Source organism: Rhineura floridana, chromosome 6 (genome assembly GCF_030035675.1).
Source record: "Rhineura floridana isolate rRhiFlo1 chromosome 6, rRhiFlo1.hap2, whole genome shotgun sequence".
Taxonomy (NCBI): domain Eukaryota; kingdom Metazoa; phylum Chordata; class Lepidosauria; order Squamata; family Rhineuridae; genus Rhineura; species Rhineura floridana.
Window position 1 is genome coordinate 79,322,964 of NC_084485.1, and position 238,423 is coordinate 79,561,386.

Here is a 238,423-nt window from a genome sequence, read left to right on the forward strand (position 1 = left end):
TTCCCGCACAGTGGGGGTGTCGGCATCGTCTACTTTTCATAGCAGCATCATTTTAGTCACACACACACACACACACACACAAACCTTTCTCTGACTACCTAATTTAAAAAAAGAAAAAGGGTTTTCTAGGAATAGGAGGGGGTCCAGTCAGTGTCATGTCAATTTCACACTGAGACACTATCCCAGCTTCAGCCTTTAAGCCTGAACAGTCATGGGGATTGCACCCCTCTCTCCATTCTGAGTTCCATACACCAAACTTGTAAATTGGGGGCAGGGCCACAAGGAAATAGTGATACTAAATGTGAATGGAAAACAGTGGATTGGAAGAGTGTGTGAATGTTGAAAATCTATTGCGATGGGAAAAGCTTCATCTTTAATATGAAGCTTCGCTCCTGTGTGAATTGGCCCTCACTGGATGAACTTGGACCAGTCTCTCTCTTTCTTCAGGGCTGTTCTGATGATAAAGGGCACCGGAGGGGGGAGGAAAGAGAGCCACTATGAACTTCTTGAGGAGTGGCATGATAAAAAGGAATACATACATGTCTGCACGGCACACATCTGTGTACGATCAACAGTACGATCAACAGCTTGGCTCCTGATCACACGTAAAGAGCTTATGCACATGCTATTTGTACATGCATAGACTGCATATAGAATTTTGGTGAACATGCATAAGGGTGAAGGCAGAGCAAGGAGGGGAGACGTGTTCTTGCTCCCTCTCTGTGTACTTTTTTCTAAATGGCTGTAGAGTCCAACTATGCACCTGGAGTAACAAACTATAGCCATGAGAAAACAGAGTTTTCTTCACTGCATATTGACTTTTGATAAGAACCCAAATAAAAAGGGCAGAGCAACTGTTTGGATGTACAGTCAACACACACACAAAAACAGAAAGGCATAGAAAATGAACATCCTCCCATCACACCTGCAACAAGGTGACAGCAGCTGGACTTTCAACAAGCATTAAAAATAATTTATATCAGGCACCATCAATTATCTTTCAGCAAGCAAATGACCATAACTTGTTACTTAAGAACTATCTGCAAGTTCTAGTCTGCTGTGAATTAAGAAGGCTTCTGCAGTGATTTCCATAACATGCTGCACAAATCCATTCAAAGAAATGAAATTTCCTAGATCTTATCCTATTGTTTCTTATTTTAGCTGTATAATGAAAAGCATCAAACAATCTACATAGAGAACACATATTTCACATTTTTTATACACTAATGTTTATTAACAGTGTAGATTCTCTTATATGTAGCACATGGTTTAAAAACCTAGTACAGAATCCATCAAGCTCAATGGAAGTTTTGCACTGACTACAAAGATGTCATGTTATTTAACTACCACTTCTTATGCTGTAATTCAAATACTGGTTTAAGAGAACAAATAATTTCAAAAGTCAAAATACCAATTTCAAATTCTTTAGCAGGCACTGAACTTTGGCAAAGAAACTCAAGGCTACACATTTTAATTCTGAATATCTAACCTTAGAACTTGCTTTAGCAGATTCCAAAAGGAACATTGCTAACCTGAGCCCATGTGCCATTTCATTCTCTTGTTCCTGGGGGGGGGGGGTTCCAGGTGTTTTGCACAAGGAATGCACAATTGTGTTGCCCATTTATTGCAGGGATCCAAATGAAGTTTTTTCAGCTAATACATTTCCTAGGAAATCACATTTTCCCTGCTTTCAGATTGCAGTATTGCGTTGTTGGGAAAATGGAACCTACCCATCCACAAACTGTGAAAGCACAACTATATCAAGACAAGTGCTGGATGTGTGAAAATCCATGTCACGCCTTGTTTGCACGTCTTACAAGTGCTCTGTCAGAGTCTTTTGGGGAGATATGACAAAGTGCTTTTAGGTTTGAAGTTGGTGTTGATTTGACCACCTCATTCTATCTGGATAATTTTAGCACTTCCAAAAGCTGTTATGCTTTAGATTTCTAGCATATCACCATAATCTTCCAAGAAGAGAACACTGGATTGAAGACCTTTTAGATTTGCCTACTTAATAACAAATTTGGTATCACAGGAGAATGTTGACTCATTTGGGAACCATTTAATTTTCTCTAACTAGGTGCTGGTTGTTGGCAAATTTTTGACAACAGCCCTCCCTTTCTCTTTCGGTGAATTTGTCATATTCAGTTAAGGGATGACTGGGGAGTGGGGGAGGGCTCTGTTTGCTTGGGAAATGCTAAACCTTTTATTTGTTACTAACGATACTGCAGTAATCTGTGTCAATCTGCTGTCAAAACATAACAAAATGTTCATATAAAAATGTCTGGACTAAAGTGTTGTGCATTACTATTATGAGCACCTGTCAGATTGATACCTGTGACCTCACAGTTATAGGCAATAGAAGTTCCTCCACCAACCCAGATCATTTGTTATGTTTAAATGCTGCACAATGTTAGTTCCATGTTTTCCTCGTCTGTTTCCCTCCCATTGGAGAGACTTCCCCTCCCACTCCCATGAGCACAAGGGTGCTCTTCTCTCCCAATGTGTGTAAAATTTGGCTATCCCTTCCTACAGCAAGGCTACTCTAATCTTGCCAGGGTAGGAAGAAATTGCTACTGCCACTAGGTGGGGCGACAACTAAGAGATTACCTGTGAACAAACAAAACATCATCTGGAAAGGTCCACCGATAGAAGGAAATCGCTGGAACAAAAGAAATGCACTTTGCCTCGCCGTTATTACGCACTGAAGTACCCACTTTGGCTTCTACCAAGCATCCTGGATGTGAAATAAACATGTCTATTGCACTCCCTGCTGCTCTGGTTTATAATTCAGCCCTCCTGGTAACAGATTACAAACTACCTGTAAAAGACTGGAATACTGTTTACTCTTACAATCTGTTGCCCCTTTGAATACTTAACAAACCTAGAAAAACAATTCCCCATGCTTTTCCACTGCTCCCCATGCACCAGCCTCTACTTGTTTCAAGAGAGCTTGCACTAGAGGAGAGCTCAGCTGACTGTAACCATGTGTGTTTATTTACAATACTGGGGAATTGCCCATGGAGCTCACTATCATTACTCCAACTGGTAAGACTCTGTATGACCCTCAAAGTGGCTCCTGAGACCTGTGCTGTGATTTAACCAGATGCTCTTCATCCTTCCAGCTTGGTGATAAGCCCATGTTTGTTAAGCTATCTGTCCGTATCTTTTATTATAATATTATAAGGAACTTTAATGAAATACAGGCTGGAATCCTATGCACATTTACTGGAGTAAGCCCACTTGAATTCAGTAAGACTAACTTCTGAGTAAACATGAATAGAATGGCATTAATAATATAAGAGAAGATATGCATTTCTAAGAAACAGCGGTTCCTAGCTAGGTTTTGCCAATAAATATATATGCCTAAAAACATTTCCATTTCCTTATTTAAATAAATACTTTAAAACAAGGCACAAATTTTAAACTTACAGTTCAAAAGTCTTTTGAGGACTTATATAAATCAGCATCACTTCTTGTACAAAGGCTAAAATAAGTAGGAAAGCTTTTTGTAACAAAGGTAACACTTTATAAATAACACTTAACAGAAAAACTCATTAAAAAACACACAGAGAATGATTCATTTCGCCATACAGTCCAAAATAAAGTTGTACAAAACAGATGAATATTTTACAATCAACACATTTGGAACGTTTATTAGCAGCTCAATTTATGTTTTGTTCCTAGTTGCTGAAGTTTGCATGAGAGATTTTATAATGGCAGAAATAACATCCAAGTAATTTTGCCCCTTTCCCCCAGCTTTGATCTTTCTTTTTAATATTGCATTTGGTTTTATCTTACAACATGAAAGATGTTCATTTCTACACAATGGACTTGTCAGAAAACACAGAAAGACAGAACTTGTTGTACAACCACAAGATAAAATACTAAGACACAAGAGGGCAGACCATCCTTCAGTTCAGTGCATGATGCTATAGTATAATTAGTTACTTCTTCCTGGTGTCTGTGATTCTTTTTTATATGTATTTAAGCGGTTGATGGCGTTCTGTAGCATTTACTGAGACATCTTCTGTTATCTGTTGAGCAGAATAAATGAAAGCATTTACTGTATATTCAAGCACTGAATGATGACACAATTTTAAACCAGAATGGAATCCCTCTTGAAGTTATTGCATTCTGGAACATTTGTATCTCTGTGCCCTAAAATTAAAAGTGAAATGTGAGATATATTCAGCTTTCTACATGACAATGTTGGACATTCATATAGACAAATTAAAATGTGTGCTCATATTGCAATAAGGTTGAAAACTCAAAACAAAAATCTGCCATCAGTTCCTTTATCTCGGGCTCACACACCTGCTGCTAAAAAAACATTTCAAGATGCAAGTGAAATCCATGCCATTGCTGGAAATATATGAATGGTTTACCACATCGTTCTATCCATGGAAAATAGAACATCCTATGCCAGTATGGACCCTTCTTGGGGTTGCCAATACTGGAATGGGAATATTCCATGTCACAGCAGTAAAGTTGTATCTTTCTAGCAATAGCACAGGACTACCACCATCACTTAAGAACCTTCAGCAGCACCCATGCCATGGCATATGCCAATGTGACTGTGGCTCAGTTCACATGCAGCATATTTCTTAATTTGGGGCACATTCTAAGCACATAAAGAACCAGGTAGGACAAGTGCACATCTTTGCCCCAATTTAGTTCCTGGGTGCTGTACATGCACATAACTTCCACTGCCATGTCAAGCCCTCCTGCCCTCACTCTAGGCATCAACAAATAGGAACCTCACGTGCATATAGTTCTTTTTCAAAGACTATAGGGTATCCCACATAACTACAACTTGACAGTCTCAGCTGTCACATTGTGATCCAGTGGGCATTGCTTCACTTCCACAACAAGCTGGAACGCAGAAAACCAATACGGCCACAATGACAATGTTATACCACACTGGTAGCTGGGCATACTGCAGGCTGATCTCCCCTTTCCCTTTCACTACTGTGGCTTCCAACAAATGAAATACACTATCGTGACAACCCCCAATTGTCATTCAGTGACGGCTAGAAATACCATGTAGCCAATCAGATGTTGTATGACATCGCCAAGCCAATTCAGAGTGACAGCAGAAAGCACTGCCCAGGGAAACACTTTTTGCCTCCGATTGCAGCCCTTTCATCAATTGTCAAAGACAATTTTTGGGGCAAGAGCGTTCATACAAAGTGACTTCCTTTTGCAGCTCAGCTCAAGTGCACTCTTTGTATTTAATTTCCTTTTATATCTCATAACCTCGGTAATAATCTTCTTGCTATTCCTACATATATTTTCTTTCTGATCCTAGAATTGCAGTCTTATATTTTTTCAATCCTCCCTCTCCACCCTGCAAAAAAATAAAAAAATAAAAAATAACCAACTGACGGCACAATCTGCCACACAAAATCTGCCAGCTGAGGGGCTTTAGGATTTCATGGAAGCCCTGCTATGCCAGTAGAACTTGATATACACTGCCAGCTTGAAAGATATGCTGGCAGAACACATGGCTGGTTGAGCTGTCCCTTGGTGAAGATATGTAACAGGCATGGGGTGCAGTTGTAGGCAGGACATGGGTAGCACAAGGGAAAAGCTCACTCCTATACCCCTTCAATCTACAGCCATACCCCCATTGACAGCACAGCTTTACACCAGCCCCAGGGATGGCACAAAGAATTTCCTTCCAACTGACTTCTCTGGCCCCATATTGTACACACATAAGAGGTCCCAAGGGAAACCTCAGGTGATGCAAAACTATCCTTTAGGGTGTTGGCATGAAGCCTAGTAGTTTTCCATCAAGTCTGAAAGTTTTGAAAGTTAAGAGGAGTTATGTCTTTGCCCAGTCTGGGAATGGACAGTGAAGGCCGTTGTTATGGTAACCATCAAGATATAGACTGGGAAAGTTCTAACAGTCTGTGAGTTGTGTCCTTATGCATCATGCCTCTGACCTGAGAGGCTGTCTTACTTTTGCTTTTGAAGAGAAATGTGCTGTAGAGCTAGGGGGGGGGGAAACTGCTAGAAAAGCCTTAATGTCTTAATAAAGACTCTTAACATGCTCTATTGCTCTGAAGAAGTTTCTTGCTCAACTTAACTCCATCGTAATGTATGCTGTTTCACGCAACAACGCACACACGCCAACAGGGGTTATGGGCCCAGATCCACAGCGCATTACACGGGAGTAAGTTGCTGGTCTGAACGGCATACGGAGTTCCAGAGAGGGCAGCTTGATTGTACGAGACGGAGGTGAGCAACATGGCTGTAAACCTGTCTGGGGGAGGCTTGCCGATGGAACGACTTAATGAAAAGAATTATGGCAGCTGGAAGCCGAGAATGCGGGCTTTGCTAGTAAAAGAAGATTTATGGGAAGCTATTGAAGGTACACCCCCTGCACCCCTTTCAGCGGCTTGGACTAGGAACGATGAGCGAGCTCAAGCTTTTATACTTCTGGCTCTATCAGACTCTCAACTGCTACATGTGAGGGATGTTACAAACGCCAAACAGATGTGGGACCGGTTGGAAGGCATTCATGTGCAACAGACTGCGGGATCTAGATTGTGTTTGGCATGGAAGCTTTATCAAATGCGCTTCACGGGTGAGTGTGACATGTGTGAGCATCTCACGGAATTCAGACGCCTGTTTGCTGAGCTGACAGACCGAGGCGTCGAACACTCTGAACTTCAGAAGACCTATCTGATCCTGGCTTCACTCGATGGGACTTGGAATAATATGGTCATGGCTTTCGAAGCCATGCCTGACGGAGGTTTGAACGTTGCGTTTATTGAGGAAAAGCTGACCCAAGAATGGCAGCGGAGACAGGAGGCGAAAAGAGCCGAGTCGATGGAAGCTGTCAGGAGGCAAGAGGTGAAAAATGCCGTGCCGAAGGATAATAAACAGGAGCAGCAACAGAGGCTGAAGGCTTGTTTTATTTGCGGAGATCGACGGCATCTACAGCGGGAATGTCCAGTCAAGCGCAACTCCAGGGACGGAGGCTTGAAGCAAGGCAATGTGAACTTTGTTTGTAAACAGAAGTCTCAAGATTTACGACCTATTAACTGGCTGCTTGACAGCGGAGCAAGCCATATATTAATCAAAGACAGAAGTTTGTTTTACGTTTCAGAAGAAGTGAAAGACTTTGTTTTACTTGCTGATGGATCGCGTAAGAACGTGGAAGCCCGTGGTCTGGTGAAGTTTGACAAGCTTGGAATAATGTCAGATTGTTTGTTTGTTCCGGAATTGGCTCATAACATATTGTCAGTGAGCAAACTGGTGAGTTGTAATTATTCAATTTTGTTTCACAAAGACCAATGTTATATAATGAGGGGAGATAAAGTGTGCATGCAGGGAAGCCTTAATGATTCACAGTATGTAATAAAGAGCAGTCAAGCAGGGTGTGCTGTGTTAAATGCTGAGGCACAGGTACATCAGGGCTGCGTCCATGAATGGCATCAAAGGCTGGGGCATGCAAACCTTGACACGATAAAGAAAACCCCTTTGCACAGTGAAAACATGCGTTTAAAGGATTGTGGACAGTTAATGGATTGTGATGCATGTAATAAAGCTAAAATGACTATTGCACCAATAAACCGGGAGGCTGAGAGAACCACAACAGCTCCCTACCAGCTAGTTCATGTTGATTTAGCAGGGCCAATAAATGCTTCACGAGGAGGTGCGAAATTCTTCATGGTACTGGTAGATGATTTTTCAAGATTTTGTCATGTTTTTCTGTTAAAGGATAAAAGTGAAGCTGAGCAGAAGCTGAAACTGTTCATTAAGAGAATCGAAACTCAACACGGTGTCACGGTAGGGGCTATACGCTCGGACCAAGGTGGGGAATTCACGAATAAGGCATTGAGTGACTTTCTGGAGAGTAAGGGAATAAACCAGAATTTCACTGCTCCATTTAGCCCGTTTTCCAATGGAACTGCTGAGAGAAAAAATAGGGTGCTTGGGGAAGCAATGAGAGCCATGCTGATGGATTGCAGTTTAGGGAATTCTTTCTGGGCAGAAGCAATTCTTTATGCGAATTATATTCACAACAGGGTGTTACACAGTGCAATTGGAATGTCTCCTTATGAGAAACTTACTGGCAGAAAGCCTAAAATAGAACACATTCAAAAATTTGGGGCAAGGTGCTGGATCCACATTCCACAGGGAAAAAGGAGGGGCAAGCTTGTGCCCAGAGCACAGCAAGGTTTTGTTTTGGGATTTCAGAATGCATATTTCAGAGTTTGGTGTCCAGAAACACAGCAGTTACTTCTGAGCAGAAGCATTAAAGTCTCAGAAAAGCCTTGGGATCAAAGGGAAACAGTTATTCTTACAGGAACAGATGACACACAAACACGAACACAATCACAGACATTTAAGCCAGATGTTGACATTAAAGTGGAAGGTACACAAATTCCTCTCAGAGATGCTTTGAATGAGCTCATTTGTGGGAAACGCAGTAGAAATAAGAAACGCAAGGCTGAGGAAATGGAATTGGCTGATCAGGCTGTACCAAGTACAAGCAGCTCAGATGGAGGAGCTGAGAGGGCAGAAGTTCCAGCTTTAAGACGCTCTACAAGAGCAAATTTAGGCAAACCGCCTGAAAGATTTACCGTGGGATTAATAACAAGTCCTGGAATGAATAAAGTTGTAGATATGGATCCTGAGACACTTTATTTGACATGTGTTCAACCAAAGTTTGAGTGAATAAAGTTTTGAACTGTACTGAGATGTAATTTTGAACTGTACTGAGATGTAATTTTGAACTGTACTGAACTGCAAATGTATGATGCAATGTACTGAAATGTATTGCAAGAGGTATTGTAGAAATGTATTACTGTATGACTATGTATTGTGGAGATGTATTGTGGAGATTTCTTTGTAATTGACAGACATGATGAGAAAAAGGGGGGCTTGTTGGCATGAGGCCTAGTAGTTTTCCATCAAGTCTGCAAGTTTTGAAAGTTAAGAGGAGTTATGTCTTTGCCCAGTCTGGGAACGGACAGTGAAGGCCGTTGTTATGGTAACCATCAAGATATAGACTGGGAAAGTTCTAACAGAGTCTGTGAGTTGTGTCCTTATGCATCATGCCTCTGACCTGAGAGGCTGTCTTACTTTTGCTTTTGAAGAGAAATGTGCTGTAGAGCTAGAGGGGGGGGGAAACTGCTGGAAAAGCCTTAATGTCTTAATAAAGACTCTTAACATGCTCTATTGCTCTGAAGAAGTTTCTTGCTCAACTTAACTCCATCATAATGTATGCTGTTTCACGCAACAACGCACACACGCCAACATAGGGACCCTAAGGGACTTTGCAGAGAAAGGGGTGTACGTTGTGCACAACAGAATGCACGGGCAAACTTGATCACATTGCTAACACTTCTCTGTTTAGAACCCTAACATGAACCTCATCTTGGGACCCCAGACACAACCACCCAACTCCACTTCACTGTGAGAAAGCCCTCACATAGGCGAGCTAGGGAAGGGGGGGACACACATCCTGTAAGGGGCAACTGCTGCAGGTGTCTCCCATGCCTCCTCCCACCCCCTTTGCTGTATGTCTGAACTGTATTGCTCTAATGCTCTCCCCATTCCTAACAGTGAAGAGCAGAGCAGGAGCACCCATCCTCACATGTAGTTAAACACTCTGTTGGCAAAGGCCAGGAACTCCACTTTTGCCACTTCTGGCCAAACACTCAGGAGCACCTTTGCTTTGCAAGATCACAGGAGCAGAACAAGCTGTCACTGCACACAGAATGCTTCACAACAACTCCCAAGGGGACGTAGCATTACTGCAGTCACCCCTTCAACCCCCAAGGGCAGGCTGAGGCATAAGCACTGGGGGATCACTTAGGTGACACCACCCCAGCTTCTTCTCACTCCCTCAGAAACACCTACTGTACATCCAGGTTCAGGGACCATGTGCTCCAGCTGCTGACAATTGTTTATATTTCTCTGGGTGCGTCTCCCCTCACTCTCCACAGGTACAAGTCTCATCATTTATTTAAAATTGTTCTAGTCCGCTCGTCATTGCTTAACAGCAATCCCAGAGTGGGTGACAAACAAATACAGTAAAAATGCATAATAAAGCTATCAAACAATAAAAACCATTAAGCCAAAAAACACTAACAACAACAACTTGCCACCACTGTAACAAACATCCAAAGGCCTGGGGAAAATAAGCAGGAGCCAGAAACTCATGAGAGTTGGTGCCAGCCATGTTTGGAGGAGGGTTTTCCATAACTGGTGCACCTGTACGAAGAATACTCTCTCACACGCCACTGTACATCGAATGTCAGGCTGATGCGAGACCATCAGAAGGCAATACCCAGTAGATGAAGTTATTCATAGCCAATGAAACAAAATATGGCTTTTCCAAATGTACCTAAGCAAGATTATGGTATCATTTATACCAATACTTGAGACCAACATCCATGTAAATGTCTTTGTTTTGAATCAATGAATGGAATTCAGCCCTCATCACTTTCTTGCATACCTTTGTGCCAGCTCCACAATCCCTAGACAAGACTTCCCCAAACTGGTGCTCTCTGTTTGTTTTGGACTACAACTCCCATGATCCCTGACCACTGGCCATGCTCACTGACACTGATGGGAGTTGTAATCCAAAACATCTAGAAGACAATTGGTTGAGGAATGCTGCCCTAGATCATGTGTGAAATTTCCTCCATTCTCTCACCTGCCCCGTGGCCCACAGCAACCAGTGACATTGGTGACTCAGTGGTGAGATGAAAGCACTCAACACATGATCAGGATGTCACCTCTCTCTCTGGAAATTATGGTGTTTTCTACAATTCCACACCATGCCTCCCTTAAAGAAAGAGAGCTTACACTCTTGCTAGGGCCTCCACAGTGCTTAGAGTTGGGCCTGCCCCATGCTAAACTGTCTCAGTTTCAAAAGGCAGACTAGGGATAATCAGGATCAGTATGAGTGGCACAATCCAAAAGGACACTAGGTGCCTAAAATTACTGTGACTGACTGTTTTTGCAGTACCTTTCTCCAAATGTTTAGCGCTATATCATGAAACCAGCTGTAGGGGAAGTTTTACCTGGAAGAGCCCCAAGTCGATGCTTAAAGACAGTTTATTTGATGATGCTCTCTCTTACCTTCAGGCCAGGGGGAAGGAGGATTGAACGGAGAGAAAGGGAACAGAGTTGCATGAGAAAACAGCATGCTTTATAGTTCCCATGGGAGGGGCCCTGAGGAATCAAAGTGCTGATGGAAAAGGATTATTGCTATATGGATACTTCAGCATTCTTATTCAGTTAGGGATGGTAAAGTGCATGCGCGCACACACCATGTGTCAGGGACCAGGCATCAGATTCCTCTTCAGATGATGGTGGCGAGGACTCCAAACCTGAAGAGGAAAGACAAGCAGGGCCAGCCCCAGCAATGCTGCTATCAGATAAACCTGTTGGTATAGTGCCCCCCTCCAAGCTCAAGTGTGTAGCACTGCTACCCTCTGACTCAGAAGACTCAACAACAGAAGACCCAGGAGGACCTGAAGCTCCCCCACTACATTGCAGTAGAAGATGACTGGAGAAGGCTGGGCCACTTTAAGTCAAATAGGAGCTGGTAGCACAGGTGGTGTTACCAATTGGCCTGCGCTTGCTGCTGCTACGACTACATATGGGCTCAGTTTCAGCTTGCTCCTTGCTGAAGCAATCTCAGAGTTTTGTACTTGCCAGAGTATTACCTGTGCCTGACATCCTACCTGGACGTCATTCCACCTTGTCTTGTATCCAGCCTGAACCTCGTCTTCGCTTATACCCTGGTTGGGTTTAGCCATGACTTGCTGCGCTGTGGAGCTCAACATCATCTATTATACTGCACCTATGTCTAGCCACTCTTGTGAGAGACAAAAGTGAATGTGTTGTGATAGAACATTGTTGCCCTTGGAGTTCATGCTATTTTCTTTTGCCTCATGATAGTCTCAGGTAAGATGGGTTTTCAGAGCTTCTGGAATACTACAAGAACCTGCCAAACCTGTTAAGGGTTTATTATGAGATGACTGAACCTGTCAATTTTTGTTTCTCATTTTTCCAGTCTGAAATTCAGTTTTCCACATTTCCATATCCGCTTGTGATTTTTTAAAAAAAAAAAGTTTAACTTTGCCTAATATACACGTTAGCAAAGCACTTCTCTAGTATAATGCATTTTTGTGTGTTATTTTCATTTCTGTATACATTTTTATGTACACTTTACAGATAGGGGAGAAATTTGATTCAGTTCTCATTTAAAGCCAAATTTATTAAATTCACACTTTTCAAAACAATATGAAAAACAAAACACAGGCATCCTTCAAAATTCGCACTGATCTGAATATTGCAATGCAGTTCTCCAATAAATGTTTACAAAAATGCATATATTAGGAGAAATTGCTTGCACAGTAATACAATAGTCAAAACTGCATACAAAAATATGTTTATTGAAGAAATTTGTACGAAAGTGCTGAAGAATTTTCATGAGGGTTACTTTTTTTTAAAAAATGGCAAATTCCTGGAGAAACCAGGAGTACTGAATTTAAGAGAGAACTGACATTGCCAGATTCTTCCATCCCTACAGTATATGCATTCTTCTACATATTAGTTGGCTGGAGAACTGCATTGCAAAATTTGGAAAAGTGCACGTTGCAAAGGATAGCTATGTTTTGGTTCACATAATTTTTTGGCAAGTGTGAATTAGGGAGATTTGCCTTTAAATGCAAATTGAATTTACTTTCTCCCCTACCCCTAGATGGGTGTACACACAAGAAGGGGTGATCTCTCTTTCAAATCATCTTCAACAATTGGGAGGAGGGAACCCCTATTATCTGTGTCTAGCCCTCATTGTAAGATAAATACTTGGTCCTCCCTGTGGCTACCATCCATCCCACTCTAGGGAGGCCTATCTCATGCTGTAAGAACTACCAAGTAAAACAATTAGCATAGGCTGCAGTCCAATACATATCCACTCAGAAGTAAGCTCTATTGGGTTCAACGGGACTTACTCCTAAGTAAGTATGGATTGGATTGCAGCCTTGGCCACTTAGGTTGGTGCTAGAAGACCCTCCTTTCATTTACTGACAAATGGAACTAATGGCCCAACAGAAATGATACTGCCAAATTCAAGGAATTCAGGAGTCCTCAGGAACTTTCATATATAGTTCATTATAATTTTCTCAATTACTTTTTTCTTTCCGCCCACCACCACCAAAAACCCGTAATCAATACCTTGTTCCTGTGCAATATAATTGTGTTTGCTTTAACTCAGGAAATAAGAGTGGGGTAGACTATGTGCCTGCAGGAATGCAGCGGTACTTTAGCAGAAACACGAGCGATAGATGTCAGATAAAGTATCATTCCAATAAGAGGTGCCAAGCTGCTGCCTCCCTTTACTGACTGTATTTTAGCATGTACTTAAATTAGGAGTCCTATGTTGCCATTTATTGTTGCTGCTCCTGTTCTTGTTTATTACCCATTCTTCACCCAGAGGTCCCAGGGCAGGTTACAACAACCTTAAATGGGGCCTTAAAAACAACCAGAATCACAACATAGGCTGGGTCCTAAAAACATACACATCTCAGGTGTCAAAGGCCAAGGTAAAGAGGTGCATCTTCAGCATTCACCTAAAAATGCACAGTGGGGTTGTCAGACACACCTTGGTGGGGAGGGAATTTCACAACTTAGGGGCTTCCACAAAGAATGCCCTCTTCCAGACCACCACCACTCCAAGCTTCTGAGCGCAGTGGAACTACCAAAAGCCCCACCCCCACCCAATTTCAACACCCTCAAGAGGGTGTGCAGGAAAGGAGGTGGCCTTTCAGTTATTTGGGACTAAATCATTTAGGGCTTGAAACATTAACATGAGCACATTAAATTGGGCCCAGAACTGGCAACTAATACAACTGTTTTAAACATGGGTTATATGAGTTCTAAAAGCAACTCCAGCCAGTATTCTAGCCACTGCATTTAGGATCAGTTGATGTTTCTGAGTCATAATAATAATAATAATAAAATTTTATTTGTGAGTCGCCTATCTGGCCGAATTAATGGCCACTCTAGGCGACGTACAACTTCACAGTAAAAATACAATAAAAGCCAATGAGGACCACAACAATAATAATATTACCATATTAAAAACGAACCCACCCCAGAGGTCCCGTAGGCCTGCCTGAACAGCCAGCTCTTTAAGGCCCGGCGGAAACCTATCAAGGAAGGGGCATGGCGGAGGTCAAAAGGAAGGGAGTTCCAGAGGGTGGGGGCCACAACCGAAAATGCCTTCTCTCTGGTCTGCACCAGCCTCGCTATCTTAACTGGTGGGACCGAGAGAAGGTCTTGTGTGGCTGATCTCGTTAGGCGGCATAATTGGTGATGCTGGAGGCGCTCCTTCAGATAAACTGGGCCAAAACCGTATAGGGCTTTAAAGGTCAACACCAACACCTTGAATTGGGCCTGGTAAACAACTGGTAGCCAGTGTAGATCTATTAACACTTCAAGGGCAGCCCCATGTAGAGTGCATTGCAATAATCTAATCTGGAAGTCACCGGAGCATGCACTATAGTGGCCAAGTCATCTCTGTCCAAAAGGGACCGAAGCTGGCAAACCAGTCAGAGCTGGAAAAAGAAACTCCTAGCCACTGAGGTTACCTGAGTCTCCAGTAACAATGTTGGATCCAGGAGTACCCTCAAGCTGCAGACCTGCTCTTCTAGGGGAGTGCAACCCCATCCAGAACCCCACCTCCTGGACATGAGAACTCTGGGCACATAACACTTCTGTCTTTTTAGGATTGAGCATTATTAGGATTGAACCTCAGTTTCTTGGCCCACATCCAGCCCATTACCACCTCCAAGCACCAATCCAGCACCTCAACTGCCTCTCCCGATTCAGATGGAACAAAGAGATAAGAATTGGGCATCATCTCCATATTGATGACATCTCACTCCAGATTTCCTGATGAGAGCTCCCAGAGGTTTCATATAAATGTTAAATAGCATAGGGGCCAAGATGGAACCTATGGGACACCATAAGACGACTCCCATGGTGCCAAACAATATCCTCCCATGGAAGCAGCCAAGGGAGTATGAGTGGAACGCCTGAAGCACTGTGCCTCCAACCCCCACCTCCCTGAGACGCTCCCAATAGATGTCATCAACTAGGGTGACTAAGGTAGTGTCAGGCCAGGCCTCAAGCCAGCCTGGAGTGGATCCAGGTAATCAGTTTCCTCCAAGCATGCTTAAAGCTAAACCTTCAGCACCTTCTCAAGCACCTTGCTTGTAAGGGGATATTTGCTACTGGGTGAGAGTTGTTTAACACTTTTATCCCCCTCCTCTGGTGCAGCATTAATCATTCCCTAGATCCACCCAGTCAACCCTCTACAGCTAGCTCTAAGAAGCTAAGATAGGCAAGGGTCAAAGGGGCAGGTGGTCAGCCATACTTCTTCAAGCAGCTTGTCCACATCCTCCAGCCACAATAATTGAAACTGATCCAGTACAGATGGAACAGACAGTGCTCTGGATGCCTCCATTGGACTTGCTCTAACAGTGGTATCCAACTCTGTACAAATCTGAGCAATTTTGCCTCTAAAGTGCCTTACAAAGTTGTTACAGCAGGCCTCCGAGGGTGTCAGAGCAATACTCTCTTGGCCAGATGACAAAAGCCATTCGCCACTCAGAAAAGCCCTGCCAGACTGCTACTTGCAGATGCACTGTTGGTAGAGCTTTCTTCACCGCCACCAGCACTGCCATGTGGTAGGCACAACGATGCAACCTTACCCACATTCAGTCAGATTCGGACTGTGATGTATACCACCGACGCTCCAACCGCCGACCCTATTTCATCGCACACAGGTCACTGAAATACCAAGGTGACCTATGTGCTCCATAGCAATGACGAGGGCACTCAGGACTGATTGTGTTGATGGCTCTATGCATCAGCAGCATCAGCCATGTAAGCCTGAAAATCCCCCAGAGCATTCAGAAATCCATCAGTTTCCATACATCTCTGAAGGCAGTCCATATCAAAGGTTCCCCACCCTTGCAGAGGGGAGTAGCTACATCCAATCCAAACCTTACCAGAGAATGGCCTGTCCATGACAAAGGACTCACAGCGAGTCCCCCAATCAACTGAGTATTACCAAGCCACTCTGTGGCAAATGCGTCCAGCCACATGTGTTGGGCCTCTGATGTATTGAAACAGCCCCATGGTTGTCATGGAGACCATGATGTCCCAAGCTGGCCCATTTGAAGGAGCCTTGGCATGGACACTGAAGTCTCTCAACACCACCATGAAAGGGTTCTCCAACACCACATCTGAAATTACCTCCACCAGCTCGGTTACAGAGGTTGTAATGCAGTAGGGTGGGAGGTTGTAGTGCAGTAGGGTGGATGGTACTCTAACAACATCCCTGTTAAGTCTCTCTAGCCCAGCACCACAAACAATCCCTCAAACCCAGACACAGTGCAGATTGGTCTCCTGGTGAGAGAGATGTAATTTTTGTGGATGATTGCAACTCTCCCTCCCCCTGACCTGGAATGGTGCTGTACTGAGTATCCAGGCAGGCACAGCTGGGTTAGCATGGGGCCACTAAGCTCATCCACCCATGTCTCAGCTGTACATGCCAAGTTTGCCCCCACATCCACGATCAAATTGTGGATGACAGATGTTTCAGTTTGGGCAGACCTGGCATTTAACAATACCGCCACCAGGCCAGGCAGTTGGCTGACCAGCACCCCCAAATTCAGACACACAGGCAAAGCAGAGGCGACAAGGACTTTGTTGTAACTAGTCCTCCTCCTCTCCCTGTATACCTTTGCCCATCACCACATCCCTACCATCACAGGGATGGCAGTTGTGTAGATGAGGACACAACTGTTGCGTAGATGAGGACATTTCGGCAGATGCCGTTTTCCCATTTCCTGCAGTACTTCAGAGAACCATCGAGTTGGAGGGAGTCTTACAGGCCATCTAATCCAACTCCCTGCTCCATGAAGCAATTCCACAGCTAGGGCTACCTCAACAGATGGCTATCCAGCCTCTGCTTGAAGACCTCCAGTAAGGGATAACCCACCATCACTCTATTTAATTGGTGTCATTGAGAAGTTTCCCAGTGTTCAACTAAAAGCTACATTCCTGTAACTTAAGCCCATTAAATCTAGTCCTGCCTTCTGATCTGGTCTTTGTCATCTTCTGTGTGATGAGACAACCCTCCAGGTATATGAGGAGCTATCATGTCCCCACCTCGTTCTTCTCTTCTCCAGGCTAAATATTTCTTTTAATCTTTCCTCATAGGACTTGTTTTGTATATTGCTAGCTACTTCATGCCCTCCTCTGATACCAATTCCTATTTGTCTACATCCTTCTTAAAGTCAGGCATCTAGAACTGGACATAGTACACCAGATGAGGTTAGACTAAAGCAGAACACAATGGAACCATTACTTCCTGTGACTTGGAAATGATTGTTCTATTAATGAGGCCTAAAACTACATTAGCCTTTTTGCAGCTGCATCATACTGCTGACTCATGTTCAGCTTGTGATTGACAACAATGCTGAGATCCTTTTCACATTTACTACTGCCAAGTCAGGTATCTCTTGAACTATACCTGTGCATTTTATTATTTGCCTAAATGCAGAAACTTGCAATTGCCTTGGATGGTTGAATTTCATTGTGTTAGTTTTGGCCCAGGTTCTGTTCTGGCTAGGTTATTTTCAATATTATTCCTGTCGTCCAAGGTCTTAGCTATCTCTTTTTGTGTCAGGCAAGAGCTTGTCCCCTTGGTCCTTCCTCCAACTCCTGAAAGTGGAAGTTTTCAAAAGGGTATGGTAGGAGTTTGTTGGTATTTTCAGGTTTAGCAGAATTTGCCTCCCAGCAGACATCAGGGCTGCTGAAGTCTACTATTACTACTAATTCTTGCTTCTCTGAAGTATCTGCCATTTGTTTTCAGGAAAGCATAAACCACATCCCCTCCTTGGTTTTGGTGATCTATAATAAATGCCAACCACAGCATTGCTGTTATTTCATTTTCCATTTTCATGCAGATGCTCTCCACTGTGTTTCCTTTTTTGAATTTCTGTGCAGGTGCACACTTTTTTTTTTTTTTACATATCATGCTACTCCTCTTTTTCTTGCATCTGTTATTTTTGAACAAGTTGTACAATAACAGCCGGTTTGGCGGGACAGAGCCAGAGCCACCCTCTTACCACTGGCATCACTACAGCTGATCTCAACAGGTCGGGCAGCCACAAGGTTGAGGCTGCATAGACACACCAGCAGGAGCTCTGGATTGGTTCTACCAGGCCACCTGTACAGCTCACCGCCACCCTGTCCTGCCCCACCACCAATGTCAGGAAGACAGTTCTACAGTTCTGCCCCCACACACCAGCCTCTACTGAAGTCATATCCTTGTTCAAAAAACTGTACTGCATCAGCTGAAATCCCTCTTCATCCTAATCCTGTTCCCAATCCTATTGAGCAGGAGTAGGGAACTCTATGTGCGCTCCCAATTCTTTCTTTTCTTCCTGTGGTCCTTGCTGTCAGTGCCACACGGCACATGGGTTTGTTATTCATGCTTTTTTAAAAGCATGCTTAACCTGATCATGTTTATTTTGGAGAAAAAGCAGCCACTGACCCTAATCCAGGACATGTTTCTGATCTGAATCAGGAGCAGTTTCCAGACTGGGGCCCTGCAGTTGCATTTTCCAAAAGTGTGAATGTTATATGTAGTCTGGTCCTCAGTGTATTTGTAGCCAATGAAACAGATAGATAGGGTCTCACTGGATATAAGGCAGCCTCCTATATTTTCTGGTATACCACATACATGTAAGAACTATGTACTATTTTCTTTCCTAGAACACTAGCTACTTTCATCCATCAATGCAGGCTATTTTTACAAGAAATCTTTTAATTTTTTTAGAAGTGACAGACTGAAGGTTCTGAAAATGGGGTGAAGGGGTGCACATGTGAATATGAGATAGACAAGGCAAAAAGGTGTGATGTGTCCTCCAAACCCAGTCAGATAGTCTAAACTTTTAACACATGATGAGGGCACAAATGATAGGCTTCGGATACACAGAGGAGAGGATGACAGAAAGTGGCATTGATCAGACTGAAAAAGACGGAGTTGTATCCAAATAAATTGTTGCATGAATGGAATGACTTCTGCTTATGCAACAAAGCTCCTCCCTCTCCACCCCCACCCCCACCGTCCCTTCCTCCATCCCCAAATCTGCTCTGCAGGGTTGGGGGTAACCCCTAGATCAGATGGGGGGTGCAGAGGGCATACAGAGAAGGGAAGTTCCACTGTGCAAGTGAAAGGCATTCCACTCGCACAATTACTTGGTACACTTAAGAGATTTTGAAAATATTAAGCAGTTTATAAATGCTTCTAAATAAATAATTGGGTATAGCCCAGAGAAATTCTTTAGAAATGTGGGGTGGAGAAACTCTCAAAGGGAAAATAAATAGTTAAATCTAAGGATACAATCTGAGTAGAAGCAATGTAAAGGGGGAGGGAAGGACACAGCAGGGCTGGGGGAGAATGAAATACGTGGCTCCCCAAATTCCCCACTGCTACCAGTGTCCCTGGAATTATTAAAGTCTACAGGAGCCAAGGATCTGTCAAAGTGAAATATAGCCAGCCTTAAACTCTCAAGGCTCTTCAATTTTCATTTTATTTTATTTTTAGAAGGCTAAAACACACAGGTTGCAAACTGCAAAATCAGGGTGGCAGCATGTTCCACTGCAGAAGTCTTTCCTTGAAATTTCTATGTGTTCCTCCCCAAAAGCTATTATCATACTATTGGCTGGGAGATTATAATTGTGAGCTGAGTAGCATGTAAAAATTGTGTCATTACATATTCATAAGCATATGTTAGAGGGGTTAATTGTAAAGCCAGATGTTTCCATTTTTATTTAGAGATGACAGCAGAGGGCTAATATAGATGAATTACCCATCTGTCCACAATTCCAAAACAGTCAACCATGTATTTCTGTTAGAGCTGAAAACTCATTTCAGGCTCCCCAGTTCTCTGAAACAAATATTTGCCATTAACACTGAAATCAACAAGTTTTATTAATTCATGTAGCGTGGATCCAAACTTGTGCTTTTAGCCAACTAATGGAACAGTACTCTTTTTAACTCTTGATGTTTGTGATTCCTAAAAAGCACATACTGGTTTCTGGAAAAGCAAAACTAGAAGGACCACAAGCCCAGCTGGTTTTGCAATTCCTGCTAATTACATCTGATGGAAAGAAAGAGGACCTATTCTACAACCACCCATAAAATGTGAAACTCACTGATTTCAGCAAAGTCTCTTAACTTCGTTCCTCAGCCAAGATTATGAAATCTGATGAGGCTGGCAGAAAACAAATCAGACAGGGGATTCTGCTCAAACTAATGGCAGGCATACAGTACAGAGCATCCTGTAACAAAGGAGCCTGTAGTAAAACTTCAAAGAGATAGTGTATCCACCCCAACCTTTTGCCTGTTTTCTTGGAAGTCCCACTAATTTCAACGAGACATTACTCAAGTTAGCATGCATGATGTAGCTTGTCTGTGTACTACTAAAACTGATCTGGTTGCCCAAGAAACTATGACCATTGGTACAATGATCAACCTAAGACAAATTGGGTTTTTTAATAATAAGAAAAGGAATAATAAATCAAAATGCTAAATTCTGCACTTCAGCAGATCACCAGCATGATAATCAAAAGCTGAACAGAAAGCAGGAAGTACTTTCTGATGTTGCAATGTCAACACATCAGTCTACCAAAGAAAGCTCAGCATAATGAGTATTATGTCTTCAAAAATACAAAGTAACGGTGAGATCAGCTGTGTGAGATCACCTGGGGGGGATCAAGGCAATAATTTGTACCTGATCATCTACTACAGCAATGGGAATCTGTGGCCTTACAGATATTATGGGATTCCAACTCTCATCAGCCCCACCCAGCATGGCCAATAGTCAGGGATAATGGGAGTTGTACAGCAACATCCAGAGGGTTACAGGTTCCCATTCCTTATCTACTGCATTTACTAATGACATCTTCATATTTTATTTTACAGAGATTAATCTTCACATCAGTAAGCATGTATCTATGATGAGCACTGGCCTCACAATGAAACACCACCACAAGTTCTAGATTCCTAAGGCATATATGACACAAGGTGATAAAAATACTTCTAGCAAAACACTTCAGAGTACATCCTTTTCCCATCCCACCCTGAACCAGGGTGACACGACTCCAAATCCCCACTCAGTTATGAAGCTCTTTATGTGAACTTGGGCTAGTCACCACCATGAGCTCCTTGGAAGCATGGCAGATTCAAAATGTAAGAAATTTTTATATAGATATATAGAGAGAGATAGACATACACAAAGGCAGCCTCCAAATTGCATTCCACAGAAAGGATTTTAACGCTTAACAGAACTTTTTTTATTTGCAGAATAAAGGTGAATTAAAGCACTCTGTCACCCTAGGGTAGGAATTAAGAAGGCATTGTTTTCTGTTCCATCCCATATTTGTCACATGCAATACTGTTTCCATTCTTCTGAAGCTCATCTTCTGCCCAAAACTACATTATTCATCTTGGCAAAATTATGGAACTTACATAATTAATTAAGTAATAATAATAATAATAATAATAATAAATTTAATTTATGTGTCGCCTATCTGGCCGATGGCCACTCTAGGCGACGTACAAGTAGGCAATTAAAATACAATACAATAATACAATATAAACAATGCAGCAGCAGAAACAATACTAATACAGGGTACGAGGCATTCTAATCATAGTGATTAACCCTCCCCGGAGATCCCGAAGGCCTGTTGAAAGAGCCAGGTCTTTAAGGCTTTACGGAATACTTTTAGGGAAGAGGCGTGCCAGAGATCTTGTGGGAGGGAGTTCCAAAAGGTGGGGGCCGCCACTGAGAATGCCCTCTCTCTAGTTCCCGCCAATCTAGCTGTTTTTGTCAGCAGGATTGAGAGAAGGCCCTGTGTGGCTGATCGTGTCGAGCGGCATAATTGGTGGCGTTGAAGGCGCTCCTTTAGATAAACTGGACCGAAACTGTATAGGGATTTAAAGGTTAATACCAACACCTTGAATTGGGCCCGGAAAACAACTGGAAGCCAGTGTAGATCGAACAACACTGGTGTGATGTGATCCCGGCGGCAGCTATTCGTAAGTAATCGAGCCGCCGCATTTTGTATAAGTTGTAATTTCCAGACCGTTTTCAAGGGTAACCCCACGTAGAGCGCATTACAGTAATCCAATCGAGAGGTGACCAGGGCATGTACTACCAGTGGGAGCTGATGAGCAGGAAGGTAGGGTTGCAGCCTTCGTATGAGGTGTAGTTGATACCAGGCTGCCCGGCTCACTGCCGAAATCTGAGCCTCCATGGACAGCCTGGAATCAAGTACAACCCCAAGGCTGCGGACCTGGTCCTTCAGGGGTAAACTCACCCCATTGAACTTCAGGTCAACATCTCCCAACCTTCTCTTGTCCTCCACGAGTAGTACCTCGGTCTTGTCGGGGTTCAACTTCAGCTTGTTCCTTCCCATCCATCCACTCACGGATTCCAGGCACTTGGACAAGGTCTCCACAGCCAACTCTGGTGAAGATTTAAACGAGAGATAGAGCTGAGTGTCATCCGCATATTGGTGACACTGCAGCCCAAATCTCCTAATGATTGTCCCCAGCGGCTTCATGTAAATGTTAAATAGCATGGGAGAGAGGATAGAGCCCTGTGGCACACCACAATTGAGAGGCCAAGGGTCTGAAACCTCCTCCCCCAATGCTACCTGTTGATACCTATCGGAGAGAAAGGAACGGAACCACGGCAATACAGTACCTCCAATTCTCAATCCCTCCAGGCAATGTAGAAGGATACTGTGGTCGACAGTATCAAAAGCCGCTGAGAGATCGAGGAGGACAAGAAAGGTGAATTCTCCCCTATCTAATGCCCTCCTCATATCATCTACCAGAGCGACCAAGGCTGTTTCCGTACCGTGACCAGTCCTGAAACCCGATTGGTATGGATCCAAGTAATCCGTTTCATCCAAGTGTGCTGACAACTGTTTGGTCACCACTCGCTCAATGATCTTGCCCAAGAATGGAAGGTTCGAAACTGGGCAAAAGTTATTAAAAACTTGGGGATCCAAGGAGGGCTTCTTTAAGATGGGCTTTACAATTGCCTCCTTGAAGACTGATGGCATCACACCCTCTTGCAAGGATGTGTTTACCACCGCTTTAATCCCCAAGCTCAGTTTCTCTTTGCAGCTTACATAATTACATTATTCCACCCCATTCATTTCAATGCAAAGGAAACACAACCAAATTGGGGGGTGGGGATACAATCAGTTACATATCATTTGTGGACTGAAAGCAGTAACAGCAAATGCCAATTGTATTCAGTGGACTGATTTCCATTCTAGATATGGGACAAATAAGCAAACTTTGCCAATTCCCGCTCCTCTTTTCATCAGAACTTTCTGACATTCCTACTTTAGGCCCCTCCAGAAGTCCTTTTTATTCTGCATTCATTACTATTTGTGCTCATGATGGTATGGGGCGGTTATACACCATCCTCTTTCAATACTGTTTGTGCCTGCAAAAGATTTGGGGTGTTCATTCTGCTTCGTTTCCAATCAGTGCATGTCCCAAAACTTCCTGCTGAAATCCTGTAACTTTTTATGCCGTAACTGTTCTAGGGTGGGTGGTGGTCCCACTTTTGTTGCATTATAGTGCAGGAGTGCCCCTCCAGATCACAATAATGAAAGAACACTGGGGAAGTATCACAGAACAACTAATGAAGTGGAATATCTGAGCAGTCCTGTATAAATCCAAAATAATGCACTATTATTGTGTCTGGCTGCTTCCAGGTAACCTGTTTAATGAACAGTCAGCCTGATTTGTTGACTGAGAGATTAGATGACATTGGCTATTTACTGAGCATTTGTCCTGATTTGTTTGTGGGGAATTTAGATGACCCTGCATTATGCCACACTTTCCAGTGCATTTCTTTAGCACAAAAACCAATTTTTTCAGGGAGCGGGTTTGTTTTGCAAGAACTCAAAATCAGCTTTAATTGTGCAGTCTGAATTTGCTGGGATTTGACTGAATCCCACCTGAAAACAGTGGCAGTCTGGAAATGGTCCTCCCCAGCTACATGTTAGTGACATGATGCCAAATACACCCACCAAAACACACAAAAAACAAAGGCTGGAGCAGTGTAACAAATCCACTTTAAAAAAGAAATTTAACTTTTTTGCAGTTAGGAAAGCGAAAAGGAAGTGCACTGAAAAGTGAGATGAATGACCAATGGAAAGACATAGGAACACCCTGTAAGCAAATCAGGATGAATGTTCGTTGTCATATACCCACCCTACCAACAAGACAGAATAAATGCTCAATAAAGACCAGATATAGGCCCCACTTGCACTGTACATTTAAAGCAGTATCACACTACTTTAAACGGTCATGGTTTTCCCGTCGTGAGCCCTGCTGGGCAGGGGTGGACAGGCAGGGGCAAGACAGAGGATGAGGACGTGGACTGGAATGAATCACTTGGGGAGGGGTCAAGCAGCAGACTGAACTTAGAGGGTACCCCGACCCCTGTCTTTGACGCTACAGCCCCCACAACTCCAGGCCCCCCTGCGGGAGCTCAACCTGACCCATCAGATGCTTCCCACCCAGGCGCACCTCCACTTCCCATGCTTGAACTGACAGTTAGCAGCCCCCTTCTGTCAGAGGGGGAAGATGAGAGACTGGCCGAGGCTCCACCTTTGCCTCACACTTGAAGATGCTTGGGGCGGGAAGTTCAACAGACCCAGCTAAGGAGGAGCCTTTGTTTGGGTGCGCATTCCCAACCTACTTAAGCAGACGGGGGTGGTGGTGAACCATCGCTGAGTCAACGTCTTGGAGTCGCAAAGTCATGCTTAAGTAGTGCTAAACAGATGCTAAGTTTCTTGAAACCAGTAGCTAGTTTCATGAGGTGATCTGCACTGCAGCTGTCTTTTACTTTAATAAAAAGAGAAAACACCACTGTTGAGTCTGAGTCTCTTAACTTCAGACAGGACACCCCCAAAAAATATTCTGGGAACTGTAGTCTGTTAAAGGTGCTGGGAGTTTTTAGGAGAGCCCTATTCTCCCCCACAGAACTACAATTCCCAGAGTGGTTTACTAATCAATCCCTCTTCCCAGGGAATTTTGGGAATTGTAGCTCTCTGAGCAGTCTAACAACTCCCAGAACCTTTAACAAGCTACTGTTTCCAGAATTCTTCAGGGGAAACCATGACTGTTTAAAGTGGTATGATAGTGCTTTGAATGTATAGTGTAGATGGGGCCATATAATCTAACCTCTCCACATAAGCTTTGTGAAAGCAAATCAGGTTAAATGCTGAATAAATAGGTTATCTGGAGAGGCCCAGAGAGAGAGAGAGAGAGAGAGAGAGAGAAATATTGACTGTATTCTAATTTTCAGATAGTTTAGGCATGGGTATTGCTAGATAGTTAAGACTCAAAGCATGTACATGTACAGTATGTGTATATATACATACATATACTGGGAGGAAGGACGGGATAAAAATTTAATAAACAAAATTTGGATGTGCTAATATATATGCATAGTGCAAATATAAGTCTTTAAGCAAATTCTCACTGGCATTGTGCTTTGTTGCATGCCCAACTGCCCTGTAAGCAAAGCATGTTTTTTAACAAAAAAAGGGAAGGAGGAAGGGTCCGGAGATCTGGGGCCCAGCACAAATGTCCCAGAGCCTGTGCTGCCTGTGCCCCCTCCTACCAATACCCGTGTTTAGGAAAGTAATACTGGCACATTAAAAATAAGAAACCTGCCAGATTCCATTTTCTGCAACCTTCCTTTTATTTTAGTTTATAGATTTTGCTGTCTCATCACAAGATTTCAGAACAGACAGGGAGGCAGGAGTGAGTGAAGAACACAGTTATATTGACTGGCAAGCTAAACACAAAAGCTTTTTTCATCCTGTTACAAGACAAATTACATTTACTTGAGCATGTCTCAGTTTATAAAAAAAAGTCAAAATGATGAAGATCAGAGGGGGATTTTCATGCATGAATGTTTGGTAGTGTGTTACTGCAGGGCTTGCTGTGAACCAAAAATCCAAGAACTGTGTGTAAATATCTATCACAGAGGGATTGGTAAAATTAGTTGGCTCTTGAAAAGGAGCATTTTGTTCATGGAAGCCTAACCAAATACCTACACCAGAATTAAGGGACAGGGTCTTCTTAAAGGGCCACAAGCCATTGCATAATATCCCCTTTTGCTATCAGTATAAAGCTTTGTGCAGCCCAAGCCTATGCACATTTACTCAGAAGTAAGACCTGCTGAAGTCAGTGGAGCTAACTCCTAAATACACATGCAAAGGATTACAGAGAAAAGCAACAGTATAAACCAGCTCAGGTTTTACACCGGAAAGGAGAATATTTTAACTTGTTCCTTAGACAACGTTAGGGTGCATATCCATCTTCTAATACTGCCACATCATTGCACCATGGAAGAAAGGGTGGAGCACCAGATGGGAATCTTTTAAGGGCTGGCAGCACAGCTATTTGGAAGAGGGACTAATTCACATTAAGTTCTCACCCAGACCCGACATCTACGAGTATTTTTACCACCATGTATAGCCTGCCAAGCAGGAGCCATGCTTGTGGTACTGGTTCTAACCCATTTTCTGCCCTTTTGGTTTAGTGACCAGGGATGTGGGAAGCTGCCATCAGAAGTATACTTCCTGCTAACCAATAGAATGGTGAGCAAGATGACTCAAGGGAAGAACTGCACTGACATGGTCCTCATATGATCTTAATGAAAACAATCAAGTAGTGATTTTGATAAACTCGTCATACAAACGTTGCAGCTCTACCATTACTTATTAAACATCTACATAGGAAAAAAATACCCAAGGTCATCTGAACAAGACAAAGAATCTATTTCCAAAGAGTGCCTAATGCTGATCCCTGAAGGAGTCATTAACAGAAACCTTAGAGCTAGATAACAGAAACACAAAAGTTATGCCACACTTTATTATCTCTTTTCATATGCAATGACCCAGCCATGTCTGAGTGCTATGAAGTCTTTATTGTAAATATATGTAGACTTTTACGGCTAAGTCTGAATACATGTATTGAGAGCAGGGGAACTACTAATTTGGTAGCCTTAACAGTGTAAGTAATCATATTCAGGGTCATTTATGACAAACATTAATTATGACAAACATCTCTTAGAAGTTGCATTTAATGGGTTGTATTCAACATAGTGCTAAGTCACTGGTTATGTTAGCACAAGGATTTCTCCTTGTGCAATGAAACGTTCTTCCCTCTCCTCCTCCCCCCACCCCTTAAATCTGTTCTGGAGTTTCTCCAAATCCTCTGGAGCAAATCTGGGGACAGCACAGGGCACTTGCAGGGGGAGCAAGTCCTGATGTGCTAGTGATAATCCTTGTGCTAGCACAATTGAATACCACCATAAGTATACATATCTGGAGTTCATGCTAGTCCATTTGATTTGAATCAGTATCGATTGGCTCTGACGTACAGGGAATTTAAAAGCAGTAGATAACCCACCTGTGACCTGGGTCTATGCCCATCCTGCCTAGTAGAACCTGACTGGAGTTATTAATACATCTTTCAGGAAGGGTAGGATGGCAAACAGCCTATAGTAGTTTAGCTCCTACTCAATAAACCAAACCTAAATGCAAATTTCTCCCAGCCAGTTCCTACCTCATTTTTAACTTTCCCCTTTTGGGAAATGTTGTCAAGAAAACAGTTTCCAGGAAAACTGAAGTTGCAAACTATCAGATTTCTGGACCTGTTGGACTCCAATTCCCATTAGCCCCAGCCAGCACAGCCAATGATCAGGGATGGTGGAAAGTGTAGTCTAACAAATATGCAGAGGGGCAAAGATTCCCCACCCTCATTTAGTGGGACTATTCTTGACTGGTTTACTTGTTCTTCCTAGGGAGGTCTGAGAGGGCAATGATGGGCATTTCCTTATCCCTTTCCTGTGTGGCCACAAGGCTGATCTTGCCCCTTCCTGTTCAACACATATGTTAAGTCACTAGGCACCACTGTATGAAGGCCTGGGTTGCCTCAAGATGACCTGCTTATTAAGTATTCATCCTGATTTATCTACACAAAGTTTGCAGGGGGGGTCAATGGCATTGCATCAAACAAATGTTATCCCATACTTTCCAGTCCACCTTCCCATTAGTTTCCTTACTGCAAAAAAGTCCAATGGGAGGGGGAGCAGGTTAACATAAGAACGTAAGAACCTAAAAAGAGCCTGCTGGATCAGGCCAATAGCCTGTCTAGTCCAGCATCCTGCAACTGACAACCAGATGCATATCGGAAGCTCAAAAGCAGAACCTGAACCCAACAGTACTCTCCCCCACTTGTGATTACCGGCGACTAACATTCAGAGCCATAATGCCTCCAGCAGTGGAGGTAGAACATAGCCATTGTAGCTAGTAGGTTTGTTCAACAGGAGCACCAAATCAATTTAATTGTGGAACCTGAATTTGCCAGTATGTAGTATAACCCCACACAAAACTAGCAACAGTCTGAACATGCTCTTTGTATTTACTTGCTGCCATAGGTGGCAAGGAGTGCTTTCCACCAATTTCATCTGGTGAGAAGGTTGTGAACCTTGCTATGAGATGTTGACATAGCTCCTAGCAATTATTAGCTATCCTACTGTACCTTAAACAAAGACTCTGTAATTGGATCCATGTTGTGCTGCCCCTTAGGACTATGAAAAAATCAGCTAGTGCAGAATAAAACAGGAGAAAGTGCAATATTGAAAGGCATATTGTGTCAGTGTCTCACCACTACACTTGTTTCCTACTGTTTTGCAGGTGCCATTCAAATTGCAAATGTCAAAAAACAAGTCTAAATAGCCTGGACCAAACATACTCAGAGGCCACCTTCCTTTCCTATTTTCCACTAGTTTCCAAGATCAATTGCCTCTTAGTTACTCCAAATATGCACTAAATGAAACACACACACAAAATCCATGAAACCCCATCCATCTAGATACTTTTATTCATGGGCGTCTTTCAAAAGTACTCTCAGAACTTTTTACCTGAGCCAATGGAAAGTTCAGGGTTTAATGGTATTAACTGTCATAACCTGATATTTTACATTTGTTTTTTAATCTACTGTTACTAACTTCATGCCTTCAGGATGTGAATAAATAAATAAAATAAATATTTTAAACAGTGGCTGTCATTCCAGATACTCCGATACCACATGACACAGGAATAAGAGAAATACACCTATGAAACATTAATTTGGCATTTCTTCCCACCAATCTACACCATGTACAGAAATTAAAACTGCATGAATTCACATACTGCAGAGATGCAAAAAATGTCCAGGACTTATGTTGAAAAAGGCCTAGTTTTCACTGAGGTGGTGAAGCTCTAGACTGTACCATTCCAGGCTTCAGGTGGGAGCTCACATAATAGAATGCTCCTGCATACAACACAGATTTCTACACACCAAAAACCTAGGGTGTCAGGGAGAAAGGCTAGGTAAGAGTTCCTTTCCTTCACATTTAGCTTAGACTGTGGAGGAGACATTTTATGATGCTACATTCAATCATGCGAGTCACCACTGGCAGTACAAAGTACTTTGGGGACACTCCTATTGTTCTGGTACACCAGATGGCCACAACATCAGGACTAACATAGGAATAATGCAATCATAACTCTAAGCTCATCAGAAGAGCCAACAGTACCTAGAGAACAAAATGCAAATGCAGTAGTACTGACATATCCACACTAATTTGAGAAGCACCATCATCACCTACCAATCATGATGCCACTCACTGTTCATGTACCTACCTGTAAAGAACTCTTACCCAGGGGGGAGGGGTTAACTCCCAAGCCCCAGGGCAATTGATCCCAGTTAGGCATAACCCATGCCTCCTTTATCAGAGCTCAGTTAAACCAACACCAGCCCTATAAGGTAGGTAGACTGCCACCACCCCAACATGGTCACCCATTCTGGGCCAAGGGGAAATAGACCTACCAAGGATTCTAAAAGACAAGACCCAAAGTTGCACTCCTTGTCTCAAAGCCTTAAGGCAAAATACCCAATTATACAGTAGTTTGTGGCTAAAGGACCAAGGTACTGGATTCAGAAACAAATTGCCCCTGCAATAAATACACACTGGTAAATAAGAGATAGCTTTACTAAAATAAAATAAGTGCAAAAATATAGCAGCAAAATAATTCCTTAAACCAAAAGCCCCAGCGGTTAGGTAAAATAGAGTTCAAGTCACAAAAAATAACCAATCTGTCTAGCCTATTCTATACTCACGCATGATAAGAAAACCGGCAGAATGACTTCATGGTTCATCATCTCCCAAGAGATGTATAGCAACAGGAAACTAGAACCCCAGCATCTGGTAACACCAGGAACACTGGGGAACAAAGACCCAGCATCTTAGCTCTACTTTTATTGGGGGAAAGCCTGGGAACAGCCAGGAATTAATTAGCCAGTCAGAGGGCTTTCTAATGATGAACTCTTCCAGAGCTTTCATACCTAACTGTCGCATGCTTCTCTAACCTTCCAAGGCCTGTGGCCTTGAGGTACCAGTTGCAAGTTGATAAGCAGGTGTTCTTACTCACTGTCTAATTAATTGGGTTCAAGCCTTCCAGAGGCCCTAATTCAGGCAAGATGTTCCCCCCACAATTCCTTGTCACTGAACCATTTTAGTTAGCAAACCAGGCGTTCTTGACAGCACTCACATTACCCATGTATGGAAAGCACGAATAGAGAACTGCCGCGTAACCTTCCCCAACTTGGTGCCTTCCAAATGTTGCTGGACTCCAACTCCCATTAGCCCCAGTCAGCATAGCTAGAGGTCAGGAATGATGGAAGTTATAGTTCTACAACTTCTGGAGGCACAAAGACGGAAAACCCTAAGTGCTGTTATCATCTTCAGAGCCTTCATTTGGGCGTCTTCGGAAGTTAGGCATGAGGCTTTGTAATCTGAGGGATAGCATATTTCTAAAATAAAGTAAATGTATAAATGAGCAAGTGGTGATGGCCAAATGACCTCATTATGTCACTTAACCCAGTATAAATACAGCTTTTGTACATGACTCACAATCAGGCATAAAAAAGAAACCACAGTGACTTCCCCAACATAAGGTGTCATGGTACGCTGGATAGGAGGCCTGCAAGAAGCAGCCAGATGGGATCTCAGGAGAAAGGTTTTAGGATCACCAGTAGGAATCATTGTCTCCATTCAAAACAAATTGTGTTTGCATTGCTGTCTCTGTGAGGACAGCCAGCATTTTTCAGAGGAAACAAGTAGGGGGCCATATGCACAAGAAAAAACAAATGCTACAACAGCAAGCCTACAGCATTAAGTGTTGTGCAAGCTGCCAGGTGGGTCATTGGGAAGGAGAAAACAGAGGGAAACATGAAATGGGGCACCATGTGGAACCACGGCTCAGTGGAAAAGCACAGACATGGCATGCCAAAGCCCTCAGGTTCAATCTTGGCTACAGACTACCAAGACAAATGGCTGGGAGGAACCAAACATACACCTGAAACAGAGCAATGAGATGTGCAATCAGAGTGACTTGCACAGGCCAATCATTTCTCTCTTTAATCTATTGGTACCCCTTTTTGCCAAACCTGCTTCATCCCACCCAGAAACATTCATCTGCTGTAGGTGAGCGTCCCAGAACACCTTGTTATCAACTCGGCCCACACCAACCCCTGCATTCCCAGTCTCCACTTCATGCAGCCTGACTGATGGGTGATGTAGCAGCAGGGGCAGTCCCACACTGCCAGTGGGAGGCCTTCTTAATGGGACATCCCATACACCCTTGCTAGTACTCCAGTTTCAAAGTTATGGGAAAGATGCCGACCCTCAGTCCTACTGCGTCACTGTAGGAAGGAACTCACTATTCCTCTTCCTAGTGTGTGGGGCCCCTCATGGAGGCAGCTGAGAAGAGTAAGAATGGAAGGATAATAGTTTCCTACTGCCAGCCGTCTTATGAAAACAGACACATAGCCTCACAATGTCACAGCATTTATTGAACAGTATCAGTGGCAGGATATGTTCTGATAGCAACATAGAGGAATGGGGACTGTTGCATTTGTCTTCTTGCAGGCTTTCTGTGCCCTTGAAAGCTGCAAGAGAGAAAGAAGAGTAATAGGTGTAGGTTTACTTATCACTGAATCTTCATGATGGCTATAGCTGTTTCTATTACCATCATGCACTATGGAAAGGTACAGGAGCCCTAGGAGCACAAAGACAGCAGCCCAGCAAAGGTGCAGTTGGCTTCCCACTGGTCAATAATGCTGCTTCTGTGAATGCTGAATAGCTGCCTGATTGCCTATGGGGAGACAAGAGCAGTGTGGGGCTGGTGACAGATAATGGGGAGCAGCAACAGATGGACCCAGTGATTAGTCGCCGTTAGGATGAGATGAGTGAGCAGAAGTGAGAAAGGGCATTATCACTAAGTGCTCTTTCATTCTGCATGCCTCACCCCAGCTCTCCACTCTCCCACTAGCAGGCCTTCTTAAATCTATGTTTGAATTTCCTCTGTAGGGGAAGACAATGTAGTCATTGCAATAATACCCACGTGTCTACTCTAAGGAGCAGAAAGCTCATCTGAAGTTTCAGTTTCTTCTGCACCATATGCTCTGCCTCTGATGCAGCAAAAAAACCAAACCCAAAACCTTTAATGTTTTGCCAGCAACAGAAATGCGTGCATAGTGTTCACTAGGAAAGGTGGCTGTATACCCCATTACCTTAATTGGCACGCTATGGAAGCTTATCAAAATTTGGAGCCAACAGGAGTCCCCTTTCCACACAGTTCATATGTATCCTGTGTCCCCTGTGCAAAAAGGTTGTTAAATTAGTACTTCCCAGTACTCCAAAGGTTAAGACACATGGCCAGAGGTTTCCACTGAGCCATGGTTCCACATGGTGCCCCATTTCATGTTTCCCTATGATGGTTGAGCTTTACATGACTATCACTTGGGGGAGGGAGTGTGGGCATAATATGGTGAAACATACTTTCTCCCTCCCTGGTGAGCCCCCTCCTCTTGCTTACCTCTGTAGGGGACTTTGTCTTTGCAGCTCCAATTGCCGGTATGGAGTTGAAGTTTGCATCTGGAATCCAGAGGCAGAGTAGTTCTGTAAGCATTCTAAGAAGGCAAGTGTTGTTCGTCAGCCCTTCATTTCTCCTTTTTTTAGCCTTGACTTCTGCGTTTTTGTCATTTGTACACAGTGCTCATTTTGTGCATTAGCAAAGTATTTTATTTCATTCATAAAATCATCTATATGCTTTTTGACCCCAATAAAGAGTCTTGAAGTGGCTTATCATAAAACTATGAAAATAGGGTTAAGTGTCCCCACCTCTTTGCCCCTGGTTCTCCAGACAGAGTAACGGAGCCCCATGTTACCGTTCTGATATATGAGATCTGTGTTTATTGGCTAGGGCAAAGGGCCAAACAACCACATGACGTGGGAAAACCATGACAGGATCTGATTTTTATTCTTACTGAATGTAATCATGGGGGGCTGCCAATTTCTTTGGAGCAGCATAAGGAAGGATGGGATGTTTTAACTATTTAATAATAATAATAATAATAATAATAATAATAATAATAATAATAATAATAATAATAATAATAATAATAATAATAATAATAATAATAATAATAAATAAATTTAATTTCTTCGTCGCCTATCTGGCCAATGGCCACTCTAGGCGACTTACAAAATTGTTAAAATACAATTAATAAAATACAGTAATACAATATAAAAAACAACACATCTGCAGCAACAATATTAAAACTGGGCAGGAGGCATTTCAGTTATAACAATTAACCCTCCCCGGATACCCCGAAGGCCTGCTGAAAGAGCCAGGTCTTTAAGGCTTTCCGAAACACATTTAGGGAAGAGGCGTGCCGGAGATCTTGTGGGAGGGAGTTCCAAAGAGTGGGGGCCACCACTGAGAATGCCCTCTCTCTTGTACCCGCCAATCTGGCTGTTTTTGTTGGCGGGATTGAGAGAAGGCCCTGTGTGGCCGATCTTGTCGGGCGGCATAATTGGTGGCGTTGAAGGCGCTCCGTGAGATAAACTGGGCCGGAACCGTGTAGGGATTTAAAGGTCAATACCAACACCTTGAATTGGGCTCGGAAAACAACTGGTAGCCAGTGTAGGTCGAACAACACTGGTGTGATGTGATCTCGGCGGCGACTATTCGTAAGTAGTCGAGCCGCCGCATTTTGTATCAGTTGTAATTTCCAGACCGTTTTCAAGGGTAACCCCACGTAGAGCGCATTACAGTAGTCCAAACGAGAGGTGACCAGGGCGTGTACCACTAGTGGGAGCTGGTGAACAGGAAGGTAGGGTTGCAGCCTTCGTATGAGGTATAGTTGGTACCAGGCTGCCCGGCTCACTGCCGAAATCTGAGCCTCCATGGACAGCCTGGAATCAAGCACAACCCCAAGGCTGCGGACCTGGTCCTTTAGGGGTAGACTCACCCCGTTGAACTTCAGGTCGATGTCGCCCAACCTTCTCTTGTCCCCAACAAGTAGTACCTCGGTCTTATCAGGGTTCAACTTCAGCTTGTTCCTTCCCATCCATCCACTCACGGATTCCAGGCACTTGGACAAGGTCTCCACAGCCAACTCTGGTGAAGATTTAAACGAGAGATAGAGCTGAGTGTCATCCGCATATTGATGACACTGCAGCCCAAATCTCCTGATGATTGCCCCCAGCGGCTTCATATAGATGTTAAATAGCATGGGAGAGAGGATAGAGCCCTGTGGCACACCACAATTGAGAGGCCAAGGGTCTGATACCTCCTCCCCCAACGCTACCTGTTGGTACCTATCGGAGAGAAAGGAATGGAACCACTGTAATACAGTGCCTCCAATTCCCAATCCCTCCAGGCGAAGCAGAAGGATACTGTGGTCGACAGTATCAAAAGCCGCTGAGAGATCAAGGAGGACAAGAAAGGTGGATTCTCCCCTACCTAATGCCCTCCTCAAATCATCAACCAGAGCGACCAAGGCTGTTTCAGTTCCGTGACCAGTCCTGAAACCCGATTGGTATGGATCTAAATAATCCGTTTCATCCAAGTGTGCTGACAACTGGTTGGCCACCAATCGCTCAATGACCTTGCCCAGAAATGGCAGATTCGAAATTGGGCGGAAGTTATCGAATACTTGGGGATCCAAGGAGGGCTTCTTTAAGATGGGCTTTACAATTGCCTCCTTGAAGGCTGATGGCATCACACCCTCTCTCAAGGATGCATTTACCACCGCTTTGATCCCCTCGCCCAATTTCTCTCTGCAGCTCACAAGGAGCCACGAAGGGCAAGGATCAGTAAGACAAGTGGTTGGCTTCACAGATGAAAGCACCTTGTCCACTTCCTCAGAGGGGAGAAGCCGAAACCGATCCCAGTCCACCGGCATGCAACTGGCCAACTCTGGTTCATCCACTGTGTCCACGGCGCACGGGATCGAGCTCCGTAAGTGTTCGATTTTATCGGCGAAGTGTTTTGCTAATAAGTCACAGGAGGCCTTTGACTGTTCCAAGGGTTCCTGAGCAACTGGACCGACCAGGCTTCGGACCACCTGGAACAGCCTCCTGGGACAGCACTCCGCAGACGCAATAGAGGCAGCAAAGAAAGCCTTATTTCCTACCTTTATTGCCACTTGGTAGGCAGCTACTGCTGCTCTAACCTGTGTCCGGACATCTTCGGAGCGGGATTTCCGCCACCGGCGCTCTAGTTGTCTCACCTCCTGTCTCAGACTACGCAACCGTGGTGTATACCACGGTGCTAGCTGAGTTCTATTCAGGGGGAGAGGACGTTTCGGAGCCACCCGGTCTAATGCCCTGGTGATCCCCACGTTCCACTCCTTCACCAGGGTTTCGACTGGGCGACCTTCAGCAGGTTCCAATTCCCCAAGCGCAGTCAGGAATCCATCCGGATCCATCAGGCGTCTGGGGCGGACCATTTTAATAGGTCCTTCACCCCTGCGGAGGGGGCATGGCAACAAGAAGTCCATATTTACCAGGTAGTGGTCTGACCATGACACAGGAGTGGCAAGAATCACTCCCAACTTCAGACCACTTCTCTCCTCTCCCAGGACAAATACTAGGTCGAGAGCATGACCGGCTACATGGGTGGGCCCAGTATTACTTAGGTACAGTTCCCAGGAAGCCATGGTTTCCAGGAAATCCCGAGGGGCTCCTATGAGAGCAGCCTCGGCATGCACGTTAAAGTCACCCAGAACCAACAGCTCTGGGGAAATGTCCGTACAGCCGAGACCACCTCCAGCACCTCGGCCAGGGAATCTGCCGTGCAGCGGGGTGGGCGGTACACCAGCAAGATCCCTAAACTGCCCTTCAGGCCCAACCTCCAGTACATACAATCAACAAATTTTCCTCATCAAAATTGTTCCCCAAGCCCTCTTCCAAGGAAAGAGTTATTTAGGCAATTGAGGTTCTGGTTATAAAAATGAGATACAAGTAAAGCTTTCAATACCTGCTTGCCCTTGCTGCGGCTTAGAAGAAGAAACTGGCAACTCCTTGAACTACAATCCAATGAAAAAACAACAAACCCTACACACACTGAGAGATCAAATCACGGATTCCCTTTGCAATGCATAGTACAGCCCACAACTGTATGTCACAACTGGTGTTCTGTAATTGGCTTCTTGCACAAGTCAGAATTCTGGGTCACATCCACGCCTTATATTTAAAGCACTATTATACTACTTTAACAGTCATGGCTTTCCCCAAAGAATCCTGGGACCTGTAGTTTGTAAAGGGTGCCGAGAGTTGTTAAAAAAAAAGGTAAAGGTGTCCCCGCACTTGTAGTGCGAGTCGTTTCTGACTCTTAGGGTGACGTCTTGCGACGTTTACTAGGCAGACCGTATATATGGGGTGGGATTGCCAGTTCCTTCCCCTGCCTTTCTTTACCCCCCAGCATATGCCGGGTACTCATTTTACCGACCACGGATGGATGGAAGGCTGAGTGGACCTCAACCCCTTTTACTGGAGATTCGACTTCCTCCTTCCATTGGAATCGAACTCCGGCCGTGAGCAAAGCTTTCAGCTGCGTTACTGCCACTTACCACTCTGCGCCACGTAGGATCTTTGAGAGTTGTTAGGGGGACCCCTATTCCCCTTAGAGAGCTACAACTCTGAGTTCCCTGGGAGAGATTGATTGTTAAACCAATCTGGGAATTGTAGCTCTGTGAGGGGAATAGGGGTCCCCCAACAACTCTCAGTACCCTTAACAAAAAACATTTCCCAGGATTCTTTGGAGAAAGCCATGACTATTTAAAGTGGTATAATAGCGCTTTAAATGTAAGGTGGGATGTGGCCCTATTCCCTGGTGTGGCTGTAGAGCAGGAGTGGGGAGACCTGTTGCCTTTCAGATTTCGTTGGACTCAGGCTCTCATCAGCCAGCATGGATAATGGGAGTTGTAGTCAAACAACATTTGCAGACTCACAGGTACCCCACTCCTGCTTTAGGGGATGAGCAGGGAGATGACGAAGGCCATTTTCTGGCTGCCCCACAGTCTAACAGGAGCGCTTAAATTTAAATCTTTTGCAGGGAATATGCTCCACCACCATCAGGTCAGGACTGACCCAAGTGACTATAAAACAGTTGTGTAGAAGAGCAGATTTCATTAGGTGTAGCTTATCATGCACACAGCTCTGAAAGGTGCAGAAGTCCTGCTCTTGTCTGCATCTGGCCTTCCTCCCCGTCTTTATTAAAAGGTTTAGTAGACTGGCTTTCTCTTCATGCTCACTCATTGTTTAGCATCCAAATGGATGTTACTGTTTCAAGGCACAGCCTTATCCTTGGCTGGCAGTGGCAGAGCCCAGTGGAGCACAGCCAGGGTGGAAGCTGGGGGAGGACAGGGAAAAATGCTCCTTCACTAGGAGAGCTCCCAGGCCAGTGCAAGGGAGAGGCTCATATTGGACCCATTGCCACCATGTGACAGCACAAGGGTCCGCTTCAAATCCAGTGGATCCTGTGCAGCCCAGGCCTGCCTGCTCCCTACTCCTGAAACACCCTGTTTGGCTACTGCCGGTGTGAATGCCACTGGAGATAGTGTCTACCTACCTGCTATTTGGATGAGCACATTGGGCCGCTCCTTGCCAACAGGGCTTGCCTGCTGATAGTAGAGCTCCCCCAGCAGTGGAGGCTGGCAGAGCTGCACAGGGCCAACTGGAGGGACACATCTGCTCCATTCAGATCCCCTGCAGCATGGTGGATCAGGGGGTTTGGATTGCTCTTCCCACTGTTCAAAATCATTAATAGTTTATATTTTACTACAGTGTAAGTTGCTGTGTTACTCCGGATTAAAACATTGCTGAGTACGCAGTATTTTAACAGTAAATTTAACTTTAAACAAACATGAAAACAGTAGAGCAACTGGCTTGAAAATATTGGCCTTCGTAATAATGATACACCATTTGCCAACTTTTTGATACACATCACAAATAATGGCTTGGAAACTCTCATCCCCTATAATTATGATCAGTTGTTTTTTTAAAAAAAACATGCACACACACATGCTCAACATCACCTACCCTGCTTTTTTTGAAAGCATCTCCTTCCCTGTGCTTACATTACATATGGCTTCTATGTAATAGATCTTTCCTTTGGAATGTATGGATTCATAATGTTCCAAGTGCAAGTAAAGAAAAGTTCAGCAATATCATTTTCAGAGTCTTCATTCTAACATTTTAGGTGAAGCAAAAACCCTTAATGTAAAATCAGAATAATGTACATCACCCATTTCTAGAGCAGAAAGTTCCTATTCATCTTAATGGCCTAGATCCAAAGAACCATGGGTGGTATCCAATGCACTTGTTCCATCTTTTATGCTTGGACAATGGAACTTCCCCCCTCTCTTCCCCCATGGGTACCCTATGCCCTCCCCAAATTGTTGCAGAGGGTTGGGGAAAAGCCCAGAACAGATTTTTGGGGTGCACGGGGAGAGGAGAGGGGGGAGTTCCATTGTACAAGCATAAATCCTTGTGCTAATGTTACTTGTTACTTAGCTCTACACTGTATATAAGCCAATGCTATTAGTTCTGCCAATCTTACCTCCCCATGCTGCATGGCCTCTTTTGGAACCAAGGGGAATTTCAAAAGTAGTTTGGGGGCATGTGGGAGCTGCAACAAAATGTTGCAATGTGAAATGTTCCTGTTCACTGTTACAGTCGTCCATGTCCTCCTCAATAATTTTCCACACACACACACACTGTCAGTCAGCATTTCATGGACAGGTTTAGTCCTTATTGGAGTTTAGTCCCTTTTGGAGATTCTCAGCCCCCTTTAAAGTTTTTCTCAAAAAAAGTGTATTTTTGTAAACTTTGGGGTTCCCCTAAGTATGCTAATATCTCCCTGTTTTTCATGGATGGTGCCATTTTGGCTGCAAAAAACAATGCCACTCATGCCTGAACATTTTAAAGAAAAGGAATGATATGGGGTGGAGGAAGAGACTGTTGCTCAAAGGGAAAATCCCAAAGTCCCATTAGGCATGCCTAAGCCCTGGGATGCACCTAAAGTGACTCTCTGGATCCTGGCCAAAATGTTTTTGCTTTGTGACAATATTCCATGTACATCAAAATTAGGATTTAACATTTTAACGGGTAAGTAAAAGAAGAAAATTCCTATAGTTCTTTCCCCCTCTCCCTTTATCCTCCCTCTCCAACAAACCTGCAAGATAAAATTTGCAGACAGACAGAGCTACTATGACATTTCACTGGCACAGCTCTACACCCCACAGACACTAATTAGCCCAGTTCTCAGCTAATGGAAATTACAAGGCTCAGTTGCAGCTCCACACAGTGCCACAAATAACTGTGATATTGGCCAAGACATTTATCTCAGTATAGTGGCCTTATTGGTTGAAATGAAAATAGATGTGAATGTTGAATGGGATCAAGAGAGATCACCACACATATATCATCATTTTATACAAATATCATACTGCTAATAGAGCTTTGAATCACATCATGACAAGATACATATAGGCTTGCCCACCAATACAAATTTCTCCATTCAATTCAACAGCTACGTTTTGTTGAAAACAAAATGCTTGAATCTCTGATATCTGCCATGCATTTTGCTTCAGTGAAGTTTCAGGAGTCCTGAAAGTCCCTCACTGAATCAAGACTTCACTCCTGGCATGATTCACTAACTTGAAGCTCTATAGATTGATTTTAAGAGGTGGCATCAAGCTGCATAATGTATTACAGAAAGCCATTTTATCACAGCACTAGTGGCTAATATTGCAAAGCATAAATATCCTGTTATTTACTGTGAAACTAGATACTCTGGAAGCCACTTCTATTTAAATCAGTAGAACTTCTTTGGAACAGGTAGTTTTACTGTAATTCTAAAAGTGAAGGAAAATACAATTTCAGAAACAAGGTAATTAAGTATTTTAAAATGAAACAGAAAATGAAATGAGACTGTATATTAAAACTAAGGTGTTTAAAATCTATGATTATTCAAAGATGCTATATTTACAGATCTTAAGCCAGAGTAACTCTTCTTGCAGCAGTGAATAGCTCACCTGTGTCTGTCTGATATTCCACAGCCCCAGATGTGTAGATGAGAGAAGGTGGCCATATATTCCCCAGAAGATTTTAAATCTTTCTCAGCCCAACACTTTATGGTTCATCTGCATTTCTTTCCCCAGATTTGCATCCTTGTATAATAAATGTTTTTGGTCTTCAGTATCATACGTGCTTTGAAAGTGGAGCTGCCTTTTGTTTCAGGAGGGGTATTTTGCATAAAACTAGGTCATGCGCCATGATTTAATGTATCATTTGGTATAATAGAAGCAGAGACGATGTCATTCTTTCACATCTTCTAGGCAATTGTGTAGGTAGCATATATAGCCTTAATTTCCATTTTCAGCTATCAGATACCAAATTGCAAGGGAGACTTGGGAGCTTGTCTTTATATGGAACAGGTGTTCTGGCCCTACTGTAATGTGCAGAACAATAAGAACAATTCCATACCATCTCTTTTCTTCTGTAGGCAGAACGCTAAAGGATTTTGCACATCTAAAAATGGTGCATATAGAATAATGCCTAGTTTCCACACCTAAATCTCTCAAGGATTAACGGTGTGGGTATGTGTGTGTGATCAGAGCAGAGCAGCAGCTTTTCTGCGGAACCACAGAAGTTCGAACCATCTGGAATGGTTACTACGGAAACAGCAAAGGCCTGGGAGAGGGAGGGAATGGATGCCATGACAACCTTTGGGAGTTTCCCAGGAAACCAAAGTTGCCATGGAAACTGCATCACTCAGGTCCAAATTAGTAACTTCCGCTGTAAGGCGTTTTTGCCACTTTAATCTTCTTGTGATAGATGCAATTGCTTATCTTGACAATCGGTGGAAATATCCCCTTTGTTTCTAAGGTTTTGATGGGTTTCAATTGAGGCTGCAGTCACTGCAAAAAGCCCATCAGTGACTTACAAAAAGTCTAAATATTCATGATATGCAGAAAGCCAAAACACTCAGTGTATGATCCAGTTAGACAACTGTTCAGCTTTGTGATGTAGGAAGAAGTATTTTCCACTATACTGTGCAGGTAGAATTTCAGATTCAGGGAAGTAATTCTATAGGTTTGTGGACCAAAGAAATCTGGACTTCCAATGACGACTCCCCCCCCCCCAGTATCAAAATGATTACACATATGTCTAGGGCAGATTCAGACTGCACACAGGCTTTAACCTGGCTTTTAAAAAACAAAGCTTGTGCCCTCTTATGACACACATTAGATGATGTAGACATCATTTTGCAATGTGATGGCACAGATGCTTTGCGAAATTGAAATGACTATATTTTTCTCTGTCTGCAATATACTTGTGTTTGTTTTTCGTTCACTTCATAACTTTCAATCCAACAAGTGCATATATGTAAGGAAAAGAAAATCAGCAACTGAGTTGCTATTTGCCAAATCAGACAAGAAACAAATTTCCCAACAAAACCACAAAGCCCTGCAACGAACAGCGCAGAACGAAACCTTTTTCAAGGAGCATGTACTTCTTTGCATTCTCTTATCTATCTGCTTTCTTAACATCTGCTTGGTGAGGGTTTTTTTTAAACCTTCTAAAAATCCCCATCTTCACAAGGAAGGATCAGAAAAGTACACGTATTAAACAAGAGCACAAAGACTGATGATGGTGCATGTTCCTCACAATACGGATGATGGAGACCTTCTGTAATATTTGTATAGATCCTTAAAAGGTATATTTTAAACATCTGTAAAGATTTTTTTAATATTCACACAGTTGGGATTGTTTGTGGCTGTGCAGTTGCCTGTTTTAAAGGCAGCCTGTTTGAATGCACTGTTACTGATGCCTCCCTCTTCTATCACCATGTATTCTGACTTGCTGAGAGTGGAATTGCTACGAGCCTTCCTCAGCTCCTCAGTGGAGGAGAGATGCTGGCAGCTTCCTACATGCATATACTGGGCTTGTTCTTCACCTTCTGTTTCTCGGTGATAAAAGTAGTTGAAGTTGGAGACTATCACGGGCACAGGCAAGGCAATGGTCAGCACCCCAGCTATAGCACAAAGAGACCCTACTATTTTGCCTCCAATAGTGACCGGGTGCATGTCCCCATAACCCACTGTAGTCATGGTCACTACAGCCCACCAAAAGGCATCGGGAATACTGCTGAAACTCGAGGTGGGATCATCAGCCTCTGCAAAGTAGACAGCACTAGAAAACAGGATAACTCCAATGAAGAGGAAAAAAATGAGCAAGCCCAGCTCCCTCATGCTGGCCTTGAGGGTTTGCCCCAAGATCTGCAGCCCCTTGGAATGCCGAGAGAGCTTGAAGATACGGAACACTCGGACTAGCCGGATGACCCTGAGAATGGCCAGAGACATCGCTTGTTGACCATTCCCCTGCCTCTCTGCCAGCTCCGTACCCAGGGTGATGAAATAAGGAATAATGGCCACAATGTCAATTATGTTCATAATGTTCTTGGAGAAGGTTGGCTTGCTGGGACAAGCAAAGAAACGGACAAGCAGCTCAAAGGAGAACCAGATGATACACAGAGTCTCCACTACAAAAAAAGGATCAGTGAAAGATGACACCATGGAGGTTGCTGGAGAAGAGGAATTTGTGAAGATATCTGCCACAAAAGGACCACCACCAGTCCGAAATGTCCCTGTGGTGCTATCATAGTCACGGTCATCTCTGAACTCAGGCAAGGTTTCTAGGCAGAAAATAACAATGGAGATGAGGATAACTAAGACAGAGACAATAGCGATGCCCCGAGCTGGTCCAGAACTCTCTGGGTACTCAAAGAGGAGCCACACCTGGCGCTGGAACTCCTTCTCGGGCAGAGGTCTCTGCTCCTCACGGATGAAACCTTCATCTTCTCGAAATTTTTCCATAGCCTCCTCTCCCAACTGATAGAAGCGGATCTCTTCTGAGAAGATGTCAATGGGGACATTGACAGGGCGCCGGATGCGGCCTCCAGACTGGTAGTAGTAGAGGATGGCATCAAAACTGGGCCGGTTGCGGTCAAAGAAATACTCATTGCGCAGGGGGTCAAAGTAGCGCATCCTCTTGCGGGGGTCTCCCAGCAGCGTCTCAGGGAACTGGGCAAGCGTCTTTAGTTGGGTCTCGAAGCGCAGACCTGAGATGTTGATCACCACCCGCTCGCAACACTCGTGCTCTGCATCCCCACCATTGCCCACTTGGTGATGGCTGGGGGGAGGCAGGGTGTGGGCCATCGGGTGGTGGTCATAACGTTCCCCGCCCAGCAGGGCATGGGGATGCTGGGTCTCCTCGAGCAAAGGGTCCTCTCCAGCTACCACTGTCATGCCACCCTCTAGCTCCCCGTCGTTGTTGTCGTCGTCGTCGTCTTCCTCCTCCTCTTCTTCCTCTTCCTCCTGCCCTTCCTCCGGGCTGGACAGCACGTCTTCGGGGAAGAACTGCTCACTGTAGCCCAAGTTGTGGTGGCTGCTCCCCACGATGCCGCCGCCGCCGCCGCTACTGCCGCCCCTCGGGTGCCTGCAAGAGGACAGGGCGGCCGGCGAGCGCAGCAAGCTCAGGTGCTCGTCCATAAATGTGACGGGAGAGCGGAGGGGAGGCTGTCTCCCCGGCCGACCAACCCAGACCCCAGGCAGAGAGCCAGAGTGACCCGCCTGGCTACAGCCGCCGCCGTCGCTCTGAGGTGCCCGCCCGCCTCGGCTCAAAAAATCCGCCCCCAGCCCGGACGCCGCCTCCCGCCTTCCCCAGTCACTCGCTCCGCGCCGTCGCCGCCCTCGCCGTCGCCCTTCCCCAAGGGCTGGAAGAAAGAGGGCGAGGGGAGCCGACTCTTCTGGAAAGAGGGAAGGCTCTCCCCGCTGCCTCCATCTGTGAGAGCCCAGAACAGCGGCAACAACAACACAACAACAGCAATAGTGAGAGAAAGGGAACGCCGCGTCGGCGGCTGGACGGTCCAAGCGAGCAACACGTTCCGCAGAAGGGAAGTTTGCAAGAGCTCCTCACGTCCACGGTGACTGCAATCCTTTGCATTGCACACTTAACCTTGGAGTAAGTCCCGCGGAACGCAACAAGGCTTGGCTTTCAAATGAAAAGGCAAAGGGCCGATTCCCGCGCACAGATCTCAGTGGTACTCCCCCCCCCCAAAAAAAACCCATAACAACTAGGGATGGAAAGATCTGTCTGTTTCGGTTCTCTCAGTTCCAATGTTAAAGTCAGTTCTCTACATTTCTACAGCGACCTGGAATTATTATTTTTTAAATCCTCATGAAAATTCTCCACCATTTTAGTGTGAATTTCTCCAAATAAACACATTTTTGTACGCAGTTTTGACGAAGGTACACATTTTTGCTTGCCAGTTCTCACCATTTCATGCCTTTTTGCATGTTATTTTCACTCATGCATTCATTTTTATGCACACTTTCTCCTAACATACGCATTTTTGTAAAGGTTGTTTAGTTGGCGGACTGCATCCCAAAATTCTAATAAATGCAAATTTTGAAGGATGGTTGTGTTTTGGTTCTTACATTGTTTCGGAAATTGTGAATTTGATAAATTCTGCTTGAAATGCGAACTGAATCGAAATCGTCACCCATCCCTAACAACAATCCTCGGCTCTGAAAGAACGTCAAGGTTCAATTCTGGAACCTGGGAAATAATGAGAGAGTCGACTGTGTTCTTTGATGAGAGGAGCAACTTGAAGTGTTCTGGAAAGAGGATGGCTTGTTGACCCGAGCTGGTTTGCTGCCCGAGGGCTGCTGCAGAGGGCAAACCAACAATAGGTACAAATAAGGATCCCACTGGCAACTTTGCTAGGTTAGTGAGATGCAACTCTTGGTGCAAGTGCATCTTCTGCAACGTTGCAAGGGATGTAAGGGACTCACTTGCAGGGCTGCACAGATCTGCACTCTCTGCACCCCTTGACACAAGGAGTCTGGCGCTCCTTGTACTGCGAGCTCTCAGCTGAACTGGCACATACTGAATTGCTTCCTCCAGACACACACACACCCAAAAATGCCTCCTCGAGCAAAGTCTTGGGTTGTTTGTATATTGGGACTGGTTCTGACTGGAAGTCATTATCTCTGACACATTTATTCATTTACATAAGAAGAGACTTGCTAGATCAGGCCAGTGGCCCATCTAGTCCAGCATCCTGTTCTCAAAGTGGCCAACCAGATGCCTATTGGAAGTCCACAAGCAGGACGTGAGTGCAGCAGCACTCTCCTCACATGGGTTGTGATAGAACATAGCCATCATAGCTATTGATAGCTTTATCCTCCATGAATTTGCCTAATCTTTTTAAGTCATCCAAATTAGTGGCCATCACTGCCTCTTCTGGGAGCAAATTCCATAGTATGATTATGCACTGCCTGAAGAAATATTTTCTTTTGCCTGTCCTGAATCTTCCTTCAGATTCATTGGATGTCCACGCGTTCTCGTATTATCAGAAAGGGAGAAAAACTTATCTTTCTCCTCATCGTGCATAATCTTAGACACTTCTATCATGTCTCCCCGTACTCATTTTTTCTAAATTAAAAAGCCCCAAACGTATATTATTATTATTATTAATAGCATTTATTAGTTGCTTTTCCCAAAAATAGGACTCAAAGCGACATACAAAAAGGAAAACAAAAACACATTGCATATGAAATAGCTTACAGCAAGTCAAACAATGGCAAAAACAATTTCAAGCGAAATAATACAACAATAATAGAGAAAAAACAAATGGCAAATATAACAGCAACATAAAAACCATACCAACACTATAACACTATAAATATAACACAGTTATCCATGCTCTGGTAACCTCTAGATTGGACTACTGTAATGCACTCTACGTAGGGTTACCTCTGAAGACGGTTCGGAAACTTCAGCTGGTGCAGAATGCTGCGGCCAGAGTTCTTACTGGGACAAAAAAAATTGATCATATAACACCTGTCCTGGCCCAGCTGCACTGGCTACCAATATGTTTCAGGGCCAAATTCAAAGTGTTGGTTCTTACCTATAAAGCCCTTAACGGCATCGGACCGCAATACCTGGCGGAACACCTCTCCCGCTATGTACCTACCCGGTCGCTGCGCTCGACGTCGAAGGCCCTTCTCCGTGTCCCAACGCATAGGGAGGCACGGAGAACGATAACTAGAGCTAGGGCCTTCTCAGTGGTGGCCCCCGAACTATGGAACGCCCTCCCTGATGAGATACGCCTGGCGCCTTCTTTGTTATCTTTTCGGCACCAGGTAAAGACCTACCTCTTCGCCCAGGCATTTAAAAAAATTTAAAAAAATTTTAAAATCTGAATTTAAAATTGGAAATTTTTAATTATGTTTTATTGTGTATTGTATTTACATCCACTTGTATTTTAACCTGTTTTATTATGCTGTACACCGCCCTGGGAGCTTATTGCTATAGGGCGGTCTAAAAATGTAATAAAATAAATAAATAAATAAATAAATAAATTGTAACAATCCTATTACACAGCTAGTCAATATGGTATAGGGATCATAGGGCTGATCCTCCAGCCCCTTTGTCATTTTGTTTGGCCTTTTCTGAACCTTTGCCAGATCTACAATATCGTTTTTGGGGTGAGGCAACCAGAACAGTACACAATACTCCAAATGCAGCCGCACCATAGATTTGTATAACGGCATGATATTGGTAGTTTTGTTTTCCATTTCTTTTCTAATTGTCCCTAGCATGGAATTTTCCTTTTTCACAGCTTTCACACTTTAGTCAATACCATCATTGAGCCTTCCACTATGGTCCCACAATCTCGTTCCTGGACAGTTACCACCAGTTCAGGCCATATCAGCATATATGTGAAATTAATTTTTTTTGCCCCAATGTGCATCATTTTACACTTGCTTATGTTGAATTGCATTTGCCATTTTACTGCCCATTCAGAGATCCATTTGGAGCTGTTCACAATCCCCTTTTTTTTAACCACCCTAAACAATTTGGTATTGTCAGCAAACTTGGTGATCTCACTGCTCATCTCTAATTGTAGATCATTTATGACTGCTCTGATTTGTTTAGTTGTATTGTGTTCTTTATATATATATATATATATAAGAGATTTGGAAATAAAAAACATAAAAAATCTAGATCATTTATGAACAAATTGAAAAGCACAGGTCCCAACACCCATCCTTAGGGGACTCCAGCTCCGACATCCCTCCATTGGAAGAACTGTCCATTTATTGCTACCTTCTGCTTCCTGTTCCTAAGTTCCTTAACCAATCACTGAAACATAAGGGGACCTCTCCTCTTATCCCATGACTGCTAAACTTGCTGAGGAGTCTTTGTTAAGGTTCCACATCTTCAAAGACTCATACCAACCATTGGGTTTGGGGACTGAGCCCTTGGCCTGCCTCAGATTAAACCTTGAATAATACTATCATAGAGTTGGAAGGGACATCAAAAGTCATCTACTCAACCCCTCCCCACCCCATTAATGCAGGAAATGTGTTACTACAGCACACCTGTTAGGTGGTCATCCAGTATCTACTTAAAAATCTCTAACGAAGAAAAGTCATTACGTGGGTAAATTTATGCTTTGCCTTTCCTGTACTTCTGAGGAACCACAACCAGCCTTCTACACATTTAGGATAGAGATAAAAAGTCCTGGACCCCTCCTGTTTTTGAATTGAATCTCTATGATCAGTGACAACATTGTTAGGAAATGAAGAATTACATCAGTGGAAGAGACAATCTGAGAATACACGGAGCATGTGTGGCATCCATTACTACCATATGAATATTTATTTATTTATTATTTTATTTATATCCCGTCCTTCCTCCCAGCAGAATATGTGAAGGAGAATATACCAGATTTTACTGTGAGTAGTTTAGGGAGATACTCCACCTTGGCCTTCCTTTTCAGACTAAGAGGTAGAGCTCATGAGGCCCTAAAGTGAGGGTTTGGAGATCTTAATGCACAGGTCCAGAGGATCTAATCTCCATATGAGGCAACTAGCTCTGTACTGACCCTGTGTAGGCTGAATGAAATTTTAGTGCTATTGCATATGGCAAATTGGAAAAATTGTATGCACACCTCCAACCATTTGGTGTGGTGTGGCTGCAAAACTGTGTATCAGTGAAAAAAACCCACAGTAGTTGTTAGTAAAATAACAGTACAACAAAGTTTGGAAAAATGCAGGTTATGCAAAAACATGTAGCAATGGGAAGGGGCACTCCTGTCGTGACATTTACCTCTCTAGAGCATGGATGATGGCAGTTGTAGTCCAACAACAACTGGAATGCCACAGGTTCTCCAGTCTTGCTGCAGAGCAGCACAGAGTGTTTTAAGTACAGTTTTATTGATCCTCTCTGCATTGGGATGTAAATGTTGGGATTTCATTGTTTGACACTCTATGTTAATGGCTAGTACATAACTTAGAACTAAGGTTTTAACCATTTGTTACTGAATATTAAGCTGTACAGTCAAGTTATCAGTTCTACTTGATGCATGGATTCCATATGTGTGCATGAATTCAGCTGTGTACACAATCTTTTGGCTAAAAACATCTGTTCAAAGCTGGCCATAGCTCAGCTGCTGTTGGAGATGCCTTCCTGACACAATATTTGTTTATTTATTTGTTTGTTTATTACATTTATATACCACCCCATAGCCGATGCTCTCTGGGCAGTTTACAGCAATTAAAAACATTAAAAACAAATATACACATTTTTAAAACACAAAAAACAATTTAAAAACACAATTTAAATTTTTTTAAAAACAATTTAAAAGCACATGCTAAAATACCTGGGAGAAGAGGAAAGTCTTGACCTGGCACCGATAAGATAACAGTGTTGGCGCCAGGTGCACCTCGTCAGAGAGATTATTCCATAATTTGGGGGCCACCACTGAGAAGGCCCTCTCCCTTGTTGCCACCCTCCGAGCTTCCCTCAGAGTAGGCACCCAGAGGAGGGCCTTAGATGTTGAGCATAGTGTACGGGTTGGTTCATGTCAGGAGTGGCATTCCATCAGGTATTGTGGTCCCAAGCTGTGTAAGGCTTTATAGGTTAAAACCAGCACCTTGAATCGAGCTCGGAAACATACAGGCAGCCAATGTAAGCGGGCCAGAATCAGTTTTATATGTTTGGACCGTCTGGTCCCTGTTACCAATCTGGCCGCTGCATTTTGCACAAGCTGCAGTTTCCGAACCGTCTTCAAAGGCAGCCCCACATAGAGTGCATTGCAGTAATCTAACTTGGAGGTTACCAGAGCATGGACAACTGAAGCCAGGTTATCCCTGTCCAGATAGGGGCGCAGCTGGGCCACCAACCGAAGTTGGTAGAAGGCACTCCATGCCACCGAGGCTACCTGAGCCTCAAGTGACAGAGATGGTTCTAGGAGAACAAAGTTGTTTTTGACTTATTGCTGCTTTGCAGTCCCTGCACTTTTCTGGGGAAAGCATTCTGTGTTTCTTAATTTTTTATTTAGAATCGTAGCCACTTTACATTTTTGGTCTTAAATGACCATTTTGCAGAGAGAATCTGTCCTGGTTACATCAACATGCCATTTTGTATTCAGATCTTTCTTCAATTTATGCAATTATAGAAAAGCCTAAGTCACATTTTGAATCAATATATTATAACTCACTAGTGTTGCAGTGCTATGTAGCCTTGGTGCTATTGCTTGTATGGATTTAGGAATAACTTTCATTTCTTTGAGAGATTTAGCCTTAAATTGTCCCTAGATTCAAGTCAGCAGGGTCTCTTTTGACTTTATCTAGAAGAAATGTCTTCTGTTTTTTTCTTATGTTATACCACATAAAGTAATTGATTAATTCAGAAGAAGCGGAATTTTTAAAGCAGTCTTGTTGAGTGCTGGATCCTTTTTTGTTCTGTGGAGTTATCCCTGTCCAGATAGGGGCATAGCTGGGCCACCAACTGAAGTTGGTAGAAGGCCCTCTGTGCCACTGAGGCTACCTGAGCCTCAAGTGACAGAGATGGTTCTAGGAGAACCCCCAAACTACAAAATTGCTCCTTCAGGGGGAGTGCTGCAACCCCATCCAGGACAGGTTGGACACCACCACAATAGGCATGTATGTCATGACACATTTAGTCAATTTCAGTTGTGCTAGTGTTCTCCCTAATTTGGGGCATAGGAACTAGCCCTTAGGTGTGAGTGACATCAATGTTGTTCAGTACCTAATATTATGTAACTGATGTTTCCCAAAAATCAGTCACTCAACACCACTGGATCCCCAACTTTGCTGTTGGTCTTGGTGGACCACTTAATTATTTTTCTGCCTCTTGTAGCAATTGTAATGTGCTACAGTAGATGCTGTGAGATTTTTCATTGTGTTTTTCTTGCTTCTTATACTGTATTTTGTTTCTTATATTTTTTCTTATACAAGAAAATATTAGAAATGAAAGAAGCAACAAAAATGCAATGAAAAATCATTATGAATATTTAATATGGGCATGCCATTGACCATCTGAATGACTCTCGTGGACCTGCGGTTTGGGAACTATTGCTCTATACCACACACCTTTTTTTTCTCAGTGTACTTCTCATATTTTTGTTTGTGCACAAAGATGCCAGGAGTGACTGCAGGAAGCTCAGGAAAAAAATGGGTGGGCGATGCATAGAGGGGCAAACTGCATTTCTGCAAGTGCAAGTTTTGTCCCATATATTAGACTTATGAAAAATATATTGTAGGGCAAGTGAAGAATATACATGTATATTCATATAGCTAATAATTTTTTTTCTGATTAATTACAGGGAAAATCAGGGAGACTCAAAATTATGTGGATATAGAAACATGAGGCTTAACACAGACACATAGCTACAAGTAGCAAAATAAGCAAGAGTGGAGCTTAGCACATAGAGAATGCTTGGGCAAGATGTTTAAATAGTTGATGAACTTAAGGGTTTGCGGACAAATGTCCATCAGTGAGGAACCTAACATAGGATACTGTGTTAGGGAACCAAAGTTTCTCAGCAAGGCAAAGAGCTGTGTGAGATCTAGGAAACCAATCTGTAGAAACTCCAATTCTAACGGAGGTAGAAAAAAGGAGATAAAAGGCTATGGTTGGGTAGATATAAAGAGGAAAAACTAGCAGAAGGAACTAAATACATGAAAGAGGGGACAGACTTAGGACAGAGGAACTAGCTAAAGCATTACTAAGCACAGGTGATAAAATTGTATCAAGGTGGGATGAGTAAGCCAGCAACAGGGACCTGGTCCTGGATGCAAGAGAATGTATGTATATTGTTTAGACTTCTGTGTTCATATTCTTTCTGTTTCTTATTTTTTAGCCTGTTGTAGCTTAATGATACTTTAAAATCATTTGAAATTATCATTGCATAGTTTAGATAGTTTAGAAGACTCCAATGAACTCCAAGTCAGAAGACTCCCCGCACTTGAACGTTTGATTTTATTAATAAAATTGATTGATTGACTGTTTTAACTGTTTTAAATATCATGTTTTAAACTAGTTATCATAGAATCATAGAACAGTAGAGTTATACAGCAGAGTTATACTATAAGGCCAACCCCCTGCTCAATGCAGGAATCCAGCTTAAAGCATACTCAACAGGTGGCTGTCCAGCTGCCTCTTGAATGCCTCCAGTGTCAGACAGCCCAGCACCTCCCTGGATAATTGATTCCATTGTCATACTGCTGTAATGGTTAGGATGTTTTTCCTGATGTTCAGTTGAAATCTGGCTTCCTATAACTTGAGCCCATTATTCCACATCCTGCACTCTATGATGATCCAGAAGACATTCTGGTCCTCTTCTGTATGACAACCTTTCAAGTATTTGAACAGTGCTATCATATCTCCCCTCAGTCTTCTCTTCTCCAGGCTAAACATGTCCAATTCTTTCAGTCTTGCCTCAAAGGGCTTTGTTTCCAGTCCCCTGATCATCCTTGTTGACCTCCTTTGAACCTGTTCCAGTTTGTCTGCATCCTTCTTAAAGTGTGGTGTCCAGAATTGGACACAGTACTCAAGATGAGGCGTAACCAGTGCCGAATAGAAGGGAACTAGTACTTCATGTGATTTGGAAACTATACTTCTGTTAATGCAGCCTAATATAGCATTTGCCTTTTATGCAGCCACATCGCACTGTTGGCTCATATGCAGTTTGTGATCAAGAACAATTCCAAGATCCTTCTCGGATATAATATTACTGAGGCAAGTGTTCCAGCCTATCAAGATCACTTTGAATTTTGTTTCTGTCCTCCAGGGTATTAGCTACCCCTCCCAGTTTGGTATCATCTGCAAAACTGATAAGCATTCCCTGCACCTCCTCATCAAAGTCATTAATAAAAATGTTGAAGAACACTGGGCCCAGGGCCCAGCCTCTGCTACCCTGCTCGTTACTTTCCCCCATTTTGAGAAGGAACCATTGATAAGCACTCTTTGAGTGCGATTCTGTAGCCAGCTGTGGATCCACCTGATAGTTGTTCCATCCAGCCCTCATTTAGCTAGTTTGCTAATCAGAATATCATGGAGCACTTCATCAAAAGCTTTGCTGAAATCAATATATATTATGTCCACAGCATCCCCACAGTGTACCAGGGAGGTTACCAAATCAAAAAATGAGATAAGATTAGTCTAGCAGGATTTGTTCTTGATAAATCCATGTTACCTTCTAGAAATCACTTCATTGTTTTCAAAGTGCTTACAGATTGACCATTTTATAATCTGCTCCAGAATTTTCCAAGGGATTGATGTCAGGCTGACTGGTCTATAGTTTCCAGGTTCCTCCTTTTTGCCCTTTTTGAAGATTGGGACAACATTAGCCCTCATCCAGTCATCTGACACTTCGCTCATCCTCCGTGATTTCGCAAAGACAATAGAAAGCAGTTCTGAGTGTTCTTCAACTAGTTCCTTCAATACTCTAGATTAGAATGCAGTTCATCGGGCCATGCAAATTTGAACTCATACAAAGTGATTAGGTATTCCTTGACCATTTGTCTCTCATTCTGAAGCTGCAGTCCTATCCCTTCAACTTCATGTTTCCCAGGAGAGCCAGAATGGGAGCTGAGCACTTCTGCCTTTTCTTTGTCATCTGTTATCATTTTGCCATCCTCATTGAGGAGCTATACTACCATTTTTTTCTCTGTCTTTTACTTTGGATGTACCTGAAGAAAGCTTTTTTATTGCTTTTAACATCCCTCGCTAACCTCAGCTTATTAGCTTTAGTCTTCCTGACGCCAGCCCTGCAATTCCGTGCTACCTAACTGTACTCTTTGTTTGTGGCCTGGCCTTCCTTCCCTTTCTGTATGTGTCCTTTTTTGTTTTCAGGTCATCTCTAAGCTTTCTGTGAAGCTACATTGGCTTCTTCTGCTGTCTTCCTTTTTTCTTTGATGGAATTGTTTGCAGTTATGCCTTTAGAATTTCATTTGTTTGTTTGTTTGTTTGTTTGTTTGTTTGTTTGTATATTTTAATGTTTCAATTGAATTGTATTTTGGTATTTTAACTATGTATTATATTTTATAATTGATTTTATGCTGGAAACCACTTAGAAGCCATTTTGACATATCAGCAGTATATAAATAAATAAATGTTTCCACCTTTAAGCAAGTTAGTAGGATCCATTTTGGAGAATGTTGGGGATCACATTATAATGTCTCTCACAAGTTACTTGTCTGGGGTTTCTCGTTCCCCCTGCCCAGGTGCCATATCTGAAGAAAGTTCCAGGTGGATATGCCCTCAGCCCAAGGTTGATATTAGTAGTAGTAGTAGTTAAATTTATTGCCCATCTTTCACCCAAAGTCCTAGGACAGGTTACAACAGTTTTAAAAATACATAATTAAAAACAATGAAACATTACCTAAAATCACATCACAGGGTGTGTCCTAAAAATATACACCTTAGGTGTCAAAGGCCAGGATAAAGAGGTGCATCTTCAGCATTCACCAAAAACTGTACAGTGAAGTAGCCAGACGTACCTGATGAAATAATGTTCTTGGGAAGACAGCCTGACCATCTTGACATCAGTGGAAGGCCTTTCCAAATTAAGTCAGACCTGAAGGTAGCAACACCATTCTTCATGCTGCCCACTGGAAAACAAACAATGCACGTGTGCAGATGTTTCTAGCTAATGCAAAGACCCAGCTGCATGTGTAGTACATAGTCATTAAATCAGAGTTTTAATCTGTTCCTCAATTTGTGTTTCCTAGTTTATTATACTGAATATGAGTGTTGCATTATTGCGTTTCTTCAAACTTTTATTTGTTTTCGATTGCAAACTGTATGGGGCAGAAGTCATTTTCTGGATCTAGTCTAATCAACCCCTTTGAGCTACAATCCCATAAACACTTATTTGGAAGTAAGTCCAACTGAGCAAAGTACACATGTATAGGATCAGACTGATGATGTTAAATGGGCTGCTTTACTGCACCAGCAGCAGCATATGTTGTTCAGTAAAGCAGAATGTTCAAAATGTAATTCTCAATGTATGTTATTGGAAACAAATTGTAAAACAAATAATTCCCTTTAGTAGACTGGATAAAAGATTGAAAAAGTATAGTTTTAAAAACTATTTATATTACTGAGCACACGGGAAAGTTATTTTTCATAGTACTTTGGGAGATCATCCTAAGGCTAATAACAGTAACCATAATACTTTACCACTGAACAATGAGATTTGATGACTGAACCAGATCAGTTTCCCCCCTCTCAAATTGCGCATTGTTATATAGCTAGACGACTCCATTGACATTGATGGAAGCAGCCTAGCTAAATCCCATTCATCTCTTTAGATATATAGAAAGTTACAACTCAAGAGTACAATGAAATCCATTTTAATATTCTAGAATTATGATTACAGTGTGGGATTATGCTGGGCATACAGTGTTAATTCATATTTCTGCATAATGAAGATCATATTATAGGACTACTACAACAGCAACAAAGGATATGCAGTAAGTCTGCAGAGCTCCTGTTACATGTCATTATTTTATCATAAGATACAAGATCATGTTTGCTAGGCAATGGAAATCACTAATTCGCAGCTTTGCAGTAGTTGAAAGGTTCATACAAATGTAGAACACCTTAGATAATTAAGGCTGAAATACATTATGTTGAACTTGAAACAATGTCCAGACAAATCTTTTAAAACCTTATCATGGTGTTTCTTGGATACAGCCACAACATCAGTGCACATTAAAAAAAGAACACTGTTCAGTAGTTTCTGTGAGGTCCAAACAAAAATGTGACAGAATTCTTTTGTAAAGAACAAGTAAGTTGGGTTATGAATTCAATGGATAAACTGTGTCATTTATTCTCTCTCTCTCTCTCTCTCTCTCTCTTGCTGTGTGTGTCTGTTTGTGAAATCTACACAATTCTGTGGAAAACTACAACCACATAATATGTCTAATTTTAAACAGGCAACAGAGCATCTCTCACCAGGCAACTTAATTGTCATGTGAATAAAGAGAACTGCTTCACTTGCTTGTTTTAAACACTTTTGGAAATACATTTTTGCATGCACAGTCAAGGACAGGATGCTATGAGTATGGTACTCATATGTAAGAATGGCATAAGAATGAAGGAAGGTGGAAGGAATTTCACTTCTTCTCCTGTCTAGTGTGCAAAGATTCCAGAGATGAGTTACCAGGAAATCATAAGATCTAAAGAAGCAGCTGTAGAAACATAAGGATAGAAAGATCTCTCAATTTTGGTTCTCTCAGTTTCTCATTTTTCCAATCTTAAATTCGGTTCTCCACTTTTCGGCAACAATTTGCTATTTTTTTAAAAAAATCCCCATGAAAACTCTTCAGCATTTTAGTGGGAAATTCTCCTAATAAATACGTTTGTAGTTTTGACTAATGTACTAATTGTTGCAAGTAATTTCTCCTAATATAATACATTTTGTATGTTATATTCACTAATATATTCATTTTTAGGCACACTTTTCACTAATGTATGCATTTTTGTAAACATTGGTTGGAGGACTGAATCACAAAATTTGGATGTGCAAATTTCAAAGGATGGCTATATTTCAGTTGTCATTTTCTTTCAGAAAATGTAAAATTGATAGATTTGGCTTTAAACGCAAATAGAATTGAATTTCTCCATCACTAATTGCACATCAAACTTCTGCTGCTACAACTGCTTTGCAAGAACAGTTATATGTTTCATTTTCTTGTCAAACACCAGTGCACTATAGTCACTAGATAGCCATGCCTCATAGCAAATGATTCAGTGTGCCTTCAGCATCTTTCATGTTACTATCTGGGACATTCAGATGGTACATGACAATAGATGATGCCTTTAAAATATAATTATTCTCTTCTCAACAAAAGACAAGGAAAAACAGGGCTTTGTCTCTTAGAACAATTTTATCTCTTATTCAAATATCTTGGTAACCTTTAATTTATTAATTCAATGAGCACCATAATAGAGATATGTATCATTCAATCTTAGTTTACAGAAGCATGATCAGAAAGCTTTGGGGAGCAAATGATTAAAAAGAATGTACTGAGTGAGGGTTTTTAAAGACACTTTAAGAAGTAACAAGAAAACAGAATCTCACCCAAGAAATAGTGTAATTCTGTCCTCGGGTTATACTACTTGAACAAGATAGAACACTATTGCTACTAAATCTCCTAAAGATGGGAGAGAAATTGGATTCAGTTTGCCTTTAAGGTGCACTTTCTCAAACAATATGTGAATCAAAACACAACCATCCTTTGAAATTTGCACTTCTCCAAATTTTGCAATGAAGTTCTCCAACCAAAATGTGTACAAAAATGCATATACTGGGGGAAAATATGCATAAATGTCTATATTAGTGAAGACAGCATACAAAAGGTATTATATTAGAAGGAACTGCTTGCAAAAATATGTGTATCAGACAAAATTACATACAAAGGTGTGTACATTAGGAAAAATACACACTAAAATGCTGGTGACAGCATTTGACAGATTCACCCATCATTAGTAGTGGCACAGATATGTCATCATCACTAGACAGGAGAGTGGTGGGGACAAATGGAAGAGGAGCTAATCTTGTTGACATCTTACTCTCCCTCCAGGCTAGATCCTGCCTCCCTTTTGGCATAAAGGTACACTGCCTGGTGTGTGTGTGCAATCCTCTGGAGTGGATTTGGGGGTGCACAGGGACAGGAGAGGGACAGAAAGTCTTTGCATTAAAGGGACGACTGTTGGATACAACCCAATATGCAGAGCTTGGAAAAGTTACTTTTTTGAACTACAACTCCCATCAGCCCCAGCCAGCACTGGCTGGGACTGATGGGAGTTGTAGTTCAAAAAAGTAACTTTTCCAAGCTCTGCCAATATGTTTAGAGCAATGAGGATGCTTTGGAAATGTCCTCACAGTAGTAAAAAAATGTACATTTCATTTTTCTGAATTAAACTCTGGCAAACACAGTTATGCAAGTTTCAAAGACAGCTGTTCATGGTGCTGATTGGTGGGCTTCCTTGAAATATCACCAAGAAATGTCCCTCCCCTAGCCATCCCTGTAGCAGTTTTGCACTTTTTAAAAAAGTTTGTTTTTAATTAACCAGGTGACAAATGAACAGATCAGTGTAGGAATGTGCACAGGCAGTTCTTTTAAAAGACCAGCGGCCTGCTAACATGTGAATGTGGAAGGGCAAGACTGAGCTAGTGTTTTACTTGCTGGTATGAATGTTGTTTCAGTTGCAAAGTGAGGAAGAAGCCACATTCATCCTGTAGTTATGGGGCCCATTGTAATATAAAAGCAGAACTCACAGCTGCTTTCACTCAGCTACATTGTCCAGCTACTCAGGCATATTTTACTGCAGTTTATTGATACATTTGGCATATTTATGGTTTTCGTTCCTCTGGCACATTCATGATTCTAGACAGATGATTATTGGGTTATCAAAGCCTAGATAGTCCTGAGCAGTAGCGGGTGGCATGGTAGGACTGCACTGTTCCCCTGATGTCCCTCCAACTGAGTTTCTGCTGCATTACAGGACAGAGAGGGGGAGAGATGAGGCACCAGCAAGGTCAGCACGGTGCAAATGCACCAGTGGAGCCAATCCGGCATTCTGACAGAGCATTTGCACTATGCCAACCGCAACTCTGCATGAAAAGCTGGTTTTTGTATTGCTGCGGTGCTATGCTTTTTATGCATTGTTGACTATCCTCCGTCTTTTTCTTCTGTAACGCAGAACTATTTTTGTTAGTAAAAGAAATATGCTAACTAAATCACATGTCTGAGACTCATCCCTAAAACTGTAAATTCGTTATGCTAATATGGGGTGGGGGAAGGATATACATCCTCTTAATGTAGCATCTGTGACAGGGGAAACTAGGATACTGCTTTAACGGATAAGCCCAAAACTTGCTACAAAGAAGACATGTTTATACTTTGATCCTGAAGAGAGAATTATTTGCCATATCTCCTCAGAGCCGCCCATGGCAATACGCTTTATAGATGAAGATATTTTAGATTTTTGGAATATCCAGGAAAACAGATGATAGAAATAAAGATGTACTGGCCTACTCATAAAGAAACTAGGCTCACAAAACCAGAAATATTTTTAAAGCATAGACGAAAACAATAAACAATAAAAACTGGTTTTGAAATATTTGTCTCTGCAAAGAAAAATGTAAAATCGAATTATACAAAAGTAAAGAAAAGGAAGCCAAAATTCAAATTGCCCAAATGACTCAAACAACAATTCTAAAGAACGAAAACAACTATCAAAATGAAGTCAATGTCTATACATTAAAGAGCAGTAAATTCTCCACAGGACAAAGAAGGTTAATGTGCTAGTTATAACATCATTAATGAATCAATTGATCTTCTTCTTGTTATTGTTATATTTATTGCCTGCCCTTCACCAGCAGGTCCCACAGCAGGTTATAGAAATTAAAATGCAGTATCAAAAACAATTTAAACAGTTAATTATTCTGCCCTAGCTTTTTATAACATTCAGGGCTAAAAGCATTAGTCAAGTAATTCTGTGGATCACATTATTATTTGCAGATTTGAAATATGAATTTTAATTGGATTTTAATCAGTGCTGCCTCATAAAAGTGTTCCATGATGCTGATGTTGTAAACAATATGGGTATTTTGTTTCAGGCTACACTGTTAAGAAGATTTTCCAATTATAATGGATTTGCCTGTATTATTTAGTGAGAATCTTTCATGATTCTGGCAGCTTCCTAAAATTATTGCTTGTAATGAGACATCAGTTAACAAACCTATAAAAGCAACACTAACAGAGAAGGCAACCCCATGGTTCTGCTAAACTGGAAGGGTAATAGGACAAATGATTGAGCCTGGTCTCACCACCTGGTATGCTCAGGGAGATGCCACATGGCCTATGACTGAAGATTATGTGTGCTGGGTTCCATCACCAAGGATGACCCGTCTGCCACAGCTGCAGCTGCCATCTTAGTTCTCCCCAAATACAATACCCTAGAAATCCTGTTGTTCCACATAGCACGTGAGTTAAAAAAAAAACCCCAAAACATGGTGCACACACACCAACAATGACCACGTTTTTAATGCAGACATCCATTTCATTCACTCATTTCATACACACACACTGTGTGTCCCCCTGTGTCATAGGGTCTCCACCACCATCACCACTGTAGGATTGCTCAGTTAAACACATTAGACTACTTGTATTTATATTTGTGTGCATTATGAGGCGTCCCCCCAGGGTTAGTACCTACTGTTAGACAAAGTGGAGCAGCTATCTCAAGCAGCTGATCTGGGTTGTTGTGAAAAGGAAGCAGATTGTTAGTTGTTTGATTTATTACTGTTGTATTTTTACTGCCGGTGAGGGGGAGAAGTGCTTGCAGGATTTTCTTCCTGAGGTCTCTCTCTCACTCACTCACTTTTTCTGGTTGCATGCCTGAGTCTCTGGTTGCATGCCTGAGAGATAGGAAGGCTGTCCTGAACATATACAATGGTTTGGGTCACAGACATGTGAATATTACGGGATGGGGCACTAGGGGATATAGAAAGGGAGAACTGCTCAGAATCAGGCAGAGTCTACCCAATACACATTTTCCCCTCTCCCATCAACCTTTCCTGCCCACCTCAGAGTCCCATCCCCAAGCCAGCTGAATCTAGATAGTATTAAGGTGTGGGAAAGGAACTGTTGGTGTATCTGAGGTGTTCAGCTGGCATATCTGCAATGGCATGCTATTCAAATAAATTATTTTTGTTTCAACTGTCCTCGTGATTCTCTTCACCATGTACTCAAATAATAATTCAACCCATATTTATGGTGACACAATGGTGTCACCTGCTTCTGAAATCTGCAACATGTGAAATACAGAACGTACTGTATTCTGTATGTGATCTTCCCTGATACTGGCCCTCAGTACAGAAAATTAGTTTTGTCCCAGCACAGGTAGAGCCATCAGTCAGTTGGGCCAAACAGTGATCCAAAAGTTAACACTTTGCACCCTATACTATTCTTTTTTTCCATAGTCTTTTCAGCATCCACAAAGGTATGATCATTGACGTTACTATTGAGAAGTGCTGGTAACATTCTCTCCTAAATTGCAGGTTTATTATTATTATTATTAATTATTGTTGTTGTTGTTGTTTATATCCTGCCCTTCCTCCCAGCAGGAGTCCAACATTAGCATTACCAGTAATTACCACTTTCAAATAAACATTCTGACTGATGAGAATATAATATGGAAGACTATAAATATTTATTTTGCTTAGCAGGAAAGAGTTGCACCTAGATTGTCAACCAAAAAGGTGGCCTTAATTGTAGAACTCAGTTTCCAAGAATCATGCATGCATTAACCATTAAGGAAAGAACAGGCAGAAAAACAGAGCAGAACTTCAGCAATGAATTTGGAACAGTCATGTACATTTTTATTTAACAATTTCCTCTGGGAACTCAAGCCAGAGTCGGCAGTCATGCAGAATTCACATTCTTCTGCCTTCACCAGTTCTTGCTGCCTTATTATGAGCATCTTGCATTAGACTTGCTGTGCTGCTTTCCACAATCATTTATTCAGTGTTAACATTTTGAGGCCAAATCTGTCCCTAACTGAAATCCCCTCATTTCCTTGCTATTATGCTGGCATGAACAACATTGCTTATTTATCACAAAGGGATGGGAGTCTTTTTTCATAAGGTGAGATGAGGTGAAAGGAGTGTTCCTAAGTCTTTATCAAAGATAGACATCTCTCATTTTTTTCAATTTCTTCTTGCGGAAACCCTATTAATGATATATCACCAAACACCAGATTGATTTTCCATGGTGGTGTGTGTAGAAAATAATAACGCTATCCATTTTGGTTTTATAAAAACCTCTTATTCTCACTTCGCCTAATGAAGACTGCCTAGTTTCAAATTTGTGCACACATAATCTCAACATAAAATTGGCTGTTATGCTATGAGGACTGGGTGCTTGACCCTCTCTTTGTGCAGACGTGAGGCAACCCTGTTCCAGTATTGTGTAGTGAGGAGAGTGTGAGATACAGGTTCTGGCAACTTAGAGGATGATTTTGTTATGTGCTCCCCCAATCTCCAAGCGGTGAGATCTCAGGGGTCCCTGCGTTCATCCAGGGTTTGGTTTCCTTCGGGAAGAAGGTCAGTGGAGACTGCGGTGTCTTTATGAGATATGGTTTATTTATTTACACACATTCCAACCTGAGCTTAGGATGGAGGGGGTTCAAGGCATCAGCAGTCCAATATCCAGCTTTTCCATCTGTATTACAGGAGGCACCCCAAATGTCATGGTGCAGAGAGCCAGTCTCTCTGCCTGCCTCCAGCCTCCAAGCATTCTTAAAACACAACTAAAACTACAAAACTCTCCTGGGCTCCAGGAGGGGGTGGTGGCAGCTCTCCTGAAGAGTTTCAATGACAAAAGGGTCTTCCTGGCCTATTCACCTTTGCTAGGCAACTGATAGACCCATTATCCTACCTGGCCAATCTATTTGGTTAACAAAAGACTCATTTGACCAGCAGAAAATTCCTCATTCCAAGGCACAGGATTCCAAATCAGAGGCTGGAAAGGGGACCCACAGGAATCATCCATCCCAACCCCCATGCTCATAACAATTTCAAGTAGGGAAATGACACTGAGGAAAAGATTTAAAAATCCTCTCTGATTCTACAGACTCAATCTAAATTGCTAAAGTTTGCCGTTTATGTCAACTTGCTCAGGGTGGCTAAAATAGAAAGGGATTGTGAGGTGCTCCAAAAGGACCTAATGGGCAATAAAATGCCAAATTTAGTTCATTGTAAGCAAATGTAAAGTGATACACATAGGGAGGGGGGAGACTTTCAATGGTGCACTAATGGGGACTAAACTGACAGTGACTGACCAGAAACAAGAGATTGTAGCAGATAAATCAATTAAGATATAAGCCCAAAGTGTGACAGCTCTGAAAAAAGATTTCCATGTTTGGGATCATTAGGAAAGGGACTGAAAATAAAACTGCCAATATCATAATACCGCTATTCAAACCTATGGGGCAACCGTACTTGGAATACTGTGCACAATTCTGGTCACCTCACCTTAAAAGGAATATTGTAGATCTGGAAATGGTTCAAAAAAGGGCAACCAAAATTATGAAGGGGCTCGAGCAACTTCCCTATGAGGGAAGGCTACAATGTTTGGAGTTTTTTTAGCTTAGACAAAAGACAAGTAAGGAGGAACATGATAGAGGTGTATAAGTTTATGTATGGTGGTTGGAATCACAAGTGGGGACAGTGCTGTTGCACTCACGTCCCTGCACTCAGGCATCTGGTTGGCCACTGTGAGATACTGGACTAGATGGGCCATTGACCTGATCCAGCAGGGCTCTTCTTAGTTGTTATGATAAAGAAGATGGAGAGGTACAGCCTCAGGTCCCAGCAAGAGAGTGCCCCATACTGGTTGCTATGCCTTGGGAACAGAGCCTTGCTGTGAAAGAAGACTTGAACTGTGAGGTAATGCGGAGAGAGAGGAGAGAACAGAGTTGAGGCTGGAAGTGAAGAGGCTGAGTCGTGGACAAAAAGCTTCTAGTTCTTCAACCATTCTATAATATTCATGGATTGGGTCTTCGGTAAAGTTGGGATCCCTTTCTCATTTATTTATTTTTTAAAATTTAATAATAGGCCAGCTTGAGGTCCTCTTGAAAAGACAGGGGCCTGGGGCCTGCCCAGTTCCTACAAGTACTGACCAGAACTGAGCAGAAAGTGAACACCCTCCTTCTCCGTCTGTCATTTACTCAGTTCCAGGTAGAGTTCTTCTGAAGGGAAAGGGAGCTGGATGAAAGAAGACAGAAAAAGAAATCCATGAAGAGGGAGCAGTCCTTCATTGCTGCTTATCTTTTTGCAATGGTAACTATGGATCACTTCTAAGAATCCAAAGTTTATGGGCCACCCAATGGTTTAAGATTGTAGACTGTGGCTTAAAATCATTGCTTTCTGTCCTACTCCCACTGGATTTCTTTAGCCTTTTCCCTGACTCAACCCTTAAATTTGTCTTCTTTAGTTAACTGAACACATATCAGTCAATTGCATAGATGGGTAGTCAAAACCATTAATCTTCAGCTATCATACCTGTCAAATCTTCAGTTGCTTTTTCATCAGCAGTTTCCATTCCTTTTATTTGTTGCTTCTTTCGATCCCCCATGATGTTTTCTGCTTCAGGGTTGGAAGAGATGCAGACTTTTTGCTTATCTATCAATCAAGAGGCATCATGAATAAACGAGTATAGAACTCAGTGAAAATCTATCTATTAGTACCATAAAGAAAAGTTCAGTAATTCAAAGGTTTAAATTTAGGATAACGTATCCTTGGAGTATGTGTGTCCTACATATTTCTAAAACATCAGGAGTGTCATGTGACAAGCTGTAAACTTGCTCTTGTTCTGTTTTCGGTATGCCTTACAGCAACTGAAATGTCAAAGGAGTCACTTACAGATACCTGCTGTTCAAAGCAAAGAGGGCTATATCCCAAGACGGTATCTATTTGTGGCACTTCACTGAAATGAGCTGAATGATACTGATTCACCCCAGCTCAAGAAACCATTCAGAAGTTGCTCTGTCATGTTAAGGGATAGAAAAAGAGTTCCTTCCATAGCCACACAGAAACACTGTGCCAGAGATTGCTACATCCTTGGGCAGAAACATCCCCATTTTCATCCATTGTACCAATCCATGCTCTCTAGTTTTAAGAGACAGCGTAGACACATATGGGCACCAAACCATAGCTCTCTGTATGAAGTCATCATACCACTGTTCATAAAGTTTTGACCCTCAGGAGTTGGATGGGAAAGGGTTAATGGGCCAGATCTGGCTGGGCACATCTTTTTGTTAGGTAAACCCCAGGCAATATGTTTCCATGGAAACTAGATGTGTAGCTAATTATTTCTTGATATAGGAAAAAAATGAGGAGAGAAGATAACAAATCTTCTTTTTCATGCTTGACCCAGACCTGAGCTAAGATGTCTCCGTTGGTCTACAGGTGAGGACATATAAGCAAGCCGGCTTTCAGAGAGCGAGCGAACAGAGCGAGCGAACAGGGAGAGCAAACAGGAGTTTGACAAAGGAGTTTGACAGAGGAGGTCAAGGGGGAGGTCCCTAAAAACAGACACACACAAAAACCAAATTACTAATTCTCCTTGTACAGCGGACCAGGACTCTCAAGTTTACCCTGTAGTAGGACAGGACAAAGCACAGGCCACTCCAAAACAAGTAGTTAGAAAGAAACAAAAGACAGAAGAGAGTATGAGCAGGAAGGATACTCCAGTGGTTGTGACCTGCAAGGTGTGTGCCATGTTTGTTTTCTTGCCTGAGAACAACATGGAGTACACGTGCAACAAGTGCAAGCTCATGGCACTGTTGGAAGAAAAAGTGAAAGGCCTGGAACGGCGAGTAGCCACACTGAGAACTATAAGAGAAGATGAAGAGTTCTTAGAATGCTGGAACAACAGCAGCAAAGAGAAGTGGAGCTGGAAGAGCAACAGCATGTGGTAGCAGAAGATGAGACTGCTTTGGAGAGGAACAACGAAGTGGAGGAAACTCCGTGGGAAAAGGTGACAGCAGCAGAAGAGCTAGAAGACACCCTTCACCAGTGGAGCTATGGAACCGCTTTCAACCACTCAAGGATGAGACTGGAAGACAGCCTGTGGTGGAAGAATTGCAGGAGACCCCGTGCGACAACGAGCAAGAGGCTGAAGCTCAGTCAAGCAGGGCCAATGAAACATTGCCCCACAACAAGAAGAGAAGAGTACTAGTAGTGGGAGACTCCCTACTGCGTGGGATCGAAACCCAAGTATGCAGAGAAGATCCGTGGACTCGCCAGGTATGCTGTCTACCAGAAGGACAGATTAGAGATGTGACAGGAGGGTTGCCATCACTCATCAAGCCCACTGACAGGTATCCCTTTCTCCTCATCCATGTAGGAACAAATGATACTGCCAAACAGAACTATGAAGAAATCACATCAGACTTTGAAGCTCTGGGAAGGAAACTCAAGGACTTTGGGGCCCAGATAGTTTTTTCATCCATCCTTCCAGTACTTAGAAGAGGAGTAGAAAGGGAAAGAAAAATACTCCATGTGAATGAATGGCTACGAAGGTGGTGCTGACGTGAGAGATTTGGATTCTGGGACCACGGGCTATGCTTCCTGGAAGATGGACTGCTGGCAAGTGATGGGTTGCATCTGACAAGGACTGGGAAGAATGTGTTTGGCCATAGCATGGAGAAGTTCATCAGGAGGGCTTTAAACTGAATCCTAAGGGAGAGGGAAACGTAAACTTGGTGGTAACGACTGATGAAGGCTTGTGCACAGTAATGGGAACAGAGAGATCGGCTGTAATAGGGACCAGTGACAGTCCTCAGAAAAATGTAGTAAGGAAGCCAAGCCATAAATCACATGGTCTTCAAGGCCTGCATACTAATGCGCAGAGCATGGGAAACAAGCAGGACGAACTTGAACTCTTAATACAGGAGGGCAATTACGATTTGATAGGTATAACTGAAACTTGGTGGGATGACTCCCATGACTGGAATACAGCAATTGAAGGATATAACTTGTTCAAAAAGAACAGAAGGAATAAAAAGGGAGGTGGAGTCGCGCTATATGTTAAAAATATATATCCCTGCACAGAAATACAGGAAGATGAGCTTAGTAGTTCCACCGAGAGTATCTGGATTAAAATTAATGGGGCAAGTAATAAAAGGAATGTGGTGCTTGGAGTCTATTACCCAATCAAGGAGAAGACAAGAATGTAACTTTTGAAAAGCAAATTGCCAATGTTTCAAGGAGGCATGATGTAGTAATAATGGGGGATTTCAATTATCCCAATATCTGTTGGGAAACAAATTCTGCCAAACACAGCCCCTCCAAGAAATTTCTGACCTGTGTTGGAGATAACTTTCTCCTATAGAAAGTGGAGGAAGCAACCAGAGGATCAGCTATCTTGCACTTGATTCTAACCAATAGAGATGATTTGGTGGATGAAGTGGCAGTTATGGGAACTCTGGGGGAAAGTGACCACACCATACTTGAATTCTTGATTTTAACAGAAGCAAAAGCTGAGAGTAGCCATATGTGCATCCTGGACTTCAGGAAAGCTGATTTTAATAAACTCAGAACAATTGTAAGTACAGTTCCATCGCAAGCCACCCTAATGAGAAAAGGAGTCCAAGATGGGTGGGGGTTTCTAAAAAATGAAATTCTAAAAGTGCAATGGCAAGCAATTCCAAGAAGGAAAAAAGGGGGGAAACAACAGAAGAAGCCAATGTGGCTTCACAAAAAGCTTAGAGATGACCTGAAAACAAAAAAGACACATACAGGAAGTGGAAAGAAGGCCAGGCCACAAAGGAAGAATACAGGCAGGTATCACGGAATTGCATGGATGGCGTCAGGAAGCCTAAGCTGAGAATGAGCTGAGGTTAGCGAGGGATGCTAAAAGCAACAAAAAAGCTTTCTTCAGGTACGTCCATTGTAAAAGACAGAGAAAAGAAATGGTGGCACAGCTACTCAATGAGGAAGGCAAAATGATAACAGATGACAAAGAAAAGGCAGAAATGCTCAATTCCTACTTTGGCTCAGTCTTCTCCCAAAAAAGGGTCTATGACCCTCCTGGGAAACATGAAGTAGAAGGGGCAGGATTGGAGCTTGAGATTGACAGACAAACGGTCAAGGAATACCTAATCACTTTGAACGAGTTCAAATCGGCAGGGCCCGATAAACTGCATCCTAGAGTATTGAAGGAACTGGCTCAAGAACTCTCAGAACTGCTGTCTATTATCTTTGCGAAATCATGGAGGACTGGTGAAGTGCCAGATGAGTGGAGGAGAGCTAATGTTGTCCCTATCTTCAAAAAAGGAGGAACCAGGGAACTACAGACCAGTCAGCCTAACATCAATCCCTGGAAAAACTCTGGAGCAGATTATAAAGCAGTCAATCTGTAAACACCTTGAAAACAATGCAGTGATGACTAGGAGCCAACATGGATTTATGAAGAACAAATCCTGCCAAACTAATCTTATCTCATTTTTTGACCAGGTAACCTCCCTTGTAGACTGTGGGAAGGCTGTGGACATAATATACCTTGACTTCAGCAAAGCTTTTGACAAAGTGCCCCATGATATTCTGATTAGCAAACTAGCTAAATGTGGGCTGGATGGGACAACTATCAGGTGGATCCACAGTTGGCTCCAGAATCATACTCAAAGAATGCTTATCGATGGTTCCTTCTCAAACTGGGCAGAAGTAATGAATGGGGTACCACAGGGCTCGGTCCTGCGCCCAGTGCTCTTCAACATTTTTATTAACGACTTGGATGAGGAGGTACAGAGCATGCTTATCAAATGTGCAGATGATACAAGATTGGGGGCATAGCTAATACTGTGGACGATAGAAACAAAATTCAAAGGGACCTTGATAAGCTGGAGCATTGGGCTGAAAACAACGGAATGAAATTCAACAGGGATAAATGCAAAGTTCTACACTTAGGAAAAAGAAACCAAATGCACAGTTATAAGATGGGGGATAATTGGCTCAGCAATACAACATGTGAGAAGGATCTTGGAATTGTCGTTGATCACAAGCTGAATATGAGCCAACAGTGTGATGTGGCTGCAAAAAAGGCAAATGCTATATTAGGCTGCATTAACAGAAGTATAGTTTCCAAATCGCATGAAGTATTAGTTCCCCTCTATTCAGCACTGGTTAGGCCTCATCTTGAATACTGCGTCCAGTTCTGGTCTCCGCACTTCAAGAAGGATGCAGACAAACTGGAACAGGTTCAGAGGAGGGCAACAAGGATGATCAGGGGACTGGAAACAAAGCTCTATGAGGAGAGACTGAAAGAACTAGGCATGTTTAGCCTGGAGAAGAGAAGACTGAGGGGAGATATGATAGCACTCTTCAAGTATATGAAAGGTTGTCACACAGAAGAGGGCCAGGATCTCTTCTTGATCATCCCAGAGTGCAGGACACGGAATAATGGGCTCAAGTTGCAGAAAGCCAGATTTCGACTGGACATCAGGAAAAACGTCCTAACTGTTAGAGCTATACGACAATGGAATCAATTACCTAGAGAGGTAGTGGGATCTCCTACATTGGAGGCATTCAAGAGGCAGCTGGACAGCCATCTGTCGGGAATACTTTGATTTGGATTCCTGCATTGAGCAGGGGGTTGGACTTGATGGCCTTATACGTTGACGTGTGTGCATTGTTGCGTGAAACAGCATACATTACGTTGGAGTTAGGTTGAGCAAGAAACTTCTTCAGAGCATTAGATCATGTTAAGAGTCTTTATTAAGACATTATGGCCAAAGGCTTAAGAGTAAATACAAGTAGAGTTTCTTCAGTCACCCCCCTTCTGGTACATCTCTCTCCAAAGGTAATAATAATAATAATAATAATAATAATAATAATAAATTTAATTTCTTCGTCGCCTATCTGGCCAATGGCCACTCTAGGCGACTTACAAAATTATTAAAATACAATTAATAAAATACAGTAATACAATAAAAACAATAGATCTGCAACAACAATATTAAAACTGGGTAGGAGGCATTACAATTATATCGATTAACCCTCCCCGACAACCTCTCAGTTCAGAGGCAATACACAGAAGACACAGCTTAACACAGATAGCTGCTAGAACTTTTCCCAGTCTATCGCGATGGTTACCATAGCAACGGCCTTGGCAGTCCGTTCCCAGACTGGGCAAAGACATAACTCCCCCTAGTTACAGTTTTTCAGACTTGATGGAAAACAAACTCAGTGACAGTGCGGTTCAATGGTCAACAATCCCCCCCTTTTCCCATCATGTCTGTAACTCATTACAACAATAACAACAATACATTTCTCCAATACATCTTGCAATACAGCTTACATTTCAGTACAGTTCAAAACATCTCTGTACATTTAGCTAACACTTTATTCAATCAAATTTTGGCTCATTCCAAGCCTTGTCACCAGTTTGCCAAATTTCTCCTCACACAAAGGCTTGGTCATTATGTCAGCCACCATGTTGTTAGTGTCACAAAATGTCAGGTTAACGAACCCCTGCTGCACACAATCCCTTACGTGAAAGTATCTGACACTAATATGTTTTGTTCTTTTGGTATGAGCTTCTGATGTGGCTATCTTGATGCAGGTCTGATTGTCTTCATATACAGTAATCGGAAATTGCATATCAATGTCTATCTCCTGCATGAGCATTGCGAACCATTGTAGCTCATTACAGGCCTGTGATAGAGCCACATACTCTGCTTCTGCACTTGAGGTTGCCACCACATTTTGTTTCTTGCTGCTCCAGTCAATGCATGACCCGTGCCACATCACAACTATGCCAGAGGTTGACTTACGACTGCTCAGCTCCCCTGCATGATCTGCATCCACAAAACATTCAAGACCTCCTGTCTTTGCTCCTGACAAAACTAGACTCTTTGTCTTCGTGCCTTTCAGATTTATGTCAAGATCTGGTTTAAATGTTTGCGCTTGTGTTTCTGGACACCAAACTCTGAAATATGCATTCTCTTGTGCTCTAGGTGCACATTTGCCACGTCTCTTACCCTGTGGATTGTAAACTCGGCTCTGATGCACTCTTTCAGGCATCAGCCTGACTGCATTACATGAATACTGTGGCTGTGTGCTTTTAACAGCTGTCTTCTTACAGCTCTGACAGTCATTCTCTTTCCGCCCCATTAAACTCAAGGCATCAGCACACTTCACACCCACGGTCATTCTAAACTGCCCTTGTGTCATAAAACCCTGACAGACAACTTTGCCTCTTCTCTGCACAAAACATTTTCCTCTATCAAATGTTACACAATACCCAGAATTCACCAGTTTTTGAACTGATAAAATATTATGAGCCAATTCTGGAACAAACAAACATTCTGACATTATCCCAAGTTTATTAAATCTCACCAGTCCTCGGGCTTCCACCCTTTTCTGTGATCCATCCGCAAGTTGCACAAAATCCTGCACTTCTTCTGAAGCATAAAACAAACTTCTGTCTTTAATTAATATATGGCTCGCCCTGCTGTCGACAATCCAGTTAACAGGTCCTAAATCTTGAGAGTTCTGTTTACAAACAAAGTTCACACTTCCCTGCTTCAAGCCTCCGTCCCTGGAGTTGCGCTTGACTGGACAGTCTTTTCGGAGATGCCCACGAGCCCCACAGGCATAACAAGACTTCAGCCTTTGATGCTTGTAATCCTGTTTGCTTTTGGCTGCCTCCTCCGGTTCGGCACTTTTCTCCTCCTTGCTTCTGACAGCTTCCATCAGCTCGGCTCTCTGCGCCTTCTGCCTCCGCTGCCATTCCTGGGACAAATCCTGCAACGCGTCCCACATCTGTTTAGCCGACGGCTCATCTCTCACACACATCAGTTGAGAATCCGATAGAGCCAAGATTATAAACGCCTGCGCCCTCTGGTCTCTGCGCTTCCAGGCTGTGGTCAATACCGCCGGGGGTGTTCCATCTATAATGTCCCATAAATCCTCTGTTATCAGCAAAGCCCGCATCCTCGGCTTCCAGCTGCCATAATTCTTTTCATTAAGTCGTTCCATCGGCAAGCCTCCCCCAGACAGGTTTACAGCCATGTTGCTCACCTCTGTCTGGTACAATCAATCAAGCTGCCCTCTGGAACTCCGTCTGCCGTTCAGACCAGCAACTTACTCCCGTGTAATGCGCTGTGGATCTGGGCCCATAACCCTGTTGACGTGTGTGCGTTGTTGCGTGAAACAGCATACATTACGTTGGAGTTAGGTTGAGCAAGAAACTTCTTCAGAGCATTAGATCATGTTAAGAGTCTTTATTAAGACATTATGGCCAAAGGCTTAAGAGTAAATACATGTAGAGTTTCTTCACTCACCCCCCTTCTGGTACATCTCTCTCCAAAGGTAAACACAGAAGACAACCTCTCAGTTCAGAGGCAATACACAGAAGACACAGCTTAACACAGATAGCTGCTAGAACTTTTCCCAGTCTATCGCGATGGTTACCATAGCAACGGCCTTGGCAGTCCGTTCCCAGACTAGGCAAAGACATAACTCACCCTAGTTACAGTTTTTCAGACTTGATGGAAAACAAACTCAGTGACAGTGCGGTTCAATGGTCAACATTCCAACTCTACTATTCTATGTCTTCTCTTTCAATGAAAACTCCAATGACATAACAACTGAAGACCTCGTGGAGCCTCCCGACTATAGCGCTATCGACACACGAGTACAAACCTCAAGGTCCACAAGAACCAGCCTGCTTGGGAGTTAGCGAACCTTGAAGCCTAGCCTAACCAGTTGTAGGTGTCTAGCAAGGTCTGGATGACCAGGCTACATAAGCTCCCAGCTGAAGACTGTTAGTTGCTGGAACAGCACAGGTTCTTAGCTTTGTGCAATCACAGTTCTTGGTCCTGCTTCTGATTCTTTCTGACCCCCTGCTAAAACCTTCCTTTGGAATCCTGCCTGCTTTTGCACAGCTCTGCTGTATGTGAGTTTGGCTTTGCCTCATGACTATTGGGACCACATCCACTCATAGACTGCCTGCCTTACCACACCTGAACTCAGCTTCTCCATAAGATTTTGTGTTTCTGGATTGCCCTGACACCTGACTGTTACCAGACCATGGCAGGACACTCCTTCCCAGCCATTTTCTTTTGCTTCTGTTTGTGTGAATATGTGAAGTACAGCAACACTCTGCAACACTAAAAAAAACTCCAAAAACAATTGTGGTATAATGGCACTGACTATTCGGCAGAATAGTTTCCAATGGACATGAGGAATATCTCAGTTTGCACAAGATAAAACAGTGGGAGGTGAAATATATTCTAGCAAAATTCTAGATGTGCTCCATGTTTTTAATTGACCATGCCCACCTTTCCTTAAGAGGAGTGGTTTAAGCATAGCAGGCTGAAAACAAGCATCTTGGGCAGGCCAAGTTTGTTTTCTCCAATAGCAAGATTCATTGCTTAAGTAGCAACTTATTATAATCAGTCTAATGTTACATCAAACTACAGTTTCAGATTCAAAAGTTAATGCACCCCAAATAGAAATAAAACTTAACTTCCAGTGTGAAACATAAAAGGCTATCTTCACCATGATATCACAATGACCAATAAAACAGCTTTGAAATTAAGAAAAATAAATTTGACACAGATTTCTAGGGTGAATAATGAGAGAAATATAATTTTCTAGGTTAGATTCTCTGTAGAAACAGTAGTATCACAGGAAAGAAGCAAAGTAAGAACACCACCAACAAATGTATAAAAATGTAATTCTCCATCTTTGGAGATGGCAGGTGATGCCACCACTCATTAATCCGCTGCTCAGAGGCACATGTTACCCAATTCTTCCAAGCTACACAGGAAGTGGATTGGACTGTGGAAGAAAGACCAACCCAAATTATTTGCGTTTTGACAAATTTGTAGGGCTTTCCAATATCTCAGAGAGGAGGTCAGGTCTCCTGCTCCCCTGGAGCATTCACTATAACTGCCCAATTTCTCTGCTTTTTAAAGTTTGATAGAAATATCTGTTGACTATTGGTCAGATCTCCTGCTCCCCTGGTGCATTCACTATTAGCTGCCCAATTTCCCTACTTTTTAAAGTTTGATAAAAAATATCTAGGTACATTCTTAAACCGCAAGGGTTTTTTTGGCCTATTAGTGAATATAGATCTACATATTACTGTAGCAAGTATTCAAAGAGAATGGTTTTTGGATAAAAATTATGGTGTCTGTATGTTTGGTTTGTGTTTGTTGTGCACTGAGCAGCTGTGTCATTGTTTGTTATTAACCACCTAATAAGAAAGATCTTGGAGCAGATTAATTATTTTATAATAATAAAAACATTTAAAATACATATATATCTCAGCATAAAAACTCCAGCAATAGAGAATAAAAGCAGTATAATGGTTTGAATTACCTTATTCTTTGGAAGTGTCCGAAATCTTTGGTGGGATGATGTACTTCCTTAAGATAAATCATCAATGTAACAGCAATTTTTACAGAAGTAAATTTACATGGTTTGAAACTCATTCCAGTCTGGTTAAACAATTTCATTTATAAAGGTCCCATGGAGATATTGGCAAATGCTTTAGCTAACATGAAGACCAAGCAGTAATTTTGAGGTCTCCAGTGTGCTCCATATGGTTTGTCCTGTAATACACAGAGCTTTGATTTCCAAATGTGTGTGCTTCTTTTGTACAAAGTACATGAGCATAAAAAAAAAGTACATTGACCATAAAAACATACAACAGCAGCCTAGTCTGCTCTGGTTTCTTTAAAAGCAGCTTGATCTGTAGAAATCAACAGAAAAGGCTTTTCATGGTTACTGCAGATAAGCATTATCAAGTTGACTGCTATAGCTACAGATCAAGCTCCCCTTAAAGGCTCAATATGTAGTCTTCCTATTACCTCCACATGGAAAATGAGGACTTGGCGCAGATTGGCTACTTTTAAATGGGGCAAGATCTGGGAAATAGCACAAAGAGGTAAATCTTCTCTCTCTTTTTCTGTGAGGCTGTGTCAGCATTTCATAGTGCGAAGGGTGCTGGATTTGACATTTTTAAATTTTATTTTATTATCGTATTTACTGTTTACTGTTACACACTGACACACATAACACATCAACCCCTCAAGGCTGAGGAGTAGCTTAAACTTTTGTACATACAGGTGCCTGTCAAAATGAAGTGGAATGGAAACCAGTACCTAAGGATCCTACCGCCTTCCTGGCGGATTTCTCTTTGATACAAGCAAATTACAGAGATCTGTGGGCATCCAGAGATGTGTGGCTACTTCCCAGCTGCCTATGTTAGGGTTTTCCATATGATAATGGAATTCCTTTTCAATTTATGGCATCCATAATTCTTGATGAAATTGATTGGCCATGGGCTGAAAAAGTGCAACAACTTATTAAACAGATAAATATTTGTTGTGTCCAGATTGACAGTAGAACACAGCCTGGTGGATAGATAATATCATGTCTAGGATCATTACATTTGCCTGCTATCTCATTTAATTCTTCCACTATCTATTACAGACTCTCTTTAAGAAAATGTTAATTTGATGATGAACTAGCAGAGTTAAAATTCCGGTGCAATAGGTAATGCTGACATTTACAGACCAGCTCAGTTCTGGCTCTTGTCTAGAATGTGGTCGCCAGCTTTTTCTGGCAGGGCTTCCTGTATGACAGAAATTCAGTAGGTGAAGCTTTTCCTAGCATGTAGATGCAGTAACAAAGATTGTGCTTGTAACTTTTAAATACACAAACTAGAACAGTGGGGAGGAGACCCTGGCTGGAAATCCAGAGTCTGTGAGTTCAAATCCCAGCTCGTATCTCCTGAGAATATAAAAAAAATGTAAATGTACTGCCTTCAAGTCAATTCCGACTTATGGTGACCTTATGAATAGGGTTTTCATGAGGCTGAGAAGCAGTGACTGGCCCAAAGTCACCCAGTGAGCTTCATGGCTATGTGGGGATTCGAACCCTGGTCTCCCAGGTTGTCTGCTTTTCAATTCATGTGTCTGCTTTTACAGCTTTCTAGTGCTCACCATGACAGCTGGTATAGCACAGTGGGGAGGAAAGCCTGGCTGGGAGTCCAGAGTCTGCGAGTTCAAATCCCCGCTCATGTCTCCTGGGTGTCAAGGGCCAGCTAAAGATAACCCCCACAGTGAGTGGCTCAGGGGTTACGTGCCCTGCCACCTGTGCAGCCGTGGGCAAGCTGAATAGTCCTAAGGAGCCCGGTTGCCCCCCAGCTGGGAGTTGCGGACAAGGAAGGGGCTGGCTTGTGCAGCTGTGGCAAGCTGAGTGGGCCCTAGCCAGCTGGGGAGGACTAGCCTCAGAGGGAGGCAATGGTAACCCCCCACTGAATACCACTTACCATGAAAACCCTATTCATAGGGTAGCCATAAGTCACGATTTCCATTTCAGATGCAGTAACAGAAAGATTGTGCTTGTAACTTTTAAATGCACAAACTGGCTCTTTGTAGATGTTCAGTGTGTAGTCTAAGCAAGGGGGTGGGAGATGGGAGGCATAACCTGCACAGACCTTGTGGATTTTATCCAGTGCTGCTGTTCCACATGCGCAACTCACTTTGATTTGTGCAACAGAACTTTCATGTCCTCTTGTCTGCAGCCTCTCATGCACCCCCAAACTCTGCTGTAGAGGGTTGGGGAATCCTCCAGGGCAGATTTCAGGGGTGGGGGTCATGCAGTGTTAGGTATAACCCTATGTATGTACAAACTGTACATATATAAGCTCGTCCACACCATGATCTGAAAAATTTGCCCTGCTGAGTTCACTTCTCTACTGAAGCCCTAGTTATTAGAAAAGTGAATGGCATGCTGGGCTGGAGGGAGACAAGCCATGGGCAGGTGAGAGTGGTCATGTTTCCTGCTTTACTTTTGAAAGGCTTACCACATGGATAAGAACCATGAGAAGGCCTTGATGTTCCCCATCAACATTAGTACCTGAACAGTAGACTTGAGCATTTCCTCATTTTCGGTGATGCATAGATGGTCATTTTGCTGTTTAAAATCATACCCTTCACCACCCTTATTTCTATATTTCTGGGGGAAATTTCATTATTAAATACACCAAACTGCAACCATTACAGCTAGATTGATTCAGACTGTCAGGTACTAATTGATTGTGGCCTGTGAATCAGGTGCATTTTTCTCCATCACTGCAGCTGCATACCATGCAGAGTTCAACTGACCAACACCTGTTTGTTTTGCAGCAAATAAAGGTGTAGAAGGTACAGGAAAAAGAATGGGCAACCCTACTTGGACCTTGTTGGGTTTGAATGCATTTGAGGACCACAGTACAAGTTAACACAGGAAATCCTCAACTGTATCTTCTAAAGCTTTGAATCAATGTAAAACAGCTTAAAAGCTACTGGACTAGATGGACCAATGGTCTGACTTGGCATGAGAGCTTCTTATGATAGGAACAAGAGGGACTTAACACTTTCCAGCCACGTTTCCTCCATCTAAACTGCTCCCCTCCTCTTTAGGCTACAATTTGCCCTGTGAGGACTCAATATTAAAAATGTAAATGTACTGCCTTCAAGTCGATTCCGACTTATGGCGACCCTGTGAATAGGGTTTTCATGAGACTGAGAGGCAGTGACTGGCCCAAGGTCACCCAGTGAGCTTCATGGCTATGTGGGGATTTGAACCCTGTAGTCCAACACCTTAAACACTACACCACACTAGCTCTCAATATAGGTTAATATAAATTTTCCCCAGGAGGAAAATGGCATGGGGGAAGTTGTTCATCTCCCTCCTCCAGTACCACTACTCTCATCCAGCTCAGTCCACCATCAACCCACAGCCCACCGTCTACAACTGCTTTTTAGTGAAAATCAAAATACTGAGATCTAATCATGGATCTACTACATAACATCTGTAGTCTGACCCTAAGCAGGCACTGTGGGATGGACAGCAGCTGATCAGGAATCCTGACTTAAAGGTCAGTGAAGTAAAAAAAAAAATCAGGCCTCTAGTACAGTTTGCACTGACAGAACCTGAAGCTTAGAGCCATGAGATTCTAAAAACAACAACTCTGCTTTCAAGCCCTCCCCTCCCTTTCTTTCCGAGCCTTCCTTAACCTTCCACACCCTTGGTTAAAGCAGAAATCTATTCTTGCATCACTTCAGGCCTTGTGAAAAATAGCATTACTGTCATGGGCATATAAATGGCTTTCCTTGCTGTTAGATTTCATGCTATAAAGTATTAGTTTTCACAACTGGCATCATTTTAGCAAAGAAAATGAGGCTATGAATTTGCAATCATTGCATCATCCAGCAGCTACTAGACATTTTAAAGTCCAATGCTTGCCTTTCCCACTGAAATTAATGAGACTTCAACCAAGTGTCCCTACACACCACTTGGGGGACAGAGAGATGCTTCTACTACACTGACGCAGCAGTTGCAAAATCCTACACTTGTCCAGGCCAGGAGGAGTGCCATCATATCCTATACTCCAACATGGCAGTTGATGGGAGTGGGAATGTCTGGGTGATTTTTTCAGTGTTTTCCTCTCCCCCTTCCATCAGCATAACATTTTGTCATTGATAGGGGCATGGGCATGGGCATGGTCTGAAGGGCTATAGAATTTAGTGTTAAGTCTATTCTGCTGCTGAGCTGCCCATTTCCCACCGATGACCCTGTACCAGTGGAATGGATATACTGGTGCAATGTTCTCCTGGTATACCGAAGCAGCTGCAATGGCATATTTGTTGCAGTATATCTCACAATTTATTGGCATAGCAGGGCTTCTGTTATATGCTGGCTCCCCTTAAATATAGCTAGATCTTGCACAATGTATTTTACAGTCTGTCTGTATATACTGTTGGACTCCATATTGTTAACCTCCAACTCCCATCAGTCCTAGCCAACATGGCCATTGCTCAGGGATGATAGAACTTATAGTTCAACTTCATCTGAAGGGCCGAGTGCTCTCCATCACCAAATTATATAAAACCAATGAATAGTTATGCCTTTTCATGGGAAATAGTTACCCATAGAACTGCGAGTAAATTATAACTTTCCTTTTGGGGCTACCACTGATTATTTCACTCAGGCCATTGAATTGCCACTTTCTGATAAGGCTGCCAGCTGACTAGGAACAAAACAGCTTTGCTTGCTCTTGTGCTTTTAACAGTCACTTGATCTGCAGAAATCAGCAGGCAAAACTTTTCTCAGGAGAGAAAGAATCAATAATACCTGCTGCTACTCTCTGTACATCAAGTTGATGTTAAAGCACAGGTGTGGAACCTATGGCCCTCCAGACGCTGTTGGACTCCAACTCCCATCAGCCCCAGCCATCATGGTCAATGGCCAGGGTTGATTGAAGTGGTACAGTAGTCCAACAACATTTGGAGGGCCAAAGGTTCCCCATCCCTCTGTTAAAGGCACAGAAGCAGCAGAGGTCAAACAAGTTGGCAAATTTACAAGCTGAGTCTTGGAAATCATAGGATCTGTGATTCCACTTATAAAAATGTCATCAGATAATGAACCGTCAGCATCCCCAATGTTGGTAGATGGTTGGGTCATCATGATATTACCAAATATGAGAATTTTGTTTAATATTTGGGCAGAAGTTCTGGGCAGAACAAAACAGTGGTGCCAAACACCACTGCTGCTTGATTTTCCACAAGCAATACACTCAGCTAACCTGCCTCTCTTCTTATCCTTGCTGACAAGATTAATATTGGACATTTTGTCTGAAATGGAGCCTCAGTTCAGGCCCATTTATCCTCTTTCTCATTAGCAAGACATTCTGTGAACTCTTTATCAAGAGCTGGCAGATGGGGGATGTATTTATCATTGCTGCCCAGGAACTCACTCAGCTTTGGGGAAGCAGCAGAGCCTGTCAGACATAGCCGTAACTACAGGTGTGCTCAATTTCTGTTCCTGGAAAAGTAAAACACGCACACACAAGAGCAAAAACAATAGTGCCACTTGAGCCAGCAAGCACCCACAGTCAATCATCTGTTCAGTCAGCTGAACAAATGGTCAGTGTGGGAGGGAGCAATTGGCACTGAACTAGATATGGGTGGCATTAGAGGGTGGGACGGGGGGCCTGAGCCCCAGCTCTTTTGTGCTGGGCCCCAGATCTCCTGTCCCTTTCCCTCTGTTTTTAAATTTTTTATACAACTTTGCTTACAAGGCAGCTGGGCACACAGCTGCTAGTGAGATCCTGGCCATACATCATCTAAATTTGCCCAGAGGTGTTGTGGCATCCCCCTCCCTGCATTCTTTAAAGGGCAATACCCTGATTTTCCAGGCCTTTACCTCAACAAGCAATACCTTCTAACCACCGCTAGTTTCACTGCCACCACGACCTTTACCTTAGGTCCAAATACCTTAGGAATGTGAGGCTGTGTATGTGAACTTTACTGTTATATTGTGTTATGTCCCCTCTGTAGCGTAACTGAACATCAGGCATGGGATGATGGGGAAAAAAAGTTGTTTATTAATAAGTAGATAAAAATAATAACATAAGAGGTTTTTAACCCTACACTATTCTGTGCTATCTGTCTATAAACCCAGTCCCTCACTATCTCTAACACTAAGCCCTAGACTATATATTCCCCTCAAATCCAACCACTCATAAACACAACCATTTCTGTCTCAAATCAAATCAGAACCCAATCTCTTCATAAGCTCAGCCCCCATCTAAATGTCACACTGCCAAGCACTCAAATATGAACAGCCATCCCACATTCTCTCAGCCAACCACATGCAGCACTCACCAACATTCCATCTCACTCACTCCCCTCTCCCAACACTCGCTACTTAACACAAACAGCAATAACAAACATATACACAGGTATAATGTCTATACATATAAATCAGCATATGCAAATATTATGAAAATGTGTGTCAGCCTGTGCCCCAAGTCCTTTAAGTCCCTAGCAATGCCCCTAGAGCCAGAGTCCCACCCTGGAATGAAGAGGAGCCCAGCATTGCACATGCAGCAGAATGAGATGGCAGGATAGACTGTGCCACATGCCTGGGATTTTTGCATTTTTCAGAGCCCTTCTCTGGAGGAAATCCCATGCTCCTACCATCTCAGTTTTCAAGAAGCAACTATATCCCCCCCCCGTATTTATTTATTTATTTGGAACCACACATGCCAATGGCAGCTGATGCCCTATAGTATTAGAAAACAAATGCCTAGTAAAGTTGTATATATGTATACTTCTGTAATTTTGTTTTAACACTCAATAACTTGTGGTGATGCCAAAACTGATAACTGATGAGGCAAGCAAAGAAACTGGCATAAAATGTGTTCTTTTGAAACCACTTACTGATTTTCCCACCTGCACCCTGAATTTTCCACCCCTAGACATGCATCTCTGTGTGTCCATCTTATTTATGCAGCTGAATATGCTGCTGGCTTTTTTCTGACTCACCAAAACAGGGAGGAAAAAAATGTGTATGCTGTTGGGGTAGGGAGAATATGAAATTCCTGTTTTATCATTATCTATCTCTACATGGGAAGGGAATTGACAGGAATGAAACATGTTGTGGGATTGGCGCATATGGGCCAACTATTCCTACAGAAGGAGGCTCTGTTGATTAGCTTCTGCTGCAAGGAGGGAGGGAGGAGGGAGGGAAGAAGGAAGGAATGAACACAGTGTCTGTGTGCATCTGTTTCATGCACACACACAAGGAACCACTGTAAGTGAAGAGTGATGGCTCTAACCTACTGCAGAATGGATGGGGAGCAAATGGGCAGTCATATCTGTCTTCGGGTAGCATGTTTACCCAGGATCATTATCATCCAATCACCCTGATGAATGAGCAGAAATTTGATCCTGGATGTACCAAACCCCAGCCCAACTTAGCATTCACTGCACCTCACTGGGTCAAAGATTTTATTGTTCTTTGGCACTTTCTTTCAAGCTAGATGTTATGGGCATTCTGACCCACTTTTCCTCTTCACTGCTAGCAAAAGACAATGCAATCCTATGCTCAAGCAGCAGCAGAGTCAGCCACACATTGGTAGTAACAGAAACAAAAAACATAGCAACAGACAGATTCCCTCATCATCCCTACAAACTGCTATCACAGACCAAGGCAACTATGTCAGTTGCCATTGCCAATGATACCCTTACATTAGACAAGGATAGAAAGCACTAGTTAATGCACAGCAATGTCTAAGGACTACCATGATATCACCCTACACAACAGAACAAGCATAAGACACAATCACATCTCCCTTTGCAAAAGCTGCCATGTATTTGTCAGCGGCAGACAGATGTGATTGCTGCCCTGGGCTCCTTTGGAAGGAAGGGCAGGGTATAAATTTAATAAATAAAATAAAATAAAAATAAGAAAATAAATGAGATATATGGGTAGGAGACTTGCATGAGCCCATAGGTTTCCCATGAGAAGGATTTGATTCCTGTTGTTGAAGCAATGTCTCCAGGCAGACAAATTTCTATTAATACTGCATAAATACAACACTTATGTATTGCTGTCTCTGCAACATGAATCTGCATTTTGCAAAGGAGAACGACAGGAGTCTTCACTCCTGACTTAGTGGTTGCCCTGCATACTGAGACAGCAGGATTTCCTTCACCCTTTAGATTACCAACAAACCATACTACTTACGTTTCCAGGACAGTAGTTCTTTCAACAATTTAAAGCCCCCATTATTTTCCTGACATGGTTGGAATAATCTACCACAGTGGAACTGAGTACCCAAACATTAGGTTTGGATTGTTACAGGCACAAGATGTCAGTTTGGTGTTACTTGTGTGTACCTACTTTGGCTTAAAACATAGTCAGTTACCTGCTTGGTAGACTTCCTCTTTGCCGCTTCAGGACTATTTTGAAATAGAACCTAGTGGGAAGGTCCATTGTAGCTTACTAGCACCAAAAGATAGCCCTTTCCAGACTATAGTCAGTCTGAATAGGGTTTTATTCAACCCACACTAAGGAACAGAGTTTACATTTGCCATGGATATAACACCAAAAATTGCCTCTGAGTTGACTGCTCCCCATATTTTTTTGAATTTACCACCTACAATCATTGGGACTGTCACATTATGAGTCTACCTCCCCATAGCTGAAGCTCTCTGGGCAGTTTACAACAATTACAAACATTAAAAACCAATATACAAATTTAAAAACACATTTTTTTAAAAGCACTTTTAAAACACATGCTAAACTTTGCAATTAGTAAAGTTTCCTACAGGAAATCATTTTCTTTTGTTTCTATTTCTGTGAATATTATTTATTTATTTATTGCACTTGTATACTGCCCCATAGCCGAAGCTCTCTGGGCGGTTTACAGCAATCAAAAACATTAAAACAAATACATAATTTAAAAACATATTTTAAAAACAATTTAAAACACAAATTTAAAATTCAAAACAATATAAAAACAATTTAAAAACACATACTAAAATGCCTGGGAGAAGAGGAAAGTCTTGACCTGGCGCCAAAAAGATAACAGTGTTGGCGTCAGGTACACCTCATCAGGGAGATCATTCCATAATTTGGGGGCCACCACTGAGAAGGCCCTCTTCCTTCTTGCCACCCTCCGAGCTTCCCTTGGAGTAGGCACCCGGAGGAGGGCCTTTGATCTTGAACGTAGTGTACGAGTGGGTTCGTATCAGGAGAGGTGTTCCATCAGGTATTGTGGTCCCAAGCCATGTAAGGCTTTATAGGTCAAAACCAGCACCTTGAAACGAGCTCGGAAACATACAGGCAGCCAATGCAAGCAGGCCAGAATCGGTTTTATATGTTCAGACTGTCTGGTCCCTGTTACCAATCTGGCCGCTGCATTTTGCACAAGCTGCAGTTTCCGAACCGTCTTCAAAGGCAGCCCCACGTAGAGTGCCTTGCAGTAATCTAATTTGGAGGTTACCACAGCATGGACAACTGAAGCCAGGTTATCCCTGTCCAGATAGGGATGTAGTTGGGCCACCAACCGAAGTTGGTAGAAGGCACTCCGTGCCACCGAGGCTACCTGAGCCTCAAGTGACAGAGATGGTTCTAGGAGAACCCCCAAGCTACAAACCTGCTCCTTCAGGGGGAGTGCAACCCCATCCAGGACAGGTTGGACATCCACCATCTGGTCAGAAGAACCACCCACTAACAGCATCTCAGTCTTGTCTGGATTGCGCCTCACTTTATTAGCCCTCATCCAGTCCATTGTCGCAGCCAGGCACTGGTTCAGCACATTGACAGCCTCACCTGAAGACGATGAAAAGGAGAAATAGAGCTGCGTGTCATCAGCATACTGATGGCAACGCACTCCAAAGCTCCAGATGACCGCACCCAACGGTTTCATGTAGATGTTGAACAGCATGGGGGACAGAACTGACCCCTGTGGAACCCAATACTGGAGAGTCCAGGGTGCCGAGTAATGTTCCCCAAGCACCACCTTCTGGAGGCAACCTGCCAAGTAGGAGTGGAACCATCGCAATGCAGTACCTCCCACTCCCAACTCAGCTAGTCTCCCCAGAAGGATACCATGGTCGATGATATCGAAAGCCGCTGAGAGATCAAGGAGAATCAACAGAGTCACACTCCCCCGTCTCTCTCCCGACAAAGGTCATCATACAGGGCGACCAAGGCTGTTTCTGTGCCAAAACCAGGCCTGAAACCCGACTGAAATGGATCCAGATAATCGGTTTCATCCAAGAGTGTCTGGAGCTGGCCTGCCACCACTCGTTCCAGGACCTTGCCCAGGAATGGAACATTTGCAAAGTGTTGCTGTGAAGTGGCACTGACAATTCTGCAGAATAGTCTCCAGTGGACATCAGGAGTGTCTCAGTCTGTGCAAGATAAAACAGTGGGAGGTGATATATATTCTAGCAAAATTCTAGGTGTGCTCTTACGTTTTTGATTGACTGTGCCCACCTTGCCTTAAATGAAGTGGTTTAAACATAGCAGGCTGAAAACATGCATCCTGTTTTTTCCAACGGCTAGAGTCATTGCTGAAGTAACAACATATTGTAATCTGTCTGATTTTACATTTATTTATTTATTATCTTATTTACATCCCGCCCTTCCTCTCAGCAGGATTCCAGGGTGGCATCAAATTGCAGTTTCAGACTCAACAGTTAATGCGCCCAGAATTGAAATAGAGCATAGCCTCCAGTTTGAAACACAAAAGGCTATCTTCACCATCATATGACATTGACCAATAAAAAGGCTTTGAAATTAATAAAAATAAATTTGACACAGATTTCTAGGATGAATAATGAGGGAAATAAAATTTTCTAGATTAGATTCTCTGTAGAAACATTAGTAACACAGAAAAGAAGCAAAGTGGGAAGAGCACCAACAAACATACACAAATATAATTCTCCATCTTTGATATGGCAGGTGCTGCCACCACTCACCATATGCTCAGAGGCATGTTACCAAATTCTTCCAAGCTACACAGGAAGTGGATTGGACTGTGAAAGACCAACTCAAATTGTGTTTGCATTTTTACAAATTTGTAGGGCTTTCCAGTATTTCAGAAAGGAGGTCAGGTCTCCTGCTCCCCTGGTGCATTCACTATAGCTGCCCAATTTCCCTGCTTTTAAAAGTTTGATAAAAATATCTGTGGGCTATAGGTATGTTCTTAAACAGCAAGGTTTTTTGCCTGTTAGTGAATATATTATTAATTTTACTGACTGCTCCCATAGGTCCCTTTTTGGAAGGCACGTTTGAAAACTACAGTTTTTGCCACACCTATTTTTACATGCAGCCCCTGGAACATTGGCCATGGGTGAATGTGGTGACCCTTGTACCTGAAAAAAAATTAGACACCCCCCCCCATCTAAGACAAATTTTTCAGGCATATATTTGTGAAGTAAAAGAAGCAGGTAATTTGCAATACAATCCTGTTCTCCAGTTAGAATGGCACAGAATCAAAAATGAGCAGAGATGCTGTGATGGGAATGAATGTGCCTACTGCTTCTCTGATGTGTAGCCTTCAAAGACATAGGGACCTCTGAGATCCCATTTCTCTGTGATGTCATCAGAATCTACTCCACCATTGATACTGCTCAATAAAAATGTGGGTTGTATGCAAAGCTAGAGGGGTTTAACAATCAATCCCCAGGGAACTCTGGGAATTGTAGCTCTATGAGGGAAATAGGGGACTCCCAACAACTCTCAGCACTCTTAACAAACTACACTTCCCAGGATTCTTTGGGGGAGGCCATGACTTTTTAAAGTGGCATGATACTGCTTTAAATGCATAGTGCAGATAGCATCCAAGATTTAACTGCCGGTTGGCTTTTGTACATGGAATGATGGACAGGGGTCCATCTTCCATACCTCAGGCAACAAAATATCTTGGGCTGCATGTTGAGTCTATGGTGTTCCGTAGATGCTCTCTCTCCAGCACTGGGCTATATGGCTGGGACCTCTGGCCTCTATGTATGGGCCAGGTTGGGAGAGAGAGCAGGAGGCTTAGGTCCCTGGGAAAGTCCATAGGACCTTCTCTTGTGCTGTTGCTTTCTGGAGTGGGAGGTCTGTGTCCTAGTCCAGCTGCCTGTCTCTGTTCTCCATCCAAAAGTATTGCTCCCAGCATAACATCCAAAAGGTCAAAAGGACAGGAGATCTCCAAGGTGCACTGAGGAGAACTTCTGGATTAAACAGTGAGCCCCATTGAAATCTCTGGGACATACTTTTGAGCAATCTGGTTAGAATATATATGAGTGTAAAATAGTATTCTTAAAACTCTGGTTCATATGTAGGTGTCTACCTTTAATGTGACTTTTCTTGGCTTTCTTTGTAACTACTCAGTGGGGCTGGTTTGGTTAACTCAACTGAGTGGAGCATTGTGTGCATCACTAATGCTGAGTAGCATCCAGGCAGGTAGCACTTCAGTTCATTTGATGTATTCAGTTTACATGATGAAAAAATCTGCATCTTGGGGTTTGGCTTTTTCTCCCCTTTTGTTGTTTTGCATGGAATTGATTTGCTCAGCTAAACCCACATGTGTGGCAGTATATAATGTGCAAGATTTTGAACTTCCTTGATCTGAGATTATGTTTGTAGAATAAAGCAGTTTGGGAAACTTCTTCCTTTCAGACAAGAGTTCTTTGCGTTTTGGGAAAAGTGTTTTAAAAGTAGGCTAAAAGGATGGGGTTTGGCTAATTATTTTTACATTTCAATTCTGTGGACACTCATTATCTTATTCTGAGTTCAGGACAATTCGTAAGTCATTATTGGCTACCAGCTGAACTTATTGTTGGTAGGAATTGAGTACAGTTGTGTCCTGCTACAGGGACTTCCCTGCTGTGAGTCATTAGTCTCAGAGATCTACATAGGTAAGATTCACAAATGGACTTACAGACTGAGCATGCTTTCTAAAATGAACTGCTTTGTACATTTGCGCAAAATCTCTAGGAGGGTCTGGTTAGTAATCCCCACTCCAGCCTGTTTTAGCTGAACAAATCTGAATACACAGGGATGAATCCAAAGAGCATACCAAATGATAATGAAAATTAGGAGCAGGGGAACTAGAACAGGAAAGGATATTTGCTAAATAATAGAAGTGGAGGAGGAGAAACCTGGAGTTGGATTAACAAGGCTCTGGTAAGCAGGACCCTCACAAACATTGGAAAATCAGTGGCAATGTTCAGGCTTTGCTGGGTTTTTTTTTTTTTTTTTTTGCATAACAACATATTTCTTCTGTGCACGACCCACAGAATCAGTTAGGTTGGCATTTGCTTAATCAGAATGTGTTAATAAGATGTATTTGACTTTAAGCCAATTTACCCAGGCCATGGGAGTGCTCTAATTATTTGAACACTATCAGAGAAATCTTGCCCCCTTCTCAGTGTACACACTGAGAGGTTCTTGTAAGAGGTGGAAACCCCATCACACCAGTTGAACAACTGTAAAAGACAGAAACTAGAGTTGTGGTGGGGAGTAATATAGCCCTGGGTCTCTAGCCTGCACAGCCGCTGACCCTGTAGCCTGGTAGTACTCAATCCTAAAACTGTTATTTAGCTGTAGGAGTGCAATGGCAAGGCACACACTGCACAAGCTTAAACATCCTACAACTGTCCCTCCTCTAGGGATTGTGATGGTACACTGTTATGTGGGCATTCACTAGTATCACACTTCATACATAAAAAAAGAATGTCCTGACAGTGAAAGCTGGTTTTTGGGCTGAGCCCTAGAAAGTTGTGGCTAAAATTGAGAGGAAGGTGTTTACACTTGTATATAAAGACATAAAAACTTGCCCCAATTCTCCAAGAAGTGTTCTGTGCATAGAATATTTTGGAAAATGCTTTTCTCCATATGAGCCCCCTCACCTACTAAGATAATTAGGAAAGACCCTGCCGTGTATAGCATGCTCAACAGTGTTCAGGACTGTCATTGAAGGGAGCAGGGCCTAAGCAGTGGGTCTGAGGCTCTTGCATAGTCTCCTCCCAACATTCATAAAAAATGAGGGAGACATGCATTTGTTCAACCTTTAGGAGCTAGGAGGGGTTGGAATTTGAATCTGCTGTTTTTGAACTGTCAGTCAAACCTGACTGGCTTGGTTTTCCAACTTCTACTTGTAAAGGTCAGACCATAGTGTAGCTACTGTAGATTGGTTTCTTCTCAACTGGGTGATAGCCAGAAACACAAACAAAACCATCACTGCAGTGTTGCTGCTTCTTTTGTGGCACTGTAGGACAATGTCTTGGGAGAGCAGGGGGAGAAGGAAGGGAGATGGATGACAGATAGAAGCTTGATGTGGGGTGTTCTGTCTGTCTTCCCACAAGAAGGTTAGAGCCTTTGACTGTTTCACTACAGTTGCTATGATCTTGGCCAGTCTAGCCGTAACCCACCATGCCTACTGGAAATTCAAGCTCGGCTCACTCCTTCCAAACCGCTTCCAACAGTGGTGGACTATGACAGGAGATGAAGGAGTTTTCAACTCTTCCATTATCTTCCAGATGTAGGAAAAAAACTATAACAAACTCAAGAAAACTATAGTAGTAGAAGTCCTTGCAGGGCCCAGAGACTGAACAAGGGAACAAGTGGTTACTATATCAGTAGATGGTTAGTATATCAGCAACCTGTAGGAACACTTGAAGCAGGTCTGTTTGTTGGACATTAATTTACTACTGGGAGTCATGCACTTTCTACATCTGAGACAGGCGAGGATGGTGGAAACACAACATCTTCAATAACAGGCTGCTCCTCTGGCCCAACAGGGGGTGGTGAAATAGCCCCACCTGGCTCCATCTCTAGATTGGAAGGAGGTGGAAACATGGCCCCTTTATTGTCAGGATCCTCCAAACTGGGAGGAGGCAGCAGGGGAGAGACATCTTCTTGGGAGTCCAGAATAGCTTTATCGTCAGCAAGGACTGTTGCTTCATTTAGCTGCTTGGTCTCACCATCATTTGTAGAAGAATCACGTTTTTGCCAATGACGGCGGAAGCAATAGCAGCAGCTGCGCAGAGACAACACAGAATCCCTTACTATCACAAGGCGCATGGATCTTAGTCAACCCACCTCCCACACTGTTCTGGTTGTCCAGAACCCCAAGAGCAAAATATAGGCAAGGGTGCATATTAGTGGAAGTTGGGTGCCTAGGAAGTAGTAACATCATCTTGCCCATAAAATCGGTTCCTGGGCTCTGTGGGTACCTATGGCATATGCTCCCTTTAAAATGGAATTACTGAGGATGGAGATACACCAACCAGCATATCTTGAGCAATGGCCAGGATCAGGGCTGGTCACTGAAAAAAGTGCCAATCAAAATGTAGAAAGGCATGTGGGGAAACTAGGCAGGGGGTTGTATTCAAGGAAGGACACAGGTGGAATGAAAGCAAAAGCTATCTTGTGCGAACTAGTCCCAGAAGCCAGGAATGCAAAGAATTGGTGGTACAGATATAAGATCCAGTAGTGGAGCCTCTCCCTGAACTCACATATCTAGGCATAGTCTGTGACACCTGGTTGCAGCACCATTGTCACTTCTAGCAATCTCTTTGAACTTCTCACTCGATTAATGACCATCCATACCACTGTCTTAGCAAATTTTACAGGAGTGAGCTTAGATAGAAAAGAAGAAAATCCAGAACTCACAGGACAATAATACAGAGGCAAGTAAGTGGCGGGAGGGCAAAGGCTACCATCAGAACGGAAAACCGACGTCTTGGAGGGACTGTATGGAAAGAGACACAGATCACTCAGGAGCTCTGGCTGTTCAGAGCATCCAAAGCCAAGCCACCCTTCAGCAGAAGCACATGCCTCTATTAATTTCAGGAACTCTCAGGTTAAATGGGAGGTAGGCTCAAGGGAAAAGAGCAGCCAAAGGGAAATATCCAGCCAGGATAAACAATATATATATGGCTGCAATCTAGGGGTGCTGGTTCTTGGGTACCTCTGATTAATCCACCATACTTTTTAACCATTTCAGGGACCCTTGAAATGCTAACTCTCATCCATTCCTCCAGTTTGCACCACTAATGAGACAAGATAATGGGAGGCTCAGGCCAAACTAGTCATGATGTTAATATAAGGACATAAGAAAATCCCTGCTGGATCGGGCCAAAGATCCATCTCATCCAGCATTCTGTTCTTACAGAGGCCTGTGGGAAGCCTGCAAGCAGGACATGAGTGCAACGGTACTCTCCCCATGTGTGATTCCAAGCAACTGGTATTTAGAGGCATACTGCCTCCAACGGTGGACGTGGAACATAGCCATCTGAAGTTAAATGTGTCTTTGCATTTAATATGGTGAGGGTGGGTGGGTTTTTGGATAATTAACATGATCACAAGAGGTGATCATGCAAATGCCAGCTTCAGGGGAGGGATTTTTCTCAGGACTGCAGCAAGGAATGAAAGGGTTAATTCCCCCCCTCCTATTTCAATCATGATACTTATCAGCCCCATCCCCACAGCTGATGTTAAATGTATTTTTTAAAACCTGCACTTAAAATGAAAAGGCACATTTAATGTTGTATCTAGCTTGACCCTCAGAATATGACATGCCAGAGAGTCCAAGGGGGTCTCTAAGGAAGTAGACCCAATGCCTTACATCATGTCCCCAACCTGATACAGTACATACCTTTCGTATTTATGCATTCTGCAGCTGTTCTGGCACCAGGATGCAAGGTCGGCCAGTGGTGGTGGCACTGAATGCATATGGTTGCCCCATAGTTCAGGCTGTATGTCCCAGCCGGGCAGAGAGCACAGTTGCCAACTGCAGTCACGCTATACGTTCCAGGAGGGCACAAGGCTGTCAAGCAAAGTGGCAGATAAAGGCATGGAGGGGAAGGGAGGGAGGGAAAGCAGCAGAGCCTGTAATATGGACAGGGCACAGGTTTCATTCTTCGATCAACCTAAGTTGGAGGGGAGGGGGAGAAGGGATTTCTAAGTCGGGTGTATACAGTTTGGGCCCAACCCAAGGTGCATCCTTCTTTCCACTGGGCTCCAGAAGGAGTTGCAAGGCCATCCCTCCTTGAGTTGGGGGAGTCATGCTTAGCACAAGGTGCTAAACAGGTGGACTAAATTGCTATGACTGGATGGAATCCACAAATAGGATTCCAAGAGATACCTAACACAGCTACAGAAAAGCTCTAGGGGGCAAGCCTTCACCAACCCAGTGGCCTCCAGATATTTTGCACTACAACTTCCATCTATCTCAGCCAGCACTGAACTGTAGTCCAAAATATCTGGAGGCCACCTGGTTGGCAAAGGCTAGGGTAACAGCTTAGAACAAATGCAGCAAGAGGCTTCCCAGGAACATGAGCAGACACTGCAGCCTATGAGACCAAAGGCAGCATCTGAGGAGGGATGAGGCAACAGCTCATGGATCACCTGCTCCACTCACTACAGCAGTCGGGACAGTGTGCCTGTAGCTCCTCTGTCTGTCCATAACCTTTATGGCATTTTCCACTCTCCAGAAAGTTGAAAAAGGTGTTGACAAAGGAAGTGCGGGAGGTAACTGGTTCTCCCAAGGGGAAGTGTTTGTTGTTCTCCATGAAAGTGGTTATTGCTTCCTTGGCCTGTAGGGAGATAGATGGGGTGGTCAGGAAAGAGAAAAAGAATGAAGACCAGGAGGTCTAGGGGCCAAAATGGATATGTGACATGCGTGAACAGAGTTCACATATCTGTTTTTGTGGTTGTTCTCGCTGAAAAAGGAAAAACAGGAACACTGGGAAAACAAAGGAGAAGAATCTGATGGCAATGTCATGCAGATGCTCCATAAAAGTGAGTGAACAAAATGTGGCAATTCCATTGTAAATGCCTAGAGCTGAAGCACCCATCATTTCCTCAATACAAGAGCTTCGTAACCATGGAGTTCTTGCTTTCCCTGCCCCAAAGTAAATAGCCCACCTTCTTATGTCAGTTGCTGCCAAGTGCTAGCCTGTGGATGCAAGATGCATCCACATTGGCAGATGTTGGGTAGATGTGAGCAGTGAGTGGTGTAGAAAGGAACGTTATGCAAGCCCTACTCCAGAAAAAGGAGCCATTCCATCAGAAGTGATAGACACACATTAGCCTTGTTCTAGTGTGCTTGAATCAGAAGATAAAATACATGGATGCTCTTTGTAAAAAGCAGTTCCACAACAGGCATCTGGTGCAAACATATGTAGCTACAAAACTCTGGTAAGCTATTTCCTGGTAGGGTAGAGATGAGGTTTGGTGACATACCTGTTGGAGATTGGTCTGGACAGTTGAGTGATAACATTTTAATCCCAATGCATCATCCTTGGGGCAGCAGGACTTATCCCAGCCCTTTCCAAAGGGAGATACTAGAAAATAATGACAAATATGTTAGAATCCCCTTGCCAACAGGCTCACAATTCTGTCAGTGCACAAAGAGTCCAAGCTCTCATTCCTGAATACTGATGTAGCAAAATAGGTCCATAATATGCTGCTTATCATTCACTGGATGTATGAAATTATGTTAATTCAACTTAGTACAGCTCTCTGAATCATGATATATTTTCCATGTCACCCTTGTTGCTTAAGAAATTTCCCTTATAGTAAAAATGTTCAGTCCTCTTTGTTTCAACATCTTTCAGGACAACTTGAATACACTCACCCACCACTGTATGATAGAAATTTCCCTCCCGCCAACCCAAGGGAATATACCTTTATCCAAAATCAGTCTGTTCTCAACAAAGCCACATATTCAGGCTATGCTTACTTTTCATGTTTTCAGTAGGCAACCCTAGCTGGTAAATCCTGTCTCGCTGCATGAACCTCTCCTGCTCTAAACTTCACTTCCTCCAAAAACTGTGATTCAACCCAACTATCCTGACTTCCTCTGCCATCCTCTATAAACACTCTGTATTTCTTGGCTCTGACCTTCTAGCTCTACCTGGAAGCTGAACTCATCCAAGGGTTTCTCCATGGTGGGGAAGCAGCTGGCGCCCCCAAATAAAAGATCACAATGGAGATGGGACACCACATTACTCAGATGCTCTTGCAGGGTCTTCAGGAACCCATGCGTCAATGCCTCATCACAGGATTTGCTCTGAAAAACCAGTAGGACCTGCAACTCTGCACGTATGTGGTAGCCTGAGAAAAGAGACAAAGTTATGGGGATCTAGTATACAGCTTCTCCTCCTAAAATGGAGGCTGGGAAGAGTGCAGAAGCCACGTTCTCCACATCACGTCCACTGTGAAGAAAGAAGTCTGGAGAAGGGAAAGAAATTACAAAAAGCTAGATTCCAAGAAAGACAATAGATTCTCAGAGCAATGAGATAATTAGATATGCTTGACCACAGAGTCTGACAACAGGTCAAAGTCTCACATTTCTCCCAAGATATGTTTCCTCCACAGCTTCCTCATTGTGCTAGCCAAGTGACATATGGATCAAAACTGGTGTCATTTTCTTGCCAATCACCCTTATAGTAAAAATGTTCAGTCCTCTTTGTTTCAACATCTTTCAGGACAACTTGAATACACTCACCCACCACTGTATGATAGAAAGTCTTGGTATGGTGCTGGCCTTCCTTTGAGTAGGAGACGGTGCAGGCATAGTGCCCACTGTCCTCAGCACGAAATTCATGTAGAGTCAGGGAAGCATTACCATGGAGGGGATGAGTTTCTGAAACCAAACGGCAGAATCAGACAGTAAGGAAGACCATGTTCCACTTCCAGCCAGTCAATCTAAGCACCAGCACTGAGGTCAACAGAACCCTCTGGCCCTTTAACATTTTTACAGCTCCATGCAAAAGGCTCTAGACTTATTGGTCTCTGTCCCAGCCTCTGCCCAGTATATCGATTCATCCAGAAAGTCTAATTTCTCTTGCTACCCATGGGCTGTGAATATCTACACAAAACCCCTTTCTTGGACACAACTTTCTATAACTTACTTTCTTATTATAGGAACTACGCACTGGGCAGCTTACACGTGCAGATACAGCTAGTCAATATTTTGTGATATGTTGCTACTATTTCACAACCAAGTTTTGTGTCTGAGAAAGTAAGTTGTCTCACAGCTTGCTTTAGTCACTACTTTTTAGTAACAGGGATCTTAAAGAGATGAAGATCTGAGATCTGTGTCACGTTTGTCAATTTCACTTCCAGCAACTCTGATATTTTTCCCAATATCCATTTTAAGATACATATTGTGCAGAATAATCTGTTGAACTCTCTAGAGTTGAATTCAGGCAGGCAGTATCTTATCAACTTGGTTTCATGTCTGGGAAGTTTCATGTCTGGGAAGTTAAACAGATGTATCAATGTATTTGCAAGTTACTTTTTCATGCATCTTCAAACTGCACCCCAATCAATGACTGAATTGGGAGGGGGGGTAGGGGCTCCTTAATAAAACCCACAAGTTCCACCCCAACTCACCACAATTTTTGCCCAATAATGGCCTCTCTGTAGCAGTAATTAAGGGAAGGCTGACACAAACTAATGGGGCTGAGGCCCCTCCACCTCCACCCCATAATTCAAGCACTGACTCCCCAACACACAGGAAAAGGAACCTGGCTTCCTGGCCTGAATGTGTGTCTCCAGAATGTTATGTAAATGTATCTGATCAGTAGTGGATCTTGGAGTAGAAGACATGGGCTCTTGCCCAAGATGCAGATACACAGAGAGCATATGTAGGATAAAACTAATTCTCAACATAAAATTTTTGGAAAACAATTTCTTGGCTGCTAAAGTTCAGACTTGTCTGGAGTGCAAAAACACTCTGTGGCTGTACCATTCTAGAGAGACATCGGCAGCACTGGCACAGCCACAGATGCCTTTCCCAAGAAATCCTTCCTCTTATTTCCTTCACACATCTGTTCTCGACATCTAGAGCCCCAAGCAACCAAGGCCCACCTTCATTTTCCAGGCTCCAGTTGTAGGTGGGATTCATACCAATCACAAAATCCATCTTTGCGGGCTTGCAAGGTAGAGTGATTTCATTGGCACCGACATGGATAAAGATGGGATCTGAAAGAATAAGCAATTTGAATGGTTAGAGTGTCAAACTAGGACCAGAGAGACCCAAGTTCAAATCATCTCAGCCATGAAGCCAGTCACTACCTCTCAGCCAAATCTACCTCATAGAGTTGCTGAGGATAAAATGGGGGGGGGCAGGGAGAAGTATGCACTCTGTCTTGAGCTCCTTGGAAGAAAGATGGGATAGACATGTAGTAAATAATAAATAAATCAGAAAGAATTAATTGGACATTTGTCTAAGGTGGCAGAGCTTCTTAGTTGGGCTTTGCTTTAATAGGCATATTTACAGAACATCTATCACTTGGCTAGCTCTGATGGTCAGAGCATGATAATGAGGCCCTGGATTTAAGACCCATGCTAGCTATGCAGGTCAGATGGCAGCTTATCCTGTCTTCTGAAAGGAGGGGTCATAGGCCAGTGGCAGAGAACATGCTTTGTATACCAAAGGTCCCAGATTTTCCCTGGCATCTTCAGTAAAAAGGATTAGGTGGCAGGTAGTGCTGAAAGGCATCTGAGACCCTGGAGAACCACTGCTAGTCAAAATAGACAGTACTAAATTACAAAGGCAAATAATCTGACATGGTATAAGGCAGCTTCCGACATTCCTCACAGGAGCTTATTGCTCTTTGCTGCTATACGGAGAAAAACCAGACTGCCACAATAATCCTTTATAATGAAAGCGGAAAAGACTCTTTTCTCGATTTAGGAGCAGTCACAATTCAATTCTAAATTAAGGGCCTGCTCTAGTCCATCTCAAGTGAGTTGGATTCTTTTTAGACCACCTTTCTTTCTTGGGATGCCCAAAAAATCCAAAAGAAAGCAAAGAGCCTTGTAAACTTTAGATGGGTGTACAATCATCATGACAGTGACCTAGACATGGAGACTTTCTGCCCCAAATTAAATATATGACAGTCAGATTCCTCTAAACCTTCTGGAGTTAATCCATGAAAGGAAAAACATTCCAAGACATACATTCTGCCACTGACGCAGGATGAAACAAGTGGATCAAACTCTAATCCCAGCATGAGATGATGTCTCTGTTTATTGCTAGGGATCTAGAAGCAATGTCAGCTGAATGGAACTAATCTTTCATGATGTTCTTACCCATCTCTGCAGCAGGTACTGTCTCTCCAACATGTGCCAGTCCTGCAGAAGTTCCATTATCAGACTCATATAAATCAAGGTAAAGTCCAGAGCCTGAAAAGGAGACAAGACCTTAGCAAGATACCACCCTTAGAAAGTATCTTTACAATCCAGGCTGCTGGATCTCAGTGTTCATGAAACCATATTACCTAATTTTGTGATATTGTACTACAAAGGAGGTGTGGATGGCGACACAAGAATGGGCCTTCTCAGTGGTAGCTCCTCCTTTGTGGAATACTCTCCCTGGGAAGGCATACACTATCTGTATTTAGGCTCACGTAAAATCATTTTCATTCATCCAGGCCTTTGGACCTTAGATTTCTTCTTAACTTTTGGTGGGTAGGGTTGAATTGAGTTGGATTTGCTCTTTTATACATATTATTGAGAGCATTTTAGGTTGTCTTCACAGTTGTTTTTAATGTTTGTTTTTGTAAGAGGCTTTGAATTCACTTCTCTGAAAAAGCAATTAAAAATATAAAATAATATTTTATGAGGTCTGAGAGCTCCCATATGTTTTGACCAGAAGTGGGCAGAAGGTACATAGGGATCTACTGGTAAATTTCTGAATGATATGTAGAGACTACCAGTATTTCCACAACAGCAATCAAAATTGCTATATATATTTCTGGCATGGCTGGTTTTGTGGTGATCACTTATCTCTCAGCCTCAGCGTACCACATCTGAAAAAGTTATGCAATCTTAGGATTGCAATCTTAACATCTTACCTGTGAGTAAGCGCCATTAAATTCAGTTGGACTTACTTCTGCTATTTTAGTTAGGATTGCAGTTAATTGGTTGTCTTTCATCAGGTCTTCCTGCAGCTCAGCTGCAGTTTTTAGAGGCCAGTTTTAGAGTTCTGTGTTAAAATCCCTAATCTGTAGTAACTCAGATGCAGATTTATTAATTATATTTTTACAATAAATTTATACTTGTATATGTAGACTATTCCAGTATATGGTTCATGGGGTGCAACAGGTAATTCGCTCTGTCTGTTGAACCACCATTTGCCATGTGGTGCTATCCCGTTACCTCCACTACCAGTGGTGGTTCTGTACTGTTTGTCCAGCCCAGGATCTTGCTCCTGACACTAGTTGGCGGACCTCAGAATTCTAGTAATTTGCACACTTGGTTCCAGAAGTCTGAAGCTGAACTTCACTCCTGCTGTCTAGCCCAATACAAAGGTCTATCACATGGGTAGCCACTTTACTCCAGAGTAGTCTGTGTTTCTTTTGAGTTCTATCTGTTTATGGGCAGAGTCAAATCTTTTTTAAAACAAAAAAATCTGCATAACAAGCAGAAACCAACAGGTGAAGTAAAATCTTCATCTTCTGATTTTTGCCTGTTAGGACACCAAGCCCTTGCTTTCCATAAACGATTGCTGCTCTGATGTGCTCCATATCCTCGTGGACTCAGCTGCAGTGCAGTCCCACACAGCGCCCCTCTCCATACCGGCCCCATCACACAGCAGCAGAACTAGGACCCCTAAAACGACTCCGAGTCCGACCGACCAGCAAGACATGTAGCCAGACTTCAGGACAATATATCCCAGTCTAGAGCCTTGGAGGGCGTCCCTTCCCTGTCTCCACGGGAACTGTGGGATGTGGGGATTCCCTGCTGGGACAGAGCCAGCCATCTATGCAGAATTCCCGCAAGAGCCACCTGGTTGCTACACAACCCCCCAGCTCCTTCGTGACGTCGAGATGTTATAGAGCCCATCTTCCCCGGCATTCCAACAGAAGACGCTGCTTCTGTTGTTTACGCCTCTACTTCTTCCTGGCCCTCGGCGGTCTTCGTCGTGTTTTAGCTACGTCATTGGTGTGCGACAACAACTTGGAAGCAACCTCTTGCTGGAAACCCGGTGGGTGTGCGTGTAAGGTGAAGAAGGCAGGGAGGGCAAAGAATGGGTTGATAGAAATTGAGGATACAGAATAAACCGCTCGCTACGGTGGGTCTGGCGTTCCTGGGTGTCTTTCTGTTTCTCTTCCTCTACTGTTACTCCCTGCTTGTTCTTTCCACCTCTCAGTACCATGAAGCCACCTTCGAGGCTGCGTTCAGCCCCTGCTCGCTATGATCTGGGCCCCACAACCCAGGTTTGGACAGACCGAGAAAAGCGACGCCTTCTCCAAGCCTTGAGAGCTCAAGGCCAGGGTCCGCTGCGGCCGGAACTGTTGAAGAAATACCTGCCTTCAAGGGATGAAGCAGAGGTGGGTTGGGGAATAGCCTTGTGATGGAGAGCAGAATTCGAATCTGGACGGGCACTTTTAAGGAGTTACCAGGTGTCCATTTTTTAATCATTCAAATAGCTTACATGTGGAAGCCTCGCGACCATGGACAAGCCCAGATATTTCGACAGAGTCAAAAGTGGATCAAAGTAAACAAAAAACGGAGTGAATGCAGCCTTGAAAAATGCATTTACACAAGTGACAAGCGTAGCAAAAATTTTAGTAGCCTGCCCACTCACCATTAAATACATGAATTAAAAAGGAAATTAAAAACTGCTGCCTATGATCCATGTGCTACTGTAGCAGAACTCTTACCAAAAAAAGATAAAGAACCAGACATCATAGTGTAAAGGGAGAGGGATTTTGTTAAGTTTTTCAGAAAGACGTGGTTTGTAATAACCCTAAGAATTATTGTGCAATGTGCCCCTATGTTCTACTGTTTCTTGTCAGTTTCACTAAAATTTAATCTCTCTAGTCAGTGTTTCAGTGACTTTCAATCTGAATCTGTGTTCTTGGTTCATTTCTTATATTTTATGTGTCCAGTTGTGTCCACTGGGTGTCCAAAAGCTGGGACTGTGTCCATTTGGACATACAACTTTTACTTTAAAAATGCCATGCAGTCTATTGGCAGAATAATGGCCAACATATAGAGTTAGTAGGGAACCCATCTCTGCTTAGGTGGCCTTTATGAATGAATCCTAACAGAGTTCTTGGGAGGATGAATTGGGAGAGTCCAATGAACTTCTTGAGGACTGGAAGGTTAAAAAGCACATCTATTACCAGAGGGTGCATACAAAATTAGTTTAGAACTTAGACATGTATACTGGGAAATTTAGTTCAAAGGGAGTAATTGTAAATGCTCATTCCTCCCATGGAGATATTGGCCTATAAGCTCATGTTGATCAAGATTCTGCCTGTTATATATGTTGACTTCAACTGTCAAGTGTGAGTAATTTTTGAACCTGGAAACTTGAGCCCAAATCACTTTGGAGTATAATGATAATTATTCTTGATGAGCAACAGATATAGATGTGACAAAGCTTATAAATATTGTTGTGGCTGCAGTGTTCCTCTCTTACTTCTGCCTTGAAGAAATCTCCAATTTTGGTGTCTTCAGGAAGCAGAATTTTGCCTCTCTCAAAGCATTCCATGTATGACCTCTATGACGTGCTGCTATTGCAGATCTTGGCATTTGTGCACCACTTGAAAGAGCGTGTGGCAAGGGAGGCAGTCAAGGAACAGTATCAGTATCGTCAACGTAAACAGAAAGATGCCCCAATTCCAGCACCTATTGAGGTATGAAAGCATTAAAATTATAGGTAATGTGATATGGTAAAACGTAAGCTGAAAGGTATTCACCCATCTGACACTTCCATTTTCTAGGTATGGACAGAGCTTGCTGAAAAACTAACAGGTCGTCTTGAGGATGCTGTGACAGCTGCTTTTTCCCAGGTAACCCTTTCTATGATCTTAGATGGGTACCACTGTCAGTGCAGTAGCTTGGGACTCAATATGTCTCAATCTGACAAAGTACATCTGAGATAGGCAACTCTGTCTTGGCCACTTGATTCTTGTATAACTTTTCAGGCAGAGATGTAATGCTGGGAATGTATTTAGTTTCCTTTGTCTTGACTGTGTGACTTTTTCTCTACTCGCTAGGTTTGGACAATTGCATCTGCTGAGCCACTCAGCTTGCACCATTCTGTGCCCCCAAAACCTGTGGTGAAGAACTCTCAATCTTCATCCCCAACTCTTCATAGTGAGGGTACAAAATCCAACGAAGAATCTCAGGAAACAGCTGTATCATCCAATATAGAGGAACTAGCCCCTGCAGAAAATGGTGGATTCTATGTGGACTTCGAAAAGATCTACAAGTACCTCTCTGTGATCTCACGTGGCTCTAAGGCTCCAGAACTTCCCCCAGGTGGTAAGTCAGGGTCTGAGTTTTGTCAGAATGAATGGAAATAATGGGTTCCTCCTATGCAAGATCTCATAATTCTAGGGGAGCTGTGCCTTCACAACTGTATTCTATTACACTAATGTAGTGATGGAAACTAGAAGTACACCTTTTCCCTAGACAAACCTGAGTTTTTAAATCACGTATGCAATTGAATAGATTTTAATTTGCCCCTGCACTTCTGGTTAATGGATACAGGTAGATACTATTTGTGCTTAAAATCCAGAATTGTGATCTCTTTTCCTCTAGCAGAGGAAGTGTTTCTGTACTAGAGTGTAACTGAAAGCAACCAAGTCACATATTGTGTCATGCCTAATGTCTTGCTAGTGCCAGGTAAATACATTTTCCTTAGGCAGGCCTTTTTGTCATTTAGTTTTAGTTGCTGTCATTCCTACCTCCTTTTTTTACTGTTGTTTGTTCTTTAGTGTTTTATTTTAGTCAGCTGCTGTGGAGTTCTTATTCAACTGAAGGGCAGAATACAGAGTCTTATAAATGCTCCCTAGCAATGGAGCATTCCCTAGGATGGAAACATTTGCTTTGCCCCAAACTGTAACCCTACTGCTACTACTTCAAACATATTTAATGCTGCTAAAAAAAAAAAAAAGTAACGGCCTTGCTTATGCCAAGGATGGCTGATTGGCACAACACATTTTAGATTTATTCCTATGAGATGGGTATGCAAACCAGGAAGTTGACTGCATTTAGGAGGGAGCTTGGGAGTAATTGGGCAACCTTTTGAGGTTTCAGTTGTCTTATTTTTGTGAACAATGGCTAGAATTTTGTGAACGAAGGAAAACATGTCAGAAGGAAAGTATGTCTTCTCTTTCCTCCCTCATGAAAATGGGAGTGGCATGTGAGCTTATGGGCAGGGGAGGGTCTTTCTATATGAGAGGTGAGGAAGCAACAGCTTATTGTCTTGTTTTTAAAATGAAACTTCTCCTATTGAAAGTTATCCGGAACCTCTAAAATATGATTTTAAAAAATCTAACACAGCTTAGCAGTTGGTGTGAGGGGAATTGAAACCACTTCTTTCTTTACCACACCTGTTTTGGGAAGTGGTAAGAGTGTGGGGTAATGTTGCAAAATCTGCAGCTGGAGAGTAGGAGGCAAAAAAATCCTAGGAGGGGTAGCTACTGCCCTCTTGTGTTTTGCTTCTGCAGAGTCAGCTGTGCTCCTAGATTTGCTACTGTCACTGCCTGAAGAGCTGGGCTTCCTGGATTTTAAGAAGCTGAAGAGTCATATGCACAAATGTTATATGGAGTTGAGTGCTCACTACACAGGTGAAAAAAACAAAATGAAAGAGGCCAGCCAGGCTGCCAATAGTAGTGAGGAGCCCCATGTGCACCCTGCTACTAGCTGCCTTCCTCAGCAGCAAGAGCATACTACTTCAGCAAATTCTGAAACTGATACAGCATCACCTTTTGCCTCTGCCATGGACTGGAAGACTCTGGGTATCTGCCCTTTGAACTCATTCTTGTTTCCTTTAGATGTTCTGGTACGAAAAGAAGAAAGCTTTGATTGAGGAAATTGGATTCTGTGCTGTCAGGTGTCTATAATGAACTGTGTCCTCTCAGAACATTTGTAAGCTGTTTACCATAGCCACAGTCCTCTCATTGCAGCTCCTATAGCAGCATGACCTACTTTTTACATCTCAAAAGTCATGATACTTATTTTGGACTTCTATTAGGACTATGTACACTGCTATTTTGTCATAACTGTATTTCTCCTGTATGATGATTACTAGATCTTATTTGACCAGTTCAGAAGTGTTACAGTCTACATCCTGTTGTAGCTAGAGATCATTCCCGAGTTATTCAGTACAGCTGAACTTTTATTGTGTACTATGAAAATATTAATTTCATGTAACTTGTCCAGTGCCTTCTCACTGTAATGTGCTTGCTGAAGATTCTCTTGAGCAGGCTCTTTATCAGCTTTCATGATTTCTATAGCTTGACTGCAGAAGAGGTGGGAAAAGATCTTCCTCTGTGGCAAAAATTAATAGTGTTAAGTGCTTAGGAATTTTACTGTTAAGCATTGCATTATAAAGCAATATTTCTTCTTAGACAACTTTGCTCTGGAAGCTAAAATGGCCTGGAGCCCTATTTCTAAAAGTATCTTGCAAAAATATGCAAAGCTGCCAATATACTCTGGGAAACCTTATCAAATATCCTATACCACCTATACAGTGCTGTGCTGTTAAGGTTGTAGGGGCTGAAGAATGCAGTCACTGTCAGAATATTATTACCATGCTAAGATAAAGTTGCTACATGATGGCTGGCATGTACGAATCCTACAACAATCTGTATTGGAATGTAAACCCGTCATGGAGTATTACTGGTGTTTACTGAGATCAGTATGGATGCACTTGGACTCAGAACAGCTCACAGCAGTACTTGCCATAAAATGGGGGGGACTAGAATGCATACTTTTAAACTACTATTAACATTGCTTATCTTGCAGCTTATTTCAAACTTAAGATTCCAAGAAATATAATGAATTCAGCTGACCAACATGATCTTGTTAACCAGGAAAGCCGATTCTAGCTTCTGTGATTGCAACATGTATGCATATGGCTTAACAAGACACATTACTAGCTTAGATTATCTTGCTTTTCACTCATTTTATTCTACTATTAAGAACCTAAGTGACAGGTAAATCTAGAAGATTAGTGTGCCATCTTTGCAAACACTTGGAATGTTCTTACAAACATTGTGAACTGACTCAGGTGTGCTGCAATGAGACAGCAAGCAGTGCTTCTTAATTCACTTTTTTAAGGCAAGTACGTACTTTAAAAATTACACAGGTCTTTACTAATGACTAGTAGTAACCAATTTGTGTCAAGTGTATTCTTTATCCAGTAGTGCCAAGCTCTTTCCACATGTTATAATACTGTCAATGCAGATGTTGTTTGAATCAAACTTAGTAACAAAAAGATATTCTACCATAGAAATCACAAAACTCTTAATGTCATCCCAGTTACAGATTTTGGTTTGAAATGTGACCTTTATGTCCATCTCTTGGATTATATGACAAGTGGGTTGTCTAATTGTTGAAAAAAAATGTTTCTGGTATTTTGTTTTATTGGTAGAGAACAGAATAATCCTGGAGCCAGCATGCTGTGTTATAGAACAGAAAACGCATATACTGATTCTCTGTGGAGGAAGTTGTTTTCCCAGCTGGTGGGGTAGATTTAATAAAAGGACAAGGAGCAGTAAGACGATGTCCAGGACTCCCAATGCACAGAGTTCATGTAGCTTCTCCATTTTCTTTATTAGCTTGAATACAGGAGTGCAGTGAAGCCTAAAGAATAAAAATAACCAGTTAAACACAGCAATTCACATATGATTCTATAGAGAAGAAACATTTCTGCCATTTAGAAGGGACATGAATTCACTCTGAGCCTCTGCTACTTTTTTCTTTAGTAAAGCTTGTAATACACCATAATCTTCATCAGAAGGAAAGAGACATTTTGCAAACAGTAAGGACTGCGGACTGATAATTGCTAAAGACAATGCAACTACTTCAGGGTTACAAGAGCAGAGTGTTTGTATTACAGATAAATAACTTAGTGGCAGATTATCATTTTACCTGGGTTAGAAACTGCTTTCTCCTTAAGTGCCTGTAGAACTGCAACACACATGGATTGGCTCTCACCACCTTGGGATCAAAATCCAGAATACGAAGACCAGCAAGGCCACGAGCTCGAGAAAGTGCTACGTAAGCCTGGCCGAATTCAAAAACACGAGCCAGGGAGATCTCAACACAGTCCAGAGACATACCCTAATAAAAGAGTAAAGAGTGAAAAATTGGAAGCAGATACCTATCAAAATAACTAGGAAGTATTGGCACCCTCACTGCAGTAAAATACCTACATAGTTCAAGTATTTGAAGATAATGTAGCTCAGGGTATACTTTATCCCTAGTATGACATTATTACCCATTGTGGGGACATGGCAAGAATTGCCACTGCTGAATAGGTTTTCTGCAGTTCCTTTGTGGGGTGACATTTCTAGGACAGCCACACCTTGCAAGTAGAACAGCTTGAGCGTAATTGATCCATAGAATTACTCTGCCTAGATTCCGCTGCACTGCTGGCTTATAAATCATAGGAAAGAGCAAGACAAATAAGTTGGATTCCTGCAGGACCCCACTGATAACATCCTAGAACCATAGTAAGTTTGGTAGGCACTTCAGTACAGATATATATAGGCTCTCATGTTGCTTGAAAACATCCCACTATAGTTGGTAAGAAATAGGGAAAGGATCTACTGCTTTTTGCCATTTCCATTGTGTTCTGTTGAACTGACAGGGAGTTCCTTTCCATATTTGTTATTTGGGAGGAAAACAAACTGGGAACAGCACAAGATAGCGATAAACAATGTTTTTACATTATTCTAATAAAAGGAAATCGCCTGCCTGCTCATCCAATTGCTTCCTCCTCCTTTGATTGAAAGCACTTTCACTTACACACAGGGAGGGGTGTGTTCTGTGTTCTCAGTATCACTCTCCCCAGCAATGCAAAATACACACACACACACAAAGAATCTCCAAACCCTCCCTGCCAACAACAGCTTTGGGATGGAGACAGGAATTTTACCCAAGTAAGTGTGCATAGTTACAGCTGGAATTTAGTCCCATTTAACTCAGTTGGGCTCACCTTTGAGTAGGCATGTGTAGGATTGCACTGTTAAATGCACTAGCCCTGGCTGCCAGTCTCATTTCTCGCCCTCGCACCCTTCACCTCTTGATTGAGAGCCCTTTTACACATGCTCATGGAGGGAGAAGGGGGGGCAGAAACGTCTGAGGCATCAGCCTTTACAAGAGCAATATGATTGAATGTGAAAACATTAGGATTCGGTCTCAGTCTCTCCCCACTTCCCCTCCATATTCCCCTCCCCCCCCCTGAGGAAAGCAAAATTCAGGTTAGTCAGTTTCTGAGGGTGTTAGCAAACAGCAACGCAAAGACAACCTGAAAAAATAGGCTTCTCAGTTTCACTTCACCTTATATTCCACACTGGCTTTTAAAAAAATAAAAATTCAATGTTGGAAACAGCCGCAAATGCTCGTGGCATTCAGGATTGCTCTGCCAGTGATAGCGAGCATGTGAACTATTGGGAATCCAGTGTCAGCTTTGAATTTAGAGGAATCCTTGTCCATCCCTATTAAGAGAACACTTAATTGCCATTGGTTCCTTCAGGAGGTAGCAATCAATGTCACTAACCTGACTCTTGTGGATGGAAATGGCCCAGGCAAGCTTCAGGGGGAGCTGTTGCCGACTCACATAAGTTCCAGCTGGCCCCTTCAAAACCCATCGTTCCAACCCAACAACGTTAGTGGCACCACACAGAAACCTCACTTTCGGTAGCCCTGTAAAAAAAAGCAAGTCAAGGCCCAAAGTATTCCTATGCCTAGGAGTTGGGGACAGGCAATCCCCCAAGTATCACATGTCTTGGGAGTTATTACAAAGCAGCACAGAACTCTTCCCACATAGAAAAGCTTTGAACTGAAACTCCAGTGGAGCTTATTTACAAGAGCTGACAATAAAACCTGGAAGACAAGGAAAGCAATTACCGCTCTGAAACAATAATAAACCATCACTGACACAGACCAGAGGTATCTAGAAAGTGTCATTATGGTCCACAGTTCACAGCCAAAGAACCACCTAGTAATGGGTGTTAAGTATGCCTGTCAGAAACCAACCTTTTCCTTCTGTTTCAAATCCAATCACAACTCCACGAGCCCCATTCACAAGACCCCGGGACACATCGAGATTCTTGGTAAGCATCACCTAGTGAAAGAATGTAGATATTGCAAAGGAGAAGCCCTGTAGCTTTCACCTGTCAGCATACACAGTAAAATCAAGAACTGCCTCTGAAAATAAAAAAGAATTATTCCCCCACCCAAAGATAGGAGAAACCTCTTGGTTGAGGAGCTCAGTTGTTTAGAATTTTATCCTGCCTTTTAAAAAGGCAGCACACAAGGTACATAGGTGAAACAATATGTAAAATACATTTAAGGCAAACAATAGTCTATTATGGTAAATAATCCACCTCAGTTAAATCTTGAACATTATAAGAGCAGTTAAACAGCACCACAGATTTCAGCACCTTCTATTTAATAGCTGGATGCAGCTATTAAATGTGAAGGATTCTCTGTGGCGTTTGGCATGGTCTGACTCCCAAATTTAATGTCCAGACATTCTTGAAAGCTATTTATTTATCCTTTAAATTTATATTCCTCCCAAAGGGAGCCCAGGGAGGCAAACAAATGATAAAGCACTGAAGACCTCTTGAAAACAAAATATTTTAAAGATATTGTAAAAAAACAATGTCAATACAGATGTAAGACTTGAAAGAGCAACGTCTTCAGCAAGCGCCAAAAAGACAACAGAGATAAAGACAAAGCAGTGAAGCCTCACACGCTCCCATGGTTCAGAGGAAGCAGATGCGAGCAACTAGGGTCCCATAAGTAGTATCTTTCCATTCGACTGATATTTTAGGTTCTGTCAGGAGGTGGTCACCCCAACCCACATATGGCATTGTAGGCAACATTTGCAGCCCAGGAGACTATAGCTAGCCAGCTGTATGTTTATCAGAGGGAAAACTGTGGGTTGTATTCAATGTAGCACTAAGATGAGCATTCCATCAGTGCAAGGATTTCTCCTTCTGCAACAGAACATTCTCCCTCTCTCCCCACCCCCACCCTAAATCCGTTCTGGGTTTTCCCCCAACCTCCAGAGCAGATTGGAGGATGGTGCTGTGAGGATGAGAGGAGAAGCAGGGAAAATTCCATTATGCTGGTGGTAATCGTGGCACTAGTATGAGACTTTAATTGAATATCACCCAGTATTAACAGAATGAAAGGAGTAACTGAATTGCTCAGCAGGCACAGTCCTGAACCTATACATAAGTTGCTTGAAGATGTGCCCAAGCCTGCAGCTCTAACATTCCAAGTTACAGCTAGCAATTACCTGTATGCGCAGCCATGATTCTCTCAAACACACTATATAATAGATGTTTGCTATAAAAACAAATCCTTTTACAATTACTCTGCTTGCCTGCTCCTGTAACATACAGGTGGAGAATACAGAACTATGGTGCTAGTATTTTAGCGTTGTATTTAGCTACTAGGGGCTTTGCCCCTGCTCGCTTTGCTCACCAACCCTGCTTACTGTCACCAAAGCCCCCCCTTTCCACTCCACAGGTGCCACAGGACACTATTTTGTCCCTAATGCTATTCTGTATCTATATGAAGCTGTTGGGAATGGTCATTAGGAGTTTTGGAGCAAGGTGGCATCAGTATACATGATACCCAACTCTATTTTCCCATTACATCTGAGACAGGTGAGACTGTGCCAGGTGTCTGAATGCAGTGGTGGACTGGATGAAGGTCAGTAAACTGAGCTTGAACCCTGGAAAAATAGAGGTCTTGTAGGCCGGTGGTTTCTGTGTCCAGGAGATAGGCCAATTGCTCCTTCAGAGTGAGGGCAAGTATGCCTTGGTCCATTTCTGTCTTTAGAGGCCCAAGTGACATCTGTGGCCAGGAGTGCTTTCTACAAGTACGCCAGGTGCAACCATTCCTGGTCTGTGACAACCATAGATCACAGTGATCCATGCATTGGTAACCTCAATATTTGATTACTGTAATGCACTTTATGTGGGGCTGCCATGTATCTGGCCCAGAAGCTGTAACTAGTGCAGCGGCCAGACCACTCACAGGAACAGATTACTGGCAACACGCTACTCCATTGCTGAGAGAGCTGCACTGGTTGCCAATTTGCTACCAGGCCAGGTTCAAGGTACTTGTGTTAATTCACACAGTCCTAAACAATTTGGGCCCGGATTACCTTAAGGACCATCTGATCCCTTATGCTCCACCTCAATCACCAAGATCCTCTTGACAGGGCATTTCTGGTGGTTCCCCACACCCCTGAGGTTTGGTTGGCCTTTACTAAGGACTGAGCCTTTAGTGTGGCAGGCCTTGCCCTGTGGAACTTCCTATCAGTACAGGTTTCTACCTTGTTTTAGATGTCTTCTGATAACTGTATTGTTTAAACAAGCCTTTGCAATACAAAATTTTCTTTTTTAATGAACCAGTATTTACTGATGCTTTACTGGGTTTTTTTAATGACGCTTTTTATTTCATCTTATATGCTGCCTTGATATACTTTTATGAAAGTGCAGATTATAATTAGATAGACAGATAGACAGACAGACAGACAGACAGACAGACAGAAGCTGGTGGGATTAAACCCCACTCCAAGGAAAGCAAAATCCCACTACCAACTCAATAACTGCCTCTAGCTTAGGCAATGCTCGCGGTCACTTGCTCACTTGGGCACCTTGCTTGAGTTCAATGTTGCTGCTTACAGGACACTGTGAATCAAGAGTGTTCACCGATAGAGGGTCACTATCCACTGCCTTGTAGGTCTTTTCTTCTCCTAGAAAAGACAGGCAAGATGTAAGAACTTGCAGTCCCTTTACTCCATAACGTCTTTTGAAAGAGTTGCTTCCCAAATTGATCTCCCAATAACTGAGCTGTCTTTAGGGGACTCTGTTTACGTCTTCCACAGCCCCAGGTGTTGTGAGTTCCAAGTATTAGACATAACAGGCTCTGCACACTATTCTGAAAGCCTAAACCCACAATCTCCCAGAATTCCAAATGATAGGTATCTTCCTCATTTCTGCCACATCTGTGATTTCTGGATAGCAGCAACAGAACTAATTCTTCGCCCTTTGCTGAATTTAAGTAAATGTGCTCTTCTATGCCCCCACTTTTTGAGAAGAATACCAGGACTGGGAAACTTAACTATTGGTGGAGGTGGGATGTATTGCTAACTTTTATACTGGTCTCCAGTTATTTTATTCAGAAAGAAAAGTGGCATGGCAAGTTCCCAGTGTTAGTTCCCAGCTCATGCTATAATTGGATGTCTCTTAGTCTCTTGAAAGGAAAGGCTACTTGTTTCAGTGGGAGTCACTGCAACATTCTTACCAGGTAACTCCTGCAGCCTTCTGGCATTTGTGAGCTCCACATCATCCTTGTGGGTGCATAACTGGGTAGCCAAGATTCCATCTCTCTCCACATTATGGGTAGCTGTTAGAGTCAGCTGTCGGGTAACCTCCTCTGTGCATCTGGCAGGCATTGATGGGTACATTTAAAACCAAGAGAGCAAAAAAACTGAGTATTTGATGAGAAACACAAAAGATCAAGAAGAACCTATCTAGTCTGCACCCCTTGACATAATTACCCTCCTACTGACTGCATCCAGCTTACTGTTCTCTTCCTTGCAAACACTGTGGTCATAGCCACAATCAAAACATGCAGACCAACTCTGACTGTGCATCACTATGCGGGTGAGGATGCTTGAAGGTGCAGGATAACTACAGCGAACACAGTGCATCTAATTTCCCCTGCCTGCTGAAGCCCATTACTGCAAAAGCAACACCTGCCAGCATTTCACACCAATCAACCATCTGTGGTTCCTCCATTCAAAGAGTACTTGACCCAAATTTCAAGCAGTTCAATAAGTTTAAAGGAAGTACAGGAGCAGGTCAGCCAGTATTCAAACTTGGCAGAAGCAACTTATGTCAGCATTCAAATGTTCAGTTAGGTAGAGGGGGAATAAGTAGAGATCTCTGTACACTTAGGTGTTTCACTCCAAGGGATTAGAGATCTCCCAGTCAGAGATTCTAGAGGAAGACAGTATCTCACCTGCCCAGGCGGACAGCATGCAGAAGAGAAATGAATGCATTGTCAGTCTGTCTCCGCACCTCTGTCAGCTCCATGTTCAGGTGGATACACTTCTGCCAGCTCTTTGCCTGCAATAAAGCATTCTTTGATCAAATTATAAGTCAGCCAATGATAAGTGTATGCAGTGACTAACAGCAACAGCAGTATACCTGGAAGCAGAACATGGGTTGCTCATTGGCTTTGCTGACAGGAGGCAGTTGCAAGAAGTCTCCACATATGATGAGTTGGATTCCTCCAAATGGATCCTCACATTTCCTAACAACTCTACCAAAAGAGAATGGAGACACTTTCAGGGAGTCATTGCCATTCTGGTCCAAGAGAACCAAATGAAAATACCCTAGAACAGGGATGGGGAGCCTGTGGCTCTCCAGATGTTGTTATGTTACAACTCCCATCATTCCTGGCTGCTGGCTGGGGCTGATGGGCATTGGAATTCAACCATATCTGGAGGATTCCCCATCCCTGCTGTCTGGAGAACAGAGAGGTCAAGTGCTGACTGATGACTCTAGGAGGGCAATGGCCATGGTGGTATCAAGACTAAACGTGAGACTGAAAAGTTTACATGGGCAGAGCTTTGGATGTGGGACTGTTCACTGCAGAATTGTAAAGAGCAATGGAGGCTGGTCCATTAGGGTGAGTGGGGCACTGCCCACCAATGTTAGTTTGCCCTGAGCCAACCTCTACCTGCCCTACCTTCCTACTTGCAACTAGCCCAAGGGCTGGCACAGACTCTCAGCTTCCTCATCCTCAGTCCCTGCAGAACACAACAGAAAGGAAGATGGAGACAAAACTAGACTTGGTTGGGTGTGCCCGCCATCAACTCTTGCTCTGCGTACTGTAGGCCTCTCTGCCTTCCACCCTACCAGTCCCAATGGGCACCACTCACCACTGATCAAGAGCCTACTTAGGCAGAACTATGTCCCATTCACCCAGGATTAATGCAAGTGCAAGAATATCCCCAAGAAGGAAGGAAGAGGCCACACCAGGGTGTAGTCACATGGGGTCTCAGACACCCTACTTTTTTGGGAACAAGGTCCCAGCATGGTCCCTATGTCTCTAGCATCCTTTGACCTATCACCAGAATGAAAAGAGGTGAGTCAGCCACTGAGAAGACTCTTCTCAATAGCTAACACTCTCTCCTTTCATGCTGATTGGCTCCTAGGGATGTCTGTTGTTGTGGGAGAAGGTGTGAGCAAGGAGGAATGTGGAAATGATGGAGAGCAAGCAAGCGAGTGAGGGGGAGTGGCATGACTATCATGAATAGCCCTTGCACTTCTGAATTTGCCACTGCATTACTGGGGTACACACCTAGCCACTGCCTCCAGTTTATCAAAGAATTCACCCTCCACCATAGAGATCTCATCTATGATCAGATGGCGGCAGTTCAGCCACTGCTGCCGAATCCCAGGCCTCTGAGCCAGCTCAATGCACTGATGTAGGGGGGCCTTTCCCGAACCAATACCTGTAAAAGGAGAAAGGGAGAAGAGCATGTTATTAGTACCCCACCACTAGGTTCTTTTTACCCTCCCTTCTTCCCAGGGCTCTGTTACCTGCAAAAGCATGGAGTGTAGTGCCACCAATATGACATGCTGCAACCCCTGTGCTAGCTGTGGCATATGTGCTGTTTGGAGGCAGCGAGGCCACAATCCTTTTGAGCAGGTAGGATTTTCCAGTCCCTACAGAGAGAGTAGCTGCCTTTAAAAGCACACAGTCTGGATTTCAGCTTAACCATTATTTCAGCACCACTCATACTTCCCTTCAAATCAAAACCATTTCAATGACAAGCAGCAGGGGCAAAGCATGCTGTGCTTCAGAACCGTCATTTAGGTTGTAAGCCAGTTCAGTGGGACTTACCTCTAAGGAATCTCCGTCCACACTATCCACCCAAAAAGATAAATATCAGAACCACCAAATAAGTTCCTGTATAAGCTAGACGGCATGTTTAGCTTAAATCCCAAGACTGTTCAGCCTTAGAAGGAATCTGGGATTCCCATTGTGGCAGATGGTGCCACTAGACTCTAACCTGCAGAGACATACTCAGACCCTCCTTGACTCTCTTCTCTCACCAGCACTGCCTGTGAAGAAGACATTCTTCCCACTCAGCACTGCGTTCAGCACCATTGACTGTTCCTGGGAGAGTGTTGCTCGAGAGCTCATCGACCAAGTCTTCTTCACCTGCTGACTTTCAGCCACCTGAAGAGAACATAGGAAGCTGCCTTATCCCGAGTCAGAGCAATGGTTCACTAGCTCAGTACTGTCTACACTGATTGGCAGGGATTGAGCCTAGGACTTTCTGCATGAAAAGCAGACGCTTAGCATATTCCCAAAGGAAAAAGTCAAACCTCTCTGAATCCAAAGTGCTTATGAAAGCATTTCCTCCTAACTCTCAAGTATGGCAGCCAGAGAGGAAAAATTGCCTCTCAGTCCAGAGGAATCGTTCTTTGAACATCACTTTGTCCAAAGCCACCTACATTCAAATAGAACAGTCATACGATCTTTGCCCATACAAAGCTTTGGAGATCCTGCTCATGTGCTCGATGGTAAGGTCAATTAGGTTGGCTCGTGTGAGAGAAAGGCACTTCTCAGTGGTGGCCCCACAGTGATGGAATTCCTTTGTGACTGAATTATGCTTCATTCCTTCAATGCAGTTTTTTTTAAAAGAGGGCCCTGAAACCTCTCTCTTCACTGCTGCCTTCTCTCAACACTGTTAATGACTTGGGCAATTCAGAGAAGCGCTCTCATACCAAATATACACTAAGGCTGTGCACCTGATTTGGCTGAGGCCCGACCCAAATCGAGCCCATTCAGACATTTTTGGGCCTCGAGTAAGTTAGGTTCTGACAGCCACGGATCACTACAGGTCAGATTCAATGACCCAGAGCAACCCAGGACTGTCAGGGAGTGGAGTATTAAGCAGAAAGAAGAAGCAGCCACGGCTCTCCTTCCTGCCTGATGAGCAGAGGCAGCAAAGGGCTTTCCTTTGCAAAACAGCATCACAAAGAATAAACTGAGCCCCAACCCCGAATGTATTTGGGACTGGCTCCAAGCCAGGGCAGGGTGACCTGATGCTCCCCCCCTCTGGATTGAAACTATGGGGTGGATCTGCACACAGCCCCATTAGACACTTATCTGATGTGCCAAATGTATTGTGCATCATTCTCTTTATGCATGTCGCTTTGTGAGAACTTGGCCCTAAAAAGTGGTCTCTACATAAGTTTTAGAAGGAAGCAGCTGCCTAAATGAAATAGGAAAACAGGACTGCCAGTTTATATGGTTTTTTTTTAACCAGCCCTGGGCTCCTACTGGGAAGAAGGGGGGATAGAAATCTAATTAACAAACATACATACATAAGCAGGTGATAATGCCTATACAGCAAGCTGCTGCTAATTTCCATAACTGAATACATGAAGACACCTTATACTAATGCAGGAAAACAACTTACACAGAGTCAAACCATTGGTCCAACTAGCCTGGTACTGTCTATTTTGACTGCAACTCTCAGTGGATTCAGATAGAGATCTTTTCAGCCTAGCAACTCCAGAACATTTTAACTGAAGAACTGAACTCAGGACTTCTACTTGCAAAGCATGGGCTCTACCACCGAGTTAAAAAAGTTCACCTGCTGATTTCTTCAGATCAAACTTCTACAAAAGAGCAGAAGCAGGACTTTTTGGTTGTTTTCTGGGAAGCTGACAACCCTTGCTCTAAATCAGTCATCACAACAATACTGGTGTTCATACGATTCTCTCAGTCTGCCTTCCCCAACCCTGTGACCTCCAAGTGTTTTGGACTCCAACTCCTATGAGTCCCATTCACCATTGCAAATGGTCAGAGACGATGGGTGTTATAGTTCAAAACACCCAAAGGGTACCAGGTTGGAGAAGCCTCCTCTAAGCCAGTCTATATTATTTTATCAGTACAAGAAACAATGCTGCTGGTGAAATATATTGGAAGTTTAAATAGCCTGGCTAAACTAGTCCCACTTCGGATTCATGTCTCATAAGCCAGTGCAATATGACCGCAATCATAAACTCCACCACTTGCAATAAATAATGGCAGTATTGCTCACCCCACAGACAAATAAATGGGGAAACACTCCTGGGTAGGGCTTAATTTAAACCAGCATCAAAAAGTAAAGATTTAGAAGATGCTAAATGAATTTTAGAAGTATTTAATGAGCATATACAGAGTGAATTCCCATCTATAATCTTTGCATAACCACAACCGCAACATCTGGGATTATGAAGTGGGTGGGGCCACTTCTCCTTTAGAAACTAGCCACTACCCTTATGCCAGGGATGGGGAACCTGTGGCACTCTGGGTACTGTTGGACTCCCAACAGTCCCAGCAGCATTGGCCAAAGGTCGGATATGATGGGGGTTGGAGTCCAACAACTTCTGGAGGACCAGAGAGCCGTGCATTATGGGCAAACAGAACGTCCAGTTAAATGACACATTCACGCTAACAGAACTCACCTGTTTCCCATCCATCGATTCGCTTCGGACACGCTTCCGAGACGCACAACGTAGGGTTTGGCCTTTCAGCGGAGTGGTTGCAACATCAGCCAGAGCTTGCCGGGCTCTCGCCTGTTGCAAGTCGCGAGCCTGCACAGGGCTTACCGTGTCGAAAGTGCGTGGTAGGGTAGAGAGAAGCCTCGTTCGCTGAGCCACAGGCCTGATCCCCACCCGGGCGGCTTCGAACTTAATGCGCAGAGTCCGGACGAACCGACGCAACTGATCTGGAGGACAGTTCGAGAGCAGCAGCTGCACATGATTGGGACTTGGACCCAGCCGGACCGAGCTCTTTCCATCCTTCACGAAGCGTGTGAACAGTCGCACTTCACCCCGTGGCAGTGGGAAGTTCTGGGGGCGCCCTGGACCGCAGGTACTGGTCACTTGCAACACCAGTTCATGGAACTCGTCCCGGCCCAGCGTAACCCAGGCATCGCGTAGAAGTACTCGGTTTGACGCTGCTGCACCCAGATGTTCGATTGCCACCGTACAGCGAATCCGACCGTCCGATTCGGAACCTGGTTGCATTCTGTTTGAATGAAGACGAGGAGCCAACGCAGAGATACTGTAGACAGAGACCAGCTAAAATTTCTCTAGCGTGTGCCGAGGAAGTCAGAGTCGGCTCCTTACTGTCTTACCCTGATTTCTGCAGCCATTTATTTCTGCCTTGTACCTAACCTCCTTTGCTTCAGCCCTGATCCAGCTTCTATCGCACGCGGATTCAAACCTATAACTCTCGTCTCAGCAGCCAATCGGCGCTTTGGGAGCTTTAACTCCCCAGCCAATGAAAAGAGGAAAGGCGGAGGCAGAATCCCGGCACGACTTTCGGCAGCAAAGTTCTATTCAGTTGCTAGGAAACCAAAAGGGCAGGGGGAACACCATCCATATACATGCACACAAGGGGCGTTTGGACCATATTCTAATCTCCGGACAGCAGCACATGGCAGGAGCTGGGCGGGTCCCAAACGAACCGCTGGACCAAGTAAGTCTGAACAAGATCTTCTGTGAGACGGTCCGGAAGGAACTACGATGCCAGCGCCTGCAGACGGAATACGCGCTGAACCCACTCCTGAATGGTACGAGGGTGTAGCGCAGGGAAGAAGGGTGCAAGTGGGTGTGGGGAGATAGGGAGCCATCCCCCCCTCCCTTGGGCATACGAAGTTAGATCTTCCAGATTGGGGCGAAGGGTGGCCTGTGACACTTAACCTTACTTTGTTGTAGCATTGACTTCCTAGGATCAGACTGCAAAACTCTTTGGATGGGTGAATAGCCCATGCTCTCAGCTCCAAATTGAACTCAGAAAGGGTTAGTAGAAGAGAACCATTTGTTTTCAACAACTTAGCATTTTCTGTGTCCCTGTATTTGCAATCTGAAGGCTCAGTCAATAACAGTTATGAAAAATATTTCAAAAAACACATCCAAAAAAAGGCTGCAGTTTTTGCCACCAGGACCCACCAGGCCTATCCCTCTGGCAACTGACATGAAACGGAACACACAGCATATAGAAACTCTATCCCAGCTAACTTTTGCCTCAGGCGCTGGTCTTTTTCTCTAAAATGAGGACTGGCTTTTTTTTTAAAAAAAGTTTCCAGTGTCTGTCTGACCCTCAAATTATGAATGGCATTATCCCAAATACACCCTTGTGGCTGTTTGAAAACCTACATTTGGGGGGAAGGGGGCAGAGGTGTTCCTGATTGAATTTCAGCCAGAGGGCGTTGTGGGGAAAGAAAATGATAGCTTTCTAGCTTCATTAATATGGGCTTCCCCTTTGTCCTTAGTTAAGGTCCTGTACTGATTTCTTTGCATTATCTTGCTTTTGCCTTCAGTTCACACCATAACTGGGAAGCCTATGTCTTGGCATGATAACTTAGAGGAGCCTGCAGATGGTAAGCCCATGCCTTTAAATGTTTTAACATTTAGTTACTGAATAGTCAAGACTGTTTAAGAAATATCTTCCAGCATGAACCAGAGGGCAAAATATAGCATCACAGGGGAAGCCTAAACATCAGACTTTCATCTCTTTGGAAGACCTTTTTGCAAGCATCATTCTATTGTCATGCCGCCCTGAGCTCCTACCAGGAGAAAAGGTGGGATATAAATCTAATAAATAATATATCTACAGAGCAAGAGTATGGCAACATGGGCATCAGCATGCAGTTGCTACACTATTCAGAGAAGAACAGTGTCTGGAAATCTAGAAATAGAGTCAGGGTACAAGGCTTACTGGAATAATATGGCAAGCAAGTAAGTAGTTTAAGGCCTGATCAAAAGTAAGGGAAACAAAACAAAGCCATTACATAATTAAATACATAGGTAAAGATATAAGAGAGTGTTCCCAGTAATAATTTATCAGGGTACCGGCTATGCCAGCTCTTCCCAACCTGGTACCCTTCAGATATTTGAACTGTAACTCCTATAAGTCCTTGCCAGAATAGTTTTGCTGTCTGAGGCTGATGAGGTATAGAACAAAACATCTGGAGGGCACCAGGCCGATCCCGCCATGAGAGAAAAATGAATTGCATTTTTACTGGTTTTACCATCAGGTTTCTAGAGGTTTAGCACACACAGAAAGGAATATATATATATATATATGTTTCTTGTGAAACTGATACATGAAACAGGCAAGATGCAAATGCCAACAAGATAAGTTGCCCTAACTCTTTTGCATCAGGAACTAATAGCATGTCCAAATCATCTGAAGATGATGGGGGGGGGAGCTTATTAGCGTATGATGAAATTTGGGGTATTGTTTTTATGTCATATTTTGTTTCAAGCTACCTTAGGAAAATTGATCCTTAAAGGCAGCATATAGATATGTAATATATATTGAAAAAAATGTGTCTGAACGTCAGGTGCAAGCCAACAAAAGTTATTATGCAAACTTAAGTAACAATGTTGTTTAAGCATTTAACAGTGCACTGTAACATTGCTTCCTCAAATTTCAGTGTGATTCAAGTACTTTGCACCCAGTCTAGACTAAGTAATCCCCATTGCCAATGCTTTAATCAACAGCTACATTCCTGAAACTTATTCATCATGCTGCCCTTGAACCAAACAAGAAATATACAGAACCACAAACAGAAAGCCAGGAAATTGGCTGGTTCTCCACACCTTTGGTGAGTTTAAGCAGCTTAGGGAGATAGTGAACATGGGCACACATAATGGGGAGGGTAGTGAAACAAGCTTTAATATGGTATCTTAAGAATCCAGCCTTTATACAGAAAGATCAAATAATGATGAGCTGTTAAAACTATGGGAAAAGTTTGTAGATAGCATCTAGTGAGTTTTCACCAAACTGGGATGGGAAAGAGTTTTGGTAAACAAGCAATTCCTTGTTCTTCCCTTATGCCAGATGTTCTTATACTATGAAAATATTCTCCATCACAGATCAGTACCAACCGGAATGATAGCAGGCTGTACTTTCCAAGTCGGAGCACTGAAATCACCAAATATATGGCTGCTATGTGGCGCCTGAAGGAGACGTCAAAAGACAAGCGATAAAGGAACACAGCATCACAGGAGTTTAATGGAAGAACTGTAGATACCAATTTGGGCTTTCAGAACTGCATAATCTCCACCTCTTAATTGGTACAAAGTGTAGGGTAGAAGTTTGACACAAGGCATAAGGTAGAGGCAATAGGGAAGGAAAGCCTTGTGGCATTTGAAAATTTAGCACCTGCAATAAACCTGACCTGAAACTGCCTGCCCGTGTTTCTGCTGCCTGCCCATATTTGTTTTATACAGGTCAGTTTTTAATGGTGGGCAGATAGGACTATCTGTTTCTCAACTAGAAGAAGTGGTAAGAACAGCAGCAGTGGTTCATGCGATGACCACCAGCTTCTACTGCTGAATGGGAGACAGGGACCCAATGCCCTAAACAAAGGAAGTCAATGAGGGGCACTGCTTTAGTACTCTTCGGACTCCATCGGTGAGCGGGTAGGAACACAAAGTTAGTGTTGTATATGAATTACCCCCAAAATTAAATGAACCGGTGAGATAGATTGGATCTCTCCCAAAATGGTATAGATAAAGTGCTCAAACTCTGTCAAAACCTTTTAACTAACTTTCTTGCATAAGGAGGGTCAAGAAAAACCAAATTAACAGAAAGTAGAGGCAACAAGTAACACCTGGTTGCTGTTTATATATAAATGCTTGATACACTCAGTGTCAGGCAGTACCAACTGCCGATTGTAAATGGCAAGCCAAATGGCTAGGCAGTCTTGTATCAGTTCATGGCTTTAGGCAAATGTTCTGAAGTAGTTGGATCTCACAAAGAAGAAAAAGCCACCCATTTTACTCCTTATCGAGAACGGTTCTTTATTTTCTGCCTCATCTTTTTGCCAGGCCTCTTCTGAAATGAATACAAACAAACACAAAGTTAGATACAATTTTACTACCTTAAATATACCCTCCATGGGAAAACTGGGGGAGCTGTGTGCCACAGTGGGCTCGTTTGCATGTCACAGTTTCTTATTTATCTGGTTCTTCTCCAGTAGGAGGAAGGAGGTTTCTTGTCATTTGTTTTTTCCAGGACCAGATAGGATGAAGCAAGTGAGCAGCATGCACAACCACACTGCTCATTCATGATAAACCATGTTTTATTTCTTACTGTGGCTTACTATGAGGTGCAAGCCAGCTCATTAAATGCTTCCCTAGCAGCCCAGTTGTAGCAAGATATTCCCAGATGGTTGTTGCTCATTAATATTTGTTGTATTTATATCCCATCTGTCTTCCATCATGGAACACAATGGGGCATAGATGAAGCTCCCGGTTGGTCTCCCATCCAGGCACAAATCAGACCTAGACCTGTTTAGCTTCTGCAAGGTGGCTGCATCATCTGCCTGCAGAGTACACAGACACATAATTTATGCACTTAATGGATTTATATACTGCCGTATAGGAAAACTTTAAAGGTGGCTAACAAAAAACACACATCCTCAATGCAATAAACAGCAGCCAGAGACAGATACTAGAACACAACCCTACTAAAAACCTAAAATTCCAGAACACAAGAACCACAGCCTCATTAAAATCCCTCAAAATTATGGGAAGGCAGTGATAACTTTTTATGATCAACAACTTCTGTTTATTAAAATTAAGTGTGTAAATATAACAGTTTTCTTATTACCAAATTTAGGGGGAATACAGTCATGCTACTTTGGACTACAACAACAGTCTATGCTTTCATTCCAGTTCACAGCAGATACTCACATTGGCACTTTTTCCCTCTTTCCTAGCACCTTTGTAGTGGGCCACACTAGCACGGAAGTTGGACACGTCATTGTGACTTTCTCGGGTGTTCCATTTTGACCCTTTCTTCTTGCCACCAAAGCCAAACCTCTGATCCTTGTAGCGTCGTTTGGCATTTGGTCTGAAAGAAAAACAATTCATCAGTCCTGGCTGGGTACTTGTCCACCTCTCCCCATCTGCAAAAGATTCCAGCTTCATTTAAGTAGCACCCACAGAGCAACACACTTTCCACTATTCCATACACCTAACAGTAAAGGTTACTCAATGCAGCATCACCAGCCACACAGAAACACCAGAAGCCGATTTGTTTCTTGTGTGCGCCCAAATGGCAAAAAAGTTCCAAGGCTGTAGGTCTCAAGACTAGGCAAGCCTTCTCTCTTGCTGTAATGATCAAGCTCCCTGAGTGTGCCTTTCCCAGATGTTCATAAGGTCTGAAAGAAGCTAACTCGGGATTCTGATTTTAAACAGGAAGCTCCTCTGTGCCATCTGGTTACCAAGAATTTTGAACATCCCCATCCTTGTGCTTTCAAGTTTATATAAGAACCAAAAACAATTTTTAAAAAATACAAAATAAAATTTAATCTCAGGGCTCAAACTGGAAAACCGTACGTAAATAAACCAGAGAACTGTGCAACAGAAAAGGGACAATGCCTCTTAATGAATTAACTTTTGATCTTGGAAGAACGTGCAAGCTGTTGAAGTATACTAAGAACTAACTCCAACACGTAACTAGACAAAACAAAATTCCTACGAAGGCCTTTTCATGGCAAAGCAAAAGAAATACAAGCCTTGCTAAAAATCCCTCCACTTCTCAAGTCTTACCCTTTCTTTGTATGCTGGCCTCCAGCTCCCTCCTTTTTCTTTCCCTGAGGAGCAGGCGCTTTTTCACCTTCCAAGAATTCCAGCTTGTCTGAGAGACCTGCATGAAAGACAGAACAGATGAACTGCATACCACACCAGAGGAGAAGCTCCAGGATAAGCAATGCATAAAGGCTTACCTTATCCCTCTGGGATGAATACTTTGTTAACAATATTGTGCAGCATTTAAAATCTCATGTACTAGATTAGAATTCCTATTTTACAGATGAAGGAAGGTACATTGTGTGATTTACGGGGTGGAAGCAGCCACATCATATTGTGCCAAATACACATTTATTTGAACACAAAGAAGGACACAGAAATTGCTGCTTTGGGAAAAAAGGAGAGGGGATGCAACCTACCCTTCCTGGCGTTATCCTAACAGAGCTTCTTTGGGAGGATCATGGTAGAAATTGAATAAAATGATACACAGTAACATTAATATGTAGCATACTTATTCAGAGAAGTTAATCACATCATGATCTTACGATAAAGAAGCCAGCCAAACGCTTTCAGAATGGAAAGAGACACATACAAATCAATGTCCATTTCAAGAGATCAACGGTGCAAAACAGGAAGGAAAGTTAGTAGAAAAACTTGATGGACAATGAAACAACCATAAACACAGGCAAAATGTGAATAAGATACCATTTCAAAGTCTGCATCCTATTGGGGCCTCCCTTATCAGCAAATAACTGTGTGGGTGTAGATCCCACTGCCCAGCTATAGACGATGAACCAAGAAAGAGAGACACTTGTTACCCAGTTAGGTCTATGGCTGCTCCGAGCTTGGAACCCAGGAACAAGATCAATACACTTTCTAATGGGACAATCCTTTACAATATACACAATCTTCTTATCCCAATTCTGCTATGCAGCAGTGGTCGGAAACACAAACAAGCTTTCTCACAAATCCAAGCTCTTGTATCACCTATTACATATGCCTTCTTCTGGAATTCTGTTTATTTTTTATATATATATATGAACATAATTGTGATTAACCAGAGGTTTTTATTATATTAACAAAACGTTTCAGCTTCCGCCTTCATCAGCTGCCAACATACAAATGCTGTTACCAAGGTGGCAGTTATAGAGCTTTGAGGATGGAATGCTCAGAGGGGCTTCCTTTGCAGAAGCTAAGTAGTGGTGTACACATATATACATACACACAAGCAATACAGGGAGAGCAGAGCTGTAAATCACACAGGGATTCTCTACAAGACCCCTGCTATGAAAGTGTACCCTCCAATTTGTGGAGGGCAGAGCTTAGCACACTCATCCCCTCTCTTTTGTTGCTTTTGCATGCAAGTAGAATGCCAGAAGAGGGTTGTACTTCCCAACTCCTCTGGTAAGGCTTGGGGGAGGGGGGGAGAAAGAGGCGGGGGGGAAGTGCCTTACCTTTCTGGTATTTCTTGATAGCATTCAGCATTGTGGATTTCTCTTTCTGCCTCTTCTGCAGCACCTCAGTTTGGACCTACAGACAAGAAACAAGGAGTGGGCTTTTCTTTCCGAAATGCTCCCCTTTTTGCGCACACATGTACTCAAGGCACACTAGCAGTCTTGTTCATGGACTCCCAATAGCTGGATACTTCTGCCAAAGGATTCCAATACTGAGACTGCCAGTCAAAACAATGGGTGTGTCCTTCCCCCTTCCCCCATTTCAAGGGGGCTAATATGTTTTCATCACCATTTTTCTCCTCACCTTTTTGCCGTATTTTCTCAGAGCACGGAGCTGTTTGGCTCTTTCGGACTTTTCCATTGCTTCTTGCTTGCTCTTCAACTTTTGCCGAATCTAATTGAGAAATAGAGAGCATGCGGTCAATATGTTTATTTTTTAAAATTCACATACTGCTTGATTGTTATAGAACCTCTAAGTGGTTTACAAGAAATGTAGTTTTATGCAGATAAAGGCAGGTTCCTTGAATTTGTGACTATGAAACGCTGCTCAAATGACCAGCTTTTTATGATTCAGAAATAAAAACTAGAGCTGCTGAGAGTGCACTGCATTTCAAAATAAGAAGTTTCTCAGTAGTCCTAAAGAGCTGAAGTCTTTAAAACTGTTACAGCAGGGTCACACAAGGCAGGACAAAAAGTCATGCTTAAAGTGAGCTCCCAGTTATTTTTCTGCAGGCAGGGCTTGCTGACAGCACCAATAGTGAGCCCCACTGGACTGAGCTGCACTAAGGACTTCCTCAATGGGAACTCACTAGTGCAATCAAGGGGGTCTGCTGTCAGCCAGTGAGCACCACTTTGTCCATTTGCAGGTGCAGTTTGCATCCAAACCATGTGTACTGTAGGGGAAATTTAGACTCATACATTTATTTCAGTTGTATGACACTGGAGCTTACCATTGGCCCCATTAAAAAAAAAACACACAGTAAGGAGCTAGCTTGAGAGTAGGCTGAAGCTAGAGATAAGAAAAAGGAATGAGGAACTGTGTATGTGAGTGGAGGCCTACATGTTTTGCATGAAACATACAAACATGGAAATGGACAGAAAACATCTAGGAACTTGCTGGAACATTTGAGTCATGAACAGTACCTGTGGAGGACATCTGGGTATATACTTGCAAGGCCAACAACAGTCACAACGAAGGGGAACAGTGGAGAGACAACCAACTGTGTGAGATGGATAGGATGATGTGCTTGGGGTGTGCAACCCTCTTGAACTTGGATCTCTTGTGGACTATTTGCTTGGATATGGGATCCAGGCTGGCAGGTCATTACCATTCTCTTGGAATGTAAGAAATGTCCCCTTTCCCTTCTTCCTTATATGCTTGCGACTTATTTTCCTATGCTATTATGAAGCTCGATCTCTGTGTGCATGTGTGTGGCACGAAGCTCTCTCTGTGTGTGTGTGTTATCAGTAAAGCTTCTGTTAAGTCTTTTTAACCAGGGTTTTATGCCCATTAGCTGTCCACCAGATGAACAACAGTTTCTTGGACTAGAGAATACACTAAGGAGGAATTGGTAGGAAATGCCCAATTCGTGTTCTTGTATTTAATTAAAATAATAAAAAATTAAATTCCTACACTGCAAATGGTCACGATTCCTCTGTGGAGGAAAAATGACAGTTTGCAGGCACAATTTGGAGTTCAAAGGGGCTCACTATAACTGCCAATTAGTGGTTACAGAGAGCTCCTTTGAACTGTGATGAGTGGATGACCCTGGCCATCTGTCATATTTTTCCTGCAGGGGGTGAGGGAATTATTTGATCTATTTGCTGGCCAGATCTAATTCCTTAACTCTGACATACAGACCTGTCAAAAGAGTCTAAATACATAATGCAAAAGTTCCAATGGATGAAAGGAAGACAGAATACTTAAGCAGTCCAGAGGTGGAACATATGTAAGCAACAGATACCACAAAAACTATTACAACCTCTGTGAGGAAGGTGAAAGAAACTCAGTGCATGGAAGACAAGAGCATCCAAACTAACAAAATACAAAATAGTAAAGTTAACTTCCAATAGCCAGAAGACACATTCCTCACCTATTTTATGGGGGGGGAAAACAAAATCCAGTGTTATGTCATTTTGCATACTAATTCCTGCTTCCATAATCCAATTATGATCCACCTCTGCAATAATAAAGTGGGGATTCTGATCATATTAGAGATTTATAAGGTTGTATTTTAAATTGTTGTAACTCCTCCGGTACCTCAGGGTGAAGGGTGGGTAATCAATTAAAATCATAATCGTCTACATTTTTTAATTCAGAAAAAGGGTATTATAGAGATATAATATTGTAGAGATACAGCATTTCCAGAACTTTTGAAGCAAGGGGGAAATGTTTTTTGGAGGGGAAACTTTTTTTTCTTACCTCTTACAGATCAAAAATCACTTTGTTACTATAGGAACATAAAATGTATTGTGTATAACTTGGTTTGCTATTAAATTATCATGTTTGGTATATTAAAGGTATAGTTTATTCCAATTATATCTACTAACTGAATTTACTTTTTAAAATTGTTATAAATGGAGCTACAAGCTGCTGAATTGTAAGGCACCTAGCATCTCTTGTTCTGCAAAATTAATGAGCAGGCAAAAAACAATAAAAACAGGAGAAAGTATCCACATTATAGTAAAAAAGAAAATATGCATTCTGAAAATTATGTCTCCTCCAGTCCTCCACAGTGTCAAGCAGACCTAAAAACTCATTTATGGAAAAGGAGGGAGGGTACCAAGACTCAATGAAATTTAAGCAGTCTCATTTTCTAAACTGTCACTGTCAGCTCCTGCGTCTTCATATTTATCATGGACTTTGAGAAATTGAAGATTTGCCCAGACTGAAACAAGCTTCTATACCCTCTTTACATGTCATCGCCCAAAGTCTTTATTTTTTTTTTGAAAAACAGCAACAAAGAAAGCTGGGGGGGATTAATTTCCCCTCCAGGCCTTCACATCTCCAATCCTGTGTATACAAGCCTTACATTGAGGAGAGCCAGTATTGTGACATGGTCACTCACATATCAGAAAGTGATGCAAAAGGATGGTTTCAATACAATGGAAGCTTAGGGATTCATCACTCAGGGCACAAGCAAATGGGGAGCATCTGAGGACTGTGAAGACACGGATCAACTAACAAGACTGCTCTCATTTCATACAACAGATTCTTGTTTACCTAAACTGATCTTACGTCACAGTAAAAGATGATTAATTGCCTCAATTATTGCTTGTGGTGAACTGCTAGTAGTGTCCAAAATCCCTTTTGTACCACAGTGCATTTATGTTATACCTAATACCAATCCTCATTACAATTATTTTTCAAGAGCTTGGAAAGTGCCAATAAGCAAGTTCTTTTATGGCCAGTTTTAACAACAATTAATGATCTGAAGTACTATAAACACTGAGAAGAACTTTGCAGCAGCTCCTATTTTTCTCCACATCCTCCTCCTATCTTCCTCTGAGGCATTAGGATCTGGTACCATCAAAATACCAATGTGCCACAAATTTGGATTTGACCAGCAGCTATTAATATATCCCTAATAGCAGCCAGATGAAACAAGAATTAGAGGGATTGTACATGTTACCTTCTGCATCTGCTGATCAGATTTTGCCATCTCTGCAAAATAGTCATCAGGCCGCCTAGTAGGGATTTTGAGCTGATGTAGCCGAGGTAAAGCTTCTAGAACAGATGCTTGGGCCTGATGATAACTGGGAAAACAGAAAGACAATGCATTAAAATGTATCGTTGGCAACTATATATTCCATGCTTTGGCAGTGCAGGTGAGTAGGCTGCAGTTCATAGTATTGGCCTCTGTGAATTTGTTGCTATCGTTTTCATTTTTCCTTGTCCAAGTCAGCCCCATCTCTCTACCTTGCAAAAAGCTCATTTGTGCACACAGGTACCAATACAAATGTATTGCATTCAGTATTTCCAACACTGCATGTGTAACCCTTGATTCCACTGCAAGACGTCTCTTTGCTGGAAAACCACAAGCCTATGGGTTTCACAGGATGCTCTCCCCATAACCACTGGGCAAGGGAGTTGGCCGATTTGTGAATGAAATGACAGTGCTCCTTTCCCAGTTTGACCTTTGCTCTCCCTGGAAAAAGAATGGCTGTATGGAGGCTGCTGCTGAATCTTGTGAGGGCTGCCATGGTTATAGAACCCTGTCTGATGAAATTCCTAGAGAGTGTGGCTAAAGGTGTCAGTTGCTGCCTTCTGTAACTACTGATCCATAGGTGACCTCTGACAGGAGACCTGCTGCAGGCTCTTCCTGCCAGCCTGTTTATGGATAGGACAAGGCAACATTATTACAGCACTACAGCAGTCACCAATGCATATTGACAATGTGATGTGCAACAGGTGGTGGGATTATTAGGGATACTGTGGAAGTGACCGTTCATTATGTTAGCAACAATGCACAACAAAACCTGACTTCACTGCTCTGAGTACATAGGATTGCAACTACATTATTATGCCAACATTTATTTTATTTCAGCAAAGAGGCTGCATGTACCCATGGGCTTAGGGCAAGCACCTGCAAACTTTTATGTAAAAGAGAAGGTCTCTCTTCCTAAAGAAATCACAATCTGGGTAAATAAGGAAAAGGGCTGTATCCAACTAAGACTTACTCAGAGTTAGACCTAAATGAAATTAATGGACCTCAGGTAGTTATGTTCATTAATTCCAATGGTCCTAACTTGGTGTAGGACTAGCATTGAATACAACCCAAAGGCTGCCACATATTTTGCTTTATTTATATAGTATGTATTTTCAGAGCTACTGCATTAAGCCATTAGGTTGCCAGTTATATAGTGGGCAATAAAAATGTTGAACTACTAACTCAGAAATATTTAATATGCACAAAATATTTTGTTCTGTTGTGCATATGGATAAACAAAGTATAATACATTAGGCTCACAAAAAGAACTTCTACTTCCTATATGCAAATTTACAAGCTCATCTCTCTCTTGAAATCATCCTCAGGATCTGCAGCATCTTTGTCAAGTGTTTGACTAGGAGTTGCGTTTGTTGCCAGATGAGAGGTAACATCAAGCCTTTCAATCCAGGCCAGGTGCCTCTGGAATTCAGACAAGCATTGCTTCAATCCATCCTAGAAAAGAACATACTAATTATGCATTAAGTGCAACACACAATTTTCTATATGGCAACTAACATGTCAACCAAAGCAACACTAGGAATATGGAAGATTCCTCCCCAAACACTCCCCAAAGCCTTGAACTAAATCCTGTACTGATACCCCCCCAACAGATGCCCTCCAGACATCATACATAATATCTGCTGCTTCCTACCTAAATAGATGCGAGTTTGAGCCTCAAGCTCCTCTCATGTTTTAGCCTTAACAGAACAGCAAAAATAGGAATCAAAACAGCATTTCCCCACCAAATTTAAAGGGGACTGAATAGCTTACTATATTCTAATATCTTACAGAACATGGTATCACTCTATATTGATACAGTGTAGTCAAATAAGCATCAACATTCTTTACTTGCCCCACCTCCAACATTTCTCAATGAGAGAAATATCAGTTACCATACTGATGGATGACACCCAATCTAAAAGGTGAGACCCACCTAGCATTGAGATATATAAGCCCAAGCCATTCCAAAAATGGAGGACTCAAGCTACCAGGTGTTGAGCTTCAAGTATCAGTTCAGTATATAAACTGAACTGCGTGGCTGATCTGTAAAAATTTTATTCTGACTAACTGGTATGCTCCTCCAAAAGAAGCTCAAACTGCCCACACAAACTAACCTCACAAGATCATGATCACACAGCACTCACCACATTGTTGAAAGTTTTTGGTCGTCCTTCTAACACAACATTTAGGCCTGGCTTTAATGAACCTTTAGAAAACGCCTCCTGGAGCTATGGTGAAGGAAAGTGATAAAATCAACAGCACCGCAGAAAACTGATATATACAAATATCAAACATATTAACTCACCCACCCACAACCTTTGTAATAGAAACCCTGAAAAAGGAATATGTAAGAAACGGAGCACACACAATCAAAACAGATGCAGTCTAAACTGAGATGCTCAAATTGCAGTTGAGTGGGCAAAGCAGCTCTCTACCTGAGCATGTTTGGTTTTATTTACTAAGCTGACACTGCACTGTGATGTGTTACTGTGAACTGGCATTGTAGCTAGGAGTGTAAGCTAGTAAGCCCCTGGTTGAAATCTCACTCCAGATAGACCCACTAGGAAAGTTGTTATTCTTTTAGCCTCCGTTCCTCACTTACAATACAAACAATAATACTTACGGGGCTGTTTCAAATATCACCGAAATAGGCATGTGAAGTATACTGAAGGCCTGAAACACCCCATATAAATATGAAATATCATTAGGCACTATTACTATACAAATACAGAGCACAGCACCTACTACAGAGCACAGCACCTACTACAGAGCACAGCACCTACTACACGGCAACCACAAGCAACTTAAGAAAACTGAATCCTGCAAATAGCCATTACAACATCCTTGCCCAGAAGAACTTTAGCAGTAGGCTTCCAGAGAAAAAAATGAACTGAACACTACCAGCCATTACAAACACTAATAAGGAACTTAACCATAACGTACTATACTACTAGAACCTTGGCTCATGTTCCAGCAGGGAAAATTCGACCTGCCCACAGTTCTGGGCAAGATAAGCACAGCACCAAACTTACCTCTCGGTCAGTAACAACAACAGACACTTCAGAATCTGAAGTCCACGAGTCTTCCTCCATCTCTACTTGGGGCATCGCACACCGTGTTTTGGGATACCTGGACGCCACCGACCTACACGAGGAACAAAAAAAACAAGACAAAATAGAAAGCGTGCTCCACCTTCAAGAGCGTGGCAAGAAATGGGGCTATGAGTTATTGATTGTCCCATCCCGGGCATGGCTCAGTAGTGTTTTCCCATCGTTACTTCTAAATTCCGAGATTTTTTCTCATCTTTGGAACTTCTACCGGTCGTCCAAAAATATTCCTAACTTTGCATTAAATCGATCCCGGGACTTCTTTCTTCCCTCGAAACCGCCTCGTTTTGTATAACCTGCGCATGACTTACTTGGAAGCAATCCCCCCTGTATTCAATAACACTTACTCCCAGATAAATATACATACAACTTCAGAGTTGGTGTCACCACGACCTTTCTTCTCGAAAACGAATGGAGCCAACCGCAATCTCATAAACCACGTGGAACAGTACAGCACTACTTCCGGTTTCCGGGTTTTCCGATTCCGGTGAGACATGTTTGTCCTCTCTTTTTATTCCATACCATCCGGACGCCGTCTCCATAGCAACCAGCTCCGCCGCCCTTTTTGCTCTGATCTTTCTGTCTTAAAGGACAATTTCTCGAGAAAGGCAGATCTCGGGAGCCTCGAAGGGAATAGTTAGGGAAGAACAAGACCAGGGACCAGCAAATAGAAAGATACCTTCTGCAAAACGACTTGGCAGGGCCGGGGCTTTAGAGCTCCATTCCAGGGAGCCTGCTGAGGAAGGAGCACATACCGGGATTGGGAGCAGGGGGACATTGGGTGCAGGAAACTCTCTGACATTTGTCTCTCGTTTTCCAGCCCAGTTTGCTGATTCTCAGGCGACATGTCGGTAATTGTGGCACAAGCGCTCCACATCTTTGGGTTCCAGTCTCGGGTAGCAAATAATATTTGTTTCTTTGATGAACAGATAATAGTATACCCGGCGGGGAATAGCTGTGTGAAATATCACATAGAGCAGAAATGGCAGAAGTTCATCCCAGGTAAATCAGCTTCCTCCTCCCTCTCCCATGTCCCCTCATTCCCAAGGCTGCAGTTTAGGAAAGGAAGGGGGAAAGTCGGTGCAGACACCCCTCACTCCATATCAAACTTATTCATTCATTCATTCATTGGCGATCACTCGTGGCCGAGTAAGATTGTCTTCCGAGATAAGGTCTTTAACAGTAAGTGACTGTGGAGGCCAATTCTGGATCCACACAGCCTGCCACCGTGAGGACATAGGTACATAGGCAAGGTCTCTTCTGCACGCTCATGATTGGCTACTGTCTCTTCAGATTTTGTACATGATATATGTACAAAATGCTACTAATAAAGTAGTCACTTGGATTTGATTTTTAAAATAGTTGAGGTGTTACCGATTCAGGCTCACAGCCCACATAACATATTGGAAAGTATGGTTGGAGCTGGTAGGAAACGGGAGGTTAACACCGCTTAATGTTTTCTAAATATAAATTATACTGTTTGTTTTCAGATGCTTTCACAATGATACTGTTTGTAGAGATTTTGGTAGCAAAGTGGTTCTTTGTCTCTTACTATCTTCTGTCTAGAAGTAGGCAAAATATAAACAATTTAAACTTCCAATTTCACTTCTTGCTTATGCTCTTCACATTAGGCATATGTTTTAGAGAGGCTTACATTCAGGTGTTTTTTAACAATTCAGCCGACTATCCTTGGCAACATTTTATGTAAACCACTTAATTTTTTTTATTATATTAAGCAGTATAAAAATGTTCTAAATAAATACAATCGGATGTTGAGGCATAATGGTAAACTATGGTTTAGCATTGTGTGAATGAACCTGAGTGAGCCTTGGTCTTTCATGCTACCCTCTCCTCCTGGATGACTGGAAGGAAGAAATTGGAAAGTTTAGCTTCTGTTATCAGTTAACTGCCATTTACCATTATATTCAAACCCTAAACTGTGGTTAATCTTAACTATGGCTTATTGTTTGAAGTTTAGCTTGCTTTACTAAATCATAGTTTGTCCAGATTTGGACATAATGCTAAACTATGGTTAGTTAAAAATGGAAACAAAAGGTTCCTATTTTCTTTAGCATGCTAAAGAAGGAGGAGAAAAGAATGGAGTGCATAAGCCTCAGACTTATCCAGGGTCATTCATGTCTGAACAAGAGCAGTGATATACATCACTGTGGCTAAAACATGATCCACTGCCTAGCAAGTAGATAAAGAATTCATACCTCTCGTCCTATCAATCATTAATGGCTGAGCATGCTCTTTGCCAGTGATGCACTTCACATGTTAAGCTGAACCATGGCTTAGCATGAAAGCACAAGTGTGCAGATCCCTGGAGAGGAGATAATGGCTACTTTGCTCCATTTCTGGTTCTGCTACTGCTGTGCTGCTCTGAGCCAAGCCATGGTTTGGCTTAGTATACTGTCTAAACCCGTGTTCATGGTTTGTCTCACCACAGACAAACCACAACCTGTAACCAAGATTTTTTCTTGTACAACTCATGGTTTGTCTGGCTTAGCTCACAGCAACACAGCAGCAGGGCTAGAGAAGGAGGAAAGTAGCTACAATATGCTCTCCAGGAACTTTGACACTCTCATGTTCATGTTATGCTATCGTTTGGGATTTCAGTTTTCTGAATGATCATCTCTAAGTTTTTTAATTTGTTTTAAATGGTGATTTCCTGAAGTCTTTGAAAATGAGGTGACAACCTTGGGATTGGAATTCCTCTTACATTTTGGATTCAGCTCCTGAAAAAGTGTTGTATTAAACTCACATAAGCTTTTTTTCTGTGCTTTATAGGCTCAGAAAAGAGCCAAGGGATGCTAGCACTGGCAATTAGTCCAAATCGACGCTATCTGGCCATTTCAGAGATACTGCAGGATAAACCTACTATCACAATTTATGAACTGTCATCTGTCCCATGCAAGAAGCGGAAAGTCCTGAACACCTTTGATTTCTCTGTCCAGGAATTTATCAGTCTAGGTTTTTCCCCTGACTCCAAATATCTAGTGGCACAGACAGGACCTCCTGAATCAAACCTTGCCTACTGGATGTGGGAAAAGCAAAGAACAATGGCAATTGTCAAGGTTGATGTTCAGAACAATCCGCTCTATCAGGTAAGGTGGAAGGAATACTGCTCTCTGGTGGCAGGATCCTTTCCTTGAGTGCATTTGTATAATAGGTACATAATGTAGTTATTACTGCCTCGAGTGAAAAGGTTGTATCCTCACTGATGGAGACCTCACTGAACTGAGAGAAGTTGCCACACGGAGATGCTCTTAGTATGAAATCCTGGGTCTGCTATTCACATTGTATAATGTCCTTATATACACATGAGACACAAAATTTGCATGATTGCATGAATGGGTATAAAGGTATTACAGATCAGCAGTTGTGAGAATTTCACCATTGTCCTTTTACTGTGCTAGTGTCTGTGAACTGTAATGCACATATTGTAGCCCTCTGACCTTAAAGTCCTTGCTTATTTATTCCATTTGTATCCCACCTGACCTCCAAGGAGCTTAAGGTGGTATACATGGTTCTCCCTCTCCATTTCCATTTCCTCACAACAACCCTGTGAGGTAGGTTAGGCTGAGATACTGTGACTGGCCCAAGGTCATCCAGCAAGCTTCATGACTGGGAGGGGAGATATGAACCGTGGTCTCCCAAGTCCTAGTCCAACACTAGTCTAACCACTATACCACACTGTCTCACAAACTGTGTGTCCTAAACTTGGCCCATAACTAGAGCGAGGCGTCATATTTAAGCTGCTAAGGTAAAACTGTGCAGTTACAAAGAAAAACAGAACAAATTTCCCACTCGAGCCCTACAATTTCAATATACAATGCTGCGCAATATATCTTTGTTTTATACTTGAAATGGTTATTATTAGTTTATCCTTGTATGTATGTATGTATGTATGATAAAATTCCTTGTGGGACACTGCAACATTCATCCAAGTGTAACACTATGTTTGCATAATTTACACAACTAATGTGTGTCCTATTTATTATTATTTTGTGCATATAATCAACTCAGCTTTCTTACACACTTGCCATTTCCTCTGGAATTTGTATCAATTGTTTACTCAATTATTGTGGATAATCCATATACTGCCAAATCATTGCAATCTAGTATTTCTCCTATTATTCTCTTTGTTTTAAATACCTGGTGTGATGTCCAGCTAATCATACTCAGAGTAGACCCACTAAAATCAATGGGTCTCCTCTAACGAACATTTGCTCTCACTCCAGTTTGTGAAGATTATTCTCACTTTTATGGAATTAAAGCGCTTGTCTTCCACCTTAGCTATGGATTCACTTCCACTTCTGCCATTCCATGTCCCTTCTCTCATTGTGTTTATAACCACTTTAGGGTTTTTTACCCCTCATTTTTAACAATTAAAAATATTTTGTAAAATAAAGGCACCCTTTTCTTTCTCTCTGAGCCTATTCATATCTTGCAAGAGATAGGGAGGCTGGACAAAGACTGACATGTTCCTTCCACATTACATTTACAGACCCCCTCTCTCTTCCAGCAAGGAAGTAAAGGGGGGAATAAAAGTGGTTGTAATTGTAACGAGGGAAGGGATATGACAAACTTTGTTCAGCCTCATTTTTTAAAAAAATAGTGGGTGAAACAGGTGCATTAATAAAAAAAATTAAACAACAAATTAACTGGCAAGTGGTCTCTTCCCTCATTACCGTTTCCCATATGGATCCAGAGCTCAGATTCCAACTGATTAAGGAACAGCAGTGCTAAAGGCATCTAGTATAGAAAGTTCAGCCTAAGACAACAGAGATGTCCATAGTTCCACTTTAGTGCTAGAACATTGTTGTAATTCCCCCACCTACAATTTAGTCATAGCGTGATTGCTTTCTTTGCACAAATAATAACATGATGTCTTGAACACAAACACCTTCAAAAGGGTGATGAAATACAAACATAACAAGCCAACTTGAGCAGATGAGTCAGCTGTTATATCCCTATGTATTAGGAATATATTGGCTTGTTTACAACAAATGAGACAACAATTTGATGAAGGGACTCTTCCATGTCATTTACAGCTTACCCCATAGTTAAGCATACATATAGTATTCATATGGCAATCCTGACTACCGAAGACAGCAAACATGCATTTTGTAAGTACCAAAGTTTCTGAACAGTTCTGATTGGCAAGGTGGCTAGAGATCTAGTGTAAGAATGTTCCACTAAATGAAGGGATAGTAAGCCAGTTATTAAAGGATACAAAAGAAATGTGAAGGGACCAGGCATTTCCTGTTTATCATAGGTTGCTCAATTACTGCTTATTTAAGAACATAAGAACATAAGAAGAGCCTGCTGGATCAGGCCAGTGGCCCATCTAGTCCAGCATCCTGTTCTCACAGTGACCAACCAGGTGCCTGGGGGAAGCCTGCAAGCAGGACCCGAGTGCAAGAACACTCTCCCCTCCTGAGGCTTCCGGCAACTGGTTTTCAGAAGCATGCTGCCTCTGACTAGGGTGGCACAGCCCAGCCATCACGGCTAGTAGCCATTGATAGCCCTGTCCTCCATGAATGTGTCTAATCTTCTTTTAAAGCTGTCCAAGCTGGTGGCCATTACTGCATCTTGTGGGAGCAAATTCCATAGTTTAACTATGCACTGAGTAAAGAAGTACTTCCTTTTGTCTGTCCTGAATCTTCCAACATTCAGCTTCTTTGAATGTCCACGAGTTCTAGTATTATGAGAGAGGGAGAAGAACTTTTCTCTATCCACTTTCTCAATGCCATGCATAATTTTATACACTTCTATCATGTCTCCTCTGACCCGCCTTTTCTCTAAACTAAAAAGCCCCAAATGCTGCAACCTTTCCTCGTAAGGGAGTCGCTCCATCCCCTTGATCATTCTGGTTGCCCTCTTCTGAACCTTTTCCAACTCTATAATATCCTTTTTGAGATGAGGCGACCAGAACTGTACACAGTATTCCAAATGCGGCCGCACCATAGATTTATACAATGGCATTATGATATCGGCTGTTTTATTTTCAATACCTTTCCTAATTATCGCTAGCATGGAATTTGCCTTTTTCACAGCTGCTGCACACTGGGTCGACATTTTCATTGTGCTGTCCACTACAACCCCGAGGTCTCTCTCCTGGTCGGTCACCGCCAGTTCAGACCCCATGAGCGTATATGTGAAATTAAGATTTTTTGCTCCAATATGCATAATTTTACACTTGTTTATATTGAATTGCATTTGCCATTTTTCTGCCCATTCACTCAGTTTGGAGAGGTCTTTTTGGAGCTCTTTGCAATCCCTTTTTGTTTTTACAACCCTGAACAATTTAGTGTCATCAGCAAACTTGGCCACTTCACTGCTCACTCCTAATTCTAGGTCATTAATGCAAGTTGAAAAGTACAGGTCCCAATACCGATCCTTGAGGGACTCCACTTTCTACAGCCCTCCATTGGGAGAATTGTCCGTTTATTCCTACTCTCTGCTTTCTGCTTCTTAACCAATTTCTTATCCACAAGAGAACCTCTCCTCTTATTCCATGACTGCTAAGCTTCCTCAGAAGCCTTTGGTGAGGTAGCTTGTCAAACGCTTTTTGAAAGTCTAAGTACACTATGTCCACTGGATCACCTCTATCTATATGCTTGTTGACACTCTCAAAGAATTCTAATAGGTTACTGAGACAGGACTTTCCCTTGCAGAAGCCATGCTGGCTCTGCTTCAGCAAGGCTTGTTCTTCTATGTGCTTAGTTAATCTAGCTTTAATAATACTTTCTACCAGTTTTCCAGGGACAGAAGTTAAGCTAACTGGCCTGTAATTTCCGGGATCCCCTCTGGATCCCTTTTTGAAGATTGGCGTTACATTTGCCACTTTCCAGTCCTCAGGCACGGAGGAGGACCCAAGGGACAAGTTACATATTTTAGTTAGCAGATCAGCAATTTCACCTTTGAGTTCTTTGAGAACTCTCGGGTGGATGCCATCCGGGCCCGGTGATTTGTCAGTTTTTATATTATCCATTAAGCTTAGAACTTCCTCTCTCGTTACCACTATTTGTCTCAGTTCCTCAGAATCCCTTCCTGCAAATGTTAGTTCAGGTTCAGGGATCTGCCCTATATCTTCCACTGTGAAGACAGATGCAAAGAATTCATTTAGCTTCTCTGCAATCTCCTTATCGTTCTTTAGTACACCTTTGACTCCCTTATCATCCAAGGGTCCAATTGTCTCCCTAGATGGTCTCCTGCTTTGAATGTATTTATAGAATTTTTTGTTGTTGGTTTTTATGTTCTTAGCAATGTGCTCCTCAAATTCTTTTTTAGCATCCCTTATTGTCTTCTTGCATTTCTTTTGCCAGAGTTTGTGTTCTTTTTTATTTTCTTCATTTGGACAAGACTTCCATTTTCTGAAGGAAGACTTTTTGCCTCTAAGAGCTTCCTTGACTTTGCTCGTTAACCATGCTGGCATCTTCTTGGCCCTGGCGGTACCTTTTCTGATCTGCGGTATGCACTCCAGTTGAGCTTCTAATATAGTGTTTTTAAACAACTTCCAAGCATTTTCGAGTGATGTGACCCTCTGGACTTTGTTTTTCAGCTTTCTCTTTACCAATCCCCTCATTTTTGTGAAGTTTCCTCTTTTGAAGTCAAATGTGACTGTGTTGGATTTTCTTGGCAATTGGCCAGTTACATGTATGTTTAATTTAATAGCACTGTGGTCACTGCTCCCAATCGGTTCAACAACACTTACATCTCGCATCAGGTCCCGGTCCCCACTGAGGATTAAGTCCAGGGTTGCCATCCCTCTGGTCGGTTCCATGACCAACTGGTCTAGGGAATAGTCATTTAGAATATCTAGAAACTTTGCTTCTTTGTCATGACTGGAACACATATGCAGCCAGTCTATGTCCGGGTAGTTGAAGTCACCCATTACTACCACATTTCCTAGTTTGGATGCTTCCTCAATTTCATATCTCATCTCCAGGTCTCCCTGAGCATTTTGATCAGGGGGACGATAGATCGTTCCCAGTATTAAGTCCCTCCTGGGGCATGGTATCACCACCCACAACGATTCTGTGGAGGAGTCTGCCTCTTTTGGGGTTTCGAGCTTGCTGGATTCAATGCCTTCTTTCACGTATAGAGCGACTCCGCCACCAATACGTCCTTCCCTGTCCTTCCGATATAGTTTATATCCAGGGATAACCGTATCCCACTGGTTTTCTCCATTCCACCAGGTCTCCGTTATGCTCACTATATCAATGCTCTCCTCTAAGACCAAGCACTCCAGTTCTCCCATCTTGGTTCGCAGGCTCCTAGCATTAGCGTAAGCAGTGTCTCTCTTCAAGTGTCTTTGGCACTTGTGGTTAGGCCTGTGGTAATTTTGCTCTTCTGAATTTATATCCTGTGCCCCTGCTCTCACAATGCCTACTTCTAGGCCTACCCCTTTTAAAATTTCATCATTTCTTTGGTTTTTATCCCAGGGGGGAGGTTTATTCCGAACCGGACCTTTCTCAGCTCCTGTCAGGTTTCCCCCCTCAGTCAGTTTAAAAGCTGCTCTGCCACCTTTTTAATTTTAAGTGCCAGCAGTCTGGTTCCATTCTGGTTCAAGTGGAGCCCGTCCCTTTTGTACAGGCCCGGCTTGTCCCAAAAAGTTCCCCAGTGCCTAACAAATCCAAACCCTTCCACCCGACACCATCGTCTCATCCACGCATTGAGACTGCGAAGCTAGGCCTGTCTGGCTGGTCCTGCGCGTGGAACCGGTAGCATTTCAGAGAAAGCCACCTTGGAGGTCCTGGCTTTCAGCATCCTACCTAGCAACCTAAATTTTGCTTCCAGGACCTCATGGCTGCATTTCCCCATGTTGTTGGTGCCAACGTGCACCACGACCACTGACTCCTTCCCAGCACTGTCTACCAAACTATCTAAACGACGGGTGATATCCGCAACCTTCGCACCAGGCAGGCAAAACACCTTGCGGTCTACACGCCCATCACACACCCCACTGTCTATGTTCCTAATGATCGAATCACCCACTACAAGGATCCCTCCAGCCCCTGGAGATATATCCTCGGCACGAGAGGATAGCTGTTCATCCCCCAAGGAATGGGTCCCTTCTAAGGGATCGTTTCCCTCTTCCTCAGCTGGATGCTCTCCTTCCCCGAGACCATCGTTCTCCATGATAGCAGGAGAGCTATCATCGTTGGAGTGGGACACAGCTATAACGTCCCTGAAGGCCTCCTCCACACACCTCTCTGCCTCTCTCAGCTTTTCCAAGTCCGCCACCTTGGCCTCAAGGAAATGAAGTCGTTCCCGGAGAGCCAGGAGCTCATTGCACCGAGAGCACACCCACGACTTCTGTCCAACAGGCAGATAGTCGTACATGCTGCAGGCGGTGCAAAACACTGGAAAGACCCCACACCGTGGGGGTCTTTAACACACCGTATTTAACACACCGTGAAAATGTATGTTCATCTGTAGCATGCTGGGTGTAGCTCTGTATTAACCAAGGAAATGGAAAATGCCACATTGCTCCTCACTATCTGAGCCCATCTCTCTATCCCCTGTGCTAGGAGGAACCATAGCTCAGTGGCAATGCACACTGTTTGCACACAGAAGGTCCTAGATTCAATCCTCAGCATCTCCAAAAGAGAATTTCAGGTTGCATGGTTGGAAAGACCCTTGCCTGAAAACGTAGAGAATTGTTGCCTGTCAGACAGGATAGATGGCATTAGGCTTGATGGACCAATTGCCTGTCCCAGTATAAAGCAACTTCGTATGTGTTCCCTTCCCCACACATATTCCCTTCCTTACATAAATATCTAGAATGCAGTCTGTTAGAGAATGTACATCCAAAATACAGATACATGTGAAACATCAATAATAAGGTTACACTTACATGTATGAGGCACTGAACATTTTCTGATTCTGAATAATTGATTTCCCTCAGGTGCATTAGTGATACTTTTATTCCTTTTTGTTTGGTTTAACTATAAACCCCAAAAAGTAGGTGAAGCATCCTAGGGGTTAGTTGAATATATTGTATGTATTGTCCTGTGTGATATAGTGCTCCCAGAGAAATATTTTTGTCTGTCTTTTTCTCTAATTTTAGGGGTGGTCAACTGAATAGATTTTCATTCTGATGTCTGAAGTGGTATCATTTACCCTGGCTGTAGAAAAAATCCAAACTAAATATCTGAAATTGATTGCAGCACCATATCATGGAGGCCCATTTTTCTGAAGTGTTGTGTTTAAATATTCATGATTTTTTGTTCTTGTTTGTTCCCCCTAGCTAAATTTTATATTGTAACATTGTGGTGACATTTGATCTTAAACAATGAAATCAGTTGACAATTGTACTTAACACTCATCAAATAATCACTTATTTTGTGATATTTCCCTTTCCAGGTGAGCTTCAATCCACAGGATAACACCCAAGTCTGTGTTACAGGAAATGGCATTTTCAAACTATTTAGATATACAGAAGGAACCTTAAAACAGACCAACTTCTTACGGGGGGAACCTCAAAACTACCTGTCCCATGCTTGGCTCTCTGAAGAGAAGGTTATTGTGGGAACTGACACAGGCAAGCTCTACTTATTTGAGTCTGGTGATCTACGCTGGGAGACAAGTATTGAGCGCAAAGAGATAATCTGTGAAATAGTGAAGGAGGAACTACAACAGGAATCAGAAAGGTGAGACTGTCTTCAGCCACTGACTTTGGAGTAGTCAGTGTGGTCCAACAGACAGTGTATTGGACCACAATCTACAAATTGTATCTTGGTCATGACTGCATTGCTGACCATGAGCAAGTTACTACCTCTGAGGTTGTGATTTTATACACTAGGGATGAGGAACCTCCATTTTGTGGGCCAGATGCTGTTTGCAGGGACTTCCCATCTTCCTGTTGGCTTCCACCCAGGCCCCTCCTCCCCACACACACCCCTCTCCTCAGCCTCTCTCCCTTCTGCTGAGTTTTAGTCTCAAATCAGCTAAGGAGCACCTGGAAGGAGGTTTAAATCTTTCCTAGCAGTGATCTCTCTCCATTCCTGCACTGATCAGCTGATTGGACATTACAGGTCAGAAGTGAGGAACAAGGTGTTCTGTGTTATTTGTACTGTATAAGAGTATGCATGGGTGTGTGTGTGGCATGGGTTGTATGTATATATTCCTTCCTTCCTCTTTCAACAAGCCTGTTGAGACCTTATCCCAGTCTGTGTTGGAATTAATATGTTTTTAAACCTTTTTAAAGATTGTTGTGTAAATTTGTATAAATGTTAGCAGATTGTCAACAGTCTGAGATGCTGTGTGCCAGTGTGTGCATTTACCTACGAAAGCAGGCTTTTACCGTGCATTGAGATCACTGAGACTTAAGACTTAGTAAAATAAGAAAAGCTACTTTATTTATAGAAATACATAGTAGATAGAAAGGCATACCTAGTTCTAACTAATTAACTAAGTTGGAGACGCAGCGCCCAGGTTTGGGAGTTGCCGTCATGGCTCAGGAGGGAGAGAGCAGAGACAAAGATGTCTCCTCTCTCTCAGACAGTCGAAGAAGAGAAGAGGAAAGAAAGGGCAGAAGGAGGGGCAGATCACAGGTAAAGGTAGTCAAGCCTAACCATCTGGAGGACCCTAACTTTATCTCCCTTCTGGAACATAAACAAAAGAACAAAACAGGAGTTGCTCTTGCCCCACTTCCAACAAAGACGTCTTGAAAGCTTTTTTAAAAAATGTTTTAAAATATGTTTTGTTTTAATGTATTTTAAAGTGTGTTTTTATGATATTTTAAAGTGTTTTTAGTGATTTTGTTTGCCACCCTGGGCTCCTGCTGGGAGGAAGGACGGGATATAAATCAAAAAATAAATAAAAAAGTGTGTGTGAGAGAGGGTGTTTGGGTTGTCTCTGCCCATTGCCAGCTCTGGTCTTGCCAACTTTGACCCCACCCACTTGTTTGTCTATGCTCACTGTTGGCCCTTGGAGAGTCAGTCATGAGGGAATGTGGCCCCCAGGCTTTAAAAGATTCTCCACCTGCTATACACACTTCATCTGGAAGTAAATTCTTCTGAGTAGACATATACAGGATTGCATTGTTTGTCTTGATTTCACTATAAAATGGGATACTTTTTGAATTCAAGAAGCTTGCTTATGATTGGAGTATTAGTACCTTTCATAAACCCTTTAGCAGGTTTATTCAGATGTCCCACTGAATTCACTGAGACGTATGTTCTAGTATGTGTGTTGAGAATTGCAACTTTAAAAATTGCAAATAGCTGGGGAGAACTTGGTGTTGATGCTAAGTGGCTTCACTAACATTAAAAACCAGTTTTAAATGGACAAAAGTAATTTTTTTACACATCACGCAACTGACATTTGGTATGTGTTATCCTTCTCTGTTTGCTGCTGATTGACCAATTAATTTCTTTTTAAAGCCTCATTGAGTTTCCTGCTCCCACTTCCCCTGAGTATTCCAGTGAGTTGATTTGTGAAACTGAAGCACAGCAGCAAGCATCCCTGCCCCGGGTCTCTGCTATTGCTGCATATTCCAAGGGATTTGCTTGCTCAGCTGGTCCAGGGATTGTTCTGCTGTTTGAAAAGTCAGAGGAGAAAGAAGGTTACAGAGAAAGCCGAGAAATACGGGTAGGTAAGAGGTATGGGACATGGAATGCTTGAACTGGCTACTAGAGAGGTCTCACATACCAGAATGCAATAGCTGGCAAAGCTAATTCTTAGGGAAAGACAGAAACTGAAAGGGAAGTGGCCATGCTAGCCATACAAAGGTTATATACAGATATGTGTAATTTTAATGGTCACACTGCCTCATCTTGGTCAGATGAACAATGTTCGCTGCAGGAGTGAGCTCAGGAGAAACCACTTGTGCTTGTTTTCAGCAGAAGCCAGCTGTGCACAGCAGTGATTGGCTATCTACTATCTCCTCCCATGGAACAGTTGTCTAATTTAAAAACACTTAAAATAAAAACCAAATAAATATGTAATCAGATAAATTTCCACTAGAGATTTTTTTTTAAAAGGGGTATACAGCTCACTTGAAACATGGGTAGTGGTGAAGAGGAAATCAGCATTGAATGTAGAGACAAGGACACATGCTTAAGGAGCAAGGACAGCAGGAAGCAGAGCTCACCCCACAGCGGAAGTGGAGGGACAGAACACACTCATTCATCTTTGTCTATATGCACACAAACATAGCAGCCCTCTTCTCCCTGTAGAAAGTGGAGGTGCAGTTATCTCTTAACATCCTACCCAACTTCACAATTTTTTTCAGGGCTTCCATGGATTTCCCCAAAGTAATAAAAGCCTTGGTTAACTGCTACTACCACAGTTGTTTGCATCAAGCCACTGAGAATCCTGTACGTGCCCATATTTCTTTTAAAAAAATACTACAGAGCCAAAACGTCTAGTAGCATATTAGACAATGCATGTATAGGTGTGCAGCATGTGAATGGATTCAAAGGCATTTGATTATAATTAAAAAGTAAAAATGAATTAATTTAAGGAAATCAACATTTACACGACAGGTGTCAAATCCAATCAGGGAGCACTGCACACCCTAGTTGGCTCTCACACCACTCAGATAGCTTTTTGAATCATGCAGTCTGTGTCATCCATCTTGCGCATGCACACAACGCACACACACTGCTCCCCAGCAAACCTTGTTGTTCCTCCAACTGAATTATCATAATGGCAGGCAGTTTGAGAGCTGTGAGGAGCCTCCCCCTAACCTTCACTGGAGCTTATGGTCAGATGAATGGGAAGCTGTAGGGTCCTGGTAGAGTAGTCTCCAGGCCCATCCTCCATTAAGACCTGCAGTGTGGAGTGCAAGGTTCCAGCTAACCAGCCATCTCCCATTCTATTCTCTATCCTCCGTGTTTGCTTCCTCTTCTCTTCCCCCCCCCCGCGAGTTCTGAACAACTAAGAAAGACACAGGGCCAGTAAGGAGTAATGGCCAGCAGCTGAAATACAATGAGTTGTATTCAACTAAGTCTTACTCAGAGTAGACCCACTGAAATTAATGAACCTAAGTTAGTTGTGTCTGTTAACTTCAGTAGGTCTGCTCTGAGTAGAATTAGCATTGAATACCACCCATAGTGTCTGGCTTTTGATGCTTAGTAAATTTTTGCAAGTCAGGTGATTGAGAGAGAGTAGTACCTCCTGGGTGCTCTCTCAGTGCCATAGCCTTAGTCTCCCTTCTTGGAGATTTGACAGTATTGACTGTAACAGTAATTACTCTGTGATGGTTCATGAGGGGAAGGTGCATCCTCCCAGCAGCTGCAGTGCTCATCATGAGACGAGGTGGCAGTAGTGAGGTCGGGAGAGCCCCATGATGGCAGCAGTGGTCCCACAGGTGGGCTCCTATCTTCAGAGCCACCAACAACAATCCAGAGCTCCCCCAGCCTTACTGCCACCACTTCACTCTGCTGCCATTGCTGGGAGGACAGCACTGCCTACTCTCCCTGGCATATGGTTGCGGTGGTACTTCTGCAGCAGAGACTGTGATCCCACAAGACTAAAGAGCTCATGTGTATTTTTACAGTGTAAGAGGAGTAGGAGGTGGGGTGGAGATCATGTTTAATTCAGCTGTTTTCATTTATATCTCATCTTTTACCAGCCTAACGTTATGAGCATAGAGGCCAGGGAATTTAGAATATGAACTAACTCCTCTGCTTCAGAACTGCTCATTTTTGGCCCCTGTGCTACTGGTGGGAATACATCAGCATATCATTCTGACTGTGTATCCCTGGCAGTTCACTACAGTTCCCTGCAGGGTGTATCTCTGAAATACAGCAGCACAGAGGATTTATACCAGATCTGAAAGTGCTCTACCCAGCATAGATTGAGCATAGTATTGTTCTGTTAAGGTGAAAATCTTTATTAAGGTAATCTTGCTGCCATTGTCTATGGAAGATTATTTATTATTCTGCAGCAGAATTGGACTGGAAAGTATGTATGTGGGAAAGTAAGCTGAGCTGGGTTTTTTTCACAGATTCCCCAAGACCAGTGCAGCAATGATCCAAACCAGTCAGACAAGCAGGAGGTTGTATGTATTGCCTTCAGCCCTGCAGAGGAGACACTTCTGATCAGCACAAATAGGAATCAGCTCTATCTCCTCTCCATGTCATCAGCTGAGATGAACAAGGCAAGTTCATTAAGACCACTCTGTTCTGAGTAGTGGCAGGAGAATGTGGTGTTCAAAGTCATTTTATATCCCTGTGCTGCAAAAAAAATGCAAACAGGCTGCTGATATAGTTGCATCATATCAATTACTCAGCAAAACTAAAAATGTTGAAGAACCAGCAACATAAAGAATATTCACATTGAGTATTCTCCCATCAGTCATGATGTCACTGCTAGACAACTCCACTAGCAACTGCATATGAAAAGCACCAATCACTATGCAGCAGTTTCATTAGTGTCTTCATCCAGACCATGGCCAGCGTAGATTTATAGGTATAAACAATGGCTCCTGCAACATCTTTTGTCCTGATACTCTAACCCAGGAATTAACTGTGCTGGGTGTAGAACTGGCAGACTGGAGTTCAACTTTGCTGATCGCAGATGGTGCCATTCCCACCCACCCCTAATTCAGATCAAACACCTATTTATGGTCAACCTTTTCAATGCTGCTGTCTTAAACTGTTGTATTTATTATCATTATTTAGTACTTATGTTTTATTTGTTACATTGTTTTTAATTTTATATGCTGCTTTGTGTATATCTGGACAGAAAAGCAGGATGAAAATTATCAAATTAAATTGATCAAAATCATGTCTGCAGTCATCTAATTGTGTTTTTTTCAGGCAATCTCTCTAGATTTGTCAGTAAAGGGATAGATTAGTGTTGTCCTTCTCAAGACAATTCAAAATTTCATGTCCCCCTTAGAGGTAGCAAGGACACATCTAAGCTATTTCAAATATGTATTGCTGAAAATTTCCTGAAGATCCATTACTGTTCCCAGTCAAATTTGAAGCAGTGATTGTTTCTGTTTAGTCCTCTTCAGGGTACTTTTCTGTAGTCACTAGTATACATAGTTACTTCTCTACAAATGCTCATTCATTTTGGTGATAATTAAAAAGTTATTAATAAAATTAGCCCTGTTTGTCACTAGACATTTCCAGAACTTTGATAAATTTAGTGCACATTAGATTCTTCCTTTGCTCCATAGAGATACATTTATTTTATTTATTTATTGATAAGTCCAGTGTTGCCTGGTGTTATACAGTTACATGAGCAGACCTAGCTAACATTTTTATGGTATTTCACTAGGCGGAGACAGCTCACTTTGAATACCTGAACTATCCAATACATTCTTCTTCCATTACTGGCTTGGATACCTGCATTCGCAAGCCCCTTGTTGCTACCTGTTCACTGGACAAATCTGTCCGCATCTGGAATTATGAAAACAAGTAAGGGGACAGGATATGCTGTACTGTCTTTTGATTTGTACAGGCCATGAGTGCCAATTCAATGAAGAGCCCAATGTGCAACCATCAGGGCACGTGTCAGCCCTGATGAATAGAAACTATTTGTATTTACTCAGGCAACAAAATAATATTAAGAGATTATTAAGACAGTAGAAATCAGTCAGTGGGTAAGGTTTAGATATATAACTGTAGATCTGCATAGGACTACTATATGTGTAGCAGAAACATAACCCCAGTTCTGCCACCCTGGACTCCTACTAGGAGGAAGGGCAGGATATAAATCTGGTTGATTGATTGATAAAATCCATTAAAAACCTGGAGCTATCAAAATCAGAATGTCCATTAGTCCATTCCTTTTATGATCTTTTGATTAAAAAATGGCAGTTTTCTTGTTGGTTCCAGTTATGAAAAGTATGCTGATGGAATATTTCAGCTTCAAATGAGAAATAATCTGAATTAAATTGGTTGCCTGATACAATGAATTCCTTGGTCACATTATGTATTTCTGTCATGTGAAATATTACCAGATTATTTTTGCTGCTCTGTTTGCATTGAATAGGACAGGTAAATCTTTGACCGCTAAATTGTCTTTGTTCCCCTTTGTGAACTGTTTCCCAACGTCTGACCCTATTGGGAGAGATGTGACCAAAAATAGCACTAATTGCAACTTTTTTGCAACTGTGCATTGATTGCCATGGTTGCTCTTGCTGCAGCACACTGGACCTATACAAGGAGTACCAAGAAGAGGCATATACACTTGCCCTTCATCCTGGTGGCCTATATGTTTTGGTTGGTTTTGCTGACAAACTCCGACTTATGAATCTGCTTATCGATGACATCCGCGTTTTCAAGGACTTCACTGTACGAGGGTGCAGAGAGGTGAGGAGTGCAGGGAAGGGAAGTGGGGGAGGAGCTTGAATGGGGAACACTAGAAGAAGAATGTGAAGAAAAGCTATGTGAGCATATTGGAAGATGCCGTGGGCAGGAAAGAGGAGGAACATTTTGTGACTTGTAGATTGTGCTACCACATTTGCTTGGGACATGTCTTTCCCTATGCATCTACAGACTCTTTCCCCGTGTTCAGGGAATAACCCTTTCCGAACCAGATTACAAATGACTGGGAGAGATTTAGCTCAAATATACTAGGGGAATTGTTTCCCAAATTCTGCTGGAAGACTGAGTAGAACATGATTCCAGAATGGTGATTTCCAGGTATACAAAAAGAGTTTCTTCCTACCGAACAAAGGGAGTCTAGGCTTTAGGTGGAGTTTAAGGTACTTCTTGTAAAGAACTTGAAATCACAGGGTTCTCCATAGCCAATCACTTAGATTAGGACTTGGAGGAAGATTCAACATTTAACAATTTCAGGAGGTTCCATGTCAGTGTAGAGGGTTTGGACAATCCCTTTTTCATTTCAACAGAGGACTTTGGTGAGAACCTTGGGTAACTTTGTTCTAGTTTGCTAGATTTGATAGCTCACTTTCCTAGACAAAATATAGGCCTTGGAACCAAAGTACATTTGAGGGGACATACAAAATTGCAGTGTGATACTGTGTCTGGCATTGTGATGAAGTATAATTAGAGGCTGCTTTCTACATGGCCTCTGAATTCTGGGTAACTGGTAACTTCACAAAGAGATTACCTATGTGGATTCTCATTGCTTCATGGTGTCTCATGCTTCTCTCTACAGTGTGCCTTCAGCACAGGAGGTCATCTGTTCGCAGCAGTAAATGGAAATGTGATTCACATTTACTCTGCCACGAGTTTTGACAATGTCATTAACTTGAAAGGACACAATGGGAAGGTCAGTGAGTGATACTTACAATACAGGTGAAAGAGCACATTAAACGAAATGCCTCTAAAATGCCAAAAGGTCAGGAACTCTCAAGCTGGTTTTGAAGCTCTGGCTGAATTATTTTCTTTATTGCAAACTAACTAGAAACTAGATATTAGGAGTGAAAGAGTGAACACAAGTGAAAGTACTCCAATGTCCTGGACATAGTCCTCTGGCAATGCAATTATAATTTGAATCACTTTTCACAAACAATAGAATCAGATTTCTCATCCACTGTGTGCAATAACTTAGGTTAGAAGAAACATCGGGTATAATCCAGCCAAAGCAAAGCATTTTTATATACACTTAGCTGGGGAAAAGCTCAATTAAACTCAATGGGACTTACTTCTGAGTAGACATGCATAAGATTATGCTATCTTTTTGAATTTAACAGCAATCATGTACTTAAATTTCTTCTGCTGAAATAGTGGAGCTTAACAGCGCTTACATTTGGCTGGACTGCGCTTATGACGAAGGGTCCTCTACTATTTAATATTTATTTACTGCATTGCCACAACCCGTTAGATGAGTAAACACTGTGGAGAAAACATTTCCTCCAATATCCCAGGCCATAATTGGCCTTATTACTTCCTAATATCAGTGTAAGAGAGACTTGAAATCTCCTGAATTTAAGAACTCAGGCCCATGCAATTTTAAGAAGCAAGTGGGTTCCTCTTAAGCTGTCACCAGCCCTCACTCGGTATCCTGGTGATCACAAGTAGGTAAATTCCAAGCTTATGAAATGTTTTGAGCAATCTCTATAAGTCCCACCCATTATTACCTACTGCAGTTCAGTGCCCTTTTATCTCAACATATTATGTTTTGAGTTCAATTTATAGTGAAAGAAGCTGAAAGTTTGCCAAGGCAAGCAAGGGGCTATCTAGGATGGAATAAGATAGGACTTGCTAGAGATAAGGGAAAAGGTTACACTAGAATAAAGCAGCTTTATAAATAGCCACTGACTTGTGGTGAGAATTGCCTCCAAGCAGCTAGGAAGATCATTTCTTATAGTTTGGAACAACTTTATAAATAATCTTATAACTGATTCCAGTATTTAAACAATTTTAAGCTATTAAAACAATGTACACAAGGACAAAGTGAATGGGAAAACAAAGTGAATGTCTTTTAACCAAGGTAATAGAAATGCGTGAGAGCTGTAAAATTAAAGTACAAATCGTATTTTTTGATATTAACTGATAATTGATTCGTCCCAAAAGGCATAGACATTTACAGGGGGGGAAACTTAGGAGCAACGTGGGCAGATGGCAGTCTGCAAGCCTTTCCTTGCTATTGGCTAGTTGCTGTGATGCATTTGAAGGCTACGTGTTCAACCTTAGTTTCTAGAAATAATTCCTCCCCCCACTTAGCCTGACCTGCTGGATAATCACGGGAATGTTTGTTCTAAATGCTCAAGAGTAAATTTTGAGCACAAAGGACCTAAGGATAGAAGGGGCTGTGTTTTGCCAGTCTGTTATGTAAAAGGTTTGAATACAATGGCACCAAGTAAATGGACACAGTACCAAACAACAACCTGATTTCTACGACTAATGAACCATTACCTGAACACCCTATATATTTTCATCCCCCCTTCAGGTACGCTCAGTCGTGTGGAGCATGGATGACTATAAACTGATCTCCTGTGGCACAGATGGGGCCGTGTATGAATGGAACCTCCAGAATGGCAAGAGGGAATCTGAGTGTGTGCTCAAGTCCTGCAGCTACAGCGGAGTGGCAATATCACCTGATGCAAAAGTCATCTTTGCTGTTGGATCTGACCATAGCATCAAGGAGATTTGTGATTCTTCGGTGAGCTCATGTGCAGGCACCTATGGAGCTGATCAAAGTGCAGCAAAGCATGGGAGAAAGTGAAGCTCCATGAACCCAGTGCTGTGGCTTGCAGCATCCATCTGTAGCTGTTAGCACCAGGGATTGTTTGTTCCATATACTGCCAGTTGTGTTCATAGTTCTGTTTCCTTCTCTGACAATATAGCCATTTAAAGAGTCTGTACCTTTTGGCTGGTCTTGGTAGCACAGCCAAAATTTGTGGTTTCTTTCCCAGCTACAAAGTTGAGAGAGAAATCCAGGTATCTTTACTCATGAGGAGAAGACATCATTATGGGAAACGTGGATGGTAGATTTGTGTACCCTCAGCCACTTTCCAGTTCAAATTAATCCTTGCTGAGTGACTTACTACAACCTTGGTGGGTCTCCTGTTTTTCAGATACTGCGAGAAGTCCCCACTTTTGATGTTGCCTACACTTGCATAGTGGTATCTCATTCTGGACGCATGGTATTCACTGGAACCTCTGCAGGGACCATCCGGTCCATGAAATACCCACTACCTGTGCACAAGGAATTCAATGAGTATCAAGCCCATGCTGGTCCAGTCACTAAGGTAAAGACCAAATGTATTTCCATCAATCTCAGAGTTGCCTTAGTTGCCCTAGCCTTTGTGGATCCCTTCTTTTTCTCAGTCTACAGCAACAAATAATGCAAGGATGCACACCTAATGTCACCTAATGAGTCACAAATGGGTATCCAATCATATCTAAATATATTTATCATACACCAAGATAGCTCAGTAAGAATGACAACAAACAATATAGTCTCTTATAATGAATAAGTAATGAAAATGAGTTCTCCTAAATGCTACACCCCATCAGCACCTTCTTAGAGTCTTCCAAACTGAGTGTATGTATCTGGGAGAGTGCAGGAAAGACCTCATAAGAACATAAGAAGATAAGAACATAAGAAGAGCCTGCTGGATCAGGCCAGTGGCCCATCTAGTCCAGCATCCTGTTCTCACAGTGGCCAACCAGGTGCCTGGGGGAAGCCCGCAAGCAGGACCCGAGTGCAAGAACACTCTCCCCTCCTGAGGCTTCTGGCAACTGGTTTTCAGAAGCATGCTGCCTCTGACTAGGGTGGCAGAGCATAGCCATCATGGCTAGTAGCCATTGATAGCCCTGTCCTCCATGAATTTGTCTAATCTTCTTTTAAAGCCGTCCAAGCTGGTGGCCATTACTGCATCTTGTGGGAGCAAATTCCATAGTTTAACTATGCGCTGAGTAAAGAAGTACTTCCTTTTGTCTGTCCTGAATCTTCCAACATTCAGCTTCTTTGAATGTCCACGAGTTCTAGTATTATGAGAGAGGGAGAAGAACTTTTCTCTATCCACTTTCTCAATGCCATGCATAATTTTATACACTTCTATCATGTCTCCTCTGACCCGCCTTTTCTCTAAACTAAAAAGCCCCAAATGCTTTCCTCGTAAGGGAGTCGCTCCATCCCCTTGATCATTCTGGTTGCCCTCTTCTGAACCTTTTCCAACTCTATAATATACTTTTTGAGATGAGGCGGACAGAACTGTACACAGTATTCCAAATGCGGCCGCACCATAGATTTATACAATGGCATTATGATATCGGCTGTTTTATTTTCAGTACCTTTCCTAATTATCGCTAGCATGGAATTTGCCTTTTTCACAGCTGCCGCACACTGGGTCGACATTTTCATCGTGCTGTCCACTACAACCCCGAGGTCTCTCTCCTGGTCGGTCACCGCCAGTTCAGACCCCATGAGCGTATATGTGAAATTAAGATTTTTTGCTCCAATATGCATAATTTTACACTTGTTTATATTGAATTGCATTTGCCATTTTTCTGCCCATTCACTCAGTTTGGAGAGGTCTTTTTGGAGCTCTTCGCAATCCCTTTTTGTTTTAACAACCCTGAACAATTTAGTGTCATCAGCAAACTTGGCCACTTCACTGCTCACTCCTAATTCTAGGTCATTAATGAACAAGTTGAAAAGTACAGGTCCCAATACCGATCCTTGAGGGACTCCACTTTCTACAGCCCTCCATTGGGAGAACTGTCCATTTATTCCTACTCTCTGCTTTCTGCTTCTTAACCAATTTCTTATCCACAAGAGAACCTCTCCTCTTATTCCATGACTGCTAAGCTTCCTCAGAAGCCTTTGGTGAGGTACCTTGTCAAACGCTTTTTGAAAGTCTAAGTACACTATGTCCACTGGATCACCTCTATCTATATGCTTGTTGACACTCTCAAAGAATTCTAATAGGTTACTGAGACAGGACTTTCCCTTGCAGAAGCCATGCTGGCTCTGCTTCAGCAAGGCTTGTTCTTCTATGTGCTTAGTTAATCTAGCTTTAATAATACTTTCTACCAGTTTTCCAGGGACAGAAGTTAAGCTAACTGGCCTGTAATTTCCGGGATCCCCTCTGGATCCCTTTTTGAAGATTGGCGTTACATTTGCCACTTTCCAGTCCTCAGGCACGGAGGAGGACCCAAGGGACAAGTTACATATTTTAGTTAGCAGATCAGCAATTTCACCTTTGAGTTCTTTGAGAACTCTCAGGTGGATGCCATCCGGGCCCGGTGATTTGTCAGTTTTTATATTGTCCATTAGGCTTAGAACTTCCTCTCTCGTTACCACTATTTGTCTCAGTTCCTCAGAATCCCTTCCTGGAAATGTTAGTTCAGGTTCAGGGATCTGCCCTATATCTTCCACTGTGAAGACAGATGCAAAGAATTCATTTAGCTTCTCTGCAATCTCCTTATCATTCTTTAGTACACCTTTGACTCCCTTATCATCCAAGGGTCCAATTGTCTCCCTAGATGGTCTCCTGCTTTGAATGTATTTATAGAATTTTTTGTTGTTGGTTTTTATGTTCTTAGCAATGTGCTCCTCAAATTCTTTTTTAGCATCCCTTATTGTCTTCTTGCATTTCTTTTGCCAGAGTTTGTGTTCTTTTTTATTTTCTTCATTTGGACAAGACTTCCATTTTCTGAAGGAAGACTTTTTGCCTCTAAGAGCTTCCTTGACTTTGCTCGTTAACCATGCTGGCATCTTCTTGGCCCTGGCGGTACCTTTTCTGATCTGCGGTATGCACTCCAGTTGAGCTTCTAATATAGTGTTTTTAAACAACTTCCAAGCATTTTCGAGTGATGTGACCCTCTGGACTTTGTTTTTCAGCTTTCTTTTTACCAATCCCCTCATTTTTGTGAAGTTTCCTCTTTTGAAGTCAAATGTGACCGTGTTGGATTTTCTTGGCAATTGGCCAGTTACATGTATGTTTAATTTAATAGCACTGTGGTCACTGCTCCCAATCGGTTCAACAACACTTACATCTTGCACCAGGTCCCGGTCCCCACTGAGTATTAAGTCCAGGGTTGCCGTCCCTCTGGTCGGTTCCATGACCAACTGGTCTAGGGAATAGTCATTTAGAATATCTAGAAACTTTGCTTCTTTGTCATGACTGGAACACATATGCAGCCAGTCTATGTCCGGGTAGTTGAAGTCACCCATTACTACCACATTTCCTAGTTTGGATGCTTCCTCAATTTCATATCTCATCTCCAGGTCTCCCTGAGCATTTTGATCAGGGGGACGATAGATCGTTCCCAGTATTAAGTCCCTCCTGGGGCATGGTATCACCACCCACAACGATTCTGTGGAGGAGTCCGCCTCTTTTGGGGTTTCGAGCTTGCTGGATTCAATGCCTTCTTTCACGTATAGAGCGACTCCACCACCAATACGTTCTTCCCTGTCCTTCCGATATAGTTTATATCCAGGGATAACCGTATCCCACTGGTTTTCTCCATTCCACCAGGTCTCGGTTATGCTCACTATATCAATGCTCTCCTCTAAGACCAAGCACTCCAGTTCTCCCATCTTGGTTCGCAGGCTCCTAGCATTAGCGTACAGGCACTTGTAAGCAGTGTCTCTCTTCAAGTGTCTTTGGCACTTGTGGTTAGGCCTGTGGTAATTTTGCTCTTCTGAATTTATATCCTGTGCCCCTGCTCTCACAATGCCTACTTCTAGGCCTACCCCTTTTAAAATTTCATCATTTCTTTGGTTTTTATCCCAGGGGGGAGGTTTATTCCGAACCGGACCTTTCTCAGCTCCTGTCAGGTTTCCCCCCTCAGTCAGTTTAAAAGCTGCTCTGCCACCTTTTTAATTTTAAGTGCCAGCAGTCTGGTTCCATTCTGGTTCAAGTGGAGCCCGTCCCTTTTGTACAAGCCCGGCTTGTCCCAAAATGTTCCCCAGTGCCTAACAAATCCAAACCCTTCCACCCGACACCATCGTCTCATCCACGCATTGAGACTGCGAAGCTGGGCCTGTCTGGCTGGTCCTGCGCGTGGAACCGGTAGCATTTCAGAGAAAGCCACCTTGGAGGTCTTGGCTTTCAGCATCCTACCTAGCAACCTAAATTTTGCTTCCAGGACCTCACGGCTGCATTTCCCCATGTCGTTGGTGCCAACGTGCACCACGACCACTGACTCCTTCCCAGCACTGTCTACCAGACTATCTAAACGACGGGCGATATCCGCAACCTTCGCACCAGGCAGGCAAAACACCTTGCGGTCTACACGCCCATCACACACCCCACTGTCTATGTTCCTAATGATCGAATCACCCACTACAAGGATCCCTCCACCCCCTGGAGATATATCCTCGGCACGAGAGGATAGCTGCTCATCCCCCAAGGAATGGGTCCCTTCTAAGGGATCGTTTCCCTCTTCCTCAGCTGGATGCTCTCCTTCCCCGAGACCATCGTTGTCCATGATAGCAGGAGAGCTATCATCGCTGGAGTGGGACACAGCTATAACGTCCCTGAAGGCCTCCTCCACACACCTCTCTGCCTCTCTCAGCTTTTCCAGGTCCGCCACCTTGGCCTCAAGGAAATGAAGTCGTTCCCGGAGAGCCAGGAGCTCATTGCACCGAGAGCACACCCACGACTTCTGTCCAACAGGCAGATAGTCGTACATGCTGCAGGCGGTGCAAAACACTGGAAAGCCCCCACACCCCTGCTGGCTTCTTACCTGCATAGTTTTGTTTAAGGTTTATTACGTCAATGGTTTGGAGACTGCGGTTTAGTTGAGGTCAGGGAACAGACGGGCAGAGTGGGGGGCCCTGGCCTCCTCGCCCTGCTGCCGAACTCGCTCTGCTGCTTAACTCGCCTTGACGCTTTGTCAGCTGGGGCCTTGGCTGCTTAACTCGCCTTGACGCTTTGTCAGCTGGGGCCTTGGCTGCTTAACTCGCCTTGACGCTTTGTCAGCTGGGGCCTTGGCTGCTTAACTCGCCTTGACGCTTTGTCAGCTGGGGCCTTGGCTGCTTAACTCGCCTTGACGCTTTGTCAGCTGGGGCCTTGGCTGCTTAACTCGCCTTGACGCTTTGTCAGCTGGGGCCTTGGCTGCTTAACTCGCCTTGACGCTTTGTCAGCTGGGGCCTTGGCTGCTTAACTCGCCTTGACGCTTCGTCAGCTGGGGCCTTGGCTGCTTAACTCGCCTTGACGCTTCGTCAGCTGGGGCCTTGACGCTTCGTCAGCTGGGGCCTTGACGCTTCGTCAGCTGGGGCCTTGACGCTTCGTCAGCTGGCGCCTTGACGCTTCGTCAGCTGGGGCCTTGACGCTTCGTCAGCTGGGGCCTTGACGCTTCGTCAGCTGGGGCCTTGACGCTTCGTCAGCTGGGGCCTTGACGCTTCGTCAGCTGGGGCCTTGACGCTTCGTCAGCTGGGGCCTTGACGCTTCGTCAGCTGGGGCCTTGACGCTTCGTCAGCTGGGGCCTTGACGCTTCGTCAGCTGGGGCCTTGACGCTTCGTCAGCTGGGGCCTTGACGCTTCGTCAGCTGGGGCTCCCTCTAGCTCGTGGAGCAGGCTCCCTCGCTAGGGTGCTCTGACTTTATATGTGTGGCTGGTTCCTCCCAGCTACTGCTGCCAGCCAATGATGTGTTACTTGAGGCTGATGGCTATCAGCTGGGGCTTAACTCTTTAGTATTCTCTCAGGCTTCCTTCCTGAGCAAGGGGCGGGGCTGTTTAAGCTTTTGGCTGCTTTTAATCTCAGCAAGGGGCTGCGCCTTCCAGGCACGTCTTTTGTGTTTGTTGTTTTCCCACCTAGAACAGCCTCACCTTTCTTTAACCTAGGGAAACAGAGCTTGTGGTTGTGTTTCAGGAAGGCTGAAGCTGCCCTTTTTAGCAAGGACTGAGCTGACTCTCTCCCTGTATGTATCAGTGGAGTTTTCTTTTCCTCCTTCTCTCCGGCTGGAATTTAGCCTTGTTTACAGTGTCCCCTGAAGCTTTCCTGCTAGGGTGGTGTTGAAAACTAGCTTTCTATACGCTTCCTCTCTGGGTTGCTGGCTTCCTTGAGGTTAGAATGCAACATTAACAACATTCCTATTCCACAGTACTTTTTTTTAATGTTGTTTCAACTAGGAGACTTGCTCACCACTGATACTTCCATCATAAATTCCAGTAAAATTGAGAGCAAGGGAGTTGAGAATAAGTGTACTTTTTAGTGTCATCTACAAAATCAGTCTACTCCTGTACCTCATTAAAAAGATAAAGCAGGGAGAGAGTTCAGAGACTGATAATAAGGAGAGTGGATGGGAATATCAAATGGCCATGGTAGAAAGTAGTGAAAGCAAGGGCAAGTTATTTTTAATTAAATTATCTGAGGAGTAAACAAATGGCAGGGGGAATGCCTGAACACGCATATTGGAGGTGACCTTGAGCATAATGAAGTGAGTGAGATGAAGAGATGAGACAAAGAGGAGGCTATATTTAAAAAGTAAGGGCTAATAAATCATCATTAATCCAGCAGGCATGTCTTATGCTGATTCTGCCAACTGCCTTTTCCTTTCTGTGACTCTCCAGTCGTGCATTATTGGAGATCAGTATGCCTTTATTTTTCCTCCCCAGATGTCCATAACAGCTGATGATCAGTTCCTGCTAACATCTGCAGAGGATGGTTGTATCGTTATCTGGAAAGTATACGACAAAGAAGGACGGGGGCTGAAAAGGGAGAGAGATGTGCCATACTCTGATGAAGTGTTGATCACTAGAACCGACATGGAAGAGAAGGTCAGTACATAGTACTGCTTTGGAGATTCCCATGTAAGCTTTGAAGTGGGAAAGGGAACACATCAGAATGTGCTTTATCTTCATGCGGGCAGCACTTATACAGTACATATCATGGTCCTAGTAACCCTATAATGCAGGAATCAAACACTGAACGTTTAAAACATAGCTCCTGAGCCACACTGCTCTATGTCCCTGACAACTACTTCATATATCACAGCAAATGTGAGTGTGTGGCCAGAAACACTATGTGCTGTCTTGACATATGATAGTTTTTCAGGTAAAAATAAAATGTTTTGTCTGCATCCATTACAAATGTAATGTATGAAACAGTCTTAAAATATAGGTCTGCAAGACACTGTTTACTATATTTAAAAAAAACATTTAATTTATGTATTAAATTAGTCATCAAATTTTAGTCATCAAATTCTTTTGCTTCTTTTCTTATAATTCCTTACACTTCAGACTCAGATAATGCTAGAACTGAAAACACGTGTAGAGGAACTGAAGATGGAAAACGAGTACCAGCTACGTCTCAAGGACATGAATTATAATGAAAAGATTAAGGAATTAACTGAGAAATTCATCCAGGAAATGGAATCACTGAAAACCAAAAACCAGGTGAGAGTCAAGCAGTAATTACATCCTTCAGCATTGTCGCATCTTCTTTTAATAAAACTACCCTTTCCCATCATGCAATCACTTGAGGGATTTGAAGGTTGGTATGCCTAGTTTCAAAAGAAATGTTCATATCTATGTATTTCAGGTTTTAAAAGCAGAGAAAGAAAAACAAGAAGTGCAGCACCAGGAACAACTCACGGAACTAATGGAGAAGCAGTCAAGGGAGGTGCAAGATCTAGGTTAGGAGGACCTTAAGTCACATTTTCCTGCAGAATATGAGAAAGGGCTTCAGTTCTCATGGCAAAAAATGAAGAAAGAAAACATTTTTTAGAAACACCTTTCCCAGTGCTTAGTGTTTGTCTGTCATGGCAAAGGGGCAACTAAGAGGCCCGAGTCTGCATAGGTATATTGAGAATAATATGCTTGAATATAACTGGAATTAACTCATTTTTTGAAATTATAATTATATCTCCTTGCTTATGAAGCCAGGGAGAAATGAAAAACCTAATAAAGGAGACTGTAAAAGGGCACTTGATACTAAGGGTATGGTAAGGTAGGTGAATTTTTGAAGAAGCATATCCATTCTTCAGAGCATCTTATCCCTGCAAGCCACCCAGAGACAATGCACTCCTTCCCTGCCCGTCTATACATTAGGGTTATTGCAGAGCCAATGCAAGTGGAACACTCTATACTATCCTGTCATCTGCACAGAATTCTGTACATCACATCATTCTTGGTTTTGGGGGTACGAGAAAAGCTTGTCTCCCTTTTTTTAAAATTTAGGCCTAACAAGCCAGAACTACTGAGCAGGAAGTTCTTATATAGACATACCTGAAAAGGTCCCACAAACGGGGCTTCACAGCTAGCGATCTAGGAATGGTATGAGCTAGAGTGGAGAAATGTGAGGAAACAGGAAGATAAGGGGTCTTAAAAAGGCTCCCTTGTTGCAAGTTTGAAGACTAAGCATGACTGGGAGAGGACAAGACATACCTTATCCCTCTGTAGTGCATTTCCCCCCATTCATTTATTTTTTACTCACTCCTCTGGTCAGAATCTGGCAATAACCAGAAGCTCCTACTGGAGTATGAGAAGTACCAGGAGCTGCAAATGAAATCCCAGCGCATGCAGGAGGAGTATGAGAAGCAGCTTCATGAAATGGAAGAAAACAAAAGCCAGGCACTGGAGGAGCTGACAGAATATTATGAGGCAAAGCTGCTTGAGAAAACCACTATGCTAGAAGAGGTATCGGCTGTGATTTATTTTTTAAATTTTGGGCTAAATGAGGGGCAGCATTCTTCTCCACGCCCAGGTGACACATTCCCACTATATTTGATGTTAGTAATGATACATCCTTCCACCCCTCTTCTGACTCCCACTAGCTATGCTCTGAAATTGAGCTTTCACCTATGTACAACCTTGGCCATGTCCTCCTTATAGGGAGACCATCTCCCATCCCAACCCCAGATTTTTCTGGTCTTTCTCTACCACGTTTTAATGTCTTTGCCTTTCAGATAAGAAATCCCCTGGGCAGGATGGTGTGCTTCTGGCTTAAAACTCTTACCACTTAGTCTTTGTATGTCAAGCATCATCCTATGCAAATCAGTAGCTTGCGAGCACAGCAGTGGATGGTAACTAGGGTGGTCAGGTGAAAAAGAGAACAGAACTGCTGCACCTTTAATCATTGTGCAGAAACGTCAGCAGGTAAAGCTTGCATGACAGGTTATGCCTGTTGAAATTCCCTATTCCACACAACTGTTAAAGGCACAGGAGCCCTGTCCTCTTTTTACCTGACCACTCTATCGGAGAGGGATCCCACCAAGCAAGTTTCACAACTGCAGAGATGCTTGCTTAAAGTATTTCTCATCAAGTTGATTATCATAGTTGCACTTCCTAATTTCATGTACAAAAATCTGATTTTGACCCAACCCTACTTACGAGCTCTAAACTCTCATTTTCCATCCTTACTGTACTCAAGGGAAGCATAAGTAGCTGGATATATCTATGCAGCCTCCATTTGCTTTTCCATACATACACCTTCTATATCCGGACCAAGTTAGTCACATTCAGATCCTGTTGAAATTCATGTGAAAAGTTCATTATGTCTAAGTCGTCTTGATTTCAATGAGGACTAAGTGCAATTAATGTGCAGTGCAATCTTTAAGCATGTTTACTCAGAAGTAAGTCCCACTGCATTAAATGAAGCTTACTCCCTAGTAAATATGTGATTCTCTCTCCCCTCTCCTAATCTTGCATGCCTAGTAAGAGGACTTTAGCAACTTTTCTCCTGCTTTCCCTGAATCTCTGCTTGTCATGTCTGGATCAGGAATTGTGTTTTGTTTTTATTTGTTTTTTAAAGTCAGTCAGTTTCAGAACTAGCCAGCTTCAAACTGATTTTGGCTTGTTAAACTGAAATGGAAATGGACTGCCTTCGATTCCGACTTACGGTGACCCTATGAATAAGGTTTTCATTGTAAGCGGTATTCACAGGTGGTTTACCATTGCCTTCCTCTGAGGCTGAGAGGCAGTGACTGGCCCAAAGTTACCCAGTGAGCTTCATGGCTGTGTGGGGATTTGAACCCTGGTCTCCCAGGTCATAGGCCAACACTCTAACCACTATGCCACACTAACCAGAGTTTAATTACAAAATATGATTTGTTACAAAATATGTTTCTTGGTCCAAACATGACTAGCCAGCTTTAACAATTCTAGCCTGCTTGCATTGGCTGCCTGTACGTTTCCAAGCTCAGTTCAACGTGCTGGTTTTGGCCTTTAAAGCCTTACACGGCTTGGGACCACAATACCTGATGGAACACCTCTCCCGATACGAACCCACCCGTACACTACGTTCAAGATCAAAGGCCCTCCTCCAGGTGCCTACTCCAAGGGAAGCTTGGAGGGTGGCAACAAGGGAGAGGGCCTTCTCAGTGGTGGCCCCCAAATTATGGAATGATCTCCTTGACAAGGTGCACCTTGCGTCAACACTGTTATCTTTTCGGCGCCAGGTCAAGACTTTCCTCTTCTCCCAGGCATTTTAGCATGTGTTTTAAATTGTTTTTATATTGTTTTATATTTTAAAATTGTGTTTTAAATTGTTTTTAAAATATGTGTTTTAAATTGTATATTTGTTTTAATGTTTTTGATTGCTGTAAACTGCCCAGAGAGCTTCGGCTATGGGGCGGTATACAAGTGCAATAAATAAATAAAGTAAAAGCTGATGAAGTCCTCCTTCCAGGCATGCAAGAGGAGGAAACGGGAGGATGCATGAGTTCAAGGTGGCAGCTCCTTCTTGCTCATGCACATCTTGTTAAACCATGGTTTAGCACAGGGATGGGGAGCCTCTGGCCTGCAGATCTAATACATGATGTCAGGTGTGGGGCAGGCAAAAACCTAGCTCAACTGAAAGGGGATTTGCAGGCACAGTTGATGAGCTAAGCTCCATGCAAAGCGCTATCTTGCAGAGTACTTTCCAAAGCACGCTGCAAGACCCGCAGGCAAAAAAGGTCTTTTAGATGTTGTTGTGATGTCACCTGATTAACAGGTGGGCAGACTCACCCACCTGTCAGACTTAGCCAGTGAAGGGTGGAGGAAATAACAGTCTGGCCCACCGGCTAGATCCAGTTCCCCACACCTGGTTTAGCATAACATATTAACTGAGTCATTCAGTGATTTGATTTGTGTAATTAAACGTCCAGTACTGTAACTTCAGGCTGCTGCTTTGGCATACCCAGAGCACTGATATTAATCTGCTTTATGTGCAGACTGCCCCAGGGTCTTACCTCTCCCAGGCATTCACTTCAGTCTGATCCCCAACAGTGTGGTTCCTCTCACTCCTTTCTCTTACTCTTGTCCTTCCTAACTTTCAGGCTCAGGATGAAGCAAGAATGCAGCTTCGAGAATTTGAGGAAACCAAGAAACAGATTGAAGAAGATGAGGATCGAGAAATCCAAGAAATCAAAATTAAATATGAGAGACGACTTCGGGAGGAAAGAGAATCCAATCTGCGACTAAAGGGAGAGACAGGAATCATGAGGAAGAAGGTATGCTCGGCTTTTTCAGCTTATCACATTTTTGGTTTGTATTAATTTATCTCAGGGTTTATATTCTATTTTCTCTCCCAACAAAGTGACAATTGAAATAAATGAGTAAATCAAAATAATAAAAAAGTAAAACCACATTTTAAAAACTAACGATCTATCAAACTATTATATTAAAAACACAGCCACAGAAATGTCAATAAAATTCCAACAGGAAAAAAAAAAACACTCTCAGCTGATGTGACATTCTTTCCTAAAACATCAGGTTTTATCTAACCATTGGAATGCTAGCAAAGGGCCAGATTAGATGTGATTTTAATTATAGGAATGGTCCTTACATGCTAGTTTGGTTCTTTCTTTATTAGATGATTGACAGGTGGGTTGTCCTGCCCATTTGTCAACGGTCCTTGCGCAGCACTTCCCAGATTTTGGAAACTGCTGCACAAAATGCCTGACAAGCTCTGTGCTCACCACTTCACAAGCATCCAACATAGAGCTGGTAGTACTGCTTTCTGCAGGGATCAGCTGAGCAATCGAGGTCTCCATGGGGAATTCAATCACACAGCCAGTCCAGCAGACTTAAACTCGCTGCCCATCAGCTGATGGGTGGTGGCTTCAAAGCTGCTTTCTGCAGGGATCATTTGTAGTTCTCTATAAGGATGTGAAGAGGTCCAGCTTGTGGTAGTCATTTGTTCTTGTCAGCAGTTCTTATATTGCTGGGCGAGACAGCTTTTGCTGTTGCTGGGCGAGACAGATACCTTATGCTAGTCTCATTAGTTCAACAGCCTCCAGAAAGAGATTGAAGAGCGCTGCAGTGACATTGAGGCAATGAAGCTGGAACAGCAAAAGTTGCAAGGAATCATTAAAGCCTTAGAGAAGGACATCCAAGGGCTGAAGAGAGAGATTCAAGAAAGAGATGAAACCATTCAAGACAAGGTGAGGCACCTGAGACTCTGCTCCTTTTGCTGTTTTCTTTTCCCATCCCTCTACCTTCAGCTGGATTTTAGTTTGCAAATCAATAAATGGCAGAAAAGATCTGACTCTCTAAATAATGCCTCTCTGTGTCTGCCTTCCAGACTGAGGGATGGAGCTCAGCGTTTCTACCCCTTCTCTGATATCTCACTCTTCCTTTTTCCTCCTTTTATGCCATTGTCCTACCCAGATGACTTCTGTCTGACTCCACTAACGTAGGACTGAAGTTGTTGGAGATCCATGTATCTCTTTAGGTAATGTTCTCTCATGTATCCATGTTATTTGTCCCAGGAGAAGCGAATTTATGATTTGAAGAAAAAAAACCAGGAGCTGGAGAAGTTTAAATTTGTACTCGATTATAAAATAAAAGAGCTGAAGAAGCAAATAGAGCCACGTGAGAATGATATCAAAGCCATGAAGGAGCAGATCCAGGAGGTGAGAAGCAGATCAGACAGCCCACTTCCAGCTCTGAAGCTGGACCTGCTTAAAGACTGTATCAGGTCACAGTCCGCCTTCACAGCTTTACCTCTTCTCATGCACCTGTGCAGATGGAGGGAGAGCTGGAACGTTTCCACAAGCAGAACACACAACTGGAACTGAACATAGCAGAGCTGCGGCTAAAGCTGAAAGCCACCGACCGGGAGATGCACAAAGAGATGCAAAAGGTGTGTCAAGCAGCAGTGGAAGAAAGTGGTACAGCCAATTGTGATCAATCTTTCTTTTGGGTGGCATACAGTATATAGATCAGATGACTTCCAAAGTTTCTTTTCAGCTTTATGGTTCTGGAATTGCATTTTTCTTTCACTGAATCTAGTGTTTGAATTTCACATTAGAGCAAGGTAATGACAAATGCGTTTGGACTGCTTTAATATAAATAGTTTAATGCAGGGCTTAACACGTGCATGTCCATGACTTGATGACTTGCATATGTGATATAACAATTGCACTTAATAAGCTTCCATGTTGCTTCCTAGCTTCTAAAACAATGCTCTGTTTTTCACTGAAGACAGTTTACACATAAGCTATCTAGAGATGGGTTCTCTAGTGATGAAGAAGCACTGAGGGATTTAGAGTGTTTTACAGGTCTAGCGTGGCATTGTCCTTGTCGATTGGATATCCTCTGGCTGGTATTTGTCACACAGAAAATTTATGAGACTCCATTTGTGCTAGAGCAAGGAAGCCTAACCAGCAAGCAATGTATTCTGCTAAATCAAGCATTAATGCTCCTCTGACTGCAGGAACGAGACATGGAAGCACTTGTGAAACGATTTAAAACAGACCTTCACAACTGTGTCGGCCTCATCCAGGAACCCAAGAAACTAAAGGAGGGCATCAGGGACATCTATGAAAAGTATGTGCAGAAGGCAGATATGGTAAGTGAAAGTTCTTCCCTCTTGGCAGCAGACCTCACCCTGCCTCCTTTGAGCTCACTTCATTTACACCTTCAGGTGGAAATAGTTGGAGTTGACACAGACTTGCACCAGGAGTATACACGGCAGCGAGAGCATCTTGAGCGCAACCTGGCGACACTGAAGAAGAAGGTGATAAAGGAAGGCGAGATCCACCGGGCAGACTACGTGCGCATCATGCAGGTACTAGCACAGTAAGGGGAAGGGAGCAGTTCCATTGTTCCAGCCCACAATGTAAAGAAAGCTCAGCTTGCTCTATTCCCAGATCCAGAAGGTCCAGAAATTTCAATTTAAATAATGATCTCCAAATGTGGATTTGAAAAGTACTATACCTCTTGAAGGGACTGTTGGGGCAGAAAGCGATTGGAGGACAGTATCCTGGGGTTTTGATGAACTAGGTAATAATGCACACCTGGCAAATGTGGAGTCCACAAGAGGCATGTTCCATTCCTTTACACCCAAACCCATCTGCGTCATTCAGCCCTTCCCCTTGTTATGCTACATATCTGTACACTTTTGTCGCAATGCTGGTAATTGCTTTTAATGTATAGAGATGGTAAAGAACGATGATATCAATTTAGCTGTGTTATATCTTGTTTCTGTAGGAGAATGTGAGCCTCATTAAAGAAATAAATGAGTTGCGGAGAGAACTGAAGGTCACCCGCACTCAAATTCATGACCTCCAGTCAACCCTGGGGCTCCTTACGAAGCGCAAGAAGCAACCGGCACAATCCATGGGTGATTAATGTAGTTCTTCTGCTCTCCTTTTTCCTCTCCTCTTTCACAGAAAATATTTACATTTCTTTACTTTTGCCATCTTTTCCCTAGAGCAGGGTAGGCAAACTTCCTGAGGGCTAGATTAGGAGTGGGTGGGCAGGGCCTGTATTGGTAGTGGGTGTTGCCATTCTCTCACTCACACTCACACACACTCACACTCACACACACACACTCACACACACACACGGGCAGGCTGGGGAGGGTGCAATGACATGGAGAGAGTGGTGCACAGGGATGACCCTCTGTATATGCTGTCCTCTCCATCCCAATTGCACCATCCCCAACCAGGCAAACAATCGTTTGATGGGCTGGAGGAAGCATGATTTACATGGGGAGGATGGTGCACATCTTGGGGAAGAACAAATTCTGTGAGAACACAACAAAATTTAGCAGCAGAGGGAAAGCTGGCAGGAAGGGCAGCCTGGGTACCCATGTGGGGTGCACTGAAAGCCTCCACATACTGCAGGTTGCCCACAGGCACCCTAGAGGCTCTGAGGCATGAAATATGTGATATTTAATATTGGATCAGCATATGTTGGTGTGAGCTCATGTAAGCTTTTCAGTTACCGAAGGGAAACATAGCTAGCTTTAAATAGAGTCAGTTTATTTTACTAAAGCAAATGTTTATAAAAACATTGTGTAGATTAGATAAGCTATAAATATAAATAAATAACATGTTTTAAACATAATAATAACATGTTTTAGGAAAATAACATGTTTTCTCCTATGAGGAACGGTTGCAGCTTTGGGGGTTTTTTAGTTTAGAGAAAAGGAGAGTAAGAGGTGACATGACAGAAGTGTATAAACTTATGCATGGCATGGAGAAAGTGGATACAGAAAAGTTTTTCTCCCTAACTCTAGAACCCATGGATGTCCAGTGAAGCTGAATGTTGGAAGATTCAGGGCAGACAAAAAAAACAAAACTCCACACACTGCATTGTTTAACTATGCAATTCACTCCCACAAGAGGCAGTGATGGCCACCAACTTGGATGGCTTTAAAAGAGGATTAGACAAATTGATGAGTGATAAAGGTTATCAGTGGCTACTAGCAATGATGACAATGCTCTGCCTCCATGGTCACAGGCAATATGTTTCCAAATCCCAGTTGCTGGAATCCGCGGGAGGGGAGAGAGCAAATTGTGCTCAGGTCCTGCTTGCAGGCTTCCCATAGGCCACTGGTCGGCCACTGTGAGAACAAGATGCTGGACTAGATGGGCCACTGGCCTGATCTAGTGGATTCCTCTTATGTTTTGTATAGCAGATAAGAGTATTAAACTTGAACTACGGAGATGGGTTCAATTCCTCCTCAGCAATGAAGTTGTCTAGGTGATGGTGGGCCAGTTACTGTCTCCCACCCTAATCTACCTCACACAGTTATTGCAAGGATACCATTAGAAAAAATCACATCTGTTACCCTTAATTTCTTAGAGCAGGGGTGGAGAACCTCCAGCTGGCAGGCCATATGGGGTCTTCCAAGCAATCTGTTTGGCCCTTGGGACCCTCCTGTCCTTAGGGCATGGCCCTCACCAGCCCTGCTCTACTCCCTCCTCTAGTGCTTATTTGTCTCGAATAACTCCTGTCAAAATCTTATATCTGTCAGATCAAAGGTTGACTGGCATATGTAAGGCTCTCATGTTCTAGATTTGCTTTGGTATTCTGTATTATTTATTTACTTACTTATTTATTATTAGATTTATATCCCATCCTTCCTCCCAGTAGGAGCCCAGGGCAGCAAACAAAAGCACTAAAAACACTCCAAAACATCATAAAAACAGACTTTAAAATATATTAAAACAAAACATCCTTAAAAACATATTAAAACAAAACACCTTTTTAAAAAAAAGCTTTAAAAAAATGTATTAAAAAGCAATTCCAACAAAGATACCGACTGGGATGATCTACTTAAAAGACTTGTCGAAAGAGGAAGGTCTTCAGTAGGCGCCGAAAAGATAACAGACAAGGCGCCTTTCTAATATTTAAGGGGAGGGAATTCCAAAGGGTAGGTGCCACTACACTAAAAATCCCCTATGTTGTGCAGAACGGACCTGATGGTATCTGCAGGAGGCCCTCACCTGCAGAGCGCAGTGACTGATTGGGTACATAAGAGATAAGAGATAAGGTATGCTAGTCCCAAGCTGTATAGGGCTTTGTACACCAAAACTAGAACCTTGAACTTAGCCTGGTAGCTAATAGGTAGCCAGTGCAATTCATTCAGCAGCAGGGTGACGTGTTGGCAATACCCTGCCCCAGTGAGCAGTTGCACCCCCGCATTTTGCAACAGCTGCAGCTTCTGAACCAACCTCAAGGGTAGCCCCACATAGGGCACATTACAGTAATCCAGCCTGGAGGTTACCAGTGCGTAGACAACAGTGGTCAGGCTATCTCGGTCCAGAAACAGCCACATCTGTCTTACCAGCCAATGCTGGTAAAAGGCACTCCTAGCCACAGAGGTCACCTGGGCCTCTAGCGACAAAGATGGATCCAGGAGCACCCCCAGACTACAGACCTGCTCTTTCAGAGGAAGTAAGACCCCATCCAGAGCAGGCAACTGACCAATTATCTGAACTTGGGAACCACCAACCCATAGCACCTCCATCTTGCTAGGATTCAGATTCAGTTTATTGACCTTCATCCAGCCCACCACAGAGTCCAGGCAGCGGTGCAGGGCTTACACGCCTCTCCTGATTCAGATGTTACAGAGAAATAGAGCTGGGTATTGTCAGTGTACTGCTGACACCTCGACCCAAATCTCCTGATGACCGCTCCCAAGGGCTTCATATAGATATTAAACAGCATAGGGGACAAGATGGTATCCTGCAGCACCCCACAGCCCAAATGCCAGAGGGCCGAAAGACAATCACTCAATGCTTTTCTCTGAAAACAACCCTAGAGATAGGATCGGAACCACTGTAAAACAGTGCCTCCTATACCCATCTCATCAAGTCGGCCCAGAAGGATACCATGATCAATGGTATCAAAAACGGCTGAGAGATCAAGTAAGAATAACAGGGTCACACTCCCTCTGTCCTCCCAATAGAGGACATCCTTCAGGGCGACCAAGGTTGATTCAGTCCCATAACCAGGCCTGAACCCAGACTGGAATGGGTCAAGTTAAATCTTTCATCCAAGAGTACTTGCAATTGCTGCGCCACAATCTTCTCAATCACCTTTCCTAAAAAGGGGGTATTTGCGACCAAGCTGTAGTTGTCACAAACCAATGGGTCCAGAGTTGACTTTTTCAGGAGTGGTCAGATCACTGCCTCTTTCAGGGTGGCTGGAACCACTACCTCCTTCAATGACACATTGACCACACCCTGGATCCACTCGGTCAAACCCCCTTGGCAAGCTTTAATAAAACAAGAAGGGCAAGGGTTGAGAGGAGGTGTTGCTGGCTGCATCGCCACAAACACCTTGTCCATGTCATCACGTAGCATCAGCTGAAATCATTCCCAAGACGTTGCAGCAGATGTTGAACTGGACACCTCATTGGATCCACAGTAGATGTGGATGGGGCATCAAGATTGCTACGGAGGTGAGCAACTTTACCCTCAAAGTTCCTTGCAAACAATTCACAATAGGCCTCCGAGGGGTCTAAAACTCAATTTCCTGGAGTTGATGTTAGCGGACCCCTGACAATACGGAAAACTTCTACTGAACGGCTACTTGAAGATGCAGTGGTGGCAGAGGGGTGGGGCCCTCTTCACCGCCCTCACCGCCACCCAGTAGGCACGGTTATGTTTTACTCATGCCCTATCAGTCTCACAGCATGTCTTTTGCCATTTGTGCTCTAACCGTTGTCCAGCCTGCTTCATTGCCCTTAGTTCACTGGTGTACCATGGTGCAAACCGGGCTCCACAGTGCCAGAGAGGGCAGTCAGGGGCAACCGTGTCAAGAGCTTGACACACCTCGCTGTTCCACAGTGTGACAAGGGCTTCAACAAGGCCACCTGCTCTATCTACTGGGAACTCCCCCAGGGCATTCAGGAATCTTGTGGATTCTATTAGTCTCCAGGGGTGGACCATCTTAATCTGTCTATCACCTCTGCATGGGAGGATTGGAGCTATAAGTCTAAACTTCACTAGGAAGTGGTCTGACCATAGCAATGGGGTGACAACCACCGCCCATGTGTAGAGCACACTTTCCTCCATCTGGAGCAAATACCAAGTCGAGGGTGTGCCCTGACATACGCTTTGGTCCAGTGACAACTTGAGACAGTCCCATGGTTGTCATGGAGGCCATGAAGTCCTGAGGCAGCCTTAGCATGAACATTGAACTCACCCAGGACTATTGTTCATGGCTCCTCCAACACCACAGCCGGGATGGCCTCCACCAGCTCGGTCAGAGAAACTGCCGGGCAGCAAGGGGGATGGTACACCAGCAGCAACCCTAGTTTACTGTCTCCTTGGTCTGACACCAGGTGCAAGCCCTCACAGCCAGCTCCAAGACAGAGTGGTTTCCTGGTGACAGAAATCAAAGTTCTGAAGACCATATCAACTCCTTCCCCCTGTCCCTGCAGCCTGTGCTGATGTTGCACTGAGTATCCAGGTGGACAAAGCTGGGTCAGATCAGCTCCTCCCAGCGCACCCACCCAGGTTGCGGTAATGCCCACCAAATCGGCACTTTCATCCATGATCAAATCATGGACGAATGTGGTCTTATCGGGTACTGATCTGGTGTTAACAGCACACACAGTGGGCACAGCAGATGAGCAATGAGGAACCTGTCCATGAGAGGAGTGGGAGCGAGGAACAAGGCGTAGATAGCCTTGCTCTCATCTTCTGTGGTAGTTCACCACCTCCCCATGGCCCTACCTCCTTCTACCCATGATCACTGAAATTGAGGTCACCCATGTTCCTTCTTACTAAGAGTCCTTTTACACACCTGATATGGACCCAATAATAGCCCACCAACAAAACCTACCTGAGTCAATTATCCTAATAGGCCTCTGAGAGAATTGGGAACAGTTAGACCCACTCAATACCTTTTACACAGGGCACATCTTCTCACCCCCGTCTCACACCCAGGGAGGCCCAGCCTTCTGCTAGTTACAGAGTCTCACTCTGAAGGCATCTGGTGACTTTCTCCTATTGTTCAGTTCACTACACAGGCTCTCACCCTGCGAAGGAAATACACATTTGCCATACACCCTCCCCACTGCTAATCTCCTCTAGATTGGTTAAAAAATAGAAGGGCTAATAGCTAAAAAAAACTTGCGGTTTAAGAACATAGCTATAGCCACAGAAGTTTTTATCAAACTTTAAATCTCCTCTAGATTGTTTGTTTGTTTTTTAATAGCAGGGGTAGCACCCTTGGGACTCCCCAAGGGCAGCCAGGCTTTTATGCCCCCTGACCCAGCCAGGAGCTGATGCAAGAGGCTGCAAGATTGACTGCAGCCTCTCTCTGGAGTCAGGGCCAGGTAGGGAGTCCCAGTCCTTGCAGCACTTACCTGGGACCTCAGCTGTCTCAAGTGACAGCAGCCTAGAGGACTAAGCAAGCAAGTACCCAAATGCTCAGGTACTAATTCCCAGGGCAGGTCTTCTCCCATCCCCCAGTGCTGCAGCTGTTCTGAGAGATTTCATTCTGTTGCAACGTACAGTGTTTAAAAGATGAACCTTACATACTTCACAGTCATTTTGCTCTGGGGTTAACACAGTAACAATTTTCAAGGCAATACTACTGGCTTTGAGCAAAGTTGCACAGTATGCATAAGCTGAAGTGCTACAACTCCTATTCAGTTTTACTTCTAGTTTTTTGTGAAAGGGCTTGAGCAAGATGTTCTTAGTGAGCCCCCCTCCCTAAATTAGCCCACCACCTCCTAGAAAGAGGGAGAGGACACAGATATGCAGAAGCTCCTCTCACTGCTTCCTCACGTGGATTGGGCAGGCAAACAGGCAACAAAAGCAAGAGGGCTTCAGGTATTCATAGTGGACCCTGTTCTTGTCTGTGGACCTCAGGAATTGCCCAACAATTCCAACCCCTGATGCCATCCCTGCTCATATTAATGTGTTCATTAGCGCATCTGTTTTCTCCTTTTTGTTCTTTCTGTTGTATTCCTGAATATCCTCCATCCCGGCTCATCTCCTTGGAGTATTTTCTACAGTTACTATCAAGCAATGTGACTTCCCATTTCCTCCAGGTCCCTCGCCGGATCGACAGCAAAGTCCTGGCATCCTGCGGTTGAATCCAGAGGAAGAAACTGAGAGGATCGTTGAAATGCAACGGCTGGAAATCAAACACCTTCGAGACCAAATGCAAGGGCAGGAAAAAGCTCTTGCACTCCGGCCTACATCAGGTTCGAAACTTCCCATACTAGAGTTGGACAGGAGCAGTGGTGAACAGTTACAGTGACATGTGCAAGACAAGCCCCACACCAAACTCACCTAATCTTTCTTGCATCTCTAGTGCAAAGACCCATTCCTGCCCCAACCCTCTAGGGTTTTTTTTCTTTTGTTTTAGCATCTCTAATTCTGGATGGTGGCAGAAGGTGATTGGAAACAATAAAGTCAGACCAGATTTGTTTGCCTCATGCTAATGTGTTGCAAGTCTCCAGACAGGAGAAGCAAGCAAAAGATCATGCAGAGTTCCAGGGAAAGAGATGAAGCCATGTCTCTAGCACATAGCATTGCTCTGTTTCAACTCAAAGCAAAAATCCTGTTTGAGACAGGGCCCTTGTGCCTAGCAGTGATATATGTAGACAAGCCAAGAAAGTCTGGACTCCCTGTACATTCTCAGGCTCTCATCTGTCCTGAGCTAGTCTGAGAAAGACAGGATTGCCTACAGCTTTCCCCATTGGCAGCAAAACCTTGGTTGGTGCACTAGAGACTGGTACATTCTATATGGCACATCAGTTCTGTGCTGAGTTGCTTTTTCGGCTACATCCAGAACAATAAGTCTGGCTATGACTTACTATACCCTGAGAACCTGTTCCCAACCTGTGCTCTGTTTCTGTCACTCCACTAATCCTGGAGCCCTCTACATTCCTCTCTCTGACTTTATTCCCCCTTCATTCCACCCTTCCCCCTCACCCCCTATATCTCGCTTCCCACAGAGATCCTACACCTAGCACTATACAGCCTTAATCTTGACACTCTTAGTCTTCCCATGATGCATTCCCTAATGCACCAGGTTCTGAAGGATACACAGACACATGGAAATATTGGTGGAACTTTCCTAAACAGTAAGCCAAGCGTCATGTTCCCTCCAGGAGTTCTTTGTGCTTCAGTTCTTGTCCTTCCTCACATGTCCTGCAGAATTTTGATTTTTCTGGATCTGAATTAGAATGCTTTTGGAAATGGTTGGAGTATAACTGAAGTGTCTACATTATGAAGAGACAGACAAAAGGGAGGGGGGAAGGCATAACACTATATGTCCAGAAATATCTTGCTAGCTATTAACAACGTGTCAAAACATTTTGACAGTGTGTAGATAATGATAAAAGGGAAAAAAACAGGAGATGCTGAGGAATAGAAGGACCCAGTCTATGAAAGAATGGAAGAATGTGACTGCTCAGATAGGTTGGATAATAATGGGGAATATATTTATTTAAATCATTTGTACAAATAACAGTGTACAAGAAAAATAAAACAAAACCAATTACACAAAACCTGCAAACAACAAAATAAATAGCTCTGACAATTAGCCAGCTGAATGGAGAGGGCTAAACAGAAGTACATTTTGCATCTGTCTGCACATGCGCACATCCACACACCCCAAGATACCAACAGAGAGGGAGAACAGTAGGCCTTGTGGCATTCCACCTTGGGGCAACCGATGTAAAGGCCCTGATTCTTACCATGACAGTTCTTGTCTTTAAGTTGGTACTTGAAGCAGGACCCAAGAAGTAGTTTGCCACTGACAAGGGAAAATATAAGAAAGGACACTCCCTGAGACATGTGGGACCCAGCCTTTCTAGGTAAGCACCAGAACCTTGAATGGAACCTGGCAGAATATTGGCAGCCTGTGCAATTGGAATTAAACTGGCTGGGTATGTCTGCAATAATAATATGCCCTCTGTTTTTCTGATATTAACCCTGTCAAGCTGTACTATTCTGTGATATAATCTCCCTTAGTAACATATCCTTTTTACAACACAAATTTTTTTCCCCCTTGTCCTCCATGAGGTCTTAAAGCAAAAGCACTCTGACAATTTATGGTGGGCAGATGATAAGCCATACTCTTCAAGTTATTCGTTCCTGACTCATCCAAGTGAGACTCTGCATCAAGTGGTCTCGCTATCTATTATTTGTGTTTAGCCTTTTGAAATTCACAGATAATGTTATGGGTAGAGGGCTTTAAAGGTTTTGGAAACTACTTTTCGTAAGAGGCCCAAACTAACAAATGGAGCAAAAAATCATTCCCTCTATTAGCATGGTTTATTTTATTTATTTATTTAGTATATTTGTATGCTGCTTTTCATCACCAGGTGACCTCAAAGCAGCTTCCATAGCAAGAACAAAATAGTATGATAAAAACAATTCAGAACATAATAATAAAAAACTACACCGTATCCATAAATACTACAAAATATCATAAAACAAGCTGAAATCTCAAATCAATCTAGTCTACAAAATCTAGAGAAAACATATATATATGTAGACAGAGAGAACAAATATACAGTAGACTCCCATCATTGTATAACAGTCCATATCCTTCAAAGAAGGCTATAACAGATTCCTTGGTAGCAGTGTCTTCCAGTGTCCAGATAGGCTTGCTTCCATCTCCACGTCCTTGTTTTGTTTGCGGGGGGTGGGAATGGGACATCCTGTTGTTGCGCCATCACAACTGTCTATTTTCATCAAATACCTTTGAGTGACAGACTTTGGAGGGAGAAGGAAGCAGGCAGTGGGGAATTCCTATTGACTCAGGAGAGGCTGCTGCAAATGACACACATGTCCTTTCCTGCCATGGAGCATGATCATTTGTAGCCAAAGAAAAGCAACCTCTCCTGTGCTGATGAGGGCCCTGCACTGAGATAAATGCCAGTCCTTATGTAGCCAAAGTGCACCGCTTGCATACAAGAAGAAAATATCAGCAGGATTGGGGAACTCAAGATTTGCAGAAGTACTTTTTTTTTAGAGAATAAAACTAAAAGGACAAAAAGCAATAATGATCAACCTGCTGAATGAGGACTGGGCAAAGGGTGCTGGCTGACTGTGGGGGAGAATGAAAAACGGGGAAAGGAGAGAGAGAATGGAGTATCCTGGAAGAGGGAATGGTTGGCTGGCTGGCTGGCACTCTAAATGGAAGTACTCCACACTTGTAAGTTCTGTTACAAGTCCCAGTTGTTCAGCTAGTAATTGTGTGTGTATTATATATTAAAATAGGGAAGAAATCAAATGCATATGTAAACGGGAGAATTACTGGGTTAGAAGTATCATTGTCAAAAATAATAGGTGCTTACAAGTGATTAAAAAGCTGAACAAAGAACATAATGCTGCAAAATAAAGGCTGGTGCAGCAGAGGCACTGGAAAAAGGGACATAGCTCAGTGGTAGAGCATCTGACTTGCATGCAGAAGGTCCCAGGTTCGATTCCTGTCATCTCCAGGTAGGGCTAAGAGAGACTTCCTGTCTGAAACACTGGAGAGCTGCTGCCTGTCACTGAGCTAGATGGATCAGTGGGTCTGACTCAGTATCAGGCAGCTTCCTATGACGCATAGGGCAGAGCTCAGAGATCTTGCTCTAATCAGCATGGGATGGAATACTCTGTCTGGAGCACCTCATTCTATGGATATCAACAAATTGAAGTGGATTCAAGGAAGATTGTCAAATGTGATTAAGAAGTTTGATTCAAGATCTGCTACCAACAAATTTTTAACAGGCTTCATTTTGTATTTTGTAAACAAGCACTAAAGGACCAACCATTTTGGAATTACCTACTGAATCATTCCTATGGGAGCTGTTCCTAGTAGGAAGAGGGGGTTAAAGAACCCTTTGTGTATATCTCTGATTGCATGGATGAAAGTATCTGAGCTGCTTCCTAAATAGGGAAGATCCTTGGAATCCAGGGCTATGCCAGGGAGCAACTTGGAACAGTCCTGGGACCTAGATTGAGCTTCAGTGCCACTGGTTGCCTATCTTGATATAAGTGTGATAATATTTGAATCCACCCACCCACAGTGACTGACAACTGCAGTCCCTTCTTAAACTTTGAGTGCCATTCACTAGGGTCTCTGCTGATTCACAGAGACTGATCTGGAATCGTGAGGAAAGTGACAGGTGGTTGGTTTGCAACAAATGCTAAGAGATTTAGGGAACGAAGTTTCAGCCCCAGCTCTCTTAAGAAATGCTGGATAACAGTAATTTTGATAAGGACATTGAACTTTAAAGAAGTAAGTAGATGTTATAAATATACAGCCGTTATTATTTTAAAGATCTGCAGAGATGATTTCTTAGCAAGGAAGATGCTATTCAGAGCAAGCTCCATGCAGTGCTTTCTATAAACTAATTATTGTTATGCATGCCTACAAATCCTAGCTCATTGATATCCAGCGTTCTTCCCCATGTCCATCATTGATTCTTCCTGCAATGGAAGCGGATATGATTTAGTCCTTTTGTTGATAATTATTAAGTAGCTGGGAATGATCTTCCTCTGACAGGTGCTTCAAACACTCGCTAATTGTTTAGCTTTAGCTCCACCATAGTGTAATGCTACCCTCAGGTGAGAAGTTTTTCCTATGGAGCATGCACATACATGCACTTCTGAAGATGTAATTCAAGAACCTACCTGAAAGGACTGGACTTTATCCTGCCAGAAAAGAGAGCTGAGCAACTCAGCAGTTGATAGACTATCTCACCAAGGGAGTGCTAGAGGCCAATGTTTGCTGGAATATTATTTCCAAACCACAGGATGCTCATGGAACAGATCCAGAATGGTAATGAAGGTTTTATTAGATGCTTTAGTTACACTTACAACTCTGTCTTAGATTCTGAGGCAGCAGAACAATCCTTTGTGCTCATGTCATGCCAATGTCACAAGGTAGGTTTTCTCTCTCTCTCTCTCTCGCTCGCTCGCTCGCTCGCTTGCTCGCTCGTGATTGCATTTGTATACCGCCCCATAGCCGAAGCTCTCGGGATGGTTTACAACAATTAAAAACATTAAAAACAAATATACAACTTTTAAAATGCATTTTTAACAAGCAATTTAAAAACACATGCTAAAATCCCTGGGAGAAGAGGAAAGTTTTGACGTGGCACCGAAAAGATAACAGTTTTGGCACCAGGGACACCTCACCAGGGAGATCATTCCATAATTTGGGGGCCACCACTGAGAAGGCCCTCTCCTTTGTTGCCAGACTCCCAGGTTCCCTCCAAGTAGGCACCCGGAGGAGGGCCTTGGATGCTGAACGTAGTATACGAGTGGGTTCATGTCAGGAGAGGTGTTCCATCAGGTATTGTGGTCCTAAGCTGTGTAAGCACCTTCAATTGAGCTCAGAAACATACAGGCAGCCAATGCAAACAGGCCGGAATCGGTTTTATATGTTTGAACCGTGTGGTCCCTGTTACCAATCCGGCCACTGCATTTTGCACAAGCTGCAGTTTCTGAACCGTCTTCAAAGGCAGCCCAATCTAGAGCACATTGCAGTAATCTAGCTTGGAGGTTACCAGAGCATGGACAACTGAAGCCAGGTTATCCCTGTCCAGATAGGGGTGTAGCTGGGCCACCAACCAAATTTGGTAGAAGGCACTCCGTGCCACCGAGGCTACCTGAGCTTCAAGTGACAGAGATGGTTCAAGGAGAACCCCCAAGCTACAAACCTGCTCCTTCAGGGGGAGTGCAACCCCATCCAGGACATGTTGGACATCCACCATCTGGTCAGAAGAACCACCCACTAGCAGCATCTCAGTCTTGTCTGGATTGAGCCTCACTTTATTAGCCCTCATCCAGTCCATTGTCACAGCCAGGCACTGGTTCAGCACATTGACAGCCTCACCTGAAGAAGATGAAAACGAGAAATAGAGCTGCGTGTCATCAGCACACTGATGGCAATGCACTCCAAAGCTTTGAATGACCGCACCCAATGGTTTCATGTAGATGTTGAACAGCATGGGGGACAGAACTGACCCCTGTGGAACCTCATACTGGAGAGTCCAGGGTGCCGAGCAATGTTCCCCAAGCACCACCTTCTGGAGCCGACCCACCAAGTAGGAGCGGAACCATCACCATGCAGTCCTTCCCACTCTCTACTCAGCCAGTCTTCCCAGAAGGATACCATGGTCGAAGGTATTGAAAGCTGCTGAGAGATCAAGGAGAATCAACAGAGGCACACTCCCCCGTTTCTCTCCCGACAGAGGTCATCATACAGGGCGACCAAGGTTGTTTCCATGCCAAAACCAGGCCTGAAACCCGTCTGAAATGGATCCAGATAATCGGTCTCACCCAAGAGTGTCTGGAGCTGGCCTGCAACCACTCGTTCAAGGACCTTGCCCAGGAATGGAACATTTGCCACCGGCCTATACTTATTAAGATTTTCTGGGTCCAGGGAGGGTCTCTTCAGGAGTGGTCTCACTACCGTCTCTTTCAGGCAGCCAGGGACCAACCCCTCGCAAAGAGGCATTAATCACTTCCCTGGCCCAGCCAGCTGTTCCATCCCTGCTACCTTTTATTAGGCAAGAAGGGCAAGGATCCAGCACAGAAGTGGTTGCATGAACCTGTCCAAGCACCTTGTCAACATCCTCAAGCTGTACCAATAGTACAACAAAAGTATGTTAGCATTTTGCTTTGTGTCCACATTACTATGAAATATGCTTTATATTCTGGAGCATACTCAGACTGTATTTCAATGTGCATATACCCAGTGTTGTCCTAGTAAAGCCTTTATGTTTTTAACAGGAATCAATGCACACACAATATCAGTTTAAATAAGACAGTATCATTTGAGGAAGGTGTCTAGGTATTTTATACAGTTGTGCAAATTGTAGTTAACCAGAAGAAAAGCTTTGAACTCTAGATTATGGTAGGAAATAGTAGCAGGATTACAAACAATGTGTTAATTGTTGTGCGGTGATTCACATCAAGAGCCATTACACCAGACAGGTGAGGGTTATGCTGCAAAGCAAGAATCCCACAAGAAGTTAAAATCCTTCCAACAAGAGATACGTCCATTTTCATTTCTGGGAAAGGCATATGCGCTGTTGTGTGGCACACAGGTAGGGGGGAAATCAAGAAGTGAAGAGAGAAAAGAATAACAATCCAATTGCTCAGCACAGTGTAGAAATCACATAACCTGGAAATGACTGACATGAAAATATATTAAAACATCTTTAAAAACATCTTGTTTAAAAATTTTAAAAGATTTTAAACATACGTAGACACCAAGAACTTGAGGAGAGATCCCGCTCAGTGAGAACTGTTTATCCCCAAGACTGATAAAATATGTTGCTTTAGGCCCAAAGAAAAGCTCTAATTTCTAAGAAGTCTGCCAAAGATCTCCAGCTTCCCAAATTGGGCACACAAAAGCACAGAGGGGCTGTGTTTCCATCCAGGCACCACTCTGCATCCTAAACGGCCCCATGTCTCTCTGCTGCCCCTTAGCCAGAGGCAGAATGTGACTGTGCTGCTCCTCAGGGGGTGGAAATGTGAACTTGTTTTGCAGTGAGCTTGTCTGGCAATGGTTAACTTGGAACTCTGTCATCCTTTATTTGGTTACATCTGCCTTTATTGTATATCCTCCTGTTTCCCTGGCTCCACCAGCCTGCTTATTTCCTCTTCCCCCAAGCACAGTCAGCAGCCTGGAATGTTTCCAAGGACAACAGCAGGTTGTCTCTCCAGCCCCACCCTGCTAGAGAATGTACCTGCCTGGGCAAAGGTCAGCGCATGCTACAAGCCTATCAGATGCAGCACCTGGGCTAGGACAGACAGAGGAAGGAGGTGGTGCTTGCACCTGTTGCTTGACAGGCAGACGCAAGCAGGGAGGGAAGAAGATAGGTTTTAATTTTATCCTCGGGCCACATCCTGAAAATTGACCCAGCAGTCAATTCCGATGGAAGGAGAACATGGTATAAGCATCCTAGCAAGTTCAAGTACTGGGCAAAAGAAACAAGACTCACTACAGCATCTTCCGTGAAGAATAAGATTTAGGTGAGTGCAGTGAGTGCAGTCTATGCGCCTTCCAGCAAATACCTGGTTTTCTCTACAACATACTGTCCTCTTCCCTTTCAGTCAAGGCTTGGCTCTTTATGAAAGCTCTTCCACCCCCACACATACACACAGCTCATGCCTTGCTAACTGCCCTACATCTATGTCTACTTCCTTCACACTTTCATTGAAGCTACAGTGCTTGTTGCAACTAGGCTGATGCACCGGTGAGATGCTTACTGCTTGGATACCTTCAGGATATTAGGATTGTGGAAAGTGTACGAGAATACGTGTGGAAAGGGAACATAGGAAGCTCCCTTACACTGCATTACAGCCACTGGTCCATCTCAGTGTTGTCTACCCTGACTGGCAGAGGCTCTCCAAGATTTCAGGCAGGGGTCTCTCTCAGTCCTACCTGGAGATGCTAGGGAATGAACCTGGGACCTTCTGCATGCAAAGCACATGCTCTACCACTGAGCTATGTTCCTGGGGAATTTTGCAACGTCTTTCCTCACAGCTACTCTTGCTCATTTATTTATTTATTTATTCATTTATAGATCAGTTCCTATGAAGCATCTCCAAACATTCCTCTATGGCTGTCCTTGTCCAATAGCCCCACAGACTAAAAGTAGAAAAGGATGAGAAGGAACGTAGGCAGTCCTTTCCCATATGGGTTAATGCTCAACAGCTGACAAGCCAAGCTGGCTGTACTCCCCTCCTGGCTGCAGGCACTCCAGCAAAACACAGCAAGCAGTGTTCTGGGTTGTCGTGTGCCAACAGCAGCACAGCTCCCAGGCAAGCACCGCCTAGAGCATGCAGCTGCTCCGTCGCCCACTTGGCGTATAAGTGACGTGGATAAAGCCATGGACTTGGATTTCATGCCACTGCCCATGATCTAAGATCCACAGAGTACAATCACTTGTTCCTCCCAATAGTTCAAACTTCACATGCAGCTAGAATGGCAAGACGTGTGGCGTGTGGGTGTATTTAGCTCATCTTGGTCCTCCTACCAGTGACTGAGCTTTGATTTCTCCATCAATGTGGCCTTAGCTGGCAATGTGCCCTGACGGAGCCTGCTCTCCTTATGGCTTCAACAGTGATCTCATGCTCTGTCCCTGGTGGAGAGGGGTGTGTGGCCTGACACTGTCAGGCTGTGTCTGGATCAGACACCTCTCTCTGACCACTTGGTTCTGCCAAGGCAAGGCTTGAGTGGTCACCCCTCTAGTTGTTAAAGCCATTAGCCAGAATAAGGGGGATCTGTTATTAGAGGAATGGGGATATTTAGCTAACAAAAGTAGCTGCTGTACTGAATATCTTCCAGATCCCTTAACTGCTGCAGCAAGGAAAGTTTAAACTGGTCTTTTAAAAGAGATGCATAGCCTGATTCTGTGCATATTTAAACGTTTGCTCAGGAGAAAATCCCATTGACTTCCTAAAGAAGTGTGCATATGATTGCAGCCTTAGATAGTGGTGGGTTTTAATGATGTGTAAGATGATCATATTATTGGGCCTCACATCTCTTTGACCCATGTGCCACATTTTCTGCCTGTGTTCAGAGGCAGTCCCTTTGCCTGTGCTCCTGTCCCTGTCTGAAATCTATTATACAAAGTTCACTTATTTTTAGTGTTGAACTGAAATGAGGTGGTTCTTTTTGTGAATATTTTGTCCCCACTGATATGAGGATGCCCCCTTTGGTTTTTCATCCATTTTTTGCATCCCTTGGCAAAAGGGTGTGAATAAATTGTAAGAAGGTGGATGTCAAAGGAAGAGTGTGCATGCCTCTGTTGACAAACCAACCAGGCTAACACTCTATCAAGTTGGGATGAAAACGCCTCCCATTGAAAGGAATGCAGGCAGAGAAATGCTATTTCACATCCAGATGTGCATCCTGATGCATATATCATTTCTCTGTACTGCATTACTTCCAATGGTAGGTACTTGGGATGCACATCGCAGTGCGAGGGAGTTTCTTCCCTTACCCTAGCGGTAGTACAGGGAAACGGTGTCTGTGAATAGACATGAAAGAAAGGATGAAAGGGGTTGAAGTAAGGGGTTCTTTTGCAAACATTTTCAAGTGGCAGACTTTACAGCAAAAACCCATATGAAAATTCATCACAGTGTTATGTTGCTCTACTTGCAGGAAATCCTTCTACCAGTATTTGAAATTTCCCACACACAAATATGTAACAATAAGAGAGTGAACCCAGTGTTTTGCCCTGCAAGATGTTTTAAACTCTACCAGTTTAGATGCCAGGATGCAATGCTTCCTCTCCACAAGAGTCTTCTGCTATTTACATTACTGTATTACTGTATGCTATTACTGTATGTTAGACTACGACCTGGGAGACCACGGTTCGAATCCCCACACAGCCATGAAGCTCACTGGGTGACCTTGGGCCAGTCACTGCCTCTCAGCCTCATGAAATTCCTATTCATAGGGTCGCCATAGGTCAGAATCGACTTGAAGGCAGTACATTTACATTTATACACTACAGCAGGGTTGGGGACAAAATACTGCCCTCTAGACCTCTCTGTCTGACATTTGGGACTCTCCCTAGGCCACACCCCTCATTGGCCCCACCCCATGCCTCCCTCAAAGGCTTTAGTCTGGCTGGAATGTGTGTACGTGTAACCCCCCCCTGGCTTTTGCATATATGGATGTCACCCAAAGTACAGAAGTTGAGTCACATCCGTTGCTCTGCCCACTTTTGCCACTAGCCCTACCCACCACTGTCATGTGGCCCGTGGGCTGAAAAAGGTTCCTGCTCTGTCAGGGATGATGGAAGTTGTAGTGCAACAACATCCGGAGAGCCACAGGTTCCCCACCCCTGCTGTCAAGTATATATATATGGTGCTAGAATATACTTAAAATAAAGTTCAGTCCTGGTTTGATTTCAGGGCACAGAGAGAAAGACAGCAGGAAGCCAATTGGCCTGGAAAGATTAAGGGGCAGCATATAGACTTAACAAGCATTGCATTTACCAATGACAATGGCTTGATTTTCCATTCTTTTCAGTACTCTTCTAAACAATGTCATTTTCAGTACTCTTCTAAACAAGGTTTGTGGTTTTAGAGGCTCCAAGGACATTCCAAAATGGCCTGGCAGGGATGTGCTTGATCAGGAAAGGGCTGCTCACAGTAGCGTTTCTTCTTCCTTCTATGCATACTAAGCAGCCACTTCCTGCCTAGAAAAGGGGGAACTTCCCAGGACACCTGGAGGGAGAAGTCAGAAGAGCCCTCTCTGTGTGTGAACATAGATTTGGTTACATGCTGACAAAGTCTGCAACCTCACCCAAGCTGAGCTGATTGAGAAGTCCCATCGTTTGTATCTGAGTGGTGATGGAGAAGAAGGTGCTAACTACACAGGAGGTCCTACCACCCCATCCCGGTCTCAGTTCCCCCTGGACAAAGATTTGTGTCTCAAGGGTTAAGGCAGCCTTGACGGAAGCATCTATTGTTCAGCAAGCCAGAGAGCCAGTTGGTGACAAGAGGCAGATGCTGATGAGGGACCATGTGAGGCTGGTGCAGTGAATGGGGCTTTATTACAGTGTGGGATCCCTGCCCTCTGCCGCTGTCCTTGCTACCAGCATGAGAAGGAAGCACGGCTCAATGGAGGGATGCTGTGCTGATTTGATCCAGGAGCCCCAGGGCAGCTAAGCTTTGATGGACAAGACAGGCACTTGTGCAACACAGCACCGGGGCAAGCTTGCTGAGGGGATATCCAAGACTGCAGCATCAGTGAGTGGAACCTATTGGAATTCCCAGAGGGAAAAGAAGGATTCACTTTAAGGGCCCACTGGGAAGAGGGGGTATCAGGACAGCTTTACTGGGGTTGACCAATTTAGCCCTTGCCGTCGGGTACTGAGAAAGTGTGTCGCAACCAAGGACACTAATACTTCCCTCAGCATTGCTAGCTTCTACTATTTAGTCAATATGCTGAATATCTGGGGCATCTAAGGAACAGCTATTATATATATCCCCAGCTTCTACATGTTTTGTCTGTTTTGCATGTGCTTTGCAAGAAAATACATCTTTTTAAAAAATAGTACTTCAATTTCCCTGGATGATCATCAGCTCTAGTATTATGCCGCCCTGTGCTCCTACTGGGAGGAAGGGTGGGATATAAATTAAATAATAAATAAATAAATATTATACAAAGTATCACATTTCCCCAATGCATTTTTCCCAATTTTTTAGAGGCCTACCCTACCTTCTTGCATTTGTCCAGCTGTCTCCTTTGCATGCTGGAGGCATTTTGTATTTCTGCTTGCTTTGGTTGCTTTTTTTCCTGCACAGTTTCCATGCCTGTTATATCCTTTTAAGCTTGATTAGGTGGGCATAATTATAGAGCACTACTGATATTTTTTGACTATTGATCTGCCTTTCCCAATAATCTCTAGAAGCTGATTTGCTTTTCTGAGGTGTTCAGCATGCAGAAGCTATATTTATCTTTCTTGAATGTTAATAGGGTAGGATACATGATGAGGGAGTTCTTTCCTCATGCCATACCCTGAACTTTGCACCCAAGCAGTATTCAGGCTGCGGATGGGCTGTAAGAATTTACCTGAGAATAAGCCCAACTGAACTTGATACATGTAGGATTGTACTGCAAATTCCAACTGCCACTCACCTGTCTGCTCTCTGTGTAAACTGTTTACAGTTGTGTTGGCACACTGCAAACCTGACATTTCAATGTGGGTTTCACCCCTGCCCCCAACAGGTTTCATTTTATCTGACAGTTTTGGAGCTTTGATGTAGTACTCGTTTTATCTGCTTTGTAGATGTTGTGATTGTTGACTCCAGTTTTAAATTATTTGTCTTCCGTGGATATTGTGAATGGCTTAGAAAATCACAATAGCTGAAAAGTGGTATACACATGAAAATGAATTTAGTAATAATTATTTTGAACCATTTGTATCATCTGTAAATGTTACTACTTTGCCTTACATTCTTTTCAGATTGCTAATGAACTAAAGACCTGCAGGCTGATGATGCAGATGATTTTAAATCATATGTAGAATTCACCTCTCTTTTGCCCCCTTTCTTATGGTGTCGCAGCCTCTTCACCTACAAACCTCCGTAGGCTTCAGTGCTAATTCTCTTGAACTTATGCATTCCTTTCTTTACCCCTGATGGCTGTGACTTCTTATTTCGATTACATTACACCTGCTATGATATTAATGAACCTTTCCGCACTGCTCTGAAATGTAGACAAACACAAATGGAGAAGTTGATTAGAAGTGGATTTTGTGGCAATGGCTGCTAAAGGCTGAAAACTGTAAGAAATTAAAGGGACGAGCAAACAGGTTTCAATATGAGGGGAAAATGTAAAGTTTCAGGAAGTTATCAAATTAGAACGCAGAAAGATTTTTGCCATTTCTTGCAAAACAGGAAATATAAGAAAGATGTTGCCATTTGGAAGGCAAACACCTCTAAAACCTTTAAAGTATTTCTAGATTGCAAAGTGAAGCAATAATATCTACAAGAAGAAAGGTTTCTCTACACTTGTCTGACCAACTAGTCTGAAAAGACTTACTATAGGTCTGGTTCACACATAGCCCAGGGCCCAGTGTGTATGGTTTACATGCAGTGTCCATGTGAATGAGCCTCTAACGCACCCTTTCCCAACCTGGTGGCCTCCAGATATTTTGGGCTATATCTCCCATCAGCCCAGGAATTATAGTCTAAAACAGCCTTTCCCAACCAGTGTGCCTCCAGATGTTGTTGGACCACAACTCCCATCACCCTCAGCCAGCATTGCCAATGGTCAGGAAAGATGGGAATTGTGGTCCAACAACATCTGGAGGCACACTGGTTGGGAAAGGCTGGTCTAAAACATCTGGAAAACACTAGGTTGGGGAAAGCTGATCTAATGAACATGCCCTCCCTCTGTATACGTATTGCATTCAGGCCCAAACTCAATGTGATATACTGCCACATGTATAATTCTGCCACCTTTTAAACTGGAATCCATCTCTGGAGGCTGCAAGTTTAAGCAGAGGGAACTGGAGGGGTGCTGGCAAGAATTGCTGACACTGCCCTATGTGGCAACCTGTGTCACTGCAGCTTTTCAGTAAGTGTCAGGGACTAGTGACCATTTGTCCGATATTGGTGAGTCACATCACTACATCTCCTCAGTGAAGAACCTTCTAGGTCAGGGGTTCTCAAGTTTCCTACACCCAGGGCCCACTTGAGGGGTTCTCAAGTTTCCTACACCCAGGGCCCACTTGAGGCAGTTGAGAATCACTGAGGGTCAACAGTCGCAAAATGTTGGTACACTAGTCTGAGAAAGCAGATAAGGATATGTACTGATGCTCAGCAGCAGTCATTGCTGACCAATGTGCTTGGAAGGTGGCTCTCTCCATTTTCCATTTCACTCCACACATAGTAGGACTCTGTGCAGGTTTTTGCATGTGCCAAATGGCAAGAATATCCCTAAAACAGATAAATATAGCTATACATAAGAGAATAGGATCTAGAGGAGCTTTGTCCAGATATGGAGGAATCTGAAAGTATTCTTTTGACAGGTGTTTAACATTGAATAGAAAAGTATTCAAGGTCTAGGATGGGGGTGTTTTTGTTTAATTATTTCTGTGACAGTAATAATTATGTTGTGAAGAGGCCTCCAATGATAAAAACATATGATTACCTGTATATTTTTTAAATATGGGGAAAACAAACTAAAAGAAGGAATTACAAGACTTCATTGGATTTCAGCTTTGGCTACCCCATTTGCCTTTTCCCACTGGAAGAACTGCTCAGTTGTATCTACCTCTCCATCTCTCCTCCTGGACCCATAAGCAAAGCTGGGGGCAATATACAATTGCCACACTTTAGCACAGATGTGAATACAAAGAGCAGAATTCAGAATCCTGAGTAATACCAGCATTCATTTCTTCAAAGGGAGTCTAGGAACTGTGGAAACTTGTCCTCAAGATTGGGGGTGGGGGGGTAACACTTGGTGAAACCAATAAAAACTGAGGTAGAGATGTGACCCACATTTCCTCTTTTGTTTTGGGTCTCTGTGTGATTAGTAGAAGCAGAATTCTGCAAAACAAGAAAAATATATCCAAATGCTTTGTTTCAAATGGATAATTCAAGTATAACCTATGAAAGCAGAATCCCACTTTTCTTGGCACAGAATTAGGGTTGCCATAGTGCAGAATTTTGATTTATTTTCCTAAGGCATGGAATAGAACAGCCCTGCCCATAAAAAGCAGGTTTAACTTGCACGGACATTAGCTGACCCCAGAGGGAGTAGTGTTTTCGCTTCAAGGACCTAGCCTCATGACTCTTCTTTTCTTCAGTACTCAGGAAAGAAGGAAGCTTTGATGGAGGCAAAGATTCATCCCTTCTCTAAGAGCTAATCTGTTTCATAACTTTTTGTCATTGTTTCCTTTTTAGATACATTTCAGGATCCTGGAGAACTTTGAAGCACGTGAGCTACAAGACTGAAGCAGTTTTTCACTTTTGGCTTCAAGACAGAGGAATCCTGCATGATTTCTGTGCTGCACTCAAACCACTTCTGACAGAATACAGTAATATGTGGGCTGCTCCTTTTGGCTCTGGCATTGCTCACTCATAGGAACGAAGTGAAGGATGCTGCCCTCTCCTGCTGGGAAATGTCACACCCACCTGGGCTTGCTGCGGCCCTGACTACCAGCTGAAGTGGCAGCCCCATCTACATTGCTCACCTTCGCGTACGAACCAAGCCAGCGTCCATCATGCCTGAATTAGAGCCACTGGGCGCACCCAGACCCCCAGCCAATGCCAGCCAGATCCAGAGGAATATCTTGGAGGAACATGTGGAGCTGTGGTGGTTCCAAGAGCCCAGAAAGTCATTTATCTGCTACGGAGTAGCTGTAGCATTGATTCTTGCCTGCGGGGTAGGTGGCATTGCACTGCTGTACAGTACAAGCAGCCGCTCTGGGGAATGGAGGCTGGCAGTGGGCACAACACTCTGCCTGCTGGCGCTCTTGGTACTGCTGAAGCAGCTGCTGAGCTCCGCCATCCAGGACATGAATTGCATTCGCAGCCGAGAGCAAGTTGAGCTGCTGAAGAGCGGTGGTGCCTCGGACTGCGCAGTGCTGCTGCTGACAGCCCTGGTGCTGCTGGTGTGCGGCACCGTCCTCACTGTGCTTTCCACCACCAGAGTTGGCAGCAGCCCAACTACTCCACACCCCCTTGCCAACATGTTTGTCAGTGGCATCGTGCTCACAGCCTCTGGAGCTATCATCCTGCTCAGCCTGCTCCTGTATTTGATGTGGACTTCCTGTTGTTCAGCTGCACCTCAAACCCAGGACACTGGCAACAACAGTTCCCTCTTCACCATATCAGGGCGCATCTCAGCCAACCGGCGGCTTGCTCCTACCTCCAGCACAGCAAATCTCATTTAGCCCTCAAGGAAATGGCTAGTGACAGCTGTTGCCTTTGACCCTGGGGCTGAACTGTGACATTGAACGGGCATTTGCACTTTACTTCACACCATCCAGGCTGACCTAGAAGCTGCTTCCTGTGATAAACTAAGACACGTGTGGGAATCTCTGCTGTAGAGCTGTGCTGCCAAAATAGCAGCCCGGGCTTGTTGGCCAAGGACTACAACTCATAACAAGGTTTTGGCTGAGTGCTGGGAGATTAAAATGCGATGGAGAAAAAGTACCCATTGTTCCAAAGAAAGGGTTTCCAGGCACAACAGTCAAAGCACTGTTGGAGGCTGTTCAGTTTGGATGGTTGGAGAGTCTCTCTCATTAGTTTCACTGAAAAACTAGCTCAACTGCAACATTGGTTTTCTAAGGTAGCACTAGGAATCACCCCAATGTCTTAATGTTTATTTTTGCACTTAAAGGGGCTAGATGCTTGCTTTTACAAAAATGAAAGATGCAATTGTCCAGAAATGGAATTTGGTGCCCAATTTCTGTGATTGCGTGTTGTGATTATCAGAACCATGCAATGTGTACAGTTCTGTTTTGACTAGCTTATGTATACAGGGAAATCGATAATTAGATGTAGGCTAAAGGATAACTAAGCTACACAGAGGATATTTCCAAACTGTTTTATCTGAGGATTGAGGATGGTGACAAAGCACACACCCTTAACACCCAGCATTGGTACTTGACCACAGGATGGATGGACAGGAGTAACACTTCCTGATCTGAATGTCCCTGGGTACTCAGGGTTAGAAACAAGACTATGGAAATTGACATAAGTAGTAGGTGTGTGCATTCATACATGCATGCGAGCAAGAGAAGCATCCACATATGGATGACAAATAGAGCTGGAATAGGAAGACAGTTCATAGGGCAAGAGGATTTAATATCTACTTGGCTTACTCAAGAGATCAAGGCAGGTGGGAAACCTTTGGCCCTCCAGATGTTGCTGAACTATAACTCCCGTCTGCCCCAGCAAGCATGGCCAATGGGTAGGGATGATGGGAGTCACAGTTCAGCAACATCTGAAGGGACAAAAGTTTCCCATATCTGATGCAAGGGACATCACTAACTGAGTAGGTCAGGGACTATTTTATCCTGGACCCAGAACTCGTGTCTGTGTCTGTGGAGAGTTCCTAGCTTAATAGGTCTGCCATGTCTGTCCATTCCCACCTATAATGCCATCCCCAAAGGCCATGAAGTAGATTCACATTATTCTGTGTCCACAATTGCCCCCACTCCAGTGTTTAGAGCTGTCCCAGCCTACTGTAACATCTATTTTGCTTCACCCAATTTATGTCTTAAGGTGAACCCTAATCCCTGCTTCATAAAGGAGCCCAGAATCAACTGCTGCCCTGAAGGATTTGATGCTCTGCAAGTAGAGCAAGAGGCAGTGTTTGTGACAACTGACAAAATAAAAAGGGATAGGGGGCCACTGAAAGGTTTACAACAGAAAGAGAAGGATGGCAATATCTCCCATGATATGCAGCAGCACAATGGCAAGGCTGAGGCTACACCATCATCATTTGCCCAAACGCAAGCCATGAATGAGCATGCCTGAGTGTGCTAAACAGGGGATGAAGGTTCTCAAACTCCAGATTGTTCACTCAGAATAAATACTGCAGAGCAGGCACTAATTAGTATGTCTGCCTTTTCCATTCTGAAGAAAAAAATCTGTCAACTTTTTTGACAGAAGTAGGGAAAAGGTTTATGAAATGCTATGTTCATGAAGTAAGGAGGCTGTCTGCAAATGAAAGAGTTGCAAGGGATTTAACTCACACAAGCCCCAAGCAGCCCTCCTTTTTATTCAACTGTAATACAATGGAGGCTACATTTGCCTCATTCGTTAATGACTCTGACAGCCCCCATAATGCTGGATCAAGGGAAGAGGTAGTGTTGCTTGGGTCAGCCTCCCCACCCTTTTAAATCTCATTTGATCATCTGCGTGCACTGAAAACCAATGTGAAATAAAGTATAGGGATTTTATTGGCTTGTAGCATCACCTACTAGGAGTATGGGGTACAGCTAGTTATTCACCAAGTCAGTTCAAAGCCCAAACTTCTAAGCTAATCTGTTCCTCAAGTCCAGGAGCTATCATACCAGAATATTTCACTAGGTCACCTTAGTGGAGAACATAGCAGCAGGTTTGCCTCTACTCCCCCCATCTTCAATAGACTATGTTTCCAATGAACTCAGTGAGACTTATTTCTGCATAGGGTTCAATGTCTCTGACTGAAAAACTGGCTGGCAATTTGAAAGACTCACATACAGGTATCTCCACAAACCAGCTTCTAGGCACAGACCCACATATTATTTATTACCAGGGGTGGGGAACCTTTTTGGCACAGCCAAAATCTTTATCTCCCCCACTCTCATGGGCCAACTTGACAAGTGGGTGGGACAGCTCACCTGTCAGTCATCGGACAGCATGACACTAGGGTTGTCCCAGGGGTGGGGTGGGAGATGTTGCCCAAGCAGGATTGAACTCCCTACACTCACCTGATGCGCAGGGGGTTCAACCCTGCTTTTTGCAGGGTTTGATCAAGTCAGCTAGTTCCCAGCAGGAACTCACAGGCATGCCCAAACCAAGCAGGACTGAACTTCTGCTTTCTGCAGTATTTGAGTATGCCAGCCAGTTCCCAGAGGGAATGCTAGTGTGCCTGAACTAAGCAGGATTGAACTACTTAGTTGCATCAGCTGATGCACAGGGATTTCAATCATGCTCTCTGTAGCTGCATCCCTACTTGCCCCACACTGGATGTCACATATGACATCAGGTGTGGGACAGGTTGGCATGGCTTGGAAAAACAGCCTGGCAGGCCAAGTTTGGCCCATAGGCTGGAAGCTTTCAACACCAATTTCTATTTAGAGTTTGCAATGCAGACTTTGAGTCAGAGAGGCCATAGTGCAGTCATAAGAGCACATGCTCTGCATGCCAGAAGCCCATTCAAACTGATCACAGGTAGCAGGTGCTGAGAAAGAAGTTTGCCTGAGAACTTGGGAGAACTGCTGCCACTTATGCTGGGCAGTTAAGACACGCAATACTTGCTGAAATGCAGCTGGTCTGTGCCTGGATAGAAGACTACTTGGAAACTATATACACCACTCTGTGATCTGTGCTCTGGGAGAAAGGCAGTATATATATGTAACAGATAAATAAAATACACACACATGAAGGGGGAATGAAATGAGTGTATATTATCCTACTGAGTACCATACAAATTGCTCATCATTCTCCAGCTTCTAGAGGTGCATTCCAAAAAGGAACAATATGGATTTGACATGATTTGCAGAAATATCCTTTACTCAAACCAGACTGTAAGGCTCTCACAAAAGTCAAGTGGTTATTAACTCAGGGTATGGGCTGAAGAGGTGTACAGTTTACCCATTTCCATTTAATTTGAAAGAATTTTGCGCTGAAAATATTGCTGATGAGACATGGTTTAAGATGAGAAGTATCACAAAATGGCCATTAATTCCATTTTATTAATATCTAAAGCATATAATGAAGAAATGTTATCTTCTTAAGAACAAAACAGTGCAATAAAGCAATGCACAAAGGGGCACCTTTGACTATGGGTACTCATGAGGTGTGATGGCATTCAGCACAGGGGTACCCACACTCCTCTTCCTACCTGCAAGTGTTACCCATTCCATAGAACAGAGAGAACCTGTGGCCTTTCAGATGTTGTTGGGCTAATATTACCAACATCCCTGATCATCAGTTATTGCTAGCTGGGGCTGATGGAAGTTGGGAGTCCAACAACATCTGGAGGGCCATAGGCTCCCCATCCCTGCCATAGAAGGGGGGAAAAAAGGAGAAGGAGGAAGTCAAACTATAAAGGATCCAAAAGGCAAATGCAAGAGGCCCATTTGATGGCTCCAGCTGCTTTGAGGCACTCTGGGCCATTGCTCTTTGAACAATGCTATAGTACCTGTAAAATGTGACAAATCCATAGCCTATGGTAGGGAGGCCCAGGGGGCTAGATGAGATGCAGTATGTCAAGGCTAAGAAAAGTCCTCTCAGTGTAATCAGGATAACGGATGCAACAGGAACTAGGCTCACATAACGCATATCATCCATTTACTTTTTATGTTTGTGTCCTCTTTCCCCAGAAAATACATATCTAGTCAACTTTCCCAGTCAGAGAGGCACCAAGGAAATCTACACCATAGCTTGGTCAAAAGAACAGGGAATGATCAGTAGGAACCACCATGACCTTGTGTTAAGTGACGGCACTGGGCCCTTTCCAGTATGTGCACCTACAGAAAGTGAACTTGGGCTCCACATTTTCAAGTACGTCCTCAAAATGAGTCATAAGTGCATCCTTGGGCATGCGAATGGAAGTTATACTACAAAATCGATGGCAGAAAGCCTGGGCAATAACTCACCAACTATGCATCTCAGTATTGAGTAAATGTACATATAGCCATTCTTAAGTGACATTGGCAAGGATCTTAAGACATGAGCCTTGAGCTGTGTGCCTATAAAAAACCATTTAGAAAATATCCTTGGGTTAGTCCTTTGTCCCTTTACTCCAGAGTCTGGAATTCAATGTGCCTAGTCTCAGCACCTCTGCAAGTTTGTTTATGGAACCAGCTACAATTGCCAACTGTAGCAAAGATGGCATACTTGCTAGGCATTGTGTGAATAAATAACACAAATGGGCAGAATTAACAACTTTATGGGTATCCAGGGACCATGCAAGATCATTAAATGCTTGTGGGGAGATGTAGGTGCATGCAAATGCACATCTACATTTCCAAAAAAAAAAACATTGAATGCATGTTTGTGTTCAAAGAAAACAAATGTTTGTACACATGCCCTCACCATCAAGGTTAGTTCAAATTAAACCAGAAGCCACATTGCTCTATTACATTGCCAAACAAAGCAAACTGATGGCAAGACACAGTTGCTCCTGGTCCATAGCAGCAGAAAGTGGAATGTTATAAGCCTACATAGTCTTTGTAAATATAAAGCCAGGGCTGAGAACTCGTCAGCACCAGCTCTGAGTCTTGAATCTACACATTCAACTGGAAAAGGAATAGCTAGTCTATTGCTCACTGAACAAAGACCAAGCTTCCTAGTGCTCCATAAGATTTTCCACGACCACCACCACCATCAGATAAGTAGGGAATGCTGGTTCTACAGAAGAGACAAGCTACTTCTCGTCATGGGCTCTTGGACTGGAGCAGCACACTCTGGAGGTAACAAGATCAGAGCAGTTCTGTGAATGCAAAGCGTAGTTTAAAGGCACAGGGAAGATCCTGCTCTACTGCCATTATTCACAAGTCAGGTTCTATCTAGCAGCAGCACGAAGGCTTCAGCAATGCACATTCATCTTAACATAGCAGCATTTCTTACCCAGAGTGTGATCTGGCTCTAGTAAAGGCTGAAGCCCATCTCAATATCTAGTTAACGCAACAGTCTTCTCTGGCTTCTTGCCAGCAAGAGGCTCAGAATTAGGCACTTGATTCATACTCTGATGAGCTATAGCAAACTATAGGCAATAGACATCAGTGCTTCCATCTTCCCTCACTAAAATGAGGTTCTCATTATCAATGGCCAGGACTCTAGGTCTTCTCACCTGACTCTGGTCATTCAGCACCACCTTCCCAGTCTCATCATCTGATGAGAATTGTATCACTTTGAACTGATCAACCACAAAAATGTTCCTATCTTCATCGACACAGACACTGAATGGCTTGGTGAGCAGTGAAGTCGAGGGCTTCAGCACACTCAGAACCAGTCCAGATTTCTCCATGATAACAATCTGTTTTTTAATGAAGTCTGAGACAACAAACTCCTCCCAGCTGTTTACAGCAATGAACAGGAATTTCCCTCCATGATAGTTATCTGGCTGGACTCTGCCAACACACATGCCCGATGGGTTGTACAATGAGACAGAACAGAGAGTTCCCTCACTAACAGCCACGTAAGAGTCCCGGTACGAGGCAAGGGGATAGGACGACTCGGAACCCCTCATCTGCAGTTTATGTATGAACCATCCATCAAGAGTCAGGAAAAAAAGATGAGTCTCTGAGGAACAGGCCAGGATCTTTCCACACACAGAGATACCACAGAAGACAGAATTCGATAAAGGCAAATGAATCACTCCCTGGAAATGGCCGCTGGAGCTATACTGCTTTATCTCATCATTTGCCTGATCCAAAAGGACAATTTGGCCACTGTGAGGCACAACAGAAATCCCAGTAATATTGGGCTTTTGCTTGGAGTGGGGTGGATCCAGTTCAAAGCTGTAAGTATACTCTGCTCTTATCCTGCAACCAGTGGAGGAGGAGCTTTTAGAGTGGAAGTCAGACACACTTGTGGAGGAGTCTTCATCAGAATCAGAAAGAGTGTCTGTAACTTCCCCACTCTCCTCGCCAAGAGACGTGAATGACTCGCTGCCTGGCTCCAACTGCTGCACATCTCTTCTGGGTTGCTCTCCAGGAAAGACAAAACTGAAAAGTGGTGTTTCAGAGAGTTGCTGGGGCTCATCCCAGGCAATAGCCAGTTCTGGGATCTGGCTTGGGAGTTCCGGCAGCTCATATGCCTGAAGCTCCTTGACTCTGTTCCTGATCATTCCTTCCAGGTGGAGTATCTCATAATCCTTCCCTACAAAGAGGATACGCTGAGAAAACTCCTGAGTGCTCACTGCTTTGTCCTTCTGACTCTGCAGCTCCTTCTGTACTAAACAAAATCCTTCCAGCTGTTCATTTAGGAAGACATTCAGTTTTGCCAAAGCAGACTCCTTCTGGGCAAAGATGTAAGTAGTGATATCGTCCACATACTTGCAGATTTTCTCCTTGACGTTTTCTCCTTCCGCTTTTAGTTTGTCCACTGTCTCCTCCACAGTTTTCTCTTGTTCAGAGATGCCGGTAATCGTTCCCTGCAGGCTCTTGATCAGCTGCTCCACAGAGGGCCGTTCCCGCTGCACTGCGCTAGACATGGAGATCACTTTGTGCTGGAAATGGTCCAGCATGCGACAATCCCTGCAGATTGGCACACTGCAGGTGTCGCAGAAGAAACGGAGAGCCTCCTGTGGGTGACCTTGGCACCACAGTTCCTGCAAGAATCTCACCTCAGTGTCGTAATGCCCAGCAAGGAAGTCTTCCAGGTTCACCACCTTATGGTGCAGAGTGAGGCAGGAGCAGCAATGGCCCTGGGAACACATTTGGCACAAGAAATCTTTGCAATCCAGGCAATGGGCAGTGGCAGCCACAACTTTCTGAGCATTAGAGCAAACTGTGCACTCTAGGTCCTTGTTGTGCTTCATCTGGAACAACTCCAGTAGACCATTGATGAAGAAATTGGTCTTCAAACTAGCAGAACCTCCCGGGACTTCCGTCTGCAGACGGCACTCGGGACACTGTATGGTCCCATTTTCCACCAGGAGCTCGAGGCACCTCTGGCAATAGCTATGCAGGCATGGTAAGATTTTGGGTACCACATACAAGTCATAGCAGATTTTGCAAGTCAAAAAATCTTCCCGAATCAAATCTTGCAGTGACATCGAACTCTGGGTTGCCATGTTCTTGTCTGGCACGCCTACAAATAGAGCAAGAGACAGTCAGCATGACACAACTAGGCCCTGCACCAAGTAACCAGCTATGAAGAGTTAGAAATTGTGTCAATGAACCTGACTAACTCTATACCTACTAGTTCCCAAAGAGCCTTGCCAGACCTGTCTGAAGGGAGGTGGAGCACAGATTTACAAATGTTAACTCAGACTGTAATCCTATACACTCACTAAGGAGAAATCCCTATTAGATTCAATGGGGCATACTTCTGAGTAGACTTTTATGTCAATAACACAAATAAGGAACTGCGATCTGGGAACCAGGAACTGCCCCGAGGAACTGGAAATAAATTACTAACTTTAGTGCTGTAGCACAATGGAACTGGAGAACAGACTGGAAAGAATAACACACAGCCAAAGTGAAGCAAGCAAAGATTGGCTTCTCATATATTACACATTTGCTACACTAGTGCAGCACTCCAGTCTAGGGGGAAAAAGGATAAAAGCTATGTGCAGATTGGTGACTGTTGTCGTTATGTGCCGTAAAGTCAATTATGACTTATGGCGACCTTATGAATCAGCGACCTCCAAGAGCATCTGTCATGAACCACCTTGTTCAGATCTTGTAAGTTCATGTCTGTGGCTTCCTTTATGGAATCAATCCATCTCTTGTTTGGCCTTCCTCTTTTTCTACTCCCTGCTGTTTTTCCAAGCATTATTGTCTTTACTAGTGAATCGTGTCTTCTCATGATGTGTTCAAAGTATGATAACCTCAGTTTCATCACTTTAGCTTCTAGTGATAGTTGTGGTTTAATTTGTTCTAACACCCAATTATTTGTTTTTTTCGCAGTCCATGGTATTCGCAGATTGGTGATACCACCAGAAAAAAATGGGGGGGGGGAGTGCAGGGAAAGAGCTTCACCCATGTTGGATTTCTGAAAGAGAAATCATGGAGAAGAGCTGTAGTAGAGCAGCTGCTTTGTGTACAGGTCCCAAGTATCTCTAGGTAGGACTAGGAGATTTCTTCCTGAAACCCTGCAGAGTGACTTTTACTCGGTGTAGACAATACTGGGCCACATGGACCAATGGTCTGACTCAGTATAAGGCAGTTTCCTAGGTTCCTCTTTCACATTAATGCTTCCAACACTACACATGTGTTTTCTGAAGTAGGTTCTGGGTATGGATTTTGATGGGCTAACTTTCAAGTAAACATGTTTAGGATTGCAGCCTTGATTTCCAGGTTGTTATTTGGTCATAATTTCCAGGTGCCAGAAGAAGTGTCTTTTTTCAGGTATCGAGTAACAATGGGAAACCTATTTTACTTGCCCTGCAGAAATATGCTGGTGAACAGGCCTGCCTCTTTTTCCTATTGCGTTTAGTAGTTAGTTGTATGACAGAAATTCAACAGATGCAGGCAAACAGATAAGCAAATTTCACATGCTGAACTTTTGCCCACAGCTGTTAAAGGCACAAGGCCTCTATTAAAGAAAAGTGGCACTCTTACATATTGCCGATTTGCTTGCTCAACCTATGGGGGAACAGCACCTTCCAGCTGTGGGCTATCATTCCAGCTCAAAAGTTCTCTTCCCTGCCTCATTTTTGTTACAGACAGACAAGAGAACCTAGGAGGCAATATGGTTTAGATACGACTGATGAAAATAAAGAAAAACACTATGAAAATGCAACAAGCACCTTTCCTTCAAATAAACAAAGGAGTCTAGTAATGGAAGGAGCATATGGCGGGCCAACTAGTTATCTGAAGGGGGAGTTACTCCCCTACCCCCACTTCTCCAGGACTGTAATAACTCATCTGATATACTGCTAATCGATTGCATACAAAGAGGCTATGAGCGGGATCATCAAACACAACTATCGACATACGGGTGTGGCGCTTCTTCCTACACATGAACGCTTTTTTTGGTACAACACACACATACTTTAAATTCCAGGAGGCTTTTATCCGCAGCATTTTGTCAAAACCTTTCAAAGTCCCTATTCCAAACTATACAGGTAAATCTAGGGGATTTTCCTCTTGGTGTTAAGCCTTATTTTGTCATTTGTTAGGCCTGAATATGCAAAATAATAACATTTTGTTAAAAAAAAATGCTTGTATATAAAAATATTGCATTAATGAATATAGTGATTATTTAGGCTGCCCACCTATGCACAGTGACTTTAGAGTAAGCTGCACTGACAGTAGTGAGGCTTACTTCCAAGTATACATGCATAGGATTGGTCTACAAGTCATTATAGCCTTACTGAACCCCAAATTTGAGTAGTACATTTGGCTGTCAGTCTTCTTGTATAATGCACCTGCAGTTAACAGGAGGAGATACACATGAATATATGCCCTGTTTGCTGATTAGTTGTATCTGGAACTTCATAGATTGAGCTGATGATATAAGCAGCAACTACCGGCCAAATATATGGGATCATGTATAATAGTTTGATTCATCAACCTAAAACTTGCAAATAATTACTGTAGCTATAGCTTCAAGTATTGGTAGCTAAGGTCACCTTGATTTGTTTTTACTGGTACAATCTGGACTTGAGATGAGGTGCGCCTGGCGCCGACGCTGCTATCTTTTCGGCGCCAGGTGAAAACCTTTTTATATTCCCAGGCATTTTAATGCGTATTATTATATGTATTGTTGTATTTTGCTACTGTTTGATTATTTTTGTTTACCTTTGTTGGTTTGATTCTATTGTTTTATTGTATTTATATATTCCTGATTGCTTTATTTTATGTACACCGCCCAGAGAGCCCTTGGGCTTAGGGCGGCATATAAATAAAATAAAATAAATAAATAAAAAATAAATAACACGGGAGGCAGCCAGGCCTCAGCTCCGCAGGGAGACGGGGAAATTGCAAAGCATCCGCGCCAGGAGAGAACAATGGGTGGACGCTTCCCAAGCTAGAATGCTTCAGTTTGAGGGAAGCCGCCCGCTGAGGACCCGATCCTTCCCCTCTATCCCTTCAGGGTCTCTTGCGGTCGGTCGTCTCCCATGCCCTAGACGGCCACGCGCTTGCAGCAGTTCTCTCTCTCACACACCCACAACATTCTTGAAAATACCTTCCTCTAGGCAAGCCGTCCTTCTACCGAGTACCACGCGGCTTTCGTCCCGTGACGTCATTTCCGGAAGCCGCTCCATCTCTCTGTTCTTAGTGAGCGCAAAGAGCGGAGGAAGAGAGTAATTCATGTCCTCCGGTTTCCTGTTTGGTTTAGTCTCCATTTTACGCTGTTAGAAGCGCAACAGATGTGCGTGCAAGTAAAACATGGAAATGGCTGCCGTCGAGTCGATTCCGACTTCGGCGACCCTATGAATAGGGTTTTCATGGGAAGCGGTATTCAGAGGGGGTTTACCATTGCCTCCCTCTGAGGCTGAGAGGCAGTGACTGGCCCAAGGCCACCCAGTGAGCTTCATGGATGTGTGGGGATTCGAACTCTGGTCTCTGAACTCAAAAGTATCTATATTCAGTGGTAACAGTTTCTGAGGGAGGGGTTAGTAGTGTTGGTTTATTTATTGGAGCAAAAAAGTCTTCTGGCATTTTAAAGATGAACAAATTAATTATGGCAAAACTAGATAACAGGCAGAAACATAGGAAACTGCCCTATACCTAGTTAGACCTCTAATCTATTTAGCTCATTACTGACTGGCAGTAGCTCTTCAAAGTTTCAAGCACGATTCTTTACCAACCTGGCGTTGGAATCCCTGGCGATGCTAGGGATTAAACCTGGGAGTTTGTGAATGCAAAGCATGGGCTCTACCAGTGAACTGTGGCTCTCCTTTTCCCCCTCCCCATATGATAGGAAACTAGAAAGTCAACATCTGAAGTCTTTATTATTACTGTATTCCACCTGATAAATTACTGCTTGTCTAAAAAATGAATTACCAGAAAAATGGGGAGTGCTTAGGATTACCATGTCCTACTTTATACAGAGGGCTGTCCTCTATTTGAAATAGTCTCTTTGAAGGACTATCCAGTCCAAGCCCAGTTTAAATATAAAGAATCATAAGAAGGGAGAACGGGGTCTTGAAGTTTCCCTTCAATAGTTAACACCAGCTCAGCAAATCACAGGTCATCTGGTCAGAGATTTCCCCACAATTGTGAGATGTATTTTTGCTTAAGTCAGTAATAATTCCTAAATGTGCATCTTTGCATATACATTAGCATGTGTCATTTTTATGCAAATATGCCCTCTTTTCAGGGCTGACTACCTTTAGGCAGAGTATGGCCACTTTCTCAGGCCACAGATTTTGAGGGATAGGGAATAGTGGCATCAAGGTGTTAGAGAACAGAGCCGTGTGAGCCTTGTGCTCTGATATGTGCTCACTAAGCTAGCCTTTTGCTCTCAGGTATGGAGGAGGATGTCCTGTTTATTACTGAACATTCATCCTGATTTATTTGCAGGGAGTTTAGGCAACGATGGCTATTTATTGAGCATTCATTATTATTTGTTTGTGAGGAGGTTAGATGACATTGCATCAAGGCAAATGTTATCCCATACTTTCTGGTGCATTTTCACATCACATTCCTTATCACAAAAAGTCCAGTCTTTTGGGAAAGTACATTTTGTGCAATATATCCAAGTCAATTATAACTGTGCAACCTGAATTTGCCAGTGTGTGATTGAATCCCACCCAAAAATAGCAACAGTCTAGAAGAACCCTAAAATTTAACTGCTAATCATGTACGTGGAAAGAAGGAAGCACCATCTTGTCCTTTGTCTCAGGCAGTAAAATATCTTGACTGGCCCTGCCTCTCTTGTCTTCTTTTTGGAAATGTATTTCTTCAATGCATAGATGGCCACCTCAGGGGTTAGGACTGAGGAAAAGCCCAACCTGAGACGCAAGAGATCCTACTACCAATCAGAGAAGATGGTATTGGGTTACTGACTCAGTTAAAAAAAAAAAAAAGCTTTACACATCTTCATGTTGCCATTTACCTACTCTGCCTTCATTTTTTGTCTTCTGCTCCAGGTATATGAAGGGGAAGAGCTGCCTGAGGCAGCGCCTGCGCACCGTGCCACATGTGACGTTAAGTGCGCACTTAGCGTCGCACTTTGCGTTGTCTTGGAGAAAAGACAGTGGAAGAAATGTTTCTAGTGCTGTTGGTTATAGAAGATGGGGTTAGGTGGGGAGAAGCACAATGGGACATTGGAGAATATTTTTAGATATTTTTATAATTGTTATGTTCGGTTTGTTTAATTTATTCTGTTATTATGTTATGTACATTGTTGAGTTTTATTGTTTACTTATGTTTATTTAAAATGTGGTTTTTTTCCTTTTAATTGTACCAAATATGAATTGTATATTATATATTGATTTTTATATTGTAAACTGCCCAAAGAGCTTCGGCGGGGCGGTATAGAAATTTAATAAATAAATAACATCCTACAACAAAAGGAACCCTCTCACCTTGCCTGCTTTCTTTGAATGTTTAAATTAATTTCTGCATATTTCCATTGTGCTTGCCTGCATATGGACAATTTCTGGCAGGAGACCCATTATGACTGTCACTAAAGATTTCCACTTCCTTGATTGAACCTGACAGTTACAGGGAATGGAATAGCTGCGCAGCGCATGGCTCCTTTGGGTGAAGCTTGTGTATTTTGCTACAAAGGCCTTCTGGAGGCCTTGTTTTGTTTATTTTCCAGTTTTTGTATTGAAGACAAACTGGTCATTTCCTTCCTTTCCCTGTCTTCTGATGTGTAAAAACAACCAAAACTCTAAAATGAAGGACAGCCCCTACTAGTAAACCAAAAAAATAGCTTGAAATGAGGGGTGTCACACTTCTTATTAACAACTCTGGCAATAGTGCATGAATAGCTGGAATTTCTGATACTGTAGAGCTGGGCAGGGATTGTTGGAAGTCTGTGGGATCTGAAAGGAAAATACTGTCCACTTATGTACAAGCTACTGACATAAATTGAATTTGAACACTAAATGCCTAGTATGGAAGCTTCCCTAGTTATTTGCACAGAATCCTCTTGTAGAGGCGATAAAGAAAAGGTGCAGCCCAATGCCACTTTTGGTTAAGGAAGAAACACTGAGCACATTTTTATAACCCTAGAGAACAAACGTCCAAACTCTCTGATTTTCAGGGTAAATGGAAGGATAAGGGATAATTGTCATCACAGTATTCCCAATTGTTTACAAACACTGGAGTGCATTTATTTATGATATAGCAGAATTATAGCCACACTTCTACAGAGATGAAGGTGGAGATCATTCCTGTTCAAGTCTCCTCTGTATCTCAGCCTCATATGAGTACCTCATATGAAGTACCTCATATGACTTTAAAAGTGTTTTGCACATACTGGGAAATATGTATTGCCTTCTTTGATCCCAAAGTCTCATCCAGTTGACCTAAAACAGCTCTGGGTTAAAATTGCCACACCAGGAAGAAAGTGAAAACAGCAAATGAGGCAACATTGTTTGTTTTGCACTTAGGTAGGATTTGGCATTTATAAGCCTATATACGTACTTCTGCAATGTGTACCATTATTTCCTTTGCATGACCCTGCTGCAAATCCCCATCACAGCCAGAAGGGGCTGCAGAGGAAACGAAGAAGGGAAGATTTCCCAGCAATAAAATAATTGTGGTTTCAGTACTGGCAAAAAGCTGTATCAACAGAAGCACAACTTCAGGAAAGATATGTGCATGTTTGCATGCACATGCAAGCAATCTGAAGGCCCTATGATGCACTGGTATCTGGGCATTTTGCACCAGAAGTTCTAAAGCTGAACACTTGATCAAAACGTGAAAGCGGTCAACTGCCAGTCAAAACTACAAGCAGTAGAAAGAATGAGAAACTAGTGAGAAGAGCTGCTGCTACAGTTCTCTGCACAAAGTAACCGTACGAGATGATTCCGTGCCACAGTGAAATAAAAAGGTAAAGGTGTCCCCGCACTTGTAGTGCGAGTCGTTTCCGACTCTTAGGGTGACGTCTTGCGACGTTTACTAGGCAGACCATATATATGGGGTGGGTTTGCCAGTTTCTCCCCCTGCCTTTCTTTACCCCCCAGCATATGCCGGGTACTCATTTTACCGACCACGGATGGATGGAAGGCTGAGTGGACCTCGACCCCTTTTACCGGAGATTCGAGTTCCTCCTTCCGTTGGAATCGAACTCCGGCCATGAGCAGAGCTTTGGCTGCGTTACCACCGCTTACCACTCTGCGCCACAGTGGGTCTTTACCACATGCTAAATTAAATTCTGCAAAACACAAGAGTGGTGAGTTTAGTTGGAGGCATAAATATCATTTGATACACAGAGAAAAGAGATTGTGCACCCAGTGTGCAGAGTTTCCTTCTATTTTGTGCAGCCAAGGATGCAGAGCAAATCAGACAGCAAAACGTGCCTCCACTTCAGTCCAAGCAGCATGGCTGGCGATGAACGATGCTGTTAGTGGCAGGAGATGAGACGCTGCAACGCTACCTGTCAATGCCTCTGTTGTTTTGAAAGCATTCCAGCAAAGTTGTCTAGAGCTGCAGCTAGAGCATCTTGCCTGCACCTCTGCACATGGGCCTCTCATACACTCCAGGCAGCACTTAGATACTTTGGCCACAAACAAGACATGGATGAACAAACACTGGAAGCTTCGACCCAAACAATATGTGGCCCTCCTAGCATGCTCCTATAATATCCTGAGAATAACACATTTGTTTATACAGTACACATCTCTTCCACATGTTGGCAACATACCTTCCAAGAATCTCACAGCAAGCCGCTTTTCTCACAATCTCCACTCCAACAGCCCTATTCCACTCTTGAGAGATGTTGGAACTACTGCAAACTTAAGACACTTTACACTGGTTGGAGAAAGAGGCCATACAGAAATATAGATCGCACAAAAGTCTATGTCCAAGGCTACTTTCAGATAGGTGCAAGATTTTTCTGCTTCATTTAAACAATACATGTATAGCCTCTGAACAGAATGCTCACTGTTTCTTACTCTTCACTAGCTTGGGGGCAATGGAAGTTGTTGTTCAATAACATCTAGATGGCCCCAGTTTGGAGGAAAGCTGCTCTTCATCCTTCTCCCCAACCCCCATCACATGCAGCTTTCCCCCTAGCACCTTCCATGTTTATCTGATCAAAGAAGGGCTGGGGCTTTAAAAAAATAAGCACCCATTCAGGTTTTTTACACTTAAAAACAGTACTTCTGCAATGGGCTGGGTTCACCACTAAAATTTGTTCTGCCTGTCAACAGCCTAAGCCTCCAATCCAATGCACAATTACATGGGAGTTAATATACTTCAAGTTACACAAATGAAAGGTATTAAGAAAGTATAGAAAAGGTGAAGAAAAGGCAATGGTTGGCAGGATGATTCCAGGTCCAGAGTGGGAGATCAGATAATGGCCTGAAACCAGGACTAGGAGAAGCTGTAATCTGTATGAGATGTCTGAAAGCTCCTAGAAATGGAGTGAAAACGTATTGGAAAGTATGAAAAATTGGGGCTTGGTTAATATCCTCTCAGAGTTTGAAATGGGGTTCCAATTCATCCTCTTGCTCCTCCTCCTCCTCTTCCTCCACTTCCTGCAAGCCTTGATTGGGTTCAATGTAGTTGTCCTCAATGAAACCATCATCATCCTCTGCAGGACACCCAGCTGCTCTAGGGATGGCTTGGTTCCTCCCATAGGTCATATCCATGTCAGCTTCCTCAACATGGCTGCTTCCAACAGAATGGGAGTCAGGCAGCCGTTGATGGTGGTAGCTGGCACGGTTCCTCTGGAACAATTTGCATTTGACAACCAATGCAATCACGATAGAGACAGCAATAGCCAAAAGCACAAACCCAGCAAAGTATGGCCAGCTGTTCCCAACCTTTCCAGGGGAAAATGTGGTAGTAGATGCTGCAAAGGAAAGAAAATGTATTATTCAGAAACTGTCATTGTACCAATGCTCTAATTCAGGCAATATTCTAAGACTACAAGCCTTTGCAGACAACTTACTTAGGATAGAAGTAAATGCTGTTGAACTCAGTGGGACTTACTCCTAAGTAAAGATGCACAGAATTGCATTGCACGCCTCTGTCTGTGAACAGTGTTAGAAATAATGATCCCATAGACCTGGTTCCTTCTCTCATGAAAATAGTAAAAGCAGCAGAGCTCATCATTACAGCAATGAACTACTCTGCCTAGCAAATGACACCCATTACTGGGCTGAGCAGTGAACATTTGTCAGAGCATTATTGTCATTTGGCTCATAAGAAGAGCCCTGCTTGATCACCCCACAATCCCTAGCATGGAATTTGCCTTTTTCACAGATGTCACACACTGGGCCAACATCTTCATAGAGCTATTCACTACAATCTTAAGTTCAGACTCCATAAGAGTATACAGTAGGGCCCCGCTTTACGGCGTTCCACTTTAAGGCGTTCTGCTGATGCAGCGGCTTTCATTTTCAATTTTAAAGGTATTTTTTGCTCTTTTGCGACGTTTTTGCATCATTTTCGTGCAACGCTGCCCATTATAGTGAATGAGGTTCTGCTTTATGGTGATTTCTGCTTTACAGCGGGGGTCTGGAACGGAACCCGCCGTATAAGCAGGGCCCACCTGTATGTGAACTTTATAATGTTTTGCTCCAATGTGCATTGCTGTACGCTTGCTTACATTAAATTGCATTTCCCATGTAACTGCCTAATGCCCATTCAGCCAGCTTGGAGAGATCCTTTTGAACTCTTCACAATCCCTTTTTGTTTTAACCACTTTGGTATCATGAGAAAACTTGGCTACCTCACTGCTTACCCCTAACTCTAGATCATTTATTAACAAGTTAAAAAGCACAATATCAATACCAATTCTTGGTGGTCTCTACTTTCTACACTCCTCCATTGCAAGAACTGTCCATGTATTCCTACTCTGCTTCCTGTTTCTTAATCAGTTACAGATCCATAAGAAGACCCTCCTCTTATTCCATGACTGCTAAGCTTACTCAGGAGTCTTTGGTGAGGCACTTTATCAAAAGCTTTTTGAAAACCTATAGGTACACAATGTCAAGTGGATCACCTCTGTGTCTATGCTTGTTGATACTCTGAATGAACTCTAATTTCTTGTAGAAATCATGCAGGTTCTGTTTCAGCAAGACTTGTTCTTCTGTATGCTTGGTAAAGCTATCTTTAATAATGCTTTCTACCAGTTTTCCTAGAATACACATTAAGCTAACTGGCCTAGAATTTCCTGGATATATTCTGGATCCCTTTTTAAAAATTGGTGGTACACTGGCCACTTTCCAGCCCTCAAGTATGGAGGCTGATCTTGGGGACAAGTTACATAGAAGATCAGCAATTTCACATTTGAGATCTTAAGTACTCTTAGGTGGATGCCATCCAGAGCCAGTGATTTCCCAGTTTTAATTTGTCAATAAGTCATAGAATTTCATCTCTCATCACCACTATTTGCCTCAGTTCCTCAGACTCCCTTCCTGTAAAAATTAATTCATCAGGCCCAGGGATCTGCCCTATCTCTTCCACTGTGAAGACAGATGCAAAGAATTTATTCAGCTTCTCTGCAATCTCTTTACCTTCCTTTAACACACCTTTGACTCCTTTGTCATCCGAAGGTCCAACTGACTACCTAGCCAGTCTCTTGCTACTAATGTATTTAAAGAATTTGTCATTGTTGGTCTTTGTCAGGTATGGGGAACCATAGGCCCTCCAGATATTGCTGAACTACAATTCCCATCAGTCCCAGCAAGCATGGCCAATGACCAGGGATTATGGGAGCTGTAGTTCAACAACATCTGGAGGGCCAAAGGTTTCCCACACCTGGTCTATGTTTTTAGCAATGTGCTCCTCAATTATTTTTATTTTTATTTTGCATTACTTATTGTTTCTTTGGATTTTTTTGGCTAAAGTTTATGTTCTCCTCATTTGGACAAGACTTGCATTTTCTGGAGGAAGTCTTCTTGCCTGTAATAGCTTCCTTGACTCTGCTCAGTAACTGTGCTGGCATCCTCTTGGCCCTGATGGTCCTTTTCCTGAGCAGCAAGCGATATATATTCTAGTGAAAAATGCTCAGTCTAACATGGGAAGATCAGTGCACTAAGGTACACAGACTGTTCAAGGGTTGGGAATGAGAAAGAAGGCAAAGAATTTTGCATATCAGACAAAAATTGGAAGCTATAAATGTCAACACAAAGTAACACAGCAACCACTTTATTCACCGAGTCATGGACTACTGACTACTGACAATAATCTACCATGCCTTATTCTTCCTTTCTACAAGGTTATCTTATCTTGGCTTAAGACAACAGCAGCATAAAACATAGCACAAAGTGACTGGAAGAAAGTTTGCTGAGAGTACAGTAGAGCCCCGCTTTACAGAACTTCACTTTACAGCACTTCGCTAATGCGGCGGTCTCAGTTAGACTCAATTAGACTAAAGCCCCACTCATATGGCGCTTGTTCTGCTTTTACGGCGGTTTTCGGGCATCACGCACCATTCTATTAAATGAGTTCCGTTTTCAGCGGTTTTTGCTCTTCAGTGGGGGTCTGGAACATAGCCCACCGAGTGGGGCCCTGCTGTAATCTCCTGATCCAGCCCAGCTAAAGTATCTAGAGCAAAATAAACTCTAAAATTCTACTTTGTTCATTTGTGGATCACAGCATTTAGAGATTTGGCTATTTTTAGGGTTGGGGTGGTTTTGAGTGTTTTGGCCTACTAGTTACTCATTTTATCATGGAGGTTTTAGTACAGAAAAGTTGCCAAATAGCTATTCTTGGGAAAGACAGTGTCTGGAAAGATCATTATTGTTATTTATTATTTATTGTTGTTATTTATTAATCACCTTCCACATATGTGCCACGGTGATGTACAAAAATTAATAAAAACAGCTAAAAAAAGTTATAAAACAGCACAGAAATAATGAGTTAAAAGATGAAGATGAGTTTAAAAACAATACAAAATGGATACCTATGGCATAGACCTATTCATCCAGCTGGGAAAGCTTGTCAGAACAAAAATGTCTTCAATAGTTTCTGAAAAATGCTGATAGTGGGCCCTTGCCATATCTCAACAGGAACGCTATTCCACAGAACTGGCAGCCACACTAAAAACTGTGTGTCAAGCTAAAAGATGTAGGACCTGGAGGGCCTGAGCAAGTGGTTCTGATTTTATTTCTTTTATTCAAGCAGAGGGAATCTTTTTCTAATGCTGGTAGGAAAAGAAGGGGATAAGGAGAGGGCAGTGAACAGATGCCTTATTATAATCTTGAACCCAGTACTTATTTTGTAGGTTGATCATGCAACCCATACACTCTGGACCCACAGTGCCCTCACCAGCCTCCTTGCCCAATCACCCTGCTGACAAAGCCACTCATAGGACCAGCTTTCTCTGCTCAGTCAGTAATATGGGCAGATTTCCAGTATCAGTGTGAGAGAGTCTCCATGGAAGAAGGATCTGCACACAATCCTACAGCACTTACAGCCCTCTCCTCCAATGAGTGTAGAAACAGCTGCCATGCGGACATCAACAATCAGCTCAAACTTCATAATCTACTGAAAGCATTTTGCCTTGGTATCATCATCATCAGCTAACAGCTGTGGAGAAGCTGGTAGCTAGGATCAGCTAATTATCCCATTTTTAAATGACTGTTCCGAGTACCACCATCATCAGGAAGGATTTTCTGCTTCCATACATCACTCCAGTTGAGTAATAGCGTCGGTAAACAGGAAACACAGCAAGAAATATGTCATTAAGAGGTATTTCTTATTACCAAGGTTTAGAGCTACCCTTTATAGTTTTGAGAATGGGTTACCTCTGTCTACCCTGCCAAACTTTCCTAATCTGCCTAGATCAGCAACAACTGGAGCAGGCATTGGCCACCCTATCATGTGTGGGTTTTGGTGACTAGACTCTAATTTATCCTAATTCATTTGTTTGCACAATGTTTTCAAGGAGAGACATCATCAGCTATTTATTGAGCATTCATATTGAATTGTTTACAGGAAGGCAAGTCTTATCCCACACTTTCCAATGCATTGCCTGTTGCCGGCAGGTGTAGTGGAGGATGGTGTCCCATCACCAGTGCTGGAGTAAGGGCATTTCCTGATGATCTCTTTATTGAGCATTCATTCTGATTTGTTTGCAAGGAGGTTAGATGACATTGCATCAAAGCAAGTGTTGTCCCACATTTTACAGTGCATTTTCCCATCACTTTTCTTATCACAAAAAGTTCAATCTTTTGGGGGAGCAGATTTATTGCACAAGACCTTCCAATCAATTATAATTGTGCAACCTCAATTTGCCTGTATATGATTGAATCCCACCCAAAAATAATGACACTCTGGAAGTGCCCTGTCTTGCTTCACTTACTGTTATTTCCATCAGAAATGCGATTAGCTGAATCCCCATCCTGAGGAACCCGTCGTTTTCTGCTGTGGCTCTGGTCCTGATAGTCCAGAGTTCTAATCTCTTTTGTCTGGAGCTCTAGGTGTGAATCATAGGCAATCTTCTTAGCTAGAGGACACAAAAGCTGTTAGTGCCCATTCACACGGAGAGATTCCCTTTTAGTCTCATCCCATCTTAGGTCCATTCTATTGGTATAATACACATCATCATCCTCTTAGAAGTTTTTATGAGATATGAAACTTTTTGCCCACCTCCCAGTTTGAGACTGCCTAAATGTGAGACTCCATTTGTTTAATGTTTTAGAATTGCTGTTCAGAGGGTAATCTGTTGAAAAAAGTTGCATTTTGTAAGCAAGCAAGCCTCCATTCCCTATACATAAGTAAAAATACTGCAGTTTTGTAGAGAGTGTGACATGAATATATCCGATTGAGTGGTGTCAGTGACAACACTGAAGAACCTCACCTACATTGGTTCTATTTGGCATCATTTTTTTCAAAGCTTTTTAATTATTTAAAATAAATGATCAGAGGCTGTGTGTGTGTGCTTTCCCATTGTCCTCCTCAAACAAGGGCATACTCATACAGCCATTTACATTAAGACACTGGGAAGTACCAACAAAGTTGTCTCCTTCTCCTCCTTTACAGCAGTGCTCCCACAATGTAACATCCTCTTCCAATTTTTCTCCCCTAAAAAAAGATTTCTATCAGATGTGTGTTCACCCTTTCTTGGTCTGTTGCATAGATGGTTAATTTCTTTTTAAAGGGAGGCTACCCTCCATTCATTAAGTAAGGATGGGATATGACTCTATAGAAACCAGATCAAATCTAGTGTGACCTTCATCCTAAGTGAAATGAGTAGTTTTTCGTCTGCCTCTGGAAAGGTGTTGAAATTTAAGAGACTGGCCTTATGTTTGCTATGCAGCTGGAGACCCCCACCAAACTAGTCATGAAACTGCTGCAGTGAGAACATACATGCAGGCCAAAGGTTAATTGACATGCTTGTGGTCTGAACCATCCAGAAGACAGCCTTGTATTTAAGAACTCATCTGATAGCCATAGGTGCCCAGAAATTCAGTGCAGGTAAGTGCATAGAATTCAACATGGGCAACTGAGTAGCCTGGAAAAGGAGGGACAAATCACTCCTCTGCCAGTCCCATTGGTAGAAAGCAATTATTTGTAATAGCCTGCTAAGAGGCTAGTAGTATGCATTTCCATCATGGCTGCCCCTCCATGGCCAGCAAGGAAATGCTGGCTACTAACCTTTTGGCATGCTAGTAAAACATTTTTTGGGCTAGTAACATTTGTGGGCTTATTTATAAACTGTTAAAATATCCAGAGAATCACAGTCTTCATGACTTAAAAAATACAACTGTCTGGGTAAGTTCTACGTGCTCTTTCAGGAAAGTCACACAGGCCCAGCAATTATACAGTATTTGCATACTAACAGATGCTAGTTCAAAAATATATATGCATTGAATGGAAATATACATTGGGTTGTATATTTATAACATTGTATATCCAATGTTAATTCTATTCATAGTAGACCCATTGAAATTAATGGACATGGCTAAGTTAGACACATTAACTTCAACTAAATAGAACTTAGCTAGATACAACCCATTGCTGCTGTTTTAAAAAATTTAAAGAGACCTGCATGTTTCTGGGTGCCCTCTGTTGAACAGGCCACTTTCTGTCCTTTGTCTCACCTTCTCTTTGTTGTAGCCCCTGCTGGAAAGGAGTAATGGAGTCACTATACACCCCAGGGTTCCCCTGAAGCTTGACTTGGTGGATTCTTTGCACAACTAGCTGAGCAAGTTCATCTGAATTGAACAGCTCGTTGTTCTGCAGATCCAGATGGATGAGAGCTCCAGAGACAAGGAACATGGAGGGGTCCAAAGACTGAAGTTTATTATTTTTCAAGAGCAGTGTGTGAAGGTTTTTCAAGCCCTGGAAACTGTTTGGGTGCAGGTGGGAAATGCTACAGCTGCTTAAATCCAAGAGGTGGAGAGCACCGAGGTTACGAAAGAGGGCAGGATAGAGTGTTGGAATGGTATTGCTGGAGAGGTTTAGGGAGCGCAGAGATGGGAAGCTCCTCAGAAAGGTTCCATGTCTTGGCATTATCAGGGAGTTGAAAGACAGGTCCAAGTTGGTGATATGTCTAGGAAGGGATTTTGGAGCACGGAGAAGGCTCTTTCCACTGCAGGCAGCTCGGCCCTGTAAAAAACATACTACCTGCATGAAAGCTCAAGAAATGCAAGCATCATCACATGAATCAGTTTTTTAGCTTGGGTGGGGGCCTTTCCTTAACATAATCATTTAGGCACTGGGTGACAGAAAAGCTGCATTCTGCAGTTTGCTTTTACCTGAAATTTTAAAAATGGTTGGGATTATCAAGTAAATAGATGCCCCACGTTTAAGGCTGATTTTACATGTTACTATTAGCAAATAGCTGTGTTTTGTAGGAGGTAATGTCTCAGATAGTAAGCAAATACAAAAACAGTGATAAACATGAACCAGAATGTTCTAAAGCTGCAACAAGCTGACATTTCCTGCACAGATGTTACTAACATGCTGGAAGTGCATTAAGGGGTATTGGGGAAATAAAGTACACAATTACATAGAGCATATGCATATCAATCCTCCACTTGGAATGTGGTACTCCTGCTGACCCCATAAATATCCCCAATCTACCACAAGAGTAGCAGGGATCAGTATGGGGATTAGCACTGATAAAACGAAATCTTTTATTGATCCAGTTTAGTTAAATTCAGGCTGTGTCTGAATAAAAGTGGAGTAGGTGTTTCACTAGGGTGCAATCCTGTACAAACATATTTGGAAGTAAGTTCCAATCAATTCAATTTCACTGACTTCTGAGCATTGAATCAGGCCAATCATGACAATGTTTGTTATGAGATATAAATAACAGCTACTGAAGATGCCAGTCTCTGTACAATAGCGTATGTTTTAAATCGCTTTTGATTGGGAATGTAGTTACAATGGATACCTACATCACAAAATTCAGATTAGTGCAAACTTTGAAGGATGACTGTGTTTTAGTTCTCATAGTGTTTTGGAGAGTGTGAATTTGATAAATTCTGTTTTAAATGTGAACCAAATAGAATTTTCACCCCAACCCTACTTGCTCACCTGTTCATCAATATTGCAGGGTTGTCCAGATCCCACAGACCAGGCCCACAGCATGCTGGAGACCCAGAAGTACCAGGTGTCTCTCATTTTGCTCCAGGAACCTGTAAAAGAAAAGGAGGGGTGCCATTGCACATTTGGTGTCACAAGAATCCTGGGGACCTCTTCCAGGGTAACAAGGCAGGAAGGCTACGGCATGGCTATTTTCAGGGCTCTTCCCCATCATTAAGAAATGTGGATGCTCAATACATTTATGAATACAGCTTCCCTTGGGATGCAAATAATGTGTGCTACAAGCACACGTATATGCACAGAATGAGTGGTCTTTACAGTATCAGAGCTGCAGATAAGAATGCAGCATGGGGACCTGGACCCTAATTTGGTATTAGGGTTCATTTCTAGCAGATTAGAATTATAGTTGAAACCAAGACATCAAGATGAAGAGACAAATTGAAATAAGCAGTATGTTACGCTGCAGCCAACTCAGAAGGGACAGGAAGGGGGGAGGCATGAATTTCAGGTGCCTCCGCAGTCAGAAGATGCAGAGTTGGGGATTGTTGTGTCTGAGCAGGAGCGTGCGGGAGGGGGGCAGCCTGCTCTTCAGCCATTTCCCACGAGTAACGTCCTTTCCGAGGAGCCGAGCGCACCGCCCCCAGTTGATGCAGAGAACTTGGGGGAGGCAGTTTCAGAGGCAGTGCCAGCTCCTCCTTTCCCAAGCAGTTCCCAGGAGAATTCCAATGAGGCACCACCTCTTGACCTCGAGCCTGTTGCTCGGGAGCAGGTGTCTTCGGATGAGCAAGTGGAGGCGCGGCCCCTGTCTCCTCGTTCCCGCTGCCGCAAGAAACAGACAGGGCAAAGACAGGAGTTACGAAGGAGTCAGAGATTACGTTCAAAAACATTTCCTATATAAGCCTGCTGCTCTCAGGAGGGGGTCGCTGAGTCAACTTCCTTCACACGCTGCAGAGCATGTCTAGAGTATAGTTAGGGACTCTAGTGAGTTAGCGTAGGGTTTCCTATGAAGCGCAATGCCTTTGATGTATCCATTACTCTAATAAAATGAGATTTACTTGCACACACGCTCCAGCCTCATTCTTTCGGCTCTGGGCTGGACACAGTATAAGATGAAGAAAAGTGAAGCAGATAGAAAAGGCAGGAACTTGGGGCTCCTCCAGATGACCTATTTATTCAGCATTCACCCTGGTATACTTGCACCAAGTTTATGCGGAGGCTAGATTATGTCCAGAAATCAGGTAAGGTGCAGAAACAGGACAGATGAAAAGTATCTTGAGTTCAGAGAGACGTTGGTAAAGCAAAAAGAATGAGAATAGCCTAAACAGATAAAGCAGCTGGTGGCCTGTGCTGACTCTGATAAGCAACCAAGTTGTCAGGACTGGAGACCGTCAAATTTGCAAGACTGGATTCTTGATGTTACCTGTATAAACCTTGGCTCAAAGTCTGCAGGCTGCATTTACACACACACACACACACACAGAATGCCATTTGCTCACATTGCTATGTGCAAGACAAGAAAAATCAGAAGCACCTTATTGCTTACCTTATGCTAAAAAAAAGAAGACTGGCTTTTGTATTCTGAACCACACCCAAGGCCTCTTTGTCCCCAGCTCCACATAGAAAACTTGGCATCACCAGGTTAGGAGAGAACTCCTACACAAACCACTTTACAGAGAGTCCTGTCCTGAGGGAGGATTGGTTTGATTCGAAACATTTATCTCACTCTTCCCCAAACACTCCCTGCAGGCAGAAAAGCATTTACCTCAGGAATTGCGCCAGGCTGCGTGTGCTGTGTGCTCTCTCGCTCTCTCCTTTTCCTGACTCTGTGTACTATGGGAGTGGCAGGTGCACAAGAAAAAGGAGGGTGAATGTGAAAAAGGTGAAAGGTAAAGGAAGCCTGTTACATATTAACTGGAATCAGCCTCTCTTAGATTTTTGGCATGGTAGGATTCATTGCATTCAGCAAGGCCCTATAACTGAGGAGGATAATCACAGGGGGTACCCAATAGGCACTGTATGTCTGTCCACAGAGAAGCTGTTGTCAGAGAAGCTGTGGCAGAAAGGTCATGTGTAAACTTGTGTATCTGTTTACATGGGTGCACACATTGAACTGAATGACAGCCTACACAAGATATTTTTCCATGGAAGATGCCAATATTCTTGGAAGAGCTGTAGCTCAGTGGTGGAATATAGGTTTTGCACGCATAATTTCTCAGGTTCAATCCCTAGCATCTCCATGCAGGGCTGGGAAAGACTCTGCCTGAAAGTCACTAGGGGTCAGTGTAGGCAATGCTGAGGCAGATGGACCAATGTTCTGACTCGTGTAAGACAGTTTCCTATTTTGCTCATGTTTTGTTTGTGTGATTCTGATTGTACATCTTGTGAGAGTCTCCTAGGATGTGCCTGCTTACAATAATATGACATCAAATAGCCCTGTCCACTAGAGATCATGGTTGCTTTCAGGAAGGTAGGACCATCACTATACTACATCATGCCCACTGAGTCTGTCTCTTGCCTCAGATTAACTGATATGTTGCTTAACGATTCCCCCCCTTTTGCTGTTCTTGTTGTTTTGCAATACTTTTGATTTTTTATTGTTGAAAAGTCAACCACCACTGCTTATTTTAACTTATTTTTCCTGCTAAATTTTAATTTTTAAAAAAAATAAAGTAACAAATACTTTTCACTAAAAATTGCATTTTATTTATTCTATGTATTTATATAATGGGAATTGTGAGGGTTATATCCTTTAAAAGCAGAAAGTAATATTGTTACTGCTATGATTTTGTCACTGTTATATTTGAAAATCACTTATTTTTCTTTAATTAAAATTAAAATCAAAACTTAATTAAAAGTGTGTATTTAAATAATAAATTTTAACCCTGCAAATGTCATGCTTGTGTGACCTCTTGAATTACTTTCTCAGCACCAGCACCACTACCTTGTATTTTTATTTCTTTGATTCCTTACAAGATCCTAAAGAAATCTGAGAATTAACAAAACAAAGAGAAAATTGGAGGGAAGTTAATGGATGTAAACAGTGATTGTTATCACCTAGACAGCTGTTAAGAATGCATCAACTTAGAGGGCGGCCAGTTATAAAGTAATAAACGTAAATTTTCGTGTGGTGCTAATGACACCTGCAACCCACCGCAAGAAATCAGTGCTGCTCCGAAAAGACAGCAGACTGTCGGGTTAAGTTGAAATCTGGCACTAAGTCTGATTTAGAAGATATTACCTCCCATCCCTAGCTCCATCTACACTAGTTGGTGTTACATATGGGTGGGGAAAGTACAATTCACCTGAGCAGTCTTTTTTAAAATGGCTTTTCCCTGATAATCTTTTTTGTTTTTTTTGTTTAATCAATTATTTAATTTGTTCAAAAGTACTTATACATGTGTGATCACCCAATAACTTTGGAGACTTGTAAAAATGTTTCTAAAAGTTAGAAAGTGCAGATGCTTCCAGATGACCTGTTTATTGAGCATTCACCCAAATTCATTTATGAGGAAATTAGACAATATCATTTATTTATTGAGCATTTGTTCTAATTTGTTTGTGAAGAGGTTAGATGACATTGTGTCAAGCAAATGTTACCCCACCCTTTTCAGTACATTTTTCTGTCACTCCCTTTGTTGTTGTTTGAGGAGGAGAGTGGGTTTGTTGTGCAAGAGCTCCAAATAATTGTTAGTTGTGCAACATGCATTTGTCCATGTGTGATTGAATCTCACCTGAAAATAGCAACAGTCTGGAGAAGTGTGAATTGCAAAAGATAGCTGTTTGTTTGTTTTTTACATACGGTTTTGGAAAGTGTGAATTAGGTTTGCTTTAAATGTGAACTGACTCAAATTTCTCCCACACACACACTAATTAGCAGACCAAGGTCTAGCAAGACTAACAGAGGTGGTGTACCAAAACATAGCATATCTTGTTTTTTATTTTCTTGTTGTACCTCCACCACCACCAAACTTCCTCACTCCTGCTTTCTGGCAGAGAACAGGAAACAGCATGTTAAGGAGAGCCAACTCCTCTGGAGGAAGGGAAACATAAAACACTCTCCACCCTGTCTTGTTTGCTGCGGCAATTTGAGAAAAAATGAACCACCCTAGCCAGGTCACAAGAAACAGATTCCCTTATTTGCCTCTTACAGCGTTTCCTGTGCCCTCTGGAGTCCCAAAGGATGGCATGTTCTCTGTATGGGTTCACAGAACACTCGCAAAAAAAGTTGACACCAGGGCATCATTGGGAATGGGTGGAGAACAGTTGTATTACTTTGTGGCTGTATTCCCTGGTTTAGGGATGTGGTGGCTTCTCCAAGCTGTCTGAGAGGAAACAGGGGGCTCCCTTAACAATAGAACAACTTCCTGCCTTCTTTTGGCAGACCTGTGAGTGATTTTCTGTACAGCTAAAACTAATCTGACAGGTCTAACTGTACTATTGCTTACCATTTATATATATACATATTATGTTTTGCCGGCAGTGGCAGAGATGGCCTGTTTTCTGCCTCTAAGGAAACAACCTTCAGTTCAAGATGTTAATAAATTGAAGGTAGTTTCTAAGTATATAGGTATAAAAACACCCCACACTGTTTGTATTTATTTATTAGAAGTATGTATGTATTTATTAAATTTGTATCCTGCCCTTCCACCTAAAGGAGCTCAGGGCAGCAAACAACAAAACAATATATTAAAAAACATCTGAAGACATTTTAAAACAGCCACATAACTTCACAGAATCTTCATTTGAATCCTTACTTGAACCTTATTTGAATCTTCAGGATGGGGCCGCATCCTCCACTATACCTGAGGGCAGCAGGCAAGTTTAGGAGGTGGAGGGCAGGCCACTCAGAACACACACAGAGCTCTGTTCTCGCTCCCTCATCACCATGCCTGTCTCCCCACTGATGAGTAGCAACGGTGAGTTGGAGGGTAGGCTCTAACAAGCTGCTACCATTACAACTTTCTCTGATGGGAACTTAAATCCCAAGCAGCAATTTTTGCCAAGTCCCTGAAGAGCCCATGTAGGTGATGAGCGCTAGCTCCCCCAGGTAGACCAGGGAGAGGTGTCAGAGGAGGATGACGCTTTCAAGGGCATTGAGGGAGGGGGAGATGCCAACAGCCCGCAAGTTCCCTCGGACAGCCCTCCCATCGATGTGGACCCCGCTCCGTCTACAAGCGCTCCATCAGAGCCGTTGGGAGGTGGCCTCTCATGTGCACCAACTCCACCCCTCCGGGATTCCCCACCTGACACTTCAAACACTTCCCTGCCAACCTGCTCACCGCCCCCTGAGGTTGAGTCAACACCTAGCAAGCCTGTGCTGTCAGATGTACAGCCAGAGGATCGTCCCCCCTTGCCCCGAGTGAGACGCGAGAAGCGGGACAGTCAGAAGGTGGTACTTCGGAGGAGTCAGAGATTATGAGCGAAGACCTTTCCTATTTAAGGTGGCACCCCCCTGATTGGGGTGCTGAGTCAACTTATTCCACACGCTGCAGAGCATGCCTAGGTAGCTCAAGTAGAAACATTAGTGACTTAGCATAGACAGGTCTATGAAGCTCACTGCTTTTGATGTAACCGTTACTCTAATAAAGCAAGAATTAATTCCAGCCTTGCCTCCGTCCCATGATTCGCGCTCTGCACAGGACAGTAGGTCATGACTTCTGCACCAGTTATGTGGTAAAATTCTCGTTATGACTGGGCAGGATGATCCAGACGGCCAAGTCAGGTGTGGGGAACCTATTGGCCCTCCAGATGTTACTGAATGACAACTTCCATCAGTCCCAGCAAACATGGTCAATGGCTAGGGAAAATGGGAGTAGTAGTTTAACAACATCTGAAGGGCCAGAGATTCTCCACACCTCGGGATGGTGACGGACTTCACTAAAAGTGAACACAAGTGCAGCTTAGGTTTTCTGATCATGGTACTGGTGGTTAAACTGCCAGTGAGTAGTCTTCAGCTGGCTATTTCCCAAATCTCAAGGAGAGTTGTGGTTTGCCCTGAGGTACACCAAGACATCTTCTCCCCCCAAAACATCACAGCAGGCCTGTGCCCTGCAGGCAAAGAAAGGGCTGAATATTAAAAACACACTATTCTTCTTTGTGTCATTCTTGTGTGCCCTGGGGGCAGATGATTTGCATTAGAGTCAACATCAGTCATGACACCAATTTCAGGGTTGAAAAACTCGCTACAGGCCGACCCCATTGTGCAATAGCAAACCAAATGCTGACACAAATCTTGCAGCATGCCAAGAACTGCAAGCACAAAACGAGCACAGGTAAACAACGAACTCCATCCCTACCAACACCTGAGCCAAGTTATGAGATAAAGATGATGGGCACAGGAGATAGGAGCATGTGTTCTTGCTGGGCCTGAGTCTAGGAGGTTAGTTAAGCCCCAAGGGTTGGAAGAGAGAGGAGCAGAGGACCACTCGTAACCAAGGTGAAGATCAGAGAGGAAAACCATCTTGATTTTATTAAAAGAAGCTGTTTCCCTCTGGCATCCCTGGGTGGAATGAATTTCATAGCATATTTTACATAACCATTTTAATCTGAATTTTTATTATATTTAAAAACATATTTTAAAATTATTGATCCCAGTCTGGGTTCAATACGGCAGGCTAGAGATAATATAATTAAATCCTGGAAATGTTCCTGAGAACAGAGCATATAAACAATTTTCCAGGTGTTAGAATTTGTGAGTGACTGCTGCTTTGGAAAGGATTCAGGGAGAATGTTAGATTTCTCCTCCCCATAGCACAGATATGGGGAACCTTTGGCCCTCTAGATATTGCTGAACTACAACTCCCATCAACCCCAACAAGCATGACCAACAGCCAGGGATGATGGGAGTTGCACCTCAGCAACATCTGGAGGGCCAACAGTTTCCCACACCTATCTTGGCGGAAGCAGGAAGAATCAAGGAGGGCAAATGACATCTGTCAGTGTCCTGTGTATTTCTGCAGCCAGCTAGTAGTCAAGAACCTTGCTTCCTGCAGGTGATGATGTCATCGGCCAAGATGGTGGTTTAGATTGTCTGCTCCCACTCATGCCGTTTAAAATATAAACTAAAAACAACCAAAATCAACAGGCAAAAGCATTTCTCATAAGTACCTGGAAAGGCAATGCTCCACAGCCTCATTAGAGGAAAGGAAAAACTCCTTACAGCTTACTTTGTTCCGAGGAGCTCTGACTCATCAAACAGTGGCCTGGAGGACCATGAGGAAGGTCCTGCCATGGTGCAAAAACCCGGTGCTTGAGCTCATTCAACAATTTAAAAAATAACTTAGTGAAAAGTGGGTAGCTACAATTAATCCTTTAAAGACGGAGATCAGAGCCTTTCAGAGAAGACTGGTGAGATCACTAAAACAGCAGATGTGGCCCTAGATCTGGGCCTAAAACATACAACTGCCATTTCAGCATTACAAAAGGCAACTTCAGACATTCATCATAGGATGTCTGAATGGGAGGATCGCAGCCACAGAAATAACCTGAGGGCCCGGGGGATTCCTGAATCAGCAGGGAGCCAAAACCTCTTTTCTTTCACTTGGGCTAATGATACCTTCACTGATATACATTTGGAAGAGAAAGACATTGAACGCATTCACAGGGCCTTAGCTCCAAAGCCGCCTCAGGGCAGCATCCTAGAGACATTATAATTAGATTCCATCATGACCAAATCAAAGACAAAATAATGTGGGCAGCTTGAGCAAACCCTGATCTCATGTGTGCTGGAGAAAAAAATTACCTTTTTCAAGATCTAAGTAGTGAAACATTGCAAAAAAGGCGGGAGTTCAAGAAGTACACTGAAAAGCTGAGGCATGCTGAAATCAGATACAGGTGGGGATTCCCCTTCAAACTGATAGTAATCAGTAATGGAACTACGCTGACTGCTACTACTCATGAGGAAGCAAAACAATTACTTGTGAGGCTGAAACTTAATCAAGAAGAAGAGGAGTCGGACTCAGATGATATTGATCTGAGTGGCCCAGAACAAGTCTGCAACCATCTGTATGACTGGCAAAGAAAGATCAAGAAAAAGAAGAAAAAGAAGGCAAGAAAGGAAAAAGATAATGGCACCTGAAAACAGCCATACCCAGCTATACCTGGGATCTACATCTGAACAGAAGTGCTTTCTTAAGTTTACCTATGACATCTATTACAATTCAACAAAAATGGGTGATCTTGTTAATATTTTATTCACTTAGAAAAACTGGTTTGCTATAATTAGTTAAATACAGGAAAGAAACTCAAGGTTGTTTTTCTATTGTGCAGAGAATAGCAATAATAGTGGTATGGAGAGGTGGTAAAAATATCATCTACTGAAACTCCCTATCCATCATTGCCTCTCCTGAGGGAATAGACAGACTCTGGATTTATACTGAATCTGTGGAGGGAGCCTTGTTTGTTGGGGGGAAATTGGGGGGTGGAGGGTTGTTCAGTATTGAAGGGGAGCATATTCCATGTGTATCTTTGCTATACATATTTATTTGTATACTTGAACTGTCTCTGGAATTTAGCGCTAAACAATTATTGATTTCTCTCAGTAGTTCAAGAGACCAAACATCACTCTTGAGGGCTATAAGTTGGTCAGTTTTAGCAGACAAAGGTCTCTCTCAGCATTTGATGAAATCAAGCCTGTGGCTTATTGCTAAGTGTTTTATATTACTAATTAATGGAAGGGTGGGTCTACACTAATTCTAACATTAATATTATGGGTCTGAAAGTCTGTATGTGGAATATTAATGGTATGGGCAATCCTGTTAAGAGGAGAAGAGTATGGTCTGCATTAAAAAAAGAAGCTCCAGACATTATAAGGAAACTCACCAAAAAAATCCACAGATTTAAAACCTTTGATCCCTTATACACAGGGTGAATGGCATATGGCCCCAGGCACATCCAAAGCTGAGAGCCAGTGTGGTGTAGTGGTTAAGGTGTTGGACTGCAACCTGGGAGACCACGGTTCGAATCCCCACACACCCACACTCACTGGGTGACCTTGGGCCAGTCACTGCCTGTCAGCCTCAGAGGGAGGCAACGGTAAACCCCCTCTGAATACCGCTTACCATGAAAACCCTATTCATAGGGTTGCCATAAGTCGGAATCGACTTGAAGGCAGTACATCATCATCATCACCTCCAAGGCTAGAGGTGTGGCAATATGGACTGTTAATAGTTTGGGCCTAATGGTGCAAGATACATTAATTGATCCTAAGGGAAGATTTATTTTTATTAAGGAACTAATACAAACTGTCAAAATAACTGTAGGTTCCATATATAGCCTAAAAATGGTCAACAAGAATTTTTACAACAAACTCTTCAATCACTTACACAATTTGCAAAAGGAACTATAATTCTTGGTGGAGATTTAAATTGGATCAGTGATACTAAAAAGATAGGAGAGAGAAACTGAGAAAGACTGTGATTTGTGAAAATTCTACTTTAAAAGATATTCTTGATGCTGCTGACCTGACAGATATATGGTGAGAAAAAAATCCTACAAAATTAGATTACACATATTTTTCTCACAGACACAATTCATACACAAGGATAGATTACTTATTAAGCACCAAAAATCTGGCTGGACAAATACTTTCCTCCTATATAGGTTCTTCAGGTCCCTCAGATCATGCCCCTGTTGTAGCCACTGTACATTTAATGAAGCCCCCTCCAAAGACTATATCATGGAAACTGAATCCCTCTTTATTACTTAACAGACCTATAGTGGATAAAATGTAAGAGGAACTTAATAATTACTTCACAGTAAATGACATCAGTGAGTTATCTGAGGCTACAATTTGGGACTCAATGAAGGCAGTAATGACAGGTCATCTGATAAGTGAATATGCTCATCTAAAAAGAACAAGAGAGGCCTCAAGAACTAGACTCCAAACTGAAATTAAGAATCTTGAAAACAATCATAAACCAACAGGAAGTAAACAGATCTATAGGATATTGCTTCAAAAAAGGACTGAATTGGCAAATCTAGAAATTGGGAAAATTGCAACTGCTATGCAGTTTACTAATAAAAAATATTATGAACAAAGTGATTAAAATTCCAAAATTTTAGCCTATAAACTCAAAAAGAAAATCACAAGAAATAGGATTACAAATATACAAGGACCCACAGGAGAGCAGTTATACACAACAGAATAGGAGAAAGGTTTCAAGCATTCTTTACTGATTTATACAAAACAAGATCAATTGATAGAACCTCTATCAATGCCTATTTGGGTGATGCAAATTTTAAAAATTAGACATAGGTCAACAACACTACCTGATAGAGTAAATTTCAGACGAGGACATTGATAAAGCCTTCAAAAACATAAACCAGCCAAGGCACCAGGTTTAGATGGATTCACATGACAATTTTATAAAGTCTTCAAAGAACAACTGAAACCCAAAGTGAAAACTTTATTTAATTCCATAGTGACAGGCCGACCTATACCACACACTTGGCAGGAAATCTGAGATAATCAATATTAATATATCACTGCCTGATCAATTACATCTACACAATTTATCTACAACTAAATTATGTCCTAAACACAGAAAGTACTTTGGTGTACTTTAATGGAGTACACAAAAAACTGGAAAATGATGAAGAAAATGAATTTTGATGTCTTGGTAAGATCTGTTAAACTAGACATGAAAAAATGGAACAATCTTTAGCTTTCTTGGTTAGGCAGGATAGCCGCTGTAAAAATGTCAGTATTGCCACGTTTCAGTTTTCTATTCCAGGTCCTTCCAATTTGAATTGACATAAAAATACTGAAAAATGGCAAAAATTAATAAATAATTTCATCCACCAAAACAAGAGAGCAAGACTAAGGAATAATGTATTTTATATTATTTATTTTAAAATATTTCTATCCCTCCCTTCTACCCTATAATAGGACACTCAGGGTGGCTTACAAAAATAAAATCTAACACATACATAATAAAATTGTAAATAGTAAAATCACAAAAACATTAAAATAAATTAAAATACATAAAATACACAAAATGCAATATATATCTACACACACACACACACACATACACACATATATAGGGAGTGGTACTAAAGGGACTACAACGGTAAAATTTAATGTAGAAGGCATAAAATCAGTATCAGGCTCTACCTTCAGTCCCTCCCAAAGGCTCTCCGAAACAAGATCGTTTTCATAAGTCTCCGGAAAACCAACAGAGCGGGAGCAGAGCAGACTTTTTGGGTTAGGGTATTCCAAAGCTTGGGAGCCACAGCTGAAAAAGCTCTCTCCCGCGTGCCTGTCAGTCTAACATCTTTTATTCCAGGCATGCAGAGGAGACCATAGGCAGATGATCTTAAATCCCAGGCAGGTACATATGGGCGTAAGCGGTTCCTCAGGTATATTGGTCCAAGGCCATTTAGAGCTTTAAAGGTCAGAACCAGCACTTTGAATTGGGCTCGGAAACAAATTGGGAGCCAGTGCAGTCAATAAAGCACAGGGGTGATATGCTTCCTGCGCATAACATTCTGGCTGCTGCATTTTGAACCAACTGCAATTTCTGAACCATTTTCAAAGGCATCCCCATATAGAGTGCGTTACAGTAATCAAGCCTTGATGTCACCAATGCATGTGTCACTGTGGCCAAGTCAACTGCCTCCAGGAACGGACGCAGCTGGTAGACCAGTTTGAGTTGACCAAAAGCACTCCTGGCTACCGCAGCCACCTGATATTCAAGCAAGAGGGTAGGATCCAGGAGGACTCCCAAACTGTGGACCTACTCCCTCAAGAGGAGTGCAACCCCATCCAGAACAAGTTGCAACCCCATCCCTGGTGCAGTTTTTCCCTTGACCAGCAGTACTTCCATCTTGTCTGGATTAAGTTTCAATTTGTTAGCCCACATCCAGCCCTTCACAGCCCCCAGGCACTGGTTTAGGATGAGCACTCCCTCCCTGCAGTCAGGTGGTAGGGAGAGATAGAACTGAGTGTCATCAGTATATTGATATTGTACTCCAAATCTCCTGATGACCTCTCCCAGCGGTTTCATATAAATGTTAAAGAGCATGGGAGACAGAATGGAACCTTGCGGTACCCCACAGGACAATGGCCAGGGGGTCGAGCAATAGTCTCCCAGCACCACTTTCTGGGTCCTGTCCATCAGGTAGGACCAGAGCCACCGTAAAACAGTGCCTCCCAATCCCATCTCAGCTAGACGGCCCAGAAGGATACCATGGTCGATCGTATCGAAGGCCGCCGAGAGGTCTAGCAGCACCAACAGGGATACACTCCCTCTGTCTGATGCCCAGTGTAGGTCATCAAGCAGGGCAACCAAGGCAGCCTCTGTTCCATGACCAGGCCTGAAGCCTGATTGAAAAGGGTCTACATCAGCCTTTCCCAACTAGCGGGCCACCAGATGTTGTTGGACCACAATTCCCATCTTTCCTGACCATTGGCAATGCTGGCTGAAGCTGATGGGAGTTGTGGTCGAGCAACACCTGGTGGCCCACTAATTGGGAAAGGCTGGTCTAGATAGTCCGATTCATCCAGGAAAACTTGGAGCTGAGCAGCCACTACCCTCTCAATCACCTTGCCCAGAAAGGGAAGATTAGAGACTGGGTGGAAGTTGTTAAGATCTGCAGGGTCTAACAAAGGCTTTTTTAACAAAGGTATTATCACAACCTCCTTCAACAATGTTGGCACAGAACCTTCCCTTAGGGAGGTGTTAATTAAATATGCCAACCAGTCAGCCACTCCCCCTCTGGCAGATTTGATTAACCAGGATAGGCAAGGGTCAAGAGAACAAGTAGTGGCCTCCGATTCTCCCAGAATCCTGTCCACATCCTCAGGCTTTACAAGCTGAAAAGGATCCATAGAAAAATGACCAGAGGAAGCTTCAGGGACATCTGGCACAACTGTAGTTAATGAGGAGTCCAAGTCAGTCCGAATGCAAGCAATTTTATCTGCAAAGTGCCTCGCAAACATGTCACAGCGAGCGACTGAGGGCTCAGAGTCTAATGTAGGGCCAGAGCCCAAAAGACCACCCAGAAAAGCATCACTGGACAACACTGAGCAGACGCGATGGTGGCAGAGAAGTGCACTTTCTTCGCTGCCATCACCACCACATGATAGGCTCGAAAATGAGCTCTAGCCCGTGTTCAAGCGGAAGCGGACTGAGTTTTTCTCCATCGTCGCTCTAGCCGTCGTCCCTGCCGTTTCATCAGGCCCAAGGTTTGAGTAAACCAAGATGTATTATGGGGCTTCCCTGGTGGGAGAGGGCACTTTGGAGCAATAGTGTCTACCGCCCGGGTCACCTACGTATTGCAGAGATTGACCAGGGCTTCGGCAGTATCGCCAGCCATGCTGGGAATATCCCCCAGAGCATTCAGGAAACCATCTGGATCCATGAGTCTCCGGGGGTGGACCATCTTAATCAGACCTTCACCCCTGCGAAGGTTACCAGGGGCACAAAGTCTAAACCTTGTCAGGTGGTGATCTGTCCATGACAACGGAGTCACTGAGAACCCCTCCACCCTCAGATCACCTTCTTCCTGTCCCAAACAGAACACAAGATCAAGTGTGTGTCCTGCCACATGCATTGGTCCAGATGATATTAGAGACAGCCCGTGGTTGTCATGGCAGCCATGAAGTCCTGGGCTGGACCTGTGAGTCTAATCTCGGCATGTATGTTGAAGCCACCCAGGACCATCAGCCTGGGGAACTGCAACACCAACGCTGAGACCAGCTCCACCAGCTCAGGGAGGGAGAGTGTTGGACAGCAGGGTGGATGGTACACCAACATAATCCCCACTCTGTCTCCCTGACCCAATGCCAGGCACACACACTCAAAGCTGGAGGTAGGGACAGGGTACCTGACAGGGGAGATAGATTCCCTGCAGACAATTGCGATCCCAGCTCCCAGTCCCCTGGGTCTAGGCTGCTGGAGTGCCACAAAACCTGGTGGGCAGAGCTGGAAGAGACCTACTCCACCTTTAGCCAGGTTTCAGTAATACAAGCAAGGTCAGGCATTCATCCAGGATTAAGTCCTGAATTAAAGTGGTTTTATTAGTCACTGACCTTGCATTCATCAGCAGGACAGTAAGATCCAGGGAGTTCCCAGCATAGCTACCAGTGTCCCGAGGGTTGGAAGGGGGGCCAGAAAGGATGCAAGCACAAAGATGTCTTATATCCCTTCTCATGTATTGGCCAGTCTGCCTCCCACTGCTATACTGTCCCCTGCCCAGTATTACCTCAATGGCAGGCCCCCGACTACTCCTACCCCGGCACATGTTAAAAGAAGCCTGACACTGGGGGGAGGGAAGCCCTGGCTACAGGTGGCTCTTATGAAGGGCAGCTCTCTTCCCCACCTTCTGGCAGTTGTCTTCTCCCTTGTTAGCCCCAACTGGCTTCAGCTGGCACCCAAGGCCTTGAAGGGGGTAGCAGTTGACACCTGAGGAAACCTGCAGATGGAGTTTTCCAGGAGGCCACAGCAGCAAGTTGTAGGTTCTGCTGGGTTTCTCTCACCTTCCTCAGGGCTTGCCTTGGCTTGAGGTGGCTCTTATGAATTAATAATGTTTTCTTTAAATCAACAAAATTGGGAGGACTTGGGGTACCAAATTTGACATGGTATCATGACACAGCCTATATATGTTGCACACTTTTAACGATGAAACATTCACAGTGATGTACATGGATCTCACTGGAGCTTGACTCTTTCATTCAACAGAAAACAGGGAGCAGCTTTTCCATTTCTGACGCACCACCCTGTAGTTTTAAAAAATATTTTAAATCCTTTTGTATTTGCAAACCTTCAGGTCTGGACTGCTTGGATTAAATGTCTGGCGCCAGCCATCTCTCCTCTTGTACCTTTTTGCCATCATTCCATGTTTTATAACAAAACTAGGGAACAACAATTTAATGGCTAGAAACAAAAAGATCTATATACAGTTAGGGACTTATAAATAGGTATGTCTCCACTGACAGGTACTCAACTAAAAGAAAAACCAAGAACTGTACAGACTGGCTGACAATTCACCAAGTAATACAAATACATTTTGCCTCTAATCCTATAGTGAGATCTCAGGCCATCAGACCACTCAAACCGATAGAACAGCTACCTTTAAACACTACATACACATCCAAAAAATTACGGTCACATATCTATAAAATTCTCTGTGATGTAATGGCAGGCAAACTGGACTCTTTAAAATCACTATGGGAATCAGATTTGAACGCTACAATTTAACCAGCTGAATGGCACAAACTTAGGAAAAAACGGCCATTAAAGTCTATATCAGCAAAATAGCATAAAGACATTACATAGATGGCATCACACACCTCTCAGATGTCATAAAATAAATCCAAACTCAAATCCACTATGTTGGAGAGGTTGCCAGAAACTGGGATCCTATTTCCACATGTGAGAAGGTCCAATGATTCTGGACCTTAATAATAGATGAAGTAAGTCTTATTACAGGTCAGAAGGTTCCTTGTGATCCCAGGCTAACATTACTGAACTTGTTTACTGGAGATTTAAAGGACTTATTGTTTAAATAATTATTAACCCTTTTTATGCTAGCTGCCAGACAGGTCTTAACTTGAAACGGTAAGACAACTGCTAACCTGACACTGGAGGCTTGGTATGAAAAAATATGGACCATTGCACTATGGAAAAACTCTCTAAGCAACTTAAGGCTCTAAAAGACACATCAAACTTCGAAGAAATGTGGTACACTTTCAGGGCCGGCTCCAGACATGCTGGAGCCATTGGGCACCAGCTTGCCCTGGGCCCCGGCACACGCACACTCACACATGCGCACACACACATGCATGCACGCATGCACACACCTACCTGTCTCTTGCAGGGAGGGGGCATCTTCTGCCCGCCCGTTCACTGGCTCCGTCTCTCCTGTCCTTTGCGGCTGTGCAGGCTGCTATGTGCATGCATCACTGCCATCAATCAAGATGGCACCCGAAGCTTCAGACCCTTAGGGAAACCTCGGCCGCCATCTTGGTTAATGACAGTCCTGTGTGCGCAGCCTGTGCAGCCTCAAAATATAGGAGAGACAGGTGGGCAGAAGAAGCTCAGTCTCTGCGAGCCATGGCAGCTATTCTGCTGTGGATCGCGGAAAAGGAGTGCTACTCCTCCCCAATCCTATTGAGAAGCCCCTCTGTGGCTCCAGGGGCCCTCGGCCAGGGCCTGACCTGGCCACCCCTTGGAAATGGCCCTGTACACTTTGATTCAACCTATCAGAGGCAATATATCTAGAACACCTAAGGTTGCCAGGCTCAGGGCCTGAGACTGATCCTGTATCTTTAGGAGAAGAGAAAGTCAGCCAAGTGCAGGTGTTCTTGCAACACTGTAATGGAGAAAACCACAAGGTGGAATTCTCCCTTCCTCCAGCACAACTTTTAAAGATACAGAAGACCTCTTGGTTGCCAGGTCCGGCCTCCAAGAGGTCTTCTGTATCTTTAAAAGCTGTGCAGTGGGAAGGGAGAATTCCACCTTGTGGTTTTTCCCATTACAGTGTTGCAAGAACACCTACACTTGGCTGATTTTCTCTTCTCCTAAAGATACAGGGTCAGTCTCAGACCCTAACCACATGTCCTTTGCATTCTCTCAGCAAAGATTCTCTGATGCCGCCTTTTCAGGTTAGGGTTGTTAGTTGTGTTACTGGCAAAGCTCCAATGCCTTTGGCAGTTGCATGGTAGGCAGAAATTCAACTGATGAAGCTTGCCCTGCATTATTGATTTTTCACATCATTGGCCTGGTGCCCATTCTGTTGGCTGTTAGGCACCAGGCAAAAACAATTCTGGGCTCCTCCATATGACCTGTTTATTATTGAGCCTTCATCCTGATTTCCTTGCACAAAGATGATGTGGAGGTTATACAATGTTACTCTTTACTGAGCATTTGTTCTGGTATTTTTGCAGGAGGGTTATTTACTCAGGGCATTTAGCAGCATTTATTGGGTTTGATTAATTTTATTAATTGATTTTGGGTTATAGTTACATTTTGGGGGGAAGTTTCATGGCTGTCTTCTGTTGGGTTTTTAATATTTTATGATTATATTGTTTTAAATAATTGTTGTAAGCCAATTTAAATACTACATCAAAAGGCAAGGGAGAAATATTTTCAGTCAATAAACATACATGTCCCAGCCGTCTGGGTTGTTAACAACATAATGAATTTAAAAAGTCTGAAAATAACAAGAAATACAACAGACTGCAGTATTAAAACCAATTTTATTTATTTCATGTATAATTTGCCTTATCTCAGTCATGGAACTCAAGGCGGGGTACATAGGATTCCTCAGCAATCTCAAAGTACTGACCAGACCCAGATCTGTTTGGCTCCCACAAGATTGCTACTTCAACTGCCTTCATACAATACTCTGGGATTTTAAACCACAGAGCACAGCAGCTGCATAAATTACCCACTCAGTAGAAGTAACAGTGCCCCTCACTTTCCAAATGGTTATTGAATAGGAACTTACTCACTTGTTTCTGGAAGATGAAGACAGTATTAATCTGGCAGTATTAACCTGATGAACCTTTCTAGAAAATTTTCAAAGGGATTATGCCACTGAGAAGGCCTCTCATCACTGTGTGACACAACAGCAGTCCCATTGCATCAGTGCCAGTGGCTTAGCTAGCAATCACCCTGCTACAGCCAGTCTCCCAGGCATCTTTCCGGGCAAGTAGGTTGAATCCTGTTATGCATCCTTCAAGCATATGTTCAAGCATGAACACAACAGACACAAAGGTGAGGAAGGAGAAGACACACCACAGAGCACCCACATAGCTTCCTGGGCAGGATACCTGCAAAGAGCACATAACCCCCCTCAGGATAAGTGTTCAAGATCAAGCCAGGGAGTGGCAACGTGTTTGGACAATAGTGCTTATGGAAAAGCTTACAAAATATTTGTGTGCCTTGAATGGAACTCAAAGAGACAATTTAATTGAAACTTGGTTTTCCTTTATCTCTTATGTTCCCACCAACCACTCATGGGCAACCATGGAGAGGGGTTCTTGATTGAAAGTTTTGTGTTCATTGGCTCTAATTTTCTTTCATATTTTCTACATCTGAAGGGTCTGCTCTTTTGGGAGAGGGAGAGTATGGGTTGGAGGAGGGAGGATGATATTTGTTTTACACAAACTTTCTTACCTGTTTGTAAAAATTAAATAAAAAATATTTAAAAAGATCAAGCCAGGGAGGTTTGTATGCCTTCTTTGCAGTTCTCCTGCCCAGAGAGTTATGCAGGTGCTGTGGGCTATGCCCTCTCTCTCTCCTTTAATTTCTGCGCTTTGGTCAAAAGTGGTGTTTTTGAGCAGTGTGCGTTATGAGACTTGAAACCCTGCCTGCAGGGATGCCTGAGGACTCAGAGCAGTGGAGTCATTGCTGCTTGGGCCACAGGGGCTCGTGGAATGAGGTTGATGTGAAGTTGCATGTATTGTGTTGTGAAGGCAGGAGACTGTCCTGGGAGTGTATCTCATCATCATGAGTTCATTGGCTTCCTCCAAGTGTTGGTGGCATGTGGATGACATAAACCCTATAGTCCTTGACTGGTGGGCACTGGCAATGTTGCTATGGATGCTGCGGGTAGGACCATCATTGTAGCTATGTGGAGTATTTGCACGTTTTGTTTTGCCCCTCCTGTCCTGGGCTGAGTGGTTATAGGATATGGCAGCCATATGTCACCCAGTGCAGCATAATAGGTGCATAGGATTGCTTAGCCCATATTTCTGGGGACCCAAGACTGTTTTTCTTTCTTTCTAATACATTTGCCATATAATCAAAACATGTTTAATCAAAACTAAGTCCCTCTGTTCCACACTTACTCCCACACTGCAGAGGCTTGAAGTCCTGGTTATTTTATTTTAATTAACTTGTTTTTAACTCTAGAAGATTTAGCAGCATGTCTAACATACATTTTCTTTTCCTGTAGGCCTTTCAGAAGACACAGGTCACTTCTAGACTGTTTGGGTGGATTCAGTTCATACGAGCACATTCAAGTTGCTACCGTTATAGTTGATTGGGACGTGTTGTGCAACAAACCCTCTCCCTCCCCTCATGGACTTTTTGCAGTAAGGAAAGGGATGGGAAAATGCACTGGAAAGTGGAGGATAACTCTTGCTTTGAGACAATGTTATCTAACCTGCCCACAAACAAATCAAAATGCTTGCTCATTAAATGTCAATGCAATCGAATCTACCCGGAAACAAATCAAGATGAATTCTCAATAAACAGGTTGTCTGGAAGTACCCACAGTACATTCCGACATTCAAGTGGGAAAACGTTATTTTAGAAATGATGCCAATATACATATCATTGTATTATACCAGTTTACTAGCACAATGAACCTGGGAGTTGTACTGTGTCAAGAGAGGGCAAAGAAATATGATTTCTCTAACTTTGCTTTCTCACAGAATCACAGTTTCCAGGGTTCCCTGGAGATGAGTAATGATTGCTAAATCTGTAGAGTTAATGTTAATATACACATGTAAGACTAGAAATGCAAACACTACATTGCACACAACAATTCCAGTTCCTGCCACTGGAGGGATCCATAACCACATCAGACTACTTGATCTGCCTTTGATGCTATCTAACATTTTATATTAGGGCGTAGTTGTGATTGCTATCTATAAGAGTGGGTTCAGACAGAGCTTGGAAAAGTTCCTTTTTTGAACCATAACTCCCATCAGCCCCAGACAGCATGGCCACTGGATTGGGCTGATGGGAGTTGTAATTCAAAAAAGTAACTTTTCCAAACTCTGGATTCAGACTCCAGACAGAGACCTTATATCAAAAATGGATTGCTCAGATCCAGTTTTTCTATTTGACATGTTAGCTTCCATGTATTCCTGTTCTTCAGTCATGGATATTCACTGCTATTGCACTTCTTCCACTGTGGGCAAAGGTTGATGGAATGTATGCAAGAGTTCCCCTGCTCTCCATTGCCTTCTTCTGTTCTGGGCATAAGCAAAGGTATTTCTGGGCATTAACAAAGGTATTTCTGGGCATAAGCAAAGGTATTTCTGTATGCACACACTTAAAAACAAACAAACAGGAAGCATGCAAGAATGCAAGAGCAAATGTTTCCAACTTTAGTTACCATATTTCACAATGGGCAAAATGGAGGTTTGTGCTTTTGCAGGGTGGGGTGGGGGAGCAATATCAAGTTTGTTTTTTAAAATAATACTGAGGTCTTTTGCAATAATTATATTTACCTGACTGAGCCTTGCCCATGAGTGATAAAGACCTCTGAGTTGTTTTTAAAAAGAGCAGCCTGATGTATGTACTGCAGTCTCTGAGACACACATGTATAGTGTGGAGATAGTTCCTACAAACCAGATTGTTTTAATTTTAAATGTGCCTTCAGCATGCAGCAGTTAGTGGAAATGCTCATATTGTTTGGGCCACTGGAAGCAAAATGGCTAGATTGTGCTCAGGTGAGGAGCAAACTGAAGTAGGAGTGTGGTCATGGGTGGCTGGCAAGGTGATGTGGTGTCAATAACAGAAGCGGTCTCTCAGTCGCTTACCAGGACACAGCGAGGCAGGGCGGAAGCAAGGTCATGATGAACCACCCACCAAAAAAGTGCCCTAATTATATTCAACACCAGTAGTTATTGCAGATGTATAATGAGTTATTTTTATTGGATTTTCCATGGTAAGGGAAAATCAGGGTTAAATGTTTAAAAAGTACAGACTAGCATTTTCATGATCACAATGTTGTGTGGATGCTGCAAAAAAAAAAAACTTGTGTGGAGGAGCAACACTGATTCCATAATAAACTGTCTGGAAGCACCCAACAATCTGGCTTCATGCGAAAAGGCTAGAAATTACACAACCTGGAGAGAAGCAAAAACTGCCTGTGTCAGCAAGCCTTCCTCCCCACTTCTCTCTGCATCACTTGTAGATCCTGTTCATTGTTAAGCTTTTGTTACTACACATAACCAGTCAAGCAAGATATTTCAGTTTCTGCCATGTTATTATAGCCACAGACTTCTTCATGATGATGAGAAGCAATTCCTGTTCATTTATTCATTTAAGGTTTAGCGTTCAAGTATGTAGTCAAACATTAGTGTGTATTCCGCCAAAGAGACCCCAGGTTCCTCCTGTGTCTTAATAGGGAATTAGGTCAAGGAGAGGTCAGTTCCTGCCTTTGCTGCTACTTTTGTCAGGCTGCAAGCAGGTTTTGCAAGGCTATATTTTCAAGGCAGCTGCCTGTGTGTTTACACAGACGTGTTCTTCAGAGGAAAAGAAAGGAGTGGTGCTTGTTATGAGAGTAACTCAGCAGATGCCTGTGCTGCCAGTTCTTTTGAGCATTTTCACATATGACATTAAAAGTATCCATGAGTCTGCCCTGCACAATTGGTTACAAGCATGTGTAAATGTTTTCATCTGGGATGACATGTCAGAGAGAAGTCAATTTTAATTATTCAGGGATTTGTGATACTTCCAGGCAGGTATTTATTGTGGGATCAGTGCTCCTCATAAATGGAAGTTTTTTGCTATGCCCTCTAGGGATGAATGAATCTATCCATTTCAGTTCTTTCAGTTTCTAATTTCCCCAATCTTAGTTTCGTACATTTCCACAGCTAATTTGCAATTTAAAAAACAACAACAAAAATTTGTCAGCATTTTAGTACAAATTTTACTAATATACACATGTTTGCAAACAATTTCCCCTAAAATCTATTGTTGTATTTTACTTTCCCTAATATATGCATTTTGTACACCTTGGTTGGTTGAAGAACTGAATCGCAAAATTCAGAGAAATGGGAATTTCAAAGGATAACTCTGTTTCAGTTCATGTATTGGTTCGAGAAGTGTGAATTAGGTAGTTTCTTATTAAAATGAAAACAAATTTGAATTTCTCCCCTATCCCTAGCATCCACATGTTTGCTGCAAAATGCCAAAATGTTTATTCTGGATTTCAGTAGAAAATCTAATACGTCGAAAAACAAAACAAAACTGTTGTCAGAAACCCATTTGTGATATCTCAATGACCCATTTACAGTATTAGTTGCCATCTGGAAGCATCCATAATCCCCACACTCCTGCCTTGAACCTAAGGAGTTCTGTGTTAACTCAGACGCATCCAGTTTTTCGAATTCTGCTTAAGCTACAGTTCTATCCACACTGAACACAATGGGACTTACTCCCAAGTAATCATGCACTGGATTGTACTACATGTTAGGTACTATCTCCTCAGTCTGTTGTTGTTTATTTCTCTTGGCGATGAGGCTATCCTTTAAAGAGTGCAGTGCTACGCCCCACACAGGGAGTACAGCTGAGCTGTGGTAGGAGTACTTCCCCAGGCAGCTGGCAACACTGGCACTGGTGAAATGGAGCCTCGGCCTGCTGTAATTCACCCACCCAACGCTCTGCAAGGGCACCTGCTTTCCTGAGTTCCATGTCAATAGTCGGAAACACTGAATGACTTTCCTTTTCCTGACTAGGCTAGCTTTAGATTATCAGCAGGATAATGAGTGGTCTCAGACTGTGTCAGACCACCCAGCCCCCTCTTTCTTTCTTCCAAGTTGCTCTAAAGTTTGTGTGGGAATTGTTCTGAGCTATGGTCACACTTCTCAGCCTAGACTCAAATGCAGGGTTTCACTGCTGATGCTAAGAAGCATCCTGGATGTCAGCCCAAGTCAATGTGCACTGGATGCAATGCAGTGTAGCACCACTTCATATGTTTCAAAGTTCCTAGGCACTTACATCTTTCCTTGTAAGAGGATCACACGTGACAACACATTGGATGGGATTCATGCAGTTTCTCCCTTTACTGTAGGAGCATGTGAAGTGGGGCTAGGTTCCATAACATTTGAGAAATTAAGTTGGTATGTCATACCTGTGCATTTACAATGCTTTGCCCAGGTACGTGAACCATATTACCCAGAGTGGGCACACCTTCTGGGTAACATTTCAAATAAACAGAGACCTGACTGTGTTGTTGATGCACGGGCATTTTAAGTGTGAAAGTGGAAGGTGGGTGGGAATTAGCTAAGGAAAGATGGTTTGGCGGCTACATTAGACTTCCTCCCAAACATGTTTGTTTACCCAAACTGGCAACTGCTATTGTTCTCTGTCTAGCCCCTCCCACCCTTCTGGCCCAAGCTTAATCCTGTGTACGTCTAACAAAAAAAAGTCTCACAGACCAACTTTATGCACTGGGAGAGTAAACACAAGGAAATACCCCTATTCCAGTTGTGTAAGTGCCAACAACCATGCATGAGATTTTTGAAGCATTTTACCAGCCTCAGGACACATAGGCAAACTTCATACAATTTCACACAGATGCATATATGATGAATTCACTAATAGGCAAAAAACCTTGCGGTTTAAGAACTTACCTATAGCCCACAGATTATTTCTATCAAACTGTAAAAAGCAGGGAAATTGGGCAGCTATAGTGAATGCATCAGGGGAGCAGCAGACCTGGCCTCCTCTCTGAGATATTGTACTGCCCTACAAATTGGTCAAAATGCAAACACCGTTTGGGTTGGTCTTTCACAGTCCAATCCAATTCCTGTGTAGCTTGGAAGAATTTGGTAACATGTGCCTCTGAGCATATGGTGAGTGGTGGCAACACCTGCCATCTCCAAAGATGGAGGATTATATTTTTGTATGTTTGTTGGTGTACTTCCCACTTTGCTTCTTTTCTGTGTTACTAATGTTTCTACAGAGAATCTAATCTAGAAAAAATTATTTCCCTCATTATTCATCCTAGAATTCTGTGTCAAATTTATTTTTATTAATTTCAAAGCCTTTTTATTGGTCAATGTCATATGCTGGTGAAGATAGCCTTTTGTGTTTCAAATTGGAGGTTATGTTCTATTTCTATTTTGGGTGTATTAACTGTTGAATCTGAAACGGCAGTTTGATGTAAAATCAGACTGATTACAATATGTTGCTCCTTCAGCCATGACTCTAGCTGTTGGAAAAAAGCTGTTTTCAGCCTGCTATGTTTAAACCACTTAATTTAAGGCAAGGTGGGCATGGTCAATTAAAAACATAGAACACACCTAGAATTTTGCTAGAATATATTTCACTTTCCACTGTTTTATCTTGTGCAAACTGAGACACTCCTGATGTCCACTGGAGACTATTCTGCAGAATAGTCAGTGCCATTATTTCACAATTATTTTTGGAGTTCTTTTAGTGTAAATTTTGCAAAGTGTTGCTGTACTTCATATATTCACAGAAATAGAAACAAAAGAAAATGATTTCCTATAGGAAACTTTACTACAATTGCAAAGTAAATCAGACATATTTAAAGTGACCATCTGAATTATATCAGCTGTCTTAATAATTATGCTTTCTCCCTGCTAAAACAAGATCAGCACAGCACGTCTTCTTTCTGTTATTTGAGCTGATTGCAGGTGTTGCCACCGCTCACCATATGCTCAGAGGCACATGTTACCAAATTCTTCCAAGCTACACAGGAAGTGGATTGGACTGTGACAGATCAACCCAAATTGTGTTTGCATTTTGACAAATTTGTAAGGCAGTACAGTATCTCAGAGAGGAGGTCAGGTGTCCTGCTCCCCTGGTGCATTCACTATAGCTGCCCAATTTCCCTGCTTTTTAAAATTTGACAGAACTATCTGTGGGCTATAGGTACACAATGTTTTTTGCCTATTAGTGAATTTCTCTGCATTTTAATCCTGGAGGTAAGAAATGGGATCCTGTGCAAGTTTGCTGAGAATGGATTGATCATTTGAATGCTTATTGTGTTCAGTGGGATTTACCCCCCTGCAATCATGCTTTGGATAGGTGAAACTGACCGGGGGGGAGGGAGGGATGGCTGGAGTGGGCAGGGGAGGAGGAAGAACAAAGAGGGGAGGAGGAAGGGAGAGGAGAGGGGAAGGAGGGAAAAGGCAGGTCTCACCATTTGCATGCTTATTGAGTTCAATGGGATTACTCCTATGCAATCATGCTTAGGATAGGTGAAACTGACCACAGCGGATGGGGGGGAAGAGGAGGGAGGGGAGGAAGAGCAAAGAGAAAGAGGGGGATGGGAGCAGGCAGGAGGGGGAGGGGAAGGGGAGGAGAAGGACAGGTTTGATCAGTTGCATGTTTGTTGATTTCAGTGGGATTTACTCTCGTGCAATCCTGCTTAGGATAGGTAAAACTGACGGGGGGAGGGATGGAGGGATAGAGTGGGCAGGGGAGGAGGAGGAAGGAAGAGGGGAGGGAAGGAGGAAGGGAGGGGAGGAGGAAGGGAGAGGAGAGGGGAAGGAGAGGAAAGGCAGGTCTGATCATTTGCATGCTTATTGAGTTCAATGGGATTTACTCCTATGCAATCATGCTTAAGATAGGTAAAACAGATCATGGGGAGGAGGAAGGGGAGGGAGAAGGGAAGGAGGGGATTGGAAGGGGATGGAGATGGGGAGGGAGGGGCAAAGGAAGGGGGAGTGAAGGGGCAAGAGGGAGGGGATAGGAGGGAGAAGCGAGGGTGGGTTTGATCATTTGCATACTTGTTGAGTTCAGTGGGATTTATTTCTGTGTAATCATGTTTGAAAATGGAAATGGACTGCCTTCAAGCTGATCCCGACTTACGGCAACTCTATGAATAGGGCTTTCATGGTAAACTGTAGTCATAGGTGGTTTTACCATTGCCTTCCTCTGAGGCTGAGAGGCAGTGACTGGCCCAAGGTCACCCAGTGAGCTTCATGGCTGTGTGGGGATTTGAACCATGGTATCCCAGGTCATAGTCCAACACTGACCGGGGGAGGGGCAGGGAGGGGAGGAGGAGGGGGTGGGGAGGAGATTGGATGGAAAAGATGGTGAACAGTATCATTGCTTTTCAGGGTCCCCCCCACCTTTTTATTCTACAGCAGGCACATGTAGCCTCCCACCCAAATTTAAACCAAAGCTGTCCCTGGCCATATCCACACTAGGCCTTTATTTCACTTTGGACAGTCATGGCTTCTCTCAAAGAATCCTGGGAAGTGTAGTTAGTGAAGGGTGCTGAGAGTTGCTAGGAGATGCCCTGTTCCCCTCACAGACCTTCAATCAGAGTGGCTGACTGTTAAACCAGTCTGGCCACTGGACCTCTGTCAGTGGAATAGGAGTCTCCTCTCAGCACCCTTCACAAACTACACTTCCCAGGATTCTTTGGGGAAGCCATGACTGTCTCAAGTGAAATCCAAGTCTGGTGCGGGTGTGGCCCTCTGATTAGGCAAGCCCAGCAGCTGTGAGTCTGGCTTTTAGAACACTGACAGTTGGTTCTTACTGAGCATGCCCAACACTATCATTCAGTTCAATGCAATATTTCTTAAATTAATTAAAAATCAGCCAGGCATGTTTTAACTTTTAAACTCCAGAAGATGAAGGTCAGAGTATGGGGCAAGGTCAGTAATAGGATTACAGGTACTCTGTGAACATGGCTGATTTTTAATGAATTTCAACAGATTATGAGAACTCTGACAGAAAAAAAGTCAAAAAGGGATCTGGTTTTGTTTCCCTCTTTTTAGACTTTGAACTCTCTATTCTCTCTGACTGTTTTGTGTATTGCCATGAAAATTGAGAGGGTTGTTAAGCAAGCATTTCTAAGTTCAGGACTATAAGTTTTGTAAGGTTTTGTTTTGAAATGAGCTTATGGGAAGCATCAGAATGGCATGGGGGTATTTTCAATTTAACATTGCAGAATGTGAAAAATTAACGCTGGCTATAGTATACAGCCACTCTCATGGCTGTATAATCCAGCTGCATTCATTCACCATTTAGCATGTTGTGATCTGTGCAGCTTTGAGAACAAGCTGAATCAGTCATGTCACTGCTTCACAAGCGTAAGGGTTAAACAGAAGCAGAAATGCAGATCACACAAGTGAAAACCTAATATTGTTTCACAATTACAAGTACAGTAAGTTTACCAGCATGGCTTCAACCGCAACAATTTGCCTACAAGGTTACCAACAGCACCAGGGGATATTTATAAAGCAATGAACTCATCCACAGTGGGGTTTAATGTGCATTTGAAACTGCTTGTGTCTTTTTTTTTTTTTTGCTGCTTGCTGACAACATCCTCATGCAAGTTGTAACTCACATTTCCCTCTGATAATTAAAATTTTCCCTGACTTGGAGCAATATTTATTTATTTATTTAGACTGCTCTTCTCTGCAAATCTGGTATATTTAAAAACTTGTACTTCAAAAATAAGATAACATTTAAAAAAAGGTGTACGGGCACAAGTAAAGAAAGGGACCTCTGGCTTCTTGACTTGCAGCATTACATTTATTTGTTTGTTTGTTTGTTTTTACTGCTATTTTGTGCAAATGCTGGTATATCGGACAACTTGTATTTTAAAAAAACAATTTAAAGGTGCATGCACAACTAAATAAATACCTGCGTACATGCTGACAATGGACCTCAGCTTTCAGGAACTTGTTGTGGGTGTGGAAGTCCTAACTGTGGGGAGGGGACAACAACCCATAATGTGAATGTATCCCATCAACACTACCACCAGTGTGGATGGGAAACATTGAGATAGATTTTGGAAGCATAAAATCAAAATCAGTTGTGTGTACAAGTGTGCACACAGAAACAACGACCCACATATTTATGAATGCCCTACTGGTGCTTCTTAGACCCCTGGCACTGTGGTTTTCATGTAGTTCCTGTACTTTTCATTTTTTTTAAAAATCATTTTTTTATCTCACTGCTGCTGCCAAAGTTGATGGAGGTCCAGGGAGGAGGCATAAAAATTGTTTGGTGAAGGAACCTATCAGGCCAGTGGGCTAGTGGTTTGGCACATTTAGTTACGTGGTGATTTACATATGCAATACATGCACAATCATTTATATGCCATTTCCCAAATATGTTCAGTGTGGCTCACAATAATTTATTTATTTATTTAATTACGCTTTTAAACCGCCCTATAGCAACGAGCTCTCAGGGCTGTGTACAGCAAGATAAAACCACATTTAAAAACAGTAAACAAATTAATATGTGGGTACAACAAAAACATAGTCTTAAAATATATCAAACACAATTTATAAATATAGCATTTTATATCCAAATTAGCAAACTAACAAAAAGCAGAGCTTGGAAAAGTTACTTTTTTGAACTACAACTCCCATCAGCCCTAGGCAACATGGCCACTGGATTAGGCTAATGGGAGCTGTAGTTCAAAAAAGTAACTTTTCCAAGCTCTGAAAAGCACTCATATCAACATTTCCCTAAACATATGAAATACATTCTAGGCGCCTTCAATTGCAAAAGCAGCCTTGATACATGGTGTCAGTCAGGGT

General features: G+C 43.1%; 10 protein-coding genes and 2 long non-coding RNA genes across 24 annotated transcripts; 4 read left to right on the top strand and 8 right to left on the bottom strand.

Annotated features, from left to right (window-relative positions):
• Positions 1–3,506: 3,506 nt before the first annotated feature.
• Positions 3,507–30,546, bottom strand: LOC133386701 (uncharacterized). The gene is made up of 2 exons (XR_009763243.1): positions 30,335–30,546; positions 3,507–4,037 (listed from the first exon to the last, which is right to left on the bottom strand). It is a non-coding gene; the product is annotated as an uncharacterized LOC133386701 (long non-coding RNA).
• An 11,566-nt stretch (positions 30,547–42,112) lies between these two features.
• Positions 42,113–44,166, bottom strand: LOC133386702 (potassium voltage-gated channel subfamily A member 3-like). The gene is made up of 2 exons (XM_061630421.1): positions 43,204–44,166; positions 42,113–43,155 (listed from the first exon to the last, which is right to left on the bottom strand). The coding sequence occupies exons 1-2, from the start codon at positions 44,120–44,122 to the stop codon at positions 42,296–42,298; spliced, it is 1,779 nt and encodes a 592-aa protein (XP_061486405.1). The 5' UTR covers positions 44,123–44,166; the 3' UTR covers positions 42,113–42,295.
• Positions 44,167–63,254: 19,088 nt separating this feature from the next.
• Positions 63,255–74,338, bottom strand: LOC133386703 (uncharacterized). The gene is made up of 3 exons (XR_009763244.1): positions 73,858–74,338; positions 64,030–64,149; positions 63,255–63,732 (listed from the first exon to the last, which is right to left on the bottom strand). It is a non-coding gene; the product is annotated as an uncharacterized LOC133386703 (long non-coding RNA).
• Positions 74,339–85,602: 11,264 nt separating this feature from the next.
• Positions 85,603–98,186, bottom strand: LOC133387574 (zona pellucida-binding protein 2-like). Of its 6 annotated transcripts, none has more exons than XM_061632630.1 (10): positions 97,414–98,186; positions 95,926–96,018; positions 94,699–94,812; positions 93,332–93,469; positions 92,725–92,937; positions 92,065–92,165; positions 91,241–91,415; positions 90,476–90,646; positions 89,491–89,569; positions 85,603–88,855 (listed from the first exon to the last, which is right to left on the bottom strand). In XM_061632630.1, the coding sequence occupies exons 1-10, from the start codon at positions 97,595–97,597 to the stop codon at positions 88,534–88,536; spliced, it is 1,590 nt and encodes a 529-aa protein (XP_061488614.1). In that variant the 5' UTR covers positions 97,598–98,186; the 3' UTR covers positions 85,603–88,533. The 6 variants fall into 6 exon arrangements, with proteins under 6 accessions (XP_061488614.1, XP_061488613.1, XP_061488619.1 ...); XM_061632629.1 differs by having other exon boundaries at positions 90,476–90,708; positions 91,228–91,415; XM_061632635.1 differs by having other exon boundaries at positions 90,476–90,708; positions 91,228–91,415; positions 96,726–97,506.
• Positions 97,424–104,571, top strand: SNAPC2 (small nuclear RNA activating complex polypeptide 2). Its single transcript, XM_061632638.1, has 6 exons — positions 97,424–97,822; positions 97,988–98,168; positions 99,369–99,482; positions 99,570–99,638; positions 99,846–100,113; positions 101,304–104,571. The coding sequence occupies exons 2-6, from the start codon at positions 97,992–97,994 to the stop codon at positions 101,663–101,665; spliced, it is 990 nt and encodes a 329-aa protein (XP_061488622.1). The 5' UTR covers positions 97,424–97,822; positions 97,988–97,991; the 3' UTR covers positions 101,666–104,571.
• Positions 102,744–115,159, bottom strand: PIF1 (PIF1 5'-to-3' DNA helicase). Of its 3 annotated transcripts, none has more exons than XM_061632627.1 (12): positions 114,369–115,159; positions 111,960–112,086; positions 111,444–111,569; positions 111,202–111,355; positions 110,043–110,157; positions 109,855–109,961; positions 109,135–109,274; positions 108,513–108,583; positions 105,844–105,931; positions 105,365–105,510; positions 103,732–103,923; positions 102,744–103,443 (listed from the first exon to the last, which is right to left on the bottom strand). In XM_061632627.1, exons 1-12 carry the CDS (start codon positions 114,930–114,932, stop codon positions 103,390–103,392), a joined length of 1,884 nt encoding a protein of 627 aa, XP_061488611.1. In that variant the 5' UTR covers positions 114,933–115,159; the 3' UTR covers positions 102,744–103,389. The 3 variants fall into 3 exon arrangements, with proteins under 3 accessions (XP_061488611.1, XP_061488610.1, XP_061488612.1); XM_061632626.1 differs by having other exon boundaries at positions 108,477–108,583; positions 114,369–115,158; XM_061632628.1 differs by lacking the exon at positions 111,444–111,569 and having other exon boundaries at positions 108,477–108,583; positions 114,369–115,157.
• Positions 114,346–118,105, top strand: CFAP144 (cilia and flagella associated protein 144). 2 transcript variants are annotated; one of them, XM_061632639.1, is made up of 4 exons: positions 114,346–115,480; positions 116,231–116,290; positions 117,417–117,520; positions 117,757–118,105. In XM_061632639.1, the coding sequence occupies exons 1-4, from the start codon at positions 115,189–115,191 to the stop codon at positions 117,877–117,879; spliced, it is 579 nt and encodes a 192-aa protein (XP_061488623.1). In that variant the 5' UTR covers positions 114,346–115,188; the 3' UTR covers positions 117,880–118,105. The 2 variants fall into 2 exon arrangements, with proteins under 2 accessions (XP_061488623.1, XP_061488624.1); XM_061632640.1 differs by having other exon boundaries at positions 114,349–115,480; positions 117,792–118,105.
• A 420-nt stretch (positions 118,106–118,525) lies between these two features.
• On the bottom strand, positions 118,526–129,237 carry EBNA1BP2 (EBNA1 binding protein 2). 2 transcript variants are annotated; one of them, XM_061632636.1, is made up of 10 exons: positions 129,074–129,237; positions 128,652–128,763; positions 127,764–127,847; positions 126,914–127,071; positions 125,542–125,665; positions 122,214–122,303; positions 121,910–121,985; positions 120,477–120,573; positions 119,616–119,775; positions 118,526–118,755 (listed from the first exon to the last, which is right to left on the bottom strand). In XM_061632636.1, the coding sequence occupies exons 1-10, from the start codon at positions 129,220–129,222 to the stop codon at positions 118,705–118,707; spliced, it is 1,101 nt and encodes a 366-aa protein (XP_061488620.1). In that variant the 5' UTR covers positions 129,223–129,237; the 3' UTR covers positions 118,526–118,704. The 2 variants fall into 2 exon arrangements, with proteins under 2 accessions (XP_061488620.1, XP_061488621.1); XM_061632637.1 differs by having other exon boundaries at positions 129,094–129,183.
• A 41-nt stretch (positions 129,238–129,278) lies between these two features.
• CFAP57 (cilia and flagella associated protein 57) lies at positions 129,279–185,453 on the top strand. 3 transcript variants are annotated; one of them, XM_061632623.1, is made up of 23 exons: positions 129,279–129,728; positions 131,517–131,833; positions 139,104–139,390; positions 141,125–141,332; positions 143,695–143,847; positions 144,975–145,114; positions 145,846–146,011; positions 146,823–146,936; positions 148,560–148,772; positions 149,188–149,361; positions 155,685–155,846; positions 156,309–156,464; positions 156,610–156,703; positions 157,516–157,706; positions 160,328–160,501; positions 161,276–161,434; positions 161,762–161,905; positions 162,019–162,135; positions 162,709–162,843; positions 162,919–163,062; positions 163,485–163,617; positions 169,759–169,950; positions 185,138–185,453. In XM_061632623.1, exons 1-23 carry the CDS (start codon positions 129,572–129,574, stop codon positions 185,164–185,166), a joined length of 3,759 nt encoding a protein of 1,252 aa, XP_061488607.1. In that variant the 5' UTR covers positions 129,279–129,571; the 3' UTR covers positions 185,167–185,453. The 3 variants fall into 3 exon arrangements, with proteins under 3 accessions (XP_061488607.1, XP_061488605.1, XP_061488608.1); XM_061632621.1 differs by lacking the exon at positions 185,138–185,453 and having other exon boundaries at positions 169,759–170,164; XM_061632624.1 differs by lacking the exon at positions 185,138–185,453 and having other exon boundaries at positions 169,795–170,164.
• A 4-nt stretch (positions 185,454–185,457) lies between these two features.
• On the top strand, positions 185,458–186,129 carry TMEM125 (transmembrane protein 125). The gene has a single exon (XM_061630626.1). It carries the CDS (start codon positions 185,458–185,460, stop codon positions 186,127–186,129), a length of 672 nt encoding a protein of 223 aa, XP_061486610.1.
• A 4,697-nt stretch (positions 186,130–190,826) lies between these two features.
• LOC133387572 (E3 ubiquitin-protein ligase TRIM56-like) lies at positions 190,827–196,943 on the bottom strand. The gene is made up of 2 exons (XM_061632625.1): positions 196,757–196,943; positions 190,827–193,711 (listed from the first exon to the last, which is right to left on the bottom strand). The coding sequence occupies exons 1-2, from the start codon at positions 196,914–196,916 to the stop codon at positions 191,661–191,663; spliced, it is 2,211 nt and encodes a 736-aa protein (XP_061488609.1). The 5' UTR covers positions 196,917–196,943; the 3' UTR covers positions 190,827–191,660.
• Positions 196,944–199,834: 2,891 nt separating this feature from the next.
• On the bottom strand, positions 199,835–212,034 carry C6H1orf210 (chromosome 6 C1orf210 homolog). Of its 2 annotated transcripts, none has more exons than XM_061630424.1 (5): positions 211,961–212,034; positions 210,190–210,290; positions 208,749–209,256; positions 207,008–207,151; positions 199,835–202,546 (listed from the first exon to the last, which is right to left on the bottom strand). In XM_061630424.1, exons 2-5 carry the CDS (start codon positions 210,274–210,276, stop codon positions 202,167–202,169), a joined length of 1,119 nt encoding a protein of 372 aa, XP_061486408.1. In that variant the 5' UTR covers positions 210,277–210,290; positions 211,961–212,034; the 3' UTR covers positions 199,835–202,166. The 2 variants fall into 2 exon arrangements, with proteins under 2 accessions (XP_061486408.1, XP_061486407.1); XM_061630423.1 differs by lacking the exon at positions 211,961–212,034 and adding an exon at positions 211,742–211,952.
• Positions 212,035–238,423: the final 26,389 nt, after the last annotated feature.

Excerpts from the sequence above, each read along its gene's own strand:
- LOC133386702 (XM_061630421.1), bottom strand. The coding sequence starts at position 44,122 with ATGGACGAGCACCTGAGCTTGCTGCGCTCGCCGGCCGCCCTGTCCTCT. Across the intron at positions 43,156-43,203 it reads CACAGGGACATTTCGGACTG|CAACCTCCATGGTGTCATCT; the intron begins GTGGTGGTCCTT and ends CCTCTTCTCCAG.
- LOC133387574 (XM_061632629.1), bottom strand. The coding sequence starts at position 97,597 with ATGGCTGGCTCTGTCCCAGCAGGGAATCCCCACATCCCACAGTTCCCG. Across the intron at positions 96,019-97,413 it reads GCTGCTGTGTGATGGGGCCG|GCTCTGGACTTTACCTTGAT; the intron begins GTATGGAGAGGG and ends TCTCCTTTTCAG. Across the intron at positions 93,470-94,698 it reads CTGGAGCCTGGAAAATGAAG|AAACTCATCCCCTCCATGGT; the intron begins GTGGGCCTTGGT and ends GTTTGGTTTCAG.
- SNAPC2 (XM_061632638.1), top strand. The coding sequence starts at position 97,992 with ATGAAGCCACCTTCGAGGCTGCGTTCAGCCCCTGCTCGCTATGATCTG. Across the intron at positions 98,169-99,368 it reads CTTCAAGGGATGAAGCAGAG|ATCTTGGCATTTGTGCACCA; the intron begins GTGGGTTGGGGA and ends CTGCTATTGCAG. Across the intron at positions 100,114-101,303 it reads TCCAGAACTTCCCCCAGGTG|AGTCAGCTGTGCTCCTAGAT; the intron begins GTAAGTCAGGGT and ends TTGCTTCTGCAG.
- PIF1 (XM_061632626.1), bottom strand. The coding sequence starts at position 114,932 with ATGCAACCAGGTTCCGAATCGGACGGTCGGATTCGCTGTACGGTGGCA. Across the intron at positions 109,275-109,854 it reads CATGCTGTCCGCCTGGGCAG|ATGCACAGAGGAGGTTACCC; the intron begins GTGAGATACTGT and ends AATGCCTGCCAG. Across the intron at positions 105,932-108,476 it reads AACTCAAGCAAGGTGCCCAA|GTGATGCTTACCAAGAATCT; the intron begins GTGAGCAAGTGA and ends TTCTTTCACTAG.
- CFAP144 (XM_061632639.1), top strand. The coding sequence starts at position 115,189 with ATGAAAAGAGGAAAGGCGGAGGCAGAATCCCGGCACGACTTTCGGCAG. Across the intron at positions 116,291-117,416 it reads CTTAGAGGAGCCTGCAGATG|CTACATTCCTGAAACTTATT; the intron begins GTAAGCCCATGC and ends TTTAATCAACAG. Across the intron at positions 117,521-117,756 it reads GCTGGTTCTCCACACCTTTG|ATGTTCTTATACTATGAAAA; the intron begins GTGAGTTTAAGC and ends CCCTTATGCCAG.
- EBNA1BP2 (XM_061632636.1), bottom strand. The coding sequence starts at position 129,222 with ATGTCTCACCGGAATCGGAAAACCCGGAAACCGGAAGTAGTGCTGTAC. Across the intron at positions 120,574-121,909 it reads TATCAAGAAATACCAGAAAG|GTCTCTCAGACAAGCTGGAA; the intron begins GTAAGGCACTTC and ends TCTTTCATGCAG. Across the intron at positions 119,776-120,476 it reads GGCCAGCATACAAAGAAAGG|ACCAAATGCCAAACGACGCT; the intron begins GTAAGACTTGAG and ends TTTTTCTTTCAG.
- CFAP57 (XM_061632621.1), top strand. The coding sequence starts at position 129,572 with ATGTCGGTAATTGTGGCACAAGCGCTCCACATCTTTGGGTTCCAGTCT. Across the intron at positions 162,136-162,708 it reads TGCACAAAGAGATGCAAAAG|GAACGAGACATGGAAGCACT; the intron begins GTGTGTCAAGCA and ends CTCTGACTGCAG. Across the intron at positions 163,618-169,758 it reads GCAACCGGCACAATCCATGG|TTACTATCAAGCAATGTGAC; the intron begins GTGATTAATGTA and ends TATTTTCTACAG.
- TMEM125 (XM_061630626.1), top strand. The coding sequence starts at position 185,458 with ATGCCTGAATTAGAGCCACTGGGCGCACCCAGACCCCCAGCCAATGCC.
- LOC133387572 (XM_061632625.1), bottom strand. The coding sequence starts at position 196,916 with ATGGAGACTAAACCAAACAGGAAACCGGAGGACATGAATTACTCTCTT. Across the intron at positions 193,712-196,756 it reads GACGGCTTGCCTAGAGGAAG|GCGTGCCAGACAAGAACATG; the intron begins GTATTTTCAAGA and ends CTCTATTTGTAG.
- C6H1orf210 (XM_061630424.1), bottom strand. The coding sequence starts at position 210,276 with ATGAGAGACACCTGGTACTTCTGGGTCTCCAGCATGCTGTGGGCCTGG. Across the intron at positions 209,257-210,189 it reads CCTGCAATATTGATGAACAG|GGCCGAGCTGCCTGCAGTGG; the intron begins GTGAGCAAGTAG and ends TGTTTTTTACAG. Across the intron at positions 202,547-207,007 it reads CATTTCTGATGGAAATAACA|CATCTACTACCACATTTTCC; the intron begins GTAAGTGAAGCA and ends TTTCCTTTGCAG.